The sequence below is a fragment of the Adiantum capillus-veneris genome, chromosome 29, assembly GCF_014529385.1.
Source record: "Adiantum capillus-veneris isolate H3 chromosome 29, ASM1452938v2, whole genome shotgun sequence".
Classification (NCBI taxonomy): Eukaryota; Viridiplantae; Streptophyta; class Polypodiopsida; order Polypodiales; family Pteridaceae; genus Adiantum; species Adiantum capillus-veneris.
Window position 1 is genome coordinate 19,879,744 of NC_140959.1, and position 288,358 is coordinate 20,168,101.

Below are 288,358 nucleotides of genomic sequence, written 5' to 3' on the forward strand. Positions count from 1 at the left end.
ATGGAAGAAGAATAATAGACTTAACCTTGTCTGGATCAGCCTCAATGCCATTTTCTGACACCATATGGCCCAATAACTTCACCCTTGGCTGTGCTAGATGACATTTCTTTGGATTTAGTTGTCCTCCACATTCATCATACCGAGCCAATACCATCTACAACTTCTCATGTGTTCAGCCCTACTGTTGTAGACACAGAAGCCGTCCATAAAAGCTTTAACACAACTACCAATGAAAGGTTCCAATACCCAATTTGCTCTCTCTTGATAGAAAGATGGTCCATTTGTCAACCTAAATGGCAATACTGTGTAACAATAACAGCCCCATGGAGTAATAAAATTTGTCTTTGTGCGGTCTTTAAGAGAAATCTTCAATTGAAAATAGCCTGAAAAACCATCACACACACTGCACCTCTCATAACCAACCACCACTGAATCCAAGATCTGATCAATGAATGGAAGAGGATATGGGTTCTTCTTAGTGGCTGTGTTTAAGGGTTTAAAAGCTACACAAATCCTCCATTTTCCATCCTTCTTTGGATTGACTACTACTGGACTCACCCATTCTGTGGTCTCCATAGGGACTATGAACCCTGCCTTCAATAACTTGTCCACCTCTTCCCGCAAGGCTTCCATTTTCTCTTGACCCATCCTTCTTAGCATTTGCCGCACTGGCTTAGCACCTTCTTTCAGCTCTATATGCATATCTTCTCCCTTGAACCCTCTGATCTCTTCATATGAAGTAAGGAACAAATTAGGAAAACTAGCCAGCATGTGCAAATATATCTCCTTCTCCATAGCTAAGAGGTCTCCATTGATCATTTGTGTCATCAATTCCTGATTATTTGACAATTCAACCTTGGTTTGCATCAGCCCTTCAATCACTTCATAAGGCCCTTCACTTTCATCTTCAACTTCATTTGCAAATGCAACTAAACCAGACTCTTGGATTTCTTTGTCCATCGAAAGAAATGCAACATCGGCATCCTCATCACTGCTGGTAGTACTATCACCGTCCTTGTTAGACACTGTGGAATCGTCTTCATCACTAGACTCATCTTCATCTTCATAAAGCTCCTTCAATTGTTTCCTTGTGTCCATATTATATAGCTTCTTGGCACCTGTCTTTCCATAGAGGCTAATCGTACCGCGTCGCCAATCTTGAACAGCTCCCACTGCACATAACCATGGTCTGCCCAATATAATAGGATATGCTCCCAACCCTGCTGGCATCACATGAAAATCAACCACCACCTTTACATCATACGCCTCCACTTCTAAGCTCTTTACAACACCCAAACATTTTACTTTTTGATGGTTTGCCAATCTAATCTGGAAGACTGACACCCTAGTCACTATAAGACCCATATTCTCAATGCATGAGTGTGTTATGACACATATTTGGGCTCCACCATCCACATAACCTTGTCCCATATTTTTTCTTTTATGCCACACATCTACTATTGGGCAAATATCTGGTAGCTCGTCCATTGCCAACACCTTTATTGAGCCTCTCTTTGGCTCTTTTTCCATTGGATTAACCATCCTCTTCCACTGTCTCTTTAGTTTAGGCACCATCTCTATAAGCTGCCCAAAAGTAACATCTGTCTTCCTGCTTGTCAGATCCTTTTTCAAGTAATAGCTTAATTGCCCATCCCCTAGTGGAAAATCTGAAACATGAAACTTGTGATGAGCCCTCCTTTTTCTCTTGGCCTTGACATCCTCGCCTTCATGGCTCTTTCCCTTCTTCTTACTAGGACCCGGGGCACTTCTTCCTTCCTTGTCCTCTGTAGTCCTCTTCCCAATAGGCATCACTAATGTATCCTCTAGCTTTGATGCCTTCTCCAAGGTAACTACACTTATCACTTTTGTCTTTCCCTCTTCCTCCTTGGTTAATCCACTGGTTCCTTCATCTCCCTTAACTTCAATGCCATAATCATTTGACCTAGTTAGCACCTGTCTCGGCAATGGATACATGTCTCTCCCCATCCTTGGTGGCTTGTCACATTGCAGGCTGATGTGTCCCAACTCTCCACAATGATAACATGTGGGCGTCTGCCTCCAGAACCTACCATTGCTTTGTCCAACACCATTCCTGGGCCTTTCTTCACCTCCTGGGCTGATTTGCAAACCTCCCTCGACCTCAATTATTTCCCACTTGACCTAGCATGTTTAGGCTGAGATTCTTCATTAAATCTACCATTTGCCTCATGTCTTGCCTTAGCTCATCATCTTGCACTGCTGTAGTGACCACTCCTGGCATAACCTGGGAGTAACAGGAACCACTGGTTCATGATGAACCCCTGGCATGTGACCTTGTAAAGATTCCATAGGCTGAAATTCAGACCTCATGGGCAAAGAATCTACTCTAGATTATATATGTATGCATAAACTGCCAACAATAGAACCTGAGCATCAAATAGGAATCACTAATACATAGCCTATGGCGAGGTCACGAAAAGGGTGCTCCAGCCAAAGGATCTCACATTTGAGAATCCCCCAGCTTAATAAAACCTCACGCTATCGACCCTCTCACGAAGGCTTATAAAAATCTCGTATAGTCAAGTCTCAGAAATGACTATCTTCCAGGCCAAGTCTCAAAAATGGCTGGGACTGCCAAATAAAACCAAATATGGCTCCACAAAGGCGTACAATGGAAGTTTCCACAAGTAACGTACAATACCAACAGACAATGTGCCCAAACAGGTGCCAAATGATGCATACCCACGGCAACTGCAAGTGACTCCCACTTGCCAGTGTATCACTCAACTCCAGCTACATGTACTTGTGTGAATCACCTGTACCTGTCCCTGTAACTTGTAACCTGAAACCTTTACTCTGCAATCTACAACCTGTAATCCTGAATCTCGAAGCTTGAAGCTCAAAGCAGAAGGTACTCGAAGAAGATCCTCCGTGGGGGCGCCAAAAGAATGTGAGCAGGATGAAAACACACACAATGCCTCTATAATGACTCGACACACACTCTTGGGATGATACACACGTACACTATGGGGCACCACTCGGCTTACACAACCCACCTGGCCGAGACAGGGAACACACCTATGGAGTGAGAGGAGAGAGACTACCCATTTACCCACTCCACACAGAGAGACACACACACTTACACATACAAAAAACTCAGCTCAAAAGAGGAGAATTTCTGATGTTTAGATACAACTGAGCTTGGATCAATACCAATGGGGCAAATGGCTCACACAATATGGGTAAAATATGCCAGATACAATCACAAATTGGAGAAGAAGCTTCGCTCATAGGAAAAACTTACACAGCCAAAACAACAGAAAAACAGTGAGGAATTTGGAAAAATGGACAATGCCATCGTGTCCAGAACGGCCCAAAAACCCAGTCTACAATGTCAAAGTGCTCAAATTCGACCTCAGATGAGCAGTTTACGGCCAAAACATGCTCCAAAAATAGCAAAAACACAGTTGCGGATGTTCCTCCTCTTCTCTCCATATTTTTTCTGATGTTCTCTCAGTTTTTTCAGTTCCCACACTTAGCTTTTTTACTTGGGAACCCTTATCCTTTTAGTTGACCTCAAACGGATCTCGAATAGGCCAAAAACTGACCTTGCAGTGCATAGTTGTCACCCTACTGCATCCATCCGCACACCTGGCACTCAACTTTTTTCAATAATGCATCTCGCCACCACATGAAGTGGCCCCAAAAGATGGTATTCATGATGACCTTTATGCATAACTATCACAAGAAAACACCCACGTTGTGTCCGTACTTATCCACGTGCAAATATTGACCCCATTTGACCTCCTGACGCCACTAGATTCCATCTGACGCGCCTGCTTACGTCATGCCGTCGGCCCGTGGATAGCTTCCTCGAGAAGTTTTACACGCTACCAACTCCTCATTATTATAGAAAAAACACACGGGTACTGGTAAGAGTGAAAATCGATGCACTATGTACATGCTACCCTACCTGTACACATGTGGGCCCCACGTAACCACCTAGCATTGGAAAATGGGCAATGCTTTATTTGATGCACCATGCATGGGTATGTACATATGTGCAATCCCTTGCGCCAAAAAACTCATGACACCGCCTTGGACGGGCTCTCAGCCTCTCAACACAATACACATAGAAACTCTCACACACACACACCTCCTTCAATGCCCGCATGTGCTCTAGTAGACTTGGCTTACTATTGACCTGGAGCCGACCCCACCCACTATGGTCGTGAGCTCGCGAGAGTCACCACACACACACAAAGCGCTACGCGGTTATTGGAGCCCGACACTTTTTGGCTCAATACACACACACACACACACACACACACACACACACACACACACACACATGCAATTAGGGCTGCTGGGCTCCCAATTCTCTCTCTCTCTCTCTCTCTCTCTCTCTCTCTCTCTCTCTCTCTCTCTCTCTCTCTCTCTCTCTCTCTCTCTCTCTCGCACCGGCTTCACAGCCCCGCCAAGCCTGGCTGCGTCCACACACACAAAATAGTTTTCTGAAAAGGACAAATCAGGCCCATCACAAATCGCGACCCCTCCTACGGTCCGCTTTCAAGGCCACACACAAGCGGTCTCTCTTGACCAGGCCGAGAAGCCATTGACACAAAGCACGTGCCGCTGACACAATCGACACCTGACCTGAATCCTAATCATCTCCTGAGCCCCCTACCCTGGTTCGCAGCCGTGCCGTGTTTCATCCTAGAGCACAGTGCGCGCGTGCACGCACACACACACACACACACACACACACACACACACACACACACACACACACACACACACACACACACACACACACACACACACACACACACACACACACACACACACACACACACACACACACACACACACACACACACACACACACCATAAACTCACTATCACTCTCCCTCGGGCGTCCTCTATGTACCGTCAGAATGTTGCCAGCAGGGAAGTTGTAAAAAAAATAAAAATGAAAATAAAAAGCTTGGCATTTTTTGATTTTGGGGGTTTGTTCCCACCTGTTCCCTTGACAAACAATGGGAGTGCATAATATAAAAATTCAATCGATTGTTTTTTTTGTGTGATGAAAGACACTAGTTGTCTGTCTACAGCTACATGAGAGCATGGGATCATAAACTTTGTGCATCCACTGTCAATCAAAATGAATTCTTTTTTAATGGATTGCATTAAAACCTTGAAACTTATGCAATTATAGTGCTTTGATTGACGAAGAATTTTTATCCTTGCACTAATGATGGAGTTTTTGTTGGACAAAAATCCAACATCCGGTTTTTTATTGATGAAATGAGCTCAGAATTCACTCTCTCTCTTATGTTGTGTATGCCATAATTGTTGTATGAGATCTAGGATGTGGACATGGGTAGTGTTTGTGATGATTGTATATGGAATTCCATGAGAAAATGATCTTCAATGCACAATTTTTTTGGTATGAGCATTCTTCTACTGCTTTGTTTGATTGAAGCATTGCACTAAATGGCAAGCTCTTTTTGAAATGCATAGGAGCTTCATGTGAGAGTAACATTGTGGATAATGAGTGCTGCTTTAGGCTTGAGCTTGGCATTGCTTGATACATTTTCAGCGCTTGAATTGAATGTAAAAAATCATTACATAGCACTAAAATTTGAGCTTCTTAAATGATCAAAAGAGCATTAAACTTTTGGGATTGTGGTTGATTGTGCATCTTTTAGTGCTCATGTTAAATGACCAAATGCTTAAGAGCACTAATGATTTGAGCTTGAATTTGATTGTACATTTTAGTGATTGAATTGAATGTATACCCTTACAAAGCACTAAAAATTGGACTTTTTTGAAGGGATGTGGGCAGGTGTGTGATTTCATTGATCCAAGAAGGGGCCATCATTGAAAAATATTGAAAAATTTAGCTACTTAGAGCCATTCAAATTTTTTGGATTAATAGTTGTATATATGCTAGCTCATAGCTTGGTCACAAGGTAAATTTTTCATTTTGAGCTAATGTGTACCCAACTTTTTTGAGAGCTTTCAAGTACAAAATTTGTCTATTAAGAGCCATTCATTTTCAATTCATCAAGTTGTAGTCATCTCTAGCTCATAAATTGCTCTAAAACTGTAAACTTTCATGTGAGCTAGTTGTTAGCCAACTTGTTTGGAGCTTTTAATTATAAAATTTGGCTTTCAAGAGCCACTTCATTTCATCAAAGTTGCATTATTTTTTAGCTCTTGACTTGTTTTAAATTCCATACTTCAAGTGAGCTAGAAATTAATTAACGTTTGAATCATGCATGGGACATGGTAAAAATTGCAAAATTTGCTTATGTAGAAGCTCATTTTATCTCTCATGGTTGTTCTGTATGCATAAATTTTCTATCAAAGAGCATCATGTGCATAACCAAAGGCACTTTTTTCCCTTGGGTTTTTTCCCTTTGGCAAATTCGGGTATGCAAGACCCTAGTTTTAGGTTTTCATAAATGTTTTTTTTGGTGCATTTTTGGCTTTCAATAATTGGCTTTTCTAGCTTGTGTTTACAGTTAGCTTCAAAAAGCTTCTTTTGCAAATAAAAAGATCAAGAGACTTCTCTACAAAGGATGCTTGCTCAAAGATGCACAAAGAGCATGAATAGGTGTAATCCTTCCATGATTTTTGTCTTTTGTTTATCTCTTCATTCTGTTGCTTGGCTTAAGTGAAATTTTGCTTCTGAGCTATGGTTCTTCCATGTTCAAAAGCTAGGAATACTAAAGGTTCAACACTTTGATTTGTGAATATTAACTCATCAAAAAATTAGGTTTTATGTGTGCTAATCATAGGTAATTGGCCTTGACCTAAGGTTAATGTAGGTTCATTTCTCATTAGTCCTAGACTCTTGGTGATAACCTTAATACTCCATTCATTTTTAACATGACGTAGGGCTATGATTAGGTTTTAGTCCTTTAGTCCAATTGCCATAAGCATCTCATAATGGAAGCAAAAAAAAAAAAAAAAAATCAATGAAGAAAAAACATGTCAAGAAAAAGCAGCAAAAATGCTACTAGACACATGAAAATAAAATTTCTATTTTATGTTGTGTCTACGTAAGGCCTAGCACCTTATTTAGCGCTTGGGAGACAAGGGGAATCACCTTGGCTTGCTTGGTCAAGGCCGTAAATCGATGCCTTGGACTGATAGGGTTAGCCGTGGCCTTGGTAGGCTAGTAGGATTTTGGAACACCTTCTTGAGGGTTCAAGGAGCCGAGAGTCATACTTAGACTTGCCTTGGGGTGGTAGCTTTGTATTGTGTTTTACTTTTTTCAATGAATGACAAAAACAAAACTTCCATGAGCTTCAAAAATTGTGACAATGTACTAATAGATTAGGAGCTTTTTAATAGCCCATAGACATGATACACTTGAATGATTTATTAATATTGGTCACATAGTGTTTAGGCTAATAGGTTTATGACCTTGCATTAGCCTAGGGTCTTAATTGATTGCTTGTGTTTCATGCATAAAACTGTAATTTCAAGTCATTTAATCTTCACAATAGTTTAAGTGTCTTTTTTGCTTTATGTTGTCTAGTTTTGGACTATGATTCACTCATCCTTTAGAAGCAAAAAATTCACTTTGCATGATTGTTCATTGTACTTTATGTTTTTCTATCCTTGTTGGCCTTTGATGCTCATTACTTTTTCTTATGTTTTTTAGCTCAATATTTCTTCCAAGGACTTGCTTTTTACCATGTCTCCGTGTTTTGCTTCACCAACACATGAGGACCTGTGTCAAATTAGGAAGGGGGGAATGTTAGCAGCAGCTAACACAAGCTACACCAAATATGGATCAAGCAGGAGATATGCTATGGTTGTGCATAATATTTCCAACTCACTTTGTATAAGTCTTGGGCTCATTAGGAGTTCCAAAGTTGTATATGCTAGTTAGAGGGCTCAAGCTTAAACCCATAGTAGAAGGGATTGTGGTGAAAGCCTTTAAAAGAAAGCCTTTATGCCGCAAGGAGGCTTCATTCTTGAGTATCCACTCTTGAGGATCCACTTTTGAGATCTCTCTCTCTCTCTCTCTCTCTCTCTCTCTCTCTCTCTCGTGCTTACTCTATGCATGGCCTAGCCTTGAGCTTAATGCCCATGCTTAAGAGGCTAGGACTAATCCATTTTAATTAGAGAAGCTTGACTAATCTAATCCATCTTTTACTCATTAATCTTATCTTCTCTACATTTCATTATGTCATGGAGTACTATTACACTCTCATTATTTTAGATTTGAGAGATGTATGTACTTCTTGCTTTAATCTTAACTCTCTTCTTCCCTAAGTATTTCAATTATTTGTTTAGAATTTTGACAATGATTGATGGACGAGACAAGTCTTAAGATCAAGGCTTAGAAAACCATAAAAAACAAGAAAACAAGTGTTTGACATTATCCACAACCCCAATGCAGTAGAACCTAGGAGTAGGGTAAGTAGAATCTGAAGTGGATTTCAAAACATTGTTCTCTCTGAAGGAATCATTGTGAGTTGTTATTTGAAGTTGCAGAATTTTAGGTCTACGGCCATAGATAGCATGAATAGACTGCCAATCACTCAATCCAACTAGAGAGTATGCTTAAAAGTTGTATGAACCAGTGGGTAAGCTCAAGGACACATTGAGGTAAAAATTTCAATAGTTTGCAAAAACTTGGATTATTTATTTTCTCTTGATATTTTAGACTAAATTAAGTTTTGACTTGATTTACAGGCTTAAAATAACTCATGAAAAGACTGTCCACACAGAAAAAATGTAAAAAAGTGTTCAGTTTGGGCCTAAAGTAAATAATCACGATTATTTACTATCAGTTCAAAAATGACCAAGGTTGATACCAATAACTCATTACATGTGCACAAACAAATTTTGTAAAGGTACATAGAATTTGGATCACCAAATTGACCAGAAACTGGATAAAAACTAAAGTTTGTACTGACTTTCGGAAACTTGAGTGTAAATTGGAAAATTTTTTGTTCAAACTCAATGAAACTTGATTCATAGGTTTATATTGATGTGATAGACATGTGTATATGCTCAATTGATCAAAACGATGCAAAAATTTTTCAGAAGTAAATAATTGCGATTATTTACATCTACCCCATTTTTCAACATTTTTTGACCAAGTTAGCATACCACTAGCTTTACCATGTTATAATAAGCGCACAAATCAAATTTGGTAAGATTTGGATCATTGGATTGAAAATTGTGACCAAATTGGCAACGTGAGTCTGTGGACACAAAATTGATGATTTAAACAAAAAATTGTCCAAACTTGATGAAACTTGGCTAGGGAGCTTAAGTTGAGATACCTAACAGATCTGTGTCAAGATTGGGAGAAAAACTTGCAAAAAATTAGCTAGAGTAAATAATCATAATTATTTACATTTGTTTCAAAAATTGATAATCTTGCACATTTGAGTATACCACCAGGTCAAGCACATCATGTAGACCACACAAATCAATTTTGCTAAAATTTGGATCACAAAAGTGAGACTAAAGCTAGACTGGGTCTGCGAAGATGAAACAGTTGCTAAACTTGAGCAAATTTTGTCAAAATTTAGTGAAACTTGTCCAGGGACCTTAACAGGTTGTACACTTGACAAATCAAGCCAAAAAGTGTAAAAATCTGAGAAAAGTAATAATCACGATTCTTTACTATTGCTACAGAGAGACACCAATTTTGACTTTTGAACTTGTACAATGTTAGACCAACATAAGACAAGGCCACCGGGAAATTTTGGGTTCAATTGGATCCAAATTGGTACATGTTTACTCAGTTTTTAGATTGCAGATTAGTCTTTTATTTTTTTGCAAAAGTGGAATCTGAAAGTGTCAATTGATGACTCCCAAAGCTCGATTTGAAGTGATACACATAGACCAATCACAATAGATAGCAAAAACTACACAGTCTTTGTTAACTTGATCAAAATTGATACAGGAATCAAGTCGCAGACAAGGAAAAATTGATACAGGAATCAAGTCGCTTGACAGAAGTTGCAATCAAGTCAAGTGGAAAAAGTTGATAGCAAGTCAATCTGATGGTAAGTACTTTATCCAGGGTTTCGCAAGTCTATATGAACTTTAGATCTGGTCGTATACTAGGAAACCAAGGCATATTTGGAGAAACCTTCAGTAGAGTATCCACCAAATGGAGTGTGAATCAAGGCAATCCCTTGCACACTATCCTTGAAGAAGTCTCAGACACTTTTTCAGATTCAACATTTGAAATGTCTTCCTATTCGACTCACTCAGAAATCGAAACGACAGTGCGCTACAAGCATATACTCTCATTTTATAAGACTAATCGCCATGGAGCTTAGGTTTACCCTGACCCCAACAAAAAGTATGCTATTTGCATTGATGAACATGGTATTGAGTTTGAAGAGGAGATCGGGGCAAACAAACAAGGAAAAATGTACATGGATAGAAACTGAACTCAGTGTTTACAAGTTGAAAACCCTAACGTGATAGACAAATGGAGGTTAGAAGTAAACACCATAATTCCAGATATGGCAGCAAAAGAAGGACCACCAACTTTAGAATTCGAGGTATACAATCAAGTTGATTTGAAGTCTTTGAAATGGCTTAGTACAGACAATCCTAGGATCGAAGTCTATTGTTGGGAGGATTGAAACATCAAGGATCTTCTGTGGACTTCGCATGGCAAATTAGGACAATTAACACTAATGAAGATCATCTATATCTTCAAGATCAAAGACAAGGGTTCAACAAATCTACCAACCTACATGTTTAGGGATTGTTATAACAACAACTTTGTTACAATGACTCTTGAGGAGGTGGAACAAACCAAATACCAAGGGTACTCCATAAGGGATTGGATATTGGGCCAAGGACCAAAAACTATTCCAAGAAACGAACACTATGAGAGATCTTCTGAGAGTAATGTTAAGAAACTAGAAACCACCTCATCACGAAGAAAACCAGGTGACACTAAAGCCAATCCAAAGTTACATGAGTCATTATTTCCAACAGACTGGTTTGAAGGACTTGGAACATGACCAACTGCCAGGAGACAGGGAGTTGAATCAAATAGACGTGTCAGACAAGCTAATTTTTAGAAATGGGTCAAAAAATACAGTGGATCTGGAGGTCCCTATGACCACTTAGCAAGCTTTAACACTAGGTTGGTAACCTAACAGGACATAAAAGTGTCCTTTCAGGGTTTTGAAAAAAACCTCCAAAACCATAGTAGATCCACTCATTTTGTAAAATCCTTTCATGAGGTTATAGTTCAAGGCCTACTACACATGGAAAAAATAAGAAGCTTGTAAAATTTCTCATATTTTGGTCACACCAAGCCTCCAAAGTTGATGGACCAGTACATTTTCATCAAAACAGTCATTTCTTACGTTTTGTTGCATAAAAATAAGATTGGGGATTTTTGTAGGACTTGAGATAAATTTCCTAGTTAACTTCAATGGGTTGGTGATCAGAACATATGATTGCTTCTCACTCACTACTTTTTGTTTTGCCAAAAGAAATAGGTACCAAAAAGTTGATTTTTTACCATTCAGCAAACCTATCATCAAAGTTTCTATAGCCACGCTCAATAAAAATAATATATGCATGTTTTCTTAGTTCCCTATTGTCCTTTAGGTTCATAAGGAGCCATGGAGCATGTCAAAAGAATAATACAAGGGGAATCTTAGGGACAAAGATGAAGTGCTAAATACAGCAAACACGAAAAAACTGGGTTCAACATTATGAGTTGTAGAATCCCATAGAAACTATTCAAAATCTAGCCAAATTTGATCCTTATGACTAGATATGGTTACTACCTACAAAATGCATGTACTTGTCACAAGACGTTAACAATATTGAAAAAGCTATACTTGATATACTAGAATGTTTCATTTTCTTCTATAATTGAAAAAATCAACCATCGTTGTCTACTATGCAAAATAGGGTATTAGGTGCCCCAAAACTCAAGGAATATTAGCTTTATGTTACAATATGCGACATAGAAAATCAAAACTGCATTTGGATATCATGAAATCCACCAAAAAAATCATAGAAGAGCTAAAATTGGCTAAAAAACAGGATTTGACAATTTTTGTAATTTGGTCATAACTTACAACTTTAACATTTATTTCTCCATAGAAGCATCAAGACATGTTGAGGACTACTAAAGATAGTTCTCTAGAATTATATACCTCACAAACATGAATTCTAGAGTGGTATAGTTGCAAAAAGCTGAAAAAAGCCAAAAACAGGACTTGCTTTTTCACACAGTTTAGGTTGTGAAATGTTGTGCAACGACAAGGTTAAAGATGGAATTGATATTCCAAAAAAATGTCGAGTTTTTTTCAGCTCATGAGACAACTTTCTATACATATAGCACCTCAAAATCCATTTTGAAACTCTTGACATAATTCAAGGAAAATGGTCACTTAACAGGACATAAAAGTGTCCCATTACCAACCTAGTGTTAAGAAAGTGCTAAGAGCAGATGCATATTCGATTTCAATACTCAATTCGAGGGGTTTAGAATGACATTAGAAGGAAAAGCATTAACATGGTTCCAAAACATTCCACCAAGGTCAATCAAGGACTTGAATACCTTTGCTCAAGGATTTGTAGCTGCTTGTTTCAAAACGGGGATCAAACACAATACGGTATCTCAAATCTACAATTTTAAATAGAAACAAGGTGAGTCTGTTAGGGATTGTGCAACTCGAATGAAACAATACATTGCCAGATGCCCAGAGCTAGACCTGCAGAAGAATGACTAGTATCATTGTTTCTAGAGAGACTGCTAAACAAAGAACTTCATGCTATACTGTATAGCAAGAAGCATACAACCCTAGAAGAGAGTGTGTCAGATTTTGATTGATTTAGGATACAATTGTGATATTTTCAACGAAGAAGATATCCCTAAAGATAACCAAAGTGAGAAAACAACATCCACTAAACCAGCTCAAGTGGAAATGACTGTTACAGCACCGCTTTCAGCCATAGAAGACATGCTCAAAAGGATGAATGTCATGATGAATAACATGCAAAAAGCACCTATGAGAGGACCAGGACAAGGGATACCTCAATAGGGACAACCAATTAGACCATAGAAACGGTGTGCAATCGAGGGTAAATGGACCAACCATGAGACCAATGAGTGTTATTACCGACCAAAGTATGATGGGAATGTTCAATACGTGCCTATGAGGCCAAAAGGACAACCCATGTACAAATATCAACCTAACATGGCCCCAGCTCAAAGACCACTGATGGGTATGGAAAGACCTCAACCCGTGTTGGGTCAACAACCTCCATATACAGGACATAATGCAGTGCCTTTAAAGTGCATGCATCCAGAGGGATTCATAGATGAATAAGCACTAGTGTCTGTTACACCCTATGTTGAGCCTAGTCCATCTACAATAATGTTAGAAGGAGATTGGTACAATTCACATCCACCACCAATGGAAGAACCTGTGACTTATGCTACACCAGAGCTTGCACCAATGTATTATGTAGCTAATCAAGGTGTTAGACCTCCTATGGTAAGACCCATGATTAAGCCAAGAACTGGAAGCTATCATAACTGTGGTGCAGATGATCATTGGAAAAATGAATGCCTAGAGCCTGACAAGAACATCAAGCCAGTTGAAGCTTATTGCATACAATGTTGCAAAAAGGGAGTACACTTCCCGAAAGATTGTCCAAAAAATCCTTTACACAAGGGTAAAATAGTAGTGAACGTAGTCTAGGTGATACCTAGTAGCTCATCTGAGAGTGAACCGTTTGTTCCAATCAAGGTAATCACCAGAGCCTAGGCTAAGAAAAAGAAACATAACTCCTCTGATGATTCAAAAAATACAAAAATTTTCTCTCAAAAGACCAAACAAAACAGAAACAAAAGGTATGAGACAAGGAAACAAAAACAAAGGACTAAAATCAAGGAGAAAGCAAAGAAGTTATTCTAAGAAAAGGTGAAAGAAACTAGAAGCAAAATCAAGGAAACCACCGTGAAATCTGGAGGATCAATTTTGGTTGACAGGATTTTTGAGCCTATTAATGCAGCCTTGGAATCCTACCGAGTGGGACTCAAAGCATGTCAAAATCTGGAAAACAAATGGAAAAACTATCCTTCTCCAGACATGGAAGCAGCTAAGCTTGAAGCTTCTCAAAATTTGGTAAGAATCACGCAAGAGTTGCTGGAAAAACAAAAACCCAAGATCGAAAGTATGGCAAAACCTGAGGAGCTTGTGGTAAGAGACAATAAAGAAAAATCCAAAGCAATGGTAGAACCCCACCTTGAAACAAAAGAGCTAGAACTTATAGTGGCGGACAACGAAGATGCCTTAGATGGAATTCCATTCGTAGAAGAAGACTGGCCAAGACACTTATGGGAAAAAGTTAGAGAGATCAATGATAGGAGCCTAACTTTGAAGTCAGCTCCTATAGAGGAAGTATGGTTAGAAAATCTACCTCTTGATTTGGACATGGATGTACAATCCTTGTATGGGGATTGCAGATCTCAAGCTTCAGGGATGTCTAAACCATTGACCTTGAAAACACTACCCTCTTACTTGGGAGATAACGAAGATGAATCCATAATGTGTAAAACCACTCAAGTAAAAAGAGCGGAATAGAACCTAGAAGTAGACAACATCCATTCAATCATGTCTACACCTATCCACTCTTACTTTGGGAGAACTGTTGAAAATCAGGCCATATCTATGGAATGATCTACAGAAAACCCTAGAGAAGGTGGGAATAACGGGGCTAATTGCAAAAAATTTGGAAAAATTAAAACACGAAATGGACAACAAAGAGATTCGATCTGTTCCAATGAAAAAAGTTAGAGAACACTGTTAACCCTCACGGCACACGGACACCCAATCACCTACGGCAGATGATTGTATTATTTACTTGGTAGAGTCAGGTACTGGGCTTGTCGGTCCAATAGGAAAAGGGTAAGAGTGATTGCCGATGAGAGGCGCACTCTAACTGGAACATTCAAGGGATTAGTTGGCTAAGCATGAGCGCCCAAGTGTAAATGGGGTGAGCTCATGTAAAAGTCAACTAAAACTAAAATTCACTCATTCTCTCATTTGTGCAATTGAAGAGTGCTCTTGCTCCATCTCCATCTTCTTCTTCTTCATCTCCTTGTGTGTGCGTGTATGCGTGAGAGAGAGAGAGAGAGAGAGAGAGAGAGAGAGAGAGAGAGAGAGAGAGAGAGCATTGCAACGGCACGACAACGGCGAGGCGGCTGAGCGCGGCATACCGGCGTCTCCCTCTTCTTCATGGCGAGAAATCCTCCACGAGCAAGCGTAGAGCGGTGAGTAAATCACCATCGTCATCTTTGAGCTTACTAGTTTAGGCTTGTTGTGTGCTTGGAGCCATTTGTGGCTCGCACACGGTGTATCGGCAAGTTCCTTGCATTGACACGTGCAACATACGCACACATTTTTGGCGCCGCTGTCGGGGATTGCCATACACTAAGCTTGAATGGCACTCTGTGCTTCTGTTGTGGTGTAATTTCAATTGTAGGAAAGGTAAGGAAGGAGGGTGTGTGTGTTGAGAAGAGGGATTTGGTGTTATACTGTGTATTTTTTTTGTTAATGGAGTTTTCAAAGGTACTGTGTTTATTCTCTGTGTATTAAGGTTGTTAGTTTTCTGTGTACAGTAAGTAGGAAGTAGATTTGTGAGAGCTAATAGAGTGTGTTAGTGTGTAACAGTAGGTGTATTAATTAGAAGTAGGTAGATAGAGTGTGTTTGTGCTCTCCCGCAGGCCGTGGCGACCTTATCCTTTTAAAAAATTTAGATAAAAAATTTAAAAATTAAAAAAAATATTTTTAGAGGTAGGACTGGGATCGAGAATATCTCCCAGACCCAAGCCCAAGCTCACGCTCAGGCCTAGGCCTCAGTCGCCTTTAAAAAGAACGAATTTTAGCTTCACACGTAGCTAAAAATTGATTTTTTGAGGACCAACGGAACTTTAGATGCCCAAAAATTGTGCTGTAAAGCACACAACGACCCTCTAAGTGATTCGCTCATTTTGAGCTATCACACACTTTAATGAAAAAAATCAAACATTAAAAACGTAAAAAACACGAGTGAAAACGGACGCCTAAAAAAGTAAGTGGTTAACCTCCGAGGTTATTCGCCGACGCTTGTAGGGTGCCAAAGGCACATGCATCGCGCTCTGGTCGTGTGCTAGAGACGGAGCAACTAGAGAGAATTTCGACTTACGCGAGTTCTCAATATCCACATACTTTAGGTTCCGGGCCCTCGGCGGGGACCCAAGGTAGTACAAACCAAGACCCGAACATAGCGGCTAGTGACTCTTTCTCTGACTATGACATCATGGAGGGTTTCCCAATGCCTAATCCCGATAGCTCAAGCCAAGACATGCATGCCATGGGCCTGCGGTCTAGGCCAAGCACGTCTAGACGCCTGAAGGAAACCTTTAGTAGAGCCACTCGCTCCAAACATGGAGCTAATGATGTAAATGAGGGGGGTGGAGAAGTAAATTCTCCATTCGTGACCAACGTAGACCCTATACCGTTAGAGAATGTGCACGTGAATACTTCATTCACTGCACCTCCTGACTCTTCAGAGTTATTTCCCTCCGAGGTCATATTACCCGATGGTAGAAGCCTTGCCGAAGTGCAAGAGGTTGAGCGATATATCCTTGCAGCAAGTGAAAAGGAAATTGAGAGCTTACGCAAGGCAGAGCAACGAAGAGAGTTAAAAGCGAAAGCCCCTACGTCAATATCCTTGCTAAGAGAGCAATCGAGTGCTCCAGACTTAGCAACCGCTAGGGTCAACCCCTAGAAAGAAACATTGCATCTAACTCAAAGGACACCCCTAGCACCTCAATCCTAGATGGAGTGTTCTTAAATGAGAATTGGGAGTACGAACTACAAACGGAAACTCTGACCGACCTATACGCAGGTCACACCTATCACGTCGGTTGGTTAGATGTCTTACAATACACAATGGGTGCTACTAGTGTGGAGGATCAACAACAAAGAGTTTGTGAGGTCATCCATAGGGTCACTGAGTTAGAGAGACAAAACAAGGGGATCAACATGCCTTCAACGGGTCTCATGAGATTCTTAGATACAAGAAAGGCTAAACAACCGACCTTATCGCAAATGGAGACTCCCTCGGTAAGTCCGATGGATCCTCCATATGTTGTTTCTCCAGGGGTCTCAGTGCAATCTGAACCCACAAGTGATAGCTTTACCTTTCCAAGTCTGGCTCATCTTTCCCTTGATGACACCATGGCTACCATGCCTACCCCAATGATGGGCATGCTGAGAAACATTCCATGGACCTCATTTGTTAGTAAAGCACCGCTACATGGTAGCTCAATGCCTGCAACAGTACCTACAAGTGTGTACCAATCGCATACACCCATGGGTCCTCGTACTCATGTAGTCCCTACCCCTCCCATTGTTTCAACTACCTATGATCCACAACCACAACACCCAAATTCTTATTTCCATGGGACTATACCGGCTAGTATTAACATGTCACATCCGACGTCTGCTATACCTAGGGCCACACATATGAGCTTTGGACCACCACATGGCACAACATCGTACCCAACATGGAACCCAAGGGCTTCCTATGCGCCAAGCCCGATGCCAATACCTACTCCACATGTAGTCTCTGGAGCACCTCCACCCACGGTGCCTGCTCACTTAGGTGACTTGGAAACATTTGCTCAAGCTATCGGTCGATCTATCGCTGAGAACATGTGTAACGCGCCTGATAGAGAGCCTAGAAGTAAGGTAGTACAAATAGCCAAGCTCACACAAAACTTTAGTGGAGACGGGGATGTGAGAAAGCATATCGAAGTGTTTGAACATATATGCGATTCTCTAGGAGAACACAATGACCTACATAAGAGCAATGCTTTAAGCCTACCCTTAAGTGGGAAGGCAGTGGATTGGTATAGAACCCTAAGTGTGGAAGAAAAAACAATTTACCCTACTCTTAGGAGACTGCTCTTAAAAGAATACATACGAGAGGGAGTACTTTGGGGTGTAGCCTCTCAGCTCCAGAAAGCCCAACGAGACGAAGGAGAGTCAGTGAGAGACTTTATAAATCGCTTGAAGCATTTGAATTCTCGTTGTAATCCAAATGAACGCTTCAACAATAACCAATTGCTCGATAGATTCATTTGGGGATTACGACATGAGGATATCTACAATGGCCTAGTCATTAGAGGTATCACCACTTGGGAAGCAGTCACCATCAATGCGATCCAATTGGAGGATAATTTAATGATTCAAGGAGAAAGAGTGTCTGTTGAGTCTAAATCTATTAGCTCACAAGCATCAGGGCATCAACCAATGACCCTAAAGCCTATTGCTAAGGAGCCAAAGATATCTGAGATGACTTTAGCAGATCTCACCAAGGCTATTCAAGAGAGTCTTAGAGACAATCGTACTCCGCAAAACAATCATATGTATCCAAGAAGGGAGCAACAATGGTGCTCAGTATGCTATGGACCGCATAGTACCAGTGAATGCCCTACTTTTAGAGTAAAACTCAATGGGAACTGCAATGCCTGTGGAAGGTATGGTCATCAAGCTAAGGATTGCATAGTTTTTAAGCGTGCGATGGCCAATAGACCAACCTTAGCATGGACATGCACACCTCGAGTGCCTGCATTGATGCCGGCCCCATCTCTTGAACAAACAACACAACACATGGTCCCTAGGACCCAAAATGTTGTCCAAACAACACCCTTACCACCTCCAGTAATAGGACCGCAACCACCACATCCAAGAATCACTTCTGTGAATCAAGTGGGTTGTGAGTCATCTATTTCTTGTTTGGAAGGCTATGAGGAAGATATAGATCCTAATATTGCATATGGGCTGGATGTGCTTGAAGAAAGTCCACAATACTACATGGAGGACTACTGGGGACAAGTCAAACATGTATATCAAGTAGCTGCTCTTGCGGCAAGAGGCCAAAATATCAATTACACCGCTAAGAGACCACCTCTTCAATGCTATGAGTGTGGAGGTCCACATCGTGTAGTTGAGTGTACTATTAGGCTATAAAAGAACGCCACACTAATGCAAACCAATCAAGCAAGCACGTCTACAATGCCGATACTCATGTGTAATGTGGCATAGATCATTTGATTGCCCAATGTCCAAATAATCCAACTGCACCGAAGATCACGCCGTTAAACTTGATTGAAGTTACCGAGGAGCCATCACAAAGTACACCTGTGGTACCAGTAAACGTACTCACACGATCGATGCTCCAAAAACAAAATTATATTCTTGAGGAAAGAGACATGGCATCAATTCAATTGCCCAATCTCAGGAAAAGAAGAAAACACAAACAAAGAGATCGCAAAAAGCAGTGAAGTCAGACCCCAGTTCAAAGACCAACATAGGGACTAGTGACGACCCCATATATATGAATGAGGCTGAAGAAGATTTGGATTCAGGTGAAACCATGGAGACCAAAACGACCACTAAGATAGAAACCAACAAGAAAGATCTTCATGAGCCACAATGGTCAGGATCCAAAAAGAAGATAGGAACTTACCCAAACCCTACAGAGGAGATTGAGCGAGTCAAGCAATTAAGGAGTTTGGTAGAAGATACCCAAAGGGATCTAGAACCAGCACCTAGGAAGATCCAGATTATAGACACCGTGTTCCCTACGCAACAACAACCTCACCAAGACCATAGACACTTAGCCATACCTAGTTTCATCCAAGAAGAAAGTGACTTAAAGTCATGGGAAAGTGGACGTACTCACTTCTTGATGGAAAGCATGTTTACAAAGGGACTACTTGATCCTATCGAAGAAATGGAAATCCCATCTTCCCCACGTCAAGGGACTGAAGTCCAAAAGGTGCCATTAAACATTGCCAAATTGATGGATTTCATGTCTTCAGAAGTTAGAACTACCATCATGTACAAACTATATAAAGATCCTGAGCTGGTCTCAGCTCTTCGAGCCTTCCTCAATGGAGAACTGAAGTTTGGGCTACCACAATTTGCACAGATGGATGGAGATGGGGAGATGCGAACAGAGGAGGAACACTTAGATCCACAACCCAACCTAGATGAGCACCTTGTTATAGAAACACCTGTTAACAAGTTGGGACAATAATTTGAGGGTGATGAATCCAATGAGACCATACCAATCACTACTAAGGGATTAACTGTGAAGGGAATCCTTGATGGTGGCGCTGGGGTTAGCATTGTGATTAAAAATTGCTGGGAAACTATGGGAAGACCTCACCTTGTGACCACAACCATAGTAGTGAAGATGGCCAATGGGTCTATTGTTAAACCTATTGGGATGCTAGAAGATCTCAAGATCAAGGTCTTTGGACATAGAATAAGAATTACCTTCATTGTTATGGATTTCTTCAAACACACTATGGCATTGGAGATGATCTTAGGACGTCCTTTCGTGAGGGAAGCAAAAATGGTGCATGACTGGTCTAAGAACCATGTCTACCTGCAGTTCCAAGATTCTGTCATTTGAATGGATCTTGTAACTGGTCGAGCACATACTCTAGGAAATAGGTTTATAATTGATCATATATCTGACACCACAGCTCACTCGGCCCCATTGCAGTAGTGTTACACGTGTAAAGAGGACACTGATGTTGGGGACGATTCTCCTTATATGGATGTACTACCTGGGATGACTGAGTCGGACAATGTGGATTGGGTCCACCTAGCAGCAACCATAGACACTTGGGGAAACAGGGGGACGACCTGGGTAACACCTGAGGGGGATGAAATGCCCGTACCCTTAAATATGCTACAAGCAACGCATATAGCTTCTGAAAAGACTCATCCTCATATAGGAAAGAAAATATACAAGTGGGTCCCTAAAAATTCTTTAGCGACCATAGCTAGTGCTAAAAAAAAAAAGCCTTGTAAGAAACATCCCACTCACTCCAAGAAATGTAAGGAAACGTGGCGGTGGATTCCTAAATGACTATTGGAAGCCCAAGGCTACTATCAAGGAAATGATCAAATCTGGGTGCCAAAACGTAGATTGTGTTCTTACCTATCACCTGACCCATGTGAGCCCAATCCCGTAGCTTCAAAATGAATTAACAATCCTGGAAAGAAAAAAATCACGGAATGCTACACACCCGCTCGAGAGCTAGTTTGGGTACCGAAGAAAGAACGATTTGTTCCACCTAGCTCAGGAAGAGGGGAGTCCCATGAAGCTTCTAGCTCCTCATGTAATGCATCCATAGAGGTAAAAGCTTCTCCACAGCTTCCACCTACAATAGTGGACCTCCATGAAGCTATAAAGGAATCCACATCTCCTAGTGTTCAAGAATCACCTGATGAACCACTTCAAGTTCGATCCTGGGAGAGTACCTTACCACCCTTGCAACTCGACGGGATACCTAAGGTAATAGAAAACTACTGGAAAAAATCCCCACCTATTACCAACTGGAACAATTGGTTTCAAAGGGTGACAAGCTTATTTCAAACGATATGATCTACCCAAGGAAGGGGGGAGTGTTTGCTGACAGTCATCATTCACTCATTTCCCTCTCAACCTTCCTCCCTGACCTCTCAATCTCCCAATCTTAGGGAATGTACACATAAAGCTTTATACTCACAAAAAAAATAAAAATAAAGAGCAAGAGCAATTAGCAAACGAGTATGCACAATAAAAGTCAAAACATTGACTCAGACCTACACATTCACATCCGGTACATTGAAACAGAAACCTATACCATAAAACACCTTTGATACTCATCACTCGAGTCATGGAAGGTAGGTAGGATTAGTACGATAGGAGTGTTTCTGTTTTAGAGTTGAGTGATTAGCAAAGTTCTTTTTTCCCACTGATGTGCCTCCTAGAGGTATTTTTGTGTTTCATAGTGTGTACAGGAACATGTTGCTATGGTTAGGATTTGGACCTTCATGGAATCTTTATCTCATCCACTTTTCAAATCAAGCGCGACCATCAACACGAACAGGTGTTTCTTGTCCATTAGCATTGCCCCTTATCTTTTTGGGATCCATGTTTGCCTGCTTTAATTGTGATTGGTAGCATATTATTCAATGCATTTGCTTAGTATCAAACATTATATTCAATGTAATTTTTTGTCATAATCACTTGTTTAGGTTTAAAAGTCAAGCAGTCCGGCTAAGCTAGTTTGACCAAGATAGGTGTTAGAGATCTTTTTTTAATACCATGGGAAATGCCTTCCTAATAATCAATGGTTACTTAGGTTCTTAATCCGATTTAGGCAGCATTGTGTGAAATGTACTAGGGCTTTCTAGTGGGCTTAGTCCCTATTGACCTTTAGCTTAAGTATTATAAAGGGAGTTTACTAGTGTGATGAGCCTCGGGAGGTGTAACAGTGTTATATGACCCCCCAAAAGTTACAAAATTAAAATGCTGAAAACGAACATACAAAAACAAATCAAAGTGTCACAATGTAAAATCTTAAGCTGGAAGAGAAATCTTTGCTTGATTTGGTACTTCACTCACATGTATCGCCTATGGTACTAGAGTCCTAGAGGTTCCCAGTGTGGGCGCTTTTCCTTGAAAAGCAAAAAACCCAAGGCATAAAAAATAAGCACACACATCAAAATTGAATCATACTTTGGGGGGTCAAAGAAAAGGAAATAAGTCAGGCGATGATTTCATGAGCAATTACTTTTATCGTAGCTTAACTACAAGGTCTTCTAAGTATAGCCTCTAGTGAGCCCTCGAACATGAAATACTTGTCTCTCGTGATTAAACAACTTAATTGACCATAGAAAATTAAGAAGCTCACCCATGGTATTAATAGTCGATCTTTAGTGCTTTTTGACCGTTAAATTAGTGACCCCAGACTTGTTTAATTTTTTACCTTTACAGCTGTTTATGTGTTTGATTATATTGCAATTTAATGTTTATTGGTTGACAAAAGGTTTAAAATTCTGTTACCAATCAAATTGTCTGCCTACAACTGTATATGATTTTTAATTGCTTATGAGAATGAAATTACTGTGCCAATGTTGTTTGATTTTGCAGTGATTGAAGGAGGCTAAGGACATTTATCTCAGATGCTCTTCCACCTTGACGAACGCGCTGCAACTCCATAGCTTCCGAGGACGGAATCTACATCAAGAAGGGGGGCATGTTAACCCTCACGGCTCATGGACACCTTGTCACCTACGGCGGATGATTGTATTATTTACTTGGTAGAGGTAGGTACCGGGCTTGTCAGTCCAATAGGAAAAGGGTAAGAGTGATCGTCGATGAGAGGCGCACTCTAACTAGAACATTCAAGGGATTATTTGGCTAAGCATGGGCGCCCAAGTGTGAATGGGGTGAGCTCATGTAAAAGAAACCTAAATTCACTCATTCTCTCATTTGTGCAATTAAAGAATGATCTTGCTCCATCTCCATTTTCTTCTTCTTCATCTCCTTGTGTGTGTGTGTGTGTGTATGCATGAGAGAGAGAGAGAGAGAGAGAGAGAGAGAGAGAGAGAGCGATCGAGCATTGCGATGGCACGATGGTGGCGAGGCGGTTGAGCGCAGCATAGCGGCGTCTCTGTCTTCTTCGCGGCTAGGAATCCTCCACAAAGCAAGCGTAGAGCGGTGAGTGACACACCATTGTCATCTTTGAGCTTACTAGTTTAGGCTTGTTGTGTGCTTGGAGCCATTTGTGGCTCGCACACGGTGTATCAGCAAGTTCCTTGCATTGACACGTACGATATACGCGCACAAACACTATGAACGGGAAGAAGGAAACACAACCCTTCTAGTGAAATATATGACATAGAAACCATGGCAATACTGGATAGTGGAGTAGGCATAGCCATAGCCACAAAAGCAGTATGGGAATCCTAGGGATAACCAGCCATTTGACAAAATTGAATGAAATTGCAATTGGTTGATAGACACATTGAAAGACCATTAGAAAAGCTTGAAAAAGTGATAGTTAATTCCTGTGGGATTGAATATCAATACACTTTTGCCATAGTAGACTTTGGAAAGAAACTCAATTACGAAATCATATTGAAAAGACCTTTCATGCGACAAGTACAACTCATTCAAGGTTGGGGGAGCAATTATCTATACTTGAAGCAAGTGGTATCAATAACTAAGATTAATCTAAAAGATCACACTTATAAAGATGTCATGAAAATGCCCATACAAGGATTTGATTCAGTCTCTTTAGTCAAATATAAGCTTCCATCTTGGTTGAACAAAGACACTCCTATTTGGACTTGTGGAGCTTTAGAACACGGGAGTTTAAAAAGAGAAGAATGTATCTTAGAAAGGGATTGCACGGATGAAGCTTATGTACCTGAATCATTTCCAGAGCATTTGTTTGAGCCATTTGAGTGGACTCAAATTTTAGCGACAATGGATGTATGTGTAAATACGTCTATGCCTACTCAATTTTGCAATGAGGATGGCTATGACATAATCCCCATACAAATGATTTGAACCCTCCACATTGAAGACAAAATTTAGGAATCCAAGGACTTGATGAAAGCTCAACAAGTCTTTTGAGACCTCTACTATGATGCAACAGACGAGTTAGAAGAACACTCAGCTACCTTAGATGATTCATGGTTGAAAAAAGAACATGTAAGAGCTAAGCTACTCATGAAAGGAGGGGAGGAAAAGTTTTTTGACTTTCGTAACGAGAAACCAAGAAGACAAAAATGGTATAGACGAAAAGAGACACTAGAAATTTGAAAACTAGACCAATGCATCCTTCAAACAAAAATCCAAAAATCTCAAAAATGACAAAAAAACGAGAAAGGAAACTCAAGCGAAACCTAAAAACCAAGACAAGGATTTAACCATGGCAAGAGTCGAATGCAAATAGAAATATCAAGAGTTTAAAAAAGCTCTAAAGGAGATATATACGACTGAAATGGAAACCATTGAAGAAGATGGTAAAGTTCTTATGAGTGTTCCATCCCTTTACAAGAAATATACTCTCCAATATCGAAAAATCATAGCCGAACAACCTGTTAGAGAACTACGAAAACAGGGCGAGTCCTACAAAGGGCCTAAAAATTCAAGAAACATAGATCTGGCCGAACCGAGAGAAGAGTCTAGACTAGCCTACATTGCAAATGACCTTACGAAAGAAGAAGAAGGGCTTTTGTTAAGATTACAAGAAAGAATACTGAGATATCTTTGCTTGGTCTTACAAGGATCTCAAGGGTGTTGATCCAGAAATCTGTCAACATACCATACCCATGAGAGATGATGCAAAGCCAAGTAGACAAAGGCCATACACATACAATGAAACATTTGCTAGGAAGATCAAAGAAGAGATTGAAAAGCTAAGGAGGCTGAATTTATTTATGAAATTGAACACACAGATTGGGTGTCTCCAATTGTGGTAGTACCCAAGAAAAATGTCAAATTACAAGTGTGTGTCAAACTCAAGAAAGTGAATATTCCTCTTCCAATCAGTGAGTATGTTTTAGAATGAGTCGCAAGAAAAGAAGCTTATAGCTTTTTAGATGGCTTTTTGAGATACAATCAACTTTTGGTTGACCCAACAGATCAGCATAAAACTGCTTTTACAACAGAATGGGGTATTTTTGCCTATCAGGTTATGCCTTTTGGGTTAACTAATGCCCCTGCCACCTTTCAAAGATTGATGAGCCATGACTTTAAGGAATATCTTAGGAAATTCCTAGAAGTATATATGGATGATCTATGCGTACATTCATCAATCTGAGCTGATCATTTTGAACACCTCAAAAAGGTAACCGAAAAATGTAGACTTTATAGGATTTGCTTAAATTCTAAAAAGTTCACATTCATGGGTAGACAAGGAAAACTTCTTGGACATATAGTGTCTAAAAATGGCATAGCTACTGATATGGACAAAATTCATGTTATTGTTGATTTGCCTAGACAGACAACAGTCAAGGGGGTTCAAGCCTTCATGGGGCATTGTGGATATTACAGACGATTCATTTATATGTACGCTATAATTGCAAAACCCATGTATAACTTGATTACACACTTGAATGGACTGAGGCATGTGAAGAATCCTTCATAAAGCTGAAGCAAGCTCTCACTTCAGCTCCAATTTTGAAAGCACGAGATTGAAATAAGATATTCCACATACATGTAGATGCTTCCAATTTTGCCATCGGGTGTATACTAGCTCAACCAGGAGACAGGAAAATCAATTTTCCTATTTCTTATACTAGCCGATAGTTGAATATGGAAGAAAAGAATTATACCACCACCAAAAGCGAAGGATTAGGAATGATCTATGCCGTAAAAAATTATAGACATTACCTATTAGCAAACAAATTTGTGTTCTTTGTGAACCACCAAGCCTTATTATACTTGGTCAACAAGCCATGCAACACAAGAAGAATAGTGAGATGGTTCATCATTCTTCTGGAATTTGATTTCACTGTAGTTGTGAAAAAGGGCACTACTCACCAAAGAGCAGATCATTTATCTAGGATTGTTTCACGGGAACCATCTAAAGGAGTATACAATGATCTACCAGATGCCTATCCGTTCTCCATGGAAATGATACCTCGATGGTCGAAAAATATGGTTTCATTGATGACCATAGCTCAAGTGGATTCACAAATACCACTTCCTATTACAATTGGATTGATTGAGCAATCGGCTATGTATCAATTGATAACAGGAAGGTTGTACAAAAGAAATCGGAATGGAATATTGCTCTTATTGCTCTTATGAGTAGAAAACCCAATACCTAAGTCAAACACATATTACCATAGTAGGACTCCACTTTGCAGAAGATCAAACTATGCGACAATGGACCTTGCGACTTCGACTATTTTGGCTAACTATGAGGAGTGATGTTCATTATTTTGTGAAAAATTCTCCTCAATGTCAAAAACAAACACCCGTACATCATGTACATTGTTCCATGTCGCTTGTTCCTAAGTGGAGTAACTATCTAGTTACTTAATTATCAAGCCGAACATTTCCTGAGGATATGAGTAAATGCCATCAAAGAGAAATTGAAATTGAAGAAAGATACTATGCTCTTATTGGAAACCAATTGTAACGAAGAGGTAAGGATCCTGCGTCTTTGTGCAAATGAAGACGAGTATATTCCAATTATAGAACAAGCACATGCTGGATTAGTTGGAGGTCACTTTTCTAGTGAAACCACTGCAAGAGCAATCTTAATGGCAGGCATATGGTGGCCAATACTTTTTGCAGATGCCAAAGAATATGTTTGGAGATGTGATGCTTTTCAAAATAGGCAAAAATTCCAACACGTGTAGATAGCATGCCCTTAAGACCAATGATGGGAGCTAGAGCTTTCACAAAATGGGATATAGATTTTGTTGGGCCAATAAACCACCTACTTATAGAACCCAAGCTCAATATATCATTGTAGCTATGGATTATTTGACCAAGTGGGCCAAGGCTAAGTCAACTCAAAAGAATGATGCCAGAACAACCGCCACATTCTCATATAAGTATGTGTTCACAAGATATGGACTGCCAATAGAAATTGTTAGTGATAGGGGAGCTCATTTCCTCAATGAGATAATCGAGTATCTGCTTAATGAATTTATGGTCATCCATAACAAATCAGCTCCCTATCACCCCCAAGCAAACGGACAAGTTGAGCATACGAATAAAATTCTTAGCTTGGTATTGACTAAAGTGGTCAGTTCAAGAAGGACAGACTAGGAAATGAATCTCCATGCAGCTCTATGAGCTTATCAAGTTTCATTCAAAACAACTTTAAATGCTACACCCTTTAACCTTGTTTATGGTCTTGATGCCATACTCCCAATAGAGTTTCTATTGCCGACACTAAGGGTAGCTAAGGATCTTGAGTGGATTGGGTATGAATTATCAGAGAGACTTGAAGATTTAGAAAATCTAGATGAGCAAAGGCTAACTGATGTAGCTCACATCTATGCACCAAAGCGTAAACAAAATCAGTTTTGAATACCCATCTAATTACAAAAATCTTTAAAAAAGGGGATTTAGTTTTAGTCTATTCCCTTAAGCAACACATTTCCAAGTGTAAGAAAAAGGGAAACGGACCGTTTATCATTGAAGATGTATCTCCAAGTGGAGCAGTTATGTTGTCCACCCTAGATGGTGAACCCATGGATAATTGGATTAGCGGATGTTGATTAAAGAAGTACAATGTGCCATTAACCAATGAATTTCTATAAAGGATGCATGCAGCTAAGCAAAGGAAGATAAAACGACAAGTTATTGATGAGGCCCAAGAAGAAGCTCGAATTCGAGTACTCAAAAGGAAAGCTGCTCTCAAGAATCAACAAATACCTATTCTCATCAACACTCTGGAAACAGATGACCGACAATGGGAATTTCCGAAAGATGCCATGTGAACACATGATGAATGGTTAGATGGAATGGACCTTCGCATTAAAGTATAGCTCAACAATCATAGCACAAATTCCTTGGTCAATACAGGAGCTTGAGTAAATGCAATAAGTTATTCAACATACAAGAAAGCATCGAATCAGTCTTTGACAGCAGGAATAGTGACTATCAAAGGATGCAACAAGAACCCAACACTAGCTGTGGGATTAGTGAACTTAAATGTGATAGTACATGGATGTTCATGTCCTCATCAATGTGTGCCAGATGAACACATGAATGAGACAATGATTCTTGGAGTCTCATGGATGTGAACGTACAAGGAAGTACCAAATTGGGATACAAATCAGCTCAAGCTATCACGTAAAGGCGAACAACTCATTGTTCCAATTGCACCAAGCAAAGAGGAATGGAAAGTAGGTTACAAACAGATCAGACCACAAAGCAATCAATCTTCTCCATCCTATCAACAAGTAAATGCTCCAAGTAGCATGCAAGGAGTTAGGAAAATTTGGGTACCAAAATCACAACTTAAGGACAACCTGATGCAAATCTGGCTACCCAAAACATCATCGATAGTACCGAAAATGGTTCCAAGGTTCAAAACACAAAGAGGAGCATCTCTGAACAAGGAACCTAACATGAAATGATTTGAAAGAAAAAGGAGCACTTATCTTCTTTGCAAACTATAAAACCGATCAAGCAATTGAGAGTTAAGTCTCAGAAAACTCAACCACACCATTCTGACCAACACAAACCAAGATATCAATGGCGGAAAAACCTCGACAATAGTTAAAAGTGATACCAACATCTCACGCAATCAGCGTGCTAAAGCATCCTGATGGTACAATCAAGCAAAGAGCACACAAGCTATAAGAATTACTCTTTGGAAGATGACATCAGTTAGCCTCGACATAAAAAACCCTTGAGTTAATTACTCAAGACCCAACTCATTCACAACATAATGGTTTGAACTTCATTGATATTCAAAGCACGGTAGAGCCAACCAAGGCTATGCATAGACACTATTGTTCAAACCATGCACACAGTCATCTCGGAGTACGCCATCTCAGAGGGGTGGAAAGGCACTAAGTAATTAAGGGCAATGTTTGAAGAGGGAGGAAAAAGTTTGATGTTAACGTGTGAGTTTTTGCAAAAGTACCTAATAATGCTCGCATAAATCATCAACAGGGGAATTTTAACTGATAATATCTCCCCGATGCGTCTAAATAGTGTATATACTATAAAAAATCATTAAAAAATAGTCATTTTTTACTATTTTTCATCATTATTCTTGATATTGAGACTTAAAAATACAGAAATCCAACAAAAAATAGTCAAGGTGTGTTTTCCAATGGAATTTCTTAATTATCGGATTTTTACTTTGCTTTTTTAGCGCATTTGTTATTTTCTTTGATTTTTCCAATAAACAGGTAAAAAATTAATAATAAATAACAAAAGAAGCTCAGATGGAAAAAATGAAGATACGTTGATGATCAGAAGACAAGGCGGACATGCACAAAAAATTTCAATCAAATCGGCAGATGGAAGCGGGAAGCCTAAAATTAGGCGGCCAGACCTACTTTTGTAGAATTCTTGCAAAATGAGATACAGAAATCCGATTGGGGAAATTTTTGAGTCTAACATAAATTTCACAGCCTAGTAGGACTAATAGAGGAATTTTGAGAAAAATGGTTCGGGAAGTCCGAGTATAGATACCCAAGGTAGGCTAAAATCACCTCATTTCCACTTGTAGAGAGAGCTTTTCGATCTTCTTCACGCGCATTTTCTGGAGTCCACAATTGCCTTTTTTCAGCGCCGTCTCACATGAGACATGAGGGATAAGTTCTATAATTATCAATGATCCATTCTGTATGGCTCTGTAGCTAGTCTAAACCCTTGGAAAAAACCCTAGAATCCGAGCAGTGCACGAAGACCTACGACCAAAAATCGACCATAGCGGCCTGTTAGCTCAACCAAACTAGATGAGACTTGAACCATAGCATGCCTCAATATAATAGAACATTTCTATATCAACAGTTGACCATTTGGCAAGGGTTGAGGGGGTCCCAAATGTTGGGAACGCGCGGAAGCGAACGGAGTCGCGCACAGACATGGCGAAGAGAGGTGAGAGCACACAAGAGAGGAGAAGATGGCAGGAGCTGTACAAATGAAAAACGAGAGTTATCATTAGGTTTACATGAGTCTTATAAATCTATTTACAAGGTTTTCATACACATGTGTCCACCCAAGTTAAGCTGACCTCAACAATCACTCCCTTCAGTCAAACTTGGCATAATCTTCAAGACGACCCCCCCTAGAACTAGACTCACCACGCTCATGACACATAGAGTTTTAGGTGTACTCCCAACCATGAGTTTTTGGTATACTCATAAATCGTGAGTTTAGGTTTTCTCACAACCAAAGGGTTTTAGGTGTACCCATAACTTGGCGCTACCAAGAGAGCCTCCCCTTTGTCGTAAGTGGAGGTAGGCGTAGCCGCCAAAACAGGAAGCTTTTGGTTTACTTCCAAATCCTAGAGTTTTTGAAACTCTAGCTAACCTTGGGTTTAGGTTTACCCAGTAACCTCATGAGAATGTGGTTTCAAAACAAGCCGGGGATTTTTGTAATCCTTAAGGGAAGGTCTTACCATCGCCATCATCATAATCATCGAGGCAGTGTCTAATCCCATGGTACATTATTCAGTTTTCCTTTGTGACACTTGCAAGAATGTGGGATTCGCCAAATGTTTTTGGGCATATAAATCATGTAAACATAAGATGCAGCTTGGGCTCGTGTGAACAATGCCTTAAAGTCAAAACATGCATTTAAGATTTAATGAAACTTTGAAAAATTAAAAAGAATAAAAAATCATTGATGACGTGCTCAAATCATTGAGGCCACAACTGTGTGTGTGGGTGTATGCGTGTCTATGCATGGCCATGACACCTCCCCTGAGCCTTTGTTTCACGGCTTCTATAGCAGTGGTGTTTGCTATTGTGGCAACTCCGACACCACATCCTGTGCATCTGCTTGCTCCTTAGCTCTTTGCAGTTGGGTATGCACAAGCTCCAACGCTCACAAATGTCATCAGTGACGTAAGGCAGTCAACGCCTCTTTGTGTGCACCATCTGCGTGCGTGGCTGCAAGTAGTGCTGAAGCACCTCCCTTTGAACTCGTTCCTTATACTGGTTCATGAGAACTCCTTTGTGTGCTCTCTCGCCTCTGTTCCTCATTGGTTGGCTGCTCTGGTCTCTTTCTAGTTGCACGCCATTCCAGCCATGGATACGTTGTTCCGAACTTAGCGGGTAGAGGATCCCTTTTTACCCTATGACATCTTTCCAAGGTGGGTGACTAATCCATTTGGTGCTTGGGAGACATAAATGTCGCAAGCATGTCTGCTCTTTAGTCCATTTCATTCTCCCAAAGTAGAGTGACAAATTCTACTTGGTGTTTGAGAGATGTCATCATCACAAACATGATTCTAAGCATGCATACTAGTTAAATTTTGTGAACAATTAAACAGAGGACCTAGTCTTATAAGACAAAAACATGACTCATTTAAAAGAATTGTGTACATTTTCTTACTCTAATGTAGCATTGTAAGTATTGACAAGGTTCATACTATCCTTAAGCTATATTCCTTGCATCCATCTAGCATCTTCAAAAGGATAATTTTTGAACTTAATAAGATACCGTCGCATAATCTTACCATATCTTAGTACCTTGTCTTCATGCCAAAGGATAGCTTCGGGTTGTAGCACCTCTTCTTGGTCTTCAACTTCGGGAGGGTCTTCAATAATTGGTTCACTTGGTGGCTCTCCTTTGTAGGGCTTAAGTAGTATTACATGAAAAGCATTGTGTATGAGCCAATGGTTGGGCAACTTGAGTTGATAAGCCATCTCATTGATGCGGCTTCAAGATTTGAAAAAAATCATAATAGCTTTTTGCCAGTTTAGCATAATACTTTTGATGGCCCGTAAAATTTTTGCCCGTCATTTGCCTTAATCGAGCCCAATCATTTTCTTTGAACATTAAGGCCCTTCTGTGCTTATTATCACCAGCTTTTTACCTTTGTTGAGAGATGGATATAGCCTCCTTAATCTTCTGAAAAGATTCTTGTAGGTCACGGCTATACTCATCGGCGGCAAAGATCTTCCCATGTACTTTGAGTAGCAAGGGACTTTTAGGTTTTCCCTCAATGATCTCAAAAGGTGATTTTCTCGTAGAAGTATATACAGTATTATTGTAGGCATACTCTACAAGAGGTAAGTACTTTTCCCATTGTGAGTGTTGATCCACTTTGGTAACATAAGTCTTGAGTATATCGAGTATCGTAAGATTGGCTATCTCACTTTGGCCATCCGTTTGTGGGTGATAGGCCGAAGAGAAATTCAATCTTGTTCCTAGATTTTCAAAGAGACCTTTCCAAAAATTAATGGTCATTGTAGGATCTCTTTCTGAAACGATGGATGTGGGTAATCCATGGTGCTTGAAAATCTAAGATATGAAGAGAGTTGCCATTTGATGTGCCTTAATAGTCTTTGACAGGAATAAAATGTGCTTGCTTGCTAAACCTGTCAACTATTGCCCATATTCCCATATTCCCATGGATAGACTTGGGTAATCCAAAGATGAAATCCATGGATATACTCTCCCATGGTGAATTTGGGATAGGCAATGGCTGGAGTAATCTAGGTTGCTTCCCTCTATCATACTTGGTCTTGTGGCATACTACACATCTTGAAACATACTCTTGTATGTCCACTTTCATGGTAGACCAATAGAAGTATGTCTCTACTCCTCGAAGAGTAGGTTGAATACCTCTATGCTCTGCATATGGAGAAGCATGGGATTCATACATAACTTTCTCACGAAGGGAATGTGTAACACATAGCGTATTGCCATGGAGAATATAACCATCCTGCAAGGTGAATGGTTCCTCTTTCTTCCCCAAAGCAAGGGCTGGCATTATGTCTCTAAAGTTAGGGCCAGTAGCATACTCATCTATCATAGAAGATAGATCATTGTGAGTATCTATAGACACTACATTAACTTTTGGTCATCGTGAAAGTGCATCGACCACTTGATTATGCTTACGAGCAATGTGAGCAATATGAAAATTAAATTGCGAAAGAAAATTTGCCCACCTCATTTGTTTGTCGGAAAGCTTGGTTTGCGTCATGAAATACTTGAGACTTTGGTGATCTGTTTGTAGAACGAATGGAGTCCCCAATAAGTAGTGCTTCCATGTGTCTAGGGAATGTAGAATAGCTAAAAGCTCTTTCTCATAAATTCCCAAGACTTGTTCATCAGTATTGAGCCTTCGGCTCTCATATGCTATGGCATGACCTTCTTGAAGCAAAACTGCTCCAAGGAAATCACCACAAGCATCACATTGGACCTCAAACGGATTTGAGAGATTCGGAAGTATGAGAGATTTGGAAGTATGAGGACTGGTTGGAAAGTAATCTTATCAAAATAATTTTTCTCTTTAGCAGTCCATACATACTTAACATTCGTATTAGTTAAGTCATGTAGTGGTCTGCTACTTGAGATAGTTTTTCTATGAAGTGTCTATATTATGCACACATACCAATAAAGCTTCTTAGCTTATGTAGATTTCTTGGGTTAGGCCATGCTTTTATTACCTCTAACTTCGATGGATCCATACCAATACCATCTTGAGAGATAATATGACCTAGGTATTGAATCTCTTGAAGGAAAAATTCACTTTTCACTTGGAGATGTTGCTTATGTTCCTCCAAAGATTTGGAGTAGATGATGATATTATCAAAGAACACTCCAATGAATTTATGATAAGGTCTAAAAATTTTCTCCATTAGACGATTGAACGTAGGTGGTGTATTAGTCAAGCCAAAAGGCATGACTAGATATTCGTAAAGACTCAAACGTTGTGTGAAACGCGGTCTTTAGGATATCTTCATCCACTATCCTTATTTGATGATAGCCACTTTTAAGGTCAATCCTACCAAATTAGGTAGAACCTTGTAGCTTATCAAACAGATCTTCTACCCGGGGCACGGAAAATCTGTTTTTGATAGTGATATGGTTTAGTGGTCGATAGTCCACACACATACGATATGTACCATCTTTCTTTTGCACTAAGGAGACTCAATAAGGAGGCTTGCTAGGCGGCGAGCTTCCTAGAAGGAGCTCAATGCAATGGTCATCATCCCCTCGTGTTGGAGGTAAGTCCATAGGGATATCATCAATGAACATATCTTGGAATCCTTTTAGAAACTTAGACAAGTCTAACTCTTCTTGATTCCTACCATTTACATTTGATGAAAGATTAGGATCTTTTAGAGACTCTTTGACAAAAATCATATACGTAGAAACGGAGCTCTTCATTGACTTATCAAAAGCAAGAGGATTTACAAGTGGAATAGTGAGACCACTCTCACTAGTATCTATATACATGTTCTTTCCCCTGTAGGTGAAGTAGATTCTTCTTTCTGGGAACTTCATGTTGGCATCCATGCGATCAAACCATGGAGCCCCTAGGATAGCATCCTCATGTTAGAGAGGAGAGATGAAGAAGTCTTCTTTGTTGACATAGGTTTGGACATGAGGCCTCAACTTCCCAATCAAGGAAGTAACGGAGGCTTTCTATCCTTGAAAGCTACGTCAGCCATTACCATATCTCCCATCTCAAAAGCTTGAATGCCCAGCTTGGTTGATATGAAGTTGTGAGTAGAGCCGAGGTCAAACAAGATGAAGGCATCATGCTCTCTTACCTTTCCCCAAGCATAGAAAAGCGATGATCCTTTGCAATGAGCAACCTCTTTTGAAGCTTCAATGGTGGAAGCCCTAGGAGTCTCATTGCGAGTATTCAATAATGATAGCCATGTCCTTGCTCCCCACACTTGAAACACTTATGGTCCTTGCGAAAAGCTTCAAGCTCTTTAGGAGAGAGTTTGTTTTTACCTTTGTAAATCCCCTTCTCCTTGGACCAATTGTTGTTGTTGTTGTTGTTGTTGGAAGTGCCTTGGAAATAATTTTGAACATTGGTTTTCTCCTTTGCATCATTTTTGTCTTTGTTTTCCATGGGCTTGACATTACATCTAGCCCCTTGATGGAAATTGATGCATGAAGCAACCATGGTGTGATGGATTACTTTGCTAATAGTACCGGGCCGTTGAGAGTTGATGTATTTGGCCATCTCTTCAGGTAATCCCGCACAGAAAAGTCTATCTTTTGAAAGACAGTAGCCAAGACTTGTTGTGGATAGACTCATGAGAGAGAAGCTTTAAGCTGCACCATTCGGTAAGCACTTTGTCCTTTGCATCGCTTGCAAGGAATTGCTTCATGATGGAAAATCGTAGAGTTTTCCATGTCTTTGGGGCTTCACCATTTCCACAAAGGCTAGCCCACCATTGACGAGCTGATTTTTGGAAGTGCATAGCTACATGGAGTAGCTTGGAGGACTCTGTGAAGCCCTCATATCCAAAGTCCGCATCAAATTGCTGGATGAAAGCCAACACTTTGTTGGTAGCACCAAAGGTGCCATCATAGGTGAGAAAAGAGGTACTCTTTCCTCCCTCCTTGATTTTGTTTATCTTTTGAGACCTTCGCCATGTAGGAAATGATTTGCGATGTCCTCCCCTCTTGTATTCTCTAGGAGAATAGCCATAGCTTTCATCGGAAAAGGAGGAAGGTGAAGAAGACGGAGAAGAGGGTGACCTCTTCCTAGCTCTTTTCATCCTTTGTTTCCTCTCTTCCCTTTCGGAGTGACGAGGAGAAGGACTATGTGTTGATCTTTTACTCTTGGGAGGAGTGGGCCATCGTCTAGACCGCCATCTTCGTGGAGCCACATCTTTAGAGGAACTTAAACTTTCATTGCTTTATTTCTCTTTGGATTGCTCCTCTCGAATGGGAGAGAGGCTTCTTTTGGGGGTCTCTTCAAGAGGTCGCCTAAGCTCTCTCTCCTCTTGGAGAGGAAGGGAAATTCCATAAGCATGAAAATGTTGAGTAACTTCGGCTTCCAAAACACGGTTGCCCATAGCTTGCTACAACCTAGTAATGAGATAATTCACAAACATGGGAGCATCATCATTAGCACCTTCATGTGCAAAATCAAAGCTATCAATGTTCATTCTACTCTCTTGATTATTATCATCCATGTTAACAAAATTTATGGATGTACTTAGTGTATGATTTATCAATTCAAAACCTTAGTTGCCACTCCTCTTAGCCTTTGAAAATCGGATCTTAAGTATCTACACCCACGGCTTCAAGTGGTTAATTATAGAGAGTAGAGGAGTAGGTTTAGCTAACATAGCAGAGTTTCTGAGGGCTAGGGCTAGCTCCTTTTGGACTTCTTATGGCTCAATAATGGTAAAGCCGTAGGCAAGTCTAAAAAAACTCCACTATTAAGTCCAAAGCTCTCGAGGTGTGCACTATATCCCACATAGTGGGCTCAACAAAACCGATAACAGATCCCAGTTCCACTTACCCTAATATAATTAACAACATCAACCATTTATAGGCTACTTAAGGACCTCTCTTATTAAGCAAGAAAAGAGAATCCAAATACTCTGATACCAATGTAATGGAATTGGCCTATTTAACTTGAGAGTAGCGGAAATTAATGAGAGTACTTTGAGAAATGACTTTGTGAGCATAGTGGGTGAACATAATTGAAGATAGCAGCATAATCATAGAATTTAGTTAACTTGGCATGAACAATACTTTTGCAAGAGAGAGAATTTAGAGGACATGAAAATAGTTGAGGACCGGATTTATGTGGAGCCGGTCCCCCCTACAATAGGCATTTGTATTATGATTTCTCCCATTAAGAGAGACTTGTTACAATACAATCTTTGTGTTCCTTGTGACCTAGGTGATCCAATAAAGATGGAAAGCTTCATGCATCACAAACATAACATAAACTTGAAGAAAACTTTAACAATCCCAAACCTCAGTCCCAAGACCTCAAACACCTTCAAAGGTGGAGAGAGCTAGCACGGAATGAGGGTAGGGAAGAGGAAGAAGAAACATTTCATAGGGAAAGAATTAGTTCCTTACTTATCATTACTCTTCTTGCTAAGTAATGAAGAAGAAGGAGATGGAAAGCTTAAGCATTGAAGCATGGCTCTTGGTTGGATTTGCACTCCATAGCCAAGAGTGGTGGTGTAGGCTCTCAACCTCTACTTGCTTGGAGAAGGAGAGGGAGCTCTTGCACTTTGCATAGTCCACAATGAGAGTGTTTGTGAATGTGTGTGGGTGAGTATACCCCCTACGCAACCCCCTAGCTTTCTTGGGTCGACCCCCCCCCCCCCCCCCCCCCCCCCCCCCCCCCCTTCCCCTTGTAGCTCATGCTTGAAGCTCATTGGACCTCTCCGGGCCTAATCAATCACAAGCAGCAAGGGTAGCCTTGGGACAAGTGTCCCTCTTTCCCTTTTGAGAGAGAGGACTTGAAAAATGCAAAATCAATTAATTAAATCTCCTAAATTATCATTGGATCCCTTGGATGGCCAACCAATAGGCTTCAGGCACACTATGAGGGCAACATGAGGAGGAACTTGAAAAGTGTCCCTTTTACTTTCTTTGTACCATGCATGCATTGTGTGAGTGTGTGGGTATTCTCTCTCATCCCCCCTCTTGAAGGGCTCGCCCCTTCCTTGTAGGGATTTAATCTTGACCTTTTGACACCTCAAGACCCTCATGCATAGGCTCAGTTCCCACCACAAGCTTGGCTTTTAAGCACTTTAAGCTTGGGCTGGGTTCTCACCTCAAGTGCAAACCTAGCATCTCAAGAATATCAAGCACCTCAAGCATCTCAATCATCTCAAGAACCTCAATCATCAAGCACCTCAAGCACCTCAGTCATCAAGCATGACAAGCACCTCGAGCTGTGTTGGGTTCCTGCCTTCAATGAAGGTCTTCAATGAAGCTAACCCTAAGGTCTTATGCTTTATTGGTTAGCCTTGCTCTTTTATAGACCAACTCTCATTTGGGCCCCTTTACCATTGGCCCCGTGTTGAGATATATTTATAAGCACATGTCTATCTTAACCCTTGTTCCCATTTATTCTCCCACATTAACTGATCAGTTTAATATGAGAAAATCATTTGGGTTGGTTAGATGTTAGATATTAGATTTTATGACACTCCTTGCACAAGAAGGCAGTCAAAGCATCAAGCAATGAAAAATGACCAAGAGAAAGCAAGCAATTAGTGTTTCACCTTTAATCTTTACTATGCTTTTCCATTTTTTAAACTCAACATAACGATGAAAATATTTGTGGCTATTTCTAGCCAAAATAATGGGTTCTACCTACTTAATACTACTACCTACTTGGTCTACACTCAAACAAGCTAATTTATTTGGGTAGAAGATTTCAAAGGAATCTGCAAATTCTAAGGGAAAATAAAGACAGGTTGTCGCCATCATCTCCCTGCACCTGACCTGCCATTGCCTCTACATCAGTATCACAGGTTCCATGATCCATCTCTCTCTCTCTCTCTCTCTCTCTCTCTCTCTCTCTCTCTCTCTTTGTGCCTTCATCATCAAACACTCCATCAAAAAGGTCATCTCCCTCTCTCTTCGTGCCTTCGTTGTCAAACAATCCATATATCTCTCTCTTGAGGCGTTCGTACGCCACACCTCTACCTCTTTATTTCGCTTCACAATGAGACACATTGTGCCTCTCTCTCTCAAACCTACTTTCACCGATAGAGACACCATCTCTCTCTCTCTCTCTCTCTCTCTCTCTCTCTCTCTCTCTCTCTCTCTCTCTCTCTCTCTCTCAGACGTATTATCTTTAAAACCCTTACGAGCAAAGCAAAAAAAATATGCATTTTGTCCCCCTGATCCATTGTAGAAGGAAAAAAAACATTGACCGGACCGCTTGCACACCTTGGCTTGGAAGAGAGAGAGAGAGAGAGAGAGAGAGAGAGAGAGAGAGAGAGAGAGAGAGAGAGAGAGAGAGAGAGAGAGAGAGAGAGAGAGAGAGAGAGAGAGAGAGATTCTCTTATGTCACCCACACACCGGTATTAGGACCACCCACCGCCACAAAAATATCTCTCTTGCTGCTTCACTAGCTACTAATCTCACTCTTCTCGTCTCTTGCACTTAGCTCTTCAACAAGACTTTTTCTTTAAAACTCAAAGAGGATCTTGTGAGATTCTCACTAAAACTACTGGATTCAAAATTTTGCAGACTTATTGGTACTATGATCCAAAAGACCCATTAATTTGTAACCCAGATACTTTGGGAATCGCAATGAATCTTACAATTCTAAAGCAAAGATAACCCTCTCAAAAGAGATCTTTGTTATGTTTTTGTTCTTGCAAAGCCTTGCTTAAATCAAGAAGATAGTGTTCTTCAACATTCCATGGTATAACCCTCCTTCCTAGACCCTAAACAACCGAGTAGGGAGAAATGAACTGCGGGGAAAGAGGAAGATGAGGGTGAAAAGAAGTATTTGTTAAGAAAGAGAATGTATTCTTCATATACGCTTGCTCATGGTAAAACTCTTAGCATAGCTTAGTATAATTGAATAGTAGATATGGAGAAGATAAAACATTCATTGGCTTGGATTTACATCCATACCCAAGAGATTGAGCATATAGTCCATCTCTAGAGATCCCATGAGAGAGAGAGAGAGAGAGAGAGAGAGAGAGAGAGAGAGAGAGAGAGAGAGAGAGAGAGAGAGAGAGATTTGCCAACTTGGGCACTTGAGAGAGTGTGTGAGAGGATCCAAAACCCCCCACAAGCCCCTCATTATATGCTTGTGCAACTAGTCTTGAATTAAAATGCTTCACACTTGACCCAGGAGGTGGGAATGCCTCATAATGTAACTCAAGCATTCCACACACTTGTCCACTCTTGCCTTGCATGATATATAACTCCTCCCCCCCTCCCCCTTCTTGGCGAGCGGAGACACCACACACACTCACACACATTTGTTAAGTTCACATAACTTGCAATTGTGTGCTACTTTGAACATGTGGCCTAGCCAAGCTTACTAAACAAAGACTAGAGTCAACTTACTAAATGAGGAAGGGGTGGTCTAACCTTAGTCTCTATCTTTTTCCTTTCATTTCATAAAAACTATAAACTTACCTTTTTATTAATTAGCTTGGGTGCAAAACCTTTGCACAAAACTTGGAGACTTATGAAGCTCACTTGGGGCTATAACAACCTACTTGCTAATTTAGAACTTGCTAAATTAAGATAAACTCTAGTAAAAATAAAACTCACCCTTTGGGTTTGAAAACTTTCACCTCCTTCGCAAAACCTTAGCACAATGCTTTGGAGGTGCCGCCAAGCTGCTCCCAAACCTGCTTAATTTAAACAATTTGTGGCAAGCTAAAATTTCACCCTAAGGCTTCTCAGACTTCATACTTGGAGTTTAAAGATTTATTATTATTATTTTTTTAATAGCAAAACTCACAATTGTGAGTGAATTATATTAATCAACCCAAGTAGGCGGTTCAATTTTTTTAAAGAAAAAGATCAAGAGAATCAAGGGAGATTCTCATGTAGAGTTACAAACCGCAGAGAGTTTTTTTAAAGGAAAGAAGCAGTTCCCCATGCGCACTGAGCATTGAGCGGGGACGGCATGCAATGTGGTGGGCAACAGATAGCTCTGTCTCTCTCTCTCTCTCTCTCTCTCTCTCTCTCTCTCTCTCTCTCTCCCTCTCTCTCTCTCTCTCTCTCTCTTTGTAGGGATCTCTCTCTTTGTGTGCAGGTTCCTGCAAGAACTGAGAAGAGCGAGACAAAGTCGGGTGATTTCAAGAGAGGGAATTGGAAGCGATCGTAAGGAGCCGACATTGTGGCACGAGGGGGAGTTCTCAGAAGGGTTGCAGAGGCGAAGGTGCACCCGTAGCGGAGGTAGAGGTTGGGACGGAAGCAGGAAAGGCAAATGTAGAGGTATGCAAGGTCGATGCTAGGCATGAGAGTGTGTGCGGACAGGTAGCTAACATGGAAGAGGGAAGGAATATCCGGGGATAATGGATTTTTTTAAAGGTAGAGCGAGTAGTAGTGTAGGAATAGGGGTGTTACAAGGTCTTGTCATGCTCGTGTTGAGCCATGAGATCATCCAGGGCCCCAAATTACATCGGCTAACAAGGCAGCCACCCAAACCAACTTATCCTTGTGAAGATTAATTCTAGTGACTTGAGCTTAGCACAATCACTTTTCATTTCTAGATTCTTATAATTGTTGTCATCTCCTTTGTTACTATGTATCTTTGATCAAGGCTACACGGGATAATTTTATCCTTCCTTGACCTGTACTTATGACTGAGATAACCAGTTTAGCAATTACCCTTGCTCTTTTATGGTTTCCCTTTTGGTCCCAAGCCTTAAGTGGTTGCAATGTCTATTAGCACTTAATAAGTTTCAATGATTCTCTTGTTATTTTCCTTGAACTTAAGTGGCCAAATTAAGATGGAAAATACTTTTAGAATGTTAGAAATTAATATTCATGACATTACCTCTCCCTTGAAATCAAAGTCTTCCTTGACTATAGGGTAGGAAAATAAAGTAATAGCCAGTTTTGTTACTTTGGACTGAGGATCTCCTTTTACCCGTCAACATTCTTCAATAGTGGTAACTAACTCCACTTGGTGCTTGGAAGGATTAGCTATCACAAGCATGTCTTTAGTTAGCCCTAATCATCTTTCATATTAGAGTGACAAGGTCTACTAGATGCTTGAGAGACTAAGTTTCCATGCCACAAGCTTGATTCATGTTATGCACACAATTAAAACTTATGAACATTTAAAAAGAATCTTAGTCAAAAGAAGACAAAATTCTTTATAAATAATACTTGTTCGAACCTAATTCTTACCTTTGACAGGAGTCATTGTAAATATTTACAAGGTTTATATTATCCTTTAGCTGAATGTCTTGCATCCACCTTGAATCTTCAAAAGGATAACTCTTAAATTTGATAAGATATTGTTGGATAGTCTTACCACTTCTTGAAACCATGTAATGCAAATGGCCTATGAACTTTGAGAATAGCGGAATTAACAGAATCAGAGTGAGCATTTTTGTGAGCTCACTTTGAGAACATAGAGGGTGAACTTAATTGATGGTAGAAACATGAACATAGTACTTGATTAATTTGTTATGAACAATACTTTTGCGAGAGAGAGAGAGAGAGAGAGAGAGAGAGAGAGAGAGAGAGAGAGAGAGAGAGAGAGAGAGAGTATTAGAGAACATGACAATAGTTGAGGACCGGATTTACTTGGAGCCGGTCCCCCCTCCAAAAGGAGTTTGTATTATAGATTCTCCCATTAAGAGAGACTTGGTACAATACAATCTTTGTGTACCCGGTGACCTTGGTGATGCTATGATGGCAAGATTCATGCATCATGAGCATAATATAAACTTTGCAAAAAATATTAACTATCCCAAGGCCTCAAACACCTTCGAAGGTGGAGAGAGCTAGCATGGAATGAGGATAGGGAAGAGGAAGAAGTATCATTCATAGGCGAAAGAAATAGTTCCTCACTTATCATCACTCTTCTTGCTTATCATAGCATAATAGCGTAGTAATGAAGATGAAGAAGATGACAAGCTTAAGCATTGAAGCATGGCCCTTGGTTGGGTTTGCATTCCATAACCGAGAGTGTTGGTGTAGGCTCTCCACTTCTCAACAAGCTTGGAGAAGAAGATGGAGCTCTTGCACTTTGCACTCCACACAATGAGAGAATGTATGTGTGTGTGTGGGAGAGTATACCCCCTCTCATGATTGGTCCACACCTTTCTCTCTCCCTCTTGTATTATTTAATTATTTCATTTGTACATGTGTCCTCTTTTTTCTCTTTGAGAGAAAGAACTTAATTATTTATTCTATGTATCTAAATTCTCATTGGATTCCTTTAAAACCTATCCAATAGGATTCAAGCACATCATGAGGGCCACATATGGAGGATCATTTGAACATGTGTCTTTTATGCTTATTAAGTCATTTGGTTTGAATTGAATACTTCAAGCACTTAGTCAATCAAGCATGGAAACGTTTTATGCCTCTTGAGAGTTTATCTTTGAACTGAACACTTCAAGAACCTTAGTCATTTAAGCATAAAAATCACCTCAAGCTTTGGGCAAGGTTCCCACAACCACTTTAAGCATCTTAGCATCTCATGCTTGAGTAGGATTCCCACCTCAAGGTTAGCCCTAGCTTGCCCAAGGTCAAAATAATTTTTAACACTAACTATTGGAGGTCTTTAATGAAGCTAACCCTAAGGTATTTTAAGCTCCATTAGATGCACGTCTGTATTTGATAGATTACCTCCTTTTGGACCCATGTTGAAATGTAACCATCTTTCCTCTTGGTCCCTTGCTGAGGTAAATCTAGAAGCACTTATTGCACATTGCTCTTTGGTATACCGTCTCCTTTTGAACCCCTATTGAGATGCAACCATTTCTCCTTTTTGGTCCCCTATTGAGATTGGTATAGAAGAATATATCTATATCCTAACTCTTGTTCTCTTTTAATCTTCCCATATTAAATGATCAGTTAGATATGAGAGAATCATTTGGTAAAGTTAGATATTATATTTTATGACAAACCATGTCTTCATGTCGTAGGATTCTCTTTGGCTACAAAATATCTTCTTGACCCTCAAACTCAGGTGGTAATTCAAAAACTGGTTCTTTGGGTGGATTTCTCTTATAAGGTTTCAAGGGGCTCTCACGTAAAGCATTATGAATGAGCCAAATACTAGTAACCTTAACTTATTAGCTATTTCATTGATAAGATTGAGAATTTGAAATGGGTCATAATATTTGTTTTCTAGCTTAGCATAATATTTTTGGTTACCTGTGTTGGGCGTCCTTGTGTTCCCTCGCCCATGGTGTGGCTTAGGCGTTCATTTGAAAACTTGAGCAATACCCACATTTTATCTTTGAATATCAAGACTCATCTATGCTTATCAGAAATAGAGTTTTTATTTTGTTGCATGATGGATATATCTTCTTCGATGTATTGAAAAAATTCTTTAAGATCTCTGCTATACTCATCAATAGAGAATCTGTTCCGAAGTGCCACTATCAATGGAAGCTTGGGTCTTCCTTCAAATACCTCAAGGATGCCTTTCTTGTAGAAATATGGATAGTGTTATTGTACGCATACTCTCTGAGGGTAAATAATTTTTCCATTGATGCTTTTGATCTATTTCCATAACACAGTAGGAAAATTTTTGTCTCTCAAATGGGCCCTATAAGGACTTTGACTTTCTCTCTCTTGTCTAAAATTTGTACAAATGAAATCAAAACTTGTTGGACTTTTTGGAATTAGAATGTACTCATTGAGATCTATCCACTAATATATAACATGCCATCATATTCCTTGTATTCTAGAAGATTCTATTTTTTGATGTGATAATTCCGTCTTATAAATGGAATCTTTCCACATTTTAGCTTCCGTGGGGAGGCCATAAATTCTATAAATCAGCTTCAAATTTGTCAAAATTTGGGGATTTAGAACCTAATTTATAAGACCTTCCCAATGATATGCTGGTTGATTGGGTTTCGACAAAGCGTTCATGGACTTCACTGACATATTGCATTGTAAATAACATATACTGGTGAGTATCTACAAAGGTAGCAAGCACATAGTTAGTGTAACATTATTGCACTAGTAACATAGAAATTACACCTAGCTAGTTTGGCATAGACAATACTTGAAAAGAGAGACAAATAGAACAATTGACAACAGTTGAGGACCGGATTTACATGGAGCCGGTCCCCCCTCCAAAAAGGCTTTGTATTATAGCTTCTCCCATAAAAGGAGACATTTGTACAATACAATCTTTGTATTCCTTGAAAAAACTCGTTGTTGCAATGAAGATGGAAGCTTCATGCAACAAATTATGCTTGAAAAACACACATAGTGGGCCTAGCCTCAGTACCAAGACCTCACACACCTTCAAAGATAGTGAGAGCTAGCAGAAAGATTGAGAGGAAGAAGATGTATCTTACAAGAAATAAGTATTCTCCTCACATAATCACTCTAATAGCATAGCTTAGCTTAGTAATTAGCATGGTAGAGGAGATGAGCATTCCATTGAATCTTGGCTCTTGGTTGGATTTGCATTCCATAGACAAAAGTTGTTGGTGTAGGCCTTTACTTCCCAATGCTTGGAGAAGGAGATGGAGTTCTTGCTCAACACATGAGTTGTGTGTGTGTGTGTGTACCAAAAATTAGAGAGACTAAAATTTCAACCTCTCTCTCTCTTGGTCGACCCCTCCTCCCAATTACTCTTGTTGGCTTCCCATTGGCTCTTGCAAAGCTTAGCCAATAACAACTTAGAAGCATAATTGATAGCCTTGTGACAAGTGTTTCCCTTTCCCCTTTTGTGAGAGCTTTAGGTAATTAAAATAATTTATGTAAACTTTCATTGTATCTTTTAATCTTATGGTCAATAGGAATCAATCAAGCCATTGGGCTGCTGGATGCTCATTGGACCCCTTGGTAGACTATCCAATAGTCTTCTAGGGAGCTTAATTATTGTTGGTTATTTTACCAAGAATTGTTAAATTGATTAGACTAATTTTACTCTAGCCTAATTCTCATTGGTCCACCTCTATGTCCATCCAATAGGATTTGAGGGGAGATTGGGGGCAATTGGGCTAGGAGCCTGCCATGTGTCCATTCTTCCCTTTGGGGAGAGCTTGGGAGTGTGTGTGTGTGTGTTTCTCTCTCTTCCCCTACCATTAGGGCTTGCCCCCTCCTTCCTAGGGATGTGGGAATACTTTTTAGTCTTCGCATAACCATCCAATTTTGCCCACTTTTGGCCATTGGACATTTTAGTTAATTTTTGGAACTTTAGCCTATGGAAGTCTTAATGGATCTGAACCTTAGGTATTTTAAGCTCCCTTGATACACATTGCTCATTTTCATACTGTCCCCCTTTGGATCCCTATTTTCCCTCCTTTGGATCCCTGCTGAGACCGGTTTAATAGCCTTACCAATATTCTAGCTTTTACTCCCCTATTACCTCCCCATATTAAATGATCAGTTTAACATGAGAAAATGATTTGGGAGAATTAGATAATAGTTTTTATGACATTACCTCTCTCTTGAAATCATAGTCGTCCTTGACTATGAGGTAGAAAAGATAAAGCCTAGTCATTAGTCGATTTGCTAGCGGGTAGAGGATCCCTATTTTACCCTACAACATCGTTCCAAAATGGATGACTAGTCCATTTGGTGCTTGAGAGCCCTAGCTTCCGCAAGCATGTCTGCACATTAGTCTGTATAAATCTTGAGAGTAGAGTGACAAGCTCTACTTGGCGTTCGGGAGATGTCGTAATCCACAAACATGATCTTAAGCATGCATACTTATTAACATTTGTGCACAATAAAGAAAAAGGAGAGTCTTATAAGACAAAATTTTGTTCATTTATACATATTTACATTTACTTACTCTAGGGAGTCATTTTAAGCATTGACAAGGTTTAGGTTATCCTTTAATTGTATGACTTGCATCCATCTAGCATCTTCAAAAGGATAATTTTTAAACTTGATAAGATATCATCAAATAGTCTTATTGCCTCATAATACCTTGTATTCATGTCAGAGAATGGATTCTGGCTACAACACTTCTTCTTGGTCCTCGATCTCCGGTGGCGCTCCTTTGTAAGGCTTTAGTAGGCTCACATCAAAAGCATTATGTATGAGCCAATGGTTGGGCAACTTGAGTTGATAGGTCATCTCATTATTGGCCTAAGAATATGAAAGGGACCATAGTACCTTTTTGCTAACATAGCATAGTACTTTTGGTGTCCCGTAGGATTCTTGCCCGTCGTGCGCCTTAATCAAGCCTTGGGAAACTTAAGCAAGACCCAATCATTTTGTTTAAAGGGTAGAGCTCTTATGTTCTTATCAATAGCAGCCTTTTTCCTTTGCAGAGATATGGATATAGCATCCTTAATCTTTTGGAAAGATTCTTGCAGGTCTTAGCTATATTCATTTGCAGCGAAGATCTTTCCATGTACCTTGAGTAGCAGGGGACTTTTTGATCCCTGTATCACCTCAAAAGGTGCTTTTCCCGTGGAAGTATGTACAGTGTTATTGTAAGCATACTCCACCAAAGGTAAGTACTTCTCCCATTGGGACTTTTGATCTACTTCTGGGAAATAAGCTTTTAGTAGATCAAGAATTTCTAGCTTGGCTATATCACTTTGGCCATCTCTTTGAGGGTGATAGGCCAAAGAGAATTTTAGCCTTGTACCTACGTTCTCAAAGAGACGCTTCCAGAAATTACTGGTCGTTCTAGGATCTCTATCCAACACTATGGACATTGGCAAGCCATGGTACTTGAATATTTGTGATATAAAGAGGGTTGCCATTTGATGGGCCTTGATAGTATTTTTGACACGTATGAAATGTGCTTGTTTGCTAAACCCCGTCCACTATCATCCATATTCCTAAAATCCATGGATATGCATCCCATGGTGAATTAGGGATTGGAAAAGTTTGAAGCAATCGAGGTTTCTTCCCTCTATCAAACTTTGTCTTTTGGCATACCACACATTTTGAAACATACTCTTGTTTGCTTTCATGGAAGGCCAATAGAAGTATGTTTCTATCCCTTTTAAGGTAGATTCAATCCCTCTATGCCCCACATAAGGAGAAGCATGAGGTTCATACATTACTTTCTCACGTAGTGAGTTAGTAACGCATAGCCTGTTTCCATAGAAAAGATAACCATCTTGTAGGGTAAATGGTTCTTCCTTCTTCCCTAGTGCAAGAGATGAAATCAAATCTTTAAAATTGGGATCGATAGCATACTCATCTATCATAGAAAATAGATCATTGTGAGTAGAACCAGGGTCAAACAGAATGAAAGCATCATGTTCTCTTACCTTTCCCCAAGCATGACATAGAGGAGATCCTTTGTGATGAGCATCCTCTTCTTGAATTTTGACCAAGGTAGCTCTAGGAGGCTCATTATGTGTATTCTTGTGGGGACAAGCACAATAGGCATGCCCTTGCTCCCCGCACTTGAAACAACGGTTATCTTTTTTATAACACTCTAGCTCTTTAAGAGAGAGTTTATTTTTGCCTTTATAAACTCCCTTCTCCTTGGCTTTGTTATCTGGAGTTTACTTTGGAAGACCTTTGGACGTTGCCCTTCCCCTTAGGCTCACTACGGTCCTTGTTTTCCATAGGCTTAAGATTTGTCTTAGCCCCTTGTTGGAAGTTGATTCTTGAAGCCACCATGATATGGTGTATGACCAAAGATATGGTGCGAGGCATTTGGGAGTTAACATATTCTGCCATATCCTCAGATAAACCCTCACAAAATTTTTGTTTTTGCTCTCCAAAATCCATCTTTTTGTAGACAGTGTCTTTGCGATGTAAATCCCAAAACTTGTCTACGTATTTGTGAATAGATTCACAGGAAGAGAGATTTTGAAAATGGACAGCTACATGATGTAGCTTAGAGGACTCTATGAAGCCCTCATCTCCAAATGCCGCATCGAATTGTTGGATGAAGGCTAAGACTTTGTTCGTAGAACCAAAGGTGCCATTGTAGGTAAAGAAAGAGATGTTCTTTCCTCTAAAAACTTTTTGAGCTTGGGTGACCTTTTCCAAGCGGCATAGGATTTCCTATGGCCTTTTCCCTTGGGTGGTTCAAGATCTGCACCATCACTTTCTTCAGAAGAGGAAGAGGATGAGTAGGATGGAGAAGAGGGTGACCTCGTTCTCTCCTTTTTCTTCCCTTGTTCGTCCTTGTTCCTCCTTTTTAGCACCATCACTTTCTTCAAAAGAGGAAGAGCATGAAGAAGATGGAGAAGAGGGTGACCTCTTTGTCGCCTTTTTCTTCTCTTGTTTTCTCTCTTTCCTCTTTGAATTATGGCGAAAGAGAAGTATGCAATGACCTTCTCCATTCAGGGGGTGTTGGAGAGCATTTTGCCTGCCGTCTTCGTGGAGCCATCTCAAACGAGGTGGCCGGAGGCTCGCTTCTTTCTCATTCTTTTGGTGGGGGCTCTACCATTGAAACTTGGGTTCTCCTTTGGGAGGGAGATGCCTCATCAAATAGTAAGTTTTTGAGCCCTTCGTACGGATCCTCCTCCCCTTACCTTGTTGGAGAGAGTCCTCTTTTGTAAGTCTCACTAGGAGCTTTCCTAGGTACTATCTCTTCTTGGTGGGGAGTTTGGAGAATACCATGAATGCGTAATTGTTGTAGCACTTCACCTTGGAGGGATGGATTACCCAGGGCTTGTTGAAGCCTAGAAACAAGATAGGTTACAAGAATAGGGGCATCATTAGTTGCTTTATCATTAGCAAAATCAAATCTATCAACAACATTCATTTGAATCTCTTTACCCTTGTCAGTCATACTAGCAAATTTTAGGTATTTATTTTTCCTTGTACTTTGGCACTTCAAGCCCTAGTTGCTACTCCTCTTTACCTTCAAAGATAAGCACTCAATCATCTATACCCATGGCTTGAATATTATTAATTTCAAGGTATTGACCGACGGGTCAAAAAAACAACATAGCTCAATTTTTGTACCAAAGCCTTCTTCTCTGAGAGTTATGGAATGTTGCGGATTATGGTTAGAAATATCATTTGTAATAAGTAGGTAGTCTAGTTGCAGAAGCTGGGGTGCAATGAAATTTCCAGATTGAAAATACAAAGCCATTTGACCCCTCAAACTCTATTTTAAGTTTAACCTAAGGTGACCTTAGTATAAAAGGTACCTATGTCATTTTGTAAAGAACAACTTTTATCATAATCAAGTTTTAAGCTTCCGTCAAATGTGCGTGAGAGAGAGGAAGAGAGAGAGCGTGAGCTTCATCCTGGTGCTACTCCTTGCTTGTTTATCACATTGTAGATCCGACTTCACCATCACGCTAGCCTCGGCAAGAGCTACGCATCAACGCCAATCATTCCTCGCGGAACAAAGCATACACGCTCGTGCATCTACGAGCTATTTTCCACTGTAAGTATATCAAACAATGTCCGTTTTCAACCTACAAGTAGTCATTAGTATCGTGGCAACATAAGCTACGCATAAGAACTCATAGATTTCAGTTTTGGACACTTCCAAAATTCGGCTTTGTCTTTATACACATTTTTTGGAGATGGTTCTAGAGCTAGGGTTTTGAGTGTAGATGCTTAGGGACAAGTGTATCCTAGTGAGGGTATGGTGCTCCTTAAGTTTTGTACAATTTTGACATGATTTGATGAATTTCCCTCCGTTTGTGTGTATGTGGGCTAGGTGGTGTAGTTGAGTGTAGTGATTCTAGGTTATGGTTTAGTTGGCCTTCCAGAGTGTTGTATGTGTAGGATGGTCTCAACCTGACAAGCTAAAGAGATTTCCTCCGCGTGCCTATCATGTCATCTGTGTCCTCGATCAACATCATGTTGATCTAGGTTGTGTTGCATGCACTTTATGGGTGGTGTGAATTGCTCCCTCAACATTGGCATTGTTGCCATGGATACAAGGACTTAGGTAGGTATTCCTACTAACACTCGTGTGATGGTTGCTTGCTTTAGTTTTGGCTAAAGATAGCAGTTTTCTTACGTGGATTCAAAAGAGGGTATTCTGAGATCAAGTAGATAGCCAGGAAGCGTGTGCCTTGTCGAGGGTCTGCGACTAAGTAGATTTAGTTAGGATTTGTAGATTAGAGTAGTTGTTGTGGTGATAAAAGCGTTTTCTAGTCCGTATGTGGCATTGAAGCGTTTTTCTACTCATAGATGCAAAACCCCATATGATTTGTAGGACTAGCTTTAGGTAGGTAATCTGATTTTGATCTAGAGCTATTCATCATTGAAGTATTTGCTAAAGTGCTTGGTTGCATTTGAAATCACTGAAAAGTTTGCTTTTGAGGAAAAAATGCAGTAAGTTTTTTTTTTTGTTGACCTTTTTGCGTGACTGATTGATGTTGAGCATATAAGAGAGCATGTGCAAGGGTTCTGTGAATTTTTGTAAACATAGACTTTATACACATATAAAGTCTTAAGGGGCATTTGTAGAATAAATACCAAATTTCAAAAATTTGACTGCACCAATGTGTTCAAAAGGTATCATTTACCCTAGGAACACCTTAAGTGGGGAGTATTAACATAGATTTGGGGACCAAAAGCCAAAAGATAGGGTGGTTGTGACTAAAAAAGCAAAAAATTGTGTTTGTGAGCACTTTTGAGCTTTAAATTTTGTTATAAACACATGTACATGTTGCTAATGATAAGGGGAACTTAGAATAGAAACAGATATAAAATCTGAGATAGTAGACTTTATACGCAAATAAAGTCTCCGACACCATCCTGAGACAAATTTTTGAAAATCTGACTGCTAGTGTGTTCAGAAGGGGGGTTTTACGCTAAGTAAACCTTGAAAATAAATTTTTGACCAACTTTTGACACCCAAAAGACAAAAAACGGGGAGTGTCTGAAACGAGAAAAAGAGAAACTTGTGATTTTCAGCATATTTTTGCATGAAAATTGGTAGAAATGCTTGAAAACCAGTGCTAGAGACTTGGAGATACCTGTGAATCAACAAACATCATACACGTATGATGTCTCTAGGGTGATTTTGGCAGCAAATTTGAACTTTTGACATTATGCCCATCTTCTGCATGTTGTGTTGAGCACACCCACCAAATCTCATGTCATTTGGACATATAGATTGAGAGTTAAGGGGATTTTACTCTTTCAGAGGATTTCCTTGTGAAAAGTGATGATTTTGTCCAATTCTGATATCCAAAATGTGCTGTGAGTACATATTCTTGTTCCACACACTAAGGGGAACCTCTAATAGAAACATAACTAAATCTGAGCAAAAGACATCATACACATATGAAGTCTTAGAGACCGGATGATCTGGGGTCAAAAGTTACAATTGAGTATAACCTTATGATCTACAACATTTAGGAAGCATCTAGGCCAAATTTCATCAAATTTGGATCACTTTTGGGCTTGCAAAGTCCATAAGACACATCTAGGCAGAATGCTTGTCTTGGCCATAATTTGAAACTTGATGTGAGTTGCCAGTATAGTGAGGAACCTCTGGAGTGAAACTCACTTCATTCTGACTAGTTAGACTTCTTACGTGATGTCTAAAGGGCACTTTTAGAGACCAAAATTGAAATTTGAGCATACCAAGGTGCTAAGCACAAGACAAGCTTACTCACCAAATTTGGATCAATTCTGAGCACATAGACATTATACACGTATGATGTCTCAAGGCTAGATCTGAAAGTCAAATTTCACTTTTGACCACACAGGGGGTTGCGAAATGATGTGTTAAAACCTGTTTGCAAAATTTCATGTCATTTTGAGCCAAAAGACTTTATACGCGTATAAAGTCTCATAGGTTAGTCAAAACAGACATTTGAGTATACCTCAGTGTCCTAGAGCATAAAAGAAGTCCAAAAATTTCATAGAGTTTGGAGCTTATTTGCCCTTACAAAGAGCAAAATACAGCAAACTGTACATTCAAGCTTGTATTGGTCTTTACTTGCTCAAAAAATGTCCAAATTGAATTCTGAAACTTGCTGAGAGTTGCTTGAGTGATAAGGAATTAGTGGAACAAAAGTCACCTAATTCTGCTACCAAAGACTTTATATGCGTCTAATGTCTCAAGTGTCAAAATAAAGTCTAAATTCACAAACTGAAACTTTCAGTGAGTAGAGGACATCAATGAGAGCTCACATACCAAATTTTGTCAAATTTTGAGCACATAGACTTCATACGCGTATGATGTCTCTAACCCTAATTTGGAGGTGAAAACTCATAGTGTGCTTCTAGAAGTGTTAATCACTATAAAAGAAGACTAGTGACTAAGTTTCAACAAATTTGGGTCACATTTGGTCAAGGAACAATCAAAATCCTTGATCCTGAAACTGTTTTGAGTGCAGTTCACCAAAACTGTTCTAACTTTTGATAAACAACTCCAAATTAAGTCAGGTATAGCTAAATTTTCCCAGGTTTCCTAAATACAAATTTTAGGGTACCTAGAACTAGTTTCCAGAGACCAAAAGAGTCACAAATTCCTGACTTCTGGAGACCTGATCAAGGGAAAAAAGTGATAAGTTGCACCAAGCCAAGCTGGGCTTGTTAAGGACTATCAAAGTATTAAGTGGGCCTGACATTAAGAAATCTAAGATCATCAGGATGGAAAGCCAGTCTACCAATCATTTTGTAGATATGACCAGAGGTATGGCAAGCCAAGTTAGAAATGCTGTGGAATTGGAGCTGATCTCTTTAGATGGCTCATTCTAGTGTTAGAAGTTTACAGCTACTGGTGATGTGCTAGTTCAAATAGTAGACTGGACAAAGAAATAGAAACTGAACTCGAATACATCTACTGAAATGAGAATCATACTAAAGTACTGAGAATGATATTCAGATTCAGATTCAGACTCAGAGAGAATGAGTACAAAGTATGTATGACTGGAATATACTATATTGATGTATTTGGGATTACAGATGAAAGATTACAATGAAGATGATGTAGCTCAAGAACAACTTAGGGCTAAGGATTATGAATCAAAAGCTTAACAGAGGTACAGCCGACAAATGACTTAATTCATGCCCGTGACTTATGCCAACCCGATTACAATGTAATGTGTCCTATTTATATGCTTTGGGAATTATTGTGGTAACTGCCGTGGTAATTATTGTATGGTCCAGTGTTCGTCTTACAGGAGCCGGTTCCCACCCATTGAGACTATCTTAGCCATCTACATCCTTCCGTCCTTTCTTGAATTTTGGAAATATTCCAAAATTTCTGAGAAAAAATTCCACCGTCTGATTCTCCTAGAAAGATTGTCATACAAAGATTGCAAGAGGCAGCTGAAAAGACCAAGGTAGAGCTCTCATCATCTACACAGACTGATATCAACCTTCCATTTATTATAGCTGATGCCACTGGTTCCAAGCACCGTCTGATTTGAGGACTCCAAGTTTGTGCCAGCTGAGAAGAAGAAAAAATCCTCGACCAAATTTTGAGATGGAACTACCCAGTATCCTTTCACTGAACCCGCTTCCATTTACCCTTTGGCCTGGATGGCGTCTGAGAAGTCCCAGTGCCAACATTCTCCTTCTGAATGAGTTTGTAAATGGCCTCCTGCTCAAGCTAATCCTGCCTTTCTGTGGTCATCTCCATTTTATAAGGTGTGAGAGGATGATAGGTTTTGGTGTCAAGATCATAGAGCGTGCGTCTGCCTTTGGTGATCGGAGTTCTGGCCAATTTGTGACAATGCGAGGTTGTATGGATCCATCTTTCTGGAAGAGGCTGATTGGTTTTGATCCAAGCTTCAAAAAGAATCTCAACCATCTCTCTATACTGTGGTCCTAGGCCTCGTCTAGTCGTAATGTCCTTTTCAGGCAGTTTAGAGGACTCAACAGTGAGTTGCAGCAGTTGGTTGGTGATCTTAGTGAGGCCTCTGATCTGAATTTTCCACTGGCCCATACACAGTTTGATCCTCTGCACCTCTGTCAATTGATTCGTGACATCCTTCATGCATCTATATATTGGCTTGTTTCCCAGCAGAAGCTCTAATTCCATAGCCAAAGAGAGACAATCTGCAGTAGACTGTCGTTGCCAATGTGGATTGGTTACTCTCTCTTCAACAGTTCGTATCCATTCAGGCACCCTTTCCAATAGCTATATTGTGCTGGGATGCGTAGGTAATTGGTAGGCCTCTTGATCATGGAAAGCAATTGATTTCCAATGCTCAATTATTTCGTTGGCTCCGACATATAGTCGTTGAAAGCATTCTAGATTAGATATAAGATCATCATCCTCTAGATACCGCCTGGTTATAGGAGCCTGTTGATGTCTCAATCTCTTGTTTAGCGTGATGAGTTGTAATGAATGTTGCTCATCACTTGCTGGTTCCTCATTCATAGCTTTGCCTTTACCTTTAACATCCCTGTTGTGTTGTGAATGACTGGTGTGCCGGTGGATTCCCAGTGTTGCTGGGTTGTTGCTCTTCTAGCTTGCTCGACCGCTGCCCTTCATGCTGATTTGGCTGGTCTGCCTGTGTGACTGATTTCCTCCAGTTGGCCCTGTACCACCAGTACCAAGTCTTGGAGGTGGAGATGGAGGAGAGACATCATCATCATCATCATTATGCCCTTCGTTTGATTTATCCTCCTCCTTCTCTGCTTCTTCTTCCTTATCCTCATCTTCTTCAATGGTAGTCTACTATTCAATGTAATCAAGGATAGCTTGATTTGTCAAAGCACTATTATATTAAGTAACTTTATCTTGCAAATCACTCTGCATCGTCTCCATAAGAGATTTCAAGCTATCCATATCAAAAACAGAATTTCCTGATGGATTCAAGATCTCGGCCAGATTATTATAGATATATCTTTCCATTAGTGTGGTCTTCAGAGCATTGTGGCTGATCAGTAAAGAGTTGAACTCAACTCGCTTCATTCTTAGGCAAGGTTTTGAACCTATCAGCAGCTCGTTGTGTTTCAACCTTTTCTTCCCTCATGGTATGCATCTCAGACTCTACCTTAGCGAGCTTACTTTGTAACTACTGAATGGTCCTATCTAAGTGAGCTTCAAGGAGAGTGTGGTGCAAGTTCTAGGATGCTCTCACTTGCTCCAGCTTTTCAATCTGCTCCTCAGCCTCCCTCAATTCAGCTTTTACCTTAATTATTTCATCTTCAGACCCTACATCATCCAACATTTGTCCCATACAATTGACAATAGTATTCCATGATGACTGAATGAGTACAGAACAACCATCATTAACTGTTGCTAGGTCAGAATGAGTTGGCTCATAGACTGGGACAGGAGCCATATAAGGTAATGCAGCATAATCAGATTTTTGCAACAGGAGACGTCCCTTGAGTGGATGAGTTTGCAGCTGTTTTAACCTGTCTTTCTTGGCCAAGTACAAGGCCTCTTCACTGTATGGGATGGAGACTCGGCGCAGTGGATTTGGAGAAGTTGGGCCTTTGCCCTTATCAACCTGGTCTGCTGATTGCTCGGGACTAGCCTTTTTTGTCTGATCTTGGCCAGTACTGGTGGTTACTGAAATCTGGCATGCTGACTGGTTGATTCCACCAGTGGTCTGGTCAATCTGTTGTTCAGTCTGGCTAACTGGAGTCCTTTTGGTAGACACTATTTTGACTTGAATTTCCAGATGCTTTAGGAGAGCACTGCTCTTAGTCAGTGTCGTCCTTGGTTTCTTTGAACTGCCAGGTTCATCTTGTTTAGCCTTCCTTTTCATTCCAGTAGGAGTTGACTGACTTTCTGGCTCTTCTTCATCCGATGACAAGTCGATATTTTTGGATAGTGGAAACGGCTTCGGACTCTAAGCCATTCTCACCTGATCATGGGTGTTTGGAGTAGTTGCCCAGTACAGAAATTGCCAAACATACCAAGCCTTGAATACACTTTGAGATTTTAGCTTCGCAGTTTGCTGAAGCACATTGTGCGACAATATCTGGAAAATGTTGATAGAGACTTTGGAATCCAGTCTTTTTTGTAAAAGCATGGCAAAACGTTTCTCTGACACATATGTCGGGTTATTCTTCAGACTCATAGCCTCAGCCACAAACTGATAAGAAGTGGGAGCTTCCAGTCCTGCAACTGGAATCCCTTGTGCATTGGCTTTCCTTTTCCTCTTAGCAGTATCATCCTCCTTCAAAGCTACACTGATCTGCTCTACAGTTTCCACAGACGGCTTGTTCCCGTTTGGCATACGGAATGCAAAAGCAATGCTTTCTGGTGTGACAGACACCTTCTGGCCATAAATCACAGCACTGCCATCTTCAACATTCAAAGAGTTTAAGACTTGCCTTATGATGGTTGTTTCAAACTCAATCCTTGTGGCTTACAGAACCACACGCAAGTCCCACAGTTTGAGTAGAGCCATAGCTTGCTCAGTAAACACATAACACTGAATTTTACTATACGGGATGAGTGGAAGAGTTGCCTTTGTAGCAGTAATAAGAGCTTGGGTTTCGTCGATAGTGTCTTGCATATTTTTTGACAGTTTCCTCCTACCCATGCACCATGAAGATGATGAAGCAGGTGAAGAAGAAGACAACTTACTTGATTATTCGAAACCGTACCTAGGTGTGACTGGCAAAGTCATGCGAGAATCCACGGTCTCCTCAGAAGATGAGGTTTGCGGATGCAATGAAGATACTTCAGAGCTTGGCGATCGCGAGTGGACAACAGGAGGTAATCGTCGCACAAGGGATTTGCGAGAAAAAATGCCTACTCGCCTTACTGTTATACGCGTTTGTGCCATAAAATCTCCACCACTTACCGTTCCTAGACTACTATGCACCTCAACTGACGTGGCAGACATGCATTGGACAAGACTTTCACCCGTCATTGAAATGATTACCACACTGATATTCCATCTGACCATTATTCGCCTAAAAACTAATAATTGTGTCCCCACTGTTTTGGTCCTGGTATCAGCTTGGCTTGGTCGCGCTGGTACTGGTCTGAAACTAGATGCACATGGAAAAGCCCCAAGATAGCTAATTCTGGAATTTCTTGGTCTTCAACGCCCATATCCTCAATACCATGTTCCTGGAAAGGCTCTATATCTTCTGAATGAAAGAGCTTGACTTTAGCTCCATTATACACTCCTGGCAGCAGTAATCCAGATAGGTCTTTTAGTCTTATCGTGCCATTGAAGAAAACCCAGTCCACTTCAAATGGTCCTGCCCAAGCTATCTTTAGATTCGGCTTCTTAGGACCCAATCTGAACTGATATAGGAGTACCAAATCGCCTTTCTGAAATTCTCGGACCTTAATCCTTTGTTCATGCACTCGGACAGCCGTCAAGTCAACTGTCCTGGCCTCCGCCTCAGCCTTCCTTTGCTGTCTGATGAATTTTGCTGCTTCAGGCAAAGTTCTTCTAATGTTGTCCAACTCCACAGTGAGTTTCTAGATTCTATCACAGATTTTGACATGAATTTCCTCTTTCTTCTGGTCAGAGTGGTTGTCGGAGCTCAAAGAACTGGTAATATCTTCACAATGCCATTCCTTCATTGTAGTGCTTTCAACTCCTCTATCAACCCCCAACTCTTCAATCATCCCTTGTACTGCAGCCAGCATGGTCTCAGGTATGCCGGGCTTTGACTAATCTGTCTCAGTAGATTGGGCTAGTATCTTTTGAATGACTCGTGCTTCCGAACTTTCTGGCTCCTCTGGCCGCTTGTTGGCTAAATCCTCTGTGATATTTGCCGCTAGTTCTCTCTAATCCTTCCATTCATCAACCACCTTTTCTTTACCCTTGGCCTTCCGTACCTCTCTCTGTTGAGCCCATTTGCTGCTTTCAGTAGTGACTAGTTTTTTTGAAATCTCTGGGATTTCCTCAATCAACAATATGCAGTCGTTACATAGCTTCAGAAGATTGTGAGAGAAAATTTGGGAGGAAACCAATGTTTTGAAGTTCCCTGAAGTTTTGTGAATATGGCTATGATGTTGTTCCTTACTTTGTAGTGAGTGTAATCCAGGAAAATGAAACGAAGAAGAAGACGAGTTCTACAACTCTGTAGAGCACTTGGAGCTTCAATAAGATGCAAACAATGGTGAAATCTAGATGACCCAGCAGGTGACAAAAATGAAACTTTAACAAATACACGGTTTTATGATTGTCCAGATCAAAAACCCAAGAAACAATGTCACTACTACAATGCATCAAAAGTGGATTCCAAAATCTTCAATGGAAATGCAACTACAACAAGACTCCTTATACATGGCTCCCATACATGAAGAAAAGACTCAACCAAGAAGAGCATAACCATGTCAAGGAGATAACAATGCTCTAATCAAGTGGATAGAAAAGTCATCCCAGAAACAACAATCAAAGAGCAAGCAAAAAAAAACTTTCCATAACTAGCGAAACTAAAAAGGGAAAGTGCTAGAGTGCAACCTTGCTGAGGATAGTAGTGATAGTGATGATTCTTATGACATTCCCTATCAGCAACTCAGGTCATCACCATCACTAACAACTTCCATGACAACCAAAGAAGGCCAAAAGAAAAGAACAACAAGTCAGAACCAAATAGTTCGACAAATTTCGATACCAAAGAGCCACATTGGCCAGAAACAGGCATGGAGCAAGAAGACAAAGATCTTTGATGAAAAATCACAAGATCCAATGCCAAAGAGAAATTAGAAGCACGCAAGAACAACAAAGAAAGTCACAAAACCGCAAGCTTCTACAACTCAGATTTGGGTTTCAAATAAGTTGACTCAAGCACAAAGAGGTCAGGAGTTCATATGGATTTCAAAACGATTAAAGTATCAACTACCAAAGCCTGAATTGCATTCTCAACCAAGCATACAAGAGTTGAAGCAAAGACGGCCGCTGACTCACGCAAAACAAGGTGGATGCCAAAGACGTCTCTTGAAACACAAAGCAGGGATAAGTATGGGTTCCCAAACGAGCAACACCAATGAAACAGCCAGTCATAATAAAGAAGTGGGTCCCACAGGAAACCGATAACACTGCTGTTACTTCACCACCACTTGAGTTCTTTCAATTCCTCCTATGATTACAATACAGTTAAAAAGAACTCACTATTGAGGAGCAATGCCAAATACGACAACCAACACAGGTCTACACTTCCAAAGAAGCATCAAACAGGTAAGTAAGCCTTCAAAAAATCTCTACAGCCTTCAATAAGCAAACGATACAGGAGCTTCAACAAAAATCACATTGCTTAGAATAGGAGTATATGCCCTAATAAAAGAGCTACAAGAGGAGTAAAATCTATATATGAGTCCCTAGGGACATTGTACAGTGTACATAGTGTGGGACGGGTATCTAACCTCACTCCTATCTTATTGCAAATCTAGCGCGAATCACGATTAAATTGTCAATCCATGGGACGAAGCTGGATTGCCTAGTGCATAGAGGCTATAAGAGGTTGTCAATCTCTCGGAAAACAACAAACAACTCGCATCTAACTCAAGCTACACTCAAGTGACTAAAATCACCAAAAGCCAATCGCTCATCGGCAAACAAATCACATTCGTTATAGCATCAAATGACATCCAAACGTAACAAAACTTCTAAGACATGTTTATAAGACCTAAGCACACATGCTTATGGTCTCAAATCCCACTTTAGGTGAAGTGTCAAAATCACGATTCTTAACAGTAGTGGACTTTTGACCTAGTAGTTTTCGACCCAAAATGCACCTAAATGCGTAGCAATGATGCCCCAATACCCCGCCTGCTTAGTTTTTTTTTTTGAAGTGTAAATTTCTACTTATGATGAAATTAGGCCGTGGGTCGACGATGCCAAAAGCTACGAAATGCTGTAAAATGCTTATGTCAATGCGTAGAGCTCTTACCTGTTGCAATGCAACAAACACGACTACAATGTGATAATCGGAGAGGGAGTAGGAAGTGTGAGAAGGAGAGAAGTGAGCGCCATTAGCTCACGTTGTGTATTTCATTATTCAAAACTTAAAAATAACTTACAAAAATTGGCTTTTATACCTTACCCAAGGTTTTTGGTGGTCAAAACTTAATCTGGGAGCTCTAACTAAAGATGGGTACTGATAGGTTGATACAATCTGGAAGCTTGTAGCCCTGGCTCATCTATTACAAAGTTTATCCAAAAAATAGGAGTTACAATATTCTCGATTTATCAAAATAATAAGTGTTTTTACAATGAGAGCTCCGAAAAATGGTATTTGGGTTAGCTTGCTGCTAACATTCCCCACCTCCTCGCCTGTGTTGTTCCTTGACCCAGCTTTATGAGCTGAAATAGTCCTCAGTTTGATAGTTGGCAAGGCGGTCTTTAAGTGCTTTTAGGGCCTTTTCGTATCTGATCTTTCTCTCTTTATCTGGCACCTGCAAAAACTGCATAGTCACTCTGTTTTTAAACTCCACTGCTGACTAGCCTAAAAATCTCAAAGTCAGGTTGCTGATCACTGGCCCAAAAATCTTCGTTCACCAAGTGAAGAACCCTGTGTAGGACGCTTTGTCAAACGCCAACATATTATGTGATGGTAAGAACATGCACCGGACGTAGAAGCCATATAGGACTTCTTTACCTTCCACTGAGATCGTAGCATAAACCTTTATTACCCTCAAGGAATGACATCCACGGGGTGATTGCTTGCTCTGGCTCATAAAAAACTTTGAAGCATGTGAGAAGAATTCGGTAGATTTTATATAGCATCGCACATGATAGATCTGGAAGACTTTTGAAGAATGACATGGCACCCGTTAGGGTTTTCACGATGTATTCTTCTGTCGGCGGTCCCTTTTCTGGAGTAGGAAATCTGGGGTAGTTCAGCCATGTTGGCCGCTTCTTTGTTATTGCCACATGTGCTTGCCAAGTCCTTATGCTTGGTACAGAACAAAATGTGGAATCCTTTTGAGGTGCCACAGGTGCTCTTGTGAACAGAATTAGGTATCTTGGATTCTTGTTCAACTAGCTCAGCCTCCACTTGGGTTGGTCTTCATATGTGTCTTCTACTTGCATGTCTTTGTAAAGCCTCTCTTTGACTTGGAGCAACTTCACCTTTATCAAAAGGATATGGCAGGGATTGTTGATGCCATTGAGTATTGATTTAATTAGGAGTGAGTTGAGTAACATTGACAGAGTGAAGAACTCTCAACTCCCAATCCATCAGTGCTTTCCACTGCTCATCCACCTCCTGGGTAATCTGATACCTGGACCATGAGCATTGTATCAGCTTCTGTTAATTGTACCTAGAATTCATCCTCGCCACCTAGCCCTTCTGTTGGCTGTGTCTCCATCTCAGTGAAAGAAATTGAGGGAATATCTATCTATGGCTGTTCTGACGTTCTTGCTTCTTCTTGCGTTTTTGGTCGTCCATCTCTCAGCAGCAGCTGGTTGACTCTTTTAAGGTAAGTTATTTCTTTTAGAAGCTCTTCTTCTTGTTGCACCCGCATTAAAGCCAGGTCTCTACGTTGAGATTGCGCTGAGACTGCTCTAGTTTTAACTCCAGCTCGAAGTCTTTGTTCTTTTTCTCTAATGATTTGTCCACTTCATCTGTCCCTTTGATCGAGGCTACTACGGGATTTATCGTATTTTCCGTAAAAAAGTTGCCTGATCATTTATTCTCTGCTCTGAATATTGTAGGGAGGTGTTCACTGCATCTAACTGTACCTGAATCTTCTGAACTGACAGGGTTGTAGTTAGAAGTTCATTGGTAACTTGTGGCAGTTGTTCATCTTTGGCTTTGCAAGCATCTGATAACTTTGTAAGTAGGTCACCTAATTCCTCCATCCAAGGATTTCATTAACGTAATCACGATCGGGTGATTACGTAAATAGCTCTAGTATTTACACAAAAAAATCACGTGATCATGTTAATTGTTAACGTGACTTTGATTTTGACCTGCAAAAACCTATAGAGGAGGTTAGCCTGCCGGGCTTTTTCATTTTCCTGGCAGGCCCACCGGGTATATGCAGTAGCCCGGTGGGCCCGTCGGGAAAATGAAAAACCTGGCAGGAGTAATTATATATAGTAAATGGTGTGCTAACCCTGGTCTTTTAGCTAGGAAAATCCTTGGGGAGTGTATCCAAGTGCCGGATATAGTTATCTCCTTGTCAATTGACCTAAGGTTACACAATCACGTGTCCTTTTTTTGGGCGGAACGTGATTCTTAATTTGGTAACCACTTCTAAAAAAAATTAATTCGTTTACCGACATAAAGGTACCAAAACAACTGAAAACTTGGAGAATCATGCTCATTGCGAAGAAGCCATTGGTCCAAATGAGGGCTGTAATTGGTTTTAGAAGATGAGCATATGTAAATGACGAGTCGATAATCAAGGGTCGCATGTCTTACACTAGTGTACCGGGCATATAAAGATCCTTGAAGTCTTGCATTTGAGTTTATTTACAATATAAGAGCTATAATCCTTGATTGGGTTAAATTGGTTGCATGGGTGGGCTACAATCCTTCATTGAGTACAAGTAGTCCTCAATTGAGTGATTCAATTGAAGATTTATTTGCGTTAGTTCATGCATTGGTTTATACAGAGAGTGCATTATGTATTACGATAGATTACTAGTGCATCAAATGACCAATCATATATTTTATAGCTTTTGTTTGTTTTTTTGTAGCAAATGAAATTAGATGTGTCTTATTGTTTGCAAATCAAAGTGGACATATAAATAATCAGTATAATAATAATTGCATAGAGAGATTCGTAGCATTGTTATAGTTATTATGTCATGCATAGACTACATTGCAATGTGTATGGTTGCTCACAATATAGGTGATCGATATGTGGATTGACTAGCGTGCATTGAAAATCTCATATTGTGCATCATGGTTACTTTTATATTGAATGATTTTTCAAATTATAATATATATTGAAAATAAGAAAAATGTTTCAAAAATTGAATATCTTGTTCTTTTCTCTTCAGTTTTAATTTAAAAGCAATGGAGCAAAATGTGGGCACAAGTGGTACCAAGAAGCCAAAGAATAAAGAAGCTCCTGGCAAAGAGTGGGATTATGCTCACAACATTGTGGCCGATATATGGAGTGGCAATGTAAATTTTGTCACACAACAAAATCAAGTGGTGTATCACGTATTAGGGATCATTTTCTGGGTAGCGCTAAAAACAGTTGTAAGAAATGTGAACATTCTCAGGCACCTGCAGTTGCAAATCGTTTGAGAGAAGAGATCCCCAAAAAGGGTGGCAAGAGACAATAGATATATAGCTCTGTGCCTTGGAGTCAAGAGTTCCGAGATCCAAATATTAACTTCGCAGGTCATGTAGTGATGCCAACTAACCTTGGAGAACAACCTGCGCAAGTAGAGGAAATTCCAGGCAGTGTTCCTTTTAAACGTTACAATGAAGGTGGACTTTGTCAAATGCGTCAAAAATCATTACATCAAAGCTTTCGAGTACAATCTCTAGAAGAAGCACAAACAGCACTCGCCAAAGCAATATTCCTTACTGGAAGTGCTTTGGTCATGGTAGACAGCAATCATTGGAAGGCTGCTTGGAAGAAAATCGGTGAGTTTGGTCCAGGATTTTCATCTCCTTCTTATCACACGATAAGAAATGTTTTCTTGGACAAGTGTTATATCAAAGTCAAAGATCGTGTTGGCAAAATAATACTTGGGAATATTTCACTTTCAGGATGTACGATTGTGAGTGTTGACTGGTCAAATGTTCAAAGAAGATCGTTGATCAATGTAATGCTGGTTTGTCCAAGGGAGAAACGTTATAAAGACGATTGATAGTTCTGGTGCAATTAAAAGGAGCAAATACATTTTTAAGGTCTTGATTAATGTAATTAAAGAAATTGGTTCTAAACATGTCGTTCAAGTAGTCATGGTGGACAACACAAAGAATTGTAAAAACTCCAGTAAATTAATAAAGAAGTGCTTTCCACACATTTTTGCCAATGATTGTAATATGCACAGCTTGAACTTGGTGCTGAAAGATTGGTACACTAGCAAATAAACCACATGGTTCACCAAAATAATTGATACATCACGTCATGTTGTGAAATTTATCTTGAAACGACAAAGAGTGCTCGATTTGTATAGGATGCGCATGTCAATGATGCTGAAACTTCCTGCTGAAACTCGGTTCCACACACACTTTTATACCTTGGAATCACTTCTCCGTAATAAATGTGCTGTGATTGACACATTCAATTGTGCGACCTTTGATGAATTGCAGCTTGAGCAGAAAGAAAAAGTAAAAGATAAAATTACATGTCTACATGGCAATGTAAACAAGGTTGCTTGGTGGAGGAGTGTAATGGATGCATACCATGTAATGATGCCCGTTATGTTCGCGATCCGTAATCTTGATCAAAGGGCACCAAACTTGGGCAAAGTGTGGATGACATGGTGGTCAGTCCAACAAAGTCTTGAAAATCTTGAAGAGATGAAAGAGTCTGTAGTAGAGAAGGAGTGGCGATTACCATTCTCTGGTAAACAGCGAGAAATTTTGGCCAAGTATTTTCATGCAAGGTGGAAGAGTGCTCATAGTCCACTCCATAGCGTGGCTTACATGCTCGATCCAAAGTATTGGAGTTTAGATCTAATGTCCAATACGAAGGTGGTAGGTGATTGCTATCACGTGGTCAACACGTTCTACTCCAACATTCAAGGCCGAATTGATTACATCAAAGAAATGAGTGCATTTAGATTAAAAGAAGGTCCTTTTGCGAATGATTTTGTATAGGTAATGGCAAAAGAGCAACCTGCATGGAAGTGGTGGATGATGAATGGTGGAGAGCATTACTCTACCTTATGTCCCCTTGCAATGAAAGTACTCGTACAATGTGTAGTAAACTCAAGTTCAGAGAGAAACTAGAGTATGTACAAGTATGTTCACAACACTATTCGCAATAGACTATTAGAAGACACAACAAAAAAAATAGTGTATATGTATTGCAACGAAAAGATACTGAATCACATCGAAAGTGCTAGCTACGAGGAGAAAATACCAACCTGGTTGTATGATTGTCAAAATAAAGATGAAGAAGAGTTGAATGTTGGTGTATCTCAATGCACTATAAACGAAATAGAAGAGAATTTGATAATAGATATGGAGGTTGAATTACAAGGAGAACCACAACACTCAGACTTAGAACCAGATAACAACTTAACTGATTCAATATAGCTTGAGAGTAGAATGAGTAAATGTAAAAAACCATTGTAAAAGACCTTGTATTCAAATGTGTTTTGAATAATTATAATGCTTCATATTCGCAATAACACATAGTTTGTCACGATATTACATAGTTTGTCGATCTCAATTGTGTTGCCTTGAAGTAGCATCTTGCTCATCAAACAGATTTCTAATTATGCTAAGGGTATCTGGGCGTGCTTGCTTGAATATATATTCGTTTGCCATGCCAAACATAATATATATTCCTTGTGGAATATCTTGTGAACAGATTGCGCATCGACTACTGTTTTGCATCAAACGAATAAGACAAACTAAATGATAATAATGACCACATGTCAATGTATAATATCCACTCCATCCATCAAAATTCTTGTAGCAAACTAGACATTGGGAAGATGAGGATGCATCTGAAGTAGACAAGGGGACCAGCTCCGGATGCAAGACAAGGTGGCTGATGTGTGTCCCTTGTACATGTGTTGGATTCACTCGCTATGTCAGATTTTGAACGTCTTGACTTAAGCGGTGAATGCTTTTCTCCATCCGGACTTGTGAGGGTTGTGGTGTCTGGGTGGCTATATAAAGCCGTGTTATTTTTGCATCTTTCTTTGCCAATTGTGTCGTGTAAATATCCTTCTCTCTTTTTAACTGTAGGTCGGCGCCTTCCACTATCAATGCTAGCTCATCTTGGGTGAAAGTGACACAACTCTCCCTTAAATCATGATTGGCAACAGTTGACTCCTTTGACGAGAAGTCTATTGGTCGCTGTTACACAAAGTGAATATATAACATTTTTGCAAAATACAGCGTACAATCTGCATTGTGCAGGGGATGGCCATAAACCTCCAAATAAATCCTCTCAGCGTTATCTTTGATCGCATCATTCAAGTACTTCAAAACCTTCCACCTTCCTTTCTTGATTTTTGCATCCTCACACGGCCATATTGTCTTGATCATGTCCTTTGTTACTTATTTATTGATCTCTTTCCATTGCATATGGTTTGGATTTTCCCACTTTGAGAGTCGGCGAGCAGTACGCGTCGCTTGCTGTGTGGAAATGCCCTGTGCCAGAGACTTCATGCGCTGAAATGCATTAACAGCCGCTTGTTGTTGACCATCAGGTAGTGATTGGGTGCCAATATCTTGTTCTTGATCGGCCATTTTCTCTTAGAGCTGCAATCAACACATAGACAAATATTCAATATCATTGGCAAATATATATTCTCACTCATTGGGACACTGCACCGGAATCCACTAAATCAAACCACAACAACTGTGACTAATTGAACCACAAGGAAAATTTGAAATACTATTAGTTAAATGACAAATTTGAAATGACTAAAGATAATTGACTCAATTAGGTGAACCAATTCAAACAAGATAATACACTTCAATAAAAAAAAAAATACACTGGACAAGACATATGTATATCATAGAAATGTTTAAATCGGATAAAATGATGGTGCAAGTTTAACAAGTGGATGTTAGGTAGAGTTAGGGTCTGTCTTTAAATCTTCTTTGAAACATATCAACACGTCAGAAGCATTCCTTCTTTGGTCTCGATCTTTTAACTTCATCCAAAAATCTACTTTAATTCAAATAGCCCTCATAACATCTTTGTCCGGGTGGTGAAAAACTTCTTCTGGAAAATAAACTTTTATGGTTGCACTCCAAAAATCTGCCAGCATGTCAAATAGGTAGCCCAATGCATAAATATCTCTTGCTTTTATGTATACATCTGTGCATTGTGGATCGTATAGTTCGGGAGCAATCCATGGTCGCTTAGCCATCTTGGCATTCCTTGCTCTCTGTGCATTCAAAACTGCTTCGTTCGACTGTGCGCTTGGATGCAAATAATTATTGGCTACGCGCTTAGCTGGTGTTCTCAGTATCATATCCCAATCAATGATACCGACGTGGGGTTTATTGGCGCAAGTAAAGTCCAACATTATGTTGAACGGGTGTACGTCACTGTGCACTATACCGGCCGAGTGGGCAGTTGCAACGCTGTTGATTAATGCATGACAAATTACTTGCATCTTCTCGATCATCACTGCTTTGATCCGCGCTGTGTCTATCTCACTTACAGGAATATTTTCTACAGGTAATGACCTCCATCCGTGTTGTAGCATGTGCATGTGTCGTCTGAACAATCTGTGAGTGAACAGTAAGCGACACATCATGTCGCCCACGGTACCCCCATTGTAGTATGGGAATATCGTGATCCAAGGAGCTTCTGTAGTAAACCCAATGCACCTTACAATGGAGGGGTGAAGCGTTTGCATTCCTTGCTCTATCTGAAAGCTGTCAAATTTTGCCTCCCTCCCTCCCTTGTAACATTTTTCCACATATGTAATGTTGTCTGGAAAATATGAGATGCCTTTGATGGTGTACAATGTGCACACACCGAAGGAGCCTGCTCCAATCCTCATACCTTCTACCAAGGCTTCGTGAGGGATGCCAACAAGATGAGCACACTTTGCATTCAAAGCAGTGCGCATGATTGTGCTGGTGCCGCTCACATCGGATCGACCTCCCAAAGTTGCTTGCGCATCTTGGGCCATCTTCAATCTCTTGGGTAAGGCTGCTTGGTCCTGCAATTTCACACGCTTCATCTTTACCTTCTGTTCTTCCCACAATTTATCCCAGAGCTCTAATTTTGATATGTTGCAAGCAGGTGGGATATCTTCCTTTAAGTCTCTGCAACATACTTTCATATTTCCCAACACTGTCCTGACCTTGTGGTGGGGCCGGTCAAATTCTTGTATCCCAGCTGGACGCAACAACTCGTATTGGCCTTCAAGTCGCAACCTGCGCTCTGTGTTCTCCCATACAGCACTAGTGATGTCTTTGATGTAGACATCGCTTTCACTAATCTGCTGTATGCGATTAGTTGCATATGATGAGATTGCCAAAATACATTCTTTACGAACGAATGGCACGCATAATACATTTCTTTTGATTTGCTGTCATATTTGCGCTCGACAATGAAAAAACAAATTATCAAATACAAATTCATGGTTGCGAATGACACTAACACTCTCACATCATCTCAAGTAAACTCTTAACCACCACTTGAAGACTTTAACAAATGTGCAAGGAAATATTGATAAAAATTGAAAATAATCTTCACTTAAAATTGCAATCTGTTACACATGTAAAAAGCAGTTCAAACAAGTGGTTTATAAGAACTTAATTCAGATCAAACAATACATGTTAATAGTATGGCATATTTCAGCATATATTGAATTTTTAAATAATATTTTTCTCCGTGCGTACATACTAATTCAAACAAAGTATACAACGACTTGAAAACTTCAAAAACATTTAAAACATTGGAAGTATACAAATTGGACTAGCAAATTGTGTTCACACACTTTTTTACATAGAATTTATGTATATGTAGCAATCAAAAAGCGATGATAATTGATGCTCTTTAAAAAGATACAAAAGAATATTTAACATGCAAATTGTGTGCATTTAGATATTTTACAGAGAATTTTTGTAAATGAAGCATTAAAAATAGAGATAATGCTTGAGATTCCTTTAAAAAGATTAAAAAAGAATATTAAACATGCAATTTGTGTGCAAATACTTTTTTACATGTAATTTATATAACTGGAACATTTAAAATAGCGATGATTGATGAATAAAGTATTATATAAATGGAACATGTAAAATAGCGATGATTGATGAATAAAGTATTCTTTTGAATATGATCGGCTAGTATATAATTTCAAATAGACAGTTAAAAACAACAACATCAAACAATTCATACATTTTGTATATGAAATACTCTTCACAGCCGCGTTACCGACCAAGTATTTCATATACTTAATACTTAAAAAATTAATTGCACATGCACATACAGATTATATGACTTTTGTACGGCCGAGTTAACGACCTAAACGCCACATTTATGCAAAAACATGTGCTTCTAACAAACGACACTCTATTAGCCGCGTTACCGACCGAGTGCCACCTGAATCTAAGGAAAAACAATGGCCTGCATACGAACATCATATAGCCGCGTTACCAATCGATGCCCATATGTTTTTTGGGAAAGGGGAAGGGAAGTTGACTTACCATAAGGATACTAGATTCGCCGCATTACCGATATCGTACCCAGACAATAAGCCAATACTTACCACAAGGACACCATCTTCCCCGCGTCACCGAGATGATGCCCCCGTGATAAGCATTGTTCCGTAGAACAGCTTACACACAGACTCCATTGTGTGGTAAGGTACCTTATTACTGCCGTGCACTACGACAAAAGGCACATTACCACACAATGCATACACACACACAACACATATCCGAATCGTGTGGTCAGGTACTCTGCTGCTACCGCGCACTGCGACGTAGAGCACGCTCTTAGACAACCCCCTCTCTCCCTCTCTGCTCTCTCCTCTAGACGTACCTACAAAGGTGGTAGCAAGCTCTCTCTCTCTCTCTCTCTCTCTCTCTCTCTCTCTCTCTCTCTCTCTCTCTCTCTCTCTCTCTCTCTCTCTCTCTCTCCCTCTCCCTCTCTCTCTCTCTCTCTGAAGATGAAAGCAAGATAAAAATACACCCAGCAGGCCCGATCGGGCCCGCTTATATATAAAGTTGACAGCCCGCCGGGCTTTTCAATATCCCCGACGGGCCCATAGAGAAAATGATGAACCCCGGCGGGCCCGCCGGGGATACTAAAAAGCCTGGTGGGAATTTTGTGGGTTTGTAGGTGACCATTAACCAGGTTCTGTGTGATTATGTTTACTATGATCATGTAAATGTGTCAATAAGACCTTGTGATCACACAAAATTTGACGTAATTACGTAAATTTTAAATCCCTGCCTCCATCTCCTTTTGTTGTTATCTCTTGCTAGCTGATGTTGTTTAGCTTTAGCTTTCAATTCTTGCACTTGCTTTTGTAGATCGGTGATGTTATTTAATCTGTCTTCTAACTCTCCTTGGAGAGTGTCAATCACCATCTCTAGTTCTTTAGCCTTCGTGATGTGGCTAAGTGCTGCTGATCGGAGTCTTTCCATCATATCTTGCATTTGCCTTGTAGGATTACCTCATCATTGGATTGCCAATCTTCATTTCTTGTTAGCTGCCTAGATGTCTCCGCAGTCTCTTGTGTCTCTCTCGGCTGCGTCGCGGCGGCTGGTTGTTCTTGCCCTTGAGGCCGTGGATGGCCTTCTTCTACTTTGTCATCCTGAAGCTTCGTGGATGCCTCGGGTGTTTCTTGCTGTGTAGAGGTAGAAGGTGTTTCTTCAAAATCATGTTCTCTTGTTTCTTCAAACTTTGTGGTGTCCTTTGTTGCAGGACTTGCTGCCCTTTCCGGCTCTAGTTCTTGTTTTTTGTGTTGCTCTTGTGTAGTAGCTGCTTGTTGTGCAGATTCTGTTGCTTCTTTTTGTTCAGGCTCTGTCTCTTTTGTGGGCTCAGTTTCTGTGGCTTTATTTGCTGGTGAAGGTGGTGGGCTTGGCATGGGGTGATCATGATGTTCTGTAGTAGCAGGTGAAGAAGGTCAGGGAGACATGTTACCTTGTTCATGTTGTGCTTCTCCTTGTGAAGTTGCTTCCTCTGCTTGTTTTTGCTGCTCCGTCGCCTCTTTAGCTTTTCGTTCTGCTTCTTGGGCTTCTTTCAGCTTCAAAGTTTCTGCTTCTTGATACATTTTTTCCAATAATTTTGTGGGATCTTCGGCCTGTTTCCTGGCATGATGCTTTGTTCTTGGTCCTTTCAGTTCAATGGGTACCCACTTTGCAGGGTCCTTGCCTTGAGCTTGGCGGCTGCGTTAGTAGGAGTGTTTTTCTCTTTCAAACGTGGCCTGTTTCTGTTGCGGTTCCTCTTGATGTGATGCCACAACTTTTCTTTTCATCTCTTCCCTTTGGACTCTTTTTTCCTCATTATCGGAGCTTTCACTACTACGTTGTTCTAGCGGGATCTCAGCAGACTCTTCATCAAACTTGTATGTTCTCTTGGTAGATCTTGTGCCTGGAGAGGAAGGTTGTACAGACACAATCCAAGTGTTCTGATCTGGGATAGATCGAAAGTTGTCTGCCATTCTGATAGCATGGTAGACAATTATTTTGAGAACCTCTCGTGCTCCTAGATATGTTATTTTACCTTCTTTCTCTGTCCTTTTCAATGTGGAAAACACGTACTGCGCGTGGTCTATAGGTTGCCTGGTTGTTGACTTGAGAACTTGTGTAAATGTGGTGGTAACCGCATGATTGGGTGTAGTGTACCTTGGCATCTCTTGGCGAGGAAGTGGAAGTGTTGGTGGTAAAGTCTTGTAGGCTCTTCTACCTGTTTCTGAATGAGATCGGCAAATGTAGCAACAACGGTTTCCTTGGTGAAAGTTCCTACCGTCTTTCTATCTCTTGCCCTCATTGTCATTCCTTCTGTTGGTAGTTTGAGAGCTTCTACCACTATCTCTTTTGTAATGACCACTTCGACTTTGTTCCCTTGTTGGTCAAAGATTTGGGCGATTCCATCTTCTTTGATCGTGGACAAGAGCTCATAAGATTTTTGGAAATCCACTCCACATGGCTCTTGTTCATAAAAATCTCTAAGCATAATCCAAAAAAAAACAGGACTAGACAGTGTGCAGTTGAACAGGCTTTTATTGCTTCTCAAAGAAAGGGTGGTAACAACAATGCAGCCACTTCTTATGGTTCTACTGCGAGTGGTAAAACTTATGTTCCCAATGCTTCTGCTGTCAGCACTTCGTCTGGAAATTCTGGTGATAAGGGCAAAAAGAAGATGCGTTGCCATTATTTGTAAAGCTAATGATCACTCGATCAAGCAGTGTCCTAAGTTGAAGGCCAAAGAGGCTAAGAAGAAAAAGGGTGGTTCCACTGCAAATGCTCGTTCCACTACAAATGCATCCATTGTTGAGTCCTCTGTGAAAGGAGACTGTGATGCTAATGTCGATGCAGAATGGGCTTTTAGCGTAGAGTGCACTTACAATCCTGTTGTCCATGATGCATGCTTGTCAGTTCCTGCAGATTCACGTGCGTGGTATTTCGACAGTGGTGCTACAAAGCACATTACCTCACATCGTGAATTGTTCACCTCTCTCAAGTCTGTCCCTCATGGGAATTCAGTCACTTGTGCCAACAATGCCTCTTATCCGGTTAAGGGAGTTGGAAGTATTGTGCTTACTGCGGCACATGGAAGCTCCTTCACACTTGTTGATGCACTTTATGTACCTGGGATCAAGAAGAATCTCTTGTCTGTATCCGCACTTGCTAGACTTGGATTTGTAGTCAAATGTGTGGATGATAGAGTACAGTTCATGATCTCAGTTTTGGTGATGAAATTGTTACATCTGGCCTTTTGTGCCGTGGGCTATATAAGCTCACTTTGTATCACAAGGGTGGACAAATTTTTGCAAATGCTGTTGCAGATTCAAGGACTATTTCAGATGCAAAAATTTGGCATGCACATTTTGGTCATCTGAATTTTTCCAGTTTGCAGCGTTTGCAGAAATTTGATATGGTTGCTTCTTTGCCGCCTCTTGAAGCACCTGTCAAACATGTTTTTGAAGGTTGTATTTTGGGTAAGATGCAGCGTTCTAAGTTTCCAAAGGATGGTCCAGTTTGGGCCACATGCAGGTTACAGCTTGTGCATAGTGATGTTTGTGGGCCCATGCAAACTCCGTCCTTGGGAAATTACCTTTACTTCGTGACTTTCATTGATGACTACTCTAGGCATGCATGGGTATTTCCGCTTAAAACAAAGTCCGAAGTATTTATGTGCTTCAAACAATTTTTGGCTATGGTTGAAAATTTATCGAAATGTACTATGGGCACCCTCCGTTCTGATCGAGGGGGGGAGTATATGTCTCATGAATTTAATGCATTTCTGTCTAGTCGTGGGATAAAACACCTCAACAAAATGGTGTTGCTGAGATGAAAAACAGGTCACTTACGGAAATGGCACGATGTATGGTCAAAAGTCAAGCTTTGCCGCATTCTTTTTGGCTTGAGGCCATCATGTGTAACACTTATGTACTAAAAAGGTGTCCTACAAAAGCTTTGCAGTCTATTACTCCATATGAAGCATGGCATGATAGAAAGCCTTCCATTGAGCACATGCGTGTTTTTGGATGTTTGGCATATGCTTTGGTGCCACAAACACAGCGCAGAAGATTGGATGATAAGGCTGTCAAATGTATTTTTTTTGGTTATAGTGCTGAAAGCAAAGGTTATAGGTTGTATCATCTGCAAAAAAAAAGTATTCTAGTTTCACAGGATGTAGTGTTTGTGGAAGATTCTGTTCAGCCCTTGCTGTCATGTACTAGAGACAATAATGTAAGCTCACGGGACATTTATGACACTTTGTTGCCTCTTTTCAGTGGTGGAAATATGAATGTAAGTTCCAATGAGGCAAATGTACAACCTATGGGGGTTTCTAAAAATGGTACAGATCAGCCTATTACTGATGCAGATGTACATGATGTACTTGATGAGGAAAGGGCTGAAAATGAGCAGGCTAGAGGTATGCCAAAATGGCTGGTGCACACTTTGCGTGACAGTAATTGGATGCACCTTTGTCTAGTCGTACTCGTTCAGTCTCTCGTCATGCATCTTATGCATCATATTGTTATGCTTTGGCGGTGTCTAGCTTACATGATGTTGAGGAGCCTCTGTCTTTTGATGAAGAACATAATTCAAAAAATTGGATGGCTGCCATGCAATCAGAATATGATGCACTTATAGAAAATGACACATGGACTTTATGTGATTTTCCTCTTGGCAAAAAGGCCATTGGTACGAAGTGGGTTTACAAGTTGAAACGTAAGCCAGATGGTGAGATTTCCATAAGGCTCGACTTGTTGCAAAGGGTTATGCATAGCAAAAAGGTATAGATTATGAAGAGACTTTTTCTCCCACTTGTTGTATGACTACTGTGCATTTTCTATGTGCATTGGCAGCTCATTTTGGTTGGGGTGTACATCAATCAGACATTGTTACTGCTTTCTTAAATGTTGACATATTTGAGGAAGTTTATGTAACGCAACCTCACGATTTTGTCATAAAAAGACAAGAGGAAAAAGTGTGCAGATGTAAGAAGGCTTTGTATGGGTTGAAGCAATCTCGATCCTCGTGCTTGGTATGAGAAAGCTGACTCTCATTTGTTCAAATGAGGCTTTCGTAACAGTCCAACAGAAAGCACATTGTATGTAAAGTGTGAGGGTGATGTACTTCTCATTGTGGTTCTTTATGTCGATGATTTGCTGATCACTGGACCAAATGAGAGACACATTGCTGAATTTAAGGCTGATTTGAATGCTACTTTCAAGATGAAAGATTCGGGGCTGTTGCATCATTACTTGGGTATACAATTTTGGCAGTGTGATGGTAGTATTGCCTTGCGTCAAAAAAGTTACATAGAGACATTGCTATGTAAGTTTGGACTTGAGGATTGCAAACCTATTGCCACTCCCATGGAAACAGGTTTGAAGTTGAGTCTACATGATGCTGGCGATCCTGCTGATGTCACTCTTTATCAAACTGCTATTGGCTGCCTCATTTATGTATGCAACATGAGGCCGGATATTCAATTTGCAGTCTCACAGGTTAGCAGATTTATGCATAGCCCAGGGTCTAAGCATTGGCAGGCTGTCAAGAGGATTTTTCGCTACCTTAGTGGCACTTTACATCTTGACTTGTTTTATCCCAAGGGGTGATCATTGCCGCGAGACTTACATGCTTTTTCGGACTCAAATTGGGCTGGTTGTTTTGACACGGGAGTGTCCACAAGTGGTTTTTGTTTCATGCTTGGAAATTCATATATATCATGGTTGAGCAAGAAGCAACCTACAGTGGCCACTTCGAGTTGTGAGGCTGAGTACAGGGCAGTCTTCACAGCTATGGTTGAGTGTGTATGGCTCAGACACCTTATGGCTGATTTGGGTGTTGGACAGGACACTACCAACACTATCTACATTGATAGTCAGAGCGCATTGGCAGTTGCGAGAAACCCAGTTTTTCATGCTCGCACAAAGCACATTGAGGTGCATTACCACTATGTCAGGGAGAGGCTCTCGGCAAGAGAGATCAGCTTGGCTTATGTGCCAACGCAGGACAACCTTGCAGATCTTTTTACAAAGGCATTGACTCATGAGAAGCTTGAATCTTTCTGCAAAGCTTTGGGCTTACTCCCCTTTGTGGACTGATCATGTCCTCAGGGCATGGCACTTCCCTTTACTCATGTGCTAGCTCTCATTCACCGCATCACTCCAGGGGGGGATTTGTTACCATATACATGTGGTAGTGATGTGTGTGAACACATTAGGACCGCCGGGGTAATTTTTTCCCTCTTTAGGAGGTTTTTTCCCCCGAGCATTGTATATGAGCCCATCACTCTAGGGCTATCTATCTTTCCATTGCACACTAAGTAACACACTCTCCATTGTGTGCCTTGAGCTTCCTTCGTCTTCTCCAAGCTGTGTGCATTTCTCTGCAACCCTAATTCCAACAAACCAATCATATACATTGTGTATAGACCCCGTATGCAAGCTATCTGTGGAGTCAGAATCCAATTCTGGCATCTGCTAAAAACCTAGCTTTTCTACTTGGGACCCCCTCGACCCATGCCGAATGTTAACTATTGATATAAAGGTGTTCTATTATGTTAAGGCATGCTATGGTTCAAATCTCATCAGATTTGGTTGAGCTGACAGGCCATTATGGTCGATTTTTGGTCGTAGGTCTTCGTGCACTGCTCGAATTCTAGGGTTTTTTCCAGCGGTTTAGACTAGCTACTACTGGCCGTACAAAATGGATCATTGATAAGTATAGAACTTACCCCTCATGTCTCATGTGAGACGGTGTTGAAAACAGGTGAATGTGGACACTGGAAAATACGTGCAGAGAGGGTCAAAAGTCTCTCTCTCCAAAGGCAACAGCAGAAATGAGGTGATTTTAACCTACCTTGGGTATCTATACTCGGACTTCCCAAACCATTTTTTCCCAAATTCCCTTGTTAGTACTACTAGACCGTGAAACCTATGTTAGACTCAAAAATTTTCCCAATGGGATTTCTGTAGCTCATTCTGCAAGAATTCTGCAAAAGTAGGTCCGGCCCCCCACTTTAGGCTTCCCGCTTTCATCTACCGATTTGATTGAAAATTTTTGTGCTTTTCCACCTTGTCTTTTTTATCACCACCGTGTATTCAGTTTTTCCATCTGAGCTCCTTTCCTATTTATTACTAATTTTTGACCTGGTTATTGAAAAAATCAAAGAAAATAACAAAATGCGCTAAAAAAGGAAAATAAAAATCCGATAATTAAGCAAATCCATTGAAAAACACACCTTGATTGTTTTTTGTTGGATTTATCCATTTTTAAATCTCAATATCGAGAAAAATGATGAAAAATAACAAAAAATAACTATTTTTTGATGATTTTCACATAGTATATACGCTATTTACACTCATCGGGGAGATATTATCAGGTAATTTTTTCCTGTTGATGATTTATAAGGGCATAACTAGGTAATTTTTCAAAAAATCACACATTAACATCAAACTTTTCCCTCTCTCTTCAAACATTGCCCTTAATTACTGAGTGCCCTTCCACCCCTCCTAGATGGCGTACTCCGGTACGACTGTGTGCATGGGTTGAACAATTGTGTCTATGCATAGCCTTGGTTGGGTCTACCATGCTTTGAAGATCAATGCAGTTCAAACCATTATGTTGTGCAAGAGTTGGGTCTTGAGTAATTAACTCAAGGGTTTATGATGTTGAGGCTTTCTGATGTTGTCTTCTAAAGAGAAAATCTTGTAGCTTTTGTGCTCTTTGCTTGATTGTACCATCAGGATGCTTTAGCACACTGATTGCCTGAGCTGTTGGTATCACTTTTGATTATTGTCGAGCTTTTACTCGCCATTGATACCTTGGTTTGCTTGCTGTAGAACGGTGTGGTTGAGTTTTCTGAGACTTAACTCTCCATTGCTTGAATGGTTTTCCAGTTTGTGGAGAAGATAGGTACTCCTTTTTCTTCCAAATCCATTTCGTGTTAGGTTACTTGCTTGGATATGATTGTCTTTGACCATTGGAACCATCTTTGGTATTGTCGATGATGTTTTGGGCACCGAGATTTGAATCGGCTTGTCCTTAAGCTGTGCTTTTGGTACCCAAATTTTCTTGACTCCTTGCATACTACTTGTAGAATTTGCTTGTCGATAGAATGGAGAATATTGGTTACTTTGTGGTTTGCTTTTCACGTAAGATCCTTTCCATTCCTCTTTGCTTGGTGCAATTGGAACAATGAGTTGTCCGCCTTTAGGTGATAGTTTGAGCTGATTCGTATCCCAATCTGGTACTACCTTGTATGTCCGCATCCATGAGATTCCAAGAATCATTGTCTCATTCATGTGTTCATTTGGTAAGCATACAAACTGATGAGGATATAAACATCCATGTACTATCACATTTAAGTTGACTACTCCCAATGTTGGTGTTGAAATATTGTTGCATCCTTTGATAGTCGCTATTCCTATTGTTAAAGACTAACTTGTTGCTTTGTATGTGGAATAATTGACTGCATTTACTCGAGCTCCTATGTCGACCAATGCATTTGTGCTATGTTTGTTGAGTTGTACTTTGATGCAAATGTCCATTCCATCTAACCATTCATCATTTGTTGACACTGCATCTTTCTGTAATTCCCATTGTCGGTCATCTAATTCCAGTGTGTTGATGGGAATAAGTATTTGTTGATTATTGAGAGAAACTTTCCTTTTGAGTACCCAAACCCGAGCTTCCTCTTGGGATTCATCAATAACCTGTTGTCGTTTTATCTTCCTTTGCTTGGTTGCATGCATTCTTTCTAGAAATTCATTGGTTAGCGGCAATTGTACTTCTTTAAATGACATCCACTAATCCAATTAGCCATTGTTTCACCATCTAAGGTCGACAACTTAACTGCTCCACTTGGAGATACATCTTCAAAGATAAACGGTCCATTTTCATTTTTCTTAAACTTGGGAATGTGTTGCTTAAGGGAACAGACTAGAACTACGTCCCCTTTTTTGAAGATTTTTGTAATTAGATGGGAATCGAAAAACTGTTTTTGTTTCCGCTTTTGTGCATAAATGTGAGCCACAACAGTTAGTCTTTGCTCATCTAGATTTTCTTAATCTTCAAGTCTCTCTGACAATTCATGTCCATTCCACTCAAGATCCTTAGCTATCCTTAGTGTCGGCAATAGAAATTCTATTGCCAGTATGGCATCCAGACCATAAACAAGGTTAAAGGGTGTAGCATTTAAAGCTGTTTTAAATGAAACTCGATAAGCCCATAGAGCTGCATGGAGATTCATTTCCCAGTATGTCCTTCCTGAACTAACCACTTTAGTCAACATTGAGCTAAAAAAAATTTTCGTGTGCTCAACTTGTTCGTTTGCTTGTGGGTGATAGGGAGCTGATTCGTAATGGATGACCATAAATTCATTAAGCAGATACTTGCTTACCTCATTGAGGAAATGAGTTCCTCTGTCCACTGACAATTTCTATTGGCAATCCATATCTTGTGAATACATACTTATATAAGAATGTGGCAGTGGTTCTGGCATCATTCTTTTGAGTTGCTTTAGCCTCGGTCCACTTAGTCAAAAAGTCTGTGGCTACAATAATACATCGAGCTTGGGTTTTATAAGCAGGTGGCTGTATTGGCCCAACAAAATCTATTCCCCATTTTGCGAAAGCTCTAGCTCCCATCATTGGTCTCAAGGACATGCTATCTACACGTGTTGGCACTTTTTCTCGTTGACAAGCATCACACCTTCAAACATATTCTTTGTCATTTGCAAAAAGTGTTGGCCACCATATGCCTACCATTAGGATTGCTCTTGCGGTGGTCTCACTAGAAAAGTGACCTCCAGCTAATCCAGCATGTGCCTATTCTATAATTGGAATATATTTATCTTCATTTGCACAAAGATGCAAATGTTGATCCTTACCTCTCTGATACAACTGGCCGTTTCCAATGAGAGCATAGTCTCTTGCTTCACTTTCAATTACTCTTTGATGGCGTTTACTTATATCCTCAGAAAATGTTCAGCTTGATAAGTAGGTAACTAGATATTTACTCCACTTAGGAACATGCGACATTTATAAAAATGTTACATGAGGTATGGGTGTTTGTTTTTGACATTGAGGACAATCCTTTTCAAAAGAGCGAACATCAATCTCCATAGTTCCAAGTCTCAAAATTCGTCGCATAGTTTGATCTTCCGCAAAGTGAAGTCCTACTATGGTACTATGTGCTTGACTTAGATATTGGGATTTTTCTTCAGGATTAATGCATAAGAGCAATATCTCATCCCAATTTCTTTTGTATAGTCTACTAGCTAGTAACTGATACATAGCCGATTGCTCAATTAATCCGTTTCTAATAGGAAGTGGTATTTTCGAATCCACTTGGGATATGGTCATCAATGATACCATATTTTCCGACCATCGAGGTATCATTTCTACGGAGAACAGATAGGAATCTAGTAGATGATCGTCTACCCCTTTAGGTGATTCTCTTGAAACTATCCTTGACAAATGATCTGCTCTTTGATGAGTGGTGCTCTTTTTTACAACCACAGTGAAATCAAATTCCAGAAGAATGATGAATCATCTCACTATTCTTCCTGTGTTGTATGTCTTGTTAACCAAGTACAATATGGCTTGGTGGTCCACAAAGAACACAAATTTGTTGGCTAATAGGTAATGTCTATAATTTTTTCGGTATACATCATTCCTAATCCTTCCCTTTTGGTGGTGGTATAATTATTTTCTGTCATATTCAACTGTCAGCAAGCATAAGAAATAGGAAAATCAATTTTCTCGCCTCTAGGTTGAGCTAGTATACACCCAATGGAAAAATTGAAAGCATCTACATGTATGTGGAATATCTTATTCCAATCTGGTGCTTTCAATATTGGAGCTGAATTTAGAGCTTGCTTAAGCTTCATGAAGGATTTCTCACACAATTCAGTCCACTCAAAGTATGTAATCAAGCTATACATGGGTTTTGCAATTATAGCATACATGTAAATGAACCGTCTGCGATATCCACAATGCCCCATGAAGGCTTGAACCCCCTTGACTGTTGTTGGTCTAGGCAAATCAGCAATAACCTGAATTTTGTACATATTAGTAGCTATGCCATTTTTAGACACTATATGTCCAAGAATTTTTCCTTGTCTACCCATGAATGTGCACTTTTCAGGATTTAAGCAAATCGTATAAAGTCTAAATTTTTGGAATACCTTTTTGAGGTGTTCAAAATGATCAGCTAGGATTGATGAATGTACATATAGATCATCCATATATACTTCCAAGAATTTCCTAAGATATTCTTTAAAATCATGGGTCATCAGTCTTTGAAAGGTGGCATGAGCATTAGCTAACCCAAAAGGCATAACGCGATATGCAAAAATACCCCATTCTGTTGCAAAAGCAGTTTTATGTTGATCTTTTGGATCAACCGAAAGTTGATTGTATCCCAAAAATCCATCTCAGAAGCTGTAAGCTTCTTTTCCTACAACTCGTTCTAAAACATTCTCAGTGATTGAAAGAGGAAAGTTGTCTCTAATGGTAGCTGCACTCACTTTCTTGAGGTTGACACACACTCATAGTTTTCCATTTTTCTTGGGTACTACCATAATTGGCGACACCCAATCTGTGTGTTTAATTTTATAAATGAATTCGGCTTCCTTTAGTTTTACAATCTCTTCTTTAATCTTCCTAGCAAATGTTTCATTGTATGTGTATGGCCTTTGTCTACTTGGTTTTGCATCATCTCTCATGGGTATAGTATGTTGATGGATTTCTGGATCAACACCCTTGAGATCCTTGTAAGACCAAGCAAAGATATCTCGGTATTCTTTTAGCAAGCTGAGAAAATTCTCTTCTTCTTCTTCTTCTTCTTCTTCTTCTTCTATTAGGTCATTTGCAATGTAGGTAGGCCTAAGCTCTTCTCCTGGTTCAACAAAATCTATCTTTTTTGCGTTTTTAGGCCCTTCGTAGCACTCACCCTGTTTTCGTAGATCTCTAACAGGTTGTGTTGGGGTATAAAGCCCAATGTGGTCGCCCAGGTAAGTGGGCGGGCCGCCAGGTATGTACACATATTCTTTTGTAAAAACCTAGTAAGAACTCACTATGCTCTACACATTACAGTAGAGCGAGTTCACCATATCGTCGTGCTCTTCTTCTCACACTCTCTCTCGCGTCGCACTTCTGCTCGTACTCCTTCAACTGGTATCAGAGCTCAGATCGAGGCTCGGGGCAGCACTACAGGAGGCTAGAGTCACCAGCTCAGATTGGAGTGAAATTCGACAGGCAAAGACACGGCCCCTAATCTTGTGGGAAAGCCCCTAATCATTCTGAGGTCATCTCGGCCACCGTTCGGCTTCGACAAAGGTCTGCGCAGGCCATTTTCGACTACGTGGTCTCGGCGGGTGCAGATCCGACTCTGCAAATTTGGGGTTTTCGGCCTACGACTGCAGATGCTGAGGATATCGACACTCCCAGAGTGTTGATTTGTGGTTGTCTACACATCGAAGGACGGCTCACAGTTCTTGGAGGCGTGTCACATACGACACGCGCGCATCTACACACAGACTGTAGGCGACATCCACTAGTTCATCAGGTAGCTTGTGTTTGCTGCTTGATATTCCAGATTTCATCCTGACATTCCAGGTACTTCCACATGGGATGTATTGTCAGAGATGATGTATGTCTGTTGAGGGTTTGCTGGCTGTGAGTCACAGAGCAAACAACCGCCGCAGCGGTTACAACATACAGTGGGAAATTTGTGGATGTATGACTTTGTGGGAAGTCTATGTACTGTCAGATTTACTGCAGCCTTTGTTGAGGGTCGAGTGAGGTTTTATTGAGCTGGGGGATTCTCGAATGTTGAGATCCTTTCGGTGATACAGGTCTTGGAGCGATCCCTCGAGCACCCTTAGATAGGCAGCTAGGATGTATTGACTGTGAGTTAGAGAGTTGGGATTGCATCTTTGCTTTACTGCCGTTGAGGCATTGTCGCAGTCCATGCTTACAGGACAGTGACAGGACAGTCAGACACAGTACAGGTGTAGGACAGGTTTACCCGCAGCTTACAGTGTCAGAGAGACAGTGTTTTTTGAGCTGTTTTTTGGTCTGTTTTTGAGTACACCAGAGCCATTTTACAAAGGAGACTCTGCCAAAATTTATGCAAAATCTGAAGCTTTCTTGGTTCATTTGAGAGGTTGATATTGGTTCAGAGGTCAGTTTACAGGGGAAACTCTGCCGAATCTTTCCCAAAAAAGTAAACTACTGTGAAGCGTAGTTATGGCTGGATCACAGGACACTGCTCTTTACAATATCAAGAAGCTGGATGGAACCAATTTCCCATTGTGGAAGAAGCATATTTGGCATGTGTTGGTACAAAAGAAGCAGATAAAACCTATAAAGCTCAAGGGGATAAAACCAGAAGATATGGACGAAGATGAATGGAGCAAAATGGATGAATTGTCACTTTCTACCATTATGCTGACTTTGGCAGAAAGCGTTTACTTCAATGTAGCAGACGAGATGTCGGCTTATCAAGCATGGTTAAAGCTGAGTGATCTTTATGAGAAGCAGAGTGCAGCTTCACAGGTATACTGGCTTAAGAAGCTTGTTGACTTGAAGATGAAAGAAGGGACACCTATGTCCAATCATCTGAATGAATTCAACACAATCTACAGTCAGTTGTCAGCTCAAGGTGTCAAGTTTGATGAACCTGTTAGAGCTATGTTCCTGTTGATCACATTGCCGGAAAGTTGGGACACTTTTCGCACAGCTTTGAGTAATTCTGCACCTCCAGATGGTTTGAACATAGCAGGTGTAGAAGGAAGTCTGCTTACTGAAGAAACCAATAGAAAGACAATGGACAAAGGCAAAGGAACAGCCTTAGTTGTCAGGGGAAGGACCAAAGAAAAGTACAAAGGTGGAAAGAGGAATCAGTCTTGTAGCAAGTCCCGCAGTGCTAAAGGCAAGGGTGACATATAATGCTACAATTGTGGCAAGAAGGGTCACATGAAAAGAGACTGTAGAGAATGGAAAGCAGAAAAAGGCAAAGAGAAAGCTGAAGACCATGGTGAGAAGAACAAGTCCTCAGTGAAGATTCAAGAAATAAATGTGACAAACACTGTTGCAGAGGATGACAGTCTAGTGTCAGGAGACATCTACTTCTTGAAGAATACAATGGACTCAACTCTTCTTATAGCATCTGATGGAAATGCACTGAGTGACTGGATTATAGACTCAGGGGCATCACTTCATGTGTCTCCAAACAAGGAGTGGTTTACTTCTTATGTGACCACTAAAGATCATGTTTGGCTAGGCAATGGCCAGACATGTGAGATCTTAGGTGTTGGAGATGTTCAATTGAAGTTTCAGAATGGCTCTTCTTTCACGCTGAAGAATGTGAGACATGTTCCCGCAATTACAAAGAGCTTGATCAGCACAAGTTGATACTTGATGCTGGCTACGTCACCATTTTTGGACAGAACATGTGGAAGATATCCAAGGGTTCTATGACAGTAGCACATGGAGTAAAGTCTGGAGGACTTTACATGATTTATGTATCAAATGTCTCTAAAAATGTAATCAATGTAACCGAGCAGCCTAACGTTTCTTTGTGGCATAGCCGGTTAGGACATATGTCCAAGAAGGGAATGGAAATCTTGTCTCGTTCTGGTTATTTGCCTGGCTTTTCATTTAATGATTTTGAATTCTGTGAACATTGTCTATATGGTAAGCAAACACAGCAGCCACATAAGCATAGAAGCAATAGAAGAGATACACAGTTGGCACTTGTTCATAGTGATTTGTGTGGACCTATGCCTAACCTATCTCTAGGGGGAGCTTCTTACTTTATGACATTTATAGATGATTACTCGAGGAAAGTATGGTTTTACTTTCTCAAGCACAAGGATGAAGCGTTTAGTGTTTTCAAAACGTTTGTGACACTTGTGGAGAATCAAAGTGGCAAGAAGCTTAAATGCTTACGCACTGACAATGGTGGAGAGTATGTTTCAAAGGCCTTTCAGGACTTTTGTGAGTCAAAAGGTATAAAACGTGAACTTATTGCTCCTTACAATCATCCTCAAAATGGTGTTGGTGAGAGGATGAATAGGACCATACAAGAGAAGGTCAGACGTATAATGTCAAATGCACAGCTGCCAAATGGGTTTTGGGCTGAAGCTGTATCAACAGCTGTTCATCTTGTAAATAGATCTCCTAGCAAGGTTTTGCAGAAGGATTCAGTGCCAGAGATGGTATGGTCAGGAAAAATGCCCTCATACAAGCATCTCAGAGTCTTTGGATGTGAGGCATATACTCACGTTCCAAAGGAATTTAGGAACAAACTTGAGCCAAAGAGTAGAAAGTGCATCTTTCTAGGCTATGGTAATTCTGGTGAGATGGGGTACAGACTTTGGGATCCCGAATCCAGAAAGGTTGTCCGCAGCAATGATGTTCACTTTAATGAATCCAAATATCATTCTAAACCAGAGAGGGTTGAGGAGATTAGAAGAGTTGTCTTCCAAGAAGATGGACCTGCACGTGCAAGACAAAATGTCCGAGCTCAAGAGGAGCAAGGACAAGATAGAGTGGAACCACAGGTTGTGGCTGAGCCTGAGCCACCTATTGTGCGTAGATCTAGACGTGTCACGCGACCTCCTGATAGGTTTGTTCCATCTATGAACTATGTCATGTTGACTGATTGCAATGAGCCTTCATGTTACAAGGAAGCAGTGCAAATGAAGGACTCCGGGAATTGGCAATTGGCCATGCATTCAAAGATGACAGCTCTGCATAAAAACAAGACATGGAAGCTAGTTAAATTACCACAGGGCAAAAAGGCTCTACCTTGTAAATGGGTTTACAGGTATAAGACCACCGCTCATGATAGTCAGTCAAAGTACAAAGCAAGGCTTGTTGCCAAGGGCTTTAAGCAACAACAAGGCATTGACTTTGATGAATTCTTCTCTCCGGTGGTCAAGATGACTACATTGAGATGCTTTCTTGCATTGGTTGCCATATTAGATTTGGTGTTGCACCAAATGGATGTCAAGACAGCGTTCTTGCATGGTGATTTAGATGTGGAAATTTACATGCAGCAGCCAGAAGGGTTTGTTGAGAAAGGCAAGGAAGATTGGGTATGCCAGTTGTTAAAGAGTCTTTATGGCTTAAAACAATCACCGAGGGCATGGTACCATAAATTCCACAAGTTTATGCTTTCTCAAGGCTACAAACGTAGTGAGTTCGATCACTGTCTATATACAAAGAAGGCTAAGGATGGCAGTTGGATGATCCTTATTTTGTATGTGGATGACATGTTGATTGCTGGCAAGCACTTGGAAGAAATTTCAGCTTTGAAGTCAAAGATGGCAAAATTGTTTGACATGAAAGACATGGGTGAGGCAAGTCATATACTTGGTATGCGCATTGAGAGAGACAGATCAAAGAAGTTGATTTGGTTATCTCAAACAGAGTATATTGACAAGGTTTTGCAACGATTCAATATGGAGAAGGGGAAGGCATTGAGTGTTCCATTGCCACCATACGTGAAACTTATCAAACAAGATTGTCCTGTGTCTGAGGAAGAACAGGACGAAATGGATAAGATTCCATATGCGTCTGCAGTGGGTAGTTTGATGTATGCAATGATTTCTACTCGCCCAGACATTGCATTTGCAGTGGGAGTAGTGAGTTGATACATGTCAAACCCAGGCAAGAAACATTGGGAGGCAGTGAAAGGAATATTGAGATACCTGAAAGCTACAAAGAGTATGCGTATATGCTATGGGAGTCAGGAGCTAAGTGTAAAGGGTTTTACAGACTCAGATTATGCAGGTGACTTAGACAACCAAAGGTCTACATCAGGGTATGTCTTTACATTGGCTGGTGGAGCAGTATCATGGCGTTCTAGATTACAAGATTGTGTTACTCAGTCTACTACAGAGGATGAATATGTTGCAGCATCAGAGGCATGCAAAGAATCAATTTGGCTTAATCGACTAGTAACAGATTTGGGAATCAAAGAAGAGATGCATGTGTTATATTGTGATAGTCAAAGTGCTATACAATTGGCTCGCAATCCAGTTTATCACTCAAAGACAAAGCATGTGGATGTGAAGTATCATTTAATCAGGGAAATGCTCGAGGATAAGCAACTTCATCTTGTCAAATTTCACACCACAGAAAATCCTGCTGATCTACTTACAAAAGAACTTCCCTCAGAGAGCTTTGCGCATTTTCGCAAGCAGTTAGGTGTAGGGTAGTACATCACTTCTCTACATCTCTTGTATATTAGCTTGTATAGTAGCTTCTCTTACACTTAAAGTACCAAATTGGACTTTAAGTGGGAGGTTGTTGGGGTATAAAGCCCAATGTGGTCGCCCAGGTAAGTGGGCGGGCCACCACGTATGTACACATATTCTTTTGTAAAAACCTAATAAGAACTCACTATGCTCTACACATTACAGTAGAGCGAGTTCACCATATCATCGTGCTCTTCTTCTCGCACTCTCTCTCGCGTCGCACTTCCGCTCGTACTCCTTGAGGTTGTTCAATAATGATTTTTAGATCTTGGAGAGTATATTTCTTGTAATGGGATGGAACACTCATTACATCTTTACCATCCTCTTCTGTGGTTCCATTTTAGTTGTATATATCTCCTTTAGAGATTTTTTCAACACTTGATACTTCTTTTTCCACTCAACTCGTGTCGTGGTTGACTCCTTGTCTTTTTTTTGGGCTTTGCTTGAGTATCCTTCCCCGTTTTTCTTGATGTTTTTGACATTTATGGATTTTCATTTGAAGAATATATGCTAGTGATTTTTTCCTTGACACAATCATGTGCATCTATCTGCATCAAAAATGTGTTCTACTGAAGACTGATGGTATAGGTCTAGATTTCACGTTTCTAGTGTCTCTATTTTGTCCATACCATTTCTGTCTTCTCGATTTCTGGTTAAGAAAGTCAAAAAAAATTTGCCTCCCATCCTTTCATGAGTAGCTTAGCTCTCACATGTTCTTTTTTATACAATTTCAAAATTGATCAATACTGTTTCAATCGATACCCTATCGATCGATAATCTTTCAATCGATACAATATCGATCGATAGTCTTTCAACCGATATGTAAGCAGTAAAACGTTATTTTGAATAAAGCTGATGTGGCAACGAATAATACGCACGAATAAATCTTTGAAACATATTAATCGACCATTATTCACGAATAAAATGAATGTCGAATAACGAATCATGCAACCCAACCTTAGGGTATGCTTGAGCAAAGTCCCAAACACATCTAGGCTTCTCATAGTTGTCAAAGGTGATGGTCATATTGTGAGGATGGAACTTAAGGATAGGTATATAGATCTTAATAAACTAGTCTTGAGGTACATAATAGAATCGGTTATCGCTACTTGACTTCTTCTAGACCCGGATTATGACTTTCTCACAGAAGCTAGGTCTTGGTTGATCATGAGTGCCTTCTTACTAAGGATGATTTCATGGCTTCGTATATTCATAAGTGAGCATAGGTTAAGATAAAGAACATATTCTTGTACTTTGATGTTGTCTTCATGAAACTTTTCCTTGATCCGAAGCTGTGGGTTGACTATGTACGTATCAGATACTTGGGTTTGGTGTTCAAGTTGTGCTTTGACGTACAATTTCTATGCTACGTAGGAATTTGGAACAAGATAATCCCCAATCCCCTAATTTGAAGCTCAAACCACTTCAAATCCCCAACAAACATTGAATTCAACCGCATAGTTGAAAAAGACATCCCTCGCAAATTCATTTGGGAGTTCATCTAAACGATTAGAAGATCCATCTAAAACAAGACAAGGAGAGAGAATACATAGTACAAATGGATATTAAAATTGAGCCTATGCTCTTTATTCATCAAATTTTGATCTCTATGTTATCTTAAAACAATACTGATGCTTTGGGGCTAACTCTCTAAAATTTACTCTTTGAACTCTCATAATTGGGTATTCTCTTAGAGTTCTCACATGACAACATGGTCTATAGTTATGTTCTTTCCCTACAATACCTGCAAGTGATTCAAACTTATTGGAAACCTCAGTATTCTTGAGCATTTATGGAACGCATTGCGAAGTAGTAGTACATATCCTCTAGGCCCAACCACACCCTAAGTTGAAATAGCCTGACATTAGCAAACCAATTATTTGGGCTATTATCAATGTATATAAAGAATTGACAGAAGGGTTCTTGATAACGATTAAGGTATCTACAACCAACACTCTTCCAACAAGTCATGGTTTCTGAAATTGCAAAGACTTTGGTTTCAATCTCTAGATAAAAGAGATCCTTCGCATCCATCGATAACCGCGTTGCCATATTGTTGAACACTATGACCAAGACCTTGATACCCTTGCTAAATCATTCAGGAATCACCTTAGGAGACATTTTTTACTACAAAATAAACTTTCAAAGGAATTATTAATACACTTGTAGGACACCTCAATCACTTCATCATAACTCAAGGGGGACTCAAGGTCACACAAATTTATACAAGAAGACAAGTCAAGTAGGTATCAACAATCAATTCCACTCATAGACGCATCATGAATACATTATTCTTTCTCAAACAGCATGCATGAATGCATGCATGATGCATGCATTATTTCTCAAACAGCATGCATGATGCATGACTAACCCAACTAGTATCAGGATTTAGGCTATCCCCATAACCTTTGTCTTAGATACTAGGTGAGAGATATCCCTCCTCACGGTTCTATGCAAAAAAATATAAAATTTCAATATACATAAGATTTGTGGAAGGTTTGCATAGGGGAGGATTCCTCAACGCCGGACGTTGCGTGGAGTTTAGGCCATGAGACAGACTGCATCTAGAGGCACCTAGCAACTAGTGCTACCTCTGAATGGGTTATATGAATGAAAGCATACTCAACAAAATAACATTGTGGAGGGTGAAATAGAGTGGGCAAAGACAGAATAATGACAAAAGAGAAACTTTAAATGTCCCATCTACATGAAACTGGAAACCATGAATTAATGGAATAACAAAAGATGGGTATTCCATAACATCAAAAGAAAATTAAAATGACTAGTAGAGCACAAGTTCCTCTGTAGGGATTGATCGGTCCACCCATCCACTTCTACTCTACTACTGATAGAGAGAATTTCACTTCACAGGGAGCGAGCCAGAATCCTTCCAACCTACCTGAGCTAGTGGCATAGGCTAAGGCCACTTCAACTCCTTCCATCAATTTGAGCTCTAAAAGAATCCCAAATACCAACAAGTGGTAGGGTATCAACACCAACGATACTAGTTTAGGCTCCACACCTCTTTGAAGTCTAGAATCGAGTGTTTAGGCAAAGCCAAGGCAAGATCCTTGATGCGTTAAATGTGTAAGTCATTCAACCCCCGATGCACTAACCATGTAGATAAGCCTAACAAAAATGAAGCTCTAGGGAACCCCTCGATCCAGCAAAGCCCCGGGTCATCAACCCTTTCATCTAAGGCTAAGCGATGTAGGTGATCCTAGGCTTGTAGCAACGCTACCATGAGAAACATAACACATGAGTCCAATTACAATAGCATCTTTCATATTCACAAACAATCTTTTTCAAGCAGACAGATTGTACAAGGTATATACCCTTACCTATCCACAAAAAACCATCAAAACCGCTTCATGATCCAATCCAAATTCATAAACCATGATCCAATCCATCACATGGGTCACGTACTCCACCCACTCAAGGTGATGCACATCCAATCCTGCAAACCACTTTAGCACATAACATGGTTACAAAACTTTGTACAATATTTTGGCAACACAACCATATCCCAAAATGAAAAGATTCAAGAGCCACACCGGCTTCTACAATTAAAATCACAACCATAATCCATGAGGGATCTCAGTCTTTGACCAAAAACAATATTCCATACTGAACCAACTCCCTTACTTGGAGTTTGACATATCCACTGCAATTAAAACTAAGTCCACATACATGGCCCTTAAGACATGAACTTTTTATGCATAAAATAAGTCCAACCAATGACTAAACATGACCTCAAAGTCCAAATTTGACAATGTTTAACCATGTACAAGTGATGCACAATGACCACACATCACCACCTTAGCATATAAAGCTAGTCTTGTGACATCATCCCACCAACATATTCATGATGAAAAAAAGCCCCATCACTTTGATCATCCATAAACCATTATATCAGATATATGGAAAAAAGACTTTGGGTGCATGCATAACACGCAAATGAAATTATTTGACCTCAAGTCAATGCATCAAGCTCAAATCCATAATATATACTAACTCCATATCAAATCACTTTGCCTATATGAGACTCATGCAACAACGATAACACAAAAAGAAAGCCACCTTATTCATATTTGTATGTAAGGTTCAGGTTGTCTAACCATATACCCCCATATAAGTTTATGGACGTCAAACACTTGAAAGAAACCCAAAACAACAAACCCTTAAACATATATAAACAACTCACCCAACTGATGACATCATATGGTACATTCCCTTGGTAGCATCCCTACATGTGTAGGTAACTCCGTACATGGAACGATTAATAATACGCACTCATGAAGTGATCTTAGAGACTTAGATACATTTATTAGAGTTTAAACAAGATTTTGATTTGACTAAGTGGGTTCGCTTATCCGATGAGTCTATATAGTGGTTCTCCAAGGAGCCTATGGTCCAAGATTTTGACTGCAGTGAGAAGCAAGTTGTCTTTAACCATAAATATTTATACACTTTTCAAAATGCAATTGATATTTGATATGTTTTATGACATAGGTTAAAAAAAAAGATACTCATTTGGACCATTTAGGTTGGATGACCCAAATGAGGATCTTTATTTTTTTGAAAGTCGTGTAGAAACAATATACGTAGTAATATGTACCTATTATCACGTGTATTGTTGTTGGACCACTATCGCGTCTTTGGTGTCACTATTATCGCTATCGTAACATTTTCTCTTTGTATTTTCCTTGTTCATCCAAAGTAATGCTAGTGATTCTTGACTTTTCCTCTTATAGTGAGAGCTCATCTATTTTTCATATAGTGTAATCCCCAAGGTCAAAAATAGTGTTTCTTATATTCAAGCTACATTGAAGTAGCCAAATAATAGTATTTTTCTTAAAGAGTCATTTTAACATTTTTTTTAGTTAAGCTGGTTTGGAAACTGGTTTAGAGAAGGTAAGAGATGCCTTTCACTACCAGTTTAAAGAAGGTAAGAGATTAACTAAACTGGTTAAGCATTTTTTTAGTTAACATTTTTTTTAGTTAAGCTGCTTTTCACTACCAGTTTAGAGAAGGTAAGAGATGCTTGATCGGCATAAATTTAAGGATTTTTATACTTCTTGTGTAATTGATTTTTTCATTTATCAATTTTCTTATCGATGGATCTCACATTGATTGATTACATTATCTATCGATAAGGAAATCCATTGATTTGTAAAAACATATATGGATTTTTCAAAAATAGTGATGTGTCATCATATAATATGCTCAAATAATAGGCTAGAATGTATTGTACATCATTATTCATGTTAAAACTTTTTGTGAATAATGTATCATGCAACCTAGAAAGGCTAGAATCCATGTAAGCAATCATGAGGTGTCTTTTGGAAGGTGGAGTGCTAGAGGTGAAGGGGATGTGGTACTATGTGTAAGAAACTAGGAGGTGGCACATAAGTTGGCAAGGTGAATACATTTTTCTTTGACCATGTGTAAAATGAAGCAGCAATGCCATCCCAAAAGGACGTGTGGATAACGTGGCATGCATATTGTTTTTCCTAGACATTTGCCTATTTGAATCCTCCATAATATCAGGTGGTCTCATGGACAACTAGGATTCAGAAGGTAATCAAGAGAGTGATCATTGATAAGCATTGTAAAGCATAGATTTGGAAAATTTCTAACCAAAAAGTCTACACCTCAAGTGTCCATAGCAATAGGACTTCATTGAAAGGGGCTAAAAATTGGGCATATAGTGCTCAATTTCACTCAAGTTTTTGTTTAAGAGCTATAACAGATGACAATCATATCAACCATTAAATTGTTACTATAATTTTGGCAAAAAAAATTTGACAAATACTTTTAAGAGTTTTGCTTGATTTTTTAAGAGATATTTAATAAAAATACATGCTAACGTCTTGTTTCTCGATGTGGTGGTAGCATTCATTCTAGTCTTGTTTTTTCTCATCATTAGATCTTGTAAATTAATTTAGAAATGTTATTAGATGTCACACAATAGGGAAGTGATAAGTGATTTTTTGCGGGCCAGTGATGTTGTGACAGGATGTGATGATAGGCTCAATCATTTGAGATTTCACAAAAAAAGATTTTTTTAATTTTTAGACAAACTGTGGATTTAAAAATGTTATTTCCTTCCTTGCTACATGTTTTGTATAATCACCACTTCTTGGATCAAATTAGCAACGACAATATGAGAAAATTTGCATCTTGTATGTGTACAGTACTCATTTTCAAATAGGAGTCTTGGACTACGCAATTTGCTTCAAGTGAGTACATAATATCATGCATCTACCAATGATGACGAAGATCAAAAGTAGTAAACTTCTTTGGAAATAGACATTTGAATTGGAGTCAACAACTCCGAGGCCTCACCAATAAAAATGTAGGTATAGCACGTGAGTTCAAAATAAGGGGGCTTTTTTAATGGGCAAATCTCCCCCCTCCCCCCCGGGCCTCGGATTAGCAATCACATCTTGTTTAAATTTGCTCGTTGTTCAAGTAAACAATCTTAATTATGGATCCTTTGGACCTTATTTTCCAATTATGATTTTGAATTGTGATAAACATATTAATTTTTCATCAAAATCTCTGCTTCCAGACATCAATGTCTCCTCAAGACTGTAGGCTTTTAAAAACACCTTTTTTGCAATGATTTGGATACCATCGTCATTAAGGGAGGTTTGTTGCAAATCACTCCTACACAAAAGTGAAACAGTGAAATGTTGTGCATACCACATATGCAAGCCATGTGCTAATCAAGTATCAATTAAAAATTGTCTTACTTTCAAAATTAGGTTAGACCAAGAACCTAATCTAATGATTTTGGAACCCTATACAAATCTTCTAATGGTGATAGACTATTTTCATGATTTTGACAAGAAGTGATGGATGTTACTATTGTAATCCTATTCTTGTGATTTTGACAAGAGGGGATGAAGGTGATCACCTTGAAGAGCAAGTGGCTAAAATATATCCTCACATGCATTAAAATATGGGAAAGAGTAGCATAGAGGATGAAGGAGCTTGGGACAAGTGGGCTATTTGAGCATGCATGCAAATTTAGCAACTATGGCTACATACAAGTGGTTGCAACTTATAGGTTTAGTCCTTATCCAAAGGGCCTATTAATTTGAGCGTGTATGCAAATTAGGCAACTATGGTTGTAGATTGTAGTTGAGATAAGTAATATCGGTGTTCGCTAAAACCAGATTTTTGCTCCATATTATTTTCCGTGCGAAATTCAAAAAATTGATAAACCAAAGAAAAGTGGCAAATGGCCTTTAAAGTATATTTTTTGACCTACATTCAAAAATCTCCAAGAGTTTCCTAGTTTTCCTTAAAGAAAACCCACAAGTTTTATCATATTTGATCGTGAGGATCCACAAGTCCTTGAAAAATTTGAGTTGTTTAACTCATTTCAATTTTCGACAGGTTAAATAGAGAAATTTTTGGATGCCGTTAGGTTTAGTCCTTATCCAAAAAGATGCCCATTTGGAAGCCACTAGGTTTAGCCCTTATCCAAAATGGTTGCCCATTGGAAAGAGCAAAGCAAGTCGGTGCCAAATGCCAATGCTAGGGATCAATATATTGAGGGAGGGGGTCACGGGTGCATGTAGCGAAGCTCCATATTCGATGCAGAAAGGAAAGGTTAAGATTCAGAAGCGCATGCGAGGCAAGCCACCCACCACCCAACAGGAGACAAGCGGTATATCTAGAGAGAAGAGAATCGTGTGTGTGTGTGTGTGAGTGTGTGAGAGAGAGAGAGAGAGAGAGAGAGAGAGAGAGAGAGAATCTTGTGTGTGTGTGTGTGTGTGAGAGAGAGAGAGAGAGAGAAAGAGAAGCGGTATATCTAGAGAGAAGAGAATCTTGTGTGTGTGTGTGTGTGTGAGAGAGAGAGAGAGAGAGAGAGAGAGAGAGAGAGAGAGAGAGACGCTCTTGTCTGTGTGTGTGTGTGTGAGAGAGAGAGAGAGATCATGTATAGCCGAGGCCCGAAGTTATACTCTAGTGCTAGTTATTCCATCAAAAGGTGATGTGGGTTTTGGTGCAGGCTACAGGTAAAGCTTTATTGTAGTGATTCCTCACTCACACACTAGGCTACACCATCTTGTTGCTAATTATCTCTATACTGCTCAAAAGGATCGCTATGTTGGATGGAGAGAGAGAGAGAGAGAGAGAGAGAGAGAGAGAGAGAGAGAGGAGGTGTCTGAGAGGCGTTGAAAACGCGACTGATTGACAAGACGGTGTACGGCTGGTGGTGGTGGTGAGATGACAAACCATATGCCTCAAACGCGGCGCATGGTGGTTGCTTCTCAGGTCGCCTTCCTAGTCGTACCGAACAGTGGAGATCATAGAATGATAGTCGGTAACTTGGTGTGGCCAGAGAGAGAGAGAGAGAGAGAGAGAGAGAGAGAGAGAGAGAAAAGAACAAGAAGAGGAGGACGTCCAGAAGGAGAACTTTTATCCCCCTAGAGCTTACAAATATATCGACGATCTGTCCTCACATACATATATATATGTATAGTGTAATGTACCGTTTAAAAGAGAGAATTGGATCTAACCCAGTGTCTCCCACTTTTAGGAGCGAGAACTTCTAGTTTTATTGGACAAATGATTACATAAGTATTGAACTCTTCTACCTAGACAATCAAAGGTCACACCTCCCCACTTAGGGAGAAAAAGATCGACATCTTTTTACAAGTTTTCCAGCACAACACAATTCTTCCAACACCTCATATGGGGAGAAGGTCTTATACAACAACTTAGCTATGACTAGGGTCTGAATGGACTTGAACAAGGGCAGGGACTAACATCTCGCTCATGCATCATCATTAGGTCACTATCCCAATGTTAATTTATCCCACCAGACCTTACAGATATATTGTCTAGTTCCTCCCTCCTCCCCAACACACACACACACACACACACACACACACACACACACACACACACACACACACACACTCATACATATGGATAGTGAAGCGTTCAATTATAGAGAGAAGATTGGATCCAACTAAGTGTGTCCCACTTAGGAGCAGACACTTCTATTTATCAGACGATTACATAAGTTTACACCAATATTGAAAACTACCTACACGATCAAACATCACAGCTCCCCCCTTAGAAAGAAAAAGATGCATATCTTTCTACAAGTTTTCGAGTAGGATCCACACAACCTGACTCTTTCAACGCCTCATACGGAGAGAAGGTCTTATACAGCAACTTAGCTATGACTAAGGGATAAGTGTACTTAAACAAGACTAGGGACGAGCATCTCACTTATGCATCATCATTAGGTTGCTATCATATAAGAGGATTGATCACTCTTAGTCTACTAATCTCTAGTAATTAGGTAGTATTATCCCTCTCCTAATAAGTGGCATTGTGTTAGATCTTGAAGAGGACTGCTTCCTCGTAGTCTTTACTAATTTATCCAGTTTGTTAGTATCATCCTCTCGTAACTGCCTCATTGGCACTCATCAATATGCTCTTCAATTGAGCATTTTCTAATCTCTTATTAGTGTGTGTACGCCTTAATAATCTCTCTAATTGTACACTTTTCAATCTTATCACACTAATGTGTATGTAAGTTTCACTTTGACATAGCTTACTTGCAATTAATCACAAAGTCGTCGTCACATTCTTGGGTTGGAAAGTACACCTTATTTGTAATCACTCACAAATACTTTGATTGCCAATTTGGTTGAATATTGTAGGGATACCACACATAGTCTATAGAGCTTCAAGGTAGGCCATTTCACCACCAAAACATTTTAGTTGATGGTGACTGGGTAAATCAATTAGTATATTCTTCGATTCATAATAAAGAGCAACATTTCTAGCAATTGGCAAGCACCAACGTTTACAAGTAGGACGATCGGTTGTGTTCGGATAAGGGTAGCTTGATCAAGGTAGCATTCATAAACATGATCAATGGCACAACACAAAAGATGTAACAAGCTAAAAATGAGCTAAATTATTGATCATAAACTCACACTAGAAGTATGTACATGATAGGCTACTTAAGAAGAAGAAGCTAGTGGTAGTACAAGTTAGTAGTACCAATGAATCTTGCATTAGAATGCACCAAGAGATACCCCAAAGCACCCCCAAATTAGTTCTACAATATGATAATGACCCATGAGGATAGGGAGGTGCCTTGATCTCATGTACACCTCATTTAGATACTAGTACACATCATATGGAAGTCAAGTGACAAGCTACCACATAAGATAGTAACAAGAGTAGGAAAGGTGCACATCATATGTTGATGCACATGCCAAAGGCCATATACTAAAGAACCCTTCCCTTGGACTTTCGGTTAGTGAAAATCAACACAAAGACTGAAGGCACACAAGCTATTCAGTCCCACAATGTTCAAAATAGAATTATACGGAGACACACACAGCTTGGAGAAGACGAAGAAAGCTCAAGGCACACGATAGAGAGTACTATTACTTAGTGTGCAATGGAAAGATAAGATAGGCATAGAGTGATGGGCGTATATACAATGCACGGGGAAAAAAACTCCTAGTGAGGGAATAAATGTCATGACGGACCTAAGTGTCTTCACACACATCACTACCATAAGTATATGGTAACAAATCCCCCTAGGGAGTCATGCAGTGAACAAGAGCTGGCACATAAAGTATAGAAAAGTGTCATGTCTTGAGGACATGATCAGTCCACAAAGGGGAGTAAGCCCAAAGCTTTACGGAAAGCTTCGAACTTCTCATTAGACAATGCCAAGATCTGCGAGGTTGTTCTATGTTGGCACATAAGCTAAGTTGTTCACTCTTGCTAAGTTTCTCTCCTTGACATAGTGGTAATACACCTCAATGTGCTTTGTGCTAGTATGAAAAATTGGGTTTCTCGCAAATTCCAATGCACTCTAACTGTTAATGTAGATGATGTTGGCAGTATATTGTCCAACACTTAAATCAGTCATCATAAGGCGTCTGAGCCATCACACTCAACCGTAGTTGTGAAGACTACCATGCACTCAGGCACACACAGTGGAAGTGACCACAGTAGGTTGCTGCTTGCTCAACCATGATATGTATGAACTACCAAGCATGAAACAGAAACCACTTGTGGACACTCGCATGTCATAACAAACATCCCAATCTGAGTCTGAAAAAGCATGTAAACCTGGCGGCAATGATTCTCCCTTGGGATTAAAAAACCCAAGATGTAAAGTGCCACTCAAGTAGCGAAAGATCTACTTCACAGCCTTCCAATGCTTAGACCTTAGGCTATGTATAAATTTGAAGACCTGTGAGATTGCAAACTAAATATATGGCCTTATATTGCACACATAAATAAGGCATCCAACAACAATTTTGGTAAAGAGTGACACCGGCAAGATCACCAACATCATGAAGACTCAATTTGAAACTTGTTTCCATGGGAGTGACAGTAGGCTTGCATTCCTCAAGTCCAAACTTACATAGCAATGTCTCTAGTCATACACAAGGCACTACCACCATGAAACGGCTTAAATCGTATGTCCAAGTAATGATGCAACAATCCCAAATCTTTTATCTTGAAAGTAGCATTCAAATCATCCTTAAATTCATCAATATGTGCCGCATTTGAACCAGTGATTAAAAAATCATCCACATATAGAAAAAAAAATGAGAAGTATACCCCCCTTACATTTTACATACAAAGGACTACTAAGAAAGCCTCCTTTAATCAAATTACGGGACCAAAGGCAATGCTCCAAATAGGAGTTGGTCTAGCAAAGAGAAAAGCCAGCTAATGGAGCTTAAAAGACGTTAGGGTTATCTTCATTAAAGACTTCCAAAGGTTAATGTTAAAAGTCCTTAGACCCAGAACCTTATGCAAGCTAGGGATGAGCTTGAGGTGGGAACCGAAGCTTGAGGTGCTTGTAGTGCTTGCTGACTAAGGTGCTTGAGGTGATTGTCGTGCTTGATGACCAAGGTGCTTGAGGTGCTTGTCGTGCTTGATAACTAAGATGCCTGAGGTGCTTCATGAATAAGATACTTGAGGGGCTTAAGGTGTTCCAAAAGTCAAAAACATCCCTACACAAGAGAGGGCGAGCCCTACAAGCAGGTGCATAAGAGAGAACATACACAAACTCACTAAAGGTAATCCTAGTCTAAAGAGGCAACAAGGACACATGTCAAGATCCTCTCCATGTTGCCCTCATAAGGTGTAAAGCCTATTGGTTGGCCTCTAATGGGGTCCAATAAGATTTTAGTTTATTTAATTAATTCTTCAAGCATTATTTAATATCTCTCTCTCAAATGGGTAAGAAGGACACTTTTCCTAATGCTACCCTTGTTGCTTGATATATATATGCACAAAGCATGTGATTGTCCAGGCTTGAGGAGCTCCAATCACTTTCAGGCTTGACCTAGAAGAGGGGTTCGACCTAGGCAAGGAGGGGGTGTGCTTGACCATATACCTCACTGTCACACTCACACACACTCTCATTCTCATAGTGTGCTATGCAAGAACACCATGTCCTTCCCCAAGATTGAGAAGTTGAGAGCCTACACCAACACTCTTGGATATAGAATGCAAATCCAACCAAGAGCCATGCTTCAATGCTATGCTATCCATCTTTTTCATCTCCATTACTATGATATTATACTATGCTAAGCTCTATGAGTAATGGTATGAAGGGACACTACTTCTTTCTTGTATGTTACTTCTTGTTCCTCTTTCCTTCCCTCACTCCTTGCTAGCTCTCTTCACCTTTGAAGGTGTTTGAGGTCTTGGGATTGAGGCCCGGGATATGTTAATGCTTTTTGCAAGTTAATCAAGGGCATAATCTTGGTGTATGAATTCTACCATCTTCATTACACCAATGAGGTCTCAAGGAATGAAATCTTGTGTTGTACCAAGTCTCTCTTTATGGAGGAATCTATAATACAAAATCCTTTTGGAGGGGGGATCGCGGCTCCACATAAATCCGTTCCTCAGTTGTTGTCAATTTCCTAACCCTTTCTCTCTCTCTTTTACAAGTATTGTTCATGCCAAGCTAATTAGGTGTAATGTTTATTTTGCTACTTCTAATCAAGTACTCTTCTTTTGATCTTTAAGAATTCTCTGAAAGAAAATGCTCACTATTGTTATTTCAATTCCACTACAATCTAAGTTATGGTCATATTCCATTACATTGGTATCAGAGCTATTGGTTTCTCTTTTCTTTTCTAAGAAGAGAGGTCCTTAAGTTGTTTATGAAAGGTGGGACCAATTCATTTCAATATGGTAAGTGGAATGGGGATCTTTTATCTTGGTTGAAAAGGCTTACTTTGGGATACACCATTGGGAGCTACAGACTTAAGAATGGATTCTTTCGGGGCTTGCCTTTTGCTTAACCATTATTGAGCTACTACCAAGCTCAACAGAAACCATAATCGGTAATGTTAGACCCTCTTCACTACTCTTTGCACCAAAGCACAAAGTAGCATATACATAAGTTTAGTTAGCATGGCTAGCAATAATAAAGAGAGTAGAATGAATACTGACAACTTTGATTTTGCACATGAAGGTGCTATTGATGATGCCCCAATTTTTGTAAACTACCTTGTTACTAGGTTAGGACAAGCATTAGGAAGAGAATGGGATCTAGGAGAGCCTCTTTATTTGGCAATTTAAGGAAGTCAGACCTCAAGTATTAAGAAAGTAATCAAAGGACATCTTTTGAATTCAAACAGGCCGCAAACTGCTAGTTTATTTGAATTCAAATTTTCCTCCCCAAAATGGAATTTAAAATCTAGTAGATAAAACCATATCATGTAGTATATCTATGATATGACTCGATGCATAAATTGCAGATCTATGATCTACACTCAAATTGGAGATCATGTGTGGGAGTTAAGAAATGCCAAAAATCATAAAATTATCCACCTCTGTTTTTTGGAGAAAATTCATTCTTTGACCACTCTTACACACCCACCATTCTTGCACACATGGCATACACCTATTTCTCAAAATGTTAATTACCCCCATATGCTCATGAAAAATAAAGAGTCTCTCCTAGACCCCATCCTCTTCCTAATGCTATGGGCGACCCTACCTTGCAAGACAAAGTTACTCAAAAACTTCGTGCTTACAGGATTTTTCTATCTCTCCCAAGAGAGAGAGAGAGAGAGAGAGAGAGAGAGAGAGAGAGAGAGAGAGAGAGAGAGAGAGAGAGAGAGCTTAGGAAGCCTCTTGTAGAGGCTTCCAAAAGAAGACTCTCTCCGATAAGATAAGAGGAGGAATCCAATGAACAAGAAAAAAGTGAATCTCCAAATTTCTCTCCACCAGAGCTTGCACCAATTTATTATGTGGTTGATCAAGGTGTTAGACCTCCTATGGTAAGACCCATGATTAAGCCAAGAACGGAAAACTGTCATAACTGTGGTGCAGATGATCATTGGAAAAATGAATGCCCAGAGCCTGACAAAAACCTCAAGCCAGTTGAAGCTTATTGCATACAATGTTGCAAAAAGGGAGGACACTTCCCAGAGGATTATCCTAAAAATCCTTTAAACAAGGGTAAAACAGTAGTAAACATAGTCCAAGTGATACCTAGTATCTCATCTGAGAGTGAACCGATTTTTCCAATCAAGGTAATCACTAGAGCCCAGGCTAAGAAAAAGAAACATAACTCCTCTGATGATTCGGAGAATACAAAAATTGCGTCTCAAAAGACCAAAAGAAGCAAAATAAAAGGTATGAGATGAGAAAATAGAAACAATGGGCTAAAATCGAGGAGAAAGCAAAGAAGTTATTCTAGGAAAAGGTGAAAGAAATTGGAAGCAAAGTCATGGAAACCATCGTGAAATCTGGAGGATCAATTTTGGTTGATAAATTTTTTGAGTCTATTAATGCAGCCTTGGAAGCCTACCAAGCAGGACTTAAAGCAGGCCAAAACATGAAAAACAAATGGAAAAACTATTCTTCTCCAGACGTGAAAGCATCTAAGCTTGAAGCTTATCAAAATTGGATAAGAATTACGCAAGAAATGATGGAAAAACAAAAACAAGGTGATCAATAACAAGGTTAATCTAAAAGATCACACTTATAGAGATGTCATAAAAACGCCCATACAAGAGTTTGATTCAGTCTCTTTGGCTGAAACTAAGCTTCCATCTTGGTTAAACAAAGACACTCCTATATGGATGTGCGGAGCTTCAAAAAACGGACGCTTAAAACGAGAAGAATGTATCTTAGAAAGGGATTGCACAGACAAAGCGTATGTACCTGCATCCTTTCGAGAACATTTGTTTGAGCCATTTGAGTGGACTCAAATTTTAGCAACAATGGATGTATGTGTGAATACGTCTATGCCTACTCAATTTTGCAATGAGGATGACTACTACATAATTCTCATCCAAATGATTTCAACCCTCTGCATTGAAGATGAATCTGAGGAACCCAAGGACTTAATGAAAGCTCAACAATTCTTTTCAGACCTCTAATACGGGCCTTCCTACATGCTGTAGAGTTGTCGGTCGAGTTTTCCTTGGTCGCCCGCCTTAGTCGCCCGTTGTGGAGGGCGTAGGTGGGGCAGCCGGGGTTAGCTGTCGTTGTCTGTCTATGCGTGTTGCACACAGGGAACTATTGCTTGCCTTCTTTTTGTTTCACAATGGAGACGTCGTTGTGTGAGAAACGTGGGAGAGAAGCAGAGTGTCTCATGCACATGCAATCCGCTTTTCTCCTTCTCCCAAAAACAGCTCGGATACCAGTGAAAGGGAGGTGGTAATTTGTGTGCTAGTCTCCACCCAATTGTGTTATCTTCTAGACTCACCCTAGCATACACACTCTCCGGCCGTGCCGGTGGCCTTGCCCATAGGACCCATGTCCTTACATGCAGAGACTTCGGAAATCCGTATAAGGGTTTGCCACCATAATCCAGCTTGCAAAATCTTCTTGTAAGTGATATCAGTGGATAAGTATCCTCCAGAATCCCCATCGTGTGCTTCAGAGATGACTTGCATCCTCCCTTCTATTGGCACACACCTCAAAGATCACCATCTATGCACAATCTATAGAGCAATCCTCCTATTATAGTGAACTTTAGACTCTTAATGATCAAAGCCTTCTTCTGATTTTGAGTCTAGTTGTCTGGGAATCCTCTTCTTAAAAGGAAGTGATATACATTGACGGTAGCAAAGCGAACCCCGAACCCCGACGGCCTCTAAAACACCGGGGATTGAATGGCGCGCCTCGAGCCTGTCATGGTAAAAAGCAAACAGGGGGCACCACCTAGCTTCAGCGGCTAGGACGCAAACAACACACCACCATAACAAAGTTTTCATCCAAGAGAGATGGATGCTTGGGAGTAATGATGAAAAGGAAAGGGAATGAGATCAAGTGAGTGAGAGAGAGAGAGAGAGTGAGGGAGGGGGTATAGCAGCTTAGTACTTAGGCATCACCAAAGGACGGCGAATCCGCACACCCTTCACACATACACAAGCTCACTCCAAAACACAAGACTAGGTGGCGATTCCGCACACCTCACATGGGCAAAACATTGCAAGAAAACATACTCACAAAACCTCAAGCTTTATTTAGAGAATAAGGCAATGAAATGGGGAGCATAGGGTAGGGGAATGAGAAGGGAGAGAGTGGTAGAGCACATGGCGGATAGGTGGGAGTTGATGGCGAAGACTCGCACGAGGATTATGGCCATCATCCTTCATTTAGTTGCCCTTCATCTTCCATAGCCCAGGGTGTAGAGGTCATGCTCAAGACAAGCATGGTGATTGCGGTGATGGTGATGGTGTGTGTGTGTGTGTGTGTGTGTGCACTAGGCACACACAGTGCATAGTGTGTTCTTTGGTGATGTTGTGTGTGTGTTTATTGTGATAGTGACCCCTCTTTATATAGGGGAGGAGGGGGGAGGAATTCTAGAATTTAGAAATGAAGAAATCATTATCTACATAGGCCATGTGACTGTAGGCCCCACTTGTCTGGCTGTGTGTATATGTGCCAGAACAGCAGTCTCATGAGAGAGAGACTAAGAGAGAGAAATGGGTTGATGAAAAAAGGTGAGAGGTGACATGGAGAATAAAGTAATTACAAGAGGGGAGAGAGGGGAGTGTGTTCAGAGGTGAATCTGTGTGCAGATGTGTGTGAACACAAGAAAAATCAGGTAACCACCGAGTGGGGATGGGTCTGTGGGCACCTTTTTCAGTGAAACTGAGTGTGTGTGAGTGTGGGGGAGGTTATTTAGCTACAAGACAAGAGACATGGCGCCCTTTAGAGAGAGGGGGGGGTATTTGGGTCATGGGATATGATAGGAGAGAGAAAGAGGGGGTGGGGTATACTATTTTGGAAGATAGGGTAAGTTGCATGTGAGTTAGGGTGCATTATTGGTGAGTTAGAATGCATTATTGGTGAGAGGTGGGGTAGCTTGAGGGGAGAGAGAAAGGAGAAAGGACAAGGGGAAGAGAGAGGGAGTTGACCTTTTGAGTGGAGGAGAGGAAAAGGGACACACGGCGGGGCAACAATGAAGAAAAAGGAGGCAAGGTGGGGATGGGCTGCCCCGCAGGCATGAGGTGGCCTATTTTACCTTTCTCATATATTTACATAATCATACTTTATTTTTTTCTTACTTTTTCCAATGCCTTTTATCACTCCCTCCCTAAGAGGGGGTTTTCATGGGGTGGGGACGAGAGAAGAGGGGTATGGGAACTTGGCTTGTGAAAAGCCCCCATCATTAGCCCTCCCCTTTTGGCTAGAGGCATTCATGTCTCTAGCTCATCTGTTTCTTCTTCCGCTTAGCTGTAGGATCCGATATCGAGTTGCCTTCTGAACTATCCATTCCATTTGGCCATTGGTGAGATTTCTAGAATATTCGTTGATCTGTAACAGGTCCGGGTGATAGCTTGTTTCTTGGAATAGTGTCGGTTGATTAAAGGGGAAGCCCATGGCTTCCAGAACTTTGTGCGAGTGTCCTCCTGGATCCCAAGTGAAAAATAGGATCATTGTCTGCAGTGTCCGAACAATAAAATTTGCATGCCGAATTGGACCAAATTTGTAACCACCAGTAGCGAGAGGGAAAATGAGCATCTTGGCTCCTGCAAAGACAGAACCGAAAATTATGATTCCCAAGAGTGTACCAAGAGTCCACCATATATGGCCGCCTTGTTGGTGTGGTGAGCTCAAGTTGTCTTCAGAGTCCTGCTTACTGCCATGACTAGAAAAAACTGCAAGCATATCATGCTTCTTTTGGGTGTGCTCAAACATGTCAGCTTCCTTTATTGATGCTAATAGCAAGCCACCTACCTTGCGGCTTAAATACAAGCGTAATTCACTTACCTTTCTCCAAAGAGAGGATGCACTATTTGTAAAAAATTGTACCAAATTGCGAATGAGGTCTTCATTCTTGCATTCTATCAGGCTTTTGTCTATCCATGGCTCCTTTGCTCTTATCTCCATGCTGATCTTCTCTCTATATGTTAGAGCGGCTAGCCATAGCCATAGGTCTGATGCATCCCATGCAAACACAATGTTGTGTTGTGGAGGAGTTTGGAACATCCTTAAAAGGTTGGCAGCATATTGATCATCAAACTTACTCTGAACACCCTCACATAAACTGGAGGCATTACCCATCTCCAAGTTTATAACACCCTTCAGTAGACTAGAGGCATTACCCATCTCCAAGTCTATAACACTACACAATAAAGTCTTGCTCGGCTGCCAAGCCTCTGGAGCAATATCCAACTCCAAACCTTCAGTCATACTTACCTCTTCGTTATGGTCCTCAAGTGAAACTGCCTTGATGCAAGATTCCTTTAGCTTGCTACACTGTCCTGGGTCCATGCTGGTGCACAGGCTTCCGTTTTCAAAGCCCTCCCCTTTGATTGATATGCTGTCCATCTTCTGCAAAGCCTTGCTAACAGGCTGGTTTTCCTCTTCTCTTGTATCTTTCATGACCTTTGCATTCCTCTTACTCTGACGAGGCCTAATCAACACTTTACACCTTCTTATCCTTACTGCCCAATGCTGTCAAATGATCGCTTTGGTGCCTATTTCATCCAAGGTTAAAGATGTACTCACATTTGTAACACAATTTTCTTGACTTACGTCCCCCACCTGGGTAGCATCTTTTGATTCTTTAACCTCTTGTTCCATTGCTTCAGTTCTTTGAATAGTCTTCTTACTTAATCCTTCTTCTGTTACACTCATCTTGACCTCTTCTTCAAGACCAATGATACTTGGTGTGCGGGTACCAATTGGTGGTGGGCGTAGGATGATTGCAAGTGGTGATTGTGGTGGTGGTTGAATTGGTGACTGGCGTCGAATTGGTGTGGCCAGCTGTGGTTGCACCACTGGTGGTGTGATTTGAATAGGTGGGATTGGTTGCCTGAGTGGCGGAGGTCTTGCTCTTGGTGGAGAGATCTGATTCTGTCTCCCCCCTCTATTGAAATTATGCCTCCTCGGGTGTGGGCAGTAGTACATTTCATGGCCATCTTCCCCGTAGTTGTAACAGTGGTACTCTGGGTTCTGCCTTCGTTGTCCTCTTCCTTGTTCTGGGTTCCTGCCAGGTGTATGCCCTTGCTGCACCAGATGCACAGATAAACTCTCTAGTTGGGTGGTGATGCGACTCAGCAGGTCTTGCTCTTCTGATGCCTCCTGTGGTTGGACTCTATGATTGGCTGTTGCAGTCACTGGGGTTGGTTGGACCGAGCTTGTTTCCTCTGACTCGTTTACTCTTGCTTGCATGCTTAGCTTCTTGTCTTTAAGGCGGGCTACTTCGACTGCCAACTCATATGTTGCAGGAAACCTTCCCTTCACCTTCTCTCTAAGCGACGACCATAGACCAGCAATGAAACGGTCCTTCTTTAGGAAATTAGGCGCTCCTTCACCTTCCTCCAGTGAGGCAACCCATCTCTCCCATAAGTCCACAAATTTAGACTCGTAGGTGGCATACTCCAGCAGGCCTCCCTGCTTTAATTCTGTCAGTAACTGCCATAGCCTCTCCAAGGTTGTGCCTCCACCAAACCTCTTTACAAAAACAGCCATTAACACATCCCATGCATTCCTGGTGGCCTAGGGCAATGCATTATACCAGGACTTGGTCTCTACTCTCATCAGTAGAGGAAAAATTCTTAGTCGTGAAGCATCGTCATCTTTGTTGGAGACGATACAAGCAATGTCGAAATCATCCAAAAAGTCGGTGGTGAGATCCTCTCCCTTCTTTCCACTGAACATGGGGAAAGAAACACTTGCCATGGTAGTGACTTAGGAAATTACAAACCTTTTTTTCTTTTTTTTCTTTTTGTTTACATTACATTAACAGTGCGGCTCATAGCAGCTTTTTACAAGGGTGGGTGGATAGGTTAAAATAAGATAAAGATAGAAACATTAAAGGAATGATGGTAATCTAATATGGGGAGAATGATAGGGTTCGGGGAATTGAGGATTTCTCCTAGTACCGCCGCACCGAATAGGTGTACGATCTTCTGTTGGTAGAAGACTTTCCTATCTACATAGATATTCACATGCATATGCTGCAAGAATCTGAACGGGAATGCCGTTGGCCCGTTTTCCATCATGCACAGAGGATGAAATACTTACTTATACTCTTATCGTGCCAGTGTTGATGAGTCGGCACATCCACAAGAGGTCGTCGCCTTTCATGGGCTCTACCTTTCCTTCGTTGCTCAGCACGTACGGGGTGATGGCGACGCGTCTGACCACTCCCAGCCTCTTGGCTAACAACAATTGCAGGTAATTTCCGTAGTCGACGTGTTGCATGAATTCTACTCCATTCAGTTGCAACTCGTCCCCAGCCCACTGGGTTTCTCCCGTGGTAGAGAGCTTCTTCAAGATAAGTTGTACCAGGAGAGGAGGAAGATCCTCCACTCTCTTTCCAAAACAGCGAGAGCAGTAGCCGAACCACTCTTCTCTAGGACATGGGAATCTTCTTACCACTTCTTCTTCCGGATTGTCGAAGTGGATTGGTAGCACTCGCATGCGTCGTGCAAACCGATAGGCGACCTTTCGCCGCTTAGCTTCGGATGACTTCCTCTTTGGCAAACTGGGTACAACCCGGCTTTCTGAGCTTGAAGCACTTGCTTGGCCAGATGCTTCTCCCTTCGGGGTCATGTGTTTCCAGTCTGGCTTATCTTCTCGTTGCCTTTGGCTCGAGCAGCCCCTTTAGGCCACTTTGGAGTTATAACTTTGACTATAGTTTCTTTAGGGAAAAGAGGTCTCACCGTTTGCTTCCCTTCCTTGATGTGAATGACTTCTTTGCGATGAATGTCGATGTAGATGACTTCAGCCCTTTCGCTGCCTTCGTTGTTGGCACTCATTGACAGTGTGCCTTGGTTGACAACAGTGATGGCACTTCACCGACCTCCCACCTGATGCTCTCAATTTATAGTTAGAACGAGCGACACGAGATGGAGAATTTACCTCTTGAATGCTGACGACACTGCAGCCTGGCAGTAGCACCTCAATGAAGACGGCTAGTGCCTCCTTCGTCTCCTTTTCTTCCGTCCTCCAGTTAAAAAATTCCTTCAGCCATTCGTCCATGATTGATAGTGGGCGTCAATTTCAGCATTGTAAACTGAAGGGTCTTAGAAAGCCCTCCTCTGTGGGGGCACCAAATGACGGGAGCAAAGCGAACCCCGACGGCCTCTAAAACACCGGGGACCGAATGGCGTGCCTCGAGCCTGTCATGGTAAAGCAAACAGGGGGCACTACCTAGCTTCAGCGGCTAGGACGCAAACAACACACCACCATAACAAAGTTTTCATCCAAGAGAGATGGATGCTTGGGAGTAATGATGAAAAGGAAAGGGAATGAGATCAAGTGAGAGAGAGAGAGAGAGAGTGAGGGAGGGGGTATAGCGGCTTAGTACTTAGGCATCACAAAAGGACGGCGAATCCGCACACCCTTCACACATACACAAGCTCACTCCAAAACACAAGACTAGGTGGCGATTCCACACACCTCACATGGGCAAAACATTGCAAGAAAACATACTCACAAAACCTCAAGCTTTATTTAGAGAATAAGGCAATGAAATGGGGAGCATAGGGTAGGGTAATGAGAAGGGAGAGAGTGGTAGAGCACATGGCGGATAGGTGGGAGTTGATGGCGAAGACTCGCACAAGGATTATGGCCATCATCCTTCATTTAGTTGCCCTTCATCTTCCATAGACCAGGGTGTAGAGGTCATCCTCAAGACAAGCATGGTGATTGCGGTGATGGTGATGGGGGGTGTGTGTGTGTGTGTGTGTGTGCACTAGGCACACACAGTGCATAGTGTGTTCTTTGGTGATGTTGTGTGTGTGTTTATTGTGATAGTGACCCCTCTTTATATAGGGGAGGAGGGGGGAGGAATTCTAGAATTTAGAAATGAAGAAATCATTATCTACATAGGCCATGTGACTGTAGGCCCCACTTGTCTGGCTGTGTGTATATGTGCCAGAACAGCAGTCTCATGAGAGAGAGACTAAGAGAGAGAAATGGGTTGATGAAAAAAGGTGAGAGGTGACATGGAGAATAAAGTAATTACAAGAGGGGAGAGAGGGGAGTGTGTTCAGAGGTGAATCTGTGTGCAGATGTGTGTGAACACAAGAAAAATCAGGTAACCACCGAGTGGGGATGGGTCTGTGGGAACCTTTTTCAGTGAAACTGAGTGTGTGTGAGTGTGGGGGAGGTTATTTAGCTACAAGACAAGAGACATGGCGCCCTTTAGAGAGAGAGGGGGGTATTTGGGTCATGGGATATGATAGGAGAGAGAAAGAGGAGGTGGGGTATACTATTTTGGAAGATAGGGTAAGTTGCATGTGAGTTAGGGTGCATTATTGGTGAGTTAGAATGCATTATTGGTGAGAGGTGGGGTAGCTTGAGGGGAGAGAGAAAGGAGAAAGGACAAGGGGAAGAGAGAGGGAGTTGACCTTTTGAGTGGAGGAGAGGAAAACGGACACACGGCGGGGCAACAATGGAGAAAAAGGAGGTAAGGTGGGGATGGGCTGCCCCGCAGGCATGAGGTGGCCTATTTTACCTTTCTCATATATTTACATAATCATACTTTATTTTTTTCTTACTTTTTCCAATGCCTTTTATCACTCCCTCCCTAAGAGGGGGTTTTCATGGGGTGGGGACGAGAGAAGAGGGGTATGGGAACTTGGCTTGTGAAAAGCCCCCATCAACATCATACCATTTAAGATCTGAATTTTCCTTAGTTATCACCTGAACCAACTCTGCATCTACTAGCTCATCCCTCAAGGATATTTTAGAGTAGCCTTCAAGACTTCTTGAAAGAAAATCAGCAACATAATGAGATTTACTAGGCTTGTGGAATATACAGAACTCAAACTACATCAAGAACATCATCCATCTAATTAATCTTCCTTGGATAATGACTTTGTCGATCAAGAATAGTAGTCCTTGATGATCCACATAAAAATGAAATAATTTTCACAGTAGGTAATGCCAAAACTTGGTGGCGCTGAAGACCATACCCAGTGCTTCTCTCTCTCTATGGTAATATATCCTTGTTCAGCTAGACTGAATCTTCGACTGACAAGATAAATTGGATAATCCATCCTTCCATCTGATTGAGCCAATATTGGTCCCATTGCTAACCTTGAAGCATCGACATCCACATGGAATATAACATTCCAATCTGGTTGTCAGAGTACTGGCTTACTGATGATGGAATTTTTAAGACATTGAAAAATCTGTTCACATTTAGGAGTCTAGATGAACTTACTGGTTTTCTTGGTAAGCTCATATACAGGTAATGCCTTTGTAGCAAACTTATGAACAAATCTTATATAAAAATTGACATACCCCAAGAATGAACTAGATTCAGACGCTATGCGGCGTGCCTTGGCCTACTGAACACACTGGACTTTATCATTGGCCATCTCTATGCCATTTCTTGACACTATATGCCCTAGTAATGGTCCCTTCTAGACCAAAAAGACAGACTTGAATGGATTCAAGCAGATCCTCTTCTCCTTACATCGTTGAAAAACCATTTATAGAAATAGTAGATGCTTCTTCTTGATTGAGAATACAGTGAAGTCATCCGTAGATTAGCTAGAAATTTGTCCAAGAAATCACTGAATATCTCCATCATGCAACACTGGAATGTTGTTGGAGCATTGGAGAGACCAAATGGCATGACTAAATACATGAATGCACCCCATTCAGTAATAAAAGTGGTTTTTCTCCTATATTCAGGAGAAATCTTTAACTGGTTGTAGCCACTGTAGCCATCCAAACTATATATATCATGGCCTGCAATCTCATCAAGAATCATATTAGTAAAGGGTAATGGAAAATGATCTTTGATAGTCTGAGCATTTAATTTTTGGTAGTCCACACAAACTCTGAGTTTCCAATTCTTCTTTGGTACGACCATTATATGGAATAGCCAATCATTGTTGGCAACTTCGGTGATGAATCCGACTTTCAGAAGGTTGTCAATTTCCTCTTTGACCTTCTTAGCATAGTTTGGATTCATTCAGTATTTCTGCAGATGTACTGGTCTGGCATCTGGCTTCAGAGGTATTCAATGCTAGAAAACCTCTAGATCTACACCTTTCAAATCAGTATGTTCCCATGCAAACACATCTTTGTATTTTTGGAACATAAGTCTGGTTTTTTTCTTTATTTCTGGGTTCAGATGCTTATTCACCTTAATTAATCGAGAACTTTCTTCAGAACTCAAGTTCCACTCTTCAATCTCTTAATCATCTGGAAGCAGCCAATTCGGACCACCTCCTTTCCTTTTGATTGACTCCACAGCATAATCCCATGATGAATGTGTTAGTTTTGAATTCTCATTCTTAACTTCAGTGACCTCTTCAGTGTGCAGTGGTGTACTGGAATCTGAATATCCCTCTTTGGAGTCAGATGGTTCCTCTTGCCATCCAATCAGCTGAACTGGTCTCTCTCCAGGATTCGGTTCAGTGAACTAAACTGGAAATTGCTTTCTCTGTTTCTCAGATTGAGCCTTGTCGAATAATACTGCATTCAAATCAATTTCAGCTAACGAAAAAATTTCATGGCTGCAAGAATCCTTTCAATCTTCTTTACCCCATATTTTTGGCAAAGTTTCTCATGTGGTCGGAGTGCTTTCTTTCAATTTCTGGTGTTATTTGTTTGGAGCTGGATTCTCCTATTGGCTCCTTGAATACTTAAGGTTTGGTTTGCATAATCATGAACAGCTTGCGCCATCCGAAGCGTATCAACTACTCTGGCATCAGCTTCTGCTTTTCTTCATTGTTTGGTAAACTTTGTTGCTTCAGGTAAAGTCTTCCTGATGTCCTCTAATTTGACCGGGTCAATTTTTAAATTTATTCACAGATTTTGACATGGATCTCTTCCCTCTCCGGGTCAGAATTATCATCAGAACTTAAGGAATCAAGAACATCTTCACATTTCCATTCCTTTGGTACTGAGCCTTGACTGACACTGAGAAGGACATTGTGCCCTTCCCAGCTCATTGCTTTCTATTGCAGTCAAAATTTATTTTGACCCGCCCTAGATCATCCACCAGTACTTGCATTATAACAAGCATGGTCTCAGAGATTCTGGATCTTGACTGAGATCTGGCTACCTTTTCTCAGAATATTGGGCTAGTATCCTCTGAATAACACAAGCATCAAAACTCTTTGGCTGCTCTGGTAGATTTTTAGCTAGATCCTCTGTGATCTTGGCCGCCATTTCTTGCTGCTCTTGCCATTCATCGACTACCTTCTCCTTGCCCTTAGCCTTCTAGACTAGTTTCAGGACTGACTAGTTTCTCAGGCTTCTCTTGGATTTCTTCAAAAATCACCCCTTTATTGCGAGTGGCTGTCTGTACTAGAACTGGTTTTGGCGCTTTTGCCTCAGTAGCTGCAGTACTGGGTGCCTCTGGACACTAAGCTGCAAAGTACCCATATTCCCACAAGTATAGCAGTTAAGACTTCAATTCTAGAAAATGCCACATCCTCGACCTCCGCCAATACCCTCTTTTTATCTGCCATGCCCAGTACCAGTCCCACTGGTATCTGAATTTTCTTCTTTGGCTCAATTGGTCATCTCTACCTTAGCTGATTCGTCATTTGTAAATGCAATGAGAGGTAGATCCTTGCTTTTCTTGAAATGATGGATTCAAATGCCATAATTATTCCACAGATGGCCATACGCTTTGCAATACGTGCATTGTGGGCATTCGTTGGAGACACGATCTCTTGATTTTCATTTGGAACACCAGGTTTCCATCTTCTTGACTAATTGTCTAGTCTTGATGATTTCGGCAATGTGCCTGACCATTTCGTCCATTTTTCAAGACCAAGACCCTTTCTTAGCCTTGTAGTTGCTCTTTTCCTTTGAACTACTATCAGAACTGTTGGAAGTCTCACTGGAGTTTGAATTCTCTATAGAAGAGCGGCTACTACTAGACCTCCTTTTTTTATGGCTTCGCTCCTTCTTGGCTTGCTGCTCAAGCTTCAAAGCTCGCTACACCAGGTCATTAAACTTCTTTGTAGGTGCAGATACCTCTTGTTCTCTTAGCTTCTTGTTGTGTAACCCATTCAAAAACCATGCATGTAGTCATTTTTCTGAAGGTGGCTCTTGTAGCTGCCTGGTCAACTCTTTGATCTTTTCCAAATACCTTTTGACATACAATTTTCCTTACCTGATCTTATCCAGCTCACAGAGAATGTCTTCATCACCTCTGTTGTTTGAGTACTCAAGTCCAAAAGCCTTGATAAGTTTATTGTAAGACCTGAGCTGGCAAGCTGGATAGTGGTAATACCATTTAGATGCCACATCCTTCTGTGTTTGAGGAAAATATTTTCCCCAATCATCTTCATCAATATTCTTTAATTCGGCATATTTCTCAAAGGCTTGAATGTGGACATCATGATCATATTTTTTCCATCTTTGATAATTGGAAAAGAGATCTTTAATGAAGCAGTGTAATCATGCACGTCTAAATCATCTCTGGTTCCTCTGGTCTTGGTAGCCTGACTGCGCATGGATGACTTTCTGTAATGATCAGCGTTGGCATCCTAGTGACCTTCGTTTTTAGTTTTAGTCTTAGTCTCTAACTTGGCCTTCTTGTTTGTACTATGACGACTCCCTTTGCTACCCTTGGCCTCAACTGTCTTGTGTGTGGACCAAGAACCTTGAGTCCTGGTTTTGCGTTCCTCATGCTCAGCCCTTCTCCTCCTTGAGTGACTGGAATGTTGAGAGTATCTGGCCTCTTCAGCATTACTCTGCTCCTCCTGAGCCTCAATATCACTCTGGGGTCCCTCTCGCTATCATACACTCTTTCTAATACTTTTGGAATAGGGTTGACTCATGTGGGATCATTGCAAAACCAGGTTGACGATTTTTGAACACGACTGACTCTGGGTGGCATGTTTGTAGCTAAGAAAGCTAATAGTGGGATACAGAGCTTGCTGGCCTAAGAGAAATCATCTCTAGCCACCATGATCGCCAAAATGGAATGGGAGCTGGTCTCTTTAGACAACTATTTCAGTGTTAGAGTTGAGAGCTACTGATTATCTAGGCAGTTCAGTTAGTAAGGACTAGAATTAAGTATTGTACTGAAATAGAGAATTGAGCAAGAATAATATACTGAAATGAAAGAGACAAACTGGAAGACTGAGAATGAAATTATATATTCATATCAATAGTACAAGATAATCAGTACATTGTACAACATGCTTAAACTCAGATGAAGTCTGGGAGTTGATTACAGGAGTAAGTGATTACAGAGTTGAGGCTAGGAATCTAGAAGCAAGAGCTCGTAAGCCAAAAGTTAATGGAACTCCTAAAATCCAAAAAGCCCTGAAGACACTGTAGCAGATCTATTTATAGGCTTACAAAGTTACTGCATTAACTGCTGTAATTACTGCCGAATTATTGCCAGTGTAGCAATTCTCGTTGGTCGGCCTTCTAAGGAATAGTTTTCGCCTGCTGGGACTGTCCTTGCTTTCTACATCCATGATGGAAATGACCAAGATTGAGCTTAAGGCAACTAACAAAGGAACAATGGTGAGTTTGGGACAAGTCTATGTCTCAATTAACATTGACGGTAACCATTACCCACATCAATTCCACATCATGGGTGATACATATCTAAATGAGAAAATCATCTTGGGAGTTTCATGGATGCACACCTACTGAGCACTTCTCTAGTGGCATGACAACACTTTGAAATCCAATCTCAAGGATAGAGCTTATATTATGCCCTTGGCACAAATAGATCACGTTTGGGGTGTACAACCTCATTTAGAAGAATTTGTTACAGAAGAACCACGCATCAGATCTTCAATACCAACAATCTACACTACCTCGTGGCAATAAAGCTAAGCAATTTTGGGTCAAAAAATCAATTACGGAAATCAAATCACAACAATTCTGGATACCAAAAGCATTGCTTCACAATCATTCTTCCAACTTGACGTAGTCAAGCTTCCAAGTTATCAAAACATCTAATCATTAGCTAAAACGATGGCAAGAATTTAAACAGCACCTTAATGCTTCATCAAGCTCACCAAAGAACAAATGAATTCCCAAATATTAATTGGAAAAGCCAAAGGCTACAAAAGCATTGACATGGCAATGGAGACCAAACAAATCACACAACCAACCATCTTTGCAGTCTCTCAAATCAATCTTAAAGTGGGTATCTAAAGCCAAGCTAAACCAATTCACAAACCAACCCATGGTACACACCAAACCAACCATCAGAGCAGGCAATTTGTTTGCAACAACTTTTGTTTGGAAAAAGCAACATAGATGAAACCTCATTAGCAAAAACCCCTGAACAATTGGTTTGGTTTCCACATCTTGCCTAACATTGTGTTACCCAATGCATCTCTTCCATCATTGTGATAAGGCCACAATTCACATCCTTGCATAGACAAGTTGTTTGCACCCATGCACATTGCACAAACCTTCATCTGGGGTGACTCAGAATGGAAATGGGGGAGTAATCATAGCTGGTACATCATATTGCACTATATTACTCTAATAGATTATGTGTACAATTATAAAATGTGTTCTGATGCTTAAATTTTTTCTTTTTTTGTCGGTTTTAAGTAGGATTTTGGTCCTATTAGGTACAATATTGATGCATACTGACAAATTTTGACAATTGAAATACCTAGAGTGAGAGTATGTACATACGAGTGTGAGGAATAATGTTGGAAAATTTTGGCCAACTAAAAATAAATTTCAAAGTTTTCTTGCCTTTTTAACCTAATAAAGATACAAAATTAGTAAAAAGAGCCAAGAAATTTTGAATTTGAGTTTTGAAAGAAAATTCCAAACCTACAAAGCAAGATATTTGAGCATGTCAAACATGGAAAGATTTGGCACATGTCAAAATTTGGGCCAACTTAAAACGGATCAAAATTATAGAATCACGACCAGCTAACAACCATGTGTCCAAATGATGAGCCGTCAATGTCGTATGACATACAAAAGGTGGACTGACAATCACTTTCTCTCTCTCTCTCTCTCTCTCTCTCTCTCTCTCTCTCTCTCTCTCTCTCTCTCTCTCTCTCTCTCTCTCTCTCTCTCTCACACACACACACACACACACACAGAGAAACATAGATTTTTGACCTAGAGCTACCTGTTGTGTTTTTTCTTGCTACGGCCACACTGAATATCCACTCTACTATAGATTTAACAAGTATGGTCATTACCAATGCATGAGCAACTATGAATGGTCAAATGAGCACACAAACACTCTCAATAATAGTATGGCTCAAATCCAAGACGAGATTTTGGGAAACGGGTAGGGCACATTAGGGAGGAAAAACCACATCCAATTTCACAAAAAAGTGCATGGGGAAGCCCCAAATCACTAGCAAAACTCATCCATGCAATCACGTTGGGAAATGGGGTGGAACATGGACTGCAATCCATGACTCCCCACCTCCAAATTCAAAATTGAGTGATAATAATTAATGCTGATGAAAGTGCCTAAATGCTGTTGCAATTACAATCTTTTTTTTCTTTAAACATGGATTGCAATCCATGACCCCCTAGTTGCTTAGACTACAGAATTTTTGGTACAAAAAGTTTGCAAATGCTTTGGGAAATGTGCCCTAAAAATTTGGTAAGAAATGGACATCAAAAGCACCAAAAACCAAGTGAAATCAAAATTCCAATCACGAAATGGTCATTTTGACCCACAGATGGAAAAAATGTTCCAAACTTGGAAAAAATTGCATTAGCAGCTTGTCAAACATGTCAGGAGATTACTCATAAGGTTCTATAAAACATGGGTGTTGAACATGGATCGCAATCCATGACCCTCACAACCATATTTTATCAAAATTGAGTGAAAAGTGTGTATACAAGTTGAAAATTGTGCTATGTGTCATCATTATATTTTTTGGGCCATGCCAAGACTAGACTAGCCACATAGTTTCAAGTCATTTGAACTTCAAAACCCTTACCAAAATGCCAAAATTCACTAACTCTAAGGAAATTTCCAAAAGGTGGCATAAAGTTTTAACCAGTGATCCAAATTTTTAAAAAAAGTGAATCATGGCATCCCCAAGCATGCTTTACTAGATGGTATCACTAGAAGTTCAAAATGTGTTCCAACATGGATTGTGATCCATGACCCCTTGAGCCAAAATTGACATGCAGCCACATGAAGTAGTGCATGTAGTTTTCCTAGATGAAATGATGAATTTTGGTCAATGTTGGACTTGTTTTGATCAAGTCATGCTCATTTTTCATTTTATGGTCGTTTGCGTTTTTTAAAACTTTCTTGACAACCTTTTTGGCCAGCTTCTAAAGCTAATTACGCAAATTTTTAATGACAGAATTCCTTGAAGGCGACCAAGGAATCAGTGGAAAGCTCCACCCTACCAAGTGATGGAGATCTCATCAAATGAGAAAGCCTACATATCGGAGGAGGAGTTGGCAAAGATACTAACAAACATCTTCATCGGGATGTTTGAGGCTATGGATGGCACTAAAGTCGAAACATTTTCCCAAAGAAACTCTAGACCTTGCACCAACAACAAGAAGTCATAAGGGATTCAAGATGTCTACAAATGGACACTTTCTTCAGACTACCGCCATGGGGAATGGATTTTTAGAGAGCACACAAGATGATGAGCTCAATTTAGCACAATGGCAAGGCCACTTTGACTGACAAATATGGAGAGATGGTGAAGGTTTGTATTACCACAAATTTAATCAACCAAGCTCTCCACCTACCTCCTCAAAACCACAGCCTACTGCTTAAGGAAAAGGCCATAGATAATGACAAAGTTTTCGTCAAGAAGCATGGCACAAATTTGCATACAAGTACTTGGTCTATTTAGAGATGGAATTTTCACTTTGGTTGATCTCCCAACATATCAAAGTGCAAAAGCTGCCAAGGTACATAGAGATTAATTTAAACAATGTAGTAGTAATGCCCATGGGGCTTTCAGAGCAGAGAGTGGTCCACTGGAACTTCGGGAACTACAATTAGGAAAATTTGGTCGAGGCCAACCTCAAGCACAGTGAGAGAAATAATTCTTACACGAATGGAGAAACGATGCTCACCAGGATAGCATACAAGGTACTTGGGATGATCGACCAACTACCACCGGTCAATTCCTAAATATATCTCTTACACAAGTCAAAACATGCGGTCCAAAAAAGAAATCAAGAGGATAGAGTTCCAAAAAGAAGACCTCAGATAGTGAAAAAATGGAAAGTGACTTTGAGATGAACTGCAAGATCAAACCTATAAATAGAGATCAACTGAGCCAAAGAAAAAAATCCCAAAATCCCAGGCTCAAAGATCTATGGAAGAAGCATAAAAATGAGGGAGGACAAAAGGCAAAATATTATTGAGATAAAGAAAAGGATGGAAGCTAAGGTAGATGATGCAGATGATGAAGAGGAAGAGGATCAAGATAAAACATTAGAAAAAAGAAAAGCAAAACGGTTAGAAAAAGATAAATTAATATAAAAGGAGGACAATTGCAGACAAAGTGGAGCTTGCCGACATCATGTGGCAACACATTCACAAGGTCATCAAGCACAAAGTAGAGGAGAGGGCTCAAGAGGAGTCCAAGAATCAAAAAACCATTGATCTTGGATCCTCTAACAAATTTTGAGAGGGTAGAGACAAGGAACCGCCAAAGGAGGAAATGAGAGTGGTGCCCATAGAGATCCACAAAGACTCTATTCCACCTCTCTCCCCAAGCACACCACCCCTCCTTTTGCTCAAGCAGCCAAGAATGAAGCAAACAAGCATGACACAAAGCCAGAGCAACCACTACGGGAGCATACTACTGTTGAAGATAAAGAAAAAGAGAAAAAGATAGGAAAGGAGGCTACCCAACGTCAAATTCTACTAGTGTAACAAGATTTTGCAGAGTGGCAAGAACAACAAAAAGAAGGAACATGAAAAGATGGAGCAGGTTCCCATTACTGAGAGTAGCAATTGGATAAGAAAGAGATGCCAGAGAAGAAAGAACCGGAGGTTGGCACCTCTGAGCAATGAATTACATCAAAAAGAGGGCCATTGTCTCTGTGTGCTCAAGGGAAATCACTGAATATGGGCTAGATTAATTCAAGACTTTGACATTGACGAGCATTTAGAACATATCAAGCTACAAGTCAAATGCCAAAGAGTTGTCACTAGCTTGAGAGATCTTGATTTGAAAGATGCCCAAGATGCAGTCTTGACATTAAAAGAAGACAATGAGAAGCTCAAGTAGTAAGTGGAAGAGCTCCAGTAGCTCCAGTAGTAAGTGGAAGAGCTCCAACACAAACAGACACAACTTAAGAAAAATTTGATGAAAGAAAATACAGATGCCACCTACTACTACAAGGAATCTCAAGATTACAACGAGGTGAACAGTCAGCTACAAGTGGATCAACAGAAGCTGGAAGAGGAACTAAAAGAATGTGACACTTGGAGATTCTTATGGTGTCGTAATGAACACACTCACACAAATTCTATAAATGCAAGAAGCACCGACCCTAGCTTCGACACCATCAGCTTCAACATCAACATTAGAAAAATTGAGAGCACTTAAAGAAGTGCTAGCACAGGAAAAGTACGACAGACATGTCCTGACAGCTGGACACAGGGCCATTCGAGCTCAAAAGGACAAAGAGATCAAGCATCTCAATGAGTAGTTTTCCAAGGCATAGGCAGAGCTAGATGCCCAAAAAGCTTAACATGCCTTGGAATTACAAGAGAAAGACATGGCAATAAGTGTCATCCCAGCCCAGGTAGTTGTACTTGCTCCACCACCACGTGCATTGGAAATAGAGCACATAAGGGTAGACCTATGCCTGGTAGACCTAGCAAGCACCTCTATTGAGGGCGGTTTACATGATTTTGAAGCCACCGAAGACATGATGATGCTAGGGATGAAATAAGCAGGTGGATTTCATAGGTGCAAGGGCCCTCCCATTGCAAGTATATGTAGTATGAGCTCAAAGTTCTTGAATTGGCAGCCCTGCTAATGATCATATCGGATGAGGTGGTCAAAAAGTTACAAAATGATATCTACCATTAATGAAGCAAGAAGCTATCTTGTGAAAAAAGAAGTTGTTGACAACTCTCGAGCCAAATAAAAAAGGGGACTACAAAGATGTACATGTGAAAGTGGGCTAGGTTCTTGCAATTCTATAGAATCAACCCCTTTGGTGGAAGAAGCAACCATAGGATGAGTCATCTTACAAAAATAAAAAAGGGGACTACAAAGATGTACATGTGAAAGTGGGCTAGGTTCTTGCAATTCTATAGAATCAACCCCTTTGGTGGAAGAAGCCATTTGAGAAGCAACCATAGGATGAGTCATCTTACAAAAATTCACCATAGCATCTCAAGATTGACCCTTCCTTCTGTCCTATCAATAGAAGGTGATCCTAGGATAGCTCCTACACTTGGCAAGGCAAAAGGCCGTCAGTATTAAACTACCCTATTCTATCCAAGCCAACCAACAAATTTTCACAAACAATCAAAAAGACACATGGTGAATACCTTACAATAGGTCATTACACAGATGAGGATGTCCTGAATTTGACATGTTAGACATTGGTTAAGATTGCCAAAATGCTCGTAACCTGCATCACAGCCTTTGAAGACATAAAGGTGCCAGAACACCCTTGGCAAGTGTTCTTGGGAGGCACCAAAGGCTTGTGTGGTAAATTTTTTACAAATGAAATCAAAACTTGTTGGACCTTTTGGATTTAGAATAGACTCATCAAGATCTATCCATTGATATATAACAAGCCATCAAATTCCTTATATTCTAGAAGATTCCATGTTTTGATGTGACAACTCCATCTTATAAATGGAATCTCTCTCCACATTCCAGCTTTAGTGGGGAGGCCATAACTTCTAAATATTAACTCCAATTTTTTTGAACTTTGGAGATTTAGAACCTACTTTCTAAGCTATTTCCAATGATATGTTGGTTGATAGGGTTTTGACAAAATGTTTATGAACTTCACCGAGTTGCCAACTTTTGACAAGAGAGGCAAAGTCAAACCTCCTTATAGCGCCCCTTTGAGAGTCCAAATTTTCCCTAATGAGATGCATTTAAGTTGCAGATGAAGAGGTAGATGATGTAGGTGGACAACATCAACTTAAAAATCTAGTACTGATTATTGTTGAGGATATACTCCGTAAGGAGAATACTGAGGTTACAATGGAAGGAACTGAAGCTGAAGTGGATGCAAGACTTGGTGGAGATGGCAAGACAAATGTAACTAAAGGGAAACGTGAAAATCAGCAGGCAGACTTAAAGATCATGTTGATGTTGATATTTCTAATCAAGGGATGGGTTCTCACAATGTTTGATAGTGCTTGATGTGCTAGGGTACTTATCTTTTTAGACTGTAGCTAAGGTCTTAGTTTTAAACCTTAGGCGCGTCTTTACAGAAGTGCTAATGCTTTGGTAGTTTGAAATACCTGAATTGTCTTATGGCATTTAGCAATTTGCTTGGGGAACCAATGGGAAGTTTGCAGTCTTCTTATAGTTATACTACTGTTTTTGGGTTTGTAATCTATTGTTGATGATGAATATACAGTAAAGCAGTACCTTCTTTCTCTCAATCATGGTGTTTACTATTTATATGCTTTGTAGTTTTGTGACTTAATGTGCAGTCTGTTGTTTTATCTTTCTCTTGCACGACATGTTTCTTGTATTGAATACTTGTTATGGCTATGAGCCCCTAACACACACTCTTCATAGAATCCAAAGATTTTTGTTCATTGACCCTTGTGTGGACAACCATGTTCCCAATGGTCACCTCCACATTCAAATCATGGGCCTTTCAACCTGGCAACTTGTGATACTCCCATTGGCTATCCTGTACTAGGCGCATAACCTCTAGGCTTGTAGTTCTGGTTTTCTATGAACGTGAACATGATATATCCATTGGCTATCCTGTCTTAGGCGCATAACCTCTAGGCTTGTAGTTTTGGTTTGCTATGAGTATGAGTGTGTTTTCATTTATTGTAAATTGGTTTCGAATAGTTTGAGCCACATATGAAGGTTCCCTAGCTTTGTTCACGGTGGACACTAGCCCAAAATGGACTATCCTCAGTAGCATATGCTACACCCTTGGACTCTCTCACATGGGTTTCTATTGGTTCCTCATAGGAAACAGCTGTTTGGTGGCATCATTGGTTGACTTATGAGTTTCTCAACTAGCTCTGGATATCAAATAATGGCTTGATTGTCATGAGGCAAAGGTGGATGTTGGCCCAATACAAATTGCGGCTTGTCTCCTCCTTTTGCTACATTATTTGGGTCCAATATAGTATCTCGGAGGTGGTGGAAATTTTTGCACCGCTGGATGTTGATATGGCCTTTCCCTCATATGATTCCAGCTATAAAAGAACTCATTTTTATCATGATTGGTGTATTTCTACTCATTCGCAGACCCATTCAATACTTTTGGAGCATTGACTACTTGTGGCTACTATAGTCTCCAATTAGGATTTTGTCAATATGTTTTGTTCATTCAACGAATCACTTCCTCAACCACTTGATCCACGTTTTGTGTGATTCAAGTAGGAACACTATGTTTTGTAGTTGACTCATTGACTATAGAAGAGGAACTACTAGTATTTATGTCTACATCCTCTGTTACCTCTCCATACATCTTACAACTGTCGACTAGATACAACACTAGTGACTTGTTCAAATGTCGTGCATGCTTTCAAGTGTAAGTCCTTTTGAAGAGTTTTGTTTCTCAAGCCCTCTATAAAGGTAGCTGAAAAGTGATTGTTTTATGGTAACTCTCACACTCAATATCTTTTGATGTACTATTTAAAGTGAAGCAAAGCTTCCTTCACCTTTCTATTCTCCTTATGCTTAAAAGCATAAGTTTGGGAAACAATGTTGTGCTTGATTCCCCTCTTAGAGAATTCCTTGGTAAACTCTCGCAAGAGGTGATCAATATTCAAAAAAAATTGGTTGTTTAGCAGTTGGAACCAAGTTAACACCATTCCTTCCAATGTCAATCCAAATCCTTCATACTACGTATGGAAATCCGTGATTTGTCTCACTCTTAAGAATGGCTTAAATATGGAAACATGTGCATACGGATCCCTCGTTCCACTGTACTTCTTAGGCATATACTTGTCCACTTGAGAAGGTTGCATTCTCAATTTTTTTCTACCATTCTCATCATTCTTGGCTCTCCTACCACTATATCTCTCGTATCATACCCCTTTGATCAGTGCCGAGATCAGTGCTCTAGAGGGAGTTTGGTTAGTTACCCTCTCCTTCAGTGTTACGTATTGACCCTCGATTCTCTCAGGAACCCTGGTGCTAAAAATTGTGTTTGGAATATCACTTCCTTGATGTGTGGACATAGGAACCCTTGAACTCAAAGATACCATCAGTCTTGGCTCGAAAAAATGTGGTCGACTAAAGGAATCTTCCACTCGGGCTCTAGGCAGACTCACTCTTTAGTTTTTGGCCTTGTCAATAGTAGGTCTATGAATGCTTGGGGTGACATAGTATTGATGGAGTGACCCTCCAAATATGTATATCCATCTAGTTATTTGTTGCTCACTGTGGTATATTTTTTACCATATTTGTCCAGCATGATTATTTGTGTATCTCTTTCCACTTATACGTTAACACATACAAACATTTCTGCTTCGTTAACTTCCTTAGATTGGGTTCATCACACCTATAGTAGAGCATTTTCTCACCATTATTATATTTGTAGAACCCCACATGCGTATTTTCAGTGTCGACGTAAGTTGCCATGTTCACTCGCCTAAGCTCGGCATTAGGAATGTCTAGCTTCGGTGGCTTCTCCTTAGGCTCAACGTCAACCTTTTTCTTTGTTCCTGTTAATCCCCACTTGTCCACCATAGAGGGATTATGCACAAATAAATATATATTTCCTTCCTGATCAAGGTATCAATTGCCACTATAATCCACAGGCATTATGAGCTTAAGCTCACTATTTCTCTCTCCTATTTTCACCCAATGACGATCCATACCATCTCTATAGATTTTGACACCCCATTCAATTTCAAATTTGTGGTGTAGATGCAAAAGTTTCATGGTTGGTGCAGTTTGTAATGGTCCCACTCCCATTTTGATTTCCTCCTTGAAACTCACACTTTTGGATCCCTCAGTCATGTAGATATAAGATCTCTCTGAAGAGGTATCAAAAAGACTTTCCTCTAAAATCAGCTCTAAGGTTGGCAAAGCCTTGATTCATGCTTCCCTCTGTAGAAATATGACTTGTTTGATCTCTAACTGTAGGGTTTTTATTTTGACAAAACTTGCCTGATCGCAAATACATCAAGAAAATTATGCTTGCAAAGCTTTGACATGTTAGGTTCACTCAACTTTCCAATCAATAGTAAATTGAGCTGCAAACTCTAATTTCCACAACATGTACAAAATTACTTGGTGGCAATAAGTTTACAGCCACTCAGTTAGTCAAAATCTGCACAAATCAAAATTTTATTGCACTTTTGACACAAAATCCTATTTTGCTTCTAATATACACAAATCAAATCCAAATTGAGTTTTGAAAAGACCACTATGCTTCTGGGGACTAATGCTAGCTTTGATACCAATCTGAGGTGAATCTGTGTCAAGGGGTTATGGATTGCGATCCATGTACCCTAAGTGTTTGAATCTACCATTAGGAAGAGAATGGGGCCTAGGAGGGCCTCTTTATTTGGCAGTTTAAGGAAATTAAACCTTTAGTATTAAGAAAGTAATCAAAGGATAGCTTTTGAATTCAAACATGCAAAACGGCTAGTTTATTTGAATTCGAACTTCCCCCCCAAAATGGAATTTAAAATCTAACGAGTACAACTATATCATGTAGCATATCTGTGGAAAGAGCTCAGTGCGTAAATTGCAATCTATGATCTCCGCTCAAATCGGAGATCATATGTGGGAGTTATGAAAGGCCAAAAATAATAAAATTGTCCAACTCCTTTTGGGGGGGCTGGAAAGTGTATCCTCTGACCACTCTTACACACCCACCATTCTTGCACACATGGCGTACTCCTATTCGTCAATATTTTAATCACCTCCATAAGCTCATGGAAAATAAAGAGGCCCTCCTATACCCCATCCTCTTCCTAATGTGAAACTTGGCACACACTCTCCTCAAAGCCCTTGGATCCCTGCTATGTGGTTTTTATGTGGTTTGATTCCCTTTAGATTACCCAAAAGTCAACTCTTGGGTTTTCTTGGAGGTATTTCGTCTTGAATTGCTCTTGCCCTATTGTGATCCACTTTTTGAATTCTTTTGGTACCCTTGCTTTAGATAAGTGGTTTGTATTGGTCTCTGCTACAAGGATGTATCTAGTCTCTGTCCAAAATTTTAGCAAGGAGACATGGATTGCAATCCATGTTCCATCAGATCTGAACCCCAAACTTAGCTTGGTGATTACTTGCAATCTATGGAGTCTCCCTAACAACTTCTTTTTGGAGATGGAAATTTTTTTCTTTATCAAATGACAATTTTTGTGTCTGCCATGGTTTTTGACTTACAACTGATATTTTGGTGAGTTCGTCAGCTTTTTGTTGTTTTTTGCAATGATAAACTTTACAATAGTTGTTCCAAATGTTGTAAGCTACTCACTACTCTAACCTCAACTTCAGATGCCTCAAGAGGTCATGGATCATGATCCATACTCCATCACATATGAACATGAAACTTGGTCATTGTATTCCTGCACCCTATAGATGCTAGATTCCACTAAGACTCCCTCATTCTGGTGCCCCCACATCCAAATGTGCACTTTGCTTTGCAACCAAGCAAATACCTTGTTTTCTTGTTCGATTGTGGAGTGTTTTCTTCCCCTGAGGTTCACTCTACATCTCTATAACTATGATCTTTGACACTAATTTTTGTAGTGATCTCTTTGTCTCAAGTAGATATAGTCATAGCCCCAATCTTGTACCATTTTGAGTTGACCCATGAATGGTTTGCCCACTATGATATCGAAGTTGCTTCTCTTGTCAAAATTCATTATGGCAAAGGTGAGCTCATACTAAATGCCACATGAGGATACAATGATTTGTTCTTAAATTCCTATCATTCTCTCCATGTTTCCATCTGCTAATTGCAATTTCATTAGAGTTTTTCTAAGAGAAATCTTTCCCCATTTTTCCACATCCCCTTGGTTGTAATGACAATTCATGCCCCATTATCTAATATCACAACCAGCTTTATACCTTTGTACTCCATAGGTAAGGTCGTGTTTCCTTCCTTGCCTTCGTAGTAATCACCCACCTTATTTATTGGTACTAGTTTTACTTGTGGTTTCATAGGTGAATTTTTATCCATGTTTTCATCTGCAAGTTGGTCATGTGAAGGTATTTTCAACCCCATCATTTCCAGGTGTTTGCCCATTTGGCCCCATAGATGCAGTCTAATTTTTAGCAACTCTGAGAGAGAAAGTGCGCACTATATAGGAGAAGACATCAATTCGTGCAAGCTCTTTGTATCCATCATTTTTGGTCTGGCTTTCCATTGAGAAGGTACCACTCTAACCTCATATTTTGTTTTGATTTCATTTATGAAATATGGCAAGGTCTATAGAGAGCGTGGTTTTCTCTCTTCCGATGCAGCAGACCCGGTATCCCCATATAGAGATCGTATATCCCCTGGGAAAAATTTGTGATCCATGTTTATTTTAAGGATAGGTGTTGATTGTAATGTAGCACTATCATCTTTTTGGTTTCTAATCGATTCCCATAAGGATTGTGGCCACGGTTCTTCTACCTCCGGAATAGGCATCACTGCTTGTGAGCCCACCCCATCTATGGTATTGGTTGCTTCCCTTGCATCTAAAGGTGTCTCAACTCCCGGATCTTCCTTGGTCTTTGTTTACAACACCTTGGTTATCCATTTCTTGGATTCTTTTGCGGATTAGCACCTCCATTTTTGGAGCATCTGAAACATGTGACTCCATAAGAGCTTGGGTGCTTGGATGAGCTCCTTGCACATTTGTAGCCTCTCTTTTTCATACCTTGGATGAGGATACGTCAGTCATCTATGCTCTTGGGTTTGATTGGGTTTTAGCCTAGATTCATAGGCCTTCAAATTGCATCTAAAGGTTTAAATACTTTGTCCACCAAGACTGAACCACCTGAGTCAGTCTTTGACTCTTTAGGTCCCTTTGCATTTTTCTTTCTTGCTTGCTTGTGTTTAAGATGTTATTTTGTTTAGTTTCTAAAGAAGCATTCTCCTGCAACCTCATTGCTTTCATTTTTTCCCTCTTGTCTTTCCAAGAATTTCTTCCAGTTCTCATCGATATGTTTTGGATTTTTGTTTGAGGTGGCAATGTGGGTTTCTCCTCAAAATGATTGTTTTTTTGGCAGCTTCTTGAGCTTGAGCTTGAGTCATCACCTTAAAATAAATTGTGGGTTCTACCTGGGATCCACTTGAAGAAGGCATCACACCTACCGCATTCATTGTTTATTTTCTCTTGTTGTCTGGATTCTTATCACAGTGTTGGAGTAGATGGTCTCTCCCACAACCATCACAGAATACAAATATTTCTATTTGTGGACCCTGGTTTGGACAACCCCATGCCCAATGAACACCTCCACATTTATAGCATGGATCTTCTTGTTTCATATCTGGTGATCCATCCAATGGTTGTTCTTGCCTGGTAAGAATGTTCTTCAAACCATACTCATGATTGGCTACTATGAACATGAGCGTATTAGCATCCATGGAGTATTGGTTTTTTATGGGTTGTGGCACATGTGTTGGTTGAGTGGAGTTGACTACTACTCTACCATCATTCAAAAGAGGTGGTTCTTGCCCTAGCACACGTTGCAACTTTGGTTGAGTGCTACACCATGGAGTGGGGTGATGCCCTCCACAAGTCTCACATATCCTAAATTGAGGTTTTCGTACATTAAGGTTCTACTTGTAGCTTTTTTCCCCTTCTAACCACCTCCTTGACCACTTGATCAATGTTTGGTTCCCAAGGATTTTGAACATCTCTCTTTGTTGTTGATTTTCTCTTTGGAGAAGAGGCACTACTAGTCACACTTTGTGCATTGTATGTCACCTCTCCGTAGGCCTTGCAATTGTCAACTAGATATAGAGCTTCTCTAGACTTGACTTGCTCAAACTCGGTGCATCTTTTCAAATGGAGGTCCTTTTTGAGAGACTCATTATTTAAGCCCTCATCATCTTGTGGTATCTCTCTCACAGGACACCTGTCTGTATCTAGTATTTGAAGCAAAGCCAAGCTTTCTTCATTCTTTCGTTCGCTTTCTATTTGAAAGTGTAGATTTGTGACACCGTGTTGTGCTTAATTTCCTTTTTTGAGAACTCTTATGTGAATTCTTGCAAGAGCTGTGCTATGTTGGAAGAATCATCTCTATTTAGTGGTTGGAACCAGTCAAGGCTATTCCTTCCAATGTTAATGCAAATCCCCATACTGAGTATGGAAATCCGCAATTTGTTTAGATCTTAAAACTTATTTGAAAATTCACACATGAGCATATGAATCTCCTAAACCATTGTACTTTGTTTTGACACATTGGGCCACTTGATATGGTCTTAATTGTTGTGGTTCAGTCACCAATCTAACCAGCTCGTGGTCTCTTGCAAAGTTGGATCTTGCTCTCTCCTCTCGTCTTGGAGGTCATCCCAATGGGATCCTCTTTGATATGTGTTCTAACATTATTTTTGGTTGAAAGTAAGTAGAGATCAGAGAGCCCTTGTATGTGCATCGTTCTAGGTCAATTGGATTGACAAGTTTGTACTCACGTCTATACTTATCTACCATCAAAACTTGCACTCTATGGGCATCCGTATGTGAATGCATAAAGGTTCTTATGCAAAGTCAACTCTCTAACATTGGGTCCTACACACCTGTAGAAGATGTATGAATCCCGTTTGTGAATCTATAGAAGCCCTCATGAGAATAATCCGTAAGAACTCTTATGGCTTCATTGGTTCTGATCAATCTCACATTTAGTTTGTTGACCAGAGGATGCCTCTCCTCTAGGTATTTTCCATTGCAGTGCTTCTTGCGTTTTTCATGTCTATGAGTGGAGTAGAAAACCATGGTGGTGGGACAATTTGTCATAACAAAGGCTCACTCAAAAATTCCAAGGTAGTCTCTTACAAGCCCACTTTGTCTTGATGCAACCTATTCCTTTTTGCCCCTGATCAGGTCTCTCAAAGTTTAGGTCTTTGTGACTCTTTTGGTCACTGGAAACTAGTTTTGGGTACCCTAAAAGTTTGTATTTAGGAAACCTTATAGAATTCAACTTTAAAACCAAAAGTGCAAGATTTATTCCTGGCTTTACTTGACTCAATTTGGAGTTTTCTATCAAAAGCTAGAGCAATTTTAGTGAACTACACTTGAAACAACACTCAAAACAGTCTCAGGACTAGGACACAAGAACTTTGGCTTGTATCTTGGTCTCCGAAAGGTATTTTTAACTCAAACTTTATATTTGAGATGTACTCAAGTATGTATACAAGATCATCAAGTCAAATACCCCCACTATGCAGAGGTACATGGATCGCGATCCATGTTCCCTTGTTAATTTGTTTCTCCAAATTTTGACAGTATGTAGGTAAGGTCATATGCAGGCTCTATACCAATTTTCATCAAATTCTGAGGTTGGGTACATGGATCATGATCAATGTTCAACCACATTTGGACTTGCTCTCTTGGGAGTTTTTTCTTGATTATGTCCACAAGATAATTCTCCAATGTTTTTGGATTTGGACTTGGTTTGTTAGGTCAAATGCCCAATACAAGGTCTGCATTGTGGTTTTTAGTCTATCACCTGTTTTTCTTCCTTTTGACCCAACTTTGTTGATATTTTTTCAAAATTTGACTTGGACATATGTTTCCTTATGTATGCACTATTGATTTGGAAAGTTACAGGTCAAACCGTCACTATGGGTACATGGTTTGTGATCCATGTCTGGAGCTCAAATGTACTTTTCTTGGTTTCATCAGAATTAGCATGATTAGTAGGTCCTTTGGTATCAATTTTTTTGAAAATGGACCTCTGGATTGAAAGTTAGGTTAGTTCTTACACTTTGTCAAAGTAATTGGTAGTTGTGGTCTTTTGATCTTGTTGTTGACATCCAAATTAAGTTTTAAAAAGACCACAAGACTCCTTGTGATGTCCTCTAGCTATGGTACAAGTTTGGTATCAATCTGTGATAGAGGAACATGGATCGAGATCCATGTACATTTGTGTTAGAAGGTATTGAAACTTGACTCATGGCTTCCCCTTGGTCCACTAATCATTGCTATAGAGTTTTTGTGTGATTTGGACTTGTTTAGGTCGGGAAAAATCCAATCCCTAGGTCTATTTTAGGGTTTTCTTCTCGAACTATTTTTTTCCATTTTGACCCACTTTTTAAACTTTTTTGCCAATGGTTCTTTTGGGAAAAGTGTATGTCTATGTCTCAGCTACCTAATGCTCAAATTTCAGCCAAAAATTTGATGAGGTACATGGATTGCGATCCATGTTCTATCAGATTTGAACACACAATTTGATCTATTGATTACTGCAAGTATCAGTAGTCTACTCCACCACTTTTTTAAAAATTTGGACAAACTTTTTTCAGTCAAAAGTTATTTTTTTGTGTCTGGCCTGCGGTATTTTACTAGTTTTTGTATTTGGCTTTTTGACCCACTTTTTTTGGTTTTCTGATATGGTTTCTTGTAAGAAAATTTGTCCAAATGGTATCAACTATCTACTTGTCAATTTTTAGCCAAAGGTCATGATGAGGTACATGGATTGCAATCCATGTTTGACCTCATTTTGACATGAAACTTGGTCAGCTTATAGTCCATGTTATGGTGACACTCTTCCCCAAATCTTTTTGAGTTTGAATCACTTTTGTCCAACCAAAAGCAAAATTTTAGGTATAATTTGCGATTTTGGCTATCTGGCAAAATTTTGGTGATTTGATCAACTTTTTTGCAAATTTTTGCTATGGTCCCTTTTGGCAAAGGTGTTCCACTAGTTATCAGGGATGTACTTGTCAAATATGAGTCTCAAATATAAAAAAGGTACATGGATCGCAATCCACGTTCATGAGTTTTATTTCGCTGGTTCTCTATTCCTTGTAGAAGCCAAATCTCATCCCTTTACGAATTTGGATCCCAAAAATTTAAAAAATCCTAAATTTTGTGTCTACAATCTGTTTTGTTGTCTTTTTCTTGTCATCCAATTTTGATGTGATTTTTGAGTTTTTCCTTCAAGCAAACTTGATCAGAGAAATGTCCCATTGATGCTCACTATCACTAATGACTCTTTTGACAAAATGGTCTCTGGGGTACATGGATTGCGATCCATGTTCCTCCATAGAATTTGGCCAAACTTTCCAGATTGCTTTTAGAGAGTATGTTGATGCCCTTGATCCACAAATGTTTGAATTTGGATCACTTTTGAGGTCTCTACCATCAAATTTTCATAATTTCATAGTTATGTTCATTTCTGCCAAAATATGGTTTTTACCCTTTTTTCCCTCAGTCTTTTAGGCCAGATTTGATGGTGGTAGTTTCTACTTTCCCTACTCCTAAGTACTGAAATGAAACATGAAATAAAAAAAAACAAAATTGTACAAGATAAAGTCAAAATGGAAAACAAAACATCACTCTCAAAGCATAAAGAAAATTGAAGAATGAAATGCTTTTGGCTATCTCACTCACAACCCTCTTTACCTCTCGATAATAGCAAGTCCTCAACTTCTAGAATCTACCAAGCACTAAACCCCTTGTCTAGCTGCTTCATTGCTAAGGTGTAAATGGAATGGAGGACAAATATTTGAAAAAAAAACGCTTTAAATACGCACTAGGTCACTCACTATCTAAGGATCATATCCTCGGCAGCGATGCCAATGTTAGCGGGTCACGACGGACATCTGTAGCATAGCTATCTGGCACAAACATAATGTCAATACTCAAGGAAGTGACCGGATGGGGCACAAAGACTATTTGAGGTTGTCAATCTCAAGAAGTGAACCTCAACAAGCAAACACACCAGATCAACAATCAAACTAGCCCTCAATGATCAGAGAAATATTCCTATGTCCTTTCTCACCACTCTAGGTCATCACGCTATTTCAGCACTCAAATGGACTCGAAATGCAATGAAACTTTTGGAGGTCTAAAACACCTAAGGGCACTATCCTAGCAAGTCTAGTCGCAATCCAACAAGGTATCAAAATCATGATCCATAATGAAAAGGTCTTTAAAATTACAATAGAACATACCAAAAATGTTGCCTTTTGGTTTAGGAACACTCTCATATGGTCAAAACAACTAAAAACAATGATTCAAGTACTCAAATCTGCAATTAAGGCTCATAAACATGTAATCGCAAACCACAACAAAACTGGAAATGATTACACTTGAATGAAAGAGTGTGGAAAGAGGAACATAATGTAACTTCCAAAATTAAAAACGGATTCTCCAATCATTGGTTGCGATGATTACAAGTTGGAGCTTCATAGTTGCTTGAGCGTATGTACAACAAAGCTCTTTTCACATTAAAGTTATTGACCTTTATACCTAGGGCTTTCTAAATGGCCAATGGCTAGCTCACATGGACCTCTACAATTATCATGACATGATTACAACTCAAGGAATTGACCTTCTACTCTGGAATCGGGATTTACACAGAGTATTATCACAAGCTCATAGAAATAATAGAGCTCAAATGTGGCATACAGCTAGATGTTCGGCTAGGTGGATGCATATTCAATCTATCCTCTACCATATCCCTATAAGAGATGATGCTAAGCCGAGCAGACAACAACCATAAACCTACAATGAGACATTCGCTAAGAAGATCAAGAAAGAGATCAAGAAGCTCAAGGATGCTGAGCTCATATATGAAATAGAACACGTTGATTGGGTATCACCTATTGTGGTGGTGCCAAAAAAGAATAGAAAACTCAGAGTGTGTGCAAACCTCAAGAAGGTAAATGTAGCCACCATACGAGATAATTATCCTCTTCTAATAAGGGATCATCTTCTAAAACGGGTAGTTGGAAAGGAGGCTTATAGTTTCCTGGATAGATATTGTTGTTACATCTAATTGGCCATAGATCCAAAAGACCAAATTTAAACAACTTTTTACAACAAAATGGGGTATTTTCTCTTACAAGGTCATGCCCTTTGGTCTAACCAATGCACGAGCAACATTCCAATGACTCATGAGCCATTCTTTTAAAGAATATCTACAAGATTTCTTAGAAGTCTACATAGATGATCTTTATGTGCATTCTACAATGAGAGAGACTCATTTTGAACATTTACAGTGTGTCTTTGAGGAATGCCATCTATATAGGATTTTTAAAAATCCTATATAATGTGTATTTATGGGTACACAAGGCAAAATTATTGGATAGTTTTCATCAAAAAATGGTATTACCACAAACATGGTGAAGGTGGTAATGATTGCTGAAATGGCTAGACCAACAAGCGTCAAAGAAGTTCAGGCATTTATGGAGCATTGTGGCTATTATTGTATATTCATATACATGTATGCAATCATAGCGGATTCATTTAAAGCCTTATCACTCGTTTTGAATGGATAGATGAATGATTAAACTAGCCTTAACATCAGCACCGATACTAAAGACTCCAAACTGGAACAAAATTTTCCACGTGCATGTAGATGCTTCAATTTTTGCTATTGGTTGCATATTAGCTCAGCCACGAGAGGGGACAATGGATTTTCCAATCTCCTATGCTAGTAGACAACTATACCTAGCAGAGAAGAATTACACTACCAATGAAAGAGAAGGTCTTGGAATTATGTATGCGGTCAAGAAATTTAGACACTACTTGTTAGCTAACAAGTTTGTCTTCTTCATAGAACACCAAGTCTTGTATTTGGTAAAAAAAACATGCAATACACGAAGGATTGTAAGTTGATTTATCATCCTACTTGAGTTTGATTTCAAAGTGGTGGTCAAAAAGAGCACCATACACAAAAGAGCAGATCATCTATAGAGGAGCACCTCAGGGGAAGCACCATAAGGGGTAGATGATGATTTACCAGATGCTTATATGTTCTTTGTGGAAATTATTGCTAGATGGTCGGAAGACCTTGTATCACTAATGACCATAGTGCAAGTAGATTTATAGATACCACTTCCTATCACACCACGATTGATAGAGCAATCCGCCATGTATCAATTACTGAGTGGAAGACTATATCAGAGGAACAAGGATGAAATTATGCTTTTGTGCATTAACCCAGAGAAACAAGAAACACACTTGAGTTAAGCTCATAATACGATGGTAGGACTCCATTTTGCAAAAGACCAAACTATACGACGATTCACTTGGCCTGGGGTTAGTTGTCCTACCATGAAGAAACATGTTCATAATTATGTGAATAGTTTCTATCAATGTAAGAAAAAAGCTGGCATGCCATGTTATTCCAAATTTTAGTGACATCATAATGGAGTAGATATCTGTTGGAATATCTGACCAATAGAACATTCCCTAAAGATATGTCTACTGCTTGTCTTGCTAGATCCATCAGCTTGGTTGTGTCATCCACTTGAATGGGGCTTTGGAGTTCATACTCTCTTTGAAAATCCACTCCACATGGTAGAAATTTGTAGTAATCTAGTTATCCAAGCCACATGTGTGCTTTGGCCAATTTAAGCTCTTTTGCTAGATTATATATTTCTCTTGGCATTACCTACATTTCCCCTGTCTTTCCTTCTGGTGTCTTGAAGGTTCCATGGAAGATTACCATGCGATGTTTCTCGAGCAACTCTTTTCCTCCATAGGTCATCTTTGTGATCCCTATGGAATCTTCTTGCAATTGTTAGGGGGGAAGCTCTTGAAATTGCTGCTTCATGGAATTCTTCTTTGCTAGGGCCGGCAAGCTTTGCATTGATCCTGGGTGCAAGAATACAAAAATTTGCAACTAGGTATATTTCATAGTAGGATTACAGCCTTGTGTCCCACATGAACTGTGATTAATCATTTTGAAGTTGAGAGCCAAAATATCATCACCAAAAGCTACAAAAACAAATTTGTGAACATTTCAAAACACTTGGACAAAATTTTTCATATTGGGCTATCAATCGCGATTTATAGTTGTTTCACCAAGTAGGCACCATTTTTGGGGTTTGTCTTTGCACTTTGGGTGGAAGGCATTGTAAATAATGACTGAATTTTTCACTTTTGGAAGCATTTGGATGAAAAAAGACCATATTTTGATAACTTTTGGGTTTGAAGGTCTTTGAAAATAAAAAAGGGATGATGCACAATTTTGGAATGTCCACTTGGCTTGAAAGTTGGTGTGGGCTAGTGAGAGTATGTAGGAGCAAGTGATGACCAAAATTTGTCAAGTTCTATCATTCTTGACTCATGAGCTAGGTTTTTGCCACTTTGAAGTTACGGGGTGTTTGGTATTGATGTCCCAAAGCAGAATGTGGTTTGATTATTTCTGGACACAAAATTTGTGTTTTGTGTCCGATTTTGTCTTTGGTGCAAAGTAAGTGATTTTTTTGGTCTTAGAGTCAGTGAACAAGTGATTTATGTGCACTAAGAGGGTTTTTGGCTTGAACTCAACACATGAAAGAGTGCTAAATTGGAAAAGTGAAAATAATTGTCAAATTTAGCCTCAGAGCTAAATTCATCATGGATTAATAGCCTATGATGAAAAAAGTTGGCCAAGTGCAATTTTGATGTTGCACAAGTTGTCCTATAGTCTTAGAAAGTAATACGTGGCTCCTACTTGGGCTCCTTTTGATCTGCTAGCATCTCTTGGCACTTGATACTACTTTGGAAATTTTTGGACCTTGCACTTTGTGGCGGTTGTTTTTTGCACTCCAGAATTATGGGTCTCTCCCATAGGTCATCCTAACTTAACTTGTCTAGTTTTGTCCAATTTGGAGTTGATTTGTGGCCGTAGGTCAAAAATGACACCTTGTGTCCATTCGAGCTGATTTCCCATGTTTGGGGCATCAAATGAGCTTTGCTCTTGGTTCCACTTAGGTACATTGGTTACAATGCCTATGAGAAATCCGTCTGTGAATTCAGAATGGAATTTTGACTCCGAGCCAAAATTGAGATTAATAGCTATAGAACCCCAACACCCCCCCCCCCCCCCCCCCCCCCCCGCGCCCCCAACCCTAGTCAATTGGTCATCTAGTCACATGGAAATGGTCTATAGGTTTTTAATATGCCCCCTATTAGTTTTTTTCATATTTGGTGGACTGAGTTGGCCGATATAGTCATTTTTGCACTCGCTTTCTTTGTGGGGATTCTGCTAACCTAGGGTTTTTTTTGCTTTCCAGACCTCAAGAACATGAACAAAATTGCTTGTTGTTAGGTTAGGAGCTTAACCCTCATGTCTCGTGTGAGACAGTGTACTGTGGTGGTCATTGGAAGTCGTAGAAGGCATGCATCTCGGGGCTCTCTCTAACTCAACAAAAGTGAAAATGAGACTACTTTTAGCCTACCTTGACTATACATACCCACACTTCCTGACTCATTTCCCCCCAAACTCCCTAGTTAGTCCTACTAGATTGTGAAGTATAATTTCCTTTTGAAAATTTTTGACTTTGGTTCTAGTTATCCCATTTCCAAAGGTTTTGCAGAATCAGGCCTTCTGGACCTAGTTTAAGCTTTCCATCATGCCATCCTCGAAATCATACAAGATTTGACATGGTTGTTTGTTTTTGCTTCTCGATCATCATGGTTCCTTCCATTTCTCTTTTTGAATTTTTTTGGCAAAAATACTAAAACATACCTGATTTTAGTACTTGGCCATATGCATTCACCTTCTTGATATTTACACACACACTGAGTTTTCCATTCTTTTTTGGCACCACCACAATTGGTGATACCCAATCAATTTGTTATATTTTCTAAGTGAACTCAACCTCCTTGAGCTTCTCAATATCTTCCTTGATCTTTTTAGCAAATGTCTCGTTATAGGTGTATGGTCTTTGTCTTCTCGGCTTTGCATCATCTCTCATAGGGATAATGTGCTGAAATATTGAATAATCCACTTCCTTGAGGTCTTTATAGGACCAAGAAAAGCATCCCAATACTCTCCTAACGTTTAAATGAGAATCTCTTCCTCCTCTTGCAACAAATCCATAGCTATGTATGTGGGCCTTGACTCTTACCAATCACTCCCACATTTTCACCCTCACCCTCGTGGGAAAAAAAAATTTGATTTCTACGCATTGGTTACGTTTATTATACTATTTACTTGCATACCTTTTCCTCTTTCACCCAAAATAATTCAAAGAGGGACCATATCATATGATTCCAATATCTTTCCATATCCATAACTCCTCCATATTTTTATTATTATTTTTACTCATTATTCCAACACCATGTTCTCATTGAGCTAAAGTCCATGAATAGTCCATACACTAGTCCCACCATGTATATATTTCTTTATTCACCAATAATCCTCCTCCATGCATGGGTCAAGGGCAACTTGGATGCTTTGTATTATAATATGACAAAGAAGGGGCTCACTCTTGGATGCATTGTACAAATTCAACAAAGGAGGGGGCCACTAAAGACTTTTTGTGAAGAAAAAACAGGTCTTTTGGTGGGATTTTTAATATCCATCTCCACTCCGAATTTGGAGCGCTGGTCAAAGGAGAAAATGTAGCCCACGCTCTGAATAATCACCTATATGTTTTTCATGATTTTTGGAGCTACCAGCGGTGAGATATGATTTTTTGAGTGGACCCCAGTCTGCCCACTTTTCTCACAAGTAGCCCATAGTCTTCTCTCACCTCTTTCCACACTTCTACACACACACACACATTCCTCTCAATCCCTCACTCAAACCTGCACCTTCAATGGTTTCCCTCACCTTCTTCACCATTAACCTCCCCACTTACTTCCATAGCTCTCATATGAGCTCTCCATGTACATACACCATCTCTATGCCTCTCTCTATTATCTCCAAAGTACAATTCCATCTTAACCCTTATATATATATACATAAATTCAGCATGTGTACCATGCTTAACCTCTGCAAATCAAGAGATCTCATCAGCAGAATTACCATTTTCATCACGATAATCAACCTTGGCGGCGGTGGCGTAAAGAAGAGAAGACGAAGAAGAAGATCGATAGTCATTTTGAGAACCTACACAAGTAAGTCCAAAACTTCTTCAAGCTTCACCATCACAAGCATTTTCTCACTTCATTCAACCATCTTACTTCAACCATCCACCCCATTCTACCCATTGTAAATATATCATTAACTTTCTAGTGATTACTAACACTAACCACTAACATACTAACACAAAATAGCATTGGCCTAACCATAAAAGACACCTCACCTCAAGACATGTGTATAGTAACTCTCTCTCTCTCTCTCTCTCTCTCTCTCTCTCTCTCTCTCTCTCTCTCCCTCTCCTTACTTACTTTCATCTTATCTACCATCAATAATGCTCTCTTTTGAGCCCACATCCATGACTCAAGCAGACAAAGAAGGCCCGCAATGTTTTGATATTCAAAAAAATCATAATCCTAATTTGTTATCTTGTAAATTAGGATTTTTAATAATCTTAATGAGGGGTATCCAACCTATAAATAGGCCCCTCTCATTTTTGTAAAACAACCTCCAACATCTCACATAACACCCCAACACTCTATGCATGAGGAAAGACTTAGTTGTAGCAACCACTTGTGAGCTTCACTCTTGGTGTGAAAGAAGCCTTCAAGCTACACATTGCAAGTGAGAGAGCGTGAGTTCCACAAATCTTAAAACTACTATTGTATATGCTCCTTCATCATCAATAAATTGAGGTTTGGTGCATCAAAGGCGTGATTCGACGTTCAAATCTTCGTCCTTCCATTTGTGCAATACAGTTTGGTGAATTCAAGGTGACTTGTGTATTTTGAGTTTTTATCGGTTGATCTTGATTTTAGAAAGTGTTCTAGTGTGTTTTTCATTGCCAGTTTTGTGTCCATTGTAAGAGGGTATTGTGGTGAGAGGTCTCCCACACCCTAAGACAGTGTGTGTGTGTTGGCAATGTTTAGCAATCACTAAGCATAGAGTGATTTTTTGTACAAGTTCTACGATAGCATCATAACGAACCATCTCCATTTTCAAGTCACAAATAAGGTATTACACAAGATCCTTTTCTCTCTCTCTTCTCTTTGTGTGGTTCTAGCATTGAGAGACTATGACATGCTATACCTTCGATGATATCCCAATCTTCTTCGGAAATCTAGAAGAAGATGTTGATGATTTTCTTGCTGATTTTAGAATGGTTTGCCATATCCTTGGTAAAAGGGATGACATTGAAAAAGGAGATTTTCTATTGCTATGTCTTAGAGGCAATGCTGAGCAATGGTTTTGGAGTATGTCTTCTCAGATTGAAGATGGGTATACCCAAATTTTCAAAGCTTTGAAGACCAGATTCTCTAAAATTCCAACAACAGAGACAGCATGGGCTTCATTAGGGAGACTTCAACAACATGGTGAAGACTACTATGCTTATGAGGATTTTTTTTCTCGTCAATGGGGAGGATGTGGGTTTAGTTCTACATTTCCAGATTATGTAAAAATGGATCAATTTATTTCGGGTTTGTCTCCTTTCCTAAAGACTAAGGTTACTTGTAGTGGACCCTCTACCTTTGAAGAAGCGGTCACTATTGCCCGAAGGAAGTTTCACAAGTACTTCTACATCAAAAATGGTTTCCATCATGCTGGAAGAACCAACCATCATGAAAGTGTTTCTATCAAGGAGTCATCTCCTTTGCCATACTTGTCTCCTTCTACTCCGACAAATGTTGAAGAATTTACTTACATGCCAACTGATTATTCAAGTGCTAAAGTGTGTGGCCAAGATTCAAATGTTGAATCTCTTTCTTCTACCTTTATCACAAGCATGCAAAAATCGACATAAGATATCTCAAATGGCATTGATGATTCAATAATGGATACATCCAACCTTTTGGCAAAGGATCAATTTCTAGTCCGAGCAGACGAAGCTTTTGTGCAACATGACTTTATGGAGAATGAAGACCTTGAAGGTAACCTTGATCTTATGGAATGTTCTGAGAGTGTATCTTGCCTAAAAGAAGAGAGTGAAGAAGAAGATGAAATCATAGGTGGAGAGATCATAGACCACATTGATCATAAAGAGATGATTGTGTACATGGAATGCCAACTCCAAAACAAAGTAGAAGAGTGTGAGTTGAATCCATGTGAGGATAATCTTGAAGAAGTGTTTGAGGATGTTGAAAAGCATTGGTATGACCCATGTATGTCAAGCATGGAGGAACCTATCATGCAAGAAGCCAAATGTTTCACAAAATCAAACATTATTCCATCAACCTTTGAGGTGGTACAATGTGAGGAGTTACAACCTTGCCAAAGGGGGGGCTTAGAAGGGGATGAAGAACATGGGAGAGTAGTAAAAAATAAAATCATAAAAGAAAACTATCAGAAGGGTATCATTCTCTCCAATGGTGTTTTAGTGGGTGGCTCTTCATTCATGGGACAATCTCTTAGCAAGAAAATCCAAGCTTTTGAAGCCCCAATCATCTTCACATTGGGTTTCACCTCTTCAAGGTCAACTTCTCCTCTCTTCACATATACCTTTCATCGGGGACACCATACCTTCTTAAGTGGAAGAGGACATGAATACTTGGTGATAAACGGATGTTTCCAAATCTTCTTCACTTGGTTCTTTGGTGTATGGAGGTCACACATTGTGATGCTTCTGGTCTTCATCATAGATGAAAAACTTGTTGATTGCTACATGTGGATATTTCATCAATCAGTACCAAAATCTATTCTCTTCCAATGTGTTGGAAGCAATAGAAACCTTCGTCTATTATCTACTTATGTGGTAAACTATTTGCAATATCTTCCAATAGCAGCTGGAAGCATGGATCAAGCTTTCCTAAATCATGAAGGTCATAGAATTTTTTACTTGTTGATGAGCCTACCCAGGTTGAATGAATTTTATGAGCTACAGTTCAGGAATTTGAAAAATGGGCAATTCTTTATTTGATGCACCATGCATGTATATGTACATATGTGCAATCCCTTGCTCCAAAAAACTCCTGACAACGGTTATGACATAGTTCCTATCCAGATAGTATTTATTTAAATGATCAAGGAGCAGCATGTCTTCTTCGATCACTACTATGATTCCATGGATGAGTTGAAAGAAGAAACACTTACAACAAAGGAATTAATCTATGAGAAAGAACACATAAGAGAAAAACGTCTACTCTGAGGAGGAGAAGATTTTTTTTTAAAAATTTCAAACCATCATCATAGATGTCAATAAAGATATCAAAGAAAATGGAAGAACAACATGAAAAGAAAAACATCAAAACCCGCAATGAAAAAGAAAACTCAAATCTTGATGAAAGTGGATGGAATGTACTGCATAAAAGACAAGATAACAAGACGATATCCAAACACAAAAAACTCAGATCAACAAATCAAAGTAACTATTGATGAAAGTGGATGCAATGGAGTCCATAAAAGACAAGATAATGGGACGATATCCAAACACAAAAACTCGGATCAACGAACCAAAGAAAATAAACAATTGGATAAGCTTAATATAACTAAAGGAAAAGAACGTCCAATGATAAAAACTGAATGCAAAGCAAAATATAAGGAACTGAAATGGACCTTGAAAGAAGTCTGGACCACGTAGATGGAGTCAGAAAGAAATAAACTAAGAGCAATGAGTGTTCCATCTTATTAAAAGAAAACACTTTTCAAGATTGACAAATCATTGTTGAGCAACACTTGTGACAACCAAAAGAACTAGGGAAATCCTATGAAGGGTCAGAGAATGCCAAACAAATTGTCCATATACAATGGGTAGTCTTGATGATGCAGTGATTGCAGATAGTGCACGAGAGATGAGTACAACTAGGTTTGCCAGGTGGTTAAGTGGGGCCCACATGTGTACAAGTAGGACAGGGTGTACATAGTGCATCGATTTTCACTATTACCAGTACCACTGTGTTTTTTCTACAATAAGGAGGAGTTGGTAGCGCGTAAAACTTCTTGAGGAAGCTATCCGTGGGCCGACAACATGAGGTAAGCAGGTGCGTCAAATGGCATCGAGTGGCGTCAGGAGGTCGAACGGGGTCAATACTTGCACGCGGAGAAGTATGGACACGACGTGGGTGTTTTCTTGTGATACTTATACAGAAAGGTCATCATGAGGACCACTTTTTGGGGCCACTTCATGTGGTGGCAAGACTCATTATTGGAAAAAGCTGAGTGCCAGGTGTGCGGATGATGCAAAAAGGTGACAACTATGCACTGCGAGGTCAGTTTTTGGCCTGTTCGGGGTCCGTTTGAGGTCATCTAAAAGGCCAAGGGTGCCCAAGTAATAAAGCTAAGTGTGGGAAATGAAAAAACAGAGAGAAGACCAGAAGAAACGTGGAGAAGAGAGGAGGAACAGCCGCAACTGTGTTTTTGGGGTTTTTGGAGCCTGTTTTGGCCGTAAACTGCTCATCCGAGGTCGGATTTGAGCACTTTGACATTGTAGACTGGGGTTTTGGGCCGTTCCGGACGCGATGGAGCTGTCCATTTTGCCAAATTCCTCACTCTTTTTCTGCTGTTTTGGCTGTGTAAGTTTCTCCTATGAGCGAAGCTTCTGCTCCAATTTGTGATTGTATCTGGTATCTTTTACCCATATTGTGTGAGCTATTTGCCCCATTGGTGTTGGCCCAAGCTCATTTGTATCTAAACATCAGAAGTTCTCCTCTTTTGAGCTGATTTTTTGGGGTGTGTGTGTGTGTGTGTGTGTGTGTGTGTGTGTGTGTGTGTGTGTGTGTATCTCTGTGTGGAGTGGGCAAGTGATAGTCTCTCTCGTCTCACTCCATAGGTGTGTTTCCTGTCTCGGCCAGGCGGTTGTGTAAGCCGAGTGGTGCCCCATAGTGTGTGTGTGTATCTTCCCAAGAGTGTGTGTCGGGTCGTTATAGAGGTGTTCTGTGTGTTTCCATCCCGCTCACATTCTTTTGGTGCCCCCACTGAGGATCTTCTTCGAGTACCTTCTGCTTCGAGCTTCAAACTTTGAGATTCGGGGCTACAAGTTACAGGTTATAGGGACAGGTACAGGTAGCTGGAGTACAGTGATATACTAGTAGTGATGTCCCTTGCAGTTGTTGTGGGTATGCATCACTTGGCGCCTATTTGAGCGCATTGTCTGTTGGATTGCACGTTACTTGTTGAAACCACCATTGTACACCTTTGTGGATCCATATATGATTTTATTTGGCAGTCCCAGCCATTTCTGAGACTTGGTCTGGAAGATTGTCATTTCTGAGACTTCACTATACGCGATTTGCATTAGCCTTCGTGTGAGGGTCGATAGCGTGAGGTTTTATTGAGCTGGGGGATTCTCAAATGTGGAGATACTTTCAGTGATACAGGTAGCTGGAGCACCCTTTTTGTGACCTCGCCATAGGCTATGTACTAGTGAGTCCTACTTGATGCTCGAGTTCTATTGTTGACAGTTTATGCATACATATACAGTCTATATTTTGGGTTCCTACTGCTCTATTTCTGGGGAAACTCTACCAAAATTTTTCCAAGTTATGATGGCTGGTTTTTTAGTCTTTTGAGCCACTTATGCTGTTATGCTGCTGAAATTTTGGCAAAATCAGAGGATAAGTCAGGTGTGCCTTCTTGGGAGCTTCATGGTTGGCTTTAATGGATGATCAAAATGGCCCTCAATTCACTCCATTTCATTTAACTCAAAGAATCCAGATAAATGTTCATGTGTCCAGGAAGAATTTTTTCCAGCAACGCATAGTCTTTATGTTCGGGCCAAGAAGATTACGAGAGATCTTGGAATGTCCTTTGCCTGTTGTAATTCCGATGATCAACTATGAAAACTCATTTGATGTGCATGTGTTTGTCATTATCTAAAGTTGAGCTCCATTGAAGTTTCTGGGGATTGGGTAGTCAAAAGTTTTGGGTTCTTTCACGTGTGTTCAAAGGGGTTCTCAAAGCATTGTAACTTGGGTAGCCATGGCTTTCTCTTATCCGGAATTTCATGGAAGAAGTGATGAAGATGTGGAAGATTTTTTGGAAAAGATGGAGGTTGCCTGCATTAGCAACCAGATTCATGACCCTGCGCAGATGTTACGTCTTCTCCAAATTTGTTTGAAGAGTGATGCACGAGTCTGGTCCAAAACATTTAAAGAGGAGTTGCGTGCAGCGGATCCACCTGTAAGATTGAGTTGGGACAATCTAAGGCATGGGTTGGAAGTGGAGTTTGTGAAGATAGAAGATCCTGATAAAGTGTGGCAAGAAGTACAAGGTTTGGTGCAAAAGGAAGGTGAGCCAGTAGATGCGTACATACGTAAGTTCTCATTGGCATGGGAGCGGATGTGCAAGGCCTTAGCACCACAGGTACCCCCTCCTGACATGATGAAGAAGGACAGGTTCTTGGCTGGTCTTTGGGAGAATATATGTTGGAGAGTGGAGCTAAAGAAGCCTAGGACATATGAAGATGCACTAGAGGTAGCAAGGAACAAAGAGTGGAAGCTGAAGAAAATGAGCCAGTTAGGGGTGGAGTCTTTGTCCATGAGGTCTGAATTTCAGCCTATGGACTCTTTACAAGGTCGCATGTCAGGGGTTCATCATGAACCAGTGGTTCCTGTTACTACTCAGATTATACCAGTAGTGGTCACTACATCGGTGCAAGATGATAGGCTAAGGCAAGACATGAGGCAAGTGATAGATTTGATGAAGAATCTCAGCCTAAACATGCTAGGTCAAGTGGGAAATAATCGAGGTCGAGGGAGGTTTGCAAATCAGCCAGGAGATGAAGAAAGGCCTAGGAATGGTGTTGGACAAAGCAATGGTAGGTTTTGGAGGCAGACGCCCAACATGTTACAATTGTGGAGAGTTGGGTCACATCAGCCCGCAATGTGATAAGCCACCAAGGATGGGGGGAGACACGTATCCATTGCCAAGACAGGTGCGAGACGAAGGAACCAGTGGACTGACCCAGGAGGAAAAGGGAAAAACAAAAGTGCTAAGTGTAGTCACCTTGGAGAAGGCATCAAAGCTAGACGATACATTAGTGATGCCTATTGGGAAGAGGACCACAGAGGATAAGGAAGGAAGAAGTGCCCCAGGTCCTAGTAAGAAGAAAGGAAAGAGCGATGAAGGCGAGGATGTCAAGGCCAAGAGGAAAAGGAGAGCTCGTCGAAAGTTTCATGTTTTAGATTTTCCACTAGGGGATGGGCAATGAAGCTATGACTTGAAGGAGGATCTGACGAGCAGGAAGGCATATGCTACTTTTGGGCAGCTTATAGAGATGGTGCCTAAGCTAAAGCGACAGTGGAAGAGGATGGTTAACCCAATGGAGAAAGAGCCAGAGAGAGGTTCAGTAAAGGTGTTGGCAATGGATGACCTACCAAACATTTGTCCAATAGTAGATGTGTGGCATAAAAGGAAAAATTTGGGACAAGGTTATGTGGATGGCGGAGCCCAAATATGCGTCATAACACAATCATACGTTGTGAAGATGGGTCTCACAGTGTCTAGGGTGTCAGGTTTCCGGATTAGATTGGTAAACCATCAAAAAGTAAAGTGCTTGGGTGTTGTAAAGAGCTTATAAGTGGAGGCATATGATGCAAAGGCAGTGGTTGATTTTTCATGTGATGCCAGCAGGGTTGGTAGCATATCCTATTATACTGGGCAGACCATGGTTACGTGCAGTGGGAGCTGTTCAAGATTGGCGACATGGTACGATTAGCCTCTATGGAAAGACAGGTACCAAGAAGCTTTATAATATGGACACAAGGAAATGATTAGAGGAGCTTTCTGAAGATGAGGATGAGTCTCGTGATGAAGACTCTTCCACGGTGACAGATGAGGATGTTGATGTTGCATTTCTTTTGATGGACAAAGAAATCCAGGAGTTTGGTTTAGTTGCATTTGTGAATGAGGTTGAAGATGAAAGTGAAGGGCCTTATGAATTGATTGAAGGGCTGATGCAAACCAAGGTTGAGTTGTCAAAGAAGCAGGAATTGATGACACAAATGATCAGTGGAGACCTCTCAGCTATGGAGAAGGATATATATTTGCACATGCTGGCTAGTTTTCCTGATTTGTTCATTACTTCATATGAAGAGATCAGAGGGTTCAAGGGCGAAGAGATGCATATAGAGCTGAAAGAAGGTGCTAAGCCAGTGCGGAAAAGGCTAAGAAGGATGTTTCAAGAGCAAATGGAAGCCTTGCGAGAAGAGGTGGACAAGTTGTTGAAGGAAGGGTTCATAGTCCCTGTGGAGACCACGGAATGGGTGAGTCCAGTTGTAGTCAGTCCAAAGAAGGATGGGAAGTGGAGAATTTTTGTAGATTTTAAATCCTTAAACGCAGCCACTAAGAAGAACCCATATCCTCTTCCATTCATCGATCAGAACTTGGATTCAGTGGCAGGTTATGAGAGGTACAGTGTGTGTGATGGTTTTTCAGGCTATTTTCAATTGAAGATTGCTCTTAAAGACCGCACAAAGACCACTTTTATTACGCCATGGGGCTGCTATTGCTACACAGTATTGCCATTTGGGTTGTCAAATGGACCTTCCTTCTATCAAGAGAGAGAAAATTGGATGTTGGAACCATTCATTGGTAGTTGTGTTAAAGCTTTTATGGACGAATTCTGTGTCTACAGCATTAGGGCTGAACACCATTAGAAGTTGTAGATGGTATTGGCTCGGTATGATGAATGTGGAGGACAACTAAATCCAAAGAAATGTCATCTAGCACAGCCAAGGGTGAATTTATTGGGCCATATGGTGTCAAAAAATGGCATTGAGGCTGATCCAGACAAGGTTAAGTCTATTATTCTTCTTCCATCACCTACGAGTACAAAGCAATTGGCAACCTTTATACACAAAGTGAAGTACATGGTGCGGTTTATTCCATTGTCTTCACAGCTCCTTTATCCATTACAGCAAGTGGTAAAGCATGATCCATTGCAATGGGATGACAAGTGTGAAGAGGTGTTTCAAGAGGTGAAAGAGGTGTTAAGGGGTATGTCAGCTATGCAGGCTCCTGGTTGGGAGAAACTTTTTCATGTAAATACATCAGTAGGGGATGATGCCATTGGAGCCATGCTATTGCAAAAGGGGAAAAGCAGCCATTATACGAGGCCAGTGTATTGTGCAAGCCGAGTGAAGTTGGTAGCGGAGAGAAAGTTCTTGGAAGTAGAGCTAGTGATGGCCAGTGTAATATTTGCTTGTCGACGATTTCGTCATTACTTACTACCACGGCCTTTTGTTTTCTTGACGATTTATGCCTTTTTGCCACAGTTAATTAATGGTACTAACATGTCAAATGTGGTGAAGAAATGGGTAATTGAGCTGCAAGAGTTTGAGTTCTCTTTTCTAGTGGAAGATAGTACAAGGGCTACCCTAGATGATTTGTTGACCTACAAGGAGAATCCCCTTATTGTTAAGGAAGAGGTGGTGAGAAAGGTAGTTGAAGAAGTGCCACAGATCAGCAATGCACATGTGTTGTTCTTTGATGGTTCATACAGAAAGAGCCATGATGCAGCTTCAAGGGGTATAGCACTTCATGATCAAGAGGGGAAGCTAGTATGCAAGAGAGGGTTCAAATTGGATGCTCATAGTAACAATGAGGCTGAATATGCTACTCTGGAAGCCGGATTACACATTTGTTTGAAGCATGGGGTTCGAAGGTTGAGCATAAAAGGTGATGCCTTGTTAGTGGTGAAGCAAGTGCTGGGTGTGTGGAAGAGCAAGAACACCTCATTGAAGGAAATGTGCTTCAGAATTAAAGGCCTGTTAAAAAATTTCAAAGCATGGATCATCAGACACATTGAACGTGCTCTAAATGGAGAGGCACATGAAGCAACTCAAGGCATGATTGGGGAGCTATTTGTGTTGAGGACCACTTTACCTCTTTATCATGGCCGGGAAATTTTGGCTCAAGAAGAGGAGTTTTTGCTAACAGGAATCATTCCAAAGGAGATTCAGAAGTCTAAGAAGTATGGCTTTGTGCGTAGAGCATACAGGTACAAATTGATTGGTGATGTCTTATACATGAAAGGGGCTGATCTCGTGTTGAGACGTGTACCTTGGTGGGAGGAGCTTTAAGAGTGTTGGAAGAGAATCATGAAGGCGCATGTGGTGGCCATTTTTCTCTAAAGATTACCTTGGATAAGATTTTGCAAGAGGGGTATGTATGGCCTAGTTTGCATAAGGATGTTCACCATTGGTGTAGGTCTTGCAATAGGTGTCAAGCATTTGGGAAGAGAGTGTTGAAGCCAGAGCTACGAAAAACCATTATGGCGTTTGATGTGTTTGAAAAGTGGGGGATTGATGCAATAGGCCCGTTACCTATCACAAGCAGGGGCAAAAGCTATATCTTGACAACAGTGGACTATCTCTCTAGATGGGCAGAGGCTATAGCAGTAAAACAGATCACTGCAAAGGATGTGGCAAAATTTGTGTATGATGAAATATGTTGCAAGTTTGGGGTGCCATTAGAGCTACTTTCAGATAAGGGGCCAGGATTTAGAGCTAAACTGCTAGACTTCTTATGCACAAAGATGAAGATTAGGCACCAGCATACCACTCCTTATTACCCCCAGTGTAATGGCTTAAACGAAAGATTCAATGGTGAGTTGGTACAAATTCTTTCTAAAGTGACAGAGCACCAAGGAAAGAATTGGGATTTGGAATTTCCTAGTGCATTATGGGCTTACCGTACTTCGGTGAAGACAAGTATAGGGTTTACTCCATTTCATTTGGTGTATGGAAAGGAAGCACTATTTCCTGTGGAGGTAGAGTTGCCTGCGGTCAAGATGTTAGAGAAGCTGCTTGGGCCGCCTAGTGATGCATTCAAAGAGAGGCTCTTGCAGTTACAAGAGGTCCAGTTGGATAGGATGAGCGCATTGGAGCATTATGGGCAGATGCAAGATAAGGCTTTGGCAAAGATAAATGAAAAGGTCAAAAGTAAGGGTATCAAGAAACATGACTTGGTTTTGCGCTACAACAGTAAGCTGGAGAACACCTTCCAAAAGAAGTTTCAAATTAAGTGGGAAGGCCCTTTCAAGGTAGTGGAGTGTTTTCCAAATGGCACATATCAGCTGGCTAAACTGGATGGTGTTCTACATAAGTCAAGGGTAAATGGATTGCGTCTTCAATTGTATCATGCTAGATTGATGATGGTGGAGCAAGATGAGCTGTCTGTGGATCAAGCAGTGTTGGTGAGGGATGAGGAGACCTGTGATGCGGCGAGTCTCATATCTCTCTTTGCTGCTGCCGATCATGAATGATCTAGTAGGCTAGGGGATGGGCAGATTATGTCACAATTTTTTTGGAGCAAGGGATTGCGCATATGTACATATACATGCATGGTGCATCAAATAAAGAATTGCCCATTTTTCAAAGCCAGGTGGTTAAGTGGGGCCCACATGTGTACAAGTAGGACAGGGTGTACATAGTGCATCGATTTTCACTATTACCAGTACCACTGTGTTTTTTCTACAATAAGGAGGAGTTGGTAGCGCGTAAAACTTCTTGAGGAAGCTATCCGTGGGCCGACAACATGAGGTAAGCAGGTGCGTCAAATGGCATCGAGTGGCGTCAGGAGGTCGAACGGGGTCAATACTTGCACGCGGAGAAGTATGGACACGACGTGGGTGTTTTCTTGTGATACTTATACAGAAAGGTCATCATGAGGACCACTTTTTGGGGCCACTTCATGTGGTGGCAAGACTCATTATTGGAAAAAGCTGAGTGCCAGGTGTGCGGATGATGCAAAAAGGTGACAACTATGCACTGCGAGGTCAGTTTTTGGCCTGTTCGGGGTCCGTTTGAGGTCATCTAAAAGGCCAAGGGTGCCCAAGTAATAAAGCTAAGTGTGGGAAATGAAAAAACAGAGAGAAGACCAGAAGAAACGTGGAGAAGAGAGGAGGAACAGCCGCAACTGTGTTTTTGGGGTTTTTGGAGCCTGTTTTGGCCGTAAACTGCTCATCTGAGGTCGGATTTGAGCACTTTGACATTGTAGACTGGGGTTTTGGGCCGTTCCGGACGTGATGGAGCTGTCCATTTTGCCAAATTCCTCACTCTTTTTCTGCTGTTTTGGCTGTGTAAGTTTCTCCTATGAGCGAAGCTTGTGCTCCAATTTGTGATTGTATCTGGTATCTTTTACCCATATTGTGTGAACTATTTGCCCCATTGGTGTTGGCCTAAGATCATTTGTATCTAAACATCAGAATTTCTCCTCTTTTGAGATGATTTTTTGGTGTGTGTGTGTGTGTGTGTATCTCTGTGTGGAGTGGGCAAGTGATAGTCTCTCTCCTCTCACTCCATAGGTGTGTTTCCTGTCTCGGCCAGGCGGTTGTGTAAGCCAAGTGGTTCCCCATAGTGTGTGTGTGTGTATCTTCCCAAGAGTGTGTGTCGGGTCATTATAGAGGCGTTCTATGTGTTTCCATCCCGCTCACACCGTCCTCATCACAAAAGTGTGTGGGGGTGGTTTTGTTAAGACACACGTCCGTGGTGGCCAAATTTTGATTAGAAGTTCAAACAATTGCTCATGAAATGGTTCAGGTATGTATTCTACATCATTCACTTCTCTGTCTACGATGTAGTCTTCCCGTTGTAAACTTCCTGATTTAAAAGCCCCAGACATCCAAATTGGAGTATCTTTTTGTATCCACGATGACAACTTAGTCTCCATTGAGGTTTGAGAGTTCAATTCCTATATATGTTTCCTTAAGAGATCCTTCTAAGAATGATCCTTGCAATTTACTCAAGTAACGACTCCCACTTGTTTCACATAAAGATAAACATTTTCCTAAACCTTGATCAGTTGCATTTGTCTCATGAATGGTCTTCCTAGGATGATTTCATAGTTGAGTTCTCTCCACAATCTACAATGGAAAAAGTGTGCTGGTAGTCAATTCCATAGGAATTGATTATCACGTTTTCTACTAAGCCCATTGGTTTCTCAATGTGTCCAAACACCATATTAGAGAGCTTGAGACTTTAGAGCCAATTTGGGAATCACCAATGTTTTGAAAATTTGTCCATAAGGACAAATATCAAACTATTGTTTTATACCAAAGCCTTCCACAAGGTACTTGAAAATATCTTCCAATCCATGCTCTCAAAACTTTGGCTAAAATTTTACCATGCAAAAGTGGGAATTGAAAAATTCCCAGATTCACTAATATGGTGTTTCCATCTGCTAGTTACAATTTTATCCTTGTTTGTTTAATTGTTGGTTTTCCGTAGGCTTCCCAAGTAGCTTTTGTTTCTATGGCTATGCATGCCCCACTATCCAAAATAGCCATGGATGTTAGATCATTGTATTGTATTGGAAGGGTCATGTTTCTTTTTTTCCCCTCACAATAGTCTCTCGCTTTGATCATGGGCACAACGTTGACAAGTTTAACCCGTATCTCTTTGTTTTCAATTCCTCTATATTTATTTGGGTTACTCCCTTTAAGCCCATCTTTTCCATAGTAGATTGCAGATCCCCCCATAGGTGTGGTCGTATCTTTAGTAGTTCACCCAATGTGATTGTGCATTGGATTGGAGTTGACATAATGGATTGCAAATTTGCCACATCCAAAGTTTGTTTTTGTCTATTTATTTTTGTTATTTTATAGACCAATGATTTCTCTTCATTTTTTCTTAGGTACAAAGGTAGTGTTTGCAGTGTTCCCGCTTTCAATAAGCCTGACTGCTTGGATCCCTAATCTCCATACAAAGATTGTTCATCTAGCTCCATAGGTGGTCTATCTAACCATACTTCTTCAATTGGACTTGATTTCAACATCAAACTCCCTTATTTTGCTTCCCTAACTTGTTCCCAAAGGTGGTTTGGCCAATCCTCCTCGGCTATGGGCACCCCATCCCATCCCTCCTCATTATCAAGAACTATCAGTTTAGATGATGGTACATTAGAGTCTCCTAGAGTTTTCTTCAACTCTTCCTTCTCTTGTGTTTTTTCCTTATTGGACTTAGTGTCATTTTTTGTTGACTCCCTTCTTTTGTACTTTCTATTCAACCTCTTTGCATTGTTTTTGTCTCCAAAGATTATATTGTTTGCGTCGTTCTTTCCTGGAATCTTTTGTTGGCCCGTTGATTATGTCTGACCCACTATTATTTCTCTGTTTATTCCCTTAGCATGTGCCCTAGTCATCACTCAAATTGGAAATGTGGGTTCTCCCTTTGAGGAGCTAATTGGAACAACTTGAACTATGTTTATGGCATATCTTCCTTTGTTTACTGGATTCCTAAGACAGTCTTCTTGAAAATGTCCGGCCTTGCAACACACTCCATAAAATGCCTCTATAGGTCTCACATTCTTATCTGGTTCAGGACATTCATTTTGCCAATGGTCATATGCTTTCCAACTATGGCATTTTTTGGTTTTTTGTTTTGGCATTGGTTTGATTATAAGTGGTCTAGATCCCTGATTTGCAATGAAGTAAACAGGTGTTGCCTCTAGAGGTGCTTGATAAACTAGTTCTACTAGCACAGGTGTTGACTGAGTATACCATTCTTCCTCTACCACCATTGGTACAGAGCTCATGTCAGGGTATGGTGTAACAACAGGTACTAGATCTTGTTCATCCAACTATTCCTCAGGCAACAAAAACTTGATTGGTATGATATTAGTCCCCGGTAGTGGTGGCTGCTCGCCTAATACAAGTTGTGGTCTCTCCATATTCATGGGTTGTTCAACATTGGTGCCATGTTTGACGGATATCAATACATACGTTGTCCTTGCGGCCTCATTGCAGCATACTACTTGGAGCATATTGGAGGTTTCCATCATATTTGGGCTTATAATAGCACTCGTTTTCCATTTTTTTTCAATGGCACACCATTTCAATCATATGTGCTACTCAATAGTTTTTCCCTGAAGGGAACCCTATCCTCGCCCTCTCATTGACATCCTTTGCCTGTTTTTCATCATGTCGTTCATGTGTTTAAGCATGTCTTCTATCATGTTGGCGGGAGCTGCCATAGTTGGTCCTATGCTATCACAATAGATGTGGTTAGCTCACTTTGTGAATCCTTAACATTGCTTTTCTCCTAGATCAATAGTGTCCATGTTGCATGCTTCTCAAGTGGTGTCTTTTTGCTCTACAAAATAGAATGCAAATCCTTGTTTATTAATCCCTCTAAAAATAGTGAGACAAGTCGTCCTCGGTCAGAATTTTCAACTGTAGATATCTATCAATATATTGTCTCATTCGACTCACACAATCTCTTACTGTTTCTCCCTATTTTTGTTTAAAGTTGTAGATTTGCACCATAGTGCTATGTTTGATTCCCATTTTTTATCACACAACAACAAATCTCATGGCCAAGGTCAGTAGGTCAGTTATTGATCCAAGAGGCCCAGGTCAAAGATTTTCCTTCCAAGGTCATTCCAAACCCCTCAAATTGTGTGAAAAAGTCAGTTATGCATTCAACTCTTAGAACTTGTATAGAGTTTGCTAAGTGGTTGTACAAATCTCCTCTTCCATTACACTTTTTGACCCATTTTTGGAAATTTGATGTTCTAACTCTATGATTGTGTTCCTCACCTTCTCTCATGGCTAGTGTGTCTCCCGTTAGGCCTTCAAACCAGCTATTTAGTAGGTGTGACTCATGTGGACCTATTCTTGTCCTAGTGTCACTCATTCTTTCACTATTAAAGGTGGGTTCTATATCCCTATCCCTATTTCCATCATTGAGGTGACGACCTCTACCTGTGCTTCATCTCTAATTGACCATGCTATCATAGGCTCTATCATTTGGCCCTAAGTTTTGTTCAATTTTAGGTATTGTTCCTATAATGACTTCCGAGATTGAATTCCCCTGGTAGTTGGTCTGTTCAATCTCCTTTGGAGTCATCATAACAAAATTATGTTATAACAATCCCTAAATAGTTGGACAAGAAGTTTTGCTAAACCCTTCTCCTTAATCTTGAAAATATACACGATTTTCAAAAGTTGTCAACTACTCTAGTTTGGCATCAGTAGTCTAGGTTGAGTCCGTGACATTATTGGATTTCCAACAATAAACTCCAACCATGGGTTGTCAGTGGGTATGTGCTTTAGAGGTTCAAATGGTATTTTTTCTAGCTCTAGCATATACGGTCCTTCCTTCACAGCCTTGTTTGGAAGTAGAGTGTCAACTTCCAATCCCCATCTATCTATCAAATTAGGATCTTGTATCTTGAGGTATTGCACTCCATGTTGGTCAATATAGAAGGTGTCTTGTTTGTGTGCCCTAACCTCCTCTTCAAACTTGACCATATGGTCATCTACCCTTACAATAAATTCTTTGCTAGGATCCAAATAAATTTGGGCTTCATACTGGTGAGGCAGTCCGGGGCGGGCAACAAGAGAGGCGACCTCTAAACACCCCTCAATGCAAACGTGATGCTCAATTGGGGTTGGGGCAACCACAAGCACAACAAAACAACAAACCCACAGCCAAACCCAAACAAGATAGGGACACCACCTAGTTATGGTATGCGAACTAGGACGCAAGAGAGATTTTGGTACAACCAAGAAGATGCACCACACAACACACACAAGCAACCTCACACCAAGAAACACACAAAATGGACCAGAGAGAGCTAGAGCAAAGGGAAGAGAGAGAGAAAAGGATCTTGCGTAATACCTTATTTGTGACTTGCAAATGGAGATGGTTTGTTATGATGCTATCGTAGAACTTGTACAAAAAATCACTCTATGCTTAGTGATTGCTAAACATTGCCAACACACACACACTGTCTTAGGGTGTGGGAGACCTCTCACCACAATACCCTCTTACAATGGACACAAAACTGGCAATGAAAAACACACTAGAACACTTTCTAAAATCAAGATCAACCGATAAAAACTCAAAATACACAAGTCACCTTGAATTCACCAAACCGTATTGCACAAATGGCAGGACGAAGATTTGAACGTCGAATCACGCCTTTGATGCACCAAAGCTCAATTTATTGATGATGAAGGAGCATATACAATAGTGGTTTTGAGATTTGTGGAACTCACACTCTCTCACTTGCAATGTGTAGCTTGAAGGCTTCTCTCACACCAAGAGTGAAGCTCACAAGTGGTTGCTACACCTAAGTCTCTCCTCATGCATAGAGTGTTGGGGTGCTATGTGAGATGTTGGAGGTTGTTTTACAAGAAGGAGAGGGGCCTATTTATAGGTTGGAGACCCCTCATTAAGATTATTAAAAATCCTAATTTACAAGCTAACAAATCAGGATTATGATTTTTTTGAATATCAAAACATTGCGGGCCTTCTTTGTCTGCTTGAGTCATGGATGTGGGCTCAAAAGAGAGCATTATTGATGGTAGATAAGATGAAAGTAAGTAAGGAGAGAGAGAGAGAGAGAGAGAGAGAGAGAGAGAGAGAGAGAGTTACTATACACATGTCTTGAGGTGAGGTGTCTTTTATGGTTAGGTCAATGCTATTTTGTGTTAGTATGTTAGTGGTTAGTGTTAGTAATCACTAGAAAGTTAATGATATATTTACAATGGGTAGAATGGGGTGGATGGTTGAAGTAATATGGTTGAATGAAGTGATAAAATCCTTGTGATGGTGAAGCTTGAAGAAGTTTTGGACTTACTTGTGTAGGTTCTCAAAATGACTATCGATCTTCTTCTTCGTCTTCTCTTCTTTACACCACCGCCGCCAAGGTTGATTATCGTGATGAAAATGGTAATTCTGTTGATGAGATCTCTTGATTTGCAGAGGTTAAGCATGGTACACATGCTAAATTTATGTATATATATATAAGGGTTAAGATGGAATTGTACTTTGGAGATAATAGAGAGAGGCATAGAGATGGTGTATGTACATGGAGAGCTCATATGAGAGCTATGGAAGTAAGTGGGGAGGTTAATGGTGAAGAAGGTGAGGGAAACCATTGAAGGTGCAGGTTTGAGTGAGGGATTGAGAGAAATGTGTGTGTGTGTGTGTGTGTGTGTGTGTGTAGAAGTGTGGAAAGAGGTGAGAGAAGACTATGGGCTACTTATGAGAAAAGTGGGCAGACTGGGGTCCACTCAAAAAATCATATCTCACCGCTGGTAGCTCCAAAAATCATGAAAAACATATAGGTGATTATTCAGAGCGTGGGCTACATTTTCTCCTTTAACCAGCGCTCCAAATTCGGAGTGGAGATGGATATTAAAAGACCCACCAAAAGACCTGTTTTTTCTTCACAAAAAGTCTTTAGTGGCCCCCTCCTTTGTTGAATTTGTACAATGCATCCAAGAGTGAGCCCCTTCTTTGTCATATTATAATACAAAGCATCCAAGTTTCCCTTGACCCATGCATGGAGGAGGATTATTGGTGAATAAAGAAATATATGCATGGTGGGACTAGTGTATGGACTATTCATGGACTTTAGCTCAATGAGCACATGGTGTTGGAATAATGAGTAAAAATAATAATAAAAATATGGAGGAGTTATTGATATGGAAAGATATTGGAATCATATGATATGGTCCCTCTTTGAATTATTTTGGGTGAAAGAGGAAAAGGTATGCAAGTAAGTAATATAATAAACGTAACCAATGAGTAGAAATCAAATTTTTTTTTCCACGAGGGTGAGGGTGAAAATGTGGGAGTGATTTGTATAAAGGAAAAATATGAAGTTAGAGTATGTACATATTGGCAAAAAATATACTTATGAGTATGTACATATTGGCAAAAAAATATACTTATGGTGTAAGAGGATGAAAGAAGGTGTACATAGGTTTAATAAAACACACACCTAAGTAGAAATATTTAAATAAAATACCAAAATAATTATTAAAAATCCCTATATTTAGGCCATATATGCAATGAAATATTTACACACAAAGAGGCCATAATATACTTTTATTTTTTTATTTTTTTGGCTCAACTAGCCCAGTGACTAGCTAATTGAGGATTTTAAGAAGATATGGGAAAAGCCCCTAACTCACACACGCCTATGTACAGTGAAATGGTAGGGATAGCTACAGTGTTTGGGTGGTTTTGGTAGGGTGAGGTAGCTTACTATGGCAATTATGGAAAGCCGAAAAACGGCTATCACTGGTTAATCTTAAAGAAGGTTAAAATATGCTTGAACTTTAGTGAGGTCCCAGTTCTTGATTGAGTAAAAGAAAAAGACATCTCAGAACTTGAGTAAGAGTGAGTGTCTGACACTTCTTTTGCTATGGTCTCTAAAGGTCTCCCTTGATTTATAGTTTCTTCTATTATAGCCACTCTGCTCTCAATTCTATGGTTATAGCCTTGATTTGCAACAAAGATTTTTGTTCTAAGGTACATAAAGACTTGAGCTCTTAATGGAAAGGAATACCTGGAGTCAACGTTGTATAAGTTATTTAGAGGATCACATAGACATAGAAGAAATTTTGATGCAAATTCTTGCTTGATCCTATCAAAACAGTCAACCTTATCAATCTGCAAATTTTAACTATAGAATACTAAACTTTAAGCAGCAAGTAATGTCCTTTAAATTTTTTAGGCTACCTATATGATGAATCTACTAACACTAGTCACCAAAAATGTGAAAAGAATTGTCTCTGGCTAGCAGGAGGTATTAATCGCAATTAATAGCTCGTGGATCAAAAAATCTATTTTTTCCACTTTTGATGGTTCCATAGGGTTAATTGTATGTCCAACAATCTCTTTGTCTATTTTCAATAGTTTTGCACAATTTTCCCTTGGTTTGGATGATTTCTAGAATCAGATATCACATAGCGGTAAATCTTAAACAATATGAATCCAAATCATTTAAAAATTTGCATAGGCACTCAATTACTACCACTAAATGAAGTTCTATTGAAAAGTGGACTTTTAAGAGTGGAAGATATCGATCGTGATTAATAGCTCTTAAGTCAAAATCATGATTTTGTCCCACTCTTTGGACTTGTACTGGATGTTCACTCCTTAACCAAGTTAATTGTTAAGTTTCATGGAATTTGATTTAATTTTCAATTTCTTATGGAAAATTTTGCATTTGTTTCTAGGCTTCATTGAAATTTTGTCCCAAATTACACCTTATAGGTCTAAATGGTCTCAAACTTCAATCACAGTTCCTTTACCTTGTGTTCTAGCCTGTGGTATGGTCACAGTGTGAAAAATTTGCATTTCCATGTCATTAGGTATTAATCACTATTAATAGCATTTTGACCAAATTCACACTTTTTTCAACCTTTTGTGACACAAAATTCAAAAACATAGTACTATAAATCCTGTCTCAAGGTTCTACCCAATTTGGATTCAAAGAAACTCTAACCTATTTATTTTTTGTTGACGAAGCAAAATTGTTGTCAGTATAGAATTTCACACACAATTGAATTCCATTGTCTGTATGGAATTTCACACACAATTCTATTTTACTTCTTGATATTCCTATTCAAGAAAGGTTGGTCTTTACTTGGTAGGGGTTTGGTGAAATTGAAGCCAATTTTTGAGGCTCGTGTGGAATTTTAATGTGACAACCAAGAGAGAAAATGTTCTAAATGATGTATTTAATCTCTAACTGAAAGGGTTCGACCTGATTCACATTAGGAAGAGAATGGAGTCTAGGAGGGCCTCTTTACTTGGCTGTTTAAGGGAGTCAAACCTTTAGTATTAAGAAAGCCTAAGGGAGTCAAACCTTTAGTATAAAGAAAGCAATCAAAAGACAACTTTTGAATTCAAATAGGTAAAATGACTAGTTTATTTGAATTCAAATTTCCCCCCCAAAATGAAATTTAAAATCTAGCGGGCAAAAGTATATCAAGTAACATATCTATGGAAAGAGCTTGGCATGTAGATTCTAGATCTATAATCTCTACTCCAATCGGAGATCATATGTAGGAGTTATGGAAGGCCAAAATCATAAATTTTTCCTCTCCCTTTTTTAGGGAAAAGTGCATCCTTTGACCACTCTTACACTTCTCTTACACACCCACCATTCTTGCACACATGGCATGTATCTATTCGTCTAAATGTTAATCACCTCCATAATCTCATGGCAAATAAAGAGGCCCTTCTATACCCCACTCTCTTCCTAATGGAGCGGTTTGAGAGAATTATTGATTCATCTAATTGGTTTCAATTGTTGTAGAGTCAAAGCAATCAAAATTAGGTACCTCTAGACGAGAAAGAGGTGGATAAGAAAGACAAGGACTTAGATTGATACTTCTTTTGTAGTTCTCTTTTACTAGTACAAATATGGCACAACAAAACCTCATTTCACATGAAGCTCATATGGAATTTTGGTTTTATTTGTAGTTGAATTTTAGCATTGTTCTTTTGTGCTTTAAATTATGCAAGTAAGGTGTGACATGTAATTTAAATTATGTTGTTAATTTCAAAGTAGTCATGCAAAAACGTGGTTTGGTGTGAAAGATGAAATCCATGGCTATACATTCCCATTTTATATGGGGTGCATCAATAGGTTGAAGCTTACCAAGGTATCAAATTCATTCAGCTTTAATAAATTGATATGTTAAACATCTTGTAACATAGTTCAACACATCACAATTTAATCCTGGCCAAAAGAAACCCTTTCTTAAAGTAGCATAAGTTTTAGCGTATCCTAGATGTCCTGAGATAGGTATATCATGAGTTTCCTATACTATTTGAAGTTTGATCCGAGCATTGTTTGGGATACAAAGACAATTCTTGAAATAGAGGTCATTGTCTTCAATATGGAAGATATTGACTTTTTTTTCTTACTTCTCTGTGCAATTATCCAAGTTCATTAAATATTGAATCTTTTTGTAATAAGGATCATGAGGCATACCTTCATGAATAAGGTCAATTAAAGAAACAATAGAAGTTGTAATAGCCACTATAGTACTCTTCATGCTTAAAGCATCATCCACTAAATTTTCCTTTTTAGGTTTATATTCAATTCCAAAATCATATACGCATAATAAATCCATCCATCTCCATTGCCACATATTAAGATCAAGGTGAGTGTAAATCCACTTGAGGCTTTTATGATATGTATGTAATTCAAATCTCCTTCCAAGAAGATAGTGTCACCATAGTTTAAGAGCATGTACCATGGACAACAATTCCAAATCATGCATAGGGTGATTTAACTCATAAGTACGTAACTTACAAGATTCATAATCTACTCGTCTTCCTTTTTGAGACAGAACACCACCAATTGAGACTCATAAGTACGTAACTTACAAGATTCATAATCTACTTGTCTTCCTTTTTGAGACAGAACACCACCAATTGCTTGTCTACTTGCATCAATGAGTATAGTGGATGTCTTTGAGAAGTCCATGTTAACCACCGGTGTCCACTTCTAGTAGTCATGGACTGGGCTTGTTGGTCCAATAGGAAAACGGTAAGAGTGATCGTCGATGAGAGGCGCACTCTAACTGGAACATTCAAGGGTTAGTTGGCTAAGCATGGGTGCCCAAGTGTGAATGGGCGAGCTCATATAAAAGTCACCTAAACCTAAAAATAACTCATTCTCTCATTTGTGAAATTGAAGAGTGCTCTTGCTCCATCTCCATCTTCTTCTTCTTCATCTCCTTATTTGTGTGTATGTGTGTGTGTGTGTGTGTGTGTGTGTGTGTGTGTGTGTGTGTGTGAGAGAGAGAGAGAGAGAGAGAGAGAGAGTGCGATCGAGCATTGCGACGACGGCATTGAACTTGAGTAGCACTCTATGCTGCTTTGTGGTGCATTATGAAATGTGGGAAAGGTAGAGAAAGAAGGTGTGTGGCTTGTTGAGAAGGATTTGTGACCTTTGTTTTGCTGCAGTGTACTGTTTTTGTTAATAATCTATACCAATGTACTGTGTTTTCTCTGTTGATAAGGTGTTAGAACTAAGGTAGTAAATCTATAATGTTAGTTTTGTAAGGTACAGTAATCAGATCTATTAGCTAATCAGTTGTTGTAGTACTATCTTAGTTTGTAATAGTAGTTGTGTTAGTTGTAAGTAGGTAGGTTAGGTGTGTGTGTGTGTGTGTGTGTGTGTGTGTGTGTGTGTGTGTACTCGCATGCACAGCGCAGTCGCGGCGACCTTATCCCAAAAAAATAAAAAAAATAAAAAAATTTAAAGGTAGGATCGGGATTAGGAATATTCCCTTGGCCCAAGCCCAAGCCCACGCTCAGGCTCAGGCCTCAGTCACCCTTTATGATTACTTATTTTAGCCTCACGCCTAAGTAAAAATTGACCCTTTTGAGGACCATCGGAGCTTTGGGTAACCGAACGTTGTGTTGTAAAACACACCATGACCCCTGAGCGATACGCTCATTTTGAGCTATCACACGCTTTAATCCAAAAACCGATCAATAAAAAATATTTAAAAACATCAAAAACGAGTAGAAACGAGGTGCAAAACGCCCAAAAAATCAGGTGGTTAACCTTTGAGGGTATTCGTCGACGCTTGTCGAGTGCCAAAGCCACATGCATATGCACTCTGGTCGTGTGCTAGAGGCCAAGCAACTAGAGAGAATTTTGACTTACGTGAGTTCTCAATACCCACCTACTTTAGGTTCCAGGCCCTCGGCGGTGGAGAACCCAAGGTAGTACCACTCAGGACCCGCATATAGCGTCTAGTGACTCTTCCTCTGACTACGACGTCATGGAGGGTTACCCAATGCCTAATCCTGATAGCTTAAGCCAAGACATGCATGCCATGGGCCCACGGTCCAGGCCAAGCGTGCTTAGCCGCTTAAAGGAAACCTTTAGTAGAGCCACTCGCTCCGAACATGGAGCTAACGATGTAAATGAGGGGGGGTGGGGAAGTAAATTCTCCATTCATGATCAGCGTAGACCTTATGCTCTTAGAGAGTGTGCACCTAAATGCTCCATTCACTGCACGCCCTGACTCTTCAGAGCTATTTCCCTCCAAGGTTATATTACCTGATGGTAGAAGCCTTGCCGAAGTGCTAGAGGCGATATATCATCGCGGCTAGGAAAAAGGAAATTGAGTGCTTATGCAAGGCGGAGCAACGAAGAGAGTCAAAAGAGAAAGCTCCTATGTCAATATTCTTGCTATGAGAGCAATCAAGTGCTCCTGAATTAGAGACCACTAAGGGAAAACCCATAGAGATCCACATTGCATCTAGTTCAAAAGACACCCCTAGCACCTCAATCCTAGATGGAGCGTTCTTAAATGAGAATTGGGAGTACGAACTACAAATGGAAACTCTAACCGACATATACACAGGTCACACCTATCACGTGGGTTGGTTAGATGTCCTACAATCCACAACGGGTGCTACTAGTGTGGAGGATCAACAACAAAGAGTTTGTGAGGTCATCCATAGGGTTATTGAGATAGAGAAACAGAACAAGGGGATCCACATGACTTCAACGAGTCTCATGAGATTCTTGGATACAGGGAAGGCTAAACTACCAGCCTTATCTCAAATGGAGACTCTCTCGGTTAGTCCAATGGATCCTCCATATGTTGTCTCGCTAGGAATCTCAGTGCAATCTGAGCCCACAAGTGATAGCTTTAATTTCTCCAAGTGTAGCTCATCTTTCTCTTGATGACACCATGGCTACCATGCCTATCCTAATGATGGGCATGCCAAAACACATGCCATGGACCTCATTTGTTAGTAAAACACTGCTACATGGTAGCTCAATGCCTGCAGCAGTACCTACAAGTGTGTACCAATCTATACACCTATACGTCCTCGTACTCATGTAGCCCCTACCCCCCCCCATTGTTTCAACAACCTATGCTCCACAACCACAACACTCAAATTCTTATTTCCATGGGACCATACCGGCTAGCATTAGCATGTCACATCTGACGTCTGCTATGCCTAGGCCCACACATATGAACTTTGGGCCGCCACATGGCACAACTGCGTACCAAATGTTGGTACAACCAAAGTCGGTCTATGCCAGAACACGCTCTATGCCCTGCTATGGGTGCTAGTGATAGCCGTTTTTTGGCTTTCCATAATTGCCATAGTAAGCTACCTCACCCTATCAAATCACTCAAACATTTTGGTTATCCCTACCATTTCACTGTACAAAGGCGTGTGTGAGTTACGGGACTTTCCCTATATTTTCTTAAAAACCCTTAATTAGCTAGTCACTGGGCTAGTTGAGCCAAAAAAATTTAAAAAATAAAAATTATAAGTATATTATGGCCCATTTGTGTGTAAATATTTCATTGTATATAGGGCCTAAATAAAAGGATTTTTCATAATTATTTTGGTATTTATTTAAATATTTCTACCTATGGTGTGTTATTTATGCTATGTTTATTGACTCACCATTACCATATTTTTTCTTACCATTTTGCATACTCTTTATTCCATATAAAAATAATTTCATGCAAGCTTCTCTTATTTTTGGTGTAACTCCATCCCAATAAAAATCCAAAAAAACTAGTTTTATTTATGTGTATATTTTACCACTATTGTCATTTTTTCCTTTCTACATCTATTCTCTATTACTCTCATAAATTAGACCACCAAAAATATTCATCTTTTTATGGTAGACTTATAATGAGAGAGATTTATTTTGACCCCTTTATATTTTTTCCACCTATATTATTTATATTTGACATGTACATGTTTTTTTAGACCCCTCAATATTTGATTTTCTTAGTTGTACTATTCACTTATATCATGATCTCAATAATATCTTCAATTATATACCTACCAAATAAGGTCAAGGGTATGTGGCATGCATGCATGCACCATGGGGAGCTCACTCTTGGAGGTATTCAAAAGAATCATCCAAAGAAGGACCTCACAAGGACTTTGTGCAGTGGAAAAAACAGTCGGTTTGCTGAATTTTTAAAGATCACATGCTCCCCGAATTTGAAAAGGTGATACAAAAAAAAGTTGTAGCTCGTGAGCTGAACTTTCACCTCAAAGTTTTTCATATTTTTTTGAGCTACGAGCTGTGAGCTATGATTTTATTGGTGGACCCCAGTTTGCCCATGCTATGCAGCCACACTCCCTCTTCCAGTCTATCATTTTCCTCTTTCACACACACTCCTCCCTCTCCTTCCCACTCCCAAACCTACAACTCTCATGTCCTAATTCACCCTCTTCACCATTTCCACATCTCTCACACCTCCATAGCCTTCATCCTCCATTTCTACACTCTATGTGTCCCCCTTTCTCTCTACATATATGTCCATATTACCATACTCTCTTCAGCTTTGTAAAGAACTTCAAAAAATCAACAAAAATCCAAGGATAACCTCTGCAAATGAAGGCTTTTATCATGAATTTTCCAAGGTTTGAAATAACATAGCTTCATCGACACGCGCTGCTTCGCCATGCTGACTTCTTCTTCTTCCGGTGCTGTAAAGAGGTGAATGTCAACTTCTCCAAGCTTCAACCTTGCTTTACAAGATTATCCCTTCTCTAACTTTTCTCATCATATATCTCACTATTTGGTGAATGATTTTGTAAATATTTTGTAGTGATAATTACTAACTACTAACCACTAACCTTATTGTAAAATGCACCCTCTACTAGAGTAGGCACTCCCAAATTATTCACTCAATCCTCTCTCCTTTCATCCTCAATAATTCTCTTCCCTTGAGCCCACATCCATGTGATTCAAAGGACAAGAGAGACCCACCCTCATTAAAAATAAATAAAAATATGCATAATCTTGTCTTCCTTCAAATAAACTTGATTAGGCCTAATCCTAATCGGGGCTTCTAAAACCTATAAATAGAGCCCTTCTCTCCCTTGTAAATCACATGATCACACTACAACACACCATTCTCAACACATAACACACCACTCTTCAAGCCTAGTTGTGTAGAGTGTGTGCATCATGAGTGCTCTATTCCATCATTACACATAGGTGCATGGAGAAGCTTGAAGTTAGTTATGCCATCTAGAGGAGTGGAGTGTATGCCATACTCTTCACCACACTTGTAGCCTACTCTTGTGCATAAAAGAGATTTATAGTTTTGGGTGCAATTGTATGCTGCAACTACGACTCTTCTCTCCAAATTGACTTGATAAGTTGGCTCATCAGGTGGTTGAAGGTATATTGTCCTTGAATTTTCTTGTGCCATTTCATGCTTGGTGGTTTGAGGGCTTGTTGAATTGTTTGCCTAAAAGGTAAATTGTAAGAGAGGGCTCCCGTGACCCTAAGACAATTTGTGTATTGGCAACAAGGTCAAGTTTTGTGTTGTCCCTCTATTTCTCATCAAGCTTTGTGTGCATCTAGTCTTTAAGGCTAAGACTGAGTTGCTCAAGTTGATTTGTGCTCTTTACCTCTCTCTGGCGTGGTGAATGTTTGTGTTTGGTGTGTGTGGCTATCTTGCATTCCCCTCTCTTTGTGCATTTGAGTACAAGGAGATATCACGTGCGTCCTAGTTCGCATCTACAACTAGGTGGTGCCCCTTTTCTTGTTTGGTTTCTGGCTGTGGGTTGTTGTTGTCTCTGATTGTGCTTGCCCTAGCCCCAATTGAGCAGCACGGGAGCCTCGAAGGGTGTTTAGAGGCCGCTCTTCTTGTTGCCCGCCCCGGACCGCCTCACTAGTAGGTGCTGGACAAAGGGCTAAAGCAGGAATGAAGGCCTTGGGCGAGCAAGTCGTGGCGAAAATGTATGTCTAATGTGTTTTTTAAGGTCAAAATAGCGCCAGAATGGTCTAGGTGGGATAGCAGGTAAAGGTTCCCAAAATGCTGATTTTGTGCTCTAGAATATGGTCTTTGAGATGCATTGCAAGTTGGCCTAGACGGCTCCTCAAACGGAGTCCCAATGTGAAAGTTATGATTGTTTGAAGATGGAATGATTTGCAGATCCCCAACGGGTAGGGCAGGTACAGACAGGTAGCCAAGCCTGGGATCAATGGGTACGCTTGTAAAGCTCAAGCTGTGAAGCATGCTAGTCTTTTCGGATTGTCAATCAGGCCTCAAACGGGCAAGTTATGGCCTGTGGAATATTTGTCGAGGGTCGGGTACGTGCTCACCGGGCCACGTTGGTAAGCACGCTGACAAAAGTTTTTTTGAGCTCACCAAGATTCTAGAAAATTGCATACAAGGTGGGGAATCAGCCAAAATCTGTGGCTCGTTGATCGAAGTCATGATCACCACGATGCACCCACTTCAAGTTGACAATCAATTGCGACTGGGGTACAACTCGAATTTTTTCTCACTTTTGCGACTTGGTGTTCAAGGGGGTGAATTGATCTAAAGCAAAAAAGTTTTCAAGGTTTGGGGTTGGTCGGCGGGGTGTGGCTTGGTGAGAAAGGGGTTTAGAAAGACCGAGCACACAAAGCACCGATCACATGCGAAACGGATGCTAGGAAAGTCCTTCATTGTAAATGCAAAAGGAAAGGGTGGCTGAAGTTAAGGGGAAAATAAAAAGGTAACCTTCAAGGCTAAAAGTAGAAAAAGAGAGGTGAGTAACACTTAAAAAGAGTAGTGGCGCCGGCGCTACTGCTAGAGGGTCTCTTTTTAGAAGTTTTGGGAAAGAAGAAGAGGGGCGAGCAACGTTTTTTTGAAAGGGAGGGGTTTTTTTCTCCTTGGGCTTGGGGAGAAAGAGGAAGAGAAAGAGAAGAGTTTTGTGCGCTCGGCGATCGAAGTTGACATGGAAGGTGTTATCCATGAAGTGGCTCAAATGGGCGAGGCCTTGAGGAGAAGAAGCCAGTGAGAGCTGCCAAGAGAAGCGACTTCTATCTAAGTGAAGGCAACGGTGGAGTTTCTGTAGAGGTGTGTGTAGATGGCAGAGGCAGTCTCACTGGTGGAGGCAGTTTCACTAGGTGGGAACCAGCTCTTGGAAAGCTGAGCAGCGGATCAATCAGTAATTACCATGACGGTTACCACAGTAACTCCAAGAGGCTATAAATAGGACCCATTACATTGTAATCGGATTGAAAATTGTTGGTTGTACTTTTGGGCTATTTTATCTTTTACTTCCTACTCTTAGTGTGTGGTTGTAGTCCTGAAGTTGTTCCTAAGCTACATTATCCCCACTTGTACTCTTACTCTGTAATTCTTAATATAGTAGTCGAGTATACTTCAGCCAAGTATGCTTTGTATCCATTCCTTCTGAATCTGAATCTCAATCTGAACTGAACCTGAACACTATTTCCAGTCATTCAGCTTGTCTATTTCTCAGGAAATGTATTCCAGTTCATGTAGCTGTTCTAGCTTAGTTTCTATCTTTTCCTCCAGTTCTACTGATTGAACTAATGAATCACTAGTAAGCTGTAAACTCTAACACTGGAATCAGCTATCTAAAGAGATCAACTCCAATTCCATTTTGGCAATCATGGTGGCTAGAGTTGTTTCTTGTTGACCAACAGACTCCTCTCCCAGTTTAAGTTTCAGTTGCACTAATGGCACCCAAACCCAGTCGTGGCCGGAAACCATCCTACCATGTTGACCCTATTCCTGAGGAGTCAGAAAGAGACTCTGATCCCAAGGATGAACAAGTAACTGACACTGAGGCTCAAGAGGAGCACAGTCATGTTGATGAGGCAGTTCATAGGATGCAGGGCTGAACGGGAGGAACGCACGGCCAAGAGTTCTTGGACCACAGAGGGAGACAAAGGATCCAAAGGAAGTAAAGGAAGTCGTCATACTTCCAGTAGAAAAGCCATGGAGGAGACATCAATTGAGACGGAGATAGACACTAATTGGGATGCAGACACGGACCATTATAAGAAATCTTCCAAAAGGAGTCATTATTCCAAGGTGAGAAGAGGAAGAAATGAGGCTGATACACATGATTACACATCTTCATTGAAAAATTCTTTTCCCATGTTCAAAGGGAGAAAGAAGGATGACCCGGATGTTCATATTCAAGACTTTGAGCAGTATGCTGAGTTAAAAAATATTGATGAAGATGATTGGGGTGACTACTTTCCGCAAACATTAAAGGAGGCAACAAGGAAATGGTACTACCATTACCCAGCTTATCAACTCAGATCATATAATAAACTGCTTAAAGCTTTCCGACTGGAATATTCAGACAACAGAGGGGATGCGGATATACTCTGTGAGCTGGATAAGGTAAGGCAAGGAAAATTGTCAGTCAGAAGCTACGTTGAGAAAATCAAAGAACTAACTAGACAAATGTAGGAACCACCATCCGAAAAGCGGCTGCGAGCATGGTTTTTGAATGGTTTTCGCAGTAAGAAGCTTAGGGAACAAGAGGTGCCGGCACCAACCAAGAAATTCAATGATTTGGTGCAGCGGGCTCTGAAGCTAGAACAGCAAGCTAAGAAGGAAAAGAGTCATAAGAAGAGGAGGTCCAGTAGTAGTAGTACCTCTACTGAAGATTTTGAGTCCAGTAGAGCCTCCAGTAGCTCTGAAAGCAGCTGAGATCAAAGAACCAAAGACAAGACTAATAAAGGATCTTGGTCTAGGAAGATTGAAGAGATGTCCCGGCAAATTGTTGAAATTAGCCAGACCAGACAGGCGGTAAGAAGAATGAAAACCTGGTGTTCAAAGTGTAAATTTAAAGACCATGTTTCAAACGAATGTCCATAGTGCACTTATTGCAAAGCCTATGGCCATCTATGGAACAACTGTGGTATTCTAATTAATCATTTTAAGAAGGGAAAAGATTTGTCAGTGGTGGCATTCACCAATGCTGAATCAGTAAGAGTGGAAACTACTAGTGCTTCTCAAGAAGAGAAACCAGGTGTAAGTGGTACTGTTGCAGGGTGCCGTAGATACCAAACGGGTACCAGCCGGGGCCGAGGTCATGGTAATTTCCAGAATCGAAGCCTGATTTGCTATACATGTGGTAAGTATGCGCACTTCGCGGCTCAGTGTCCAGAAACACCTAGGACTACGGATACCAAGGCGAAGGTTCCAGAACCGGTTCCTGTACGAGCAGTTACACGAAGCAAAGAGGTGGTGATTGAGGAAATTCCAGAATGATCAGTGAAACCAGTCACTCCTGAAAGTAGCAAATGGGCTCAATAGAGAGAGGTATGGAAGGCCAAGGTTAAAGAAAAGGTGGTTGATGAATGGCAGGAGCAAACAGAACTAGCAGCAAAAATCACTAAAGATTTAGCCAAGAAGCTACCAGAGAAACCAGAGAGTTTGGATGCCCACGTCATTCATAAGATACCTACCTAGTTGTCTGAGACAGCACAACCAAATCAGTCAAAACCTGGGATGCCTGAGACCATGTTGGCTGCAGTACAAGGGTTGATGGAAGAGTTGGGAACTGCTAAAGGAGCTGAAATCACTGAACCAAAGGAATGGTATTGTGAAGATACTACGAGATCTTCAAGTTTTGACAACAACTCTGATCATGGGAAAGAGGAAATTCATGTCAAAATCTATGATAGAATTCAAAAACTCACTGTGGAGTTAGAGGACATTAGAAGAACTTTACTTGAAGCAGCGAAGTTCATCAGGCAGCGAATGAAGGCTGAGGCGGAGGCCAGACCAGTCAACTTGACAGCTATCAGAGATGATGAAGTGCCAATGATTCAGGTGGACTACAAAGTGCGAAAATAGTGGGAACCACTCTCAAGCATCATACTAGATGGAGAAGCAGGGGTAAATATTTTGGGAGTACATCTTCACCAAAGGATGGGAATTACTAACCTGAAACCATCACCTTTCAAAGTCCGAATGGCGGATCATCAAATGGTGTAGGCAAGTGGAATGGTAGAGAATATGCAGATACGAGTGGGCAAAGCGAAGTTCAAAGCCAGTTTGCTAGTACTGGATGTGCAAGGAGCGTAAGGGATGCTATTGGGACGTCCATGGCTGCAAACGGCACAGGTTGTTCATGACTATGCTAATCAAACTTTGACAATACAAGGGGCCGGTAGCAGAATCCAGATTTAGATGAATAACACCAGAAGTTGGAGAAAAGAACTGAGACCCAAAGAGCTCTGCCAAAAGTACAAGGTGAAGAAAATTGAGAGAATGTTGGCAGCTGTGAATATTTTTCCATTAACAGAGATAGATCTCAATGTAGTTTCAATAAACAAAGATGAAGCTGCAAAACAAAAGAAACAATTTCTAGAACAATTCACTGAACTCAATTCAAGAGAACGTCCAGTTCGGTTAACTAGAAGGTCAGAAGAACTAGTTGCGTTCAACACACCAGTAGAACCGGCATGCTTTGAAGGAGCTACTAAAATTCAGAATGGTAATTAAGAGCTGAGAGGATCGTCCTAGGATTATGCTGAGGAGTCAACCAAGAGAAAGGGTGGAGGGCCTAACTGGTTGTTTCCACATGATTAGGAGACAGAGGAATGGAATTTAGGGTCTGAAGAAAACCCTAGAATGATCAAGGTTAATAAACATTTGAATCCTACAATGAAAGAGAAGGTACGACATATGCTCCACCACTATAAAGATGTGTTCGCATGGGAACATACTGATCTGAAAGGGTGGATTCAGAGGTCTGTTAACACAAAATACCACTGAAACCAGATGACAGACCAGTACGACTGCAGCGATATCGAATGAGTCCCAATTATGCTAAGCAGGTCAAGGAAGAGATTGACAACCTTCTCAAAGCTGGGTTTATTACTGAAGTGGCTAGTAGCGATTGGTTGTTTCCTATTGTAGTTGTTCCCAAAAATAATGGGAAGCTGAGAGTATGTGTAGATTATAGGAAACTGAACGCTCAAACCATTAAGGATCCATTCCCATTACCCTTCACAGATATGTTACTTGATGAGATTGCAGGATATGAGATGTACAGCTTTATGGATGGATATGATGGCTATAACCAGTTACAAACTGCTCCTAAGGATTGGGGAAATACCACTATAATTACGGAGTGGGGAGCATTTATGTATCTAGTAATGCCATTTGGCCTTTGCAATGCATCGGCCACTTCTCAAAGATGTATGATGGAAATCTTTAGTGAATTTCTTCATCAATTCCTCACCATATTCACTTCACTGTATATTCCACAGAGGAAAAGAATTTACTATTTCTGGAGATGGTTTTTAAGCACTATCACGAGAAGCAGATTTGTCTAAATCCATTCAAATTTGTCTTCTTAGTCTCGAAAGGACATCTACTAGGACATGTGGTGTCCAAAAATGGCCAATGACAAGATCTAGTGCGTCCAACAGGCCAAGGCGCCGAGGAATGCATCAGAATGAAGTTCTTTTCTGGGATATATTAATTTTTGCAGAAGGTTTGTGCATAAGTTTTCTCTCAAGCATTACCATTGTATGAGCTTACAAAGAAAACCAGCAAGTTCAGTTGGACTGTTGAATGTGAAGAAAGTTTTCCGAACTTAAAGAGTGCCATCATCAATAAACTAGTTCTTCGCCAACCGAATTGGGACTTTATTTTCCATGTACATGTGGATGCTTCGGGACTGGCAATGGGAGAAGTTCTAGCTCAGCCAAAAGGAAGAACTGACTATCCTGTATACTTTGCTAGTCGTAGATTCAGCGAGGCTGAACAAGGATATACAACCATTGAAAGAGAGGCTTAAGGGATGGTTTTCAGTGCTACAAAATTCCGGCATTATTTGCTAGGCAAATTGTTTCATTTCTATGTGGATCATCAGGGTCTATTATTATTGATTAATAAAGTCATTATTCAAGGCAGGCAAATACGGTGGATGATGATCCTTATGGAATTTGAATTTTGAATTTTCCATAAACTTGGCAAAAACCACTGTGGTGCTGATTTCCTCTCTAGGAGTACGGAGGGCTACTTTGAAGTGTCTTTAAGAGACGAACCACTGGATGCTGAATTATTTCAGCTGGAAGCAGCGGAATCAATTGATCCTGAATTATATGAAGTATATCAGTTTCTTTCCAAGGGAGGCTTGCCAAATGACTGGAAGTAGAATCAAAAGAAGGCTCTGGTTATTAAAAGTTTAAAGTTTACCATTAATGGTAGCTCACTCTGTAAATTGGGTGTCGATGGGATTCGTCGATGTGTGCCTATGGAGGGCAGAATGCAAGTTATTTCAGAGGCACATAATGGGGAATCTGGTGGACACTTTTCTACTGATATTAATTTCAGAAATATTTTGCAAGCTGGTTTATGGTGGCAAACCTTGATATCTGATGTCAGAAGTTTTTGCAAAACCTGTGACATATGCCAAAGAATGGGTAGACCCACAACAGAGCAGACATGACTCCTTTAACACCAGTCCAACCACTGGGTGTTTTCATGAAATGGGGTTTGGATTTTATGGGACCATTCAAGAAGGTTACTCCTAGGAAGAATAGGTATATATTGATGGCTACCTGCTATGTAACCAAGTAGGTAGAAGCTAAGGCTCTTCCTGACAACACAACAAGGTTTTTATTTGAGAATATTGTCTGTCACTATGGATGTCCTGTGGAGATTGTGTCAGACCAAGGGACACACTTCATAAATGACAATATGGATATCCTCATGGATATTCTTTCAATCAAGCATCGGAAATCCACATCATATTATCCTAGATGCAATAGGCAGGCCAAAAAAAGCAACAAGACCATTAAGACTATCCTCACCAAGATTGTGCAGAAATAGCCAGAATAGTGGGACTTGAAGCTTCAGACTGCTCTATGGGCATAAAGAACATCTTATAAGGTCACTACGAGGTTAACACCATTCAGAATGGTGTATGGCACTGAAGTTGTTGTCCCTATGGAATTTGTTATATACCAAGTCTCAGAATGGCTATAGAGTATGGTTTAGATTTTAATCGCAATCTAAAAAAGAGACTGGAAAAGCTAACATAGCTATATGATCTAAGACAAAGGGCTATGCTGAAACAAGAAATTGTTCAGCAAAGAAGGAAACACTGGCATGAAAGATGAATTAAGGTCTGAGAGTTTCAGAAAGGAGATTTGGTTCTCTTATATCAATTCAAATTAGGCCCCAAGAAACCAAACTTAAAGATAGCCTGGGCAGGACCATTTGAAGTTGATTGGGTGTTCTCAAATGGCACGGTAAGGCTGAAATATCTGTCTGGATTATTGTTGCTAGGGGTATATAATGGAGCTAAAATCAAGCTCTATTATTCAGAAGCCAAGGAGATGGGCATTGATGGTCTGGGAGCTGAAGACCAAGAAAATCCAGAATCAGCTATTTTAGGTATTTTCCATGTACAACCATTTCTAGAACTAGTCAAAAAGCCAAAACAGTACCAGTGTGATCAAACCCTGTCCAGACCAGAACCAAAAAAATTATGGGCACCAATATGAGTTTTTGGGGGACCAACGGTCAGATGGAATATCAGTGGTAATCATTTCAAAGACGAGCGAAATTCTTGTCCAATGCATGTATGCCATGTAACTTACGGTGCACAAAACTCTAGGAACGATACGTGGTGGAGCTTTTATAGCACAAATGTGTATAATAGTAAGGTAAGTAAGAGTTTTTTCTCGCAAATCTCTTGCGTGACGCTTACCTTCTATTGTCCATTCACCATCGCCGAGCTCCAAAGTTTCCTCATTATAGCCACAAACCTCTTCTTCTAAGGAGACTGTGGATTGGCACTTGTCCTTGCCAGCCACACCTGGATACGGGTTCGATGAATCAAGTAAGTCATCTTCTTCTTTGTCTACTGCTCCATCGTCCTCATGGTGTATGGGTAGGAAGAAAATGTCAGAGAAGATGCAGGAGGCTATCGATGAAACCCAAGCCCTTATTACTGCTGCAAAGGCAACTCTTTCGCTCATTCTGCATAGTAAGATTAGTGCTATGTGTTTATTGAGCAAGCTAAGGCTTTACTCAAACTATGGGATTTGCGTGTGGTTCTGCAGCCACAAGGATTGAGTTTAACACAGCCATCATAAGGTAATTCCTGGATTCTTTTAATGCTGAAGATGGAAGTGCTATGGTCTATGGTACAAAAGTATCAGTCGCTCCAAAAAATATTGCTTTTGCATTCCGAATGACAAATGAGTCAAAGACATCTGTGGCAACTGCAGAGCAGATCAATGCATCTTTGAAGGAAGATGATGCTGCCAAAAAGAAACGGAAAGCCAGTGCGCAAGGGATTCCAGTAGCAGGTATGGACGTTCGGGCTGCTTACCGATTTGTGGCTGGTGAGCCAAAAAAATAATCTGACATATGTGTCAGAGAAACTCTTTGTTATGCTATTAGCAAAAAGATTGAATTATAAAGTCTCTCTCTATCAACCTCTACTAGATATTGTTGCATAATGTACTTCAACAAACTGCCAAGTTGAAGTCTCAAAGTGTATTCAAGGCTTGGTATGTTTGGTAGTTTCTTTATTGGGCAACTCCTCCAAATGACCATGATCAGGTAATAATGTCTTGGAGCCAGAATCCATTCCCAGTATCCAAGAATGTAGAATTATCATCTGATGAAGAAGCCCCAGAAATCCAGTCAGTCCCCACTGGATAGAAGAGAAAGGCTATACAAGAGGAAGCTGGAAGTTCAAAGAGGCCAAGGACGACACTGACCAAAAGCACTACTCTCTTGAAGCAGTTAGAAAGTCAAATCAAAACAGTGTCTACTAAAAAGACTTCAGTTAGCCAGACTGAACAACATACTGTTCAAACCACTCGTGGAGTCAGCCAGCCAGCAGGCCAGATTTCAGCAACCACCAGTACTGGACAAGACCGGTCAAAAACGGCCAGTCCTGAACAGCCAGCAGACCAGACTGATAAGGGCAAAGGACCAACATCTCCAAGTCCACTTGGTAGGGTTTCCATCCCATACAGTGAAGTAGCCTTGCTATTGATCATCCTTGCAAATCAAGCTATCCTTGATTATATTGAACAGCAGAAGGATGATGATAAGGAGAAAGAAGAAGCAGAGAAGGAGGATGAACCAAAAGAAGGGCATAATGATGATAATGATGAATCTCCTCCATCTCCATCTCCATCTCCACCTCCAGAACCTGGTAATGGTGGTGCAGGGACAACAGGAGGAAATTAGTCACAGGAAAACCAACCAGACCAGCATGAAGGGCAGTAGTTGAGTGATCAACAGGCTGGGAGAGCAACAACCCAAAAACACTAGAAATTCACCGGCACACCAGTCACGACACAGTAGGGATGCTAGAGGGAAAGGAAAAGCTGTGACTGAGGGTATAGCAGGTGATGAGAAACATTCATTACATCTCATCACGTTGAATAAGATATTGAGACATCAGTAGGCTCCTATAACCAGGTGGTATCTGGAGGATGATGATCTTATCTCTGATCTGGAGCAATTTCAGCGACTATATGTCGACGCCAGGGAAATGGTTGAGCATTGGAAATCAATTGCTTTCCATGATCATGAGGTCTATCAATTTCCTGAGCATCCCAATACAATACAAGTGTTAGAAAAGGTGCCTAAATGGATATTGACTGCTGACGAGAGAGTAGCTAATCCACATTGGCAACGGCATTCTACTACATATTGTCGTTCCCTACCCATGAAATTATAACTTATGATGGGGAACAAGCCAACATATAGATGCATGAAGGATGTCAGGGTCAATTAAAAGAGGTCTTAGTGCAAATACAGATTGCTAGGGGAGTTCTCGATCAAAGGCTGCGAGCTATTCTTGAAGATCAGACTACCACCAGCAAGGGACCTCAAACTCGAATGTCAGTGGGAGAACAAGCAAATGCTCTCCGGTGATTGTTTCAGCTGGTTAAAGTAACCAGAAAGATGATGCAACAAGAGAACCAGGCTGCACTTAATTTCTTAGAATTTGTGCCTGATTCCCCAGTTCTCCTGTATGCTTTACCAGCAAGAGAGGTAGAGTTGCCAAGATTTTTTCGAGCACTCTATCCTCAACATACAGAACCAGTAGATCAGCTCACATACTTCGAGATTACTGATGATCTTCAGGATTGGTATGAGCGATCGATTGTGGAATGGAAAACCTGGAAAACACTTTTCAATGACGCTCTCCAACTTAATGATTTCCAAGAGCTAAGAGATGAGGTGCAGAGGATGAAAGTGTGTATGGGACAATGTAAAATTCAGCTTAAAGGTCTCACTAAGATCACCAACCAACTGCTGCAACTCACTGTTGAGTCCTCTAAAGTGCCTAAAAATGACATTACGGCTAAAGCAAGCCTAGGACCCCAGTACAAAGAGATGGTTGAGATTCTCTTTGAAGCTAGGATCAAAACTAATCAGCCTCTTCCAGAAGGATGGATCCATACAGCTTCGCATTATCATAAATTTGCCAGGACTCGTCTAACCAAAGGCAAATGCACGCTCTATGATCCTGACACCAAAACTTATCATCCCCTCATGCCTTATGAAGTAGAAATGACCACAGAGAGGCGGGATCAGCTTGAGCAAGAGGCCATTTACAGACTCATTCACAAGGACAATGCTGGCACTAGGACTTCGGAGACACCATAAAGACCTAAGGGCTAAAGGAAGCAGGTTCAGTGGAAGGATACTGGGTAGTTCTATCTTGGTATTCAGTGGAGGAATTGTCCAGCCATCTCAGAATTAGACGGTGTATTTTTCCCAACATTTTTAGAATCAGACGGTGGATTTTCTTAATCGGGTGTGGACATCTCTTTGGCTGACACCCTTGGAATTACAACTATAGGGGGTGTCATGCACTCAACAAAGCATGAAATATGGTATAAAGCCATATTTCAGAAGGATCAGACGGTGGATTTTTTTTCAAAACTTTTGGAGTCTTACCAAAATTCAAGAAAGGAGGGAAGGATGTAGATGGCAGAGGTAGTCTCACTGGCGGAGGCAATTTCACTAGATGGGAACCAGATCCTGGAAAGGCGAGTAGCGGATCAATTAGTAATTACCATGATGGTTACCACAGTAACTCCAAGAGGCTATAAATAGGACCCATTACATTGTAATTGGGTTGGAAATTTTTGTGGCTGTACTTTTGGGATGTTTTATCTTTTGACTTCCTACTCTTAGTGTGTGGTTGTAGTCTTGAAGCTGTTCCTAAGCTACATTATCCCCACTTGTACTCTTACTCTGTAATTCCTAATACAGTAGTTGAGTATACTTCAACCAGACATGCTTTGTATCCATTCCTTCTGAATCTAAATCTGAATTTAAATTTAAATTTGAACTGAATCTGAACACTAATTCAGATATACTTCAACCAGACATGATTTGTATCCATTCCTTCTGAATCTAAATCTAAATTTAAATCTAAATTTGAACTGAATCTGAACACTAATTCCAGTCATTCATCTTGTCTATTTCTCAGCAGATGTCTTCTAGTTCATGTAACTATTCTAGCTGAGTTTCTATCTTTTCCTCCAATTCTACTGATTGAACTAATGAATCACCAGTAGCAGTAAACTCTAACACTGTAATTAGCTATCTAAAGAGATCATCTCCAATTCCAATGTGTGCCGTCAGATTTGAGTGGTGAGGGATGCGTGTGCCCCTCTGTATGAAACAGTGATAGCCATGGTGCGGTCAAGAGTAGGCCATAAGGATGTTGTACTTGGCATTTGTTTCTTTGATCGAGAAGCTATCATTGCCAAAATTTGGCGTCCTCTTTCCCCCCTTCCCCCCCTTTCTTATTTTCTCTTCTCCAAGGTGTGTGATGTCGGTGTGTGTGAGCTTGTGCTCCCCCCCGGGGCCCCTATGTGTGAGAGAGAAAGAGAGAGAGGTGTTCAATTGTGGAAGAGCTCAAAGTGGACAATAACGGTGTGATCGCTATTGAAGGATTGTACAGAGCGCTGGTGCGCTGGGCAAAGTACAGGCGAGGCCTTGCTAGTGTGAGTTGTTTTTTTAAAGGTGTTTTTGAGAGGACAGGGGTGTTGTGAATACCCTGAGCTATATAGGGGCCATTGCGTGTGTGTCAGGTGTGTTCCCCATTCCCCCTCTCCAACGTGGAACCCAAGGGCTTCCTACGCACCAAGCCCAATGCCAATACCTACTCCACATGTAGTCTCTGGAGCGCCTTCACCGACCACGGTGCCTGCTCACTTAGGTGACTTGGCAACATTTGCTCAAGCTTTCAATCGATCTATTGCTGAGAATATGCGTAACATGCCTGATAGAGAATCAACAACTAAGGTAGTACAAATAGCCAAGATCACACAAAAATTTAGTGGAGACGGGGATGTGAGAAAGCATATCGAAGTGTTTGAACAAATATGCGATTCTCTAGGAGAACACAATGACCTGCATAAGAGTAATGTTTTAAGTCTAACCTTAAGTGGGAAGGCAGGGGATTGGTATAGAACCCTATGGGTGGAAGAAAAAATGATTTACCCTATTCTTAGGAGACTATTCTTGAAAGAATACATACAAGAGGGAGTGCTTTGGGGTGTTGCCTCTCAGCTCCAGAAAGCCCAATGAGAGGAAGGAGAGTCGGTGAGAGAATTTATTAGTCGCTTAAAGTATTGAATTCTCGTTGTAATCCAAATGAGCGCTTCAATAATAATCAATTGCTTGGTAGATTCATTAGGGGATTACGACATGAGGATATCTACAATGGCCTAGTCATTAGAGGTATCACCACTTGGAAAGCGGTCACCACCAATGAGATCCGATTGGAGGATAATTTAATGATCAAGGAGAAAGAGTGTATGTTGAGCCTAAATCTACTAGCTCTCAAAGCATCGGAGCATCAGCCAATGACCCAAAGCCTATTGCTAAGGAGACAAAGATATCTAAGATGACTTTAGCAGATCTCACCAAGGCTATTCAAGAGAGTCTTAGAGACAATCGTGCTCCACAAAACAATCATATGTATCCAAGAAAGGAGCAACAATGGTGCTCAGTATGCTATGGACCGCATAGTACCAGTGAAAGCCCTACTTTTAGAGTAAAATTCAATGGGAATTGCAATGCCTGTGGGAGGTATGGTCATCAAGCTAAGGATTGCATAGTATTTAAATGCACGATGGCCAATAGACCAACCTTAGCATGGACAGACACACCTCGAGTGCTTGCATTGATGTCGGCCCCACCTCTTGAACAAACGTCACAACACATGGTCCCTAGAGCCCAAAATGTTGTCCAAACAACACCCTTACCACCTCCAGTGCTAGGACCGCAACCATCACTTCCGAGAATCACTTCTATGAATCAAGTGGGTTGTGAGTCATCTATTACTTTTTTGGAAGGGTGTGAGGAAGATATAGACCCTAATATTGCCTATGGGATTGATGTGCTTGAAGAAAGTCCATAATACTACATGGAGGACTATGGGGACAAGTCAAACCTGTCTATCAAGTAGCTGCTCTTGCTACAAGAGGCCAAAATATCAATTACACTACTAAGAGACCACTTCTTCAATGCTATGAGTGTGGAGGTCCACATCGTGTGGCCGAGCGTCCTATTAGGCTACAAAAGAACGCCACACTAATGCAAACCAATCAAGCAAGCATGTCTATAATGCTGATACTCATGTGTAATCAATGTGGCATAGATCATTTGATTGCCCAATATTTGAATAATCCAAATGCATCAAAGATCATGCCATTAAACTTGACTGAGATTACCGAGGAGCCATCACAAAGTACACATGTGGTACCAGTAAACGTACTCACACGATCGATGCTCCAAAAACACAATTGTATTCTTGAAGAAAGAGACATGGCATCAATTGCCCAGTCTCAGAAGAAGAAGAAAACACAAAAGAAGAGCTCGCAAAAAGTAGCGAAGTTAGACCCCAGTTCAAAGACCAACATAGGGACTGGTGACGACCCCGTATATATGAATGACACTGAAGAGGATTCTGATTTAGGTGAAACCATGGATAAAAATGACCACTAAGAAAGAAACCAACAAGGAGGATTGTCATGAGCCACAATGGTCAGGATCCAAGAAGAAGATAGGAACTTATCCAAACCCTACAAAGGAGATTGAGCAGGTCAAGCAATTAAGGAGTTTGGTAGAAGATACCCAAAGGGATCTAGAGCTAGCACCTATGCAGATCCAAATTACAGACACAATGTTCCCTATGCAAAAACAACCTCAGAAAGTCCATAGACCCCTAGCCATACCTAGTGTCATCCAAGAAGAAAGTGACTTAAAGTCATGGGAAAGTGGGCGTACTCACTTCTTATTGGAAAGAATGTTTACAGAGAGACTACCTGATCCTATCGAAGAAATGGAGATCCCATCTTCCCCACGTCAAGGGACTGAAGCCCAGAAGATGTCGTTAAATATTGCCAAATTGATGGATTTCATGGCTTCAAAAGTCAAAACCACCATCATGTCTAAACTATATGGAGACCCTTAGCTATTCTTAGCTCTTTGAGATTTCCTTAATGAAGAACTGAAGGTCCGGTTACCACAATTTTCATAGATGGATGGAGATAGGGAGATGCCAATAGAGGAGGAACACTTGCATTCACAACCCAACCTAGATGAGAACCTTGTTGTAGAAATACATGTTAACAAGTTGGGTTAATACTTTGAGGGCGATGAATCCAATGCGACCATACCAATCACTACTAAGGGATTAACTATGAAGGAAATCCTTGATGGTGGCGCTGGGTCGAGTAGATCTTGTAATTGGTCGAGCACATCCTCTACGAAACAAGTTTATATTTGACCATAGATCTGACACCACAGTTCACGTGGCCCCATTGCAATATTGTTACACGTGTAAAGTGAACACTGACATTGGGGAGGATTCTCCTTATATGGATGTACTACCTGGGATGACTGATTCGGACAATGTGGATTGGGTCCACCTATCAGCAACCATAGACACTTGGGGAAACAGGGGGAAAACTTGGGTAACACCTGAGGGGGATGAAATGCCACCACTCGTACCCTTGAATATTCTCGAAGCTATGCATATAGCTTTTGATGACCTACAAGATGAAGGTTTGACTGGCATTGGAACCAGTTGCATCTCACAAGACTATAGCCCACACGATTTGGGGTCAGAATCATCAACTAGAATTGACTCTGAGGACAAAGAATCTGAGTTAAATCTTAGTGCAAATGTGGGGAAAAACCATTCAGGGCCCAATGGTACCTTAGATGACAATCTATCCAAGGGAGCAAAAGACACAAGTAGCAATTTATCTAGTGACTCTTCACTAGAGATCGGCCGTAATAAAAAATTAGACAAGAAGAGTACGAGATATAAGAGGTGATAATATCAAGAAAATGTGCGTGCTAGAATAAATGAAAAGAAATCTATTGTAGAATGGCTTAATTATATAGGGGCATCTCATGCTCATCGGAAGTTGGTAGATAACTGGGGTGAATACCTTCAAAGCGTTATGTGGTGTAGTCCACAACCCATTGACATCACACAACTAGAGGCTATAGAGAAGCCAAAGTTGAGCCATACCATAAGGAGATGACAAAATCAAGAGTTATCTCAACAACAAAAGGAATCGGAAGTGAAATCACAGTGCACAGAACAACAGGACCCCACAAACTTACACCCTGCACCTAAACATTTCAAATCCTACACCACAGAGGAACGTAAGGTTGTGTATAGAGAACCGATCAATGGAAGCAATGGAGTCTATGATGGTCCAGCGATAGTTAAGGAAATAGAGTTAGCAGACACAGGAGAAGAGTCCAAACCTGTTTTCATTGCCCAGGATTTATAGAGACTGAAGAGTGTGTACTTAGAGAACTTCTCAAGGAATTCAGAAATATATTTTCTTGGACATATCATGATATGAAAGGTGTTCCACTTTCTATGGTGCAACACACAATCCCCATGAATAGCATGGCTAAATCAGTTCAACAACGACCCTACCCAATGAATCCTAAATATGCAAAGATCTTTCAAGAAGAGATTCAAAAGTTTGTGAAATGCGGATTTAGATACCATATTGAGTGCTCAGAATGGGTGTCTCCAATAGTTCTTGTGCCAAAAAGAATGGGAAACTCAGAGTGTGCGTGGATCTCAAGAAGGTCAATGCCGCCACTAGGAGGGACCATTACCCCTTGCCATATTCAAAACATGTGATTGAAAGAGTTGCAGGGAAGGAAGCTTATAGCTTTTTAGATGGGTACTCTAGCTACCATCAAATCACAATTGCGCTAGAGGACCAAGCAAAACAACCTTTATAACCACAATTTGGAGTGTTCGCATTTCGTGTTATGGCTTTTGGCTTAACCAATGCCCCTGCTATCTTTCAAAGATTAATAAACATTGCTTTTAGAGAATATTTGAGGGAGTTTTACAAAGCTTTCTTAGATGACCTTTGTGTTTATTCCTCTTGGGAAGAACATCTACCATGCTTACGAAAAGTGTTTGAGACATGCAGATTGTATCACATCTCCTTAAACCCTTTCAAATGCCAATTTTGGGTTAAACATGGAGTCATTTTAGGGCATATAGAGTCCAAAAATGGAATTTCACAGATGAGAGCAAAATTAAAGCCATTGTTGAATTTCACCACCTACAAACTATAAAGGAATTCGAAGGTTCGTGGGCCATGTTGGTTATTACCGCGATTTATTTTAAAGTTTGCCGAGATAGCTCATCCTTTGTACAAGCTTCTTATTGAGTTCCACTGGACCGTGGAGTGTGACCATGCTTATAAGTCATTGAAAAAGACCTTGACTAGCACTCCTATTCTACGAGTGCCCGATTGGAATGTAATTTTCCATGTGCATATTGATGCATCAAACTTTGCTATTGGGTGTGCTCTAGCTCAATCAGGAGAACATAAATTTTCTAGTTGAACTTTGCTATCGACTCCACTTTGCTAGCAATAGTGAAGCCCCTACTGGAGTCGATAAATTTTCTAGATATTTCTCTATTCCTAGTCAAAACCATACCTGAATGGAGTGAGAAGATTGTGAACTTTCTAGTCAATGGTTTTCCAACCAAAGAGCTTCGTAAGGACATAGCTCAAAAACTGTTAAAAGAATGTGAACCTTATTCTCTCATTACAGGAACTCTCTACAGGCTAGGGAAGGATGATATTCTTAGACGTTGTGCCCGTGAGGATGAGTATTTATATATACTACAAGAAGCCCACATGGTATACCCGGAGGACATTTCTCAGGGGAACTAACATCTAGAAAGGTGTTGCAATCAGGCTATTGGTGGCCTACCTTATTCAAGGATGCATCACTTTTTGCAAAAGGATGTGATGGATGCCAATGTTACAAGATCATGCAATGAAAGGATAGAATGCCCTTACATCCTACTAAAGTGACTCAACCATTTGAAAAATGGGGTTTGGACTTTGTAGGCCCAATTAGTCCGGCAGCTCGTAGCACTCAATCTCGATATATTATTGTTGCCACTGACTATGTAACAAAGTGGGCGAAAGCCAAGGCGACACACAAGGCTGATGCAAGGTCAACTGCCAAGTTTCTCTTTGAGAACATTATTGCAAGATTTGGTTGTTCCTTTGTGAGTGACAATGGCACTCATTTTATAAATGGAGTGATAAAAGAACTCACTACCAACTTCATGATAGCTCACCATAAGTCCACACCTTATTATCCACAAGCAAATGGCCAAGCTGAGAGTACCAACAAAACTCTCATCTCCATTTTGACAAAGACAGTTGAGTCTCATCGTACAGATTGGGATTTAAAGCTTACATCATCTCAATGGGCTTATCGTAATGCGTACAAAGTTTCCATTAACTGCACACCGTTTAAGATGGTGTATGGCCAAGAAGCGGTTATGCCATGGGAGTTTGTCATTCCTAGTCCTCCAGTAGCTTCTCAAGAAGGTTGGGATGTTAACCCCTTAGTTGAGGGATTATATATCCTTGAAAGGCTATATGAAGAGAGGCAATTAGCTGTGCAAAATGCATTTGTGGAGAAAGCTAGAAGAAAGAAATGGTTTGATCATCATCTAAAGAACAAAGATATCAACATTGGTGATAAAGTCCTCATGTATGGAGTGCGTAACAAAAAGAAAAAGTTCAAATATGCGGGAAAAGGACCATATAGAGTATGTGAAATCACTCCACAAAGAACCATTCGTGTTGAGACTCTAGATGAAGTTTAAACCACTGGATTCCTCAATGGTAGAAAATGTAAAAGTTATTATGATCCTTTCAAGAGGAGCTACGTGCCATCCATCAAAAAAAGGCGGCCAAGACACAAACATAATTGAAAAAGATACAAGCTCAAGCTGAGGTTAAAGAGCAACAACAATGCATAAGACGCTGTCAGGAGTTTTTTGGAGCAAGGGATTGCGCATATGTACATACACATGCATGGTGCATCAAATAAAGAATTGCCCATTTTTCAGAGCCAAGTGGTTACGTGGGGCCCACATGTGTACAGGTAGGACAGCATGTACATAGTGCATCGATTTTCACTATTACCAGTACCAGTGTGTTTTTTCTATAATAATGAGGAGTTGGTAGCACATAAAACTTCTCGAGGAAGCTATCCGCGGGCCGACGACATGAGGTAAGCAGGTGCGTCATATGGCATCTAGTGGCGTCAGGAGGCCGAATGGGGTAAATACTTGCACGTGGATGAGTACAGACACGACGTGGGTGTTTTCTTGTGATACTTATGCAGAAAGTTCATCATGAGGACCACTTTTTGGGGCTAATTCACGTGGTTGCGGGATGCATTATTGGGAAAAGTTGAGTGCCAGGTGTGTGGATGATGCAAAAAGGTGACAACTATGCACTGCGAGGTCAGCTTTTGGCCTGTTCGGGGTCCGTTTGAGGTCATCTAAAAGGCCAAGGGTGCACAAGTAATAAAGCTAAGTGTGGGAACTGAAAAAACAGAGAGAAGACCAGAAAAAACATGGAGAAGAGAGGAGGAACAGCTGCAGGTGTGTTTTTGCTCATTTTGGAGCTTGTTTTGGTCGTAAACTGCTCATCCGAGGTCGGATTTGAGCACTTTGACATTGTAGACTGGGGTTTTGGGCTGTTCTGGATGCGATGGCGCTGTCCATTTGGCCAAATTCCTCACTCTTTTTTTGTTGTTTTGACTCTGTAAGTTTCTCCTATGAGCGAAGCTGCTTCTCCAATTTGTGATTGTATCTGGTATATTTTACCCATTTTGTGTGAGCTATTTGCCCCATTGGTGTTGGCCCAAGCTCAATTGTATCTAATTATCAGAAGTTCCCCTCTTTTGAGCTGAGTTTTTTGGGTGTGTGTGTGTGTGTGGAGTGGGCAAGTGGATAGTCTCTCTCCTCTCACTCCAGAGGTGTGTTCCCTGTCTCGGCTAGGTGTGTTGTGTAAGCCGAGTGGTGCCCCATAGTGTGTGTGTGTGTGTGTGTATCTTCCCAAGAGTGTGTGTCGGGTCGTTATAGAGGTGCTGTGTGTGTTTTCATCCCGCTCACATTCTTTTAGCACCCCCACGGAGGATCTTCTTTAAGTACCTTCTGCTTCGAGCTTCAAGCTTCGAGATTCGGGGCTACAGGTTACAGGCTACATGTTACAGGTTACAAGTTATAGGTTACAGGGACAGGTACAGGTGATTCACATAGGTACAGGTAGCTGGAGTACAGTGATATACTAGCAGTGATGTCACTTGCAGTTGTCGGTATGCATCATTTAGCACCTGCTTGAGCGCATTGTCTACTGGGTTGTACGTTACTTGTGGAAACTGCCATTGTACGCCTTTGTGGAGCCATATTTGGTTTTATTTGGCAGTCCCATCCATTTCTGAGACTTGACTATACGCGATTTGCATTAGCCTTCATGTGAGGGTCGATAGCGTGAGGTTTTATTGAGCTGGGGGATTCTCAAATGTGGAGATCCTTTCAGTGATACAGGTAGCTGGAGCACCCTTTTCGTGACCTCGCCATAGGCTATGTATTAGTGATTCCTGTTTGATGCTCGGGTTCTATTGTTGACAGTTTATGCATACATATACAGTCTATATTTTGGGTTCCTACTGCTCTACTTCTAGGGAAACTCTGCTAAAATTTTTCCAAATTGTGATGGCTAGTTTTTTGGTCTTTTGAGCCATTTATGCTATGATGCTGCTGAAATTTTGGCAAAATCAGAGGATAAGACAGGTGTGCTTTCCTGGGAGCTTCATGGTTGGCTTTAATGGATGATCAAAATGGACCTCAATTCACTCCTTTTCATTTAACTCAAAGAATCCAGATTAATGTTCATGTGTCCAGGAAGATCTTTTTCCAGCAGCGCCTAGTCTTTATGTTCGGGCCAAGAAGATTAAGAGAGATACTGGAATGTCCTTTGCCTGTTGTAATTCCGATGATTAACTATCAAAACTCATTTGATGTTCATGTGTTTGTCCTTATCTAAAGTTGAGCTCCATTGAAGTTTCTGGGGATTGAGTCAGTCAAAAGTTTTGGGTTCTTGCACGTGTGTTTGAAGGGGTTCTCAAAGCATAGTAGCTTGGGTAGCCATGGATTTCTCTTATCCGGAATTTCATGGAAGAAGTGGTGAAGATGCGGAAGACTTTCTGGAGCAAGTCGAGGTGGCATGCATAAGCAACAATATGTGTGATGAGGAGAAGATTTTGAGGCTATTTGGATTGCTTTTGAAAGATGAGGCCCGTGTTTGGTTCATGGATTTGGAAGCTAAAGAAGCAGTGGCTTTTTCTTATGGTTTGAGTCTTGACAGGTTTATAGAAGCTTTTTTAAAGTGTTTCCAGGTTGTGGAAGATGCAAATGCATTATGGAATGAGCTCAATGCTCTTAAGAAAGGTTCTTGTCAAGGTGTTGATGCCTATGTACAAGGTTTTATAGATTTATGGACTCGTTGGTGTGTTGCTCTTAAGGATGAGACTCCCCCTTGTTCATTGAAGAAAAGTTCTTTTGTTGATGGTTTGTGACCTTGGTTGTGGTTCGAGGTTGAGTTGAAGAGGCCCGAGTCTTTTGAAGATGCAGTATGCATTGCAAAGCACAAGGAATGGAAGTTTAAGCATATTGAGGAACATGGTATCAGTACAGGTATGCATGTGCAAGATGGATTTGACATGGAAGATGAAGTTAAGCCTAAGCAGGTGAAAAGTAGCCTAAACTATGATGTTTCTCGTTTCTTCCCAAGGTCTATTGTGAAGCGTAAAGAGGTCTTGCAAGTTCACAGGTTTATGGAAGAGCCTAAAGAGGTGAGTAATGCTTTGGATAGAGGATTGAAAAGTCTTGAAGAGGATGCATTGGCTACTTGTGTACCTTGTGATTTTGGGTGTGAGTGTGAGGTTGAGGTTATTGATGATGAGCACATATCTTTGGATACTAGTTCCTTGGAAATTAGGGAAGAGGGCAAGGTTGAGAGCCATTTTGTGGATTTGTTGGATGTGGAGCCTGTTTTGAAGCCATATTTTGATGTATGTGCAGTGATTGAACCGATTTGTGAGCATGATTGTGGTTTAGAGCAGGGATCTATATTCTTGGAGACTGATGAACCCATGCTAGAAGCTATGGATAGTGGTTCTAGCCATGATTATGATGTGGATAAAGTTATGTGTGATGATGAGTATGCTTATGATGATGAGAAGGGGTTTGGCATATATGAGTCCAATCTCAGATTTGTGGATGCATATGCTAGGGATATGTGTGCTGCGAGGATACTATTGTGCTTTGGATATCAACGACTTTACCTTCACACAATGATTTTAGCTACTTGGGTGCATGATTTGCAGGTTGTTGCTATGGCTGGTGAAGCCAAGATGCCAGGTGATGAGTCACTTGAGTTGTCTCTATCGGTTGGGTTGAATGTGGCATGCAATATTTATGCGTTTGGAACTCCACACAGGGCGGATGTGTTAGTTGGATATGCCTATGGTGCATTTTGGTTGATTGGTGACAAATATATGTGTGGTGTTATGATGCTTCTTGTGAATCAGGAAATATGTCTTTGGCCTTTTGATCCAGGTGGAATCAGCATCTACTAGTGTTGCTGCTGAGCATGAATGCTCTAGCAGGCTAGGGGGTGGGGCAAATTATGTCAGGAGTTTTTTGGAGCAAGGGATTGCGCATATGTACATACACATGCATGGTGCATCAAATAAAGAATTTCCCATTTTTCACAGCCAGGTGGTTACGTGGGGCCCACATGTGTACAGGTAGGACATCATGTACATAGTGCGTCGATTTTCACTATTACCAGTACGAGGGTGTTTTTTCTACAATAATGAGGAGTTGTTAGTGCATAAAACTTCTCGAGGAAGCTATCCGCGGGCCGACGACATGAGGTAAGCAGGTGCGTCAGATGGCATCTAGTGGCGTCAGGAGGCCGAATGGGGTCAATACTTGCACGTGGATGAGTACAAACACGACGTGGGTGTTTTCTTGTGATACTTATGCAGAAATTTCATCATGAGGACCACTTTTTGGGGCTACTTCACGTGGTTGCGGGATGCATTATTGGGAAAAGCTGAGTGCCAGGTGTGTGGATGATGCAAAAAGGTGACAACTTTGCACTGCGAGGTCAGCTTTTGGCCTGTTCGGGGTCCGTTTGAGGTCATCTAAAAGGCCAAGGGTGCCCAAGTAATAAATCTAAGTGTGGGAACTGATAAAACAGAGAGAAGACCAGAAAAAGCATGGAGAAGAGAGGAGGAACAGCCGCAGGTGTGTTTTTGCTCATTTTGGAGCTTGTTTTGGCCGTAAACTGCTCATCCGAGGTCGGATTTGAGCACTTTGACATTGTAGATTGGGGTTTTGGGCCATTCCGGACGCGATGGCGCTGTCCATTTTGCCAAATTCCTCACTCTTTTTTTGTTGTTTTGACTGTGTAAGTTTCTCCTATGAGCGAAGCTTCTTCTCCAATTTGTGATTGTATCTGGTATATTTTACCCATTTTGTGTGAGCTATTTGCCCCATTGGTGTTGGCCCAAGATCAATTGTATCTAATTATCAGAAGTTCCCCTCTTTTGAGCTGAGTTTTTTGGGTGTGTGTGTGTGTGTGTGTGTGTGTGTGTGTGTGTGTGTGTGTGTGTGTGTGTGTGTGTGTGGAGTGGGCAAGTGGATAGTCTCTCTCCTCTCACTCCAGAGGTGTGTTCCCTGTCTCGGCCAGGTGTGTTGTGTAATCCGAGTGGTGCCCCATAGTGTGTGTGTGTGTGTGTGTGTGTGTGTATCTTCCCAAGAGTGTGTGTCGGGTCGTTATAGAGGCACTGTGTGTGTTTTCATCCCGCTCACAACGCCAACGAGAGGCCAACCTTGGAGTTACACATGCATTCCACGTTGAAACAGAGGATGATTGGTTAGACTTTGAGACACCTCTACGATACCCTATTGAGCTAAATAGTGCCTATGGAAAAGTGCTATATAATGTCTTATTGAACATAGGTGCTAAGTATAATCTACTATTATATGGGGTGTGGTGTCAGTTGGGAAAGCCACCTCTATCTGAGAGTATTATCCAAGTCAAGGGTGTCAACAACAAGAAAAAAATTGCGATTTTTGGAATCCGACACACTTCTGTCAGTTGTTATGACAATGGGGTTGTAGCTCAAGACTTTTTGGTCATGCATGCTGGAACTATGGAGGGTAATATAAACCTAGGATGCACGTGGATGATAGCCACCAAATGCACTATTGACTGGTGGATAGGGGGTGTCACAATGCAGAAACCAACTCTTAGCCCTGTCACTCAAGCCATAGTCCCTGAGATATTGCCTCTTAAGGAAATAAAACCCAAAACATTGCATGTCTAAGAGGTTGAAACATATGTCCCCATAGCCCAACTCTCTAGAGCTTCAACCGATGTAGTTGAAATAAAGCTTGAGACACACAAGACCCATCCCAATATAACAAAGAAAACATACAAGTGGGTCCCTAAAGCTTCTTTAGAGACCATAGCTAGAGGATCCAGGTAAGAGACGTCCCACTTGCCCCAAGAAATGTAAAGAAACGTTGCATTGGATTCTTAAAAAACTATTGGAAGCCCAAGGCTACTATGAAGGAAATGATCACATATGGGTGCCAAAACGTAAATTTTGCTCTTTCTTGTCACTTGGCCCATGTGCCCAATCCTGTGGCTCCAAAATGAATTGAAGATCGCGGAAAGGAAAAAATCACGGAATGCTACACACCTTCTCTAGAGCTAGTTTGGGTACCGAAGAAAGAACGATTTGTTCGACCTAGCTGAGGAACAGGGAAGTCAAATGAAGCTCCTTGCTCTTCATGTAGTTCCTATACGAAAATAGAAGCTTCAACACAACCTCCACCTACCATTGTACATATCCATATAAACAAGGAAGAGTTTGCACCTCCCATTGTAGGTTCACCACCTACAACAACGTTGAAAAAAAAAACATGGGAGAGTACCTTACCACCCTTGCAACTAGATGAAACGCATAGGGCGGTCAAAAACTATTGGTTAAAGCCTTCACCCATAACAACTTGGAACAATTGGTTTCAAAAGGTAACGACATCATTCCGAAAGGTATGATCTACCCAAGGAAGGGGGGAGTGTTTGCTAACATCCATCATTCACTTGCTTCCCTTTCAACCTTCCTCCCTAATCTCTCAATCTCCAATCCTAGGGAATGTGTATATTAAGCCTTATACTCACAAAAACAAGATGAAAAAGTAAAAGAGCAAGAGCCACCAAACAATAATGTGGAAACTTACAAGTTCTATACATAACACAAAATCATAAAAACACATTATGCACAAAAACACGAACCTTGTAATATTTGCACTCTAACCATCATCTATCTATGGGTACAAATATGGCTAGTACGCTACAGTCATCTACTCTTGCCTTGGGTGAGAGATACCCTCGTTACTTTTCACAAGTGTTTCACATGGTCTTTCCAGTGCTTGTCTGTGAATGGGATTTGGTAGGTACTCTAGCATGTGAGAGGAATTTCAAGGAGTTAGAATGGATGATACATCTCTTGACCACGATTGATCCATACTCAGTTGAGAGTGTCTCTCCCATTGCACAAGCCTACCAGTATTTCATTCAGGTACTACGCTTGTTCTAGTTGGCAATATACAATTCTTTTTTTTTTTTGCATTTCCTAGAATATCATGTATGCATCTCACTTATTGCATGCATGCACATACTACCTTTGAGCTTTCACAATGTTGCTTGTTAGCAGCAAGCTAACACGGATACCATTTTTCAGAGTTCTCTTTGTAAAACAGTTATTTTGATAAATCAAAAATATTGTAACTCCTATTTTCTCGGAGAAACTCTGTAATTAATGAGCCGGGGCTACAAGATTCCAGATTGTATCAACCTGTATTTACCTAGCTTTGGTAAAACTCCAGATTATTAGTTTTGACCAACCAAAAACCTCTAAGGTATAAAAGCCAATTTTTGTAAGTTTTGGACAATAGAAACACACCGTGAGCTAACGGCGCTCACTCCTCTCCTTCTTGCACTTCCTACTCCCTCCCCGGTTGTCACATTGCAATCGCATTTGTTGCATTGCAACCACAGGTAAGATCTCTACGCATTGACGTAAGCAGTTCACAGTATTTCGTAGCTTTTGGCGTCCCCGACCCGTGGTCTAATTTCATCATAACTAGAAGTTTACACTTTCAAATCAAAAACTAAGCATAGGTGGGGTATTGGGGCATCAATTCTAAGCATTTAGATGCATTCTGGGTCAAAAACAACTAGGTCAAAAATCATTACTGTTAATAATCGCGATTTTCGAACTTGACCTAAAGTGGGATTTGAGACCATAAGCATGTGTGATTAGGTCTTATAAACTTGTCCTAAAAGTTTGTTTTTGTTTGGATGCCATTTGATGCTGTAAAGGATGTGATTTGTTTGTCGATGAGCGATTGGCTTTTGGTGATTTTAATCATTTGAGTAAGTTAGATGCGAGTTGCTAGTTGTTTTCTGAGAGATTGACAACCTCTTGTAGCCTCTATATACTAGTCGAGTCAGCTTCGTCCCATGGATTGACAATTTAATCGTGGTTCTCGCTAATACTGCAATAAGATAGGATGGTGAGATTAGACATGCGTCCCACATTTGGCACCGTTTTCGAGGATCGAAGAGACCTAAACTAGGGAAAAACATGAGCGTCTTGTGAAGTTATCCTTTAACTTTCTCTAGGTTCGCCTAGAGTTCAAAACTTTCTTTTAGAAACCACATAGTTTAAGATTGTCGTCCTTTGCTATGTAGGGGTAGCTTGGAAGTAATTGTCCTTGCTGAGTGCCTTTAGGATTGTAGGATTGTAGTAATAGATTAGGACTTTGAGAATGATTGGTAGACGAGACAAGTCTTAAGATCAATGCTCAGAAAAACATAAAAGACAAGAAAACGAGTGTTTGTGGACACTTTCCACAACCTCATTGCATGAGAATCTAGGAGTAGGGTAAGTAGGATCCGAGGTGGAATTCAAAACATTGCTCTCTCTGAAAGAATCAAGTGTGAGTTGTTATTGGAAGTTGCATAATTTCAGGTCTATGAATAAAAATAGCACGAAAAGACTCGAAACCACTCAATCCGACTAGAGAGTAAGCTTAAAAGTTGTTTGAACCAGTTGGTAAGCTCAAAGACACTTCAAGGTAAAAATTTCAAGAGTTGGCCAAAACTCAGATTATTTATTTTTTCTTGACATTTTAGGCCAAATTAAGTTTTGACTTGATTCATAGGCTTAAAATAGCTCATGTAGAGACTGTCTTTGAAAAAATTGCAAAAAAGTGTTCATTTCAAGCCTAAAGTTAATAATTGCGATTATTATCTTTCTACTCTAAATTGACCAAGATTCATACCATTGACTCATTGCATGTATACAAACAACTTTTGTAAAGGCCCAAGAGATTTGGATCACCAAACTAGCAAAAAACTAAAGTTTGTACTGACTTTTTAAATCTCGAGTGTAAATTTGAAAAAACTTTGTCCAAACTTGTCGAAAATTGATTCATAGGCTTATATTGATGTGATAAACATGTGTACATGCTCAGCTGGTCAAAAAGATGCAAAAACTTGTCAATTGTAAATAATCGTGATTATTTACATCCAACACATTTTTCAATTTTTTTGACCAAATCAGCATACCACTAATTTTACCATGTTGTAATAAGCCCACAAACCAAATTTGGTAAGATTTGGATCACTAGATTGAAAATTGGGACCAAATTTTCAAAGTTAGTATGCGGACAGATAATTGATGACCATTTGACCAAAAATTATCCAAACTTGATGAAACTTGGCTAGTGACCTTAGCTTAAGGTGCTTAACAGATCTATGTCAAAGTTGGGAGAAAAAGTTGCAAAAATATAGTTGGAGTAAATAATCGCGATAATTTACATCTGCTTCAAAACTTGAGAAATTTGCACATTTGAGCATGTCACAAGGTCAAGCATATCAAGGAGACCTCACAAATCAATTTTGGTGAAATTTGGATCCCAAAAGTGAGACTTAAGCCAGATTTTTGAAATTAGAGTCTGCGGACATAAAACGGTTGATAAACTTGATCGGATTTTGTCCAAACTTGTTGAAACGTGTCCAAGGACTTTAACAAGTTGTATACTTGCCAAAACAATAAAAAAAGTGCAAAGAACTGACAAAAGTAAATAATCGCGATTATTTACTATTGTTATCCAGAGACATCAATTTTGACTTTTGAACTTATACAGTGTTAGACCAACATAATATAAAGCCACCAAGAAATTTTGGGTTAATCGGATTAAAACTGGTACATGTCCACTCAGTTTCTAGGTTGCAGATTAAACCTTTGATTTTTTGCTTAAGTCAAATATGAAAGTCAAATTTTGACTCCCATATCTCGATTTGAAGTGATACACAGAGACCGATCACGAGAGTTAGCAAAAATTCTATTGTCTTTTTAGAAGAATAGCTAACTTGATCAAATTTGTACAGGAATCAGGTTGCAAATGAGGAATCAGTGGCTTGACAGAAAGTTGCAATCGAATTAGGTGGAAATTGACGACAAGTCTATCCAAAGGTCAGTACTCTATCCAGGGCTTCATAAATCTATATGAACCTTAGATCTGGTCGTGTACTAGGAAATCAAGGCATACTTGGAGAAACCTCCAGTAGAGTATCCACCAAAGAAAGCGTGAATCAAGGAAATTCCTTGCACACAATTCTTGAAGAATTCTCAGACACTTTTTCAGATTCAACATCCGAAATGTTTTCTTACTTGACTCACTCGGACACCGGAACGACAATGCGCTGTCAGGAGTTTTTTGAAAGAAGTGATTGAACATATGTACATATACATGCATGGTGCATCGAATAAAGGATTGCCCATTTTCCAGAGCCGGGTGGTTAGGTGGGGCCCACATGTGTACAGGTAGGACAGCATGTACATAGTGCATCGATTTTCACTATCACCAATACCAGTGTGTTTTGTCTATAATAATGAGTAGTTCGTAGTGCATAAAACTTCTTGAGGAAGCTATTCACGGGCCGACGACATGAGGTAAGCGGGTGCGTCAGATGGCATCTAGTGGCGTCGGAGGTCGAATGGGGGTCAATACTTGCACGTGGGTAAGTACGGACACAACGTGGGTGTTTTCTTGTGATAATTATGCAAAGACATCATCATGAGGACCATCTTTTGGGGCCACTTCATGTGGTGGTGAGATGCATTATTGGAAAAAGCTAAGTGCCAGGTGTGCGGATGGATGCAGCAAGGTGACAACTATGCACTGCGAGGTCAGTTTTTGGCATGTTCGGGGCCCGTTTGAGGTCAACTAAAAGGCCAAGGGTGTCCAAGTAATAAAGCTAAGTGTGTGAACTGGAGAAGACCATAAAAAACGTGGAGAGAAGAGGAGGAACATCCGCAGCTGTGGTTTTGCTGTTTTTGGAGCCTGTTTTGGCCATAAACTGCTCATCTGGGGTCGGATTTGAGCACTTTGACATTGTAGACTAAGGTTTTGGGCCGTTCCGAACGCGATGGTGCTGTTCGTTTTGCCAAATTCCTCACTGTTTTTTTTTTCTATTTTGGGTGTGTAAGTTTCTCCTATGAGCGAAGCTTCTGCTCCAATTTGTGATTGTATCTGGCATATTTACCCATATTGTGTGAGCTATTTGCCCCATTGGTGTTGTCCCAAGATCAATTGTATCTAAACATCAGAAATTTTTCTCTTTTGAGCTGAGTTTTTTGGGTGTGTGTGTGTGTGTGTGTGTCTCTTTGTGTGGAGTGGGTAAATGGGTAGTCTCTCTCCTCTCACTCCATAGGTGTGTTCCCTATCTCGGCCAGGTGGGTTGTATAAGCCGAGTGGTGCCCCATAGTGTGTGTGTGTATCCTCCCAAGAGTATGTGTCGGGTTATCATAGAGGTGTTCTGTGTGTTTCCATCCCGCTCACATTCTTTTGGCGCCCCCACGGAGGATCTTCTTCGAGTACCTTCTGCTTCGAGCTTCAAGCTTTGAGATTCGAGATTACACGTTACAGGTTACAAGGACAAGTATAGGTATAGGTGATTCACATAGGTACAGGTAGCTGGAGTACAGTGATATACTAGCAGTGGAGTCACTTACAGTTGCCGTGGGTATGCATCATTTGGTGCCTGTTTGAGTGCATTGCCTATTGGTATTGTACGTTACTTGTGGAAACTGCCATTGTATGCCTTTGTGGAGACATACTTGGTTTTATTTGGCAGTCCCAGCCATTTCTGAGACTTGGTCTGGAAGATAGTCAGTTCTGAGACTTGACTATACGAGATTTGCATAAGCCTTCGTGAGAGGGTCGATAGCGTGAGGTTTTATTGAGCTGGGGGATTCTCAAATGTGGAGATCCTTTCGGTGATATAGGTGGCTCTTTCACCCTTTTCGTGACCTCGCCATAGGCTATGTACTAGTGATTCCTACTTGATGCTCGGGTTCTATTGCTGGCAGTTTATGCATACATATACACTCTATATTTTGGGTTCTTACTTCTCTACTTTTGGGGAAACTCTGCCAAAATTTTTCCAAGTTATGATGGCTGGGTTTTTGGTCTTTTAAGCCATTTATGTTGTTATACTGCTGAAATTTTGGCAAAATCAGAGGATAAGACAAGTGTGCTTTCTTGGGATCTGCATGGTTGACTTAAATGGATGATCAAAATGGCCCTCAATTCACTCCTGTTCATTTAACTCAGAGAATCCAGATAAATGTTCATGTGTCCAGGAAGATTGTTTTTCAATAGTACATAGTCTTTATGTTCGGGCCAAGAAGATTAAGAGAGATCCTGGAATGTCCTTTGCCTATTGTAATTCCGATGATTAACTATGAAAACTCATTTGATGTGCGTGTGTTTGTCCTTATCTAAAGTTGAGCTCCATTGAAGTTTCTGGGAATTGAGTTAGTCAAAAGTTTTGGGTTCTTTCATGTGTGTTCGAAGGGGTTCTTAAAGCATCGTAACTTGTGTAGCCATGGTTTTCTCTTATCCGGAGTTTCCATTAGGAAAATTTTGAACTCATTTTTGGGCCTTTTAAGAGTGCCACATCATCAAAGTTGTACAAAAGAAAGCAACCCGGTACACCCCTTTAAATATTGCTTAGAACCCCATGATATGACCTATCATTGGAAAGTTCTTGAAAAATGGATTCTAAAGAGCCAAGGTCCGAAAAGTTTGGATGACTTCTATGAAAGTTATGCCATTTTTTTTCAATCAGCCAGGTTTTGTTACCGTTACGGTAATCTAAAATCACCTTTTTCTAGATCTACATGAAGGCAATGTCCAATACATGCATGCTATATATCAATACATAGCATTTGAAGAGTAGATTCTAAATATCCAACCTCCGACAAGTTTGGATATTATTTGCAAAAGAATTATCGATTCCCACTTCTTGAAAGCTATGCCACATCAACAATTCTTACAAGGCCCATTTTTGAGTCCAAACTTTTCCTAATGATGGAAGAAGTGATGAAGATGTGGAAGACTTTTTGGAAAATATGGAGGTTGCCTGCATTAGCAACCAAATTCATGACCATGTGCATATGTTATGTCTTCTCCAAATCTGTTTGAAGAGTGATGCACGAGTTTGGTCCAAAGCATTTGAAGAGGAGTTGCGTGGGGCTGATCCACCCATAAGGTTGATTTGGGACAATCTACGGCATGGGTTGGAAGTGGAGTTTGTGAAGATAGAAGATCCTGATAAAGTGTGGCAAGAAGTACAAGGTTTGGTGCAAAAGGAAGGTGAGCCAGTAGATGCGTACATACGTAAGTTCTCATTGGCATGGAAGCGGATGTGCAAGGCCTTAGCACCACAAGTACCCCCGCCTGACATGATGAAGAAGGACAAGTTCTTGGCTGGTCTTTGGGAGAATATACGTTGGAGAGTGGAGCTAAAGAATCCTAGAACATATGAAGATGCATTGGAGGTAGCGAGGAACAAAGAGTGGAAGCTGAGGAAAATGAGCCAGATAGGGGTGAAGTCTTTGCCCATGAGGTCTGAATTTCAGTCTATGGACTCTTTACAAGGTCGCATGCCAAGGGTTCATCATGAACCAGTGGTTTCTGTTACTCCTCAAGTTATGCCAACAGTGGTCACTACTACAGTGCAAGATGATGGGCTAAGGCAAGACATGAGGCAAGTGGTAGATTTAATGAAGAATCTCAGCCTAAACATGTTAGGTCAAGTGGGAAATAATCAAGGTCGAGGGAGGTTTGCAAATTAGCCAAGAGGTGAAGAAAGACTTAGGAATGGTGTTGGACAAAGCAATGGTAGGTTCTAGAGGCAGACGCCCACATGCTATAATTGTGGAGAGTTGGGCCACATCAGCCCGCAATGTGATAAGCCACCAAGGATGGGGGGAGACATGTATCCATTGCCAAGACATGTGCTAACTAGGTCAAATGATTATGGCATCGAAATCAAGGGAGAAGAAGGAACTAGTGGATTAACCCAGGAGGAAAAGGGAAAAATAAAAGTGATAAGTGTGGTCACCTTGGAGAAGGCATCAAAGTTAGAGGATACATTAGTGATGCCTATTGGGAAGAGGACCACAGAGGAAAAGGAAGGAAGAAGTGTCCCAAGTCCTAGCAAGAAGAAAGGAAAGAGCCATGAAGGCGAGGATGTCAAGGCCAAGAGGAAAAGGAGGGCTCGTTGCAAGTTTTATGTTTCAGATTTTCCATTAGGGGATGGGAAATTGAGCTGTGACTTGAAGGAGGATCTGACAAGCAGAAAAGCAGATGTTACTTTTGGGCAGCTTATAGAGATGGTGCCTAAGCTAAAGCAACAGTGGAAGAGGATGGTTAACCCAATGGAGAAAGAACCATAGAGAGGTTCAGTAAAGGTGTTGGCGATGGATGAGCTACCAGACATCTGTCCAATAGTAGATGTGTGGCACAAAAGAAAAAATCTAGGACAAGGTTATGTTGATGGCGGAGCCTAAATATGTGTCATAATACACTCATGTGTTGAGAAGATGGGTCTTACAGTGACTGGGGTGTCAGGCTTCCAGATTATATTGGCAAACCATCAAAAAGTAAAATGTTTGGGTGTTGTAAAGATCTTAGAAGTGGAGGCGTATGATGCAAAGGAAGTGGTTGATTTTCATGTGATGCCAGCGGGGTTGGGAGCATATCCTATTATACTGGGCAGACCATGGTTACATGCAGTGGAAGCTGTTCAAGATTGGAGACGTGGTATGATTAGCCTCTATGGAAAGACAGGTGCCAAGAATCTATATAATATGGACACAAGGAAACGATTGGAAGAGCATTATGAAGATGAGGATGAGTCAAGTGAGGAAGACTATTCCACAGTGACTGATGAGGACAGTGATAGTACTACTAGCAGTTGATGTTGCATTTCTTTTGATGGACAAAGAAATCCAGGATTCTGGTGTAGTCGCATTTGCAAATGAGGTTGAAGATGAAAGTGAAGGGCCTTATGAAGTGATTGAAGGGCTGATGCAAACCAGGGTTGAATTGTCAAAGAAGCAAGAATTGATGACACAAATGATCAGTGGAGACCTCTCATCTATGGAGAAGGAGATATATTTACACATGCTGGCTAATTTTCCTGATTTGTTCATTACTTCATATGAAGAGATCAGAGGGTTCAAGGGTGAAGAGATGCATATAGAGCTGAAAGAAGGTGCTAAGCCAGTATGGCAAAGGCTAAGAAGGATGGGTCAAGAGCAAATGGAAGCCTTGCGGGAAGAGGTGGACAAGTTATTGAAGGCAGGGTTCATAGTCCCTGTGGAGACCACAAAATGGGTGAGTCTAGTAGTAGTCAGTCAGCCACTAAGAAGAACCCATATCCTCTTTCATTCATTGATCAAATCTTGGATTCAGTGGCTAGCTATGAGAGGTACAGTGTGTGTGATGGTTTTTCATGCTATTTTCAATTGAAGATTGCTCTTAAAGACCGCACAAAGACAACTTTTATTATGCCATGGGGCTGCTATTGTTACATGGTATTGCCATTTGAGTTGACAAATGGACCATCCTTTTATCAAGAGAGAGCAAATTGGGTATTGGCACCATTCATTGGTAGTTGTGTTAAAGCTTTTATGGACGACTTCTGTGTCTACAATAGTAGGGTTGAACACCATGAGAAGCTACAGATGGTATTGGCTCGATATGATGAATGTGGAGGACAACTAAATCCAAAGAAATGTCATCTAGCATAGCCAAGGGTGAAGTTATTGGGCCACATGGTGTCAGAAAATGGCATTGAGGCTGATCCAGACAAGGTTAATTCTATTATTCTTCTTCCATCACCTATGAGTACAAAGCAATTAGCACCCTTTATGCACAAAGTGAAGTACATGGCGCGGTTTATTCCATTGTCTTCACAGCTCCTTTATCCATTACAACAAGTGGAAAAGCATGATCCATTGCAATGGGATGACAAGTGTGAAGAAGTGTTTGAAGAGGTCAAAGAGGTGTTAGGGGGTTTGTCAGCCATGCAGGCTCCTGATTGGGAGAAAGTTTTTATGTAAATCCATCAGTAGGGGATGATGCCATTGGAGCCATGCTATTGCAAAAGGGGAAGGGCAGCCATTATATGAGGCCAGTGTATTGTGCAATCCGAGTGAAGCTAGTAGCAAAGAGAAAATTCTCAGAAGTAGAGCTAGTGATGGCCAGTGTAATATTTGCTTGTCGACAATTTCTTCATTACTTGCTACCACGACCTTTTGTTTTCTTGACGAGCTATACTTTTTTGCCTTAATTAATTAATGGCACTAACATGTCAAATGTGGTCAAGAAATGGGTAATTGAGCTGCAAGAGTTTGAGTTCTCTTTTTAATGGAAGACAGTACAAGAGCTACCCCAACTGATTTGTTCACCTACAAGGAGAATCCCCTTCTTGGTAAGGAAGAGGTGGTGAGGAAGGTAGTTGAAGAAGTGCCACAGATCAGCAATGCACATGTGTTGTTCTTTGATGGCTCATACAAGAAGAGCCATGATGCGGCTTACGGGGTATAGCACTTTATGATCCAGAGGGGAAGCTAGTATGCAAGAGAGGGTTTAAATTGGATGCTCATAGTAACAATGAGGCTGAATATGCAACTTTGGAAGCCGGATTACACATTTGTTTGAAGCATGGGGTTAGAAGGTTGAGCATAAAAGGTGATGCCTTGTTAGTTGTGAAGCAAGTGTTGGGTGTGTGGAAGAGCAAGAACACCTCATTGAAGGAAATGTGTTTCAGAATAAAAGGCCTGTTAAAAAAGTTTGAAGCATGGAGTATCAGACATATTGAACATGCTCTAAATGGAGAGGCACATGAAGCAGCTCAAAGCATGATTGGGGAGCTATTTGTGTTGAGGACCAATTTACCTCTTTATTATGGGCGGGAAAGTTTGGCTCAAAAAGAGGAGTTTTTGGTAACAGGAATCATTCTGAAAGACATTTAGAAGTCTAAGAAGTATGGTTTTGTGCATGGAGCATACAGGTACAAATTGATTGGTGATGTTGTGTACATGAAAGGGGCTGATCTTGTGTTGAGACGTGTACCTTGGCGGGAGGAGCTTTATAGAGTGTTGGAAGAGAATCATGAAGGCGCATGTGGTGGACATTTTTCTATAAAGATCACCTTGCATAAGATCTTGCAATAGGGGTATGTATGGCCTAGTTTGCACAAGGATGTTCACCATTGGTGTAGGTCTTGCAATAGGTGTCAAGCATTTGGGAAGACAGTGTTGAAGCCAGAGCTACGAAAAACCATTATGGCGTTTGATGTGTTTGAAAAGTGGGGGATTGATGCAATCGGCCCGTTACTATATCACAAGCAGGGGCAAAAGCTATATTTTGACTATAGTGGACTATCTCTCTAGATGGGCAGAGGCTATAGTAGTAAAACACATCACTGCAAAGGATGTGGAAAAATTTGTGTACGATGAAATATGTTGCAAGTTTGGGGTGCCACTAGAGCTACTTTCAGATAAGGGGCCAGGATTTAGAGCTAAACTGCTAGACTTTTTATGCGCCAAGATGAAAATTAGGCACCAACATACCACTCCTTATTACCCACAGTGTAATGGCTTAAATGAAAGATTCAATGGTGAGTTGGTACAAATTCTTTTAAAAGTGACAGAGCATCAAGGAAAGAATTGGGATTTGGAATTGCCTAGTGCATTATGGGCTTATCGTACTTCGGTGAAGACAGGTACAGGGTTTACTCCATTTCATTTGGTATATGGAAAGGAAGCACTATTGCCTGTGGAAGTAGTGTTGCTTGGATAGGATGAGTGCATTGGAACATTATGGGCATGCAGGATAAGGCTTTGGCAAAGATAAATGAAAAGGTCAAAAGTAAGGGTATCAAGAAGCATGACTTGGTTTTGCGCTACAACACTAAGCTGGACAACACCTTCCAAAAGAAGTTTCAAATTAAGTGGGAAGGCCCTTTCAAGGTAGTGGAGTGTTTTCCGAATGGTACATATCACCTGGCTAACTTGGATGGGATTCTGCATAATTCAATGGTAAATGGATTGCGTCTTAAATTGTATCATGCTAGATTAATGATATGGTGGAGCAAGATGATCTGTCTTTGGAGCAAGCAATGTTGGTGAGGGATGAGGAGACTTGTGACGCTGCGAGTCTCATATCTCTTATTGCTGCTGCTGATCATGAATGATCTAGCAGACTAGGGGATGGGCAAATTATGTGAGGAGTTTTTTGGAATAAGTGATTGCACATATGTACATACACATGCATGGTGCATCGAATAAAGGATTGCCCATTTTCTAGAGCCATGTGGTTAGGTGGGGCCCACATGTGTACAGGTAGGACAACATGTACATAGTGCATCGATTTTCACTATCACCAGTACCAGTGTGTTTTTTCTATAATAAGAGTAGTTGGTAGCACGTAAAAATTCTTGAGGAAGATATTCATGGGCCGACGACATGAGATAAGCGGGTGCAAGGTGCGTCAGATGGCATCTAGTGGCATCAGGAGGTCGAATGGGGGTCAATACTTGCACGTGGGTAAGTACGGACACAACGTGGGTGTTTTCTTGTGATAATTATGCAAAGTGGTCATCATGAGGACCATATTTTGGGGCCACTTCACATGGTGGCGGGATGCATTATTGGAAAAAGCTAAGTGCCAGGTGTGCGGATGGATGCAGCAAGGTGACAACTATACACTGCGAGGTCAGTTTTTGGCCTGTTCGGGGTTCGTTTGAGGTCAACTAAAAGTCCAAGGGTGTCCAAGTAATAAAGCTAAGTGTGTGAACTGAAAAAACCAGAGAGAAGACCATAAAAAACGTGGAGAGAAGAGGAAGAACAGCCGCAACTGTGTTTTTGCTGTTTTTGGAGCCTGTTTGGTCATAAACTGCTCATCCGAGGTAGGATTTGAGCACTTTGACATTGTAGACTGGATTTTCGGGCCGTTCCGGACGCAATGGAACTGTTCATTTTGCCAAATTCCTCACTGTTTTTCTGTTGTCTTGGTTGTGTAAGTTTCTCCTATGAGCGAAGCTTCTGCTCCAATTTGTGATTGTATCTGGCATATTTTACCCATATTGTGTGAGCTATTTGCCCCATTGGTGTTGGCCCGAGATCAATTGTATCTAAACATCAAAAATTCTCCTCTTTTGAGCTGAGTTTTTTTTTTGTGTGTGTGTGTCTCAGTGTGGAGTGGGTAAATGGGTAGTCTCTCTCCTCTCACTCCATAGGTGTGTTCCCTGTCTCGGCCAGGTGGGTTGTATAAACCAAGTAGTGCCCCATAGTGTGTGTGTATATCCTGCCAAGAGTGTGTGTCAATTCATTATAGAGGCGTTCTGTGTGTTTCCATCCCGCTCACAGCGCTATAAGCATATACTCTCTTTTTACAAGACTAACCGCCATGGAGCCCAGGTTTACTAATTGGACCCTAACGAGGAGTATGATATTCGCATTGACGACCATGGTATTGAGTTTGAAGAAGAGATTAGGGAAAAAAAACAATGAAAAATATACATGGACAGAAACGGAACTCAATATGTATAGGTCGAAAACCTTGATGTGGTAGACAAATGGGGGTTAGAAGTAAACACCATAATCCCAGAGATGTCAGCAAAAGAAGGACCACCAACTTTAGAATTTGAGGGATACAATCAAGTAGTTTTGAAGCCTTCGAAAAGTCTTAGTACGGATAATCCTAGAATCGGAGTCTATTGTTGGGAAGATAGAAACATAAAAGATCTTTTGTGGACTTCGCATGTTAAACCGGGACAACTAATGGCCATGAAGATCATCTATATCTTCAAGATCAAAGATAAGGGATAGCAAACCTACCAACCTACCTATTTAGGGATTATTATAACAATAACTTTGTTATGATGACTCCTGAGGAGGTAGAACAAACTAGATACCAAGGGTATTCTATACGGGATTGGATAATGGGACAAGGACCAGAAACAATTCCAAGAGATGAACACCGTGAGAGATCATCTAAGAGTAATGTGAAGAAACCAAAAACCACCTCATCACGTCAAAAACCGGGTGACACTAAGGCGAGCTACATGAGTCACTATTTCCAACAGAGTGGTTTGAAGGACTCAGAACAGGACCAACTGCCAGGAGACCAGGATTTGAACCAAACAGACGCGTCATACCAGCTGATTTCATAAATGGATCAAAAAATACAGTGGATCAGGGGATCCATACGAACAATTAGCAAGCTTTAAGCAAGTGCTAAGAGCAAAACATATATTCAATTTCCATATTCATTTCGAGGGGTTTGGAATGACATTAGAAGGAAAAGCATTGACATTGTTCCAAAACATTCCACCAAGGTCAAACATAAACTTGAACACATTAGCTCAAGGATTTGTAGCTGCATGTTCCAAAACGGGGATCAAATATAATATGGTAGCTCAAATCTACAGCTTTAAAAAAAAACATGGTGAGTCTATTAGGGATTGTGCAACTCGAATGAAACAGTACATTGCCAGATGCCCTTGGCTAGAGATACCTGCAGAAGAATGACTTGTATCCTTGTTTCTAGAGGGACTGCTAAACAAAGAACTTCATGCTATACTCTATAGTAAAAAGCATACAAGCCTAGAAGAGTGTGTGTCAGATGCTATTGACTTAGGAGACAATTGTGATATTTTCAACGAAGAAGATTTCCCTAAAGATAACCAAAGCAAGAGAACAACATCCACTAAACCAGCACAAGTGGGAACGATTGCTACAACACCACTCTCAGCCATAGAATATATTCTTAAAAGGATGAACGACATGATGAACAACATGCAAAAAGCACCTATGAGGGGACGAGGACAAGGGATACCTCAATAGGGACAACCAATTAGGCCACAAAAATGGTATGCAATTGAGGGTAAATGGACCAACCTTTAGATCCACGAGTGCTACTTCAAACCAAAGACGATGGGAATGTTCAGTACGTGCCCATGAGGCCACAAGGACAACCTATATACAGATATCAGCCTAGTATGGCCCAAGATCAAAGCCACCAATGGGTATGGAAAGACCTCAACCTGTGTTGGGACAACAACCTCCGTATCCAGGACATAATGCAGTGCATGTAAAGTACATGAACTCTGAAGGAGTCATAGATGAACAAGCATTAGTGCCTATTACACCCTATGCAGAGCCTAGTCCATCTACAATAATGGTAGAAGGAGATTGGTATAATTCACATCCACCACCAATGGAAGAAACTATGACTTATGCACCAATGTATTATGTAGTTAATCAAGGTGTCAGACCTCCCATGGTAAGACCCATTATTAAGCCAAGAACAGGAAATTGTCATAAATGTGGTGTTGATGATCATTGGAAAAATGAATGTCCAGAGCCTGACAAAAACCTCAAACCAGTTGAAGCCTATTGCATACAATGTTGCAAAAGGGGAGGACACTTTCTGGAATATTGTGCTAGAAATCCTTTAAACAAGGATAAAACAGTAGTAAACATAGTCCAAGCGATACCTAGTAGCTCATCAGAGAGTGAACCGATTGTTCCAATCAAGGTAATCACTAGAGCCCAGGCCAAGAAAATGAAATACAACTCCTCTAATGCTTTGGAAAATACGAAAGTTTTCTCTCAAAGAATCAAAAGAAGCAAAAGTAAAAGATATGAGACGAGAAAACAAAAACAACGGATTGAAATCGAGGAGAAAGCAAAAAAGCTTCCACGAAAAGTTGAAAGAGACTGGAAGTGAAATCAAAGAAACAACCGTGAAATCGGGAGGATCCATTCTGGTTGATAAAATTTTTGAGCCTATTAACGCAGCCTTGGCAGCCTACCAAGCAGGACTTAAAGCAGGCCAAAACATGAAAAACAAATGGAAAAACTATCTGTCTCCAGACATGGAAGCAGCTAAGCTGGAAGCTTATCAAAATTGGTAAGAATCACGCAAGACATGCTGAAAAAACTAAAACCCAAGCTTGAAATTATTGCAAAACCTGAAGAGCTTGTGATAAGAGACACTAAAGAAAAATCCGATGTGGTGGCAAAACCCCACCTTGAAACAAAAGAACGAGAGCTTATAGTGCTGGACAGCGAAGATGCCTTAGACAAAAAACCATATTCCATTCGTAGGAGGAAGACTGGCCAGGATACTTATGGAAAAAAGTTAGAGAGATCAATGATGAGAGCCTAACTCTGAAGTCAGCTCCTATAGAGGAAGTCTGGCCGGATAACCTACCTTCTAATGTGAACATGGATGTACAATCCTTGTACGGGGATTGAAAATCTGAAGCTTCAGGAATGTCAAAACCATTGACCTTGAAAACATTACCCTCTTACCTGGGAGATAACCATAGTGTGTAAGACCACTCAAGTAATAAGAGCGGAAGAGACCCTAGAAGTAGACAACATTCATTCAATCATGTCTACATCCATATTTTATGGAATGATCTACAAAAAACCCTAGAGAAGGTAGGGATAATGAGATTAATCTCGAAGAATTTGGGAAAATTTAAAAATGAAATGGACAACAAAGAGATTCGATATGTTACTATGAACAAAGTTGGAGAATATTACGAAGGGAAAGAAGGAAACACCATTCTCCCAGTGAAATATAATGACTTTGAAACCATAGCGATATTGGATAGTGGAGTTGGCATAGCCATAGCCACTAAAGCGGTATGGGAATCTTGGGGACAGCCAGCCATTAGACAAACTCGAATGAAATTGCAATTGGCTGATAGACACGTTGAGAGACCATTAGGGATCCTTGAAAAAGTGATAGTCAATTCCACAGAATTCCTGTGGAATTGAATATCGACACACTTTTGCCATAGTAGACTTTAGGAAAAAAATCAACTATGAAATCATACTAGGAAGACCTTTCATGAGACAGGTACAGCTTATCCAAGATTGGGAAAACAATTATCTATACTTGAAGCAAGTGGGATCTATAACAAGAGTAAATCTAAAAGATCGCACTTATAGAGATGTCTTAAAAACACCCATACAAGAGTTTGATTCAGTCTCTTCGGCTGAAACTAAAACTCCATCTTGGCTAAACAAGGACACTCCTATTTGGATGTGTGGAGCTTCAAAAAATGGAAGCTTAAGATGAGAAGAATGTATCCTAGAAAGGAACTGCATGGACAAATCCTATGTACCTAAACCCTTTCAAGAGCAATTGTTTGAGCCATTCGAATGGACTCAAATTTTAGTGACTATGGATGTATGTGTAAATACGTCTATGCCTACTCAATTTTGCAATGAGGATGGCTACAACATAATTCCCATCCAAATGATTTCAATCCTCAACATTGAAGACGAAGAAGAGGAACCCAAGGACTTAATGAAAGCTCAACAAGTCTTTTCAGACCTCTATTATGATGCAACTGATGAGTTAGATGAACACTCAGCTACCTCAGAAGGTTCGGGGTCACAAAAAGAACATATAAGAGCTAAGCTACTCTTAAAAGGAGGGAAGGAAAAGTTTTTTGACTTTCCAAACCAGAAATCAAGAAGACAAAAATGGTATAGATAAAAAAGAGACACCAATATTGTGAAAACACGACGTCTGTCATTAGTCTCTAGTAGAACACAACTCCTGATATAGATAGATGCAAATGATTGTGTCAAGGAACAAATCACTAGTAGATATCCTTGAAACCAAAATTCAAAAATGTCTCAAACATCAAGAAAAACAAGGAAGGGTACTCAAGCAAACCCACAGGATAAAAACCCACTCATGGGGCATTGTGGATATTACCGACGATTCATCTACATGTACGCTATAATTGTAAAACCCATGTATAGCTTGATTACACACTTTGAATGGACCGAGGCATGTGAAGAATCCTTCATGAAGTTTAAGCAAGCTTCACCTCAGCTCCAATATTGAAAGCACCAGATTGGAATAAGATATTCCACATACATGTAGATGCTTCCAATTTTGCTATCGGTTGTATACCAGCTCAACCAGGAGACGAAAAATTGACTTTCCTATTTCTTATGCTAACCGAGAATTGAACATGGCGGAAAAGAATTACACCACCACCAAAAGGGAAGTATTAGGAATGATCTATGTCGTTAAAAAGTATAGACATTACCTATTATCCAACAAGTTTGTGTTCTTTGTGGACCACCAAGCTTTGTTGTATTTGGTCAAAAGCCATGCAACACAGGAAGAATAGTGAGATGGTTCATCATTCTTCTAGAATTTGATTTCGCTGTGGTTGTTAAAAAAGGCACTGCACATCAATGAGCAGATCATTTGTCAATGATTGTTTCAGGAGAATCACGTCAACGATGATCTACCAGATGCCTATTTGTTCTCCGTGGAAATGATACCCAGATGTTCAGAAAACATTGTGTCATTGATGACAATAGCCCAAGTGGATTCGCAAATACCACTTCCTATTACAATCGGATTAATCGAGCAATCGGCTATGTATCAATTACTATCTGGTAGGCTATACAAAAGGAATCAAGACGGGATATTCCTCTTATGCATTAAACCTGAAGAAAAAGAACAGTACCTAAGTCAAGCACATGTTACCATAGTAGGACTTCACTTTGCGAAAGACCAAACTATGCAATGAATCTTGAAACTTGGAGTATTTTGGCTGACTATGAGGAGAGATGTTAGATCTTTTGTAAAGGATTGTCCCCATGTTAAAAACAACACCCATACCTCGTGTAACATTGTTTCAAATGTCACCTGTTCCTAAGTGGAGTAACTATATGGTTACTTACTTATCAAGCCGAACATTTCCTGACGATATGAGTAAACAACGTCAAAGAGCAATTGAAATTGGAGCAAGAGACTATGCTCTTATTGAGAACCAATTGTATCGGAGAGGTAAAGATCAACAGTTGCGTCTTTGTGCAAATGAAGACGAGTATATTCCGATTATAGAACAAGCACATGCTGGATTAGCTGGAGGTCACTTTTCTAGTGAGACCACCGCAAGAGCAATCTTGATGGTAGGCATATGGTGGCCAACACTTTTTGCAGATGCCAAAGAATATGTTCGAAGGTGTGATACTTGTCAACGGGCAAAAATGCCAATACGAGTAGATAGCTTGCCCTTAAGACCAATGATGGGGGCTAGAGCTTTTTCAAAATGGGGTATAGATTTTGTTGGGCCAATACAGCCACTTGCTTATAGAACCCAAGCTCAATATATCAATGTAGCTACGGACTATTTGACCAAGTGGGCCGAGGCTAAAGCAACGCAAAATAATGATGCCAGAACCACTGTTGCATTCTTATATGAGTATGTATTCACGAGATATGGACTGCCAATAGAAATTGTCAGTGATCGGGGAACTCATTTCCTCAAAGAGTTAATCGAGTATTTTCTTAATGAGTTTATGGTCATCCATAACATGTCAGCTCCCTATCACCCACAAGCAAACGGACAAGCTAAGCATACAAACAAAATTCTTAGCTCGGTGCTGACTAAAGTGGTTAGTTCAGGAAGAACAGACTGGGGAATGAATCTCCATGCTGCTCTATGGGCTTATCAAGTTTAATTCAAAACAGCTTTAAATGCTATACCCTTTAATCTTGTTTATGGTCTTGATGCCATACTTCCAATAGAATTTCTGTTAACCATATACATGTGGTAGTAATGTGTGTGAACACACTAGGACCGTCGGGGCATTTTTTCCCTCTTTAGGAGGTTTTTTCCCCCGTGCATTGTATATACGCCCATCACTCTAGGGCTATCTATCTTTCCATTGCACATGAAGTAACACACTCTCTGTTGTGTGCCTTGAGCTTCCTTCGTCTTCTCCAAGCTGTGTGTATTTCACTGCAACCCTAATTGCAACAATTGGTATCAGAGCAGGTTGCATCCTCCTGAGCTTAGTCGCCAGCTGCTCCAGCACACGCCTGATCACTTTCTCCGATTTCAGAGATCTTTGGCAAGCGTTCGGGCTCCTCCATTTCCACTATAGGCAGTATTGCACAAGCTATTTTGTCATTTTGTACAGAATTTTTTTAGTGTTGTTTTCTACATAACAGGTGCCTTATAGTCTTCTACGGTTTGTGCTATATAGCACGTGTTGTTCCTGCTCCATTTCTCCTATTTTCGATTAGTTTTCACATCAGGTGCATCATTTACCATGGCTGACAACAACAACACAGATGTGTTCAAGGTGTTTGCTGCTGAGGACAGGTTGGATGGGGACAACTACCGTATGTGGTCTTATATGATGCAACACGTTCTTGTATCAAAGGGCGTCTGGAATATTGTGCAGGGCATTGATGTACGTCCTGGTTATGAGGATGTAGGCGATGTTGAGGATGTTGCTGGTCTTGCTGCAAGGATTGTTGCTGCTAGAGTTGTTTTGCCAACGGCAGAACAAGCTCGTTGGGATGTTAAGGATGCGCAGGATCATGCACTGATTGCGTTGTCTATGAAGCGCACCATTGTTCCTCACATCCGTTCAGCAAAATTTGCAAAACAGGCTTGGGATATTTTGGCTGGTCTTTATGCAAGTCGCAATGAGGCTAAAATTGATTTGCTGCGTAAAGAGTTGGAGTCCAAGATTATGCATGAGAAAGATGACATGGACACTTTCCTTTCTAGTGTCAAGGATATCAATGAGCAGCTTATTTCTGCAAGTGAAGTCATTTCAGACAGCTCCCTTGTGCAGACCGTTCTTGATGCCTTACCAGATTCTTACGAGACTTTTGCTAGTACTTGGAGACTTATGACCCAAGGAAATTCAGAAGTTGTCAAGCTTGATGCATTATGCACATTGTTGTTGCAAGAATCAACTTTTCAAAAAAAACAGGACTAGACAGCGTGTAGTTGAATAGGATTTTATTGCTTCTCAAAGAAAGGGTGGTAATAGCAATGGAGCCACTTCTTATGGTTCTGCTGTGAGTGGCAAAAATTCTGTTCCTAATGCTTCTGCTGGCAGCACTTTTTCTAGCAATTCTGGCGATAAGGGAAAAAAGAAGATGTGTTGCCATTATTGTAAAGCTAATGATCACTTGATTAAGTCGTGTCCTAAGTTGAATGCCAAAGAGGCTAAGAAGAAAGAGGGTGGTTCCTCTGCAAATGTTGGTTCCACTACAAATGCAGCCATTGTTGAGTCTTCTGTGAAAGGAGACTGTAATGCTGATGTTGATGCATAATGGGCTTTTAGCGCAGAGTGCACTTACAATCCTGATGTCCATGATGCATGCTTGTCAATTGCTGCAGATTCACATGTGTGGTATTTTGATACTGGTGCTACAAAGCACATTACCTCACATCGTGAATTGTTTACCTCTCTCGAGTCTGTCCCTCATGGCAATTCAGTCACTTGTGCCAGCAATGCCTCTTATCCGGTTCATGGAGTTGGAAAGATTGTGCTTACTGCTGCAAATGGCAGTTCCTTCACACTTGTTGATGGCAGCTCCTTCACACTTGTTGATGCACTTTATGTACCTGGGATCAAGAAGAATCTCTTGTTTGTATCCGCACTTGCTAGACTTGGACTTGTAGTCAAATTTGTGGATGATAGATGTACAGTTCATGATCTCAGTTTTGGTGATGAAATTGTTGCATCTGGCCTTTTGTGCCATGGGATGTATAATCTCACTTTGTATGACAAGTGTGGGAAAAATTTTGCAATTGCTGTTGCAGATTCAAGGGCTATTTCAGATGCAAAACTTTAGCATGCACGTTTTGGTCATCTGAATTTTGCCAGTTTGCTGCGTTTGCAGAAATCTGATATGGTTGCTTCTTTGCCACCTCTTGAAGCACCTGTAAAACATGTTTGTGAAGGCTGTATTTTGGGTAAGATGCAGCATTCTAAGTTTCCAAAGGATGGTTCAGTTCGGGCCACATGCAGGTTGCAGCTTGTGCATAGTGATGTTTGTGGGCCCATGCAGACTCCAATAAATCCCAAATAGTCCACTTTGTCAGTGAAGAAGGTGCAATGTATATGCTTTGTATAAAGCTGATTGTGGCGTAGAAGTTCAAGTATTTTTCACACATGTTGTTCATGTTCCTCCTTGTCAAATATCATCATAGAAGACAAGAACAAAATCATCAAGGTTCTCCCTAAACACATCGATTAAGGTGATTGAAAATCACAAGAGCATTTGTAAGTCAAAAGGCATGACTATAAATTCATAATGTCCAAAGCGATTATTGAATCTTGTCTTTGATATATCCTCCTCCTTGACTCAGATTTGATAATACCCTAACATAAGATCAGTTTTTGTGAAGATGGAAGCTCCATGTAATCGATCAAGTAACACATCAATCCTTGGTATTGCATAATTATTATTGATTGTTACCTAATTCAATCCAGGATAATCAATACAAAGATGTAGAGTACCATCCTTCTTTTGATTAGAAGAATGGGAGTACTCCATGGAGAAACATTGGGTCAAATGAAGCCTTGTTCAAGAAGTTCAGTAAGTTGCTCTTCGAGTTCCACAGACTCAGGCAGTGACATCTTGTATGGTCTACGAGCAACTAGTTGAGCTTGTAGAATAAGCTCTATTGCATGATCAACATCACACTTGGGTGGTAACTATGAAAATTCTTCAAGAAATACATCATCAAATTTTGCTAACCATTGGGGTTTAGGTGTTCTGGCTTCTTTTCTATAGGGTTAAGTTTTACTATATAAATCATTTCATTCTTTTTGTATCCCTTTATAAATTTGGTAAAATTCAATAGTTGAAGTTTATGTTTCCTCCGCTTCCCAATAACCATAACTCTGGAGTCCGCTCATTTATGAAAGTCAATGAAGCATTTTACAATGTATGTGAGCATCATTGGCCTTAACACTAGGTTGGTAACCTAACAGGACATAAAAGTGTCCTTTCAGGGTTTTGAAAAAAACCTCCAAAACCATAGTAGATCCACTCATTTTGTAAAATCCTTTCATGAGGTTATAGTTCAAGGCCTACTACACATGGAAAAAATAAGAAACTTGTAAAATTTCTCATCTTTTGGTCACACCAAGCCTCCAAAGTTGATGGACCAGTACATTTTCATCAAAACAGTCATTTCTTACGTTTTTTTGCATAAAAATAAGATTAGGGATTTTTGTAGGACTTGAGATAAATTCCCTAGTTAACTTCAATGGGTTGGTGATCAGAACATATGATTGCTTCTCACTCACTATTTTTTGTTTTGCCAAAAGAATTAGGTACAAAAAAGTTGAATTTTTACCATTCTGCAAACCTATCATCAAAGTTTCTATAGCCACACTCAATACAAATAATATATGCATGTTTTCTTAGCTCCCTATTGTCCTTTAGGGTCATAAGGAGCCATGGAGCATGTCAAAACAATAATACATCTCTTACCAAGGGGAATCTTGGGGACAAAGATGAAGTGCTAAATACAGCAAACATGAAAAAACTGGGTTCAACATTATGAGTTGTAGAATCCCATAGAAACTATTCAATATCTAGCCAAATTTGATCCATATGACTAGATATGGTTACTACCTACAAAATGCATGTAGTTGTCACAAGAAACTAACAATATTAAAAAATCTATACTTGATATACTAGAATGTTTCGTTTTCTTCTATAATTGAAAAAATCAACCATCGTTGTCTACTATGCAAAATAGGGTATTAGGTGCCCCAAAACTCAAGGAATATTAGCTTTAAGTTACAATATGCGACATAGAGAATCAAAACTGCATTTGGATATCATGAAAGACACCAAAAAAATCATAGAAGAGCTAAAATTGGCTAAAAAACAGGATTTGACAATTTTTGTAATTTGGTCATAACTTATAACTTTAACATTCATTTCTCCCTAGAAGCATCAGGACATGTTGAGGACTACTAAAGATAGTTCTCTAGCATTATAGACCTCACAAACATGAATTCTAGAGTGGTATAGTTGCAAAAAGTTGAAAAAAGCCAAAAACAGGACCCGTTTTTTCACACAGTTTAGGTTGTGAAATGTTGTGCAAGGACAAGGTTAAAGATGGAATTGATATTCCAAAAAAATGTCAAGTTTTTTTCAGCTCATGAGACAACTTTCTAGACAGATAGCACCTCCAAATCCATTTTGAAACTCTTGACATAATTCAAGGAAAATGGTCACTTCACAGGACATAAAAGTGTCCCAGGACATAAAAGTGTCCCATTACCAACCTAGTGTTAAGCCAGACCATTCCTAGAATTCCATCATAGACTCCTATGCAAGGATTTAATATTTACGTAATTACCACACATTTTGTGTGATCACAAGATCTTATCGAAACATTTACATGATTACACTTCACATGATCACAAAGATTACCACACATTTACGTAATTACCACACATTTTGTGTGATCACAAGATCTTATTGACACATTTAAACTTCACACTTCACATGATCACAAAGAATCCGGTTTAGGGCGACCTAGAAACACACTAAAATCCCACTGAGATTTTGAGTTTTCCCTGTGGTCCCGTCGGGCTTTTACATTTTCCCTACAAGCTTCCAAGGAAATTGAAAGCCCAGCGGGGTCGCATAATTATATATATAGAGGCCCGATCGGGCCCGCTAGGCATTATTGTTTGAGTCATCTTTAGAGAGAGAGAGAGAGAGAGAGAGAGAGAGAGAGAGCCTTTGCAGGTACGATGAGAGGAGAGTGGGAGAGAGAGTGCTCTGCATCGCAGTGTGCGGAAGTAGCAAAGTACTTGACCACACAACTCGGGTATGTGTTGTGTTTGTGTATGCATTGTGTGGTAGCGTGTCTTTTGTCGTATAGTGTGGCAGTCATAAGGTACCTTACCACACAATGGGAGTGTGTGCGTAAGCTGTTCTACAGAACAGTGCTTACCACGCGGACATCACCTCGGTGACGCTGGGAGGATGGTGACCTTGTGGTAAGTATTGACTTACTGTCTAGGTACTACATCGATAACACGGTAAATCTAGTATCCTTATGGTAAGTCAACTTCCCTTACTCTTTTCCAAGAAGCATATGGGAATCGCTCGGTAACGCGTCTATACAATGCTCATATGCAAGCCATTATTTCTCCTTAGATTTGGGTGGCACTCAATCTGTAATGGGACTAATTGAGTGTTATTTGTTAGAACCATCTGTTTTTGCATAAATGTGGCGTTCAAGTCGTTAACCTGTCCGTACGAATGTCGTACAATTTGTATGTGCATTTGCAGTTAAATTTTTTAAGTATTAAGTATATAAAATACTTGCTCAATAACGCGAGCGTAAAGAGTATTTCATATACAAATGTTTGAATTGTTTGATATTGTTGTTTTAAAGTGTTCTTATGAATCTATATACTAGCTAATCATATTCAAAACAATGCTTTATTCATCAATCATCGCTATTTTAAATACTACCTTTACATAAATTATATGCAAAAAAGTATTTGAACACAATCTGCATGTTAAATATTAATTTTTATCTTTTTAAAGGACCTCAATTATCATCTCTATTTTAAATGCTACATTTACATAAATTCTCTGTGAAAACAAATTTTCACACAATTTGCATGTTAAATATTATTTTGTATCTTTTTGAAGAGCATCAATCATCATCGCTATTTTAAATGCTACATTTACATAAATTCTATGTAAAAAAGTGTGAGGACATAATCTGCATGTTAAGTATTTATTTCTATCTTTTCAACGAGCAAGACATTCTTTGCAATTTCCTAGTCCAATTTGTATACTTCCAATGTTTTAAATGACCTAAAATAAAATTGACAATATATACATCACGATGCATGTATCTTCCAAGAGGCTTTGAATTGTTTTAGATTTTTAACGTGTTCTATTAGATCTAGACAATTTTATTAGGAATGACTTATATTTATTGTATTTTACACAAGCAAACATACCATTTAAAGTCAAAATGACTATCAACCTGAATAAATATAATCTTGCACAATTTTTTGAAGTCTTTAAGTCAGTGTGTGTGTTTGTTTGGACTAGTGTGAGCGCGCACTATATGCTGAAATGTTTCAAATTTTTAACATGTATTATTTGATGTAGGTGAAGTTCCTATAAATCTCTTGTTTGCTCTACATTTTACACGTGTAACAGATTGCAGTTTAAAGCGAAGATTGTTTTCAATGTTTATCAATATTTTTGTGCACATTTCTTAAAGTCTTCAAGTCATGGTTGAGGGTTTTTTTGAAATAGTGTGAGCGTGTTAATGCAGTGTGCAACCATGAATTTGTATTTGATATGTTGTTTTTTATTGTCTAGTGCTAAAATGACGCGAGATCAAAAGAAAAGTATTATGCGTGCCATTCAAAAAGAATGTATTTTGGCAATATCATCATGTACAAATGGTCACATGCAGCACATTAGTGCAAGCACATCTTCATCAAAGACCGCACTAGCGCTATATGGGAGAACACACAGTGCAGGCTGTGAGGGTGAAGGCTAGTATGAGTTGTTGATTCTAGTGGGGATTAGAGAATTTGACCCCCACCACAAGGTTAGGACAGTGTTGGGCAATATGAAATTTTGCACAAAATCATTCGAAAAAGGACCTTGTTTTAATCTAAATGCACTTATTTCTTTGATGCAATCAATTTAGTCCTGAACGTTGGAGTAGAACGTGTTGACCACATGATAGAAATCATTGATCACCTTTGTTTGGACATCATATCTAAATTCCAATACTCCGGATTGAGCATGTAAGCTACTATGGAGTGGACTATGAGTGCTCTTCCACCTTGCATGAAAATACTTGGCCAAAATTCATCGCTATTTGCCAGAGAATGGTAGTCACCACTCCTTCTTTACTACAGACTCTTTCAACTCTTTGGGATTTTCAAGACTCTGTTGGAATGACCACCATGTCATCCACACTTTGCCCAAATTTGGAGCCCTTTGATCAAGGTTGTGAATAGCAAACATAACAGGCATCATTACATGGTATGCATCCATTACACTCCTCCACCAAGCAGCCTTGTTTACGTCGCCATGTAGACATATATTTTTATCTTTCACTTCTTCTTTCTGATCAAGTTGCCATTCATCAAAGGCCGTGCAATTGAATGTTTTAATCACAGCGGACTTATTGCAGAGAAGTGATTCCAATGTATAAAAATGCGTGCAAAATCGAGTTTTATCAGGAACTTTCAACATCACTGACATGCACATTCTATATAAATCGAGCACTCTTTGTCATTTCAAGATAAATTTTTCAATCTGATGCGTTGTGTCAATTGTTTTGGCAAACCATGTGGTTTCTTCACTAGTGTACCAATCCTTCAGCACCAAGTTTAAGTTGTGCATATTACAACCGTTGAAAAAAAATGTGTGGAAAGCACTTCTTTATTAATTTACTAGCATTTTTACAATTCTTTGCGTTATACATGACTACTTGAACGACATGTTCAGCACCAATTTCTTTAATTACAATAATCAAGACCTCAAAAATGTATTTGCCAATTTTAATTGCATTAGATCTATCAATTGCCTTTATAAACATTTCTTCCCTTGGACAAACCAGCATTACATTGATCAGTGGTCTTTTTGGAGCATTTGACCATCCATCACTCACAATTGTGCATCGTGGAAGCGAAATATTCCCAAGTATTATTTTTCCAACATGCATGAACTAAAGCAAATAAATGTTCAATATAATCACACAATTGAGAGACTACTTGTACCCAGTGAAGGATTGCAGCCCCCTTATGCAACCAATTCAATATATAAATTCTATTTTAACCCAATTAAGGATTATAGCTCTTAGATTGCGCAGTGACAGTGTCTATCAACTCAAATCTATGATGGTGAAAAATGCAAGACTTCAAGGATCTTTATTTGCGCAGTACACTAGTAATAGGACATCCAACCCTTGACTATCGACTTCTCATTTACATATGCTCATCTTCTAAAACCAATTACAGCCCTCATTTGGACCAATGGCTTTGTCGCAATGAGCATGACTCTCCAAATTTTTAATTGTTCTAGTTTTGTTCCATTATGTTTGGTAAAGGAATTAAAAATTTTTAGAAGTAGTTATTGAATTAAGAATCACGTTCGGCCCAAAAAAAGGACCTGTGACTCTGTAACCTTAGGTCAATTCACAAAGAGATGACTATACCCAGCACTCAAATATACTCCCCAAGGATTTGCCTAGCTAAAGAACCATCGTAAGCATGTTGTCGGGGGATAAGTATTTGAAAGGTGAGCTGTGAGAGGTGCGTGGAAAAAAGGTGCAGTCAACACAATTAATGGGAACGGAGCTCAAAATAGATAGTTTAGCTTAAACCAAATATTCAACAGTATCCATGATTAATCAATCGTTAATGGAGGCGTTTATGCTCATTACAAGGTTTAATCTAGGTGCTAATCAAAAAAATCAACAATGACCTGCCTTGTACTGCCTTCTGCTGCTTCCCGCTATGGCATAGGAACTTCGTCTTCCCATGGCCGTCTGATTTGGCTTAAGATTTATGGCTTAAATCCCACATTTTAATGGGTTTAGGTGGCTTAAATAGCTTAGGATTCAGATTAGAGAGCTCATGATAATGATGGCTAATGAAATTTGAGAGCTTTGGCTTGGATTAAGGACATAGAGATTAGGCTTAGCTTAATTAAGGGCGAGATTAGTCTTTGAGTTAGGAGCTCATTTCATCAAGGCTTAAGCTTGGCTCAATGAGATCGGAGCTTTGGCTTAGCTTGAGAAGATTAGAAATCCTAGCTTAGGCTTAAGTTGATCCGAGAAGGTTCGGCTTAAGAGGGCGAGATCAAGCTTGGCTAATGAGAACGAGAGCTTTGGTTGGAGATTAGAGATTAGGTTCCTCAATGAGATCGAGATCTAGCTTGTCTAATGAGTGTTAAGAATTTTGGCTTGGTTTAAGGAGATTAAGATTAGCTCAGCTCAAGGAGAGCTTAAGAAATTCGGGTTTAGGCCTTTTTCTCCCCGGAGAGAGAGTTCTTGAGAAGAGAAGACCCTTCCAAAAGAAATGAGAGAGTGTTGTCACGAGAGCCGCTCCTTCTTCTTTATAGGTTGCATGGGGAAAAAAATCCCATTCTCGGCCATCGCATTAGCGATATCACTAATGGGAATGACATCTTGATGACGTGCCAGGTCGCGTTGAACTAGCTCGAAAACTTGCACCGCTGGTGCCAAATCAATGCACGAGGAGCTCCTGAGCAAGTTATGTCTCTACGGCAAGCTCATCCGAGCCTTCATGCGGCCTGCGCGAGCAAGACCAGCTCTTCCCCATCGGCTCGTAAGCTGATTCATCTTTGCCATCATTTTTTTTCATTTTTTCACACTAAAGGTTTAGGGTAGCCATTAACAATGGGTGGCCACATGTTGGCTTGGGCGGGCAGTCTTTTAATAGTGGGCGTCCGTTTTTAGTGGCCGGCCTTATGTCATGGCTTGGGCGGCCTTAGGTTAAGTGGGCCCTTGGCCATGGTACATAGTTGGGATGAGAAGACGGAGTTCTTCATCATTCACTTGATCTGTCATTTCCTTTACTGTGTCCACAACTGATGCTATCTTATTCACCAAAAGAAAAGCAGACCATGGTTTGAAGGGGATCACCTATTGACCAAGGCATTGCCTCCATAACATCATTTCCCAACAACCATGACTAGAAATATCACCGTGAATTCTATTGCCACGTGAATTCTACTGCCCACTCTAGTGTGTTGAATGGCACCATGGCTTCCAAAATGCAAGTATATGTGTCCGTCAAGGCTAGGCATATTATAAAAATTGCTTTCGCATCGGCCCACATTTGGCATACATATCGGTTACTGCACTGCAGTAAGCCTGATGAATTTGACTGATTAGGGCAACCAAGGCGGTTCGGAACCAGCCCCCGAGGATACTTAAACTGGCCATATCTTGCCAACCAAAACCCCGATTGATGAGCTGGAAAGACCGACATGCTCCTGGAAGTGAGCACTGTGGACCCATGCACTCCTTTAATATTTGACCTTTTATTAGAAGGTGCTCAATCCGGTACAGATGTGCTACTGATTGAACTTAAAACTGTCATAACTTCCTATCCGTAGCTCCGATTGATGAGCCATAAAGACAGCCATGTAGAGCCCTTCAAGTGCTTCATCTTTGATTTAATAAAAATCCAGCTATGACCACTTCAAGCATACTCACTGTTTAGCATTACCATGACATCTTTTGGCCCTTTGAGCCGCATCTAGTACACTTTTAGCTTAAAATTTGGCTTGTTAGCAAGCCCTTATAACTCATGAATAATCATGCAGGATTCAAATACACCTGATTGACATCCCTCTGCTCATTTTCTTGTCATGGAAGCGGAGTGGCACGACATCGACCCCCTCCGACCCTGCACAGCCTCCGGTCCGTGCCAACCGGTCTTCAAGTTGCATCTCCTATAAACACCTTAAGCTACTTGTGATTAGGCTCACGTAGTTGGTAAAGGCATGTAAAACAAAAATAATGTTTAAATCATAGCATCAATAGTCTAGCTAAATTATCTGGTAGCTGTCCCATCACAAATCTTTGAGCCGTAGTGGTCGTATCTTCAAAGCATTCAATTATGAAAAAAAATATGTTTAGTGAACCCCGCTAAACTCAAGTGCTTCAATTACTTATGCACACGGCTTGACCATCATCTCTCTTTAGGGAACCCTATCCAACTCAAGTATGCCTTACTCTGTCTACACAAGGAATGGTCGTCAAGTCCTTTACTTCAAGTTCTAGTAGCAGAACCATCTCAAAAGATGTGAAGATACTATAGCAATTGTCCAAATATGTCAACTGGAAGCTAGCCATGTAAGCTTATTGATCATATAACCAAAAACACTGCTGTCTTAATATACATCCAAAAACAAATCTACTGCCAAGTAACTTGCTACAGGAAAATAAATGATATCTTTGAATCTGCAAGTTGCTTTTCAATAGCTCCCAGGATCAAATGTGATAATAAGAAATTGCCCCAATACTGGAGCAGCATAATATCCACATGAGCATACATATTCTGAATCAATCAACTTCAAGGATTTCTGCTCCAAATATGCTATTCCAAGATCTAGCAGAAAGAAATCACAATGTAGACCCAAAAATACCCATCCATAATGAACCTGCTTTTGAAGATCTTTTGAATCACCTGGATCAAATACCATTAAGATCACATAGCATTGATGGGCTCCGCAATACACTAGAGCTTCACCTGAAGCATAGTGCAGCACCCACATCTCATAAACTTTTGGTAACTTAAGGTTGTTACCAGCAAGAATTAAAGAATTCTAACTCCCTTTTACTGGTAGCCAGGACATCATAAGAATTATTAGGAATAGTATCCAAATCCCAACCATATTTAGCACATTGTCCAAAGAAATGAAAAATCTTGTGCACTTTATGCAATATCAAGGATGATTTAGCATCATCACCCCCTCTAGCTTTATAGCCATTACAAAAAATCTTAGGACTTTCTAGACCTGTATCATCGGAGAGATTTTTACCTGGATTTTGAGGTTGACAATGAATAATAGCTTTATCCTGAAGATCTTCATCCATAACATCCTTGGGAAAACCACCCTTGGAAGTCTCAACATTCACCAAAGCTATAGGAGTTGGCTCCTCTTGCACCCCGTATATAAGCATAGATGTAAAATCCATGTCAATATCCTGTTCACAATCAGCATGATGTAGGCAATCTTCCATATCATCCTCTGCTTACTCATCTGCATCCATGCTACTTAGCAAGCCATTATAACTTGAAAAAGGTCAGGCACCCCCTCTGAAGGGGTACATGCATCACAAAGCTCTTCTATACTGCTATAATCTTCTCCTTCAAATTGGGCCAAAAAACCTTCAATTATGGAATCTTCTTCTGTGATAATAGAATCAGCAAGCATATTTCTAGGAGCAACCATAGGTTCTTTGGCATCTTCAGGCTCATCCTATGTTAGGTCCACAATCTCGGCCACTTCATCAGCTATTGTATATATAATAGCTTTATTTATGCAATCATCTGTAGTAAACTTGCTGCCCTGCTCAGCTATAGTGCCGATAGATCCATTAGAAGCCTATAGTGGCTCATCTTCTTGATATATTTGTTGAGAGTATCCCATGACAAGGTCAGTAGCTTGAAAAAATTTTGTTGTACAATCTAGCTCTTCGCTAGAACCATTATTCGAGGTAACTTCCATGCAAGCTATCTTTGAAAAAAAAATCGTATATATCTGTTTCAACATTAAATTCATTATTTACCTTTGATAAGTTTCTCAAAATATGGTCTTTTGAAGTTAAATCTGCTACTTCCAAAGTTGTATTTGCCTTGGCTTTACTTCTTGCAGCAATATGATCCCAAAATTGGTTGTAATTAAGGAACTGCATATGATCCCCTTCTTCTTTATAGAAAACAATCTGGCTCCGTTCATTAATCTCCTTCATTGCTAACTCGATAATCTTTGAGCTTTCATGAACAAATCCATCTGCAAAATAGTCCCACTGCGTGGGATATGTTTCATTCAGTTCTCATACCTTATCTTTAAACTCAGAGGTTACAACTTCTTCAAAGGTCGAATCATCCGATCTTTTGGAATTCTTCGGCTCTTCATCTCTGCTTGATAGCATGCAAGGAGTCCATCTGGATCATGTCCTTGAAAAATTCCATACTGCTCATGCACGGCATCAAGTGTCATCTCCACTGCATCATCAATCTGCTCTTTCATCTTCATAGCTTTCACTTCTTGCAAACATCTCTGAATTAAGCCCAACATTTTTGGCAGGTCTGTAGCCGTTAGATTTCTATCAAATCTATTGAGGTTGTAATCTTCAATAAACTGCTTCAACTCTGTTGGAATCTCCATCTTTACCTCCCACCCTGGCTTGTTTCGCGTCGGGTTCACCAAGAATGTCAAGGGATGAGTATTTGAAAGGTGAGCCGGAAAGGCACCGGGCCCCTTGCTGTGAGAGGTGCGGGGAAAAGAGGTGCAACAGACACAATTAACAGGAACAGATCTCAAAATAGACAGTTTAGCTTAAACCAAATACTCAACAGTATCCATGATTAATCAATCATTAATGGAGGCATTTATGCTCATTACAAGGTTTAACTTGTCTTAATCCAAGTGCCAATCAAGAAAATCAACAATGACCTGCCTTGTACTGCCTTCTGCTTCTTCCCGCTATGGCATAGGAACTTCGTCTTCCCATGGTCGTCTGATTTGGCTTAAGATTTATGGCTTAAATCCCAGATTTAAATGGGTTTAGGTGGTTTAGATAGCTTAGGCTTCAGATTAGAGAGCTCATGATAATGATGGCTAATGAAATTCGAGAGCTTTGGCTTGGATTAAGGAGATAGAGATTAGGCTTAGCTTAATTAAGGGTGAGATTAGGCTTTGAGTTAGGAGCTCATTTCATCAAGGCTTAAGCTTGGCTTATCTTGAGAAGATTAGAAATCCTAGCTTAGGCTTAAGTTGATTCGAGAAGGTTCGGCTAAAGAGGGCGAGATCAAGCTTGGATAATGAGAGCGAGAGCTTTGGTTGGAGATTAGAGATTAGGCTTCCTCAATGAGATCGAGATCTGGCTTGGCTAATGAGTGTTAAGAACTTTGGCTTGGTTTAAGGAGATTAACATTAGCTCAGCTTAAGGAGAGCTTAAGAAATTCGGGTTTAGGCCTTTTTCTGCCCGGAGAGAGAGTTCGTGAGAAGAGAAGACCCTTCCAAAAGAAATGAGAGAGTGCCATCAAGAGAGATGTTCCTTCTTCTTTATAGGTTGCATGAAGAAAAAAAATCCTATTCTCGGCTATCCCATTAGCAATATCACTAATGGGAATGGCCTCTTGATGACGTGGTAGGTTGCTTTGGACCGACTTGGGAACCAGCGCCGTTGGTGCCAAATCAATGCGCGAGGAGCTCTTGAGCAAGTTACATCTCTACGGCGAGCTCATCCGAGCCTTCATGCGGCCTGCACGAGCAAGACCAACTCTTCCCCATCGGCTCAATGTCTGATTCATCTTTTCCATCGTTTTTTTTCATTTGTTCACACTAAAGGTTTAGGGTAGCCATTAACAATGGGCGACCACCTCTTGGCTTGGGCGGGTGGCCTTTTAATAGTGGGCGGCCGGTCTTAGTGGCCGACCTTATGTCATGGCTTGGGCGGCCTTAGGTTAAGTGGGCCCTTGGCCATGGTACATAGTTGGGATGAGAATACGGAGTTCTTCATCATTCACTTGATCTGTCATTTCCTTTACTGTGTCCACAACTGATGCTATCTTATTCACCAAAAGAAAAGCAGGACATGGTTTGAAGGGCATCACCTATCGACCAAGGCATTGCCTCCATAACATCATTTCCCAACATCCACTTACTAGCAATATCACCGTGAATTCTACTTCCCCGTGGATTCTATTGCCCACTCTAGTGTGTTGAATGGCACCATGGCTTCCAAGATGCAAGTATCTGTGTCCATCAAGGCTAGGCATATTATAAAAATTTCTTCCACATTTGGCATACATATCGGTTACCGCACTGCAGTAAGCCAGATGAATTTGACTGATCAGGGCAACCAGGGTGGTTCGGAATCAACCCCCGACGATACTTAAACTGGCCATATCTTGCCAACCAAAACGCCGATTGATGAGCTGGAAAGACTGACATGCTCCTGTAAGTGAGCACTTCGAACCCATGCATTCCTTTCATCTTTGACCTTTTATTAGCAGGTGCTCAATCCGGTACACTGCTACTAATTCAAATTAAAACTGTCATAACTTCTTATCCATAGCTCGGATTGACGAGCCGTAACGACAGCCATGTAGAGCCCTTCGAGTGCTCCATCTTTGATTAATAAAAATCCAGCTATGACCACTTCAAGAATACTCATAGTTTAGCATTACCATGACATCTTTTGGCCCTTTGAGCCACATCTAGTACAATTTTAGCTTAAAATTTGGCTTGCTAGCAAGCCCTTATAACTGTTGAATAATCATGCAAGATTCAAATACACCTGATTGGCATCCCTTTGCTCACTTTCTTGTCATGGAAGCGGAGCGGCATGACAACGTTGTTTACTATATATAATTACTCCGTCGAGCTTTTTTATTTTCTCGGCAGGCCTACCGGGCAAAAGAAAATGCTTGGCGAGCCCGCCAGGAAAATAAAAGATCCCAATGGATCCTGCAGGAAAAATGAAAAGTCCTGTGGGCTAATTGGCTCTATGGGTTTTTGCAGCTCATAATCAAAGTCACGTTAACAATTAACGTGATCACATGATTTTCTTGTGTAATTACTAGAGTTATTAACGTTAATCACACGATCATGATTACGTCAATGAAATCCCTGCTCCTATAGGTAAGACCTTGGAAAGGTCACCTAAGAAAAATGTAGCCTATCACGTGAGTTCTACAAAAGGGTATTTAAAGTCCTTTAAACTTATAGAAATGTATATACAGAAGGGTAATATTTTTCCAAATGTGAGGAAAAATGACAAATACTAAACAAAAAGGATACATTATATTCCTTAAAAAAATCATAGATAAGGGATTTTACAAACATGTCTTGAACACACGTGATATGGTAGTTTTACATATAGTGAACCTCCCAAGGGTAAGACTCTAAAGTGAGCTAAAGTATTGTGACCATCCAAAACAAAATTCAAGTTACCCATTGAAGTAGAAGACTTAACTTTCCTACCTGTAGCTAATTCCATTGTGAAGTTTGAATCAGGGTGTTCAAGAAGAATGAGATTTCTAATGAATCTAGGAGATGAAAGAATGTGTACTCCTAGAATCAATGAGTAAGTTAAAATTTTACCTTGATATTCTATTGGGGTTTGAATTATTGAAAATTATTCATTCACTCCTTCATATTTGATTACAGAATGAAAAAATATATTTCCTTGATTCCCTTCACCTCTAGCACCTTGAGCTCTATTGGGTTGGGCTCTTCTTTGAGGTCTTTGATTTCCTCCTTCTCCTTCAGGAGGAGGTTCACAATTGAATTTATTCCCATTGATATTGTTTTTGTTCGGTGTTCCATTTTGCACAAAAGGTGGGTTTCTTGGTCTAAATCTCCCTTGATTTGGAGGAGGTCTTGTATTTTGGTTGAAGTTCTATTAAGTGAGGTTTTGTTGAGCTACAGGCTGTCTAGGTCCAAAAAATTTGAAGTTTCCATTTGGGTTTAGATTTTTCGATTCATAAATATCTACCAATCATGTAAAGCTTGAGTTATTGAAACAAGTCCAGTGTAACACAGATGGTCTTGCTTGGCCTTCATACATAATAGTTTCTCCCTTCTCTTTGTTATGCATTCTTGGCCCTCTGCTCATCCTCAAGATGAGGTCTTTTGATTTCACAAACATGAGCAAGCTCTGGTTTTTACTTCCCACTATTTGATAGCTTGCGCCCCGCTTACGCTCAATGGATATACTCGCATCAAGGACATCTTCAAAGATTGTAAGTTGAAGACTTTGAAGTCTAGTCTTCATAGGATTATGTAATCTTGACACAAATCGTGCCACCTTGACCTTCTGAGTCATTGTTATTGGAGCATATTTGACAAGGGTCAAGAAATATTGATAGTATGACTCCAAGTCTTTGGTTCCTTGAGTACAATCAAGGAACTCATTCATACAGTCCGAATGATATACTTTGTTCTAATAATTCTTCTTTAGTTGAGTCTTCAGATAGTCCCAAGTTATTTCATTAGGGTCGACATTATTCTCAGTACAATGGTATCGCCACCAATGTTTGGCCATCTTTTCCAATTGGAATTTAGCAATAATAGCCTTGTTTTCCACAGATGAATGAGTCAAATTAAAATAATCATCTATTCGCTCAATCCAATCTTCAAGAACTTTGCCTACATCTTTTCCTTCTCTACTAAAGCTCCCAGGTTGAGACTTGTGTAGCACAACATTGAATGTCTCTATCAATGATGGTTTGTTGAGGCACAATGGGTACATTAACATTTTCACCCGTGGTATTTTCTCTCGAAGTCATGGTAACTTATTGCACCATATCAACCAAGATTGCTATTAGTATAATATATCTTATTATGCTTTAAATCTCTCTTTAAAAAATAAAGGTGACAATTGAGAAGTAGAAGAAGTGGAAGAAAGAATATCGATAAATTAAATTGATTCTACGCCACAAATTTTTCTACATCACAAAAAATTTGTGGCTCAAAATCTACAGTATATCTCTAAGGTCTTCAATAAGTTCTAATGGCTCTAACATAATGTACTTTGTAACAACCATTATGACATCCTTTTACTATTGGATCATAGTGGTTCCACTCTAGCAATAGTTTAGTGGGTTGTCTGAATAATCCTTCACAATCTTTGGCTAAAAAATCTCCTTTTTGGCATGTGAGTTGTACCATTTCTGTGTGAGTGAACGGTTGGTAACGGTTCAATTTTTTAAAAAAATGCTTTTTATGCTATTTTTAGCTTTTTGTGCTTTCTATCATCTTTAAAAATCAATGTGCTTTTCAGGATGACCTAAGCATAAAAATATTTATTTTAGTCTCCGTTGGATTTAAAAATGATCACCTAGAGGAAAAGCGGGACCAAAAGGGATTTTTTACCAGAATCATATTTTTTTAGCTTTTCATGCTTTTTGGAATTTTTAAAAAGCAATAAGATTTTTAGGATGATCTAAGGATAAAAATATTAATTTTAGTCTCGGTCATATTTTGAAATGATCGCCCGGAGGAAAAAGAGACCAAAGGGGATTTTTACAAGATTTATTTTTATAAAATTTATACTGTAAATAGGTCGAGGGAGTATGGGAAGGTCATAATTATGTCGGGACAACACGGTGCGGCATAGTCTAGTCAAGATTGCAGTTCAATTGGTCAATTTTACTGTAAATTGGCCAGTAAGTGGGAGAGTTGACCACCAAAAGCAAAGGCATGTTTTTAGCAAAGTTCACAAAAAGCTGCAGCTATTCTTGGGACAAACACTAGTGCTAGCTTTTGCCTTGGGAGTCACTCCGGTCTTGCACAGTGCCTATAAATTCACCCGCAATGCTCAGTTTTTATGGACGTATGTTGCATCTACTATCGCAAGGCTATATGTATCTATTATACGGAGTGGTGCAAGCTCTTCATCACCATCTCCAGAAGCTCTTCTCTCTCGTATACGGGAAGAAAAAGAAGAAGAAGAAGAATATTCTCTCTCTACTTGCTTACTATCTTCTCTCTCGTTTCACGGTGTACGCGATCTCCGAAATCTCTCGTAGTGAATACCTCTACGTAGCTCTCATCACCGCTCTCTTGCGGCAAAGAAAGAATCCTTTCGACAGTCCCTAATCGATTCTAAAGCACGGTGAGAAGCTCTAAAGTCCATAGTCATCATCATCTCTCTCTCCCTCTATGTCGTTTTTCTGAGTAGTCACCCTCTCGGTGATTGTTATTTTCACATACGAGTATAATTATGGATTTTTCGAGTATATAGAGTGTATTTCCATTATTATTTCATCATGTTTAACACGTTGATTTATGCACACGATGTGTTTATGATCACATGCGTGCATAAAAAACGCTTTTCGTTTCACGCCATAGAAGCGGTAGGAACATTGGTTTGGTCACAACTCACAAACCATTATGAATCAACCCAAACCCTTTATGAAAAAGATAAAACACATCATTTAGAACATTTTCTCTCTTTGGTGTCATGTGAAAATCACGCATGAGCTAAGAGATATGGTAAAAACACTTTGCTGCCCACTACACGGTCAAACTTTCAGACCCCAAGCTCCTTGGAGAACCACTATATAGATTCACCGGATGAGCAAACCCACATAACCTATTGAAAATATTGAAACTTGATTATAAATGTATTTATTTCTCTGTTATCACCTCGGATATGAGAGTTATTAATCATTCCATAATCGGTTTTACCTACGCGTGTAGAGGTGCTACCTAGGGGGAGTACCATATGTCGTCGTGAGTTAACCAAGCCGCTCATGCATGATTTATGGTTTGTTTTGATTAGTTGATTTCAGTTACTAGATGCCCATAAACTTATGTGAGGGTATATGGTTAGTCAACCCGAACCGCATAGGCAGATATGATTAAAGTGGCTTTCTTTTTGGGTTATCGTTTGTTGTGTGAGTATTATATGGGTAAAGTGATGTGACAGGGTGCTAGTCTATATTATGAATGTGAGCTTGATGCATTGGTTTGAGGTCAAATATTTTTATTTTCATATTATCCATGCTTCCAAAAATGACAAAAAGTTGTTTTTTGCATATGTGTGAAGTTATGGTTTATGGTTGACCTAAAGGTCAGAGCTGTTTTACATCATGTTTATGGTGATGGAATGTTATCATATGATGTATGGAACCTTATAAGTTGATGTGGATGCCTCATGTGCATGAGTGTGATTGTTTTCCACCTTTCTAGGTCAAAACTAGTCCTATGTGTGCTAGAGGGGTGAAGTGCAGATATGATGCATCAACTTTGCATGATTGGATGTTGTCAAAATTGAATTTTTATATCATGTGTTAGTTGTTGATCGGACTTATTTTATGCATAAAAGAATCATGTCTTAAGAGTCGTACTATGTGTGTGGACTTCGATTGACTACAGTGGATATGTTAAACTCCAAGTGTGGGGGGTGGTTCATGTGGATATGAATTGTGGCTAAGGATTGAGATTTCCTCATGGATGATGTTTGTGATTTTATGTGGAAGCCGGTGTGGCTCTTGGATTTTTTTCGTAGATATAGTTATGCTGCCAAAATTTTTGCAGCCATGTTATGTTTTAAGGTGGTTATGCAGGGTAGAGTGCTCACTCGTGTGATATGATTGGATTATGGATTATGGCTTTGGGGATTTGATCTTGAAGTATTTTGGATGGCTTAAGGTTGATGGTGTCTATCTACTCTACACGCCCCAAATTCAAGTAGGACATGCCAGAGATGCATCAAACAGTCACATAGATACACATAGCTTGAAAAACATTAAAAATTTTATTTTTTTTATAATTTAAAGTGTAATTAATTACATGTGTGTAACTAGAGAGAGGGTTTGCATCCACAAGCAAGAGAGAGTGTGTGGTTGTACATAGCTAGAGAGAGATTGTGATTGCAAGCTAGACAGATAGTGTGTGATCATAAGTAGGTAGAGAGAATGTATCTATGATGGCTAGAGAGATATGGAAAGTCTCTAAGTGGTGAGAGACAGAGAGAGAAGAGAAAAAAATATTGATCAATAAGGTAATCAATTGAAAGTTTTTAACCGCTTCATATATGCAGCTTATTGATCAATCAATTAATACTTTATTCATTTATTCACATATAATACAAGAAAAGACATTTATTTTCAAAAAAATTGATTTTATTTCATTATCTCTTTGAATATATGAAACCTAGTTGGGGAGGCAAATTATGGTTAAGAAAAAACTACTTGATTCTATACTAGCTTTTTGGTTGAGATAAAATTGTTGCGCTGGTGCAGGCAAGTTAACTCTAGCTAGACTTGGTTGTAATGGGTGGAAGGCTGATTGGGGAGGCCAAGCATGGTTGAGAAAAAACTACTTGATTCTATTCCATCTCCATGACTCTTACATCATTCTGTTGCTCACAAGGATTTGTTGAAAGACCTCCTTTAAGTAGCCTATTATAGTAATACAAAGTGACTTCTACCAATTTTTGTCAATGTCACAACATCATTATTGGCAATGTAGCCTTGAATTGTTAAAGTCAAGGCATTGTTGGCATTCTCCTTTTGCCATTGTCTTAAAACCTATTTTTCCAATGCTTTGCACCTTAAATATTCACAATCTTTTGTATGAACATCAAACTTCATTTTTCTTTTATGTCTTGCCTCAACATTTTTTTGTTGTTCAGCTGGCTAGAGCATTAAATTTATTTTAAGACGCATTCAAAGAACGTTTTTTATGCCACATTCAATAAGGCATTTGAATAGTGAAACACGAGAAAAAACTTCAAGGGTGAGAAATACATGCGTCACCAACCTCATGCAAAGTTACCAATAATCACAAGGAAATTTTTTCAATTTATGAAGATGGTAAATGCTTGACTTATAGGCTCAAGTTGCCTCCTAGTAACCTAATGACTTCCTCTTATGGAGACACTTATAATTGTTCAGAACATGAATTTGATTATCTTGAATACATCTCTAACTATCAAGGCTTCTTAGTATGTGAATAAGCTACTACCCAAAGGTAAAGAACTCAATATGTATATACATATGTTCAAAATTTCTCTTTTGATGACTTTTGCTAAGTAATAATGACAACCATTTTTTGGCTATTTGTATTTTCCATGGTGAGCTAACTCACCCAAGAAAAATTATATAAATACTATGGATTTCTTCACTTTTTCATTGTACATAGCCGTGCGTGACAATTATCCTCTTCCTATCAATGATGATGTCTTGGAAAGAGTAGCTGGAAAATACGCATATAGACTTTAGGATGGATTTTTAGGCTATAATTAATTAGCAATTAAATAAAAAGATCAACATGAAATAGTCTTTGCAATTGAATGAGCCATTTTTGCCTGGTGATGCCTTTTGGGTTGACAAATTCACCGGCCACGTTCCAAAGACTTATGGCTCATGCTTTCAAAGAATACTTATGTATCTTTTCAGAGATCTATATGGATGACTTATGTGTGCACTCAATGCTACACGAAGAACATATAGAGCATCTAGAAAAAGAATTTGTGAAATGCCACACCTAAGAGATCTACTTGAATTTAAAAAAAAGTGTTTTCATGGTTAGATAGGGCAAGATCCTAGGTCATATAATATCCACCAATGGAATTTTCACGAACATGGACAAGATCAAGGTGATTACGTACATGTCATGTATAAAATAGTGAAAGAGACTCAATCATTCATGGGACATTGTGGGTAAGCCTCTCTTTGGTTTGATTGTAGCCTTTGAATGGACAAAAAATTTTGAGAATTTACTTCAAAAGTTGAGGTAGGCTTTTGGTCTTTAAGGCCCCAGATTGGAGCAAAATATTTCATGTTCATGTAGATGCCTCTGCTTTTGCCATTGGATGTGTTCTAGCACAACCTGATGAGGAGACTGTGAGTTTTTTTATTTCCTATGACAGCTGACAATTGTACAATGTTAAACAAAACTGCACAACTACATAGAGGAAAGGATTGGGAATGGTGTATGATGTGAGTAAATTCTGGCATCATCTCCTAGCCAACTAGTTCGTATTCTTTGTGGATCACCAAGCATTGTTGTATCTGGTAAACAAAGCCATGCAACATGGGCCAGATAGTGAGATGTTTTATCATCTTGCTTTAATTTGATTTCATAGTTGTGGTTAAAAAGGGGACAACTCATCAATGGGATGATCACCTATCTAGATTACTAAACTGAGAAACCCAAACGGAGTTGAAGAAGATTTGCCAGATGCATATTTCTTTAACCTACAAATGATACCTAGATGGAGTGAGAATATAATCCCACTTTTTTCTATAGGAAAATTGTCAATAGACCAGAACAAAGTAGTTGGCATACTCTTAATTGAGCAAACCATTCCTTTCTAACTACTTAGCAGATGGCTATATCATAGGGGTTTGGATGGCATCCTGCGGTTGTGCATAGAGTCCTCTAACATTCCTTTGTACCTGAAGGAAGCAGATGTCACCATTGACTCATGGGAAAATCAAGATATATCAAAATTTGAGGAGAATGGGAGTTTGCTGGCCTAGTATGAAATTTAATGCTCACATGTGTGTTAAGATTTACAAATCATGTGCAGGAAGCACCCCCAAGGAGTATGCTACATTGTTCCAAGTGAATACAGCACCCCATTGGAGTAAGTATATTGTGGACTATTTAAATCAGGTTTTGTTCCCTACAAGCATGTCTAAAACAAGAATGAAGGCAATTAAAGTTGAAGCATAGTCACATGGATTGATTGGCAACCAAATGTACAAACATTGCAAAGATAGTCAACTCAGACTTTGTGCATCAAAAAATGAGTATATACCGATCTTGCAGGAAGCACATTCAAGGAAAGTGAGAGGTTATTTCTTAGCAGATAAAATAACTATAATGTTTGCCAGAATATGGTGGCGTACACTCTTTATGAATGTTGAAGCATTTTTGAAGCGATGTAATGAGTGTCAAGAATAAAAGTACCAATCAAAAAGGAAAAAATTTTGATGAGACCCATGATAGGAGCACGTCCATTTGCAAAGTGGGGTCTCGATTTTGTGGACCCCAAGCATTGCTAGCTTGCCAAACTCATGTACAACATATAATAGTAGCCATAGAGTATTTGCCCAAGTGGGTAGAAGCGAAATCCACACAAAAAAACAATGCATACACCACGACACAATTGAAAATGTCTTTACATAATACAATTTACCAATAGAAATTGTCAAGTGATCGAGAGACTCATTTTGTTATTGATGAATTCATGATCAGACAAAGGAAATCAGCCCCATATCACCCGCAAGCTAATGGTCAAAGCTAAGAGCACCAACAAAGTCTTGTGTATAGCTCTCACTAAAATTGTGAACGATAATAGATCGGGTTGGGATCAAAAGTTTCACTTTGTTGTTTGGGCTTATAGAGTTGCATACAAATTGATTTTAGGGAAAACACCTTATAGCATAGTGTTTGAAATTAATGCCATATTACCCATATATGTTTTTATTCCAACATTATAGATAGCCAATAAACTCAAATGGAATGGACATGAATGGTCTTATCGTCTAGATGACCTATAAAGTTTGGATAAAACTAGACTAAAGGCTGTAGTCACAACGTACACCCAAAAAAGACACATGAAAAATTTCATGACAAACATGTAAAGTCCAAAGACTTCCTCCGAGGGGATTATGTGCATGTCTATACTCTTAAGCACATAAAAAAGAAAAATTGAGGAAGCGCAAAATGGGATCCTTTGTGATTCACTCCATATCACCAAGTGGGGCCATTAAGCTTGCTACATTGGATGGATAAGAAATGCCCAATTGTATAAGTGTGCATCTGGAAACAAGAAGGAGAAGCAAGAGCTTGAGATTTAGCAAGTACATCAGGAAGCAAGGGAGTGAGCGACAAAGAGAAAGCACAAAATTTATTAGATTACCAACATGCAGGCGGATGAAGAAAATGTGGATCCATACATTGCTAGAAATTTAGGAGTTAGAATGTTACTTATTCATGCATTGATCAACTCCAATGCTCAAATGAATACAATCAATTAGAATCTTTATCAAAAAATGCCAAAATTGATTCTACACCCCTTGCAAAGAACATTTACAGGATTCAATGGAACTATCAGTACTACTATAGGTTTTGTGAAGCTCATGATACACATCAATGGATTCAAGTGTCCCCATAACTTATTTGTACTTAGAGAAGATGCTTTGAATAATCAACTAATATTGGGCAAACCATGGAAATACAAATGCAACATGAATATCCAATGGTTTGGCAACCACGTGCATGTCAAATTAGGGATTTAAGAAATGTATGTTGATTTTCCTTCCAGGGAAGATAGGGTGTCATAATAACTAATATCTAATTCTCCTAAATGATTTTTTCATGTTAAACTGATTATTTAATATGGGGAAGTGACATGGGAGAAAAAGCTAGAATATTGGTTAAGCTAGCAGCCCGGCCACAATAGGGATCCAATAGGGATCAAAAGGGGGGGCCATCTGCAAAAGTGCAAGGTGCAACAATGGGCTAAAAAGACCCCAAGGTTCAGACCACTAAGACTTCCAAAATTCTAAGGTTCCACAATTCAAAGTTTGTGTCCAAAGGCCAAACACTAGGGAAACTAGATACTTTGTGTGTGTCCCAAAAAGTCTTCTCAAGTCCTACATAGGAGGGGGCGAGCCCAAAAAGTAGGGGATGAGAGAGAAACTCACACACAAACACACAAGCTACCTTTACACAAAGGGAATGAGGGAAACATGTCAAGTCCCTAGCCCAAATGCCCACAAGGTGTACTCAAATCCTATTGGATGGCCATGGAGGTGGACCAATGAGAATTAGGCTAGAATAAATCTAGTTTAATTAATTTAAAAACACTTAATAAAATAACCAATAAGAGTTAAGCTCTCTAGAAGACTATTGGACAGTCTCCCAAGGCGTCTAATAAGCATTCAACGGCCCATTGGCTAGCTTGATTCCTATTGGCCAGGAGACAAAGGGGTCCAATGATAGTTTAGCTACATTAATTAATTACCTAAAGCTCTCACAAAAGGGGAAAGGGGGACACATGTCAGAAGGCTATCACTCATGCTCCTGAAATCCTATTGGCTAAGCCTAGGGAGGTCCAATGGGGTGTCTGCATGAGCAAATAGCAAGAGGGGTCGACCAAGGGAGAGAGGGGGCTGATTTTCTCAAGGCATTATGGCATTACACACTCACACTAGTCTATATGTGGAGTAAGAAGACTCTCTCTCTCTTCTCAAGATTTAATGGAAAGCTTATCACCTACTCCAAGCTTGTGAGAAGGGAGGCCTACACCAACATTTCTTGGCTTTGTGATGCAAATCCAACCAACAGCCAAGATTCAATGCATGCGCATCTCCTCTACCATGCTAATTACTAAGCTAAGCTATGCTAATATGAGTGATTATGTGAGGAGATGTACATCTTTCTCATAAGACTACTCCTTCTTCCTCTCAATCTACTCTCATACCCCTCTAGCTCTCACCATCTTTGAAGGTGTGTGAGGTCTTGGGTCTGAGACCATGAGGGAATTGATGTTGTGTTTAATGAGTGTTTTACTTAGTGTTTGAAGTTTAAATCTTCATTGCACTAGCTAGTATTGAAGGAACACAAAGAATTGTATTGTAAAATGTCTCTCTTGATGGGAGAAACCATAATACAAAGCCTTTTGGAGGGGGGAGAGGATCCATGAAAATCCGGTCCTCAACTGTTGTCAATAGCTTAATTTCTCTCTCTTTTGAAGTATTGTTCATGCTATCTAACTAGGTGTTATACTTTTTGTTGCTCTCTCCACCCAAGAACTCTTGTTATCTCATTAGGAATCTATTCTAATCAAAATCTCACTATGTTCATGCTATTTTCCGCTGCACACAAGTTACTAGACCATTAAATGTTACATAGGGGGAAGATACTAGGTCTCTTTGCAATAAAGTCACCAACAAGGACAAAAATGAATCGACGAGGTAACCACAAACTATCCAATAGTTTTTGATACCTAAGGGAACCCCACAAGTTCAAGAAAATTTTGTTTGAATCCCCAAGGTTCAACTTCAGTTTCCAAAAACATGAGAATAGTCTACTTATGTAACCAAGACCAATCAAAATGTTAAAAAGGCTACTTCGCTTCTAAAGCTGCAAAAATTTCAAGACTCGACCACATGGAAGCCACAGCCCAAATGTGTGCCACAGTTGCCAAATCAAATATGGGATTCCAAGGAAACAAAGACTTCCAATAGATACATCCAACCCCATGGTGTTGCAGCTACTCCAACATTCTTCCAAAGTCAACACCAAGATATGGCGATCGATACTTCAGTCATAGTCTCAGACCTCAAACCGACTCATCCCTTTGACAATTCTTCTATAATATATTGAGATACAATAGTTACTACATGGTAATCATTCATTGACAACCACACAGATGAACCTCGTCATCGAATGCCCTTCAGCAATCTGCTTAATACCCGTCTCTTGCACAACATCAATTTTTTCCTACTTGCATGAATATGCATATGTAGGGGCCCTTACATGACCTTGCATAAGGCATTGCTTTACAAACCATCCACAACATAACCTCAATGACACATTGTTCTCCAGGGAGGACTCCGACGTGGGGGGGGGGGGGGGGGGGGGGGGGTTCTGAAACATTCTGAATGCAAAATGTGAAACCAAAAAGAGGAACGGCACTGTTTTCTTGCTTTTTGTGTTCTAATTCGTGTTGGATTCCTTTTTATTATCATAATTGTTGATTTTGTGCTGTTGAAGTAAAGAGATTCAAGAGCCATGGACAAACTTTAAAGATGAGCCCTTAGATGTGTGTAAATACTCATATAATAAGGTTTTTTGCTAAAAATAATAAGAAGAAGTGGAATAACCGCTGAAAATTTGTGAATAAGATCTTTTTTTAAAGAAAACTTTCTTCATTCATCTAAGTAATTTTTAGATTTTTTAGGTCAAATTTGCTATTTTTCTTTATTTTTTATTATTTTCTATTGACTTTCTAAGCAATAAATAGAGACAAAGACAAGAAAATTACAAAATGAACCAAGCATAGGTACATGGGCTCCAAGAAGAGACATGAATTTTAAGAAGTCAATTCAAGGTGACAACGAGCAAGTTATGACCAACTTTAGATAAGTTACAAAAAATGTTTTTAAGTTGAAAAAGCTTGAATGAACAAAATGGATAGATTGGGTCATACAATGAATTCAAAAAAATTCAACACGATGGTCGTCAGGTACGTGAGGTAGGACTAATTGTAAGGTTATGAAGAAAATTGATTCGGGAGCCCAGGATATGTACAGGATAGCTCCGCTTAAACCTTCATTTTGAGTTGTGATTTTGTGTGTACTGTGTGTGTGTGTGTGTGTGTGTGTGTGTGTGTGTGTGTGTGTGTGTGTGTGTGTGTGTGTGTGTGTGTGTGTGTGTGTGTGTAGCAGTTCTAAATATATACAAATATATACGCAAAAAAACTTTACCAGTTCACAGACCAATAATTCTAGACAAATATAATGGATTTGTACAATAATTTATTTACAATTGAAAATAAATTATGTACAAGGTAGTAACGATAACAAGTAAAACTTGGGAAACAGTCATCCCAGACTCTGGCGTGAAGTTGCTTCAAGGTAAGTAAACTGCCACTAGTCATCTACCACAAAGAACGGAATGTTTTTATCAAAGAAGGTAGCCCTCACCTGCATCCATAGCCACAAGAAAACAGTTCGTTAGCACATGGCTGTACACAGGTGATGCTGGGCATCCCAGTTGTTATCCATGCCACAATGAAAAAACAAACCGTTCCTCTATATGTAAAAAAATAGAGTTATGAAAATTACCCCTTTTTTTATTTAATCCAAGAGAGTGAACTTCCTCTCAAAGCTAATATATATTGATTTAGTACCAAAAACAGATTTTTTAAAACAAACCAAACCTTTAGCCCTATCATCATCTGAATCTCTTCCTATGCCATAATTGACATATTGTTCCCAAAAGCCAGTATCACACATAGTCACAAAAAATACTCATAACCACCGATTTCCACCTACATATACCCAACCATGGTAGGTTTGTTCAATTTTTTTGTGAAAAAGCAAGAGAACAGACAAATAAACAATTGCTTTTTTTTTTGTTGTAGTCTAGCCTTTCTATTTTCCGAAGTCATGCTCACCAAGGAAGGTCGTTTAAAAGGCTACGGCTAGCCTAGTTAGTACCATCTAAAAGAACTAGAGACCAACACCCACTCTAATCCGGAGTGCCCCACAATCAAAGATTTACTCACCAAGTAAAGTCCAGTCTCAGTCAGACCAGTTGGGAAGGTCTACAAACAAGGGATAGGCAATCCGTTAAAAACAGGTGATAGAGACCAACAAAAGCTAAGTAAAAACGAACCATCACATACCCTCGAGTATGCAATATATCATCGGTAATCCATTAAAGTTTTACATATTATGCTGGGGACATAATTTCTATATTCTTCCGTACATCATCATGCATGTGTGGAGTCATTCCCTTTTGTAGTGATACAGTAAGTGAAGGTAAGTTTTAAAAACATTCATGTTTAGGATTTTAAAGTTGGTGACCCAACATATTTAAAGGTAAGATGCATCAGTAATAACAAGTTATACACTTTGAGAGGGGATCAATCTGGTAATAAACATTAGCAAGCAAAACAACATTCTATTTTTTTCGTTTTTTAATCGACTCCCCACTATCCAGATGCTCATAAAGTTTCAACTAAGTTTCCCAAATCCAGTTGTCCCACATTAACCAACTGGTGAATTAGTTTCGAGATTTGGCATCTCTCAGCATCAAAAGAAAGTCCCTAAAAACCAGCTAGAATCACAACCACATAACAATAGAGTTATTTTTTATAGAATATCTGTCTAATCAACAAGTTATCTATTTTAAGCCTCTTCTTTTTAGCCAAATCTTTCAGCTTGTACTGTTTTTAAAGCTTCCAGATACCGAAACAATAATTACCCAGTAGACCAGGAGATGAAGCAAACCAATAGGCCAGGTCATAGGCAACCTAATATCCAAGCCCGTACATGCCATAAAGAACAGAACCATGCTAACTCTTTTTTATGAGTAACCCATTTAAGTACGATCTAAGTCAGTCTAAGTAAGACCTGTAAGGAAGGTCTAATACCCAGAAACAGCAACCCAGCCAAAGACACACACCGAGACATTCCTCGAATTAGTGAAAGTGATCTTAATACATGAGTAGAAACTTTACTATCAGTACTTTAATCAAAGACTACAGAGAATGCTAGAGAAACCATTTTATACTCTTCCATATAGCATTATGCAGGTATGCACCCGTACTCCCATGTATAGATCGAAGGTTAAATTCAAAAAAAATCCATGCTTTAGGACTTCATATAGTAGGTGACCCATCACTTTTGAGGCAAAAAGCAATCAGCCACCTAAGCTACATCTCGTAAGTAAAAAACCAGGCTAAAACAAGTCTGCAAAAATTGTTTTCAAGTTTCAAGCATCTTAACAGAAAACTCCACTTTTATATGGATAAGAACAGCATCAACATCCACAACAAATTATATCATGCCTGGCATTAGGAGAAAGTTGGAGTCACTTTTGGGCCCTGTAAGAAGTGCCACGTCGGCTTAGAGAGAGAAAATGAAAATGTTAACTTGTGCATTTTATGTGATACTTTTCTGCGCAACAAAAAGCCAAAATGGCATTCTTTGGTATGTAGCGGCTGTCTTTATCATACTTATCCTTCGTTCTCTTGTCAGGAATCCAACTAACCGTATGACTAATGATTTGAAATGCCAACTTACAAGCGTTCCCTCTAGAAACATAAGCCACACGAACTCTATCAACTCTAAACTTGAGAATATGGCTTTCCCTCCCAAAACCTGAGATAATTCTCCATCTTCTTCTCTATCAACTTTAGGAATGGAGAACGCATCTTTTCCTGATGAAAACACTAATTTGAACTTACTATCCTCGGCCCCTTCATCTTTAACACTTACCCAAAGAAAGAACACACATCATATTCATGTTGATGTATTGCAAGAGTACGCACCGTTGCAGAAACGTAGGAGGGAGTCTTTCTTATCTCAACGGGAGAAATAACTTAGAAGGACAAACAAGGAACATCATTTGGATTTGTGGACCGATGGGTCTATTTATCCAAAGGATCCTATGACAAATGCGCCACCTCCCTTTGCTAATATCACTAACCTCTTACATTTCACAGGCGATGGCAAGGATGGGCTATTGGGATACACCGAACATTTGGAAATGAGAGGATTGAATGCGGAAAGGCAAAGAAACTTCCTGGCAATGGAGAACATGCAGCTGAAGAAACTTAATGAAGCATGCTCTCAAAAGATTTCATCAAACAAAGAGACAATCCAAGGCCTTGAGAAGAAGATCACAAGTTTGCGAGAGAAAGACACCGTGCTTGGTAGTCGGAAAAGAAAACGAGATCTGTGCAACCTTGAGAACATGAAGGTTGGTAGTGGTGGCCTGAAAAAACGAATACGAGCTTTAAGGTAACTCGAAGTTTGTTTCTTCAATGTGCTTCATTAAGAAGTGGATACACTGACTTTCCTATACATGATCATAACGCATTGTGCTTTTTTGGCAGGTCTTTACTGCATCCAAACTGGAACGGTGCAGGCTTCAATGCCAGAGTGCATTACAGCCATCTAGTTCCAAAAGAAGTAGTTGAAGAGATGATAACTCAGAAAAAATTTCGTAAGTTGAAAGGGATGCTACTTACCTCCTTCATGAACAAGAATCAGTTGGAACCAATGGAAGTGCAAGCAATACTTGATGAGAGTGGCATCTCACAGATGGGATACAGGGCACTCTTCAAAGCAATAGCTAAAAAATCTCAAAATAAACTACAGAGAGGATCATTGCTGCCAAAGCCATCACATGTAAAGGCTGCTCGCCGGCACGTAAACGATGAGGTGTTTGAGAAACTGGGGTCACCATTCCATATTGAAGCAAAGTTCTTATGCAAGGGCGGCAGAGAGGTACAGTTTAACGAGCACAACAACCTCTTCGTTGATATTGAAGCATTGCAAAGGTATGCAGTTCACTTCTTTGACATGAGTCGAGACGAGTGCGGTGGGGTTCTCAAGTTTGTTTTGAAGCTCGACGAGTGCGAGGTACTGAAGAACAAGAAGTTGGAGAGAGTCACCATTACCCTCATGAACAGAGCTCTGGATCCATCAATAACGAAAGAGGATCCACGATACTTCAGCGTGCAATCAGAAAACAACATTCTATCTCTAGGATCATTTCAGGTATACTTCGGTCAATCTCTGATAACAAAAATATTGATTATTTGGTTGTTGATTTTGTGTTTTCATTTTTCACTGCAAGTTGATAAGGAAAATTTTGAAATCCTCGATTGGGTTTTTAGTCAAACACAAATTCCTTCTATCATCAGTGAACAAAGAAATGGAGCCGTTCTTTCAGTGGAAGGATTTGGCTACTACACAGTGGAATGGCACATGGCAGGTGACTTAAAGACTCTTAAGTGTATGTACAACATAACACACGGAGCAGTTGTGGCAAATCCATGCTTATATTGCATGGCTGATGCACAATCACTTGAGAGTGTGCAATGGATTAGAGCTCCCAACAGACATCTTCAAGATAAAACTTTTAAACCAGTGCTTGATATTCCTCTGAGTAGAGTTCACGTCTGTACACTTCATGCACTCTGTCGAATAATTGAAAAGGTGGTTCATTTGTACATATGTTTTGCATGGATATTAAAGCCAGAGAGTGATTCGAAAAGAGTGATCAAAGCATTAGAGGGAGTGCTCTCAGACATTGGTTTGCATGGAGGCAATGTCAAAATCGAAGAGGACCCTAAGATGTATCAAAGTCGGTACAAGGTACCAAGGAAAGCATCGATAGGCGGAGTGAAGGCAAGAAGGTTTCTTGGGTTTAGCCTCAAAGATTCAGATAGAGAAGAAAGGAGGATTTTGTTCAACAAATGGAAACAGTTACATAAAGTGGTTAAAGACAATGCTGGTGGTGGGGCAATCCAGAATCACAAAGCAAACATGTGGAAATCACTAGATTAAAATTTCCACTACCTTGAGCAACATTCTTGGGACCAAAGTAAGCTCACATCATTTCAAGCAGCCTTGCTGGATTGGAAAAAGGCTTACCTTACAGGGTGGGGTGGGCAACATATCACACATTACATGGTAGGTTGGCATTCTACGTATACAAAACAAAATTTTAAATTGTACTCAACTGACCATTTTGTTTTATTTCAATGCAGCACATACTGTTCAACCATGGTCCATATTTTGCCAAGACATATGGTTCACTATCAATATGGTGCACACAAGGCATGGAAAAAACCCACTACATGGCAAGATCAGGTTATTTTAAGCACACTCAGCATGGGGGAGGAAAAGAAAAGTCCAATAGCATATTAGAGTTACACCAATGGACTTATAGACGACTAATTCATAGAGCAAGGCAGAAGGAACTTCTTAAGAGTTCAGAAATTACACGGTCTTTACAACACATCCGCAAAGAGAAGAAACAGATGGCTTGGGGAGCATCAAATGCGGTCGAGCGCCATGCGAGGTGGCGCCAGTCACGAGTCAGGAGCAGGAGAAGATGGACCTGAGCCCGTCGTTTTTATCCTCTTCGATGCACCTCCTTCCTCCTCACTTTGTACCTCTTCGATGTGCAAGCTCTGTAGACGAGCTCTTTCCTCTATTGATGGTAGCATCCCTACGGGCATCATGCGTCTTCTTTCCTTCAGAAACAACCTCTTATTGTATGGATCTAATCCTTCCGGGTCTTCAACCCTTGCAGCCAGAGCTTGAGCTGTGTAGGACATGAAATATGGGGCTCTGAGTGCCTGGCACCCATACCCAATGCCAAATACACATAGAGCAAACTGTTTTCCAATCAGAATTACTCTTTCTGCGTTTAGTGGGAGGGGGTGCCCACCACACAATCTTGTAATAGCTTTCATTGCAAACAGAGGGAACTTTGCATTGTCATCGAAATATTCCTTGTGGTATATTATGATCTACATATTAATTGCAATCAATTTATTAGCCGTAAGCGAGATGAGTACAATTGTCAAGTACTTGAATTTATTCTACAAACCTTTTTGTGGTTGAAACGCCCGATGTAGTGAGACAACGCTGCATCCTTGCCTTGGACTCCAGTGACAAGCCCTTGGCGTGAGCCTCCCGCTCTTCTAAGGAAACTATCGTCATACACTAGCACCTAGCAGCAAAAAAAATTGTTCATGATTTTTATCACTCGGCCATCTCTAATACTAAATGAATGCTCGACAAAAGTTACCATCTGATTCTCGTCCATTTCCAGCATCAACCTCCCCCATAAGTGAATAGACTGACTATTCATTACATGATCTTCTGGTGCCACGTGTCTACCAATGTTTTCCAAGCCGAGTTGTTTTGTTGTCAATTCAAACTTCTCATCTGTTGGAAAATCAGCCTCTCCGGACTTCGCCTCATTGAACATATCTTTAATCAATTGCGGCCCTGAAGTGAACTGTGAGTCACTCACAACTGTGTCAGCAATAAGATATTGGTCCACTGCATCATCGTCCACAAACCCCATGTCTGCCTCACAAAAATTTGCAATTGCCGCTAGGCAGTAGTCCTCCCGTATATTGAGCTCATGCATGATATCTGTGAGTAGAATATAGTGGGTGTCGCCCGCCATAGCAAAGCTGGGAGCACAATTGAGAGGCAAAGTCGCTTCCATACTTGGGCTTTCTTGCCTGCACCCTATTGCTGCATCCACAAGAGAAACAAGAGTTAAGCCCGCATCAAAGGTTTCCTTTAGTACCTCTTCCCGCTCTTCTTCTGGATTGAATTGCACCTCCACATCCTCTACCTCTTCCTCCGGCGCCAATGGACAACTACCGAAAGTTGTTGACTGCGAAGTCTCTGACTCGCCATCTGTCTGCAAGTATAAGTAACAGACAAACCCATGGTAGAATTCCAATAAGCGACATTTTTTTAAGTGCTTCATACACCTGTCTTGTGCAAGCAGTGCGTTGGAGGGACACTTTTCAAAACAGCGATTCAGTCTCCTTGAAGCACTCTTGTCAGGGTCAAGGTTGGCAGGGTGCACGTATCTCATGCCATCAGCTGTCATGGAATTGTCACAAGTGACTGCCTCATACTGTTGCAAATGGTTTTGTAGGTACTCAAAGGAGCAATCTATAATCCTCTGTATAGAAAACTTTGCATTGAACATTCCTGATAGTTCTGGTGCACGGTGATGAGCTCGGGTGTTATATAAGAATGTGAATAGTTTTTCTTCACATGTATCCTCGCTCACGTCTGTCTCGAGGACTATGATCCCCATGACTGAAAGAAAAAGAAAGCCAAAACTATTTGGTATCATAACAAAGCGAATTTTGGGCCTCGAGTACCCCTTAATGTCCTATTTTGCCTGGTTAGAACCCGTGTGCTCATGTCATAAGAGGTGACATTAGTTGAGTCAGAACCAAGCGAGTAGGGTACCCAAGAATTTCCGAAGGACCCTCTTCACTTGGTTCTGTCCCGTGTGCTAAAGTCATAAGAGTTGACGTTAGTTGAGTCAGAACCAAGCGAGTAGGGCTCCCAAGAATTTCCAAAGAACTCTATTCGCTTGGTTATGTCCCATGCACTAATATCATATTGACGGGTTATGTCCCGTACGTTAATGTCATAAGTGGTGACGTTAGTTGAGTCAGTACCAAGCGAGTAGGGCCCCCAACAATCTGCGAAGGGTTCTATTCGCTTGGTTCTGTCTTGTGGCATTCGGAACAGGTGGATAAGAACAGAGCATATTATGTTTTTTTTACCATAAGCGCGAGTTAATAAATTACAAGAGCAAAAAATAATTTACAAGAGGGGTAGCTACACACGACTGCTGCATGACAGTGATAGATTTATAGTTCACATAAGGAGTAATTATTCTAACCATGAATGCGATACGATCACCACATAAGGAGTAATTATTCCAACCATGCATGCGTTTTTACCCTAACGCAGTGGCTTCGGTGCGCACACAGTTAACAACACACAGGAAGGGGAGAGGCAGGGAGAAAGAACCTGTCTCTGCAATATCCAATGGCGCCGAGTTGGATGGTGATGTCGCAGGCCACCGACAGCAAGAACCAGTAGGGGGGCGATGGCGATGGCGATGGCGATGGCGATGGCGATGGCGATGGCGACGCGGCAGCAAAGGACTCGATCCAGTGGAGGTCACTCAACACAGGATCACGAGAGCTGGGCAAGGGGAAGAGCGCAAAAAATGCAAAGGCGATGGCGAATGCAAGGGCGATCAGCGTCTGACTCTAAACGCAGGATCACGAGAGCTGGCCAAGGGGAAAGGCGCAGAAAAGGCAAAGGCGATGGCAAATGCAAGGGCAATCGGCGTTTGACTCTAAACGCAGGATCACGAGAGTTGGCCAAGGGGAAGGGCGCAGAAAAGGCAAAGGCACGAGAGCTGGCTAGGCAGAAGGTGCGAGATGGAGATGGAGATGGCGACTGCAAGGGCGATTGGCATTTGTCTGACCCTTAACGGTCACTAAAAAAGGCATGTGGGCTGTGCTCTCAAGGACAACCAGTATTAAATGGTCTCAGATTCCGATGCAGTACGATTTACCAACCGCAATCTCGCGCATAAGTGAATTTGTCACCCTCCCCGAGGTAAGCATTCTAAGTTGAGGCATTACCCCCGCCAAACATCTCAAGTTTCAACTATTCTGCCTCTTTTCACGTCCTCTACTGCGCATCATTATAATTAACTCTACCCCCATCGACGCCACGCGGTAAGAAAACTCCATCACCTCTTACTCTCGCGCATCCTCCTTCTCTTACTCTTGTTCTGCAGTGCTTCAGCGACGCGGAACTCTACACACAGTGAAGAGGTATGCTACTTCCTACCCTTCTGCGCACTTGTATTTTGTGTAGTTGGTCAGTACCAAGCGAATAAGGTAAATTCACTTAGTCCGAAGAGCCCTATTCGCTTGGTACTGACCAAAAGAAAAGTTTAGTGATGTCTGCTAGTACAGAGGTAGATAGTAAGAAAATAAGGGGAAGGTAACCCCTGCTTGTTGCGGATTTAGGGTTTTCCTTGCCAAATACTCCTTTAGATTTTGGTCCCGTGCGCTATAATTTGTTGTAGTTGGTCAGTACCAAGCGAATACGGTAAGGTCACCTGGTCCGAAGTGCCCTATTCGCTTGGTACCGACCAAAAGAAAAGTTAAGTGATGTCTTCTAGTACATAGGTCAATATTAAGCAAATGAGGGGAAGGTAACCCCTGCTTGTTGCGGATTTAGGGTTTTCCTTGCCAAATATGCCTTTTGATTTAGGTCCCGTGCCCTTTAATTTGCTGTAGTTGGTCAGTACCAAGCGAATACGGTAAGGTCACTTGGTCCGAAGTGCCCTATTCGCTTGGTACTGACCAAAAGAAAAGTTAAGTGATGTCTGCTAGTACAGAGGTCAATATTAAGCAAATAAGGGGAAGGTAACCCCTGCTTGTTGCGGATTTAGGGCTTTCTTTTGCAAAATACGCCTTTTGATTTAATAATAAAGAAACAAAATTACAACTGAACACCGGGCTTGAGTTAGAAAACACTTCAGACTTTACAAAGAGTGGCCTATTAATTTCCGGGGGGTTCACAGCCAGCTTATCTCTTCGCAAAGCATGTTTGCAAAGTTAATGGCCTCCTCATATTTAGTGGCTAGCTCAAGCACTTCATCCTTCATTTCCTGAAGCCAATTAATGATTGCCTCCATAGAGCCATTCTTGGCGAGCAATCGCTGCATGTCTTCAGGCCTTCTTGCTTCCAGAGAGTTTTTAAGGATTGATACCCTTTGCCTGACGATCAGCATTTGTTGTAGCTTCAGGCTAGCATCCTGCACAGAGCATTTAGCAAGTAAGCTCTTCAAACTACGAGCTTGGAAATTGGGAGCGGAAAGCAAAGAATTACCAGCAACTTACCTCGAGAATAGACTCTCGTGTTGACAGCAGCCACTCCCGAGCTGTGTCGGATGAGAACACTAAAGGTAACATCAGGGGAGGACCTAGGGGGGACCTCATGAGGAGGGCCCGGATGCGGTGTTGCTAGCGCTACGGGAGTATACCTTGGAAAGGCATCGCCACTATCCTAAGCTTCTTTTAGTTGTTCTGAAAAACCCTGAGGGAGGTTCTGAAACAACTGCTTCTTAAATAGACTTTCAAACAAGCCTAGAAAGCAGAGCCTGGGCAGGAGGTTTTATGAGAGGGTGGTATTGCCATGAGGTTTCATGAGAGGTGGACGTGGGAGAGAGAATCAATGTTATCATCCCCCCGATATTAGGGGAGGTGATCGGAGGGAACGACATGACAGTTACAACCGCATCGATTTAAGATCTCCTTCACATTCCTTGTAAACCTGTTCGCTTGCCTGTACACTTTTTGAGGTCACCACTCAACGAATAAGGTATTTTTTTGCAAGGGCTGCCAACCTGTTCGCCTGGTAGTGATCCCAGAAAATGTAAGTGATATCTGTTATTACTATTGCTGAAGTCACTACCGAGCGAATAAGGCAAGGCAAACTGTTTCCTATGCACCTATTCTCTCGGTAGTGACCTCAGAACATATAAGTCATGTCTAACATTACTATTTTCTGAGGTCACTACCGAGCTAATAAGGCAAGGCAATTCTTTCCTATCCATCTTTTTGCTTGGTACTGACCTTTCCTTAAATCTGAAGTCCCTTGTGCTGACAAATGAATTGTCTTTTGGTGTTAATTTGTAGAGATGCTTCTTGTTAAGGCCTGCGCTACGAGGGCAATAGGTGAATCTTTGAATGCTCAAGCAAGAAGACACCGATATGAAGCGCACACAGGTGTACTACAAGAGCTGCGCAGGATAGAACGACACGCTCAACCTGGTATTCCACGTCTCCCTTTCCATCGAGTAGTGCAGGATATTTGCGAGCAGTGGAGAGTCGGCATGCGATGGGCCAGCAGTGCACTCCTCTGCCTTCAAGAAATTGCTGAGGACTACCTCATGGAATTCTTCAGCGATGGATATATCATGGCTGCCCATGCACGCCGGGTCACTATCATGCCGCGGGATTTTGATACTCTTCGTAGGCTTCGTTTCTGCTAAGATGGGCTGCTTCAGCGAGTACCAATATGGGATAGTAGAACCATGGATATTCTCAACATCCCCCCTCTCCATCCTCGTGAAAGACAGACAGAGCCGTCTAGGGCTGAAACAAACAACAGAAGGACCCGATCACGGGTCAAGAGAAATGACACAGATGGGCAGGCTGAGATAAGCGCAGAGGGCCAAGAGCAAGCCAGAGTGGACCCCGAGGCAGTCATGGAAGAAACAGAGACAGTTATCGAGGATCCAGCTAGACACCAAAATGAGCAAGTCATGGAGGAACCCCAGCCCACCGTGGATGATGAGGGATAAGAGCAGGTCAGGGTGGAGCCTGAGGCATCCATGGAGCAACCAATATTGAAGGAAAATGATCCGGAGCCTGAGGCAGCCAGGAAGCCAGCTCAAGAAATGGAAGTGCAAGGCTCTGCGTCAGAAGGGCCATCCAACGTATCGAATGAGTCAATTATTTTAGAGCAAATCAACGAGGAGAATGAAGAGGAGTTGAGAATTTTGTTGAGCTCCGCACCTCTGCATGCGCACATACAGCTGCCTGCAAGGTCAGAGGAGGCCTGCATTACCAACCTCGATAGAGCAGACTTCATGTGCATGTGCAATTTCATCGACTCGCTCGTAACAAATGAAGTCGTCAATGTTGCTTTTTGGTAATTCTCATTCTCTTTAATTCTTATGCTCATTAAATGGGTCTCTACCGAGACATGGGTCAATACCAAGCGAGACAGTGGGTAATGAAGTTGAATTTTGGAACTACTCGCTCGGTATTGACCCATGTCTCTGTGGCCGGTGCCAAGTTTTTCTTTATAATGGTTCACTACCTTAAAGACATGGGTCAATACCAAGCGAATCAGTGGCGTATGGAATTCGATAGCTGCCCCCTTCGCTCTGTATTGACTCACTTGGTGTTCAAGTCTAACTTTTTCCTTTTTCTTCATGTTAGCCACGCTGTCTCGCTTCTGCCTCCTGAGGTTCAAGAGAAAGTATACGTAATAGATCCGCTGATATCGCCTTATCTGCAGAACAACTCATAATCCTTTTTGAGTCTGATGAACTGGTTTAGCAGAGTCAACTTTGATCTAGTGCGCTTTCTGGTCACTGCGTACAATCAATCGTGAGTATTTTCTTTCCTTGTAAAAAACATCTTGCATTGCGAATCTCTCCTCATCTTTGATGGTGTCTTTGTAGTGATCATTGGAGTCTGATGTTATTTGACATGGAAGCTAAGATTGTTTACTATGCAAACTCCGGGCAAAGCAGGGCGTTTCACGGTCGTGTAAAAACGTAAGGTCCATTTGGGTACATTTGGAAAGCAGTGTAGTGTCTCTTTGGAATGTGTTGCTGACTCAAGTGGTTATGTATGTAGTGCCCCGAAAAAACTTGTATGTTGTGTAGAGCATCTTTTGTTAGAACATGATCTAGAAAATGTAGTCAAGCACAAAGGGGTAATCGTGCCCACGCAGACTGCTGACTATAGCTGTGGCTGGCGAACCTGTTTAAATGCCGTGTTTCTCATCAGTCAAATTATGGATATATCGAACGTAAGTAATCTGCTGTTTTATTGTTTGTTGCAACGTATGTATGAAGCAATAGATGTTTGTATCACGCTTCTACAAGAACTTCGATTACATAACTACACCAACAACGATGTGCGACATTTTTCTGTAATGGCCATCCAGCATATTATAATCTCGGTAAACAGACGCACAAGAGAGGAAGCGGCGAGAGCTGACGAGTTTGAAGAGGCTCGCATTAACGTAATGACCCAACGCCACAATCAGACTCAAGAAGAAGTTCGAAATATGCAAGAAGCAATAAACCAATATTATGCAAACGCCGCAGAAGTAGAGGAATGGGCTGCACGTCGACGGCAAGAGCAAGAAGAGCGGGAAGCTTCACAGGTGCAGAAGCATGGGAAGCCATGGAAGAGGCCCATGATTTCGAGCGACGCGATAGGATGCACGAGACTAGCCTCCCCAGAGGCAGAGGTAGCAGCAACCGGAGCAGAGGGCAAGGGACGAGTGGCACAAAGCGGGGGAGAGGACAGGGGACGAGTGGCACAAACCGGGGGAGAGGACAGTAGCTAGGAAAGGGAGCAAATTACTCTTGACAGATACAACACAATATGTAAAGTTTTGAAACATTGAAAATGTACATTTTTGAAACATTGTTTGAGCGCCAAAAAATATCTCTGCATTAGTCATTTTGAAGAGTACATCATGGTTTGCATTGCATCAAAGCTCTTTGCGTGCACAACGTATGTGACCTAGCTTCCGGTGGAAGCAATTAAGTGAAGTGTATTTGTTATGGACTCCTTGCACAATGTTGTTTTCTCCTTGCGCCTTGGAATCTGAAAAGAAGAAAAAGTTAGATTCAGTTATAGTTTATTAAAGACAATCAAAATTTATCGATTTAGTAATCACCTTTCTATTGTTGAGACTGAATGCATACAATTCCGGCAAAAGTGGAAGTTCTTCACATGTAAGATCTATTCTGAGTTGTGCTAGAGTTGTGCTTGACATTGTCTCCATCACAGTAAGTAGGTTGTCTCGAAAGTAGATCTCCATTGATAAAGGTTTGTTCTCGTGGATGTTCTCTGTATCTTGGTCGAGTGGAATAAGCTCCCCACTAAGAAGATGATATCTAATATAGTAAAACGATACTAAGAAATTTTAAGAACTTATAATGAGCTTGCAAATTATGGACTTCTTTTGCAAAATACAGATTTTGTTCTGTGATTGTTTCCTATCCCAGTTATCATCTAAAAAGTCTAAACAGCTCTCACACTTGCAAATGAACATTGTTGCGGTAGTTCTTATTTGCTCATCGAAGAAAAAATCTGCAAACACTTCAAGAGGCATAAATAGTGCTAGCCGAACTATTTTTGTGGCAATTGAATACTTGAGGGACTTTTGTATATCCTGAAACAACTTATTCCTGAAGCTTTCACTAGTTTGCGAAGTAGGCAGGGACCAATCCTTGTTGTCAAAGGATGGAAGTGACAAAGGAGCTACACGACCCCAACCAATGGAAGTTCTCGATTCCACATATGACATATCATAAAAGAAAATTCCATTATCTGCAAGTTCCTTGTGTTGTCTTCCTTGGTACATTTGCTCACCAATCAATGCATGGAAAGCATCAAAAATCCCAACTATACTCTCAACTGGTTGCCAATTTGTCCTATTCGATGGATAAATATCTAAAACATACCAAAGATGATATCCACCACTTAATATTTGAATATAATCATTCACTAAGTGAGATGCTGAAATAACTTACAGTTGGGTCGATGCCTTGGAAAACTTGGAGGAGATGTTTGCAACATTAAGTCTGCATGCTGGAAAGCATGTTGTATGAAGACCTCTTTCACCCGCTTGCTTTGTGCACACACTTTAAACTCTTTAACTTGACCCTTGAAAGCCTCCACGAAATCATTGTGTTGCCTCCTCTTTCTCCTCCTAGTTTGCAGTAGAACCCAACTTCCGATAGTTATACGAGATGGAATCCATTCTTGATCGTCTGTAGTATAACTGTTAAAAATGCTAACATAGTCAATGGTAGTGCTAGGCCTTCGAGAAGTAGACATGGTTTGCAGTAGAATGAATACACAGAAAGGTTAGCGCAAATATAAAAAAGGGAAGAAGTTTTGAGAGGGAAGTAGACCTACTCAAAGTCATATTTGGGCGGGAACAAAGTACTAGATAGAGTCTTCAATGAAAGTTCTAAAATTCCTCGGTACATAGTTAGTACGACTTACAGTATTTATGCCTTGAAAGCGTGAAATTGTGCAATTTGATGAACCAAAATAAAATTTCCTCCCTTTTTTTTAAAAGAGCTTGACTTCAAAATGTCGATTTTCAACGTAACGTTAGCCTCTTCCTCATTGGTCGAGCGCCAGTCTCTTCTAGAACTGAAAGGCCCAAAAGTGAGTCCAACTTTCTCCTAATGTAGAACCATAGTAATCACACAGAGACACCATATTTAAGTCTCAAGCTCTGGCAGCAATTGGCTATAGTCAAAGTACACCAATTTTATCAAGTATACCAGTCGATCTACTTCTCATGCCATAGATTAAAGCCAAACTTTCCAGCATATGTTGTTTTCAAGACTTCAAGAAATTCGAAACAAAGTTAGCCAGTCGACTAGGTGATGATGCCAACCTGTACGGTATGCCAGGTCAAAAATACTTGGCTTAGTAAAAGACACACTCGTACAAGCTAGAAAGACCAGAGTTTTGCCGCCTCTTTTCCATGAGTAAGTCTTGAGTCCAAGTCTTGAGTCCAACTTAGGAAGGTCTACTACCCAGGAACAGTTACTCAGCCAAAGACAAAAAAACCCCAAAAATCATCGAGACATTCATCGGCTTAGTGACAAGGTCCTACACTCATAATAATGAGTACATACTATACAATTAGTATTTTGACAGTCTTCATAGTAAGCCGGAGAACCATTTTATATTTTTCTACACAACCACATGCATGTAAGCAATAATACCCTTATGCTTTGACCGAAGATAGTAGGTACAGGGCACAATCAAAATAGCTAAGATTAGGACTTCCTAAACTTGGTGACCAAACCTATACAGGCCATATGCCCATTGTAAGTAATAAACCTAAAAAATCCATGCTTTCAAGTTTCAAGCTATTTAATAGAAAAACCCATTTTGTACGGACACAAATTGCACAAACAATATCAGAAAAATTTTCCCCAGTCTTGGCCATACCATTTAACCAATTTGAGAATCATTTTATCGTCTCGAGATCTGGCAGCCAATAGTCAAGTTAAGGTTCCAAAATTTCTTCATGAATATCAGTTTAAATATATTTCTCATAACCCTAGATATAATCAAAAATTAGTCAAATTAATCAGTTTTTTAATTACTACAATTCATCTATTAGAATCCCCATACACACATTAGCAAAAATTGTCCAGCTCACAACTTTGTTTAAAGATTCAAGAGAACATCAAATAACCTGTAGACTTGATGACGATGAATCAATCACTACTTTCTCAGTTCTTTTTTGCATGATGAGGAAACCACAGCAAACCAGAATTGAACACACAACAGTGGTTACAGAACACAATACCAAGTGAGAAAAAGTACTCACCTTCAAAGGTATTTATAGGTGATGATGCTACTCCCTAGCAGAAGGGGCCCGAAATCAGCCAGGTATACCTCCCATCGAGGTCGGCATTCAAGACCCCCTAACCAGGAATTATACACAGCACAAGAGCCAGATGCGAGAGGTCAGCGCAGAGATCACATCACACAGTTTTCGCTCGCTACTACTCTCATATTATGCAGAAAAAAGCGTGCGACAGTAGCTTGCAGAGAATGCTTTGCAGCGGTTTTTATCAGACGCTACATAATATAGACATCAAGCATTAGGGTGTACAAAGGACAATTTACCCCAATGTAAAATGAGGATAAAAACCTAAATAATTGCATACAAACCATTATTATGAGCCATATATGCTTTATTAAAAAAGTTAGAAGATAGCAAGGTATTCTTGAACGGTTGAAACTCGACCGACATATTTACAGAAACACTAGTTCTCCCAGCATTGGGTGGAAAAAACCATCAGTACCTCATAATACCGATATTTCTCATGCGAATATAGTCAGAAAGCCATTTAAATTGGACAAATTACTAGAGTAGACAATCTGCCAATCACTACCAAGTGAGATAATGTGAGGGAGTAAATTATTTTGGGAATTTCCAAGCAATAACCACTGAGTACAGGTATCAATGTAGGTCTATAAAAGACGGCCATTTTTTTTTAAAAGGTGAGTGCACAGAATCTGCCTTGAGTAGCTTTCTGAGAGTTTTACATCCACCATCTAATATTGTTATCAGGTTCTTGCATATAGACCTGTATTCGAACTGCATATTTTGTCATCAAGGAAATTCATATTGAACGGAGCTTTAATCAGATCACCTTTATCCAAGAGTTGGATTCCTTTAAGAACTTTCAGTATGCATTCTTCAATCATGGCAGGTGCCAGGTTGGCAAGAAAGACCCAGGTTTCCATAGAAATGGGTTCAATAAACCCTTTATTTGGGAACAGCCAAAGTTTGTGCTCTACACCCAAGTATTCTACTTCAATCTGTCGTGATGGTAAAAAAGGAAAGTCCCTAGATACCTTCGGCACCATATCTAACAGGGAAGCTTCATTAAGTGAACATAGGTCCTTCTGAAATTCTTTTACAGCTTCCAAAGCAGCTGCATCCCTACAAAAGAGGCTGTTTGGTGGAGGGACTATAGGAGTAGAGGGAGTAGTAATAAAGATGGGACTAAGCCCACAAAATTTTCTAAGGAGATTGGATAGTTCAGAACCCTTAGACGAGAAGGACCTAAGTCATGCAAAAGGGCTTTAGAGGTAAATTCCAGAAGTAAGTTGATACCATCAGATTTATTCTTAACAAGGAGAGCCAGAACCTTCATCCATTGGTCAAAAGAGATAAGTTGGACAAGAGACAGACTAGAATCCTTCGAGGCATCAAAAATCAAGGTTGAAGCCTCCCTAGGTTGAATACACTTTAACACAAGTAACGAAGCAACCAAAAGGGGTTCCATAGGAAGTGTGAGCCCTTGGGAAAGGGAAACAATCTGCATAGATTTCAAGAATAGTAGTTAGATTACATCATTTTCGAAGGGCTGAGTAGACCTGAAAATCTTATACAGGGTGTAACTCTTTTTTGAATTTTACAGCCCTATGCAGTTAAGCCCGAATCCTAAGAGATATAAGGAAAGGTGCTTCTATTTCTTTAGCAAGTCGTAATTTCTCCGAAATCAGAGCTCTTTTGCCAGGGTCAGAACAGACCTTTATTCTTGCATTGAGCTTTCCAGTAACCTGGTAGACAGAAGTAATAAACTATTGAAATCACAAGAACAAAAGGGGAAATTCTAGAAAGTGAGAGTATAGAGTGGAATGGTAGTGCTAGCAACCTTTAACCAGTCAAGTCAAGGGGGACCATTGAGACTGTGTGATAGCACCCCTACCTATTAGCATATAATAAATTATGTAGTAATAGGCGCTTATAGCTAGAACTAAGGTCTGAGAGACAAAGACACAAAAGGCAGGGGTATTAGAAAGTACTGCAAGAAAAGTATCAATGATTGTGCCTCTTTTTGTCTGGGGGAAAAGCATTTGTATATTTCTTCTAATATCTCAGCTATACGCTACCATATATAAATTATTTTCTTCTTTTCACATTTATTTAATAATATAACCCTTCAATAATGCATACCTTCTTGGATACATACAAGAGGGAGGGGCCTACTACAAGACTTTATGAAAAGGAATATCCAAAGCTTCTTGGACCATCCCAATTTGAAAATTCCAACCTAAGGGCATGGAGAAAAGGCCAAAACCAATTCAAGCTCTTTTAGTAGGCCAATTTTTCCTTTTGAAGCATGTCAATCCGAGTTACAGGTCAAAAGTTACAGGGAAAAGAGTGAAAATTCCTCTCTGGTAAACAAGTGAATCAAGTGAAAAGAGGTAATCTTGTTCTTTTTCCATAAAATAAGATATTTGGAGGATAAAAGACACAAGCATGTGAATGTGACACCTCAAAGATGCCTTGAAGGACAAGACACACAAGTTGGGGGCCCCTGCAGGAGCCACACAGAAGATGCCTAGGTGGGGCCCACATACATCATGCACCCACATGGAACCTCAACGACCAAAGATGTTGAATTTCATGATATTTTGAGTCCTAATATTGCCCATTTTAAGAAATATCCAAAGAACATTTGATTTGGGCTAACTCTTTAGCCTAATCAAGTGATTATGTAAAACATGGCTCCCTCACCTATAAAAAGGGCAACCTTCTCTTCATTGGGGCAAGTTATGAGTGAGTGAGAATAGCTCAATTCCATAGTGACACACTCATCTTAGTGCCACACTTTCTCTTGAAGAAAATCTGAAGGTTTGCCTCATCTTCTCTCTCCATTAAGGTGGTGGCGATTGCTCTCATGTAAGATATATGTTGCTAGTTTTACTTTCATTTGCATATCTAGTCCAATACTTGTCTCTAAATCTATCTCTATCTCTCATTATCTATCTTTAATACCACCAACACACTTAGATCTATCTCTAATTCTATCTTACTTCCCCTTTGATCTCTCTTGTTGTGTCCTAATTGTTTCATTGGAAGGTATTCAAGCAGCAACCTTGTCAATGTAATGAGTACAACCTTCTTGCGGGAAACAATTATGAGCACAAGGTTAGTAACCATATCTTCATCTTCCACAAGCATCTCTCTCTCTTAAGGTTCTCATTCTCTTCCACAAACTCTAGAATCTCCTTGCTACAGGTACTTCTCTCCCCGCAGTATCCTTATTGCCTAAGGGCAACAATAGGGCTTGGGAGAGAAACTCTCTTCTTCTTCTCCTTTCACTTCTTTCACACCTTTATCTTTGAACATACTAGGTATATCATTGATGAATAACCATAATCCACATAGAGGTAATTTCTTTCAATTCCATTCAGTGCAATCTATAAGGGTCAACATTTGGATTAGTCGAAAGATTCACTTTCAGCAACGCATAGTGTTTCTAGGTCCTGAAAGGCTCAACGAAATACTTCTCTCACCAGATCCCATCATACTACCTATTATTGACTATGACTTCTCTTTTGATGTGAATGTGGTTATTTTATTATGAATCAAGAGTATTTGTACTCACAACTAATCCCAATCACTAGACAAAACATATACATTATTGTAAGCACAAAGCTACAGTTCTAAAGAGCAATCCGCAGCTTATTTGGACAACAAAGATTAAATATCATTAACTCATCCATTAACCCTTTTATCCTACCCATGATACAATATGATCATAATCTCGATGTTTTCATTTTTGTTTTGTTCTGACTATCTTTCATGAGTTCTCTCCATCACGTGTGTGTTTGTAAGGAAAAGTGAGCGGCTTCTTTGGCTATGTTTCTTCTTTAGTTCTAGAAGCTATGTTATCTACATCTTAGCTCTTTCTCATAACCCTTGAGCTTCCTCACAAACTCTCATAGCAAGAGGCCCGGTGCCTTCCTGGCAAGACCGCCTACTTTTTGACATATTTTTGGTGAACCCAACGCGAAACTGCTAGGGTGAGAGTTTCTAGGTAACCATTGGTGATCATGTTGAGCAACAGGGTATGCATTTGGACCCAACAACAATGCAAATGTTTCAAGCATTTGCAATGTTCATGCAACAACAACATGCCACTGAAAGAAAGGAGATTTCAGCAACGAAGGCCATACAAGCGGTCGCCAACAGAATGGATCAGTTCAATGGCAAAGATGTAACCAAGTACTTACGTGAGTATGTGAAGGAGATGGAGCTGCATCGCGTGTTAGAAGGTGAGATGATTCAAAGATTTGAGCTAGTTGTTTCTCCAGAAATTAGAGAACATGTTAGGGGAATTAAAGATGGGCATGGGAGAAATTGGGAAGAACTCAAAGTAGCTTTAAAGGAGGAATATTTCATGGAGGACTCTGAGAGAGTGACCAAAAGGACATTCTTAGAATGGGTAGTCAAGCCAAAGCAAGGACTATCAATAGCAGAGCTACTTAGGGAATTTGAGCGGCGTTATGCACAACTCACAAGGACAGAAAGGGCCACACTAGATGCAGAGAAGACAGATCTTTTCTTACAAGCTGCAGGTAAAGAGTTTCAAGAAAATTTGGAGCTTCTTCTTGAAGATAAAGATGCTGAGCAAGGACTAGAGACCGACTGGAATGAGGTTGAAGGTGTTGTCTCACTGCTTGCCAAATGACAGAGAAGAAGAGACAAGATGGTAGTAAACACTACAAGTCCTTCCACCTCAACTTCTGACAAAATGGTAAAGCCTACTTTTATCGCTCCTAAGTTTGATGAGTCCATGCTAGATGAGCTTGTGAAGGGAATGCGTGACTTGAAGGTGAAGCTTGCAAAACTTGAAGAAAAAGGCCAACCGTTAGGGCCACTTTCTAGGCAAAGACAACAGCCCAAAGAAGGGTTTGTTAATAGATGTATTTGGTGTGATAGTACAGACCATGTACGAAGGGATTGTGATGATTTTAGTGATAATTTGTCAAAAGATGTTGTCTTTTTTAAGGATGGTAAAATCCACTTAAGAGAGACAGGTCTACCCTTGAGAACTAACTTTGGGAAGGGGGGAATGCAAACCTTAGTTGAAGATATGGCAACTAATCATGCCACCTCTTCAGTTGAGGCAGCTACTTATGGAGTAAAAATTGAGCATCTTAGTGATGAACAGGCGAGTGACCATCATGGTCAAATTTGGCCAAATGTCATGCAATTAGCTAAAAAGGGAAAGCTTACAAAAGAGATTCTACATGAAGCAGGTGATTGCATACGTCTAGAAACAGGATGGAATGATCCAGTGGACTCATTGTCAGTGCATGCCTACATTACAAAATGCCAACAAAATGAGGCGATTGTAGAAGAGAAGCGAAGACATGAGAATGCTGATGAAGGACTATCAAAAAGAGCTTCTAGAAGTGGGGGAAGAAGCGACTCAATGCCTTCTCAAACACCCTCAACACAAGGAGCATCTCCACCTGAAGTACTCATGGAGAAGTCTACAACAGGAAAGAAGAAAGAGCCAACAAAAGGTAAGACAAAAGGCCCAACTTATAAACTACAATCTGATATTGAGGTTGCTACAGATCTAAAGAAAGTCTTGGAGGAAAGGATCTTGAATAGCAAGATTGAGTTTACTCTAGGAGAAGTTCTTGGCATTGCAAAGCGTGAATTCCATGAGGAGATCATTGACATCATCAAGAGGAAGAGGCAAACCCTTGCTGAAGTTTCTCGTCCACAGGTTGAAGGGGAAATCTCGAAGACACAAGGGATGCATGTACAAAATAAGGAGGATGATGGAGCTGTGGTAGGATGCTACCAATCTAGTGGGAGAGTGAAGCAAGTGCATTTCTCAAATGATGATGAAGAAGTTGAAGCTATTCCTAGGAGCTTCTATTCACGAAGTCACTGGGCAAGGGCTACTACAGAAACTTTGGTCAAGGTAGGTGATCTTGAAGAGCCATTTGTTGCCTTGATTGACCATGGTTCAGAAATAAACATAATGTCAAAGAGTCTCTACAACAAGTGCAAATGGCCAATGGACACAGAACATGGCTGGATGGTAAAAGTGGCAAACAATTCATCCGGTGAATTGTATGCAGCATGTCCAGGTGTGAAGGTCACAATAGGTGATGTAAAGATTGACCAAAACTTCTTTGTACAGGATACATCTTCATATCATCTCATTCTTGGACAGCCCTACATTGTGGGAGTTCAAATGGAAACAAAGGTAATGGACGATGGTTCAACATATGCTAGGGTACGTAGCAAAGATGGTAAACGTGTTGTCCAATTTCTCACAGTTTGTGTGAACCATGAAAGAAATCATGACAACCTCAGAGAACATCCTCTACCAAAGGTGAGAAAAGAGTTTCATGACCATAGGGAAATGATGGGTTTTGGCCAAGTACTATTGTAAAGCGGGATTGCAGTGGTACAGAAAGAAAAAGGGTCTCGCCTGATCCAAAAATAGGTGAAACTTTTTCAACGAGCTCCTTGGTAACAAGGAATGGATCAGTATGTTTTACAAAATTTGAAGATTTGAAGAGATGTGAGAGGCAATATGTGCATAATGTACAAATAGGCATGAAAAAGAGTGGATTTCTAGAGCCTACTAAAAATGTTTTGGGTTTGTGTGAACAAGTTTCTTTTATAGATACTATGGGTGAGCTTGATGCTATAATGGGGTCTAATTTGCATCTTGAAAATGAAGTTGTGGAAGTTTTCTCTATGGAAATGTATCAAGTAATAGAAGCCTTTAAAGAAAACCAAACAGTTGGCCCAGAAGTCCATGTTAAAACTAAATACAACAGTGTAGCAAAGAAGGTGAAACCAGTAGCTTCACCCTTACCACCCAGCAACAGGGAAAAGATTGAGCAGGCTTCGTTACAACCAAGTTTGAGGAATCCTAAAAATATTGGGCATACCTTCACAAAGGAGTCTTTTCAAGAGTTGCAGATTGGTTGCGAGGAGTTTCTAACATAGGAGGAGACAAAGTGCTTCAAAGAAATTCTTTCAAAGCATGGTAAGGCTTTTGCATTTGATCCACATGAGATAGGGTGTGTTGATCCTTCTATTGTAGCTCCAATGGTAATTTTCACAATACCTCATGTGCCTTGGAATCTCCGGCCTATTCCGGTTCCAAAGGCTCATTTGCCAAAGCTAGTAGAGCTACTGAATGAGAAAATCAAAATGGGAATCTTGGAGCCTTCTTGTGCTCCATACTTAAACAGGTGGTTCACAGTTCCAAAGAAGAATGGTTCTCTACGCTTCATCCAAGATATGCAACTAGTGAACAAGGTGACAATTAGAAATGTAGGTACAGGTCCAATTGTGGATGAGTTTGCAGAGGTGTTTGCAGGGGGGGCAATCTACTCAATGGGGGATCTCTACTTAGGGTATGATCAATTTTATCTTGCAATCGAAAGCAGAGACTTGACAACCATGAGGACACCTTTGGGTTTGGTAAGGATGTGTACCTTGCCACAGGGAGCAACCAACTCGGTTGCACATATGATGAATGGGATGAATAAGGTCTTACGTGACTTTATTCCTCAAATCACAATACCTTTCATTGATGATTTGCCTATCAAAGGATGTGAAGAAAGTGACAAAGATGAAGCTTTGGATCTCAAGGGATGTCGCAGGTTTGTGGTAAATCACATAAATGATTGTGATAAAATTTTGTGTAGGTTGGAAGAAGTGAATCTTACATTGTCAGGGAAAAAGTCTATGTTTGGTGTCAATGAAGTGCTCATTGTGGGGCACATGTGCGGGCCATATGGTAGGAAACCTTGTCCAACAAAGGTAGATGCCATCCAAAGAATGAAAGAAACATGCACTAGCATCACTGAGGTTAGAAGGTTTTTGGGAGCATGTGTCTTCTATGTTATTTGGATTCCACATTATGCACATGTAGCTGATCCTCTTTATCAGTTTCTTAGAAAGAATCAAAAGTTTAAATGGACAGAAGCACATGTAAAATCCATGAAAAAGCTAAAGGAGTTGCTCTAGTCAGCACCAACTTTGAGAAAGGTAGACTATGAGTGTCAAAGGCCAGTAATTGTGACAGTAGACACCAGTCCTACAGGGATTGGATGGGCAATAGGGCAAGATGACGAAGAAGGACGTAGGTATGTAGTAAGATTTGGAGCAAAGGTACTAAGTGCTCGCCAAAGAAACTATCCACAAATAAAGAGAGAGCTATGGGATATGGTTACAGCCTTGAAAAATGGAAAAGAGTACCTTATTGGTGCATGTGTGGTTATAGAAACAGATTGTCTACCACTTCTTGGGATGATTACAAGCTGCTCAACACCAGACATTGCTATGTTGCGGTGGATTGCCTACATTAAGTCCTTAAATCCCGAGTTTAAGCACATTGCAGGTAAACACAATACATTGGCAGATATGCTATCAAGGGCAAGGTATGAAGATGAGTCACAAATGATTGACGAGGGAGATGATGTAGGCACAAAGTTCTATTCTATCTCTCATGTCAAAGGTAACAATGTCTGCATGACTAATTCACTTGAATTGTTCTTGAAAGATCTTTATGAAGGTGATTGGCTTCTGATTGGAAGCTACTTGAGTACTCTAACAAAAATGGATGATTGGTCTGAACAAGAATTCAAGAGGATACTTAGGAAAGAATATGGGTACTTTTTGAGGGATGGTTACTTGTGGAAGCATCCTAAACAAAAGGGTGCTACACCACAACGGGTTATATGTAAAAAAGAGACTCAAGTAAATCTCATGCAAGAGTTTCATGAGAGTCTATGGGCTGGACACAGAGGTGTGTGGGCAACCTTCTCCAAGTTGAAAGAAAAATACTGGTGGAAGGGTATGTATAAAGATGTATCTCAATTTGTAGAGTCATGTGTAACTTGTCAAATGTATTCAAATGTCTGACATCGTGATGGATTGCACCCTACATATCCACTAGCCATGCACTATAAATGGGTTGTGGATCTAGTCATAATGCCTTTAGGACTCTGGCAGATGAGATACTTGGTTCTTGCACGAGAGGACCTAACTAATCAGGTTGAAGGAAGAGCATTAAGAGCTAAAACCACAGAAGCTGTGTGCAAATTCCTTCTTGATGAGGTGATTTGCCGTTATGGTTGTGTGGGAAAAATCACTGCAGATAGAGGTGAACTGGATGCCCAATAAGCAAGGGAGTTCTTTTCTAGATTAGGAATCAAGCTTTCTCTTACTACAGCTTACAACCCTGAAGGCAATGAAAAGAGTGAAAGAGGGCATCCTCCTATCATCAAAGCTTTGGCCAAGGCTTGCGAAGGAAGAGTTGGGGAGTGGCCAAAACTGTTACCATATGCTTTATGGGTTGATCGTACAACACATAGCTCAGTAACTGGCTACATGCCTGCGGAGCTAATGTATGGTCAAAAGCCAGTGATGCCAATGGAAGATACAATTCCCACATGGAATGTACTACGTTGGCAAGAGGGGCTTAGCAGGGATGATCTCCTTGCACTGCATATAAGGCAACTCGAGAGAAGACCTGGAGACATTGAAGCTGCAAAAGAACGACTCAAAAATACAAGGTTGAAAAACAAGGACTACTTTGATAAACAACATCGACTCAAGAGCAAAGCAATTGACAAAGGTGACTGGGTTTTAGTGTATGATAGTAGCCTTGATAACCAGCACACAGTCATGCGTAAGTTCTCAAAACGATGGTTTGGACCGTATGTTGTAAAGCATGTGCATGAAAATTCTACTTACAGCTTGTCTAAACTAGATGGTACAGAAGTAAAGATTCCCATTGCCGGAAAAAGGATTAAAATGTTTAAGAGAAGAGGAGAAAATGATCTAGAAGATGTTGATGAGGAAGAAGAGCAAAACACAGGTGAAGATCAAAGTGAACATGAAGCTCTGGAATCATCTAGTGAAGAAGAAATCAAGGAAGATGTACAAGAGGTCTGATCTTACAAAGAGACAATGTGGCACATATCCAAGGATGTGCAGGTTTAGAGGGGGTGGATGTCGTGTTGTGGCACGTATATAGTGGGAATGGGCATTAAACGATTTATCTTATGACTTTTTGATACATAAGTATACTTCATATAATACTCATATGCATAAATAAAATCTTTCTACCATACTTTAGTATTACCTTTGAAGTAATATAAATGTACATTACTATTAGAAAGTACTCTAAGAAAAGTATCAATGATTGTGCCTCTTTTTGTCTAGGGGAAAAGCATTTGTATATCTCTTCTAATATCTTAGCTATACCCTACCATATATAAATTATTTTCTTCTTTTCAGATTTATTTAATAATATAACCCTTCAATAATGCATACCTTCTTGGATACATACAAGAGGGAAGGGCCTACTACAAGACTTTATGAAAAGGAAGATCCAAAGCTTCTTGGACCATCCTAATTTGAAAATTCCAACCTAAGTGCGTGGAGAAAAAGCCAAAACCAAGTCAAGCTCTTTTAGTAGGCCAATTTTTCCTTTTGAAGCATGTCAATCCGAGTTACAGGTCAAAAGTTACAGGGAAAAGAGTGAAAAATCCTCTCACAACTACACTGCAAGAAGAGATGGTAAACAAGTGAATCAAGTGAAAAGAGGTAATCTTGGTTTCCATAAAATAAGATATTTGGAGGATAAAAGACAGAAGAATGTGAATGGGACACCTCAAAGATGCCTTGAAGGACAAGACACACAAGTTGGGACCCCCTGCAGGAGCCACACAGAAGATGCCTAGGTGGGGCCCACATACATCATGCACCCACATGGAGCCTCAACGACCAAATATGCTGAATTTCATGATATTTTGAGTCCTAATATTGCCCATTTTAAGAAATATCCAAAGAACATTTGATTTGGGCTAACTCTTTAGCCTAATCAAGTGTTTATGTAAAACATGGCTCCCTCACCTATAAAAAGGGCAACCTTCTCTTCATTGGGGCAAGTTATGAGTGAGTGAGAATAGCTCAATTCCATAGTGACACACTCATCTTAGTGCCACACTTTCTCTTGAAGAAAGGCTGAAGTCTTGCCTCATCTTCTCTCTCCATTAAGGTGGTGGCGATTGTTCTCATGTAAGATATATGTTGCTAGTTTTACTTTCATTTGCATATCTAGTCCAGTACTTATCTCTAACTCTATCTCTATCTCTCATTATCTATCTTTAATACCACCACCACACTTCGATCTATCTCTAATTCTATCTTACTTCCCCTTTGATCTCTCTTGTTGTGTCCTAATTGTTTCATTGGAAGGTATTCAAGCAGCAACCTTGTCAATGTAATGAGTACAACCTTCTTGCGGGAAACAATTATGAGCACAAGGTTAGTAACCATATCTTCATCTTCCACAAGCATCTCTCTCTCTTAAGGTTCTCATTCTCTTCCACAAACTCTAGAATCTCCTTGCTACAGGTACTTCTCTCCCCGCAGTATCCTTATTGCCTAAGGGTAACAATAGGGCTTGGGAGAGAAACTCTCTTCTTCTTCTCCTTTCACTTCTTTCACACCTTTATATTTGAACATACTAGGTATATCATTGATGAATAACCATAATCCACATAGAGGTAATTTCTTTCAATTCCATTCAGTGCAATCTATTAGGGTCAACATTTGGATTAGTCGAAAGATTCACTTTCAGCAATGCATAGTGTTTCTATTTGGTCCTGAAAGGCTCAACGAAATACTTCTCTCACCAGATCCCATCATACTACCTATTATTGACTATGACTTCTCTTTTGATGTGAATGTGGTTATTTTATTATGAATCAAGAGTATTTGTACTCACAACTAATCCCAATCAAGACAAAACATATACATTATAGTAAGCACAAAGCTACAGTTCCAAAGAGCAATCCACAGCTTATTTGGACAACAAAGATTAAATATCATTAACTCATCCATTAACCCTTTTATCCTACCAATGATACGATATAATTGTAATCTCGATGTTTTCATTTTTGTTTTGTTTTGACTATCTTTCATGAGTTCTCTCCATCACGTGTGTGTTTGTAAGGAAAAGTGAGCGGCTTCTTCGGCTACATTTCTTCTTTAGCTCTAGAAGCTATGTTATATACATCTTAGCTCTTTCTCATAACCCTTGAGCTTCGTCACAAACTCTCATAGCAAGAACCCTGGTGCCTTCCTGGCAAAACCGCCTACTTTTTGACAGCGTGAAGTTGCTTCAAGGTAAGCGAGCTGCCACCAGTCATCTACCAGAAAGAACAGAATGTTTTTATCAAAGAAGGTAGCCCTCACCTGCATCCATAGCCACAAGAAATAATTTCTTTAGCACGTGGCTCTACACAGGTGATGCTGGGCATCCCAGTTGTTATCCATGTCACAATGAAAAAACAAACCGTTCTTCTAAATGTACAAAAATAGAGTTATAAAAATTTCCCCTTTTTTTATTTAATCCAGGAGAGTGAGCTTCCTCTCAAAGCTAATATATATTGATTTAGTACCAAAAAAAGATTTTTTAAAACAAACCAAACCTTTAGCCCTATCATCATCTGAATCTTCCTATTCCATAATTGACATATTCTTCCCAAAAGCCAGTATCACACATAGTCGCAAAAAATACTCATAACCACTGATTTCCACCTACAAATACCCAACCATGGCAGGTTTGTTCAATTTTTTGTGAAAAAGCAAGAAAATGGACAAATAAACAATTGCTTTTTTTTGTTGTAGCCTAGCCTTTGCATTTTTCGAAGTCATGCTCACCAGGGAAGGTCAATTAAAAGGCTACAGCTAGCCCAGCCAGTACCAGCACCCACTCTAATCCAGAGTGCCCCACAATAAAAGTTTTACTCACCAAGTAAAATCCACTCTCAGTCAGACCAATTGGGAAGGTCTACAAACAGGGGATAGGCAATCAACTAAAAACAGGGGATAGGCAATCAACTAAAAACAGGTGATAGAGACCAGCAAAAGCTAAGTAAAAATGGACCAGCACATTCTCTCGAGTATGCAATATATCATCGGTAATCCATTAAAGTTTTACATATTATGCTGGGGACATAATTTCTATATTCTTCCGTACATCATCATGCATGTGTGGAGTCATTCCCTTATGTACTGATACAGTAAGTGAAGGTAAGTTTTAGAAACATTCATGTTTAGGATTTTAAAGTTGGTGACCCAATATATTTAAAGGTAAGATGCATCAGTAATAACAAGTTATACACTCTGATAGGGGATCAATCTGGTAATAAAAATTCGCAGGCAAAACAACATTCTACTTTTTTCGTTTTTAATCGACTCCCCACTATCTAGATGCTCATAAAATTTCAACTAAGTTTCCCAAATCCGGTTGTCCCACATTAACCAACTGGTGAATTAGTTTCGAGATTTGGCATCTCTCAGCATCAGAAGAAAGTCCCTAAAAACCAGCTAGAATCACAACCACAGAACAATAGAGTTATTTTTTATAGAATATCTGTCTAATCAACAAGTTATCTATTTTAAGCCTCTTCTTTTTAGCCAAATCTTTCAGCTTGTACTGTTTTTAAAGCTTCCAGATACCGAAACAATAATTACCCAGTAGACCAGGAGATGAAGCAAACCAATAGGCCAGGTCATAGGCAACCTAATATCCAAGCCCGTACATGCCATAAAGAACAGAACCATGCTGAATCTTTTTTATGAGTAACCCATTTAAGTACGATCTGAGTCAATCTAAGTAAGACCTGTAAGCAAGGTCTAATACCCAGAAACAGCAACCCAGCCAAAGACACACACCGAGACATTCCTCGAATTAGTGAAAGTGATCTTAATACATGAGTAGAAACTTTACTATCAGTACTTTAACCAAAAACTATAGAGAATGCTGGAGAAACCATTTTATACTCTTCCATATAGCATTATGCAGGTATGCACCCGTACTCCCATGTATAGATCGAAGGTTAAATTCAAAAAAAATCCATGCTTTAGGACTTCATATAGTAGGTGACCCATCACTTTTGAGGCAAAAAGCAATCAGCCACCTAAGCTACATCTCGTAAGTAAAAAACCAGGCTAAAACAAGTCTGCAAAAATTGTTTTCAAGTTTCAAGCATCTTAACAGAAAACTCCACTTTTATATGGATAAGAACAGCATCAACATCCACAACAAATTATATCATGCCTGGTAGAACCATAGTAATCACACAGAGACACCATATTTAAGTCTCGAGCTCTGGCAGCAATTGGCTATAGTCAAAGTACACCAATTTTATCAAGTATACCAGTCGATCTACTTCTCATGCCATAGATTAAAGCCAAACTTTCCAGCATATGTTGTTTTCAAGACCTCAAGAAATTCGAAACAAATTTAGCTAGTCGACTAGGTGATGATGCCAACCTGTACGGTATGCCAGGTCAAAATACTTGGCTTAGTAAAATCCACACTCCTACAAGCTAGAAAGACCAGAGTTTTGCCGCCTCTTTTCCATGAGTAAGTCTTAAGTCCAACTTAGGAAGGTCTACTACCCAGGAACAGTTACTCAACCAAAGACAAAAAACCCCAAAAATCATCGAGACATTCATCGGCTTAGTGACAAGGTCCTACACTCATAATAATGAGTACATACTATACAATGAGTATTTCATTGACATTCTTCATAGTAAGCCGGAGAACCATTTTATATTTTGTTTACACAACCACATGCATGTAAGCAATAATACCCCTATGCTTTGACTGAAGATAGTAGGTAAAGGGCACAATCAAAATAGCTAAGCTTGGGACTTCCTAAACTTGGTGACCAAACCTACATAGGCAATATGCCCACTATAAGTAATAAACCTAAAAAATCTATGCTTTCAAGTTTCAAGCTATTTAATAGAAAAACCCATTTTGTACGGACATGAATTGCACAAACAATATCAGAAAAATTCTCCCCAGTCTTGGCCATACCATTTAACCAATTTGAGACATCATTTTATCGTCTCGAGATCTGGCAGACAATAGTCAAGTTAAGGTTCCAAAATTTCTTCATGAATATCAGTTTAAATATATTTCTCATAACCCTAGACATAATCGAAAATCAGTCAAATTCATCAGTTTTTTAATTACTACAATTCATCTATTAGAATCCCCATCCACACATTAGCAAAAACTGTCAAGCTCACAACTTTGTTTAAAGATTCAAGAGAACATCAAAGAACCTGTAGACTTGATGACGATGAATCCATCACTACTTTCTCAGTTTTTTTTTGCATGATGAGGACACCACAACAAACCAGAATTGAACGCACAACAGTGGTTACATAACACAATGCCAAGTGAGCAAAAGTACTCACCTTCAAAGGTATTTATAGGTGATGATGCTACTCCCTAGCAGAAGGGGCCCGAAATCAGCCAGGTATACCTCCCATCGAGGTTGGCATTCAAGACCCCCTAACCAGGGATTATACACAGCACAAGATCCTGATGCGAGAGGTCAGCGCAGAGATCACATCGCACAGTTTTCGCTCGCTACTACTCTCATATTATGCAGAAGAAAACGTGTGATAGTAGCTTACAGAGAAAGATTTGCAGCGGTTTTTATCAAACGCTACATAATATAGGCATCAAGCATTAGGGTGTACAAAGGATAAAATACCCCAATGTAAAATGAGGATAAAAACCTAAATAGTTTCAAAGGCATACAAACCATTATTATGAGCCATATATGCTTTATTAAAAAAGTAAGAAGATAGCAAGGTATTCTTGAATGGTCAAAACTCGATCGACATATTTACAAACACACTACTTCTCCCAGCATTGGGTGAAAAAAACCATCAGTACCTCATAATACCGATATTTCTCATGTGACTATAGTCAGAAAGCCATTTAAATTGGACAAATTACGAGAGTAGACAATTTTCCAATCACTACCAAGTGAGATAATGTGAGGGAGTAAATTATTTTGGGAATTTCAAAGCAATAACCATTGAGTACAGGTATCAATGTAGGTCTATAAAAGACGGGCATTTTTTTTTTAAAGGTGAGTGCACAGAATCTGCCTTGAGTAGCTTTTTGAGAGTTTTACATCGACCATCTAATATTGTTATCAGGTGTGTGATACATAATTATATGCTATGACTTCTAATCACAATATCAGGTTTTATCTATATCCATTGCACATCTTCAACATCAAGTGAGTCTACTAAGAGAGCAACCCTACTCCGTTATGAACGTCATTTATTTCCGCAGTTAGGAACATCAGTTACACAGACTAAGTGGTGGACATATAAGGATAGAGTGACGCGGGTGACTCTTTGGGGTCGTTTTAAGAACAATATCTGTTTGGTGATGGTGGCATAAGCCATGGGCTTAGGGGCACAGTATTATTATGTAGAACATTCAATGAAGCGAGGTTTTTCAGAACGTTATATCTGCTAGCCAAGTTTTTTCCACCACAAAAAATTGTTTTGTATCGTAGTTATGGACAGCCACGCCGAGGGTATTTTAATTGCACTCCACACACTATGGAGTATGGTGTGTTCTTGGCAACCCGTACTTACCTCTGGCTGAGCGTCCAAACACCTATTATTACTATGATGACAGTTGTTTGTGCGATCATGTAATGGATGGTTTACTAGACATGTAAGGGTGAAGAAAGGAAGGGGTTTTACTTATAAAAATCAGACTTTTTTAGTCTAATTAAAGTGGTGAAGTAAGAGAAAAGACACATGTAGTTTGAGTGTGTGTGTGTGTGTGTGTGTGTGTGTGTGTATGTGTAGCTGTTTTAAATCTTAACTAATAAGACATAATTGAATTTTTACATTCAAAAGACAGCTGGCCAAGGAATAATGAACTAATATGTACAAAAATAACTCAGTATTATAATTATTTAGGTACAATGATTGTAGGAAAGAGATCCTCTTTCAGTAAGACTAGAAGTAAAAGAACTTTCCCATTCCTCAGTGAGTATTTCATTACAAAAAGGTTGCTTGCCAAAGAAAAGAAAGCCATCCAAGATAAGATAGAGTCCTTACCTGCATCCATCAAAACAAGACAACAATTCAGTTAGCCTTGGATGTGTTTTCCACGTATCAATGGACCATATCAGTTGTTATCCATGTCCATCTTATAGGTTATAGTTACTTTAGACAAGCTAGGTTATTTAGAGCTTGTATTTTTAGCAATCTTTGCTTATTATTTCACAAATGTGTGTTTATAATGTACTTTCTTACATGGTGAAGTCCATTAAGAATCAAAACTATTTCGAGAGCCATAGCTCAGTAACCATATACTTACCTTCAGAGAAAAAACACATGGTATCAAAGGTACCCCTTTAGCTAAGGAGATGTGAAATCCGACTTACTTTTTGTCAACCAATGGTACCAAATGAGGGTGATAACTGTAACATTTAATGGCCTAAAATCTTTTATGTAGCGGAAATTAGCATGAACATAGTGAGCATTTCATTAGAGTTGATTCCTAATGAGAATTACAAGAGTGCTTGGGTGGAGAGAGCAACAAAAAGCATAACACCTAGTTAGATAGCATCGACAATACTTTCAAAAGAGAGAGCAATTAAGCTATTGACAACAGTTGAGGACCGGATTTGCATGGAGCCGGTCCCCCCTCCAAAAGGCTTTGTATTATGGTTTCTCCCATCAAGAGAGACATTGTACAATACAATTCTTTGTGTTCCTTCAAGACGAGCTAGTGCAATGAAGATGGAAGCTTCATACACCAAGCAAAACACTTAATCAAACACAACTTGAATTATCCCCGTTCTCAGACCCAAGACCTCACACACCTTCGAAGATGGTGAGAGCTAGCAGGGTATGAGAGTAGATTGAGAGGAAAAAGAAGTATCTTACGAGAAAGAAGTACATCTCCTCACATAATCACTCATATTAGCATAGCTTAGCTTAGTAATTAGCTTGGTAGAGAAGATGAGCATGCATTGAAGCTTGGCTCTTGGTTGGATTTGCATCCACATGCCAAGAGAGTGTTGATGTAGGCTTCTATCTCACAAGCTTGGAGTAGGTGATGAGCTCTCCATTAAAGCTTGGGAGGAGATAGAGTATTTTCCCTTCACACATGGTCAAGTGTGAGAATGTGAGAGTGAATGCCAAGCAAAAATCAGCCCCCCCTCTCTCTTGGGCGAGCTCTAGCTGCTAAGTTAGGCTGGCTTTTTCCTCATTGGACCTCCCCAGGTCAAGCCAATAGGGATTAAGCAGCATAAGTGATAGCCTTCTGACATGTGTCCCCCTTTCCCCTTTTGTGAGAGCTTTAGGTAATTAAATAATTAAACTAAACTCTCATTGGACCCCTTTGCCTCCTGGCCAATAGGAATCAGGCAAGCCATGGGGCTCCTGAATGCTCATTGGACCCCTTGGGAGACTGCCCAATAGTCTTCTAGGACACTTAATTCTTATTGGTTTCTTTTATTAAATGTTTTTAAATTAATTAAACTAGATTTACTCTAGCTTAATTCTCATTGGTCCACTTCAAGGGTCTTCCAATAGGAATTGGGCACACCTTGTGGGCATCTGGCCTAGGGAGCTGACATGTGTCCCTCATTCCCTTTGTGTTAAGGGAGCCTGTGTGTGTGTGTGTGGTTTTCTCTCTCATCCCCTAGCTTTGGGGCTCGCCCCCTCCCATGTAGGGATGCAGAAAGACTTTTTGGGCACACACTAAGCATCCAATTTTCCCTAAGGTTGACCTTTGGACACAACCTTTGAATTTTGGAACCTTAGCATTTTGGAAGTCTTAATGGGCTGAACCTTAGGGTCTTTTTAGCCCGTTGTTTCACATGGCTCTTTTGCAGATGGCCCCCCCTTTGGATCCCTATTTTCCCTCCTTTGGATCCCTACTGTGGCCGGTCTGCTAACTTAACCAATATTCTAGCTTTTTCTCCCTTGGCACTTCCCCACATTAAATGATCAGTTTAATATGAGAAAATCATTTAGGAGAATTAGATATTGATTATTATGACAATAACTACCTCACTTTTTTTTAACAAACCACCAATAAGATGCTATCATAACCGGTTAGTAGAGTAGCAAGACTGCTAGGTATACTCTTTTCCGAGCTTCTGTTGAAGCCAAAAACTGCCATATACTTACCTTCACCAACCGTTTGAACAAAGAACCATTTCATAAACCATAAGCAAACCCAAAACGGGAGGTTATATCCAGCTTTATTTTCAAATATAGGTGATGATCCTTTTCTCAGAATGTGAGCAAGCACCGTGATAAAGAGTACCTAGTGCCTCAGTTTGCTATAAAATCTAAGAGTTACTCCTTTTTTTTTTTTTAAAGACCAGTTATGTCGAGATTAGGGGATGTGAGAACGCACAGTAATGCAAATGAAAACATCGCCTTAGTTATTACAACCCCACTTTTTTGAGAAAAAAACCAGTCATGCCGAAATTAGGTACAGCATGCAGACGGTAATGCCCTGCAGTAGTTTAAAAGAAACCCATTTTTAATATCATATCGCAGTTTTTTAAGACCTACTGCACACAGTTCCTTTCCAAAAGAACAGCAGAAAAAGCCTATCTACCAATGTATGCCAAATCATTCCAGCCAATTTATCTTTTACTGGCCTAAGAGGTGCCAACTATACATAGTATGAAGAGTCGATAGGCCCCGACAGTTTACCAAAGTAATCAGCATTGCTTTTTTTTGGAATAAAAAACAACCCTTTTAAAAAAAAACCAGTTATGCAGAGATTAGGCAGAGCCAGTATATGGTATTTTCCTGCAATAACAGATTTATATAAAACCCATCATAAGATCATATGCAGTAATGAGCTCAACTACTCATAGTTTCTTTCCACACAAAGCAGCAGAACAACCACTAACCACCAATATATGCCATATCATTACATCCATTCCTTACCATTGACCAGCCCAAGAGGTGCCAGCCAATCCCAATATGTAGATCCAGACAGCCCCCGACAGTAAACCATAAGAGGCGACCTAACCAGCAGGAGCAACTCATATATGATGCATATACCATACTTTGTCAGTTTATAACAGGCGGGGGGATATCATGCCCAAGGTTACCATATCAAGCTCCTTGATATAATATCAACAAAAAGATCCATTTGCAAACAGTTTACAAGAACAACATAGCCGTAGGTTTAATTGCACAGTATGCGTGCTTGAAACAAGCATAAGGTAGTACCTCCTTTCCTAAGATAAAGCCTTTTAGTGTTTACTCATGTCAGACAAGCATAAATAGTGCAATAAACCAACTAACTTTGCAAGGGTAAGAAAAAAACCTGAGTCACCTGCGTGGTGAGCTCCATTCTCCTTGGCAGTAACGCAGACAGTAGGTGATCTCAAAATAACTCAACACAAACACAATAGCTAAGTGAGGGGCAGAGATGCACCCTCACCTGTTTTTATAGTAGGAGGAGGCCGGTATGTCCGTATGTTGTGCCAAGGTAACGAGAGAGTTCGGTCACACTCCACCATGAGTGTGTGATAGCATAGAGCCGCACGCCTATGGCCATCAATGGACATCGATATTCAGGGGGGAAGAAAGCCGCCTTCACTACGCCATGAGAGCAAACGACATTGAACATGCTCGACTCTCCATAAGTACAGATCATCATAATACATTCAAGGGCTAGGCCCCCCAGTAGTAGTAAATTTAGTGGTCCATTTTTTATGCAATTTCTTAAGTTTGACCTAGTCTGGTCCAGGAAAAAGAGCAACAAGGGGGGGGGGGGGGTTCTTTTGGGAAGTTTTTCTTAAAAGATACAACTTATGAATAGTATACCAGTGTGTGTGTGTGTGTGTGTGTGTGTGTGTGTGTGTGTGTGTGTGTGTGTGTGTGTGTGTGTGTGTGTGTGTGTGTGTGTGTGTGTCTGTGTGTAGAAGTTTTAAATCTATATAAACATACGCAAACGAACACTAGCTGTTCACAGACTAAAAATTCTAGAAAAGTACAGTGGCTTTGCACAATAATTTATTTGCAGTTGAAAATAAATTTTGTACAAGGTAATGAAGATAACAAGATATAGTTCAAGAATCCATAAACCCAAAGTCTGGGATAATTTGCGTCACACTAAGAGATCCTCCATTTGTTAAGAACTGGACAATTTAATCAAGGAAGGTAGCCCTCACCTACACCCATAGCCACAAGAAAACAATTCGTTAGCACGTGACTGTACGCAGGTGATGCAGGGCATCCCAGTTGTTATCCATGTCACCTTAAAAAAAACATATAGTTCTTAACAAGTATATTGTTCAGTTTTGAAAAAACCTTTCTTTGGCATTTTTGCCAATCTGATAAAGGAAATTGAAAACCCATAAAGCAACTATGTATCTGATTATTCCTCAATTTAATATATATATATATATCTCTTTTTTTTAGAAACATCATTTGCTACACTAAAGTTTTTTGGAAAAACGAAAAACTTCTTTTTTGATCTGATTGGAGAGAATTTCACTCAATGTCGGTAGGTAAAGTTAATCTCAAGCCAAAACCCAGATCAATTAAGGACAATCTCATCCTTGTGGTTTGAAGTATAGACAAAAAACAAACTTTTAGAACAGATCCTACTTTAAGAACCGATTTTATAATCACCCTGAGATATCTTCAAAAAGGATCATTTAAGAATTTACAAATTTATAAACCTTAGTACACTCACCCTTTTTTTAGGATTTTTATATATTTTATATATATATAAAAAACAATATTTCTCAAGAAATATCAATGCTTATCATGTCATGTCTGTTATACTGTATCCCAAGCCAGAAATAAACTGTTGTTTTTATTAAAAAACATAAAGCCCTAGGTGAGTCAGTCCTTCGATCAGCCTCAGACCTGGTCTGAGACAGATACGACATAAGAAAAACCAGAAAAGATCAGTTTAAAGGGAGTTTATATGACTTTCCTTATAATACCAAGGCCTTTATAACCAACTTCTAGAAGCACTATTGTATATACTGCAAGATGCTAGGTTAGAGTCAGCTCCTATATACTTTAAGTGAAATTAGGAAGCCAGCAAATGAAGACCAACAAATTTTATAGAATAGCCGAGGTTCAAACCCAGCCAAGCCCTATAGAACTCAATCACCCTGTTGAAGTAATGGTAAGTCACCGAACACTATCATAAAACATCATCGTATGTGAAAAAAACACAAGTATCTTGGAACCAGCTTAATCAATCCGGTATGTGCTGCCACACTTTAGCTCCATATACAATCCCGTATGTGTTGCCAGTCTTATTCAATATCTTATGTGTAGCAACTCTTAGCATTATCACAAATAAGAAAAAGAGCAACATAACAGAAGCTAGTACAAAGTAAATATAAAATAGCTTTTTAGCCGATTCAATGAGATAAGTATCAGCTCAAAAAACAAATTCTATCTTACAAGTAGGAGATGTAGTATGGTAAAAAATGGTTAAGTCAATTTGCAAAACCAAAACTTTACTCCTACACGTGGTTATGAGATACTACATACTACCAACTCAATAACAGAAGTCAGGACACCTTTTTCGAAACCTATAATAAGTGCCCTCAAACAAGTGTACCGCTGATCTAATGGAGTAGGTACCCAAACTAGAGAGTAAATCTTTCAAGGGACTGTCATCTTACACAATGGACAGCAGTAAATTAGAGATGCCATAAACCAAAATATCTTTTAAACATTATATGATCATTACAGCTCATTTTTTACTTTACAAGAGTGCATTTCATCTATTGAGCAGTTTTTTAACCGAATCATAACACCATCACCCCAATATACAATTCCCTTCTAATAAGTACCATACAGTACTCTTTCCTCAGTAGCAAAACAGCCTCCTACCTGGCAGTCTCCCCATTTTTTTTTAAAAAACACAGATTTTTTATCAGAGAACCAGTTTTACAGCTCTGTATACGGCAACCAGGCATACTACTACCATCATTCAAAAGAATCCAAGCAGTTCTTAGTTTAACTAAGCCATTCACTCAGTTTCCAGAACCAGGTTACAACTCAATTTTTTATTTATTTTATGACAACGACCATCATTAGTCACAGAAGTATACAAATTCCAAACTGTCCCGGAGCAGAAATGTACTTGCACTAAAATAACTCCCATAGACCTGTAAGTAAAGTATCCGGAACAAATTTCTATTTTACCTAACTCTATATTATTGGTTTTTTTAGAAAACTCATTCAAATCTTTTTTTCAACAAAGCTTCAGAATAACACTTGACATAATAGCTTTAGGTTTAGTATCCGAAAACAAAATACCTGGTTTTTTTAAAAAAAAAATCAAAAACCGGTCTCAGCGAAGCTACACAGAGATTCCCTAAAGAAAGACGGAGATTTTGTATAACCTGTAGATTGGGAGACGACGAAGCGTCCACAGTCTCCTTCCCGTTCTTTTTCGGCATGATTGAGCACACAGTAGAAAATATCTACTAACCCACACAGTATAGAATGCACATAAGTGAATACAGAACGATGCCAAGTGAGTAAGAGTACTCACATTTTTAAGGGGCATTTATACTTTGCTGAAGCAAATCGGGAGCAGATCCGCCACAGACACGGACCAGCTACAGCATTATACGACACCCATACGGGCCAGACACTCAGGGATTATCCCAGCTGAAGATCCGGTATGAACTTGATTAACAAACCTCAGTATTTGCAATTACACTCACCTGCCACCTCAACCCTAGCGCAGGCAAAAGCGTGTTGCAGGCAACCCGACACAACAGAGAGGCAGTAAAAAATACGCTACACATTGTATATATAGAGAGAGATGCTATTTACCTTAAAGCAAGGTCAAGTCAAACAATATCTAGTCTCATAATGTATACCAACTAGAAACACCAATGCCGTCGATACCCTGTGTTCGAATCGACTATCGAGCTTTTTGAACCTGGCTCAGGTTTAACCACACATCCCAATACAAAATCCAAAAACCCTAATACTCGGCATAAGTCATGCACCAAACAACTGGAGTACAGTATATAGAGATGCTATTTACCTTAAAGCAAGGTCAAGTCAAAAAATATATCTAGTCTGATAATGTATACCAACTAGAAACACCAATGCTGTCAATACCCGGTTCAAATCGACAATCGAGTTTTTTGAACCTTGCTCAGGTTTATCCCACACATCCCAATACAAAATCCACAAACCCTTATACTCGGCTTAAGTCATGCATCCAACAACTGGGGTACAATATACCAGCAAGGATCTTAACAATGTACGATATACTACATATTCACAATACTTTTTTGTGATTAATTAATACTTCCAATTCCGATTCAAAGTCAGAAAGTGAGTCTATAAAAGCCAGAAGACACTAATATATAAACCAATCCAAGGTAACAGTAAGGAGTAACTGTACCCAAGTAATATAAATATCCGCATGTTTGCTTATCAGGTGTGTTAAAAAATGGCCTACAGTCGAGAACTGGTTTTTTCCATAGCAGAAGCACACCTTTATCAATCGGGTGACTCTACATGGAGAGCAACTTTACTCCGTTATGAACTATATCTATTCCCGCAATTAGGAACCTCTGTTTCCCATACTAAATGGTGCTCATACAAAAATCGAGTGACTCGTGTAACCCTTTGGGGTCGCAAGCATTTTAGGAACAATATCAGATTGGCGATGGTTACAGAGGCTCTGGGCCTAGGGCCACATTATTATTACATAGAACATTCAATGAAGCCAAGTTTTTCAGAGCGGTTATACCTGCTAGCCCAATTCCTTCCATCTCAAAAGATCTTTTTGTATCGAAGTTATGGTCATCAATTAAGAGGTTATTTTAATTGTACTCCACGCACCCGGGAGTATGGATTAGTCTTGGCGACTCGTATCTTGCCTTTAACAGAGCGCCCAAACACCTGCTATTACTGCGATAGCTGTTTGTGTGATCACGTAATGGGCGGTTTAATAGAGAAGTAGATGAGGTGCTCCAAAAATACTTATCAGCCCTGCTTCTTTTTGTCCCTTGTGATAGAAGAGTCAGAAGAAAGACCTCATGCTATTGTGTGTGTGTGTGTGTGTGTGTGTGTGTGTGTGTGTGTGTGTGTGTGTGTGTGTGTGTGTGTGTGTGTGTGTGTGTGTGTGTGTGTGTGTGTGTGTGTGTGTGTGTGTGTGTGTGTGTGTGTGTGTGTGTGTGTGTGTGTGTGTGTGCGCGCCCACCCATTCGCAGGCACCAAATCCTATGAGGTAGTAGGCCCCATAGAATAGGGGCCTACAACCTCGAGAAGTATTTGTATTATCAAGCACAGGTTATGCTGAGGTTTAGAATCAGTCTGATTTAAGTAGACTAATCAGATTTTGTAAATCAAATTTAAGTTAGGTCCAGTTGTGTTTTTCTAAGGAGTTGCAGATGCGTGCAACCAGGTCTTTTTTTGTAAACCCGTTCTTAATGAACTTGGTAATCAAAGTATCTATCTCTTCATATGCTCTAAAACAGTCGGAAGAGGCATACATTATAAGAAAAAGCATTCCTAGAAAAGTGTGTAGAGAATTTTTGTACGGTCTATTTCTTTTTTTCTTCGTAAATTCATAAGACATAAGCATAAGCTTATCTCTTTTCCCAAAAAAACGAGTATAAAAGTTTCCCACAAAAGGGGAAATTAAAGTAAACTCAATATTCAGAAAGTGTGTTCTAGAAACGATCCATTTATCCTGCCATAGTACTTTCTCAGAGAATGTAGGTTTGATACATAAGCAAGGTGGATAAATCTCTTTAAGCGTAGGTTCAAATATGGGGTTGTTGATGCTACAAAGGTCATCCATAAATCTGAAAGAATGTGCAAAGTGTGAGAGTAATGAATTACTTGTTGGTATAGTTAATATTTTAAGGAGCCAATGATATTCGAAGTAACAAAGATAAAGATTACACATAATCAGAGAGCATGCAAACCCCATTGATATCCCTAGAGTTTGTTTGTAGCAGGTATTACCTAATTGGATACAGCTGTTATTCAGTAGCCAAAAGATAAACTTATATAGATCTTCCTCTTTAAAGATGAAAGGTGCAGATTTATTCGATTTTTTTACCCATCCTTTATTCTCTTTTTGTGAGATGCATGTATACCCAAGTTCCTTTCTGTGGGCAAAGGCAATCTTTATAAGAAATGATAAGGTATAAAAAAGCCCAAATGGCCCATCTAAAGGGATATTTTCATAGCATTGAGTTATGTCTGCAGTGAAGATAGAGTAAATGCTATCTCGGAGGTTGATAAATAACTCAGCTGCGTTTTTTATGACCCAAAAAGGGCAATAGTCTACATTTCTGAATCTCTTTATATCTCTGTGTTTGATGGCACAGATATTTTCGATTTCTAGTAGGACAAAGTTTAAGCATCGGGTGATATCATTCGCAACACAGGAGAACAAGCTATTTGAAGCGTCAGAAATCCATCTGAATTTATGTTTATGCATCTTGTACGTTGGGAAGAGTACAGGAATTTTTTGAGATGCAGGACAATAACCGAGTCCTGATAATTCATTGTTTAAAATTGTAGCTACGCAAAGAGGAGAGTAATCAAGTTTAAGAAAGTCATTACTATTAAGTTTAGAACTGGCAGCCTCAAATGCCAATTTTTCACATATAAAGGAAGCAGTGTTAGATGCTTTATCTAGGCCAATAATGAGCCATTTCTTTTTAATATCATAGATAGAGGTCTTTATTTTATGTGTAAGCCAAGTAGTATCAGTGCTCGGCCACGTATGTGGTAAAAAACTAATCATTTTCCAAAAAATACTTTTGAGTGTTGATGTAAGTTGGAAGTGAACTTCCGCCTCCATTGGAGTTTTAAGGCCAAGTCGGCCAGGCACTCAAGTAATGCTGATAAGGCACATTGAGGATTTAGTGGAAAAGGAGGAATATGATTCAAGCCATTACTCAAGAAACTCCTTACATAAGGATCCGAGATGATTTCTAAGTTAGATGTACAAACGTGTAAACCAAAATTAGTGAAGTGTTTACAGAATTTTTGAAATAGATGACAAGAGCAAATAGGTACCTCATTATTATGGAGAAACTCATTGGAATAAAATAGATTCTTAATGGGTGGTGAGTATTTCCAACCAAACATCACATCCTTTAGTAATAAATTCAACCCAAAAATATGTCCAAAACATTCTAAAAAGACGGCTTGGGGAGTAAAGAAATACAAAATTTTGCTTGTAAACAAGCAATGTGAGAAAATCTTATTACACACTTCATCATTTGGAGGTAGGTAATGTCTTCCGCAAGCCATCCTTCGATCCTGCAATTTACATGTCCAAAAGGTTTCTGACTGGTAGGTTTCTTCCCCTACCTCTCACATAACTTCTACCTCTCCATCTCCCAAACGCTGAATCACTCGAGGAGGGAGTTAAGAAAGAAGTGTAAGATGCCACCGAAGAGACAAGAGTATTAGGACGTTTGGAAACTTGAGATTCATCCTCTTCAATATTTGGTTTGATTTGGCCAACTATACTTTTGATACCTTTAAAGCCGCCATACGTGGTAAGTAGAGTCCCACATCCATCAGATCCAAGCTCTTCAAGAGTGTCACGCATAATTGATCTATACTAAATAAAGGCAATTTAGGCTAAGACCAGATCCTTCGCTTGTCCACCGAGCCACGAGCAAAAGAGGGAAAGGTGAAATTCTTCTGCTTTATCAGGAAAGATACTAGGCAGATTGTTGAGGGCATACCAAATAGCATGGTCAAACCAAATTATGTTTGACTCGCAGGAAGCTTTTGGGTCCAAGAATCTGCAAGCACACTTAAGGTACGGCGTGAACACATTCCATACTGTTTCGGTGTAGTAATCTGCATTGATTCTACTAAAGGTCATAACTCCTTTAGTTCTTGCATACAACCCAGTATTCGAACTACATTTTTTATCATCAAGGAAACACATATCGAAAGGGGCTTTAATAAGATCCCCTTTGTCCAAGAGTTGGATTCCTTTCAATACTTTAAGTTTGCATTCCTCAATAGTAGCAGGGGCCAAGTTGGCAAGGAAGACCCACGTTTCCATGGAAATGGGTGCAAGAAATCCTTTATTAGGAAACATCCACAGCTTGTGATCAACTCCCAAGGATTCTACCTCAACTTGCCGTGACGGTAAAAAAGGAAAGGCCCTAGAAACTTTTGGTACCATGTCCAAAAGCGAAGCTTCACTGAGTGAACAAAGGTCTTTCTAAAATTCCTTAACAGCTTCTAGGGCGGCTGCATCTCTACAGAAGAGGCTATTCGGAGGAGGGACAATAGGAGTAGAGGGAGCTATCACAAATATCGGACTAAGGCCACAAAACTTTCTAAGAATATTAGACAGTTCAGAACCTTTGGAAGAAAAAGATGCTAAGTCTTGAATATGTGCTTTGGAAAGTCCGGCTAGATTCGAAGAAAATTCAATCAAAAGGTTGATACCATCAGATTTGTTTTTTACAAGGAGAGCTAGAACTTTAACCCATAGGTCAAATGAAATCAGTTGGACAAGAGAAAGACTAGACTCCTTCGAAGCATCATAAATTAGGGCAAAAGCTTCTCTATCTTGTATACATTTTAGCACAAGAAGAGAGGCAAGGGAGAGAGCCTAGACCGGAGGAACAAAAGCAAACAGTTACATCTTTTTGAATTTTACAGCCCTATGTAGATAGGGCCTAGCCCTATAAGAGACAAAAGGGAAGGTTTTTTCAATATCTTTAGCTAGACGAAGTTTCTCTGAAATCATAGCTCTTTTTTCAGGGTCAGAGCAGACTTTCATTCTTGCAGTGAGCTTTCCCACAACCTAGTAAACAGAAGTAATAAATAAAGTAAATGATAATATCTAAAAAATGTGAAAAATAAATAAAAAGTGGTATGGTAGTGCTAGCAACCTTATCACCAGTCAGGTTTAAAAAAACACAGAGACTGTGTGATAGCACCCCAGCCTATAAGAGTATAATCATTATACTATCATAGGCGAAAGATTCTAGAATCATAGTCTGAGAGAGACCAACAGACAAGTCAATCTCCCTTTTGCGTTTATTGTGTGTGTAGCAGTTTTAAATCTATATAAATATACGCAAACGAACACTAGCTGTTCATCGACTAAAAATTCTAGAAAAGTACAGTGGCTTTGCACAATAATTTATTTGTAGTTGAAAATAAATTTTGTACAAGGTAATGAAGATAACAAGATATAGTTCAAGAATCCATAAACCCAAAGTCTGGGATAATTTGCGTCACACTAAGAGATCCTCCATTTGTTAAGAACTGGACAATTTAATCAAGGAAGGTAGCCCTCACCTGCACCCATAGCCACAAGAAAACAATTCGTTAGCACGTGACTGTACGTAGGTGATGCAGGGCATCCCAGTTGTTATCCATGTCACCTTTAAAAAAACATATAGTTCTTAACAAGTATATTGTTCAGTTTTGAAAAAACCTTTCTTTGGCATTTTTGCCAATCTGATGAAGGAAATTGAACACCCATAAAGCAGCTATGTATCTGATTATTCCTCAATTTAATATATATATATATATATCTCTTTTTTTTAGAAACATCATTTGCTACACTAAAGTTTTTTGGAGAAACGAAAAACTTCTTTTTTTATCTGATTGGAGAGAATTTCACTCAATGTCGGTAGGTAAAGTTAATCTCAAGCCAAAACCCAACTCAATGAAGGACAATCTCATCCTTGTGGTTTGAAGTATAGACAAAAAACAAACTTTTAGAACAGATCCTACTTTAAGAACCGATTTTATAATCACCCTGAGATATCTTCAAAAAGGATCATTTAAGAATTTACAAATTTATAAACCTGAGTACACTCCCCCTTTTTTTTAAGATTTATATATATATATAAAAACTATATTTCTCAAGAAATATCAATGCTTATCATGTCATGTCTGTTATACTGTATCCCAAGCCAGAAATAAACTGTTGTTTTTATTAAAAAACATAAAGCCCTAGGTGAGTCAGTCCTTCGATCAGCCTTAGACCTAGTCCGAGACAGATACGACATAAGAAAAACCAGAAAAGATCAGTTTAAAGGGAGTTTATATGACTTTCCTTATAATACCAAGGCCTTTATAACCAACTTCTAGAAGCACTATTGTATATACTGCAAGATGCTAGGTTAGAGTCAGCTCCTATATACTTTAAGTGAAATTAGGAAGCCAGCAAATGAAGACCAACAAATTTTATAGAATAGCCGAGGTTCAAACCCAGCCAAGCCCTATAGAACTCAATCACCCTGTTGAAGTAATGGTAAGTCACCGAACACTATCATAAAACATCATCGTATGTGAAAAAAACACAAGTATCTTGGAACCAGCTTAATCAATCCGGTATGTGCTGCCACACTTTAGCTCCATATACAATCCGGTATGTGTTGCCACTCGTATTCAATACCGTATGTGTAGCAACTCTTAGCATTATCACGAATAAGAAAAAGAGCAACATAATAGAAGCTAGTACAAAGTAAAAATAAAATAACTTTTTAGCCAATTCAGTGAGATAAGTATCAGCTCAAAAAACAAATTCTATCTTACAAGTAGGAGATGTAGTATGGTAAAAAATGGTTAAGTCAATTTGCAAAACCAAAACTTTACTCCTACACGTGGTTATGAGATACTACATACTACCAACTCAATAACAGAAGTCAGGACACCTTTTTCGAAACCTATAATAAGTGCCCTCAAACAAGTGTACCGCTGATCTAATGGAGTAGGTACCCAAACTAGAGAGTAAATCTTTCAAGGGACTGTCATCTTACACAATGGACAGCAGTAAATTAGAGATGCCATAAACCAAAATATCTTTTAAACATTATATGATCATTACAGCTAATTTTTTACTTTACAAGAGTGCATTTCATCTATTGAGCAGTTTTTTAACCGAATCATAACATCATCACCCCAATATACAATTCCCTTCTAATAAGTACCATACAGTACTCTTTCCTCAGTAGCAAAACAACCTCCTACCTGGCAGTCTCCCCATTTTTTTTTTAAAAAACACAGTTTTTTTATCAGAGAACCAGTTTTACAGCTCTGTATACGGCAACCAGGCATACTACTACCATCATTCAAAAGAATCCAGACAGTTCTTAGTTTAGCTGAGCCATTCACTCAGTTTCCAGAACTAGGTTACAACTCAATTTTTTGTTTATTTTATGACAACGACCATCATTAGTCACAGAGGTATACAAATTCCAAATTGTCCCAGAGCAGAAATGTACTTGCACTAAAATAACTCCCATAGACTTGTAAGTAAAGTATCCGGAACAAATTTCTATTTTACCTAACTCTATATTATTGATTTTTTTTTAAAACCCATTCAAATATTTTTTTCAACAAATCTTCAGAATAATACTTGACATAATAGCTTTAGGTTTAGTATCTAGAAACAAAATACCTGGCAGCGAAGCTACACAGAGATTCCCTAAAGCAAGACAGAGATTTTGTATAACCTGTAGATTGGGAGACGACGAAGCGTCCACAATCTCCTTCCCGTTCTTTTTCGGCATGATTGAGCACACAGTAGAAAATATCTACTAACCCACACAGTATAGAATGCACATAAGTGAATACAACACGATGCCAAGTGAGTAAGAGTACTCACATTCTTAAGCATTTATACTTTGATGAAGAAAATCGGGAGCAGATCCGCCACTGACACGGACCGGTCTCAGCGAAGCTACACAGAGATTCCCTAAAGAAAGACGGAGATTTTGTATAACCTGTAGATTGGGAGACGACGAAGCGTCCACAGTCTCCTTCCCGTTCTTTTTCGGCATGATTGAGCACACAGTAGAAAATATCTACTAACCCACACAGTATAGAATGCACATAAGTGAATACAAAACGATGCCAAGTGAGTAAGAGTACTCACATTTTTAAGGGGCATTTATACTTTGCTGAAGCAAATCGGGAGCAGATCCGCCACAGACACGGACCAGCTACAACATTATACAACACCCATACGGGCCAGACACTCAGGGATTATCCCAGCTGAAGATCCGATATGAACTTGATTAACAAACCTCAGTATTTGCAATTACACTCACCTGCCACCTCAACCCTAGCGCAGGCAAAAGCGTGTTGCAGGCAACCCGACACAACAGAGAGGCAGTAAAAAATACGCTACATAGTGTATATATAGAGAGAGATGCTATTTACCTTAAAGCAAGGTCAAGTCAAACAATATCTAGTCTCATAATGTATACCAACTAGAAACACCAATGCCGTCGATACCCTGTGTTCGAATCGACTATCGAGCTTTTTGAACCTGGCTCAGGTTTAACCACACATCCCAATACAAAATCCAAAAACCCTAATACTCGGCATAAGTCATGCACCAAACAACTGGAGTACAGTATATAGAGATGCTATTTACCTTAAAGCAAGGTCAAGTCAAAAAATATATCTAGTCTCATAATGTATACCAACTAGAAACACCAATGCTGTCAATACCCAGTTCGAATCGACAATCGAGTTTTTTGAACCTGGCTCAGGTTTATCCCACACATCCCAATACAAAATCCACAAACCCTTATACTTGGCTTAAGTCATGCATCCAACAACTGGGGTACAGTATACCAGCAAGGATCTTAACAGTGTACGATATATATACTACATATTCACAATACTTTTTTGTGATTAATTAATACTTCCAATTCCGATTCAAAGTCAAAAAGTGAGTCTATAAAAAAGACACTAATATATAAACCAATCCAAGGTAACAGTAAGGAGTAATTGTACACAAGTAATATACATATCCGCATGTTTGCTTATCAAGTGTGTTAAAAAATGGCCTACAATCAAGAACTGGTTTTTTCCATAGCAAAAGCACACCTTTATCAATCAGGTGACTCTACACGGAGAGCAACTTTACTCCGTTATGAACTATATCTATTCCCGCAATTAGGAACCTCTGTTTCCCAGACTAAATGGTGGTCATACAAAAATCGAGTGACTCGTGTAACCCTTTGGGGTCGCAAGCATTTTAGGAACAATATCATATTGGCAATGGTTATAGAGGCTTTGGGCCTAGGGCCACAGTATTATTACATAGAACATTCAATGAATCCAGTTTCAGAGCGGTTATACCTGCTAGCCCAATTCATTCCATCTCAAAATATCTTTTTGTATCGAAGTTATGGTCATCAATTAAGAGGTTATTTTAACTGTACTCCACGCACCCGGGAGTATGGGTTAGTCTTGGAGACTCGTATCTTGCCGTTAACAGAGCACCCAAACACCTGCTATTACTGCGATAGCTGTTTGTGTGATCACGTAATGGGCGGTTTAATAGAGATGTAGATGAGGTGCTCCAAAAATACCTATCAGCCCTACTTTTTTCGTCCCTTGTGATAGAAGAGTCAGAAGAAAGACCTGATGCTATTTTGTGTGTGTGTGTGTGTGTGCCCACCCTTTCCCAGGCACCATATTCTAAGAGGTAGTAGACCCATAGAATATGAGCCTACTACCTCAAGAAATGTTTTTATAGTTTTGAACCATTTAATGCTCTTATTGTGGTTCAATAAGACTAATCAAATTCTATAGGTCAAACTTAAGGCCGGACCAGTTGTGTTTTTTTAAGGAATTATAGATACAAGCAACAAGGTCTCTTTTAGAAAACCCATTATTAATGAATTTGGTAACAAGAGTAATGATTTCTTCATAAGTTATAAAGTTGTCTGACGAGGCATACATAATAAGAAAAAGCATACCTAGACAGGTGTGTAATGAGTTTTTGAAGGGTCTATCGCTTTTTCTTTTTGTAAATTCAGAGGATATGAGATTGAGATTTTCTCTTTTCCAAAAGAAACGAGTATAAAAATTACCCATGAATGGGGGGGTCAGAGTAATCTCAATATTCAGTAAGTGCGTCTTGGAAATGACCCATTTGTCAAGCCATATTACTCTATCTGAGAACATCGGTTCAATGTTAAGACACGGTGGATAAAATTTTTAAGTGTATCCATGAACATTGGATTGTTAAGGCTACATAAGTCATCCATAAACCTAAATGAATGACGAAAGTTTGTGAGTGACAAAGTATTGATTGGGTTACTTAACATTTTTAAGAGCCATTGGTATTCGAAGTGACAAAGATAGAGATTACACATAATCGGAGAGCACGAAAATCCCATTGGGATCCCTAAGATTTGCTTGTAGCAGGTAGCACCCACTTGGATAAAACTACTGTTAAGGATCCAAGAGACATATTTGTATAAATCATCCTCTTTGAAGATGAAAGGTGTGGATTTTTTTGACTTTTTTAACCACCCTTTATGTTGTTTTGTTGCGATACATGTATATCCTAATCTCGCTCTGTGAGCAAAGGCCAACTTTATAAGAGTTGATAGAGTATTAAATAGACCATCAGGTCCTTTTAGAGGAATATTCTCATAACATTGTGTTATGTCTGCAGTAAAAATAGAAAAAATGTTTTTTGGGAGGTTAATAGTAAACTGTGCCGTGTTTTTTATGATCCAAAAAGGGCAACAATGTATATTTCTGAATAGTTTAAGATCATTACACTTGATGGCGCAAATTGCTTCAATTTCAAGTAGAATATAATTTAAGCAACATGTGATGTCATTCGTAATCAAGGAAAAAAGACTATTGGATGCGTCAGAAATCCATCTAAATTTATGTTTATGATTTTTATATGTTGGGAAGAGTATAGGAATTTTCAGAGAGTTAGGACAATATCCTAGTTCTGATAACTCATTATTTAAAAGTCTAGCAGTACAAAGCGGAGAGGTATCATTTTTTTTAAAATCCAAACCATTGAGCCTGGAAAATGCAGACTCAAATGCTAACTTCTTACATATAAAGGAAGCAGTATTCGAGGCTTTATCAAGGCCTATAATAAACCATTTCTCTTAGTGAAAGTCTTACAAAACTTCAGAAATAAGTGACAAGAGCAAACAGGAACTTCATCAATATGGAGAAACCTATTTGAATAAAATAGATTCTTGATAGGTGGCAAGTATTTCCATACACACATCT